This window comes from Carassius gibelio, chromosome A19, assembly GCF_023724105.1.
Source record: "Carassius gibelio isolate Cgi1373 ecotype wild population from Czech Republic chromosome A19, carGib1.2-hapl.c, whole genome shotgun sequence".
Taxonomy (NCBI): Eukaryota; Metazoa; Chordata; class Actinopteri; order Cypriniformes; family Cyprinidae; genus Carassius; species Carassius gibelio.
The window spans coordinates 10,272,293-10,560,650 of NC_068389.1; the positions used below are offsets into that span (position 1 = coordinate 10,272,293).

General features: G+C 37.5%; 7 protein-coding genes and 2 long non-coding RNA genes across 11 annotated transcripts; 4 read left to right on the top strand and 5 right to left on the bottom strand.

The window, feature by feature from the left end:
* The first annotated feature begins 12,128 nt into the window (after positions 1 to 12,128).
* LOC127935848 (adenylate cyclase type 2-like) lies at positions 12,129 to 85,454 on the top strand. Its single transcript, XM_052534037.1, has 25 exons — positions 12,129 to 12,980; positions 22,472 to 22,669; positions 31,926 to 32,087; positions 39,395 to 39,544; positions 53,622 to 53,770; positions 58,372 to 58,483; positions 58,670 to 58,797; positions 62,942 to 63,100; positions 63,419 to 63,551; positions 65,432 to 65,608; positions 65,751 to 65,794; positions 65,944 to 66,024; positions 66,603 to 66,672; positions 66,804 to 66,901; positions 68,498 to 68,582; positions 76,552 to 76,689; positions 78,109 to 78,225; positions 78,807 to 78,991; positions 80,102 to 80,186; positions 82,073 to 82,231; positions 82,329 to 82,475; positions 84,271 to 84,378; positions 84,544 to 84,658; positions 84,782 to 84,906; positions 85,003 to 85,454. The coding sequence occupies exons 1-25, from the start codon at positions 12,306 to 12,308 to the stop codon at positions 85,153 to 85,155; spliced, it is 3,753 nt and encodes a 1,250-aa protein (XP_052389997.1). The 5' UTR covers positions 12,129 to 12,305; the 3' UTR covers positions 85,156 to 85,454.
* Positions 85,455 to 85,674: 220 nt separating this feature from the next.
* Positions 85,675 to 87,253, bottom strand: LOC127935067 (uncharacterized). The gene is made up of 4 exons (XR_008147965.1): positions 86,892 to 87,253; positions 86,569 to 86,740; positions 86,357 to 86,493; positions 85,675 to 86,188 (listed from the first exon to the last, which is right to left on the bottom strand). It is a non-coding gene; the product is annotated as an uncharacterized LOC127935067 (long non-coding RNA).
* A 5,893-nt stretch (positions 87,254 to 93,146) lies between these two features.
* Positions 93,147 to 109,544, bottom strand: LOC127934836 (terminal nucleotidyltransferase 4A-like). 2 transcript variants are annotated; one of them, XM_052532360.1, is made up of 13 exons: positions 108,437 to 109,544; positions 104,080 to 104,203; positions 103,942 to 103,988; positions 103,602 to 103,722; positions 103,332 to 103,439; positions 101,651 to 101,779; positions 101,248 to 101,461; positions 100,556 to 100,682; positions 100,366 to 100,472; positions 97,987 to 98,168; positions 96,738 to 96,884; positions 96,503 to 96,658; positions 93,147 to 95,517 (listed from the first exon to the last, which is right to left on the bottom strand). In XM_052532360.1, exons 1-13 carry the CDS (start codon positions 109,108 to 109,110, stop codon positions 95,371 to 95,373), a joined length of 2,283 nt encoding a protein of 760 aa, XP_052388320.1. In that variant the 5' UTR covers positions 109,111 to 109,544; the 3' UTR covers positions 93,147 to 95,370. The 2 variants fall into 2 exon arrangements, with proteins under 2 accessions (XP_052388320.1, XP_052388321.1); XM_052532361.1 differs by having other exon boundaries at positions 96,605 to 96,658; positions 108,437 to 109,466.
* A 2,490-nt stretch (positions 109,545 to 112,034) lies between these two features.
* Positions 112,035 to 118,703, bottom strand: LOC127935090 (3-oxo-5-alpha-steroid 4-dehydrogenase 1). Its single transcript, XM_052532689.1, has 5 exons — positions 118,275 to 118,703; positions 117,082 to 117,248; positions 116,204 to 116,305; positions 113,253 to 113,403; positions 112,035 to 112,731 (listed from the first exon to the last, which is right to left on the bottom strand). The coding sequence occupies exons 1-5, from the start codon at positions 118,583 to 118,585 to the stop codon at positions 112,665 to 112,667; spliced, it is 798 nt and encodes a 265-aa protein (XP_052388649.1). The 5' UTR covers positions 118,586 to 118,703; the 3' UTR covers positions 112,035 to 112,664.
* A 367-nt stretch (positions 118,704 to 119,070) lies between these two features.
* LOC127935711 (RNA cytosine-C(5)-methyltransferase NSUN2) lies at positions 119,071 to 135,835 on the top strand. Its single transcript, XM_052533810.1, has 19 exons — positions 119,071 to 119,310; positions 119,466 to 119,623; positions 120,460 to 120,564; positions 120,670 to 120,775; positions 120,869 to 120,940; positions 121,039 to 121,123; positions 121,218 to 121,410; positions 124,700 to 124,774; positions 125,330 to 125,460; positions 125,737 to 125,810; positions 126,076 to 126,206; positions 126,387 to 126,483; positions 126,632 to 126,810; positions 128,405 to 128,497; positions 128,934 to 129,069; positions 131,494 to 131,574; positions 132,263 to 132,401; positions 133,100 to 133,139; positions 135,147 to 135,835. Exons 1-19 carry the CDS (start codon positions 119,227 to 119,229, stop codon positions 135,454 to 135,456), a joined length of 2,289 nt encoding a protein of 762 aa, XP_052389770.1. The 5' UTR covers positions 119,071 to 119,226; the 3' UTR covers positions 135,457 to 135,835.
* Positions 135,836 to 145,379: 9,544 nt separating this feature from the next.
* On the bottom strand, positions 145,380 to 154,268 carry LOC127935688 (ubiquitin-conjugating enzyme E2Q-like protein 1). The gene is made up of 2 exons (XM_052533783.1): positions 153,253 to 154,268; positions 145,380 to 149,319 (listed from the first exon to the last, which is right to left on the bottom strand). Exons 1-2 carry the CDS (start codon positions 153,943 to 153,945, stop codon positions 149,188 to 149,190), a joined length of 825 nt encoding a protein of 274 aa, XP_052389743.1. The 5' UTR covers positions 153,946 to 154,268; the 3' UTR covers positions 145,380 to 149,187.
* Positions 154,269 to 154,732: 464 nt separating this feature from the next.
* Positions 154,733 to 156,435, top strand: LOC127935689 (mediator of RNA polymerase II transcription subunit 10). The gene is made up of 4 exons (XM_052533784.1): positions 154,733 to 155,226; positions 155,362 to 155,445; positions 155,671 to 155,773; positions 156,182 to 156,435. The coding sequence occupies exons 1-4, from the start codon at positions 155,105 to 155,107 to the stop codon at positions 156,275 to 156,277; spliced, it is 405 nt and encodes a 134-aa protein (XP_052389744.1). The 5' UTR covers positions 154,733 to 155,104; the 3' UTR covers positions 156,278 to 156,435.
* Positions 156,436 to 243,578: 87,143 nt separating this feature from the next.
* LOC127935611 (iroquois-class homeodomain protein irx-1-B-like) lies at positions 243,579 to 246,605 on the bottom strand. The gene is made up of 4 exons (XM_052533682.1): positions 246,203 to 246,605; positions 244,606 to 245,581; positions 244,353 to 244,425; positions 243,579 to 243,892 (listed from the first exon to the last, which is right to left on the bottom strand). The coding sequence occupies exons 1-4, from the start codon at positions 246,449 to 246,451 to the stop codon at positions 243,847 to 243,849; spliced, it is 1,344 nt and encodes a 447-aa protein (XP_052389642.1). The 5' UTR covers positions 246,452 to 246,605; the 3' UTR covers positions 243,579 to 243,846.
* A 32,165-nt stretch (positions 246,606 to 278,770) lies between these two features.
* On the top strand, positions 278,771 to 281,859 carry LOC127935029 (uncharacterized). Of its 2 annotated transcripts, none has more exons than XR_008147952.1 (3): positions 278,771 to 278,967; positions 280,822 to 281,125; positions 281,316 to 281,859. It is a non-coding gene; the product is annotated as an uncharacterized LOC127935029 (long non-coding RNA). The 2 variants fall into 2 exon arrangements; XR_008147951.1 differs by lacking the exon at positions 278,771 to 278,967 and adding an exon at positions 280,631 to 280,713.
* Positions 281,860 to 288,358: the final 6,499 nt, after the last annotated feature.

Genomic DNA, 288,358 nt, shown 5'->3' on the forward strand with positions numbered 1-288,358 from the left:
TTTAAAATGACACGATTGTCAAACAGCGTCACCTACAGGTAAAGCGTAGCATTTCATGAAAGGACAACGTCAATTGCCCAGTTATCCCATTGATGGATGAGCTGTTCTTATGTTTTGTTGTTGTTGTTGTTGATGTTTTGTTTTCTCACATAGTACACATAAACATACATGTTTTTAAATAAATAAATAAATAAAAACATACGATTTAGGAGAGCTGAGAAACCTTTTACGTGGGACTTTTATTTAGCCATGTTGGATTTTCTGCACATTTAGGCTACGAATGCAAGTTTGTCCAGTAGATGGAGGAGTTACACAACATATGTTTCTTTTAGCGTCATCAGGCTGGATTTCAAGCTATCATGATACAAAAAAGTATCAAGATTATACTGAGAAATAATTAAATTCTATTAAAATGTTCTGTTCTCGTTACGTTTCATACAGGGTTGTTGGGTTGTTGTTTTTTTAGACCCCAAATCTGAGTTCAACCTGTGGTTAATATCTTAAAATAGTTAATCCATTTAGCCTGTTTGTCTAAACATTACAAACGAATTATATTTATTTTTTAACAAAACAATTCTCCCTCAGAATAACTGTTATGTGCAAATGAAAATAATGTACATTCACATTACATTACAGTCACTGCAATGACCATACGCTCATCACTGATTCAGTATGTGTGTTACTTGAGCACTGAGATGGGAGTTTTTGCATGGCCCATGAGCCTCTCTGTTTGTGGAGGGGGGGGGGGGCTGTGCTTTTGCATGTCTCTCCACGTAGTTCACAGTGGCTTTTGAGACTGTTTCCATGCAGCAATCCTTCTCCCAAGGATGCATTGTACTTTTTTCCTTGAAGTAGATCACAGAGTCTCTGAAGAACTTTGCATCATATGGTTCAAGAAGAAATGTTGCGTGACTGAGCTGTCGCTAAGACATGATCTTGAATACTAATGCTAATGTCACCAGCAGTACTCATAATAAAACTGACCATGCGTAGTATATTAAACCTAGTTTTGCGTAAAGACAGATTGTGTAGCAGTTAGGCCTTCCTCGGCACTATCAGTACCTTCTGACTCTGTACTAGCTGTGCTACATTGTCATCTCTCACAACTCACAAATGTCTGCATCTTTCAGAGGACATGAATCCAACAGGCAATTTTTATGTTTACATACTATTTTCAAAACTGTTTTGCATAAGTTTAAAACCAATTAAATCATTTTAATAGACCTTTTAAATAATGGCAGTTCCGGTATTTATTTAATATTTTTGTCAATTTACTAATTGCTTTTCTTTGCCGTTTTATCGGGCTATTAAAGGGATACTCCACCCCAAAATGAAAATTTTTGTCATTAAAGGGGAGCTACAATGTAGTTTCATGTATTCAGAGTTGGTCACAGTTTTAAAGAGATGGATTTGTGTGTTCTCTTCATTTCAGTGTCGGCACGCCTCCAGGAGCTCAGCTTTTTCCGAAGAAAATCGGAAAGCCCTTATTTTTTTTTTAATAAATATGATCAAACTAAAGAGTTTTTGGAGATATGAAGGATGCAGTACTACTCTATAGGTGCTCAAGTTTAACATGAGATTAGGTGAAACTGTTTATGTTATGTACCCTTTAATCACTTATCCCCATTTCCTTAAACAAGCTTTGTTCATCTTCAGAACACAATTTAAGATATTTTAGATGAAAACCAGGAGGCTTGTGACTGTCCCATAGACTGCCAAATAAGTTTCACTGTCAGAAAGTCCAGAAAGGTATGAAAGACATCGTCAGAATAGTCCATCTGCCATCAGTGGTTCAACCGTAACGTTATGAAGCGACAACAATACAAAAATACTGGAATTGTTTTGAATTGTTGAATAAAACAGTGGTGGACGAAGTACACAAATGAAGTACTTGAGTAAAAGTACAGATACATATGGTAAAATATTACTCCAGTAAAAGTAAAAGTACTCCTTTTTCAATCTTACTCAAGTGAAAGTACAAAAGTACTCAATTTTTTATGTACTTAAGTAAAAAAGTACTGAACGATAGATGTTTGCAATTTTACATAGGCTACTTAATTTAATTTTATATTAGCACATTTTTTTATAATCCTACTGCTCAAAATACCTGGGATTTTTTCCAAAATAACCACTATATGGAGTCAAAATATATTTTTGCTGTTGATATGGACTACGCTGATGAGAGTAATGTTCACTGTGAAGCTTACACTGTGATGTACCTGAGAGAAAACAGAGATGACCATCTGATTTTCACCAGTAAGAACAAAGTATTTTAAAGTTAGTTGTTTTACAGAACATCAAAGTTACAGTACAGACCAAAAGTTTGGAAAACTAATCCAAAGAGTTTTCTTTATTTTCATGACTATGAAAATTGTAGATTCACACTGAAGGCATCAAGGGCTATTTGACCAAGAAGGAGAGTGATGGGGTGCTGCGCCAGATGACCTGGCCTCCACAGTCACCGGACCTGAACCCAGTCGAGATGGTTTAGGGGTGAGCTGGACCGCAGACAGAAGGCAAAAGGGCCAACAAGTGCTAAGCATCTCTCGGGGAACTCCTTCAAGACCATTTCAGGTGACTACCTCTTGAAGCTCATCAAGAGAATGCCAAGAGTGTTGAAGAACCTAGAATATGACATATTTTCAGTTGTTTCACACTTTTTTGTTATGTATATAATTCCATATATACTTCCACATGTGTTAATTCATAGTTTTGATGCCTTCAGTGTGAATCTACAATTTTCATAGTCATGAAAATAAAGAAAACTCTTTGAATGAGAAGGTGTGTCCAAACTTTTGGTCTGTACTGTATATATGACATGATAATAAGGCCTGAAGTTAGGAAGAACATTTTAAGGGAAAAAATAATAAAAAAAATTTCATAATGATTTTTTCCTTCTCAAATCTTGTCTGTGGTTTAAAAACACCCCTGGCCAAATGGGGTGCATCTCTTCCCACTTTGATAATTACTGTAGTTACCATGTTCTGAACATCACATCCTTTCTTTTCTAACCAGATGTAATCTATCTATCTATCTATCTATCTATCTATCTATCTATCTATATATATATATATATATATATATATATATATATATATATATATATATATATATATATATGGCTGAATAAAAATATTTGGACATTTATAAAAATTACATCAACTTAGCACCAACAAGCTTGTTAGCTAGACAGTTAGCATCAGCTAACAATATTTACTTATTTTCAGTACGATGAACATTCATGTCTGTCTAACGTTACTCGTCTAGTTAATCCAAACAATATACATATGTATAACGTTACTGTCGATAAACAATATAAAAACAGACGTCATATAGGACATTTTAATAAAACTGTTAACATTACGGCAGCGGTGAATTTGAACATGCATGAGTTATTGTATTTAATCTGTGTTGTTTTAAGGTTTTTTGTTGTTGTTGTTGTTGTTGTTTTTTTTTACCTAAAATTGATGTGTCTGCATCGTCTGCACTCGAGCATTTGAGTGGGCTTAAATAGATCTCTTTACAACGGATTTAGTTCCCAAACAACTGACAGTTTTGACCTAAATATGATTTTCAGTTACAATAATTAATCCAAAATTTCGACATAACTTACTTTTAGCAACATCAGACGCACGCGCGCTCACAAGATCTCCCGGTTCTTACTTCTGGAGACTCGCACTAAACGGCTCATTTGAATCAGTGAGTGGTCGACTCCAGAAACAGCTGCAATCGGATCATTCTAATTCCTAAACGAATCGTTTGGTGCGATTCGCGATCCGATTTAAAAGTTTCTTTTGAAAAGATTCAGTTCGTTCATGATGAATCAGACACCGCTTCTGAGTGTCGGAGCACGTGATATAGGGAGTAACTATATAGGGTGTTTTATGAAATGTAGTGAAGTAAAAAGTACGATTTTATGCTTTGGAATGTAGTGAAGTAAAAGTAAAAGTTGCTCAAAATAAAACTACTCCAGTAAAGTACAGATACTTGAAAAATGTACTTAAGTACAGTAACGAAGTAAAGCTACTCCGTTACTGTCCACCACTGGAATAAAATAATTATTGTTTTCTTCATGTACAAAAAGTATTATCGCAAGCCTCCTGGTTTTCATCCAAAATTTTAGTTGTGTTCCGAAGACGAACAAAGCTTTTACGGGTTTGGAACGACATGGGGGTAAGTGATTAATGACAACATTTTCATTTTGGGGTGGAGTATCCCTTTAAGTGACTCCTTTTATTTCCATGGTATAAACACAGGAGCAAGTTTTCCAGAAGTTTCATAGGAACCTTAGATGCTCGTCTGTGGACGTTTCACTCGAGCTCTCTCCAGCTGTAAAGAACATATTATCCGAAGCGAAGTGTAACCCGCTCTCCGCGCTGTCAGTATTCAGCTTCACACCACCCCGAAGGACAGAAACATAGATGACGTCAAACTTTGTAAAAACTGTTTTAAAAAAAGTGCTATATTAATAAAGCTTAACTTATTTTTTTAATTGCTGATATGACTAGGTGTATTATATAACAAAATATATGTCTTAATTTAAAAACGTTTCCCCCATAAATTCAAAATCCTTCTCTTCTGAAATTCCTAACGTGACTTATGTTGGCCTATTAACTTTCTTATTTATTTGTTTTCAAATCTTTTTTAAACAGCATTTCCAAGAAGCATCAATCCATAACCACTAAACTAAATCCATACTACTAAAATAAATGTCTTAGTATAAATAAACTGTTTAGGTGTGGGACTGAATGCGTGCACTCACTGGATTAGAAAGGTCTCTGGCCCGCGCGCAGTTACAAGTGAATCATTCAACTAAACGATTCATTCAGAAACACGGATTCATTCGGGAGCGAATCTCTTCTGTGAGTTTCTGCTGATCTGTCGGTTGGAGGTGTTTCCGTTGGCTGAAAAAAAACGGTGCAGGTAACTTTAGAAATATTGGGTCTAAAATGTAAAGTACTAAATATTAATGGTTTATATTAAATATATATTATATATGTTATTATATATTATAACTATATATTATAATCCTGTTAAATTGGATTTGTGATATTACTTGAAATGCTGACTTCAGCCTGTAAGAGTATATATGATGTTTTACAGTGCTAGAAATTATTACGTTCGTGTTTTAATTATCAACATTTGCTAAACAGGTTTATTACATTTACATTTTCTTTACTGACATATGACACAATAATCAGAAACGTTTTTTTTTTTTATGGAAATGTTTGTGAAACCTTTATACAACATCTTGCATGTTGAAACATTATGTGTGTTTTTGTTGAGTATCATATTTGCTACATCAGGTTTTTATGGCTCCAGTAATATGATAAAGGAGGATATGGAGCTCATACACTTTAGGAAAAACGCTTGTTTTATATTGCGGTTGTTTATATGGCCAAAAAGCAATTCTGATAGCTTGTAATGTAAATCAAGGAGATCTTCATAACAGTATAACGGACAATACATATAAATCTCATGTGTCACGTGATATCTCCCAACAATGTGTATTAGAAGATGATATTTGAATGCTTCTGTTTTACAATTAAAGCTAGTTTTTTTATTGTTACAGCGTTTTTATAATTGTATTTATAGTTATATTTATTGTGTTTCATGTCAAAGCATATAATGCAGTGCCATACAATAAACGTTTATCAAAAGCCTGATATATCACATTTCATACTCATATTTTTTTAGCATGATAAAAAAAGAATGAATAAAACAAATAATTTATGCATAAAGTAAATTTGATTCTGTCCAGTAAATATTCATCTTAAAATATTAATAACAATATTATTCTTACATTAAAAAATTGCATCATGACCTGAAGGTGAACAAAACTATCAATCTACAACAGACAGCAACAGGCTTTTTAGCAAAGTTGTGTCTCAAACATGATCCAGTAGGCTTTATAGAGATAAGAGTCAATGTTTATTAACCCTTACAAAAATGTACCATGGTAGTTTAAGCAAAACATACCACAGTAACCGGAGTTCAGTTGTCATTGAAATCTAACCAGAAAGTCATGACTATCATCAAATAAGGAATTATAATATGTCTGAAGTACGACTAAACGTCCAGCACGTCATCTTTAATAGGTTTATTATCATCACATCACCTATTTCGTAAAAACGTATGGTATTTTGACAGAAAAACTAGACGTGTAAAAGGGAAAGAGAGTGGAAAGAAGATGTTAAGAGAAAAGGACTGAAGTTGATAGAGATCTCTGCCTCCTTGTGATGTGAGATGATGTTTGAAGAAGCTCCAGAGAGATAATGGAGTCAAACACAGGACTGAGCAATCGGACCCAGGCTGATAGGGACGAGAGACCAATCAAAACACCTCCGAGCAGCTCCAGCAGTAATAAACCCACTGACGAGGCACAGAAGATGCCTTGCTATTTTGAGAGAAAAAATGTATTCATAATAAGACTTGCATATTACTTCATGAAGCACTGGGTTTGTCAGCATATAATCTACAGCCTTGTTTCTGGAACACATAGTTATAATGAGATTTCCAGTACCAGCATTGTCTCTTCTCCTCATCAGTACACGAAACCACAGCTTCTCAATGACGAAAGACGTGTCATCTGAAGCCGGCAGCTTTCCACGTTGCTTACGATGTGAGCGGCAAGTGCGCACAAAGGAACCGCAGGGCTGAAGTGTTGTCTATGCAAATCTTCAGAAGCTCAAGATGAAGGTATCCTCAAGCGGGGCAGATTGTTCAGCTGCTGTTTTTCAGAGTACGCTGGAGTCTGGGAAACAATTGATATAACTTCATTAAAATGTCTTTCTGCCATCATGGCGTCACACAAAGTGTAACCGCATTATATTTTATGGCTATACTTGGGTCCTTTGAAAAGAGAGCAGTTCCTTTTTTCTGGTTGGGCTCTATATGCTCCTGTCACTTGTAATTCTTTCTCTTCTGGACCTCGCTTAATGAACTTGATGATGAATGGGGGGAGACCTGTATGGCAAAATCTTCAAAGATTCATTGGAAGGCTCTTATCTGTCGGTGCAGGTGCGGAGAGATAAGTCTTATTGAGTCTAGACGTGGTCGCTGTGACGTATAATTGTCACATATTGTGTTGCTGCGGGGATAAAAAAACAAAGCAGCTCCTAATTAACTGATGACACCCCAATTACACGTTCACCAAAACCCCCATCCATCCAGAGTTGTTGCTCAGTGTCACTGACATGAAGGGTGAAAAGAGTCGGGAAAATTGCCTCGAGAATCCAATTAATTCTTCCACATCACGCCACGCTTCGAACACGGCAAGCCGAAGACAAAAGACCTCCTCGCAGGAGATGTCGGGAAGTTTCTTCTTTTGCTCCCTGATAAGAATCACATCCAGCGTGTTACCATGGAGGCAAATATTTTATATACACACATACTCGATTTTTACCAAGAGGGTTGGTCTTGTGGCTTGTTTGTGTAATATAATATATTTCATGTGAATATTATGTAAGAAGTTCCTAGTTTCTTCAGTCTAGTTTATTAGAAACTTAAACACTGACACATAACCCATGTTAAGTATTATATAACATTTCCTCCTACTGTGTTTAGGTTTAGAAATGAACACTGGCGCATAACCCAAGTGAAATATTATATTGGATTTGATTTTATTGTGTGAATATTATATAATAGTTTCCTCCAGAGTCTAATTCATTTAGAAACGAACATCGACATTAACTCGTGTTAAATATTTTATTTGATTATATGAATTTTTGTGATTATATTTAGTTTCCTTTCACTTCCCTTCAAAGTCTGGTTTGTTTAGAAACACAAACACACGATACATAACCCATGTGTCTATATTATGTATTATATTGTCTGATTACTACTTTCTTCGTTTATCTAGAAATATAAACACTGAGGCCTATCCGATGATAAATATACAATTATTTCTACTAAATTATTGTTATGCTGTGTTGACAACAGTATTAAAAATGCTACACAGGAACCTTTTTTTATTACTTATTTATTGATTGGTTAATCCACATTGCTATGATCGGATGATGCTGGTTATTCACTGCTGTTGTTTTAGTTGTGTGTTTATTTTGTCATTGAGAGGACATAGGCAGCACATACTGTATTTACATATTGATATGATCTCTGCTGTCAGCAGCGCGGATGGCACCAGGATGTTTGCTTACAGTCTACCGTTGCAAAGATATTTCTGACTTCTTTTTACCCCTAAATGAACTTTTCTGTGTGCATTTCAGGGCCTGCAGGTCCACCTTTAGAGCAGATTTCAAATGACTACTGGAAATTTTTACACTAGTCTCATTTGTGGTCATTTAAGTCTGAAATCTTGTTACAGTATCTTATGCATCAACGACATTGTTTTCCTTCCACATTCTTTTAGAGCTCTGAAACAAGCACAACGCATAACTCCTAGTAAATTACATCAAATTACACAATTACAAGAAACGTGTTCCATCAAAACATGCTGTGAAATCAGGAGGAAACATCAGGTGGAGCAAACCTAATGGCATTAAGGGTTAGTGAGTGACCCAGGGAATGCAATCTGCTTCTCATAGCTATATTCTCATGTGCTCGTCCGTGCATATGGACCTATTTTAAAGGAAGGTACAAAAGTTTAAGGTTGGTCAGATTTTAAATTAGTTAGTGCATTAGTGCATGTAGAGCTTTAATGTTACTGTAACCGTGATGTTACTGAGCCTCACTGTGTAAGGCTGATATTGAACATCTAAAATGTGCATGCAACAGAAATATGCACATATACAAGAAGGCTAATATATTATCACACACATACTGAGAGTGCTTTCTTTGTTCCCTGCTCTCATTCTGTCATCCCCACCCAGCAGATGTTATGCATCTCTTCACAGTTACAGGAAGAAAAGAAATGAAACACACATTGGGAAAAGTTCCAGATTACCAAAGGTGTGTATGACAAACAAAATGCACCGCAGTGAAAATCCCAGCCGCTTGTAAGACTGTTAAAGGTCTATTTTTGGCTCTTGGAGACGCCTACCTCTTTTACATCTTCGAAAAGCCTGAAACCCACCAATCAAATAGTCCGAGTGTTTCCAACACCGCTCAGTTTAACAATGGCCTGAACTTTTTAGCTGGGCTGTGGAATTGGCATCTTGACCTGTGGTCGACATTTGTTTGGATCCTGAAAGATTGTCTGGCTTCATTGACCTTTTCGCTTTCATGAGTGCTTTCTGTCCATATCGAGAGGACGCTTCGTGCGGTGACTAGTAATGACCAGTAATGATTTGGTGTGTGAGATTACAGACAGATTCTGATTTGAGCGTCTTGAGATGCCTGCAGCCTGTCCTTGCAGATAAGAGGCTCTTCAGACGGATTATTACTGAGATGGAAGACTCGAGCAAGGACTGAAGTATTAAAGAACATCAGAAGTTCGACTTTCGAGATAGCGCTGTGCCTCCCTTAATGATTTAAACCCCTGCTGCTGCTTTCAAGAAGTAGCTAGTTCACGCAAAAAGGAACAAACTGGCATCATTTACTCACCCCCGAATGTCCTAACAACCGTGCATGTAGAATATTTTTCTTTTCTTTCCTGTGGAACAAAGAAAGAATGGTTTTTGAATATTTATAATTAGAATATTTAGTATGTTTATGCAGTTCTACAGTGACTGTGTAGCTTTGTCTAGATAAAAAAAGCAATACCATACAAGTACAATGAAAAAAAAAGAAGAGTGTTTTGTGAATGAAATAAAAGTTTGAGCACGATTGCAACTTTAAAATGCCTTGTTTAATTCTGTTCAAACATTAGCATCTTACAAACTTTTAAATGCTGTAGCATGCACTAAAAAACACAAAATGCATTGATTTCATTGGATCTTTGAGACGCAGGTGTTGTACTCCAGATAGTTGGGATTTAAACTTGTCAGTTCTCAGTAGGACAACAGATTGACTGGGAAGCTCTCCAGTCTAAGTATACTGATGATTATACCACACAACATGGATAAAGTGAGCTTCGAGCAATGTAGAGATGTCACCTCCGTTACTGATACTGATGATCCCTCGATCACTTCAGTGAGATTAGGTTTGCACCAGCAAGCGAAGGTCATGCTTCAGGTTGCACTGTCCATTAAATTCAGCGAGCTTATGTATATATGCATTTGTGTGGCTGTGGAGCTCTTTTCAGATCTAGTGCACATCTAATGAGATCATCAGCTCATTTGACTGGACAGACTCAGTGGAGTCAAGATTCAGAGTGCCACAGTCTCGCTCAGCCATTAGGCCGGGAACACTTTAATGGAGGCTGTCTAACGAGGGTCTTTTGTGCTTATGCTGCGTTCCAGGCAGGTTTTTGAGCCCGTAAGTCACGATTTCAAACCACGACTAATGACTTTGTACCGTTCTGGGCAAGTCACGCCAAACTTCCTGAGCGCAAGGAATTGTAGCAACGTTACATTGTCCTAAAATCTATTTTTCCATGTGTACCACTTGCATAAACACTGCATCCATAGGCAATATTATCCGTAGGGGCTGCCATCGTTGTTTCACGGGTTTAAGGTTGGAAAAACACGGGTTACGGTACGGGTTGCCTGGAACGCGGCATTATTCTCAACTGTGCAGTACTTGCATGTGTTTCATCTGAACAAAAAGCCTCTGACTTGGATTGGATTGGATTTTGACTACTATTAAAAAGTGTAACTTGGATTGTCTCAGTATTTCACCTCAGTGCTTCAGGTCCTGTCCTTCATTGCGATTTGGCTGACAACAACAAGAAGATGTTTTAGAGGACAATGCTAGCGTATTTTCTATGTGTCTTGATCAGCAAATCAGAATGATTTCTAAAGGATCATGTGACACTGAAGACTGGAGTAATGATGCTGAAAATACAGCTTTACATCACAATAATTTTTTTAGCTTGCATTAAAAAAGAAAACAGTTATTTTAATTTCATAATATTTTGCAATATTACTGTTTTTATTAGCTGAGCATAAGAGCCTTCATTAAAAATCACACACACACAAAAAGAAAATCAGTGCACGTTTTACACTGAGAATAACTCTGAAGAAAGGAACGGATGTTGCATCAGTTTTCGGGTTAATTTCAGTGAGCTCTATCCACTCTATAGAGACTATTTTAAATATGATTACCTGTCATGGTACGTTTGTTTTATTCCCATAGGTTTAGTGGTTTTTCACAAATCCAATTTTTCCTTGACTGGTGACATTTCCACAAGTCGGCGCTTCAGGGCCTCAAGACCAGATCTGATTTCCCTTTGATCTATCACCGTTATATCCATCTGGTTTTTGTTTTATTCCAATGGGAAAAAACACAAGCATGTGTATTATATGCGTGTGCTGTATTTGAATTAATAATTCAGCTCTGAATTATTCACTTCATCTAAATGTTTAATCGTTGATTGCAGTGATGATTTCACTCACAAGTGCGCTCTCACCGTAAGTGTCCCTGGCGGTCGGCTATAATGACTCTTTTTTTATTAATGAGGTGAAATATAGTTTCAGTCATGTTCATGTTATTTTAACAATCTGTGTCTTTCTTTCGCGAGTGCAGGATGGACTTGAGACGATGTGAGGATCTGGGAGGTTGTCTCTTCACAGAGCTCTTGACCGGCGCGGCGGCTGACTCAACTGAAGCAGACAGTTTATTGTCTAATTACCTCTGGAGAGTAATCACAGTCACCCCTCGCAGCTTCACAAGACCTTCTGGAGTACAGCTGGCTTACTTAGTACATAAAGAGAGTCATCTGTCTGAGAGACTCGCAGGTAACCGGTGATTTGAACAGCTATGACGTGTTCAAGGATCTCTGTACGTTATTTTTAAGCATTAGCTGACTCTAAAATCAGAAACAAAGTATAGGTTTGCGAGGTGAGTAAAGACTAAACTTTGACGGAATATTACTCCAGGAACAACAGCGATCTTGGATCCTGGTGACAGTAGCAATAAGGAAACGTTTTATCATGCTTCCTGTTTCCTCTTCTTTCTTTTCAACCTGTCTGTTGTCTTTGGTTTTTCATTCATTAATGTTGTTTTTATTGTACGTCTCTCCCCATAAAGGAATGAAGGAGATCGCTTTAATATCCTCATTGTTTTCCTAGATTGCAATGAGATAATATGGAGCAAAGTATAAACTATAAACTGTTTAGATGTAGATTTGTTTATATTATTTATTTCGTAATTATATAGCACTTATTTATTAATTTTTCCACCCGAGGAATATCTGAAGAATCAGAGACACTTGAGTGAAGCACAGTCATGTGAAAGTCTCCTGAGCTATGAAAGAGCGACATCTGAGTGACACCGATGTTCCTCAGGGTGTGTAATAATCATCTCTGATGAACTCATATCTTTGGACTTGCCACACATTGCATAGCAGACATTATACTGTGCCTGCTGGATCTCTGTCAAGCCCACTCCCTTTCCTCTCTCCTCCTCGCTTTTACATTCTTTTGAAGACTTTCTCTTCCTCTCTCCGATGCAGACTTTATGAAGTCAGTACTAAGAGCTTGCGTTCTGCCGTGCTGTCAGACAACACTCGTGCTCTCTCTCTCTCTCTCTCTCTCTCTCTCTCTCTCTCCTCCTCCTCTCACACGCTCTCTCTCGTGCGAGTCTCAGTCGCTCTCCTCTGCTCAGTTCATCATGTTGGCTGGAGAATGCTGCGTGCGGCAGCGCTCTCTCTCCTGCCCTGGCGCGGGACGCATCTGTCCCACCCGCCGCAGCTGAGCACCCTCACGGAGGAGGACGAGCCGGGACGGCAGCAGCAGCAGCAGGAGGACGAGGACGAAGACGAAGGCTCCGGGGTGCAGACGGACCCCATGTTCCAACAGACGGTGTACCTGCTGGAGGGTCCGGAGGACATGGTGGCGTCTCCCGGGGGGCTGAAGTCTCCAGACTGGGTGTACGAGTCCTACTACCGTATGAGCCAGCAGCATCCGCTCATCGTGTTCCTGTTGCTCATCGTCATGGGAGCATGCCTGGCTCTGCTCGCTGTGTTTTTTGCCTCCGGACTGGTGAGACACTCTTCTTTATCCATCTACTCTTCTGTACTTTTCTGTCTTGCACTGGACCACAGTGATTCTCTGGTGATTCTCAACTGGTTTTGCTCCAGGACTTTGCATTGGACATCAAGTTGTGACCCAACAAACCCAAAACTGAATATTAGCTCTGTTAAAATGCTTTTCTTTAACCTTGTTTAGTTTTGTCCATGGTTTTCAGGGTGAGGGAATATTGTCGCATAGCCAGTTCATTTTGGCATCTGTTGAATTTGGCTGGCTTCTGAGGAGTTGCAGGTAAATTTGTGCTGAAATACCATAGAGCCTTTGATGTAAACAGGAAAATAATTAGCTAGCGCTTTCTCCTCCCTCTTAAAAAGAGATAAGTCTGTTTATTTTACTTCTCAAGCAAATGCACAATAATATGTAGTTATTAGATTTTCACTTCTGTCTGCGATCCTATCAGAAAAGACATGCCAGTTGAGAACCACTCTTCATATTTCACCAAAAATATTACATTCTGTCATTATTTACTCACACATGTTGTTTTTCTGCGAAACACACAAAAGAGAAATTGTGAAGAATGTTCTGGTCGCTTTTTTTCTTCAAATCTAATTGAAATACAATAGCTTTTTGTGACCAAAATGCATATGTCGATATTTAATAGATGGTCCCTAGTAAGAAAATATATATATTTAAAGTATATTTATTTCATACTAAGTATAATTCAAATCGTTTACATATTTACTCATATATCGTTCCAGGCATACTAATATAAAAATGATAATTCATCTTTATTTGGAGAACTACTTTTGCATGATGCACATTTCTTAATATGAAGCTTAAAATGTTTGTCACTATTGATGAGGATTGTATGATCTTTAAAATGAAATCTTTAAATGTCTTTAAATGCAAGATCTTTAAAGTGTACCTGAAGGTTCTTGGAATAGTTCCACTTCAGCACTTTCAGATATACTCCAGGATATCTTTATTTGGCGAACAACTTGTTCTTTCCAGTTTTTTTCAGTGCATCGTTTGATCTGGTTCACAAAACCGTATGCATGATTCATTCATAAATTACTTAGGCTAACACAGTTCACAAATTACATTTTATGACACTAAACAGGTTGTAGGTGGAGGAAAATGATGGGTAAATAATGACTTTTGGCGTGTTCCTCAAACAAAGCAGTCATCATTCAGTAGACTTGGCATATGTCATAAACAACTCTTGAATGACACTTTTATGTCCGTTTTGAAGCTTAAAGGCTTCAGTTCACATCCAAAAGAAAGTCATTGTAAACAGGAAGACAGTCGTACAGGTTTGGAACAACATGAGGGCGAGTAAACGATGACTGAATCTACAGTGCATTGTGGGTGATCTGTCTCTTTAAGTTGTTTTTGTTTGGTTCCTATTTTGGGAGGCCATTCATTTTCCTCTCTCGTCCCACAGTTGTGGTTGTGGTAGCGCTGCAGAAATGGGGTTTTGGTCTATGAGAGAGTGTTTTACCCGTGTGTGTGTGTGTGTGCACTCTCTCTCTCTGTGTGTGTCTGCGTGTGTGTGTGTCTTTTTCTCTCTTTGGCAGATTGTGTGAATCTCTCTGGTGAGAGAGCTGTTTCTGAGAGCGCCACTTCTGCAACCCTCATTTTCACCTGCTGTTTCACTCGTTCTCTCTCTGACTCTCTTTCTCTCTCACCAGATGCTCGGTTGTCTGTGTTTATGTGTAATGGGTTCAAAAGTACAAGGTCAGAATTTTTTGGGTATATTGTGTCGGCTGATGATCATCAGGAATGGTTTTTGGTTGCATTTTATTTTGTGCATCCTCTGGAATGGTAAGAGTTCAGATTAGAGAAATGAAGCACATCCCAAAGAAAGATCACCTACTGTCTCATGATCACACAATCGCCTGTATTTAAAGGAATGGATAGCTCAGTCCGTTGCAGGCTGAGATCAAGAGTGTAGACTGAATGTCTGAATGCACACTGTCAGCATGCTAATTAAAGCATCGCCACTAAAGCAGAACAAATCTCAGTTCATCAACCTCACGTATCATTAAGGCAGCCGCCTGTGACCTTCCCTAGACCCCATTCTCTTTGTAACATTTACTGTCCAATGCACAGGGACCCGCTTCCATTCCATTCATTTACACAGCGCTTGTGTGTGTGTGTGTGTGTGTGGTGACACAGCTCCCATCATGCTCCTGTGGTTTGACCGCGGGTATGTTGTTTTTAAGCGCTGAGGCTCTTATCTTGGAAACAGCAGTCTGTTTGGGGGCCAAAAAATGTCATGAAACACAAACTGCATTTGTCTGTCCGTTGTGCCAATTTGTTTCAGTTCAGGTGCAGGAAGTTCTGCCTTCTCCTCTTTGGAGGCTTATCTTGTTTTTTCACAGCAAATCTGTCTAAAGATTGAGTTGCTGCTGCACTGTCCTGAGAAATGAAAGATTGATGGAGGGCCGGTGGAGTCGTGCGATAACACGGCTGAAAACGAGAAACAAAAGTTCACTCCATTGGAAAGCCACATTAATCAGCTGCACTGGGTAATTAAAGAAGTGTTTCCTTTACCAAAAAAGAAAAGCATGGATACTGGTGCTGTGTAAGAAATGGCCATTACACACATTTTTTTTTAAACCTTGACCTGTTGATGCATTCATTTAACACAACTTTAGTTATATCGAAATAAATTATAACCAGTGGTGGACAAAGTACACAAATCAGGTCCTGAGCATAAGTAGATTAAATAAGAAGATTAGTGCATGGATATGTATTGATGTGCAAATAAAGCAAGAATTATATCACCAAATCAAACAAAATAATACGAATACATCAGTTTTAGCTACTTTAAGCATTAAGAATGGAGGAAAACAAAATACGCGTTGACAAATGGATGCACGGTCATAATTTTGCGTTATTTGTCGTTTTTACCTAAAGTAGCCCACATGTACATATGGTGACATGCAAATGTAAGTGGTGCTAGAAGTGTAGCTATACCTTTACTAAGGTATTCTCAATTATTTATTTATTTATTTTGCCAGTCTGATAATTAAGAAAACAAGCCACTCCCCTTAATAAGCCACGCTACTAGAAATGTGCTTTTGATGTAGGAACTATATAGTTTGATTCAGTTGTTCACTTAAAAAGCATCCTCTAATTGGCAATTTCTTAACTAAAATGTATTATAACTCATCACGCAATGATTTAAGTGCTGTGTGATGCACTCGATACCATCTTAATCAATGATGGATGCGGCAAAAAAAGGACACATTTTTCTCCCATGCTGATGATAAGCCTCTTACTAGCGTGATTTAATTTCTAATGGCTGCACTCCTTCCCATTCTAACCTCTTCAAATTACACTGAGAGCCAAATCTTGGAACAGACTATCTGGACAAGATTCACAGATCCGCATCGATGCCTCGATGCTTCAATTACAACAGCAAACACAAACAAGCTCATAAACACATTCCTGATCAAAAAATTTATTTAGTCGGTACATAAAGAAAAAACCTCCCATTCGGTTACAGCTCATGTTTAGTTGTATAGCGAGTCAAAGAGGATTTGGGTGAGATAAGGCTGGGGTAACATGTTAAAACCTTATGTCAAGAAATATGATAACGTGGAGTGGGATGAAGCGAACATGAGGCTCGATCAATTAGATGAGTTATGGAGATGACGGCGTCACACTGAGCTGATCTTACCAGCTCATGCGATCATTAAGATTCGCTTCTAGTGCCATTGATTGAATTCAGTCATTGACACACTTCACAGCTCCTGTAAAAATGTGTTGGCCTCTGCTTGGCTGAGTTAATTAGAAATGCAATGTAAGAAGATGAGCATGTCGTTTGTACTTGCATTATCGCTAATGCACACTTTTAACAAACCAAATAGATTTTAAAAGGCTGATATATATCACAGCCACACTGTGCAGGAGCACCGAAGAGCCCCGATTAAGAGCTTATTACACGAAACGGTGATTTCTGACGTCTCCAAAAAAGGATTAGGACACTTAAGCCACATTTAAAAATGTATCAATGTCATTATATTAGGAACAGAATATCATACCAAGTGGCATCTGCAACAAATGATGTTTTACATTGATGTTTTAAGTGAGGGTTATAGGTTCTACTTTAATTTTGAACGATGTGCTGGTTCCTTGGTGCACGACGACCAGAAAGTGCTGATTTCATGTTCACTTTTATACCATTTTGAAGGAATGTTTGAATTGCATCAAGCTCTTACACCTTTAATGCATGCAAGAGTATAGATAGTAATTTTCAAAATCGTATTTTTAAATATATTTTGAATACAATTTTGGGGTTACTTTGTACCATGACTTTTTATAATCTAAACTAAACTAGTCATGGTATAAAAAGGCCCAATTGTCTGATGTTTTTAGAGGCTTATTGACCTTGACAGGTCTGTAAGATCACTGTCTATGGTATAATTTTTTGTTGTTTTTTGGACCACGACATAGTTGGTCACATTACTTTGATTTGATGGACAAACGTTTTTTTTTTTTTTCAAATATTAACAGTGAAGCCGTTTTGCTAAAATATGTTTTTTCTAACAAATAATAATTTTTGCCAAACTACTTAAGAATTTATTTTTGCAAGCATATTTTATATACATATAAAACAATAGATGCACAAAAAAATTGAATTTGTTTTGGAGTCTCAGTACTTTGGAAGAATAATAAGAGTATGAAAAATGCATGACTCCATGCCGTTCCTAAAATTAAAGGTGCACAGCAGTTTAATTATATACCCACATCACAAAATGCAATACAAGAATCAATTTCCTTTTCTATTCCCTTTATTTATTTATTGTAAAATACATGAGTATGTGGTTAAGGTGTAATTTGCCTTCTGCTGCCGATGAGTGGCATGCTTTACATTTTTGCCCCATCAGCAAGTAAAGCACAGTAAACACACTCAAACTCAGATTAAACTGAAACGCTCATGCAGACAAATGAACAGGAAGTGCCTGTGCTGTAACAAAGCACCTCAGTGTGACCGTCTCTCTGCCAAAGTGGAGTCAAATGGATTTAAATAGGCTCAAATGCACAATCAGCCGACTGTTGGAGCTCTGGCCCTTGATAGGGTGAAGAAAAGAGACTGATAGGAGCCAATTCTGATTCATGCTGTGACGGATGAAAGAGTGATGAGAGTAGAAGAACAGGAAGGAGAAGGGCTGATGGGAATGGGCCTAAAATGGGGATTTTATGGCTAACCATGTAAGCAGTGAATCTGTACTTTGATGTAGACATTTAATTATAATGTCATAATGTCAGATGCATGCACATTGTTAGTGGTGTTTGCTATAAGGCAAGCATTATTATTGCATATGTGGCGAGTGGGGCGGGGCCGAGAGGCGTGGGAACGAGGAGTGAGGCCAGGTGTAGTGATTGAAGATGAGCTACACCTGCGCCCCACCGCCAGTATCGAGTCCCACGTAGGAGATGAAAGGATATAAAACTGGAGCGACGACCGTGAAGGACGAGAGAGGACCAGGCCTGGGACATTGTTTTATGTTTTGGTTTATATTTATGCCGTTTTGTATTTATTTTGAATATTAAAGTGTTTTTGATTGTGCGCCGGTTCCCGCCTCCTTCTTCCCGATGATTAGTGTAACGATACAAACTTCCTATTTGTAATAATATTGTCTCCATACTCATCGGGAAGAAGGAGGCGGGAACCGGCGCACAATCAAAAACACTTTAATAATCAAAAATAAACAAAACAGATAAAACCCAAACAAAACTCAAATAAAAACCAAACACATAAAATAAGTCCCAGGCCTGGTCCTCTCTCGTCCTTCACTATAGTCGCTCCAGTTTTATATCTTTCCATCTCCTACTTAGGACTCGATACTAGCGGTGGGGCGCAGGTGTAGCTCATCTCCAATCACTACACCTGGCCTCACTCCTCGTTCCCACGCCTCTCGGCCCCGCCCCACTCGCCACACATATATATAACCCTTGGCTCATAACTTGCACCATTTAAGCTATGGACATGAATGATGCTGGTCATGAATTGTTCCTTCAAGGTACTAAAATGCACCCTTTAGCTGTAAATAAGATACAAAAGTGTTCCTTTTGAAAATGTACTGTCCCAGTGACAGCTTTTGTACATTCGCTTGTTTTTTTTTTGTTTTTTTTTTTTGGGGAGTGTCCAGTTGATGTTAAGTAGACAAAGATGCTAAACAAGAAATGAACATAGATTTATAATATATATATATATATATATATATAAACAGGTCCTGGATTCTTTTAGAACATAACAAATAATTCAAATATAATGAAGTATTTTGTAGCCTGACATTATCCTGTCTGTGTTGTTGATTTTGTTTTTGTTTTTGAAAAATCCTTTCACCACATCTCAGATTATATTTTCTATTTTCTGTGATCAAAATGATTATGGTGGATGTGACATTTTAAAAAGATTTTGGGAATAAAACACCAGACTCTTTTGTTCTGATGATGAATGCTTTCACATTTTGTCATAATTTGACAAAATTACAGCTTGATGGGTAATTATGTACAACAATTCTGTTCGCAAGTGATACTTACCTTGATTTTTCTTGTTCTTTGCACATCACATCTTAAATCTCCTGCACGCTCTTCAATGACACTGTTGTCTGTTTGTTAAAGGACACAAAAATGAAAATTATCTCGTCATTTACTCATCCTCATGAGAATGTGAATGCATGTGAATCCTCATGTGAATCCATATAATGCAAGGGTTTTGGACCTCCAAAGCTGACACTTAAAAAGCAACACAAAGTGAACACAATGATAACTCATAAAACCCCAGTAGATGGTTCAAAATATTAGTATTTTTCTCACACACACCTGTCGGTAACTATTGCGTTGGTTGTTGTTTTTGAAGCATCAGCTTTGGTGTGTCTGCTTCGTACACTGGCATTATGTGAACTCACAGAGATGGATTATTTGTGGAAAAATATTTGCCTTCATCTGAAGAATCATTCATCATACTTCCCCAAAAATGTACTATGGGTAAATATGTTCAGTCTGATCAGAATTCTGTTGTAATTCTTGAAAAATGTACATGGATGAAAAAGATATTACCTTATTATTATTATTTTAGTTGATCATAGTTATAAATGTAATAATTGATGGCTTTTTACATTTGTGGTTCCCACGACAAAAACCCAGTCAAATTTTTCCTTATTTATTTATTTATTTTTGCAGAAAGTAAGCTTTGTGGCCAACCAGAGTTTATGATTCTTACATGTTTTGTTCACAACACAACTTGAAACGAATGTACAGTAAGTAGAAATGTAAGATATAGTACAAACAAACTAAGCCGGTCCCTCCCAATCTTTTTTTATAATATTTTCCCTGAAAGTGTGAGTTACAATAGATTGCATGAGGGTGATTATAAACCATGAGGCTGTGAAAGCGTCTAGCGAGTAGATGAGTTTACCTGTTCAGCATGATAATGTCTTTTTTCAAGACAGGTCAAATATAAATAAAATAAAATAAAAAACTTGAAAATACAGACATTATTTAAGGCGTTTAACCAAAATCCCATTCAAAAAAACAATTGGCTTCATGACAATGGATTCGGAAGAGCTAAAATGTGAACTTGCTTCTCTGTTTAGGCCTACAAAAATACACAATGAGCCTGTAACAGTCACCCAGAACGTCATCTATCAGTCCCTGAGCAAATACTCCGAACTCCCTAGCTTTGTGACAGCAACTTTTTCACAATGAAACATGACTTTTATTTACTTTCATTTTCAATATCAAGTTACAATCGATGTTGAGTTATTTCAGCGCATGAAAAAGTGAAGCAGGCGTGGGCCCTTCTTTGTCTGTCTGTGGCTAATGGAAACAGAAAGGGTGCGTTCCCCAAGAGTTCATTGAGAATCGATCTGCGTGCCAGAGTTCCCTTGAATCTGTAGTACTCCCTGGGGTGTCTCCTCTAATGGCTGGTGAGTCATACTGTGGGACTGGCATTATATTACTGTGAGTTTGCCAGCTCAGTGCTCTCTCATCATCCACCATACACACACACACAGTCATCCCATACCGATGGTGCAACACCACAGAACCCACATCTACAAGCCACACACACACCTCAATAAATAATTACTGCCTGAATTGAATTACGTGGTTTTATTATTATTAGTATTATTATTAGCTGAATAGCTTTAATGATGGCTAGAGAATGAAGTCATCTTTGCTCAATTCAAACCATAATAAACCCTCCATGGCGTATGTCATGAGTCATCTCCAATAAATCTGCATAGGTAATGTAGCTATAATGTAGTTATTAAAATTCTCTCCTCTGACTGTACCCTCCTGCCGCGGCTCTGTCTATGTCTGTCTCCGTCTGCAGCAGAGGAACAGTGTGTGTGTGTGTGTGTGTGTGTGACTGTAGGTCTGGACTGAGTGAGACCCTCACACTCGCAGTCAAACAGAGAATTACTCAATGGTGATGAGAGCTACAGGAAGAAATAGACTTTATGAAAGCTCACGGTTTGCCTTGTTCAAGTGGAATTAAATTGACCATATGTACCTTTTTTTTAAAGGGATAGTCCTCAGAAATAAATCATTTACTCAGAGTTTTATTCCAAGTCAGTATTACCTCGTAACGTGAGAATGTACTGATCACTCCTTTCCATGCAGTTTACATTAAGTACAGACTAGTGTAGACGTTCAAGTCTCCAGAACAACACAGGAGCACCATAAAGTGCTCAAGATTCTTGGAAAGAAATGATATTATATGGCAAGGATGCATTAAATCAGTCAAAAGTTGATAATAATGATAATAAATCTTTCTTGAGCAGTAAATCGGCATTTAAGTATGATTTCTGAAGGATCATGTGACACTGGAGACTGGAGAAATGATGCTGAAAATTCAGCTTTGATATCACAGGATGTCAAATTAATACATATTTTTTAATTTATTCGAATTCAAAACAGTTATTTAATATTTTAATAATGTTTCACAGTGTTACTGTTTTTACTGTATTTTTTTATTAAATAAATACATCCTTGTTGAGTGTAAGAGACTTTATATTTATGACCACATTTCACACTTTACATTGCATATCCTGTTTCACTCAAATTTGCCACATAATCGAAGCAAATTGGTTGCAAATGTCGTTTTATGTTGACTTTAATATACATTAATCGATCCGATTACATTTTATGAATGCCAACCCCATATAACAACAATATCATATAACAGTTTGAGTGCAAAGTGTTTCAAATGTTAATTGTCCATATTAATAATTCAACAGTGAAAACACTACTGTCCCACAAAATACACTTTGACAGAGCACATTATGCTAATGGACAAGTTTGGACATAATGGACTGAACTCTAGTTCAAAGTATAAGGTTAAGGTCAGAGAAAATCATCGAAGAATCTATCTTTCAGTTCTTCTTTGTGTTAAATCCATCTCTAAATGTGCCTCATCTGTTCTTTATCAGCTAGTGAATGCATCAGTGAATGAGCCGTGAACTGTCATTGTGTTTCCACAGATCATGGAGGAGCACATGGCCTTCATCATGACTGTGCCCACAACTCTGGCCATTTTTCTGGCCATCTTCATCCTCGTCTGCATTGAGTCGATCTTCAAAAAGCTCCTCCGCCTCTTCTCCCTGCTCGTCTGGGGCTGTCTGGTTGCCATGGGTTACCTCTTCATGTTCTTCGGGGGGATCATCTGTCCGTGGGACCAGGTGAGACTTGAGCGACAGCACTTTCATCGCTCCCCGCAATCATTCTTCAGTGACCGCCTTCGACCTCTACGGCTAGCGCGTCCTAATTTACCTTTTTATCATACTGAAGTGCTCAGAATGAAGTATTCGCCGAGCATAAAACACGACTTGCATCAGTGTGATTTATGTATGTAGATGTGCAAGTAAATTGCTCGGATGGAAAGCGCTAGCAGACGCAATGAAAGCGCCGCACAATCAACGCGGTGTCATTTTCCTCCAGTCATTTGCACAGTTATTCATGAGTTTGAGTGTGCGAGCTGTTCTGCGCACTGAATCATTCATTAGTTCATTGAACTCTGCTCAACGCATGATTTTGGCTAATGACTCTGACACAGTCTCAACATAAATGCATGTCTTAGAGTACTTATGACAAGTTCGCCTCTGCTTCCATAAAACAAATCAGGTGTTAAACAGACTTGCTTAGCTTGTTCACACACTTCGTTTTTTTTCTTCTTCCCGCTCTGCTCCGTTAGCGAGGAGGAGGTGCAGTCAGCCCAGCCACCCCTCAACAAGACACGGTTTAGTTGTCTTTTGTACACCGCTCTTGAGTTATGATATTACACTGGCTGTAGGAGGAGAGATCGGCTGTTCTGTGCACTAGTAAATGCAGCTCGCCGTGAGTCATCCACTCTGTTTGTTTGACATGACTTCATAACTTAATAACTCGCATTGGCTCAGTGATCTGGATATGCATAGGTGACAAAAATTGGCTCTGGGTCAAAGGGCGGCAACATTTCAATTGGAACTACTTCAGTAAAAGCTAGGTGGCACTTACATAAAATCCTTCTTCTTTTTTTTTGCAATTATCTATCACTGTAATGGAGAGATGTCACCATCAGAAAATGTATGGCATCTCGGCCCATAGTGCCACAAGATCACAATGACATGGCAGATAGTCTTTTCTTCAATCCATGATATATATACAGTGACAATCTCCATGCATACTCTGAATTATAAACACTTGTTACATCAATACAGACATCACCGACAAGAAACTATCCACATACAAAGAGCAATCATACAAGAAAAGCTTCTCATCTTCTCTCAGAAATATTTGCCACTGCCTGTTTCTATAGCTAAATGATGACTTGAACATCTTAAAAGGAGCAATGATTGTATTGGTTGGATGTAATATGCAGACTCAATGTACTGTAGCTCTCTTGTACAAACAAAGACTTGTATTGTACATATATATAACTGATACCATGCCTCATGTGCTTTATCTTTCAGGCGTTGGTTAAGAATAGCTATGAATGTTCTTATATCACCTCCACTTTCAGTCTCCCAAGCACTTGGAAAAAAAGCATATTATTATTCTGATAAAAACTGATAAAGCATATTATAACATTTTCTAGGATAACGATGATTATACACAAGTTTTATCCAGAAGTGAGGTTATAAATACCATATTAATGCGTGGCCCAAAGTTGTATTTGCATTATTTGATTGTGTTCCCCGCAAAATTATTTTTGATTTGATTTGATTGATTTATTTTATTTTTTGCTAATTTTTTTTTATTTCGTTTTCTTTGCTTTGCTTTCGTTTGTTCTGTTTGGCTTTAGGTTCTGTTCTGTTTAGTTTTTTTTGTTTGTTTGCTGTGATTTTTTTTTCTTTGTTCTGTTATGTTTTGCATCTATTTTGTGTTGTTTGCTCTGTTCTGTTCTGTTTTGCTTTGTGTTTCATTGCTTTTGTTTTGTCTCTTCTGGATGGACTGTTTTAGTGGCACATGGGCTAAAGCAACTGAATTACCTTTCACTCTGTTATGTATTGGTCCACATTTAAGTGAGCCACAATTCACTTAATGTATAGAAAATCGTGATACTGGGCCATGCTTACCTGCTTAACCTTGAACCTACATCTGCTCCAGGCTGGTTAGTGATGTTTTAGTGCTGGTGTAGATGGTGGACCACTGCAGCCATGCTAAACAGACTTCATCACACCCAGCATCCAAAACCCTTGCCTTTTTATCAGGGCTCTGTCATAATTTACTCCCTACACTTAGTGCAGTCTGAGCTCACGTGCTGTGCCTGAAGGTTTAGGGAAGCAGACTTCTGTTGCAGGAAATTCAGAAGAGCCTGCTAATAAGCCTTGCATACGTGACGGGAAGAACTAGTCGGGTTCAGGCGATCTGAATAAGCCACCACCTAATTAGCACTCAGAGTACTGCAGCAAAGTACTAATCAGCAAAGAGTTTCTGATTGTTTCTGAATGTGTCGTGAAGTATATAGCATGTGTGCGCTTATTAGCAGAACTGAATGGCACAGTAACTACGTCTACACTAGTTGAAGACTTAAAGAGCTCTATTAGGCTATGCCGTATTTAATTTCCTGTTTTTACTGTAGCCTTTTAAGCTACACACTGTGCTCGTACAGTTTTCTCTCTGGTTATGTTCTTTGATGTGCCACAAGCTACACGTCTACAGTACATTGTTCGAGCTCTAATAAGCTATACACTTGGAGTCTCTTCACAACACGTTACAAGGAAAAACAATAGAGTCCCTAACTATGCATTCGCCAGCATGGGTCGAGTTACTACAGCAGATGAAAAGCTCTCACTATTCCTCACATAAGTCTGTAATGCAGGCATCATTAACCCACAGCAGTAGTTCTCCATTAGAGATGCCTGTGAAAAGCCAGCAGCCTTTGTATGTTGTAGAGAAGAACATAATTGAGCTCAGAGTCAGCAGAAGAACAAAAGGCAGCCAGACTCACCTTACGCCAATCAGCCTGCGGGCAAATCAGAAGAAAAGACCCCCAAAAACACTGTCTTGCGTATCTTCATTTTCCCCAATTTGGTGTGGCAAGAAGTGCTGATTGAATGCTTTATGAAGGATGCAAAAGAGTGATGGGGAACTAACAAAGTGATGAGAGAGTGAAGGAGGCAGGCTTTAGATTTTGAGTCGCTTTTTTAATACTTTTAAAAAAGGAGGAGGGCAAAGACAAATGCCTTCTTATGTAAATCAGTGGGCATTGCTCTAAGACGATGCAGGAAGCACGTTTAGTGAGAAGTGGGAAGCCACTTTCAGCAGCATTGCAGACAGAAACTATGATATAAAAAATATATGTGAATACACATTTATTGACAGGTGACATTTGTGCATCACCACATTTGAAAAGCACCAGATGCTGCCAGTCAGGAATTCATGCAGTTAAGTTAAGATTAATTCAGTACATTTTGGTTTGAACACTGTAAATTACACATTACAAAATCCAAAGTACTATAATGTACTTTTAAAGGTCCCATTTTTAGCGTGCTTTTTGGAAGCTTTGATTGTGTTTACAATGTGCAATATAACATGTGTTCATGTTTCGCGTAAAAAAAAACAATTCACCTATCTGTATACCGCTGTTTTCACTGTCACAAAAACGGGATGATGACTTCCTTGTTCTATGAAGCCTCTCCTTCAGAAATATGATTGGGCATCAGCTGAGTGCAGGCTGTCCTCCTGGAAACGCGATTGGGCTAGTTTTGAGAAGCAAGTGGACAGGAGCATGTGCTGGAGATGTACTTATAATCACAGGAGCGTTTTTACTGACGCATTAGATTTTTTGCACAGCACTAACATCTAGTTAACAAAGCTAAACAGCATTGCCCTTTCTGTGATAAGTTACAGAAACTGTTAAACGCACCAACTTAAATAATAAAATACACTTACCGGTTGTGGTCCATAAACAACACCTTCTCCAGATAAAAAAGGGAACTGCTCCATCTTTCAAGAATAATCTAAACTGATTGAGATTGAGGAAGTTGTCCTCAGCAAGCTGTGCTGCACATAGTTTTACATGTGGATTATAATTCTCGGGAACCGAGTTAAACATTAATTGTAACATTGATCTCGCAGTACAGCGTCCCTGGGAAAGGCAAAACAAAGGTGATTGGACTCCGAGATGAAAATAACACCGTTTCGACAACATTGCGGCAAACACAAACACAGCTCTTCGGAAGAGAAGAGCCTCTTAAGATCACGCCCCCTTTTTTGTGAATTCATGTGGGCGGAGGTTAGTCAAAAAACTGTTTTAGTGACGTCATTCCTGCAGGAACTAGAGGGGTGTTTTTTTGTAGGCAATTCTGTTAAATAAAATATCTCGCTTGGCATTGAACTTTGAGCTTTATAATTTTACAGATATTTATACTCTTACAACAACATTACACACTAACTAAAGTTTGAAACATGGGATCACAAAGAACGGGACCTTTAAAGTACTAATTAGTACCTTTATTATTATACTATATGTACCTTTACTAATATTAGTACATTTGGGGATAAATAAGATAAAAAAGTTGTACCTTTTAGCTGTCGCGCCTTAGGATACCACACCATAGACAGCTTTGCACCTTTTTTTGAGAGTGAATAAAATGCTAAATTTAGGTAAAATCCACTTTTAGATAGTGTAAGTAAAACACAGTGATGATAAATGACAGTTTGACATAAATCAAAACATTTTAAATATTATTAATAAAAGTTTTTAATTGTTATTTATTTATTGCATTTTGAGCTAAACAGCTTAAATGTAAATCAGGTAAATGTTTGAGATAATGTGAATAAGTCCAGAATGTTGTAATATACAGTATTTATCAGTAGCACGTCTCAGAAAGTGTCACTGATACCTCAGATTTGCAGTTTTATGCCATTATGTAAATTTGCAGTTCTCTGTCACACCAGTTGTTTAGTTTTAATGTGGTGTGCTAATTATCCTCAGTTCACCCCATTTCTTTGAGTTTTTCTGGAGATCCATAAGTGTGATTGGACTGCATGTGACGATAACAGCACTATCTGATCCATCATTATTCCTTTAATGGAAGGCTTTCAGATCATCAGATTATTCCATTTCCATTCGCTTTCCTAATACAGACCAGACATTAAGATCCCAGTAGACCACATAATCTTATTCCCTATGAAAAAGCAAATCGGTTAAGTGTGTCTTGTGTATTTACTACCATCTGTTGCCTTAGCGGCTCTTAAAGAATATGCTTTACATGTTACAATCTAATTTTATATAATTGTTTTAAAGCAAAAATATCTGAACGCAGTATGTAATATTCTCAATATATCAATGGCATCATGATAAAAAAAAAAAACTCTGATCTCTATGTAAAGCATATGTTGAAAAGGCAATTTAAGGTAATGTGAGTATAAACAAAATTATGTTTTAACTTTAACTGTAAAACTGTATTCATAAAATATGCTAGGATAACGTATTTGTGCATATATCCATCTGAATTACTCAGCATTCAGATTTATGAGGAATAAGCCATAGTGCATCTGTTTGCATTATGATTTGTTTTTGAACATTTTTTTTTCATCTCATGCGAATGATAAATCTGTGGCGTACAGTCAAGACCTCTCTTCAAATCTCATTGGCACCTGCTGCATGTGTCTGATAATTCAAACCTGATTAATAGCGGCAAACCGCTCCAAATGTGATCTGAGCGTTTCATAGAGCTCAAACCAGCTGGGACTGTATTTGTTCTCAGCCCAGCAATCACGATCACGAAGACTGGCCGGAAGAAAAAGAGCCATATGGAAAGATGCATCCACATTGAAAATCTGGCATTTCAAATCCAATCTAAATTTGGAAACATCTTTCGTATTTTGAAAACTTTATAACAAAGTGCTGTAAATTTGAATGAATAAGAAATATATCCATATTCATTTGAGTATTTTTTTTAATTGTTTACAGTGTTTATTTCTGTAATTTACACCTTTAAAATGTTTATATATTTTCACTTGATCTTTCAGTTTAATGCTGTATCATGCATGTTTTTTTCATCACTATAGTTCCCATTCATGTACACTCTTAAAAATAAAGGTGCTTCAAGAGGTTCTTCAAGCGATGCCATAGAAGAACCATTTTTGGTTCCACAAAGAACCAATCAGTCAAAGGTTCTTTAAAGAACCATCTCTTGCTCACCTTTTTATAATCTGTAGAAGCTCATTTTACCACAATGAACCTTTGGTGATTCAGAAAGGTTCTTCAGATGTTTAAGGTTCTTTATGGAACCATTTAGACAAAAAGGGTCTTCTATGGCATCGTGAAGCACCTTTATTTTTAAGAGTATACGGAGTCAGACAAAGAGAGTAAATTCAGGATTCCGTGCCGTGTATCCTGGTCTGATGTAGAATAAGACCCCTGAATTGAACTGCCAGTCTTAATCCTGCTAGCAGATAGACCAGAACTGCCAAGCAATCAGTTCATTTGAGAGATTAAGCATTTAACCTTGCCAATTCTTGAGGCTGAACTCAAAACACAATCTATCTGTCCGATCCGCGGTGTAAGTGCGAGACGCCCCTCGGCCCGGAGCCCAGCGGAGCGTTCTGTCTGCTGGGGGGATTCTCTCTCTTTCACATTCCTGACGGTTCCTCCGATCCTCCTCTGCGCCGGACAGAGTGGAAATGGCGATCGATAAGGCTCAAGACATGTTACGTCTAGAAAAAAATCACTTCCCTGCAGTCTGTTTGTTTTTTGGCAGTGTATGTGTGTGGTCTGTGAGGGTGACCAAGCCAGAAATCCATTAGGCTTTGCTGCCGTCCAGTGCCCTATCTGCCATTCCTCCAGTGCTATATTGAGCCCTCGCTCAGTGTAGGAAAATATAAAACATAGGTTTTGGAATATTTATGAGCGTATTACGTCCTTCAAGCGTTCAAAACCTGATGAAACCTGCAGTTTGGCTCTAACTAGAAGGCTACAGAGCATTTAAAGGAGAAAAATTTAAATATATGAATGTTGGTAGTACAAAATATTTTCAAATAAATACTGCCCTCAATTACATTAAACAGATTTTAAATTTAAATTGTCATCATTTACTCATCCTCATGTCATTCCGAGTTTCTTTCAGCTGTTGAACACATATTAATATATTTTGAAGAATTTTGGTATTAAAACAGACTTTTAGTGTGGGGAAAAAATACTATTGAAGTCAATGGCTACAGTCAACTACCACATCCTTCGAAATTCTTCTTTTGTGTTCAACTGAAGAAAGAAGGGGCGAACTATCCCTTTAATGTGTAAATGTGGGCAGTGGCATCACTAGGTTTCATGACACTCTTGTACAATTTAATGCTTCGCCCCTAAGACATGCTCCTGCATATAAAAACTAATTTGGTATTTAGCAACTTTGCTATCTTGATAAATGTCGGCATGAATTATGCAAGCACAAAAGGTTAGCCAATGATAACAGAGGTTATTTCAGAAGTCTAAAAAGTAAAGTAGCAACAACTAAGTAAAAACTAAACAGCATTATGGAAGCACTTTATTATTATTTTTTTTTATATATATATTTTTTTTATATATATATTAAATTAAGATTTTTTTTTTTTTTTTTTTTGGCAAAAGTCGTAGTTAATAATTAACTTTAATAGTTGGTATATAGTAAGAATTGGTCCAAAACCAAAGTGTGAGCTAAATAATATATATATATATTTAATTTATGAGAGTATGCACCTCTTGTAAAAGCTGTAAAATCACATTTCAAACTAATTCCTTGATCTTTCATGATGAAAGAGCTTGCTGAACACTGAAACTCCAGAGCTTATTTGTCTTTCCAGTCAAAAAAAAAATGCACTTACTAAACTGAATGCACATAACTTTCTGATGATGAATGCATCAGCTTAGGAGCACCCACATGTATTATGTCAATGAGGCGCATTGGATGATCAAAAAACTGAATTATATATATATATATATATATATATATATATATATATATATATATATATATATATTTATTTTTTTTTTATTTTTTTTTGAACACCAAATAAACCAATGATAAGAGTAAAATGTAGTGAAAGTTTGCCAAACGTTGTGCTGCTTCTGGCTGAGAGTAGCTCCAGCCTTCTTTATATTATTCTGAAGGATCCCAGTGTTAGGGAAAAGTGGCTGACGTTTATTTTTAACAGTGTGCCTGATCATTTTAGTATGAACAGTTTGAGCTGCACATTTTCTGCAGCAAGATTGCTTTGTAAACAGGCTGTTACGACAGGTTGCAGGGTGAAAAAGTTATTATATAAACATCTCTTTAAAAATGTATAGTACATTGTACAGCCGAGCCAGAGATTGTAATTCTCTCAGCATCATGGGCGAAGTCAAGCAAACCAACACTCATCATGACCCATGTTTCATCATGCTATCTGCTCACTTTTTGAAGTGTCTTGAATCGCCATGAATACGCCATGCAGTTACTCAATGTTCATTTAAGCAGACTTCAAAGACACTAATAGCCTAACAAATCCCTAAATCTACTATTTATAATTAAACATAACGATGTCATTTTAGTGTTTCATTTCCTTCCAAATGATGCAAGAATTGCAGTAAAAAGTGTGGTGCTTGTTATTGCTGCAGAAATGAGTGGGTGTGTTTTGTAAAACATTTGCAACTACTTTTTATTACTTAACTCTTTCCCTGCCAGCATTTTTTAAATGAAAGTTTCCTGCCACCCTCAGCATTTTTGATCATTTTTACAAAAATGTAATGGCCCCCAGAATATTTTTAACATGCAATAAGTCTTAATTCTAGCTTCATGCATTTTTTTTTATCAACACTTCAGTGTACAAAAAGCTGAGAAAAATTTCACTTTTTGTCAAAGACTATATCCAGATGGGATACAGAATAATGCTCAGCACCCCCCCAAAGCTTGCACAGTCCTAAACCACTTCCTGGGTCAATTTCATTCGGTAACATTAGTTTTTTATTTAAACAATTGTTTTTTATTTAATTTCTAACCCAAGAGATGGGATAGTCCATATTTGACCCAATGCTTGGTTGAAGTGTATGCAGCTGCTTATGAATGGATTTTAAAACGCTAGGCATTGTGCACTTGCCAACTTTGTAAGTTACAACTGGGCATACCACAGAGGATCACACATGACCAGGTTTGAAGTCTTTTTGAAACACAACAAACTCACGCAGGAACACTCACCTTATTGCTGAGACACATGAGACATGTAATCGGCTCAAAATATCAGACTGGATAGAATCACAGGCTGATGTTAAAAATCATAAACTACACACATTTCCCTGAAACCTGTCAACTCAAATCTACAGACTGATTTTGATTTCAGCAACTTGCATCAACTTATCTAAACTGTAAATCGGGGCAAAAATCTGGGTGGAAAGTCATGTATTGTATTTCAGTGTTTCTCATGATCTGATCTCGGTCCTTTGTTTGTGAGCTGTAGATGTTAAATGGCAGTCTAATGCACTGTTAACTCTGTTTGCAGGTGTCGTTTTTCCTGTTTATTGTGTTTGTGGTGTACACCATGCTGCCGTTCTCCATGAGGGATGCCGTCATCGCTAGTGTCCTCACTTCATCCTCCCACACACTAGTGCTCAGCATCTGGCTCTCGAACACGACTGACCACATGGAGGCCCTCGTCTGGCAGGTAAATATCTAAGAATATGTTAGAGAATGTGACTCAGTGAGAGCGAGTGAGTGTGGAAGGATATTTCTACTCTGCAGTGGCTTTTCTGTCATGAGAGGGCATATTTCCCAGAATCCTCTACTGTCAGCCTGGCTGTTTTGGTCATCATATGGCCTTCCCACTTAAATGACACATTTAATTTCAGAAATAATGGGCAGAATTGATCCACCCAGTGTTATTCCACAGGGTTAGCTGTTTCAGATCTGTGTCAACTTCTGGAGAGTTGGCAGAGAATATATCTTGAACTAAGTTCATTTGTTTCTAAATGTAGTATGTTTTATGCAGAATGAGTTTAAGTGTCAGAACAAGCAGTCAAGCGAAATGGAAAAACACAAATGAAAAGTAATGAACCTGATATGAACAACTTTGTTATGAAGCGACAGAAGTTAGCAAACAAACTAAAACCATTTCTCAAATGATTTCGAGTTGTGCTGCTTCATCAGTCACCATTGACCAAGCAGTGTTCACATCTAGCCAAGTACAGTTCAAATCCCGGATGTGTTCTTGCTCTGCCTCTTTTATTGAGGTGAATCAAGAGGTGACTTGTGTGAACTGGAGGAAGCAGGTAACCCACAATACATTTTGCACCAACCAGCAAGCGTTAAACCCACATCATTTTCAAAATGCTGATGATATTGTGTCATGAAATGTTGTTTTAATAGTTTTTCAGTGCTTCCCGCCGAGAGCAGCCTTACCTCGGCTAGTCTTTCTGACATTTGCCGCTGGCTCTGATGTCTCTGTCATGGTTAAACATCAGATATAATTAATTCCAGGTATATCTATCAGGCAATGTTTGGTTGCTTGAATCTATCATTTGTTCCTACTCGTATCATTTTGGCTGAGCACCAAGTTAAGTTTCATAACTTTTATATTGATTTATTGAACTTTACCATAGTACAGCACTAATGTAGCATCCGTTTGACTGAATATCGGCTGGACAACATATCAGTATGCTTTATATTTGTAAAATGAAAACGTAAAGAGGGTTGTGTTTTATATTTCAGTTAATGAATTCTGCCATCTGTAACATATACCAATAAACATATATTTAGACTTGTATTTTAAAGTGCAAAGTAATAGGGTAAAAAGTGTCAATAAAGCTCAGTACAACACCACTGTTTTAAAAATTGTAAGTGTGTCCCGTTGAAAATGCATCATGTAAGTTCACAAATGTTGGAGTCTGATACTGATCAGTTCAAAGCAGCTTCACAGTCATAAAGAGGAAAGGAACAGAATCAATGATGCAGACTTCCTCAGTTATGGGACCAATTCAGAACTAAAGGCCAGATTTACTAAATGGGGCAGATTAGTGTGAGAGTACAATCTCATCTCAGCACTGAAGGAAGTGTACAGTTATGTGGTTGATGTACTGATAATGAGCAAATTAAAGAATTTCTATAATGATGGTATTTTTCCAAAATGTTTTGTGGGGCAAGTAGTCACACAAGTTTGAATCATTGTAAAATGTACCAAATCCGCTGCCAAAATAATGGGAGGATATTTTTGTTTTTACTTTACCCTTTAATATCTCTCTACACTGGCTTCCAGTCGTGACTTACTGTACGTGAAGTTCCTATCCCCATCCGAAAAGCCCAATCCCTCACAACTGAAAACTCATCTCTTCCATGAGCATCTAACCGCATCTTCCTAAAAACATTCCATGCCTTCACTTTTCATTCTGTTATTATCCTTTATCACTTACTCTCCCAGCTTTTACTATTCTGAATGAAGACTGAAATCTTGTATAACTGGCATCTCTTGTGTTTAGTGCCATCTTATGATTAATCACTTGTATTCCTCAAGTCACTTTGGATGAAAGCGTCTGCCAAATGACTAAACGTAGCTGTAACAATTTTTCCAGTTTCATATAATATTTTGTGTTGTGTAATTATGCTGTTCAATTTTGCTGAAATTCCAGTGAATAACCAACTTTTAGCATTTCATATATTAAAGAACAACAACGTTTTTATCAAATTAATAAACAGCAGGTCCCGATTGTGACAACTTGCTTCATGTAGCATGACTGCAAGTCCAGTTATTGGAACTCATTTGCATGCCGTCACAAAAGGTCAGCGTGTGTTGATTAATTGTACCTCTCTTTTCTGGGTAATAATGCTTTTTTTTTAGGCAAGACTATAATATATGGGTCTATGCAAAAACTCACCTTTAAAAATTAAACATTCCTGAGAAGTATTCACTGGAGTAAAATGTGTGACAAATTGCCCATGTCTCGCCTATATATATATATATACACACACACACACACAGTGGGTACGGAAAGTATTCAGACCCCCTTAATTTTTTCACTCTTTGTTATATTGCAGCCATTTGCTAACATTTTTTTCTCATTAATGTACACACAGCACCCCATATTGACAGATAAACACAGAATTGTTGACATTTTTGCAGATTTATTAAACAAGAAAAACTGAAATATCACACGGTCATAAGTATTCAGACCCTTTGCTGTGGCACTCATATGTTTAACTCAGGTGCTGTCCATTTCTTCAGATCCTACACCTTCATTTGAGTCCAGCTGTGTTTGATTATACTGACTGGACTTGATTAGGAAAGCCACACACCTGTCTATATAAGACCTTACAGCTCACAGTGCATGTACTTAAATGATTTTAGCAAATGGCTGCAATATAACAAAGAGTGAAACATTTAAGGGGTTCTGAATACTTTCCACACCCACTGTACATTTTATGTCTCACTATATTTCTCTCTTTAGCTACATAAAAACATATATTTGACATGCACACAGAGTGCATTCACTTGCACTGCTTTTTGTTCTATTACTGTCCTAAAGAGTCTTACCTAACTCTTAAATAATAATTCATGCCTACCTTTCTATTGGTTTTCCAGAACCTTTCTTTTTGTTATTATTTTCCTAAGCAGATCTCAGGCAGATATGTTTTTCAGACCGGCCCTAAACACAGCGCATGTAACCAAGGCAACAGTCCAGTCACATGGTGCACAGGAACACAAACATACTGGCTGTCAGGTCGAGTCCAAGAGGCAGCAGCAGCAGCATCGGGTTCAAGACGCTTGTAGCGGAAGGGCGTAGATTGTTATTATAAGCTTGTTGTCCAGGCCAATTTAAAACCTTAAAAAGAATCCTCTTTAGACACGGTAAACACTTTCACCGCGGTCAGTCCTCCACGCGGTTCTCAAGCACTAGGAGAGCTTCATTAAAACCAACCTTAACGCCCCTTCACACGCACTTAATCAAGCTTTCCACACTCTCGTTACAAGCGTTACCACCTCTTTATGTGAGGTGCTCTCCAGAGCTGCGGGTCAGACCTTGTTTGTTAGAGGCTTTCAAGGCTTCGTACGTCACTCTCAGGACGTTCACAGCTGACGTACTCGGCAACCCAAGGTCTCGTGTTAATCAGAGGCGAAAAAAAAAAAATAACAAAGTTGAAAACAAGGGTCACGTCTGTCTGGGTCAGAGTTGCAGAGATGATGTCAGATGCCGGTGTTTTGTAATTATGCTACGACGGTTCCCCGCAGACCCAGCTCTGTGTTCGTTTACTTTTATGACTGGCCTCTTCGTCCCGTACAGCGATTACAGCAAGAAGAATGACTTATGACGGCTGATCTCGGAGGAGCTGTCCTGTAAAACTCTCCCAGTGAGATACAGGTGTGTCTCATGCAGGTGGAGCAGCCCTTAAATAGCATATGCCTGAAGAGAAAGAGAGAGAGACAACATGCTGCATTTTGGTTAATATCACTTATTAATATATCACTAATATCACATTAATATCACTAATATCACACAGGCAAGGCATAATTTTGTTTTGTCATTTTGTTTTCCAAAAGGTTTGAAAATATCATTTAATTGTGTTTAGTTGTATTTGATGTTGTATACATGAAATGTTGGAAAAAAAATAATTTTTATATCATTTATAAATACACATGAATTTCCATTGAAGTAGCAAAATTACTAAAACTAAAACTTAAAAAACAAAAAGCCTAAATATAAAAAAAAACAAAAAAAATTACAATTAATAGTCAGATTTATATGTCTTTGTGAAAAAAAAAACTAACTGAATGTTTTTTTTTTTCTTTTGTTTGTTTCTTTTGGGATGAAATATAATTAATAATTAAAGAAATTAATCCCTAATCAGTCAAAGAAGTCAGTCAGCTAAAAAATAAATAATGTTAAAATGAAAAAAATAATGATTGCTGAATTGCTACCTTCATTTCCATCTCCCAGTGCTATTAAATACTATTAAATAAAAAACTAAAACTAATTAAAGCCGAGGTGTGCAGGAAATGACAACGGTGTAAATTGTCTTTACTCGAGAGAATGTAAGTATACTGTCCGTGTACAAACACAGTTGGACATTGTTTGTGGACTGATATGTTTTATGAGTTGTTTTTACTCCAAAAGTTTGGTGGAGAAAGCACTAAAGCACTCTCGCTGGAGAGAGAAACCCCAGTCGAGTGAGAGAAACCCAGACAGAGATCTTCTCCTGTAGTCTGTCAAGCTAATGTTCGATTGGTCGCGATCCGTTTCTAGAAGCCAAACAATGTACCTCGAGATGATGAGTTGAGGAGTTGTTGACTCTGTTCCTGATTGATGGAGAGTGTTGTGTAATCTGCTGCAGGAGACGATGTTTAATCTGCTAATAATGTCATTGAGTGATAATAGCAGGAGGTTGTGGTCTAATAAAAAAGGCTGAGGCCTTTGCACAGTCTGGGGTGAACTTTAACAACCCCGTCTGCTCTTACTCCACCGCTCAACTCGGACGCATGTGTGGAGGTTGCCATGGAGAAGGTGCAGATTTGAAGCTCAGACTAGATTGACCACATAAATGGAGCAAATTAAAGAAATGTTCCCGAGCTCGGATGCAAATTATGTTTTATTGGCAGTATTTATGGTATACTGTCTATTACAACAGAAAATAATTTCGACTTGTCCCTCTTGTAAAAAAAAAAAATCAAAAAGCTACATTATGTGCTAAAAATACTACAAGACTCGTTTTTCGTGGTTCATGGTATCAAACTTATTTATCCGTGACATCACAACCTACCATAAACCTTATTAATATTCATGAGATAATCTTTCAAAATAGTGTTGATTTGAGCTGATTTACTCTGTGCGTGAATCTGTTCTTTTAAAAGTAATCAATTTTGTTTTTAAATTAAAAAATATATATGATTAAATTATATATACATCCAGTCGAAAAAATGTAAGCACATTTTATATTTGTTTAAGTCTTTAAATTGTAAAATATAATTAAATTAGAAGTTTACATAATTTACATCAAAATCTAATTTTATAAAGAAACCTATTTTATATTTATTTATTTTGTAATAAATATTTATATTGTAAAATATAATTAAATTCTATAATGATAAAATTACATTTGACTTAAAAATGATGCACGTTTTATATGTATCTGTTTTTTGCTCGCTTGTTTCCTTATTTATTTGTTTAAATTATAGAATATAATAAGATATTTACAGAATTTAAATCAGTCTAATTTTATTTAAAATGAAGCCTGTTTTGTATTTATTTATTTATTCATTCATAAATTTATTCGAACTGTAAAATATAATTACATTATATATTGACAAAATTTAATTTGACTTAAAAATTAAGCAAGTTTTATGTTTATTTGTTTGTTTGCTTGCTTGTTTGCTTATTTATTTATTTAAAATATAATTAAATGAGATATTTACAGAATTTTTATCAATCTGATTTGTCTTTTATTTATATTTTTTTTTATTTATTCATTCATTTATTCAGTCGGGGGAATTTTACGGGGGAAGTCGTGGCCTAATGGTTAGAGGGTTGGACTCCCAATCGAAGGGTTGTGGGTTCTAGTCTTGGGCCGGATGGAATTGTGGGTGGGGGGAGTGCATGAACAGCTCTCTCTCCACCTTCAATACCATGACTTAGGTGCCCTTGAGCAAGGCACTGAACCCCCAACTGCTCCCCGGGCGCCGCAGCATAAAAGGCTGCCCACTGCTCCGGGTGTGTGCTCACTGTGTGTGTGTGTTCACTGCTCTGTGTGTGTGCATTTCGGATGGGTTAAATATGGGTCACCATACTTGGCTGAATGTCACTTCACTTTCATTTTATTTATTTAGTTATTCATTAATTTATTAGAATTATGTTGTATAATTAAATTCTAGCGTTTTCATCAAGCTACAATTACATTTTACTTAAAGAAAATGAAGCCTTTTGAAATTTATTTGTTGATTTTCTTCTTTTTTTTTTTTACATTATAAAAATATTACAGCATTTATCTTTACATCATCTTTTGGAATATTCCAGACAGAACCGATATTCACGAGCCAAAATCTTCATTATTGTAGGATTTGTCATTTCTCATGCCTTGTTGTGTCTACAGTTTCAGTTATTGCAATTAAACCCAATTATTCAACACATCCTGCTCTCCATTTGTGAAAGATAAGAGCTCCATTTTCGGTACTGTGTTGATATTTGTTCAGACTAACATAACGCAGGAGGCTGCTGAAAGCTTTTTCATGGGCTGGACTGAATTCACTTTTCCTGAAGATCAATATCTTTTAAATCCATGTCGAGGCACATCCCTCTCTGGATCCTTATACTGATTCTGTCTTGTGCTAATGCGCTTACCTCTGCCATTTGAAACTCAGTCAAAAGCCATTTGGCTTGCTGTGTGTATTTTCCTGAAGTGTCTGTGGTCTGACACTAATGTCTTCCTGTACATACGAGGCAATGCTGTATTGATTACACACTCACACATTTCCACATTCATTCAGCACTGAATATTTAACATGTCCATTACCAGTTTGATCATTTATAAACACTTGCTTAGAATTTAGGTTTCTGAGAACTTTATTGCTGAATTTAATTGAGTTAGTAATTAAGGTTTATTTTCACCCCAAAACAAAAGAAATTTAGCAATAAACATACAATTATTTTTGTTTAAAGGAGAGTATTTTAAGATTGAATGCATTGTTACTTTATTCTTTTTTTTCTGAGAAATTTATCATAAACCCCAACCATAAAATTATTATTGAGATTATTTATTTATAGTTTAATTTGTCTGACAATATGTTTTGGTAAATTTATGATGTATAGATTACAATAATATTGATAATATTGATGATAATAATATTTATACATTGAATGTAAACAATATTATATCTTGTAATCTATATATCATAAATCGGCGATGGGTGTGCATGTCAGTAATATATATAAGCACACAACAGTAAAAAAGTAATATTCTGAAAAAAAATATGTTTTGTGCGTGTGTTTGCAGATCCTGGCTAACATCATCATCTTCATCTGTGGAAATGTGGCGGGAGCCTATCACAAACACCTGATGGACCTGGCTCTCAAACAGACGTACCACGACACCTGCAACTGCATCAAGTCTCCCATCAAACTGGAATTCGAGAAGCATCAGCAGGTACAGTACGACCGAGAGTTAATGTAGGCCTCGTTTGGGGAGGTATTGGATAGGATTGAGCGTGAGTCATTCCTGCAGCTGTATCGAAGAGATCATTATATCACCACAATAGGCGGCTAATATCCGAAGGCGGAGGGAGCAGAGAGTTACATTGTCCCAAAATAGCTTTGTTTCCCCCCAGCGCTGTGTTTCTTGTTGGACACAGGTGGGGCGGAAGTCTGTACAAGGCTCCTGTTTTCCTGGGTTAGTTGTGCTTATTGCTGTTTTGTGTAAAATAATGATAAAGTGTCTCTCCGTGGCGATGGCTGAGTGAGTGAAATATGAGCGGTGAGATAAAGGCAGATCACTGGCGGCACTTCTGCTCCATCAGGAATTATCACTCTCACTCGTGAAATATCACCCTGCTCCAGCGCATGCCCTCGGCTCCATTACTCTACGAATGTTATCGGAGGTTTTTTATTTTTTTGGGACAGTGGGAGGGGGGCCTTCCTAACAGAACAATTACGGAGCTGGTGGCAAAGACAGTGCTTCACTGACTCACTGCTCAGTGTGATCGAATCGTGCATTTGTGTTGTGTGTGCTGTGAGCACGGAGAGCTACGGTCAGTTCATCAGCTGTCGGTTCTGGACATATTGTAAAACATGCTGGCACGTTTCCTTCATTTAGCTCCTGCAGGGCTGCGCACTGGCTGGTCGTTCAATCAGAACATTAGTTCAGCACAGACCATCAGCCTTGTTACAGATAAGCATCATTATACATTTCAAGGGTGAATAAAATAATACCTTTAAAAATAGATTTTGTGATGAAAAGAGTTCAGGTTTGAAAATGCAAGGAACAGGACTTGCAAACCGCAAAACCAAACTGTTACTCTGTGTTTTATATATATAATATCATAAATATTTAATTTTAAATATACAGTGTATATATATATATATATATATATTACAATGTTTTTGAAAGACATCTCTTATGCTCACCAAGGCGGCATGTATTTGATTAAAAATAGAGTAAGACTGAAATAATATAAAATATTACTATGATTTACAACAGAGGATTTTTGTTTGAATTAATTTTTTAAATGTAGTTTATTTCAGTGATGTAAAGCTGATTAACATTCTTGGAAATCATTTTTGCATTTTTCAGGATTCTTTGCTGAATAGAAAGCTCAAACGAACAACTTTTTTATTTTTAAATAGAAATCTTAGAAAAAAATTTTTTAACTGTAAGTGTCTTTGTTGTCAATTTTGAACGGTTTGATGTGTCCTTGCTAAATATATTTGTTGATTTCTTTCAAAAAAAAAAAAAAAAAGTATCTGCCCCAAATATATGGATGTTTTTTTTAATTCATAAAATTTGGTTTATGTAAAAAATGTAAAGCACTTTGAGTGCCTAGAAAAGCATTATATAAATGTAATGAATTAATTATTATTAATTCTTCCACTTTTACAGTACATACATACAGAGAATCGAAATTGCGTTACTTTCAGACCCCCAGTGCATACAGATAATATTAACAGTAGAGCCTAAAAATCTAGATCATATATAAAATGTAGATACAACTATACAACAAGGGAATGTAAAAAAGACATATAGTAAAATTAAAAATCAAGTTCAGTAAAGCAGCGCAAGGCACATGGCAGATTAGTGCAAATCAGTGAAGTGAACATACAGTGCTCTAGCTCCTCTCAGTTTGCGGGGGAACTAGGCGCTGCTGTGATTTCTTGGCCAGTACTGCGGTGTTGTTGGTCCAGGAGAGGTCCTCTGTGATGTGCACACCCAGGAACTTGGTGCTGCTCACTGTTGATGGTCAAGTCAAGTCACTTTTATTGTCACATCACCACAGCACATGTGTCTTGGTGAGTGAAATTCTTAGGAGCTTGCTCCAGAAATTGCAGAAACAGTTAACATATAACCAACAGACTTCAACAGGTGAAAGTGTGCAATATGCACATACATATGGTCAGGACACACAGTGTACTATTAGACAAACTTGCAGTTAACACTACACATTATACGCAATATGTACATACATACAGTTAGCACTACAGATTAAACACTATACTCAGAATGTACACGTTCTGCATTCTGTAAACATATAAATGCTTAAAAATATGCTAAGGTGCAACAGAGTGTACGTGAACTGGATAAAGAAATGTAATGGATGTGCATCGGATGGTATCCGGTAGTAATGGGTAGGTTATTGTATTAAATGCAGTGTGTATGTATAGCCCAGCATTGAGCTGTAAATGTTAAAGTGCAGTGTGTGGCATACCATATTGTGGGAGTATGCTGTAGGGTGCTGTAGGGTATAGGGTGTCAGAGGAACGTGCTGAGTGTCTGATCTCCTGAAGTCAACAACAATATTGCTCATTCTGTTCATGCATTTAAATGGTTTAATTTTCGCATATTTTATAGTATAAGTGCACTGTACTATAAAATAAAATTACTAATAAAAAAATACAAATCAACTTGCGTCTGATATTGTGACCTCGAATTGCAGAATAGGCTATATTTTATTTGAACATGCATTTGAGATACGTGGTTTGCTGCTTATACACGCACAGTTTGCAGCTTTAATCACCTTTTCTGTGATTTCATGACTTAGATGTAGACATCTTCAAGACTAAAAGACTTTAAACAGCCCTTTAATCACAGAGCAAATAAATAAGTCAAAGCTTGTTCTTGTGTTATAGTTACTTAAATCTAGGCTGTCACACTATATTTCACACACTGGTTGGCCAAAAATATAACATTAGCTATACTGAACACACACATCTGCAAAAGACACCCTAAGTCTTCAGTCCAGAAAATAGCTTTTCATATTTCATGGCGCAGCAGTTGATTCTGTTCCCCTCTGGAATTCTTGTTTCCCCTCGGGTTGCAAGGTCTTTGTAATAAACCCAACCAAATAGTTTATCAAACATTGCCCCAAAGTAGCCTAAATTCTGCCACCTGCAAATACACCAAACACACCTGGATGTAAGGAAAGCAAAAAGGGACAAATCTCTTGCTACACTGCAGCATAGTAAAATGATTCTCACACTCCAGTTAATGTTCTATTATTATTTTTCTTCATCTTGCAGTTGTTCCTTTGTTTTTGTCTTATGTCCGAGTTTTTGCAGTTTAATTTTTCCATTGCAAATTAGTATATCTGTCCATGCTGATGTCCAAATGCTGATGTTTCAATATAGAGCAACAATACATTTGAACTAATATTCTATGATTAATCTGTTTACCTTCTTACTGATACAGTGGAATATAGTTCACATAGATCAAACCTATATGAGGAAATTCTAAATTACAAAACTCAAGGTATTTATCCATGTCTTAAAAAAAAGAGCAGAAATATTTAACTTGCATATGTTCCTCCAATTTCCAAGTTAATGGTAAGCAACTTCTCTACACTAACACATTTTTTCATAGTAAAGTGAGTATAATGATACACCAACACTTTATAATAACAAAAAGTCAGTGCTTGTCAAGAAACTATACTTAACTGACTTAAAGCAACTAGCACATGGACAATGACCTGTTTTCTAATTTCGGTTTATATAGGTATATTCCTTCAATTAGGCCTTTAGAACCTCATTGCAGGTTATTTGTTTAGATTTTAACAATAAAGCTATTTCAATAGATGGCAAACATAATCACATCTCCTCAGAAAACAATGTAAAGTTTAGAAGAAAAGTGGCTGCTGGACAAAAAGAGGCCAGACAATTTTTATCTTAGAATTAGAAAAAAGCAAGGCATTGATAAATGGTTAAAAAGGCTCCTAAATATTTTCCTTTTCAACACTGCTTTGAGACATATAAACTGATTATGTTATGTTAACAGCTAGGATTAATTTAGTGGGGAAAGTCACAAATGCATGTTCAGGACCAAAAATTTAAATGAGTACATTTATTGACCATTACACAAAATAGCCTATGCTATTCTGACTAAATATAAAGCAGTTGTGTACCGCATTAATTTATTTCACAGGTTTGGGGCAACAAAGATTATTCTTTCTGACCAAGGCACAGAGTCTGTTTACCAGGTTTATAGTTTATTGAATAAAGGGGGGGTAGGACGGTATTTTGAACCATTTGACTTGCCGTACATGCAGTCTCGCTTCTTGTGCACGCTAGTTCTGATCGTACTCGGCAACTGAACTGAGATGATGACATCACTGAATCAAAGATGAACTGCCTTTAACTGTCATTCTGCATTATTGACACACTGTTTTCCTAATTAATTTTGTTCAGTTGCTTTGACGCAATCCTTTTTGTTAAAAGTGCTATATAAATAAAGGTGACTTGACTATGTTTGCGTAAAGGGAAACAGACATTTCGAGGGCAACAGATTGACTGCTGCTAAACTTCCATGCTTAACTTAGTTTGCAGGCTGCTACGCTAGCCAGTGCAGTGTAGTTCGACTTTAAGATGCTACTTAGTGCTAGATACACTTTTCCTACACATTCAGAGAGAACTACGATATAACTAAACATTGATTTATCATACATCTCAATCGACTGATTCAAGCGTTTTTGTCGTTGCTACTCTGTGTGTGACCGTCCTCCTGTGTTTCACGGACCAGCAGCAGTAGGTGCAGCGCGCGCGCTCATCTCACAGGTCACCTGACCTGCATGGCCAAACGTCCGCTGAGCAGAAATCAGCTCTCAGTCTCCGTACGACCATACTGTGTTAGTTAAAAATGTAAAATGTCATCATTGATTGACAGCATTTCTCCTTTCTTGTGTTGACGAACTTGACCAACTAGCGATCAGATCTGGGGTGGCCACAGGGGCGGCCAATGAGCTTTCAGGGGTGGCCCCGGCCACCCCAGGCCACCCCCTAGAATCGCCATTGGCCTTACCCACTTCCCGGACAGCTACATCTGTGTTTTCTACAGCACCAGCCTGAGCGAGCAGTGTAAGCCTGCCAGCGAACGGTTTTGCCGCTTTTTTGGAATAGGTGAATTGTGAATTATGCCCCACTGAGGAGGATATCTCCAGCCCCATTCACAAACCAGAGATCAGCCAGCCGTCATCCCCCTGCACAGAGCAAATGCAAAAGCCCACCGCAGCCAGGCTAGTTCTGCCCAGCCCTAAATCTCCTGCATCTCTGCTGGTTCCATCCAGCCCTGAATCTCTGCTGGTTCTGCCCAGCTCAAGTCCTCCTGTGTTCCCTCCCAGCCTCCCTCTCCCACCTCTTAAACCAGCCAGTTTCTCAGCTCAACCTCAGTCAGTGCCATCAGGGCTCTCTGATCCGCCTCGGGACTTCCAGTCTCCAACTCCACCTTGGCGTGAGGATCTCCTGTCTCTGCTTCCAGCCTTCAAGTCCTGGACTCCGCCTCAGTCCTTCAACCCATCGGCTCTGTCTTGGTTCCTAACACTCTCATCTCAACTGTGGTCTGTCATCCCACCAGCTCCACCGAGCTCCCCCTCCCTCCGGCTCCACCATGGTGAGTCATCGACCATCCGGCGCCTTGGAACTCCACCCCTATGGCTTCGCCTCCATCTTCAGTTGCTCCTGCTCTGCCACGGTCTTCCAGAGCCCTGCCGCTGCCTCGATCGCCTGAGCCTTCTTCTCCGCCTTGGCCCTCCGGATCCGCGGTGGCACCCTGGCTCTGCGGCTGCTCTGCTCCATCCTGGGCTCCTACTCCACTGGCGTCATCTCCATCAGTCGGCCCCCTGGTGATGTCTGCCCTATTTACATTCAATATTTATAAGTCCTGTGTTCTCCCCTGATTCCTTTGTCTGCTATTGTTTGGATTGTGTTTAGTTGTGCTCATTATCTCTTGTGGAACATTGAAAGTACTCTTTTGTTATACTCCTTTGTATGCTTTGTTTTACTTCCTTTAAAGGTAAGTATTAGTATTTAAAAATACCTTTTTGAAAGGGTGAAAGTTTTGTACCCTTTATTCTAATCAGCAAAATTCTTTTCTACTCCAATTCCTTGGCTCATGCTGAGTTGAATGCATTCCAAATTGTTAATTTCTGCAGCTCCAGATAGTGTTAACAAATGCAAAACTGATATAAAAACATATTTGTTGATGCAACCGTGACATTTGAACTTCCTTACATGCAGATTTGAACTGCTTTGTCGGACCATGGTTACACGGGATTCAAACCAGAGCTCCTTGCCTCTCAAGTACATCTCTGTACTCCGTGAGCTACTGAACAAACCTATGAAAGGTTGTCCCCTTTCTATGAAAACCCATAGATATGAAACTGGATATGTGCAATGCTAACATTCAAAAGCTCTCCCAGCATATTAATATTCTTTTGAAGTCATAACATGATATTCATCAAGTAGTTGTGGGAAAATTATGCTTTATTAATCGAAACTGTAAATTTTTAATTTATTTTGGAAACCGCACGATATGTACATATTTCACTAAAAAGTGTACCCATTTATGCCATGATACCAGGTTGTTTTTTTCCATTAATTATTTCATTGATTAATTTTTACTAATTCAATAGAATGTATGGGAATACAAACCAGTACGGAGCCCTGTACATGACATGCAAGAATAAATAAATAAATTGTGTGCATGATTTACTAATCCGTTCCCTCAATGTATTAAAATGTGCACACAATAGCTATGGCATTCTCTTGATTTGCTATTGCGTTCTCTCGATTTGGTAAATCGTGTGTACGATTTGAAGGACTATTGAAGGAAATAATTAGTAAATTGTGCGCACAATTTATAAATCGAGTGTACAAAATAGTAATTGTGTGCACGTTTTAGTACACTGAGGGAACTAATTAGTAAATCGTACACATGATTTAGCTTTTTTCCTGCATGCCATGTGCGGGGCTCCGTAAACCAGTATGGCGGCGCAGTGGCTTCACTTTTATGAGGTCATGAGCAATTCAGTTCTCTGTAGATCAGTGATTTTAGACAAAGCTGAACTTTCTTCAGTTCTTGACACTAAGAAAAAAAAACTAATTTTGCAAAAGAATATTTCTACAATTTAACTGTGCAGCTATCATAACAATTTGTACTCTAGATAAAGAACCACAAGATGTATTGATAACATAATTTCCTTTAGCAATAACTCTCTCAGACCACAACACGTTGCCATTAGTGTGGACAACCTGTTTTGATTTGTCTCATTTTTTAACTCCAAGTATTTACCACCTCTTCAGAGTACAGCGGTAAAATCTGTATAAATAATTTCTCCTCTTTTCCTGCAGCCGCAATCAGCACTTGACACGCACCCCATCATTTTGTTTTCTTTTATTTGGCCTTTGTTAAGCAGGGTGGTCTCTGAGAGGAAACTGGGAAAAGTGACCAGATTGATTGGGCTTTTAAAACTTCAAATACAATCCTGTTCCGTATTTCACATTGTTCATAATTTCCTTTGGGTTATTTGTTCACTGTAACCCAGTGCTAACCCTCTTTCAAGTGTGATGCATTACTTAACCCAGGGTTAAAAATGGATTAATTAGTGGTTAGTCAATATGTGATTTCACGTGGTCAGAGCCAATGCAATAAAGAACAGGGTGTCTGATGGCTAATAAAGTACAACATTTATTCACAACAATTCAAATAACAGAACCAGATCATTATTTATGGACTATGCTGACCACTTCTGTTAATCAACAAACTGTGCACAGCTGTCGATTGATAACAAAAATATGAAAAAGGCTAAATTTTGGTCATTTAATCAGCATAAGATCTATATAATTGATATGGTTAAAAAAATATATAAATGGTTGGTAAAGCTTAATAGATTTCAGATGTCTAAATTCAGAACAGAAGCTGAGCAAATAACATCTACAGTGCATATGTTCTTAGTTTAATCACATATGTTAATTTAACAATCAGTTTTTTTTATAGTTCATTAGAGACGAGGCATATGTTAGTTACACACATATATATAATAAAGTATTACCCCAGAATTAGCTATAGAGCTAAATTTAATCTGGTGTCCCTGGGCAGGAGTACACAAAATTATAAATAAAAATACCATACAAATTAAACAAAATAGAATACAAGTAGTATTGTCACACACCTGGACTCATTTAATGTTTTTGCCCCAGTGACCCAGTTTCTGTCTTCCGTGATTAGTTCCCAGGTGTGTCTATTATCTTCCTCATGTGTTCCATGTCCCTGTTAATTTAATGATTCCACCCACCTGTGTTTCCCCAATTATCCTTTGTACTTAAGCCTTGTCCTTTCAGTTCTGTTTTGTCGGGTCTTCATTCATCACTTGCTACTTACGTGTGTCTACCTCTGTGCTCCATGTTGGATATCCCCTGTGTTGGATATATTAAAAGCCTTATTCTGTTTATCCTCGACTCCGTATTCCTTCAGGCAGCGTAAAACCGTGACAGAAGACCCGACCAAAAGAAGAAAATAGAAAACTGTGTGTTTTTCCCCTCCGTTTTGTTTTTGTGTTTTCAAAGTCTTTTTGTTTCGTAGTGTTCTATGGATCCCCTCTATCGTCCCGAATTCCTCATCCTTCTGCTGAAGCAGGAAGGACGTTCTCTCGAGGACCATACCAGACAGTTTATTCTATTAGCTTATGCCACCAGCTACCCGGACAACGCGCTCTGCACCTTCTACAACACCAGCCTGAACTCCAAATGCAGAGCGTTGTCGTCCGAAGATGGTCCTCGAGAGGATTTCGCCGCATTCGTGGAGTGGACTCTGGCGAGAAATGGGTCACCTCTCACCGTCTGCCCCATAGAGGACCTCGCCAGCCCCACTCCCGACCCAGAGACCAGCCAGCCACCATCACGCCGCACGGAGCCAGAGCCCACCGCAGCCGCAGAGTCCGAGCCATCCACTGACAGGGAGCCGGATCTCGAGAGCGCGACTGACCAGGTGTGTGAGCCGGCAACACTGTGCATCGTGGGAGTCCTCGTGGAGATCGAGGGCGTGGAGGAAAGCCCTGCCCACACTCCTGCGACTGAGGGTGAGCTGTATGCAGTCTCTGAAGATCATATGGAGCAAGTTCTGGATCTGATGGACTGGTCTATGGAGGTAATCCCTAATTATCCTGTTTCCCTGCTGGTTCCGTCCAGCCCTGATTCCCCTGTATACCCTCTCAGTCTCCCACTCCTACCTCCTCCAGTCATTTCCTCTGCTCCATTTCCGCTGGTTCCGCCCAGCCCTGAGTTTTCTGTTTCTCCGCTGGTTCCGCCCAGCCCTGAGTTTTCTGTTTCTCCGCTGGTTCCGCCCAGCCCTGAGTTTCCTGTGTCTCCGCTGGTTCCGCCCAGCCCTGAGTTTTCTGTTTCTCCGCTGGTTCCGCCCAGCCCTGAATCTTCTGTTTCTCCGCTGGTTCCGCCCAGCTCTGAATTTTCTGTTTCTCCGCTGGTTCCGCCCAGCTCTGAATCTTCTGTTTCTCCGCTGGTTCCGCCCAGCTCTGAATCTTCTGTTTCTCCGCTGGTTCCGCCCAGCCCTGAATTTTCTGTTTCTCCGCTGGTTCCGCCCAGCTCTGAATCTTCTGTGTCTCCGCTGGTTCTGCCCAGCCATGAATCTTCTGTGTCTCCGCTGGTTCCGCCCAGCCCTGAACCTTCTGTGTCTCCTGTATTCCCTCCCAGCCTCCCTCTCCCGCCTCCTCCCAAACCTGCTGGTCCCTCTACTCCTTCGCTGGTTCCATCCAGTCCTGATCCTCCTGTCCTTCCTCCCATCCTTCTCCTCTCTCCTCCTCCTAGACCAGCCAGTTCCTCGCCATCCCTGCTGGTGCCAGTCAGTCCCGCAGCTCACCCTCAGTCCGCGCCATCGGGGCGCGGTGGTTCGCCGCTGGACTGCCAGTCTCCAGCTCCGCCTTGGCGTGTTAAGGCCCTGTCTCCGCCTCCAGCCTCCGAGCCCTGGACTCCTCCTCGGTCCTTCGACCCAGCGGCTCCGCCTTGGCTCTTAGCTCCCTCGTCTCCACCGTGGCCTGTCATCCCACCTGCTCCACCGGGCTCCCTCGTCCCTCCGGCTCCACCTTGGTCAGTCGTCGACCATCCGCCGCCTCGGGACTCCACTCCTCTGGTTCCACCTCGTCACTCCATCCCTCCGGCTCTGTCAGGCTCCTCCTTCCCTCCGGTTCCACCTCCATCCTCGGTCGCTCCGGCTCCACATCGGTCTGCCAGGACCCTGCCTCCGCCTTGGTCGCCTGAGCCTTCTGCTCCACCTAGGCCCTCCGGAACCTCGACGTCCCCCTGGCTCTGCGGCTGTGCTGCTCCATCTTGGGCTCCTCACCCACCGGTGCAGTCTCCGCCTGTCGGCCCCCTGGTGTCGTCGACCCTTCCTTCACCATGGCTCCTCCCGCCGTCGACTCCACCTTGGATCTCCGTCCTGGCTGGTCTCTGGTGGACCATCTGGCTCCTCCTGCTCCTGTCTCCTCCCTGGCTCCTCCCTCCGTCGTCTCCTCCCTGGCTCCTCCTTCTGTGGTCCCTGTCTGCTGGCCCCCTCCTGGGAGTCCGTCCTCCACCGGAACCTCCTCCCAAGTTCCCACCCACGCCTCCCTCTGTTGTTTCTACGGTGCGAGGACGCACCTACCGGGAGGGGGGAGTACTGTCACACACCTGGACTCATTTAATGTTTTTGCCCCAGTGACCCAGTTTCTGTCTTCCGTGATTAGTTCCCAGGTGTGTCTATTATCTTCCTCATGTGTTCCATGTCCCTGTTAATTTAATGATTCCACCCACCTGTGTTTCCCCAATTATCCTTTGTACTTAAGCCTTGTCCTTTCAGTTCTGTTTTGTCGGGTCTTCATTCATCACTTGCTACTTACGTGTGTCTACCTCTGTGCTCCATGTTGGATATCCCCTGTGTTGGATATATTAAAAGCCTTATTCTGTTTATCCTCGACTCCGTATTCCTTCAGGCAGCGTAAAACCGTGACAAGTATACAGTGATCACAAACCTGACTTGCCTTTAAAAATCTTTTCAAATGTATTTTAAACTGCACAAAGGTTGTACACTGTCTAATATTAGTTGGTAAACTATTCAAATTATGAACAGCGTTTACAGAAAAATATATTTTCTTCTAAAATCTGTTTTTCTAAACTGCGCTTCACAGTCACTTCTTAACAAGGCTCTTGTCTGTCTAATGCTGTCATTGCGCAATGAAACAAATATCTTTAAAGGTGGAGGTACAAGATCATTCACAATGTTATACATTAAACTACAATAAGATCCTGAATAAGATATTTCACATAAATATGTTTACATAAAGTCCACAAAAGAAAATTATATCTGAATTAAAAAAATAATAATACCCCAATCAATGTGCGTACACTTGGCTTAATCCTGTGTTGTTGTCTGCTGTTACGCAACTACTCTGAGACTAAGTGAAGATCCAAATACAGTGTTTATTAGGAAAGTCCAGAATCGTAATCAGACAGCAGGCAATCAATCTGTCTGACTTAACAACAAGGGAGAAAACACAGGCGACAGGGTACAAATTGTGAGTAAAAAAAGGAATGGAATAATTTACAAATCTCATAAACTTATATTTTATTCACAACAGAATATAGATAACATATCAAATGTCGAAAGTGAGACATTTTGAAATGTCATGCCAAATATTGGCTCATTTTGGGTTTCATGAGAGCTACACATTCCAAAAAAGTTGGGACAGGTAGCAATAAGAGGCCAGAAAAGTTAAATTTGCATATAAGGAACAGCTGGGGGACCATTTGCAACTTATTAGGTCAATTGGCAACATGATTGGGTATAAAAAGAGCCTCTCAGAGTGGCAGTGTCTCTCAGAAGTCAAGATGGGCAGAGGATCACCAATTCCCCTAATGCTCCGGTGAAAAATAGTGGATATCAGAAAGGAGTTTCTCAGAGAAAAATTGCTAAGAGTTTAAAGTTATCATCATCTACATTGCATAATATCATCCAAAGATTCAGTGAATCTGGAACAATCTCTGTGTGTAAGGGTCAAGACCGGAAAACCATACTGGATGCCTGTGTTCTTCAGGCCCTTAGACGGCACTGCATCACATACAGGAATGCTACTGTAATGGAAATCACAACATGGGCTCAAGAATACTTCTAGTAAATATTGTCGGTGAACACAATCCACCATGCCATTCGACATTGTCGGCTAAAACTCTATAGGTCAAAAGAGAAGCCATATCTAAACATGATCCAGAAGTGCAGCCATTTTCTCTGGGCCAAGACTCATTTAAAATAGACTCTGGCATAATGGAAAACTGATCTGTGGTCAGACGAATCAAAATTTTAAGTTCTTTTAGGAAAATTGGGACACCACGTCATCCGGACTAAAAAGGACAAGGACAACCCAAATTGTTACCAACACTCCGTTCAGAAGCATGCATCTCTGATGGTATGGGGTTGCATGAGTGCGTGTGTCATGGACAGTTTACACATTTGGAAAGGCACCATCAATGCTGAAAGGTATATCCAAGTTCTAGAATAACATGTGCTCCCATCCAGATATTCACTCTTTCAGGGAAAACCTCGCATTTTCCAACATGACAATACCAGACCACATACTGCATCAAATACAACATCATTGCTGAAGAAGAAGGTTCCGGGTACTGAAAAGGCCAGACTGCAGTCCAGATCTTTCACCCATAGAAAACATTTGGCGCATCATAAAGAGTAAGCTGCGACAAAGAAGACCTAAGACAGTTGAGCAACTAGAAGCCTGTATTAGACAAGATGGGACAACATTCCTTTTCCTAAACTTGAGCAGCTTGTCTCCTCAGTCCCCAGATGTTTGCAGACTGTTATAAAAAGAAGAGGGGATGCCACACAGTGTATATAGTGTATATAGGGTGTACAGAAAGGATTAATGGACAGGTGCAGACAATGAGTATTGATGAGTCCATGCAAAGGATTACGGAAATGGAGGCCAGTGTAGAGTAAACAGCTGTAAGGGTTTGAGTATCCTCTACCAGAGTAACACCCAGAAGCTCCACAGCTGTTTTTTTAATTCATTTGTTGATAGTTATTTATGCGTCTCTTGATGGTCCTGAACAGTTAATCTGCAAGGTGTTCTTCAGAAAAAAAATCCTTCAGGACCCACAATTCTTTGGTTTTCCAAAATTTTTTTTTGTGTGTATTTGAACCCTTTCCAACAATGACAATGATTTTGAGATCCATCTTTCCACACTGAGGAAAACAAAGGGACTCAAACACAGCTATTAGAAAAAGGAAAAACAGTGCATTAAGAGTCAGGGGTGTAAACTTTTGAAAATATTTAAGATGCGTACATTTTTCTTACTTTGCCAAAATATATTTTTTATTTATCTTTTTTTTGTTTAGTACTGCCATTCAGAAGCTCCCGAAGTTACTTACATGTTTCCCAGAAGAGAAAATAAGTTCAATTAACCATGATCTTCAAATTCAGGTTCAAGGTTCAAGTTTTCAACTCCTGGCTCTTAATGCATCGTTTTTCCTTCGGTAAATGTTTGAACTTGTTATAGTTGTGTATGAGTCCCTCAGTTTTCCTCAGTGTGGAAAGATGGATCTCAGAATCATACAGTCATTGTTGAAATGGGTTCAAATACACAAAAGATGCTGGAAAACCAAAGAATTTGTGGGAGCTGAAGGATTTTTCTGAAGAACAGCAGGCAGATTAACTGTACAGGACCAACAAGAGACTCATGGAAAATTATATTATAATATAAAAAGTTAATATCTCATGAATATTAACACCAGTGCTGCCCTCACCTGCTCCACTATCAGCAGCTTTTGCATTTAAAGTCCTAGCTTGCCATAGAGCATTTGCAAAGTCTTGTTCATCGTTCTTGATTACAATTCTGATCATTTACTCCTGCTTATCTCTGCCTGTGTTAAAACGTTTTCTGTTCACCCGTTTTTGCCTTCATTTGGACTTGACTTTTCTGATTTACTTGCCTGTTTTGTGTATGAATGTGTGTGTGTGTACTATTTTCAAAAGAAGTCTCTTATACTCACTGCATTTATTTGAATACAAATACACTAAAAACATTGTGCATTATTTTTACAGTTCAAAATATTTGAATATACTTTCAAATGTAATTTACTCCCGTGATGCAAAGCTGAATTTTTAGCATCATTCCTCCAGTCTTCAGTGTCACATGATCCTTCAGAAATCATTCTAATGTGCTGATTAGCCTCTCTTTTCAACCAATAGGAGCGTCTTTTGCTGTCTCTGCTGCCCGCCCACATTGCGAGGGTGATGAAGGCAGAGATCATTCAGAGACTGAAGGGGCCTAACTTTGGGCAGGCCGAAAACACCAACAACTTTCACAACCTCTACGTACAGAGACACACCAATGTAAGGTAGGACTTGTAACACACATATTAGTGTATTCCATGCTGATTTATTTTAGGCAGCCTTTAAAATATATACATATCTTATACTCTGCACCTGCTCTCTGCCGAGCTGTCATACCCTCAATAGATCCGGTCAAATCATTCTGCCCTCCTTCAGTCTGCACACAAAATACAAGCTATTCATCAGCCTAGAGATAAGTAGCTCTCGTTTAAATGTGCCTAGACACTGTTTTTTTAATTAATTAAAAAGTAAAAACAAACATAATCTTCAGGGCAGTAGTCCTCTGCTGTTTTTGCTCTCTGCTTCAAAGCTGTTTTATTTCCCTTTATTATCCTTTTGATTTGTGAGGTTGACTGTTGCTGTGCTCATTCTCTGTGTAACTGACAGAAGGAAAAAGCGAATCATATTTTCTTGGCATCTACATAATATTCTGTATCGGTAAGTCACAATGGATTTCACAGAGGATCTTCCAGGGCAGGCATTAATGTTACTGAAGGATATTGGCAGTATTAGAGCTGTGTTTCAGGTTCAGTAAAAGCTAAGTTGGACAGCATTTGTGGCATAATGTCAATTACCATAGAAAATATTTTTAATACAGCAGTTCTAGTCCTCAGATACAATCGGCTGTGCAGCATTCAGAGAGCACCGATATACAGTCCAACAGCATTTTTTACAGTTTGTGTCTGTTTTTCTATGTTCAAACAGACAGTCAGTCTGTGTTAGTGGTGAGGATGTTTTAGTAACTTTTACAACAAGTGAATCATTTTGTCATTGAATCATTTGAAATGATTCATTAAAAAACACTGTTTATCAAGGAACATGTCAGTGAGTCATTCAACAATTTATTGAAAAACAGATTCATTCAGGAACAAAACATGTTGCTCTCTATATGAGTGAGTCATTGAATCATTCACTCAACATTTCATTGAAAAACAGATCAAATCAGGTACAAAACATGTTGCTCTCTATATGAGTGAGTCATTGAATCATTCACTCAACAATTAATTGAAAAACAGATTAATTCAGGAACAAAACATGTTGCTCTCTATATGAGTGAGTCATTGAATCATTCACTCAACATTTCATTGAAAAACAGATTCATTCAGGAACAAAACATGTTGCTCTCTATATTAGTGAGTCATTGAATCATTCACTCAACATTTAATTGAAAAACAGATCAATTCAGGAACAAAACATGTTGCTCTCTATATGAGTGAGTCATTGAATCATTCACTCAACAATTAATTGAAAAACAGATTCATTCAGGAACAAAACATGTTGCTCTCTATATGAGTGAGTCATTGAATCATTCACTCAACATTTCATTGAAAAACAGATTCATTCAGGAACAAAACATGTTACTCTCTATATTAGTGAGTCATTGAATCATTCACTCAACATTTAATTGAAAAACAGATTCATTCAGGAACAAAATATTTTGCTCTCTATATGAGCGAGTCATTGAATCATTCACTCAACATTTCATTGAAAAACAGATTCATTCAGGAACAAAACATGTTGCTCTCTATATGAGTGAGTCATTGAATCATTCACTCAACATTTAATTGAAAAACAGATTAATTCAGGAACAAAACATGATGCTCTCTATACGAGTGAGTCATTGAATCATTCACTGAACATTTCATTGAAAAACAAGGATCATTCAGGAACCAAGCAAATATTTATCTTTATGAGTGAGTCACTGAATCATTCACTCAACATTTCATTGAAAAACAGATTAATTCAGGAACAAAACATGTTGCTCTCTATATGAGTGAGTCATTGAATCAATCACTCAACATTTAATTGAAAAACAGATTAATTCAGGAACAAAACATGTTGCTCTCTATATGAGTGAGTCATTGAATCATTCACTCAACAATTAATTGAAAAACAGATTCATTCAGGAACAAAACATGTTGCTCTCTATTAGTGATCGACCGATATTGATTTTTTATAACCGATACCGATACCGATTATTTGTATGTTTATGTACCCGATAACCGATATGCAGAACCGATATTTATTTACTGTTATACTTCTGTTTCTGACAATTATTACAAAACAAATGAGCTGAACAAACCATTTTATTTATAACAATCACTCCCTCCTTGCATACAAAAAAACAAAGCATTATATTTATACACAAATAAATAAAGGGGTCTGAGTCCAAAAAATTTAAGCGCACTGTTACTAAGTGTCTTTGTTTTAAAATAAAAGCTTTGATGAGGTAAAAAAATAAAAACGGGTAAAAAAATAAAGCACAAAAATGATTCTAACATATTGGTGGGGGCGGGAGGGCTATTTAGTAGTGTAATTAATACTCCCAGTTAAGCAGAACTAGGTTTTAGTGTAGAAAACAGAGTCTTTCAGCATTCTGCCCAGTAAGCCTGCTTCCTTCAAAAATTTTATGCAGTGGCCGTGCTTGAGGCTTCCTGATCATCAACCCAGTCAGGTGCTGAGCAATATGAACGAACTTTTTTTCCCGAGACTATATAAAGTTAAACAGCACTTATCAGTTGGCATTTTATGATCTAGATTCAATCTAACGTTAGATCATGAAATGCCAACTGACAAAGTGCTGTTTGACTATAATTTAATCAACCGCGATCGCGCATGGAGATAATAAATAATTAATTTCCACAAAGCGGTATATGTAGCCTATATGTGTATTAGCGAAATAATTGTTATGTTGTAAATGATAATATAATCTAGGGTGTTTAAACAAGATAATCTTGTCAAAAGTTTCATTCAGTGGCATTGCTTGAGGCTTCCTGATCATCAACCCAGTCAGGTGCTGAGCAATATGAACAAACTTTTTTCCCCGAGACTATATAAAGTTAAACAGCACTTGTCAGTTGGCATTTTATGATCTAAATTTAATCTAACGTTAAATCATGAAATGCCAACTGACAAAGTGCTGTTTGACTATAACTTAATCAACCGCGATCGCGTATGGAGATAATAAATAATTAATTTCCACAAAGCGGTAGGCTATATTTATATGTGTATTAGCGAAATAATTGTTATGTAGTAAATGATAATATAATCTAGGGTGTTTAAACAAGACAATCTTGTCAAAAGTTTCATTCAGTGGCCGTGCTTAAGCCTCCAGATCATCCGTCAGTTGCTAAGCAATATGAACAAACTTTCTCTTCTAGACTAATGGTGAGCAAATACAACAGATAGAGAATTAAATTCAACGCTTTTATTTTCAACATGCACTCATTCATATCTGTTTTATTTAATTCAAGTAAAGATACGTCTTTATTGGGGCAGGACATGATGAATTACACTACGTGACTCAATGAGTTCGTCTCAATTGTTTAGAAACAAGCTGCATAAATTAACTATATCAGGAATATATGTCTCAGATCTCATTTGTGCATGTCTGTTATGTTAAATAAAGTTGATTAATTAAAGCAAACCAAGTAGAACATATATTTACCTATGCACTGAGTTGTTGACTGATCTCCTCAGACGCCCGGGCTGCAATGGCGGAAATCTTAAAACGGCCACAAGATGGCGCCGTAAATCGGCGAATCCGATATTACAAAACCGATACCCGATTATGGAAAAATGCTTAAATATCGGGAAAAATATCGGTAAACAGATACATCGGTCGATCACTACTCTCTATATGAGTGAGTCATTGAATCATTCACTCAACATTTCATTGAAAAACAGATTCATTCAGGAACAAAACATGTTACTCTCTATATTAGTGAGTCATTGAATCATTCACTCAACATTTAATTGAAAAACAGATTCATTCAGGAACAAAATATTTTGCTCTCTATATGAGCGAGTCATTGAATCATTCACTCAACATTTCATTGAAAAACAGATTCATTCAGGAACAAAACATGTTGCTCTCTATATGAGTGAGACATTGAATCATTCACTCAACATTTAATTGAAAAACAGATTAATTCAGGAACAAAACATGATGCTCTCTATACGAGTGAGTCATTGAATCATTCACTGAACATTTCATTGAAAAACAAGGATCATTCAGGAACCAAGCAAATATTTATCTTTATGAGTGAGTCACTGAATCATTCACTCAACATTTCATTGAAAAACAGATTAATTCAGGAACAAAACATGTTGCTCTCTATATGAGTGAGTCATTGAATCATTCACTCAACATTTCATTGAAAAACACGGATCATTCAGGAACAAAGCAAATAATTATCTTTATGAGTGAGTCATTGAATCAATCACTCAACAATTCACTGAAAAATATAAATATAGATTCATTTAGGAACAAAACATGTGACTGTCTTTATGATTGAGTTTTTGACGAAACAGTTGATTCTGTCGTGGCCTCGTTTAGAATAGTTTCCTTTGAGTGAGATAAAATAGACAAAATACCTGCCAATATTATATTTAGAAGTAATAAACTGTTGTATAAGAGCAGTATCACAGATGATGTTGGTCTACACTGCTGTATTTCTGAGGATTTTTCGATACTGGAAAACAAGAAAAATGCTTTTGTAGAAAACAGTTATTTGCAAGGTGTGTATTAAATGTGGTACAAAAGCATAATTTCATGCTCTTTACCAGTTTCAGCTTTTCTTAAACATTTGAATATTTTCCACAGCATCTTGTATGCAGACATTGTTGGATTCACACGTCTAGCCAGTGACTGTTCACCTGGAGAACTTGTCTACATGCTCAATGAGCTCTTCGGCAAATTTGACCAGATAGCCAAGGTATCACATGACCTATCGGGCATATAAGAAACCAGTACTTAATAGTCAAACTTTAAAGTTACAGCTAGGCCTAGTCTCTCCTAATAATAAAATGCTTTTACACTGATATGATGATATGATATTCATATTTTTCCTGTACACAATATGTCTACTACACCTGCTGTCCTGATGGTTTGTTTGATGCAGGATAATGACTGCATGCGGATCAAGATCCTGGGCGACTGCTATTACTGTGTGTCAGGGCTGCCGGACCCTCTGACCGATCATGCCAAGAACTGTGTGAAAATGGGACTGGACATGTGTGAAGCCATCAAGTAAAAGAACACGCTGTCTTTCTCAAATTAGATTATAATTGGTCCATCACCGCAATCTGCACTTAAATATGTTTGCATAATAACCACTAAACTGCTTTCCTAAATAGCTGTGCTAATGTAAATGTCTGTGCAAACACCATGTAATATTTAACCTTAATAGGCTAATTTATTCTAAATATAATTGGCATACAATGCCATTAGGTTGCCAGCCTGTGGGACACCTACTGGGCATCCCATAAGCCACTGCTTATCAGGATTTATTTTGAGATGATGACCAGCTGATTGCACATGAACCATTTTCCATTTCTTCATTAGAACAAAAAGTCACATAGAGTTGTATCTGCTTAAAAGCCTTAAAACCACTACATATGAGCTGTTTGTCACATTACGGCCTTTCATCATCTACAAGGGACCATTTCTGTGTCGTTTTATCCCATGGTGTCCGTATTTCAAGCACTACTCTCCGAGGCTGAAATAACCCCTCGTACTCAAAAGGCTCAGATGTGTGATATTGTTGAAACCCACACATTCTCCTTTCTCCAGCTCAAAGAGCAGCCCCTTTTTCCAGTCCCTTTCACGATTCCTCATCCATTCTTCATTCTTCCGCTCTTCTGCCACACATTTGCTTTCTGTTACGCTACAGCAGTTTTTTTCTTTCACACACACAAATTCATCTTAGGGGGTTATTGAGAACCCTTCAGTGTATTTTCCAACGTAACACAGCTCAGGTTGAGGGGCTCATAGAAATAAGAATGGTGTGTGACAGATAAACTGAAATTATCTGTCGGAAACACACCTCCACTTTTTTATTTAATTATATTTATTTATTTTTAAGCAGGTGTAAGGTCCACGCACTCGGTCCAAGTGCTGTATCCAGGGCTGACTGAAGGTTTTTTGCTTGTTCGGTCTTTTCAGCACGCAAAGTTATTCAATTTAAGTTTCATTCTTGTCTGACTCAACTTTATTATCTAATCTGACTCCATTTTAATATGCTCTGAAAATTTAGATTGTCACACGAATTGGTTGCTTGACCATTTCTAAAGATTATCATTCTAAAAGTACTTTTAATTAGTCCCCATAAATTTGTACATACTTAAATAAAGAACATTATTTTTTGTCAGAGATCACAACTACTGCTATAGGTATAAGCCGACCAACATTACTTTCCCTAATAGTAGTTTTGGTATGGTTGTGCCATGGTTTCACATGTACACTTCCAGGTAGTTAATATACTAATAAACAGAGGTTAGTTTCACCCTATTTAGGTTGGTCAAACAACATCCAGTTGACCTAAACGGAAATTTCCTATAAGCCCTTACAATCTAAGTACACTTGAACAATTACCAAGTGTTAGCCGAATCCCTAAAGATACAGTTAGTGTTCCCTATGCCCTACACAATTTTAGTCTGTTACTGACCTGATGGAGGAAATGCGGCAACAAGGATACTGCGTAATGTACTAGAGTCAATAATTATGGAGTAAAACAGAATAGAATCAAATGTAATAATTTATTAAAGGGATACTCCACCGTGTTTTCATATTAAACTAAGTTTTTCCCTTACCTAAGCAAGTTGATACATACCTCTCTCGTCTCAGTGCATGCACTTGATCGCTTTGGTGTGCGGTGACACTTTAAAAGCACTTAGCTTAGCCCATTCATTCAATATGGGCCAAGCAGAGAAGCTACCAAACACCTCCACATTTTCCCTATTTAAATACAGTTACTCGCGTAGTGTAAATCGACCTAGGATGGTAACACAAAACAAAACGTTGCGCTTTTCTAATTTTACACGCTTAGAAAAGCGCAACGTTTTGTTTTGTGTTACCGTCCTAGCGCCAAAGCGCCAAACTTAAATTTAAAATTAAAATATGAAAATGTAATTTAATATTTTTTTTGAAAAGATAAAGGACAAAATATGTTTGCAGTTATTTATTAACAAGGTCACAATCAAGTATACATAAGAAAAATAAGACTAACAGAAAAAAATCTAGCTTATATTGTTGCGTTACTTTTGACCCATCTGTGTGTTACTTTCGTCCCAACCGATGGGGTCGAAAGTAACAATGTGCAACTTGTTCAAAGTGAAATTATACTGAAGTCTTTCTACATTTCTACAAAATACCACCTGGTATTGTTAGACCACACTTATGAGTTACTGGCCACAGCAGAAATATATCTCTGTATACAACATTATCTTTTAAAATGAAGTTTTTCTGAAAAATGGTACTTTCGCCCTGCTCTCCCCTACCAAACATGACTGTAAATATTACTTGCATTCATGTAGAACATTATACTATTGACCATTCTGAGTGAACTGAGTGAACTTGTCTGTTTCTCAGAAGATCAAAGTATCTGAGGTTCTTTCATCCTTACAGCAGGTTAAGCAATTTTATACTGGTACACTAACTAGACCAGCACCACACCAGCTTAACCCACCCCACATTAAACAAACTAAACCAAACTGTTTTGTGCAGCAGGGACATGGTAACATTCAAACTGGCTTATCTAAAACACAAGATGATACGTCCTGTGTGCTGAATGAATGTATACACAGGCACCAGACACACTCCCTCATAAACCGACACGTACCGCTGCAGTCCTGGCACCTTCTCATATTTACTCTGCTATAAATATTTCTGGTGTTAAGCTGAGTTGTGTCAGTGAAATATGGTGCTGTTTCACGCATTTCAAAGGATAGAGGGAGAGCGGAAGTGTGTACATGCTGTAAAAGGAATATATTTCATGAAACTGGAAGAAAACTTGCCTTATTTACATAAAACATTTGTCTAAAATCTGTCAAGAGTATCCAAATTTCTCATGATTTACAAAATCCTTTCGATCTAAGGCTTTATGCTCTCAATTAATTTACAATTAATTTAAAAACATACATTTCTTTAAAAACGTTGTAATAAAAAATAGGTTTTACATATTTTTTTAGATACTTTTAAGAATATATTTAATTCTGATAATCCTTTCAAATGTATTTTGAATTAATTACATGCTGACTAAATAATACAATTTATAATATGCTGATTAATTAATCCAATTTACAGAAATGCATGCAGTGGGGCTCGAAAGTTTGGGCACCCCTTGCAGAATCTGTGAAAATATGAGTAATTTTCATACTAAATGCATGTTATTTTTTATTTAGTACTGTCCTGAGTAAGATATTGTACATAAAAGATATAAACATTTAGTCCACAAGACAAAAAAAAATGCTGAAATTATTAAAATAACCCTACTCAAAAGTTTGGGAACCCTTGGTTCTTAGTACTGTGTGCTGTTACTTGATGATCCTCGAGAAGGAAACAAGATGCATTAAGAGCTGGGGGATGAAAACTTTTGAACACGATGAAGATGGCCAAATTTGTCTCATTTTGTTGAAATATAATTTTTTTCCATTTAGTTCTGCCCTTCGTAAGCAACAGAAGATACTTGTATGTTTCCCGGTACACAAATTAAGTACAATTTACCTTGATCTTCAAATTCCAAAAGTTTTCACCCCCCAGCTCTTAATGCATCTAGTTTCCTTCTGGAGCATCAGTGAATGTTTGAATCTTTTTAAATAGTTGTGTTTGAGTCCCTCAAATGTCCTCGGTCTAAAAAGATGTATCTCAAAATCATAAAGTCACTGCTGGAAAGGGTTCAAAGATGCAAAGATGCTGGAAAACTGAAGAATCTGCAGGATCTTAAAGATTTTTCTGAAGTACGCTGCTCAGTTTAACTGTTCAGAGCAAACGAGGGACTCATGCACAACCATCACAAAACAGAAAGACAGTCGAGGATCATCAGGTAACAGAACACAGTACTAAGAACCAAGGGTTCCCAAACTTTTGAGAGGGTTATTTTAATCATTTCAGCAATTTTTTTGTCTTGTGGACTAAATGTTAATATATTTAATGTATAGTATCTTACTCAAGACAGTACTAAATAAAAAATAACATGCATTTAGTATGATCTCTCTTATTTTTTGAAAATTACTCATATTTTCACAGATTCTGCAAGGGGTGCCCAAACTTTGGAGCCACACTGTATATGAAATACATATTCAGTTACACTATTACGGCAAACGCTGTGATTTTTGTTTTGTTTTTTTTTGTTATATTAAAATGTATAGAATAAAAACTTGACTTGTTATTTCAGGAAAGTGAGAGATGCTACCGTGGTTGACATTAACATGCGTGTTGGAGTGCACTCTGGGAATGTTCTCTGCGGTGTGATCGGCCTCCAGAAATGGCAGTATGATGTTTGGTCACATGACGTCACCCTGGCCAATCACATGGAGGCGGGGGGTGTACCAGGGTGAGATCAGCATACGACTTTTGTTTTTCCTCCATTTTCACATATATGCCACAAGTGCTATTGTGCTCGTGGAGGGGTCTTGACGTAAAAAAAAAAATGCTGTTTTTTAGAGCACAATGAACGTGCTTTTGTGCTTCTAATAAGTGTTCGTTGAATAACTCACAAAAATAGCAGAAACACAAAGCACTACATTCATTTTCCATATCTCGATTGTCTCTGTGGGCATTGGAACATTTGTGGTACTCTCACATAATGCACCTGTTTTTGTGAAGTGTTCTTTCATTCGCCTGCCTGTAATAGTTGTCTGCTCCTCTCCAGACGGGTTCACATCTCTTCTGTGACACTGGAACATTTGAAAGGAGCGTATCAAGTCGAGCCAGGCAACGGACAAAGCAGAGATTCTTACCTGAAAGAGCACGGCATCGTCACGTACCTAGTCATCAACCCCAAGGTAAAAACTGACGCACATTTATAAATACATTTACATTCTCTGAAGAAAACACTGTTGCTGTGTGTTTCTTACTGGCTCTGAACATGTTAGGGGTTTCTAACAAACATCAGCTATGATCATAACTATTGTGGCAACAATAAAACCATTTTTAAATAAACAACATAATTATAAATAACAAAAATGTCTGTTTATCAACCAGAAAATTAGTTAAAATTATTAATTATAGCCTAACAAACACCTGCTGTACGATGCATGTTAATGAATCATATCATAATTTGTATAGTAATGCAACTGAACCTTTCAAATTAGCATTGCATTCAATTCCCCTCGAGCAATAATTAGCATAATTACCATATTTCGACTGTCGGGTTACACAAACGTGACTTTCTGTGTCATATTAGACAACACAAGTTTGAGGAAACGGGCATCAAGACCCAGAAGATTCCTGAAAATCCCTTCATTCAGATGTGTGTGGGCTTTTCAGCCCCCAGACACATAATGCCTGGCACCATATATTCAAATAACAATGCCTATTCTTCTAGTTATTTATTTTTATTATTTATCCGTTGCCTTATTTAATTCTCAACAATGCATTTGCTTTGCCCGAGGTAACAAAAGCAACAAATTTTCCTCCTAAGAGACTCATGCATTTATTTCTGTTCTGTTCGAGCCCTTCTGCCCTCCCAACAGCCCACTGCACACCCACTCCCTCCACACTGCCGTTATGAGGACTGCTTTTCAGTTTGGAGGGCTCTTGCTTGATTGTTTAGTTGTTCTCTTTTCTTTTATCACCCTGTTGTTCAGTTCATGCCAAATTGCATTTTTTGTTTTATTCTAATAAACGACTGCCATCGAGTCAAGTTGCTGTAAAGTAGACCACACAGATTCGAGGGAGCCTCTGTTATCTTTTATACTATAGCAGGGGTTCTAACTTTGGGGTCAAACACCTTCAAATAGCATAAACCTCTTGCAAGAGACCCCTTTCCTAAAATACATATTAATTCATGTGTAAAGCAGCTTTCTACGTGAATGAATATGAATTTTTATGCTCCCCTTTTTATATATTTTTGTGTATGATTTAATTTAAATGTGATATTAGTTGTGTGTTTTTTTATCTAAATAATTGGCTTTTATATTGTCTCCGTCCAAAGCTGGAGACAAGTATTAAAATATCTACTTACTAATCAGTTTTTTTTTAATACTGTTAAATGTTAACCTGAAACAGAAATATTTTCAGCTCTATTCAAATTTATTTGTAGAGATTTTCACAATACATATCATTCCAAAGCAATGTCAGGAATTAGTTAAGTATGCATATTTTGGAAAATATGTCTAATATTTGTAATCAAATTTTTTACCCCTGTAACTTTTTGTATTTTATTTATTTATTGATTGATTGATTTTTTTATTCTTCAGAATTTCATTAATAATCCCATGTTCCTATGTGCTAACGGAATTTGGACCACATTTTGGAACCGTAATTTGGGTCCTAAAGAAATCAATCTTTTAAACATCCACTTACAATCAAATTAGATTCTCCTGAATGAACTTGTTAATACATTAAATCAGTTTTTTTTTTTTTTTTTAGCTTTTTTATACTATTTTTAGCAGATTCTTGGTATGTTTAGCACTGAGCATTGCATTATCAGCACAATGTTGTGGGTCTTATTCCCAGGGAACACATGTTAGGAATGCACTCTAATTGTACTGTTAATTTAATAATTTAAATAAAAAAATGAATTATAAAACACACCTGTGACGCACCACTTCAGTAAATATTCTTGTCTGATTTTTTGGGGATTTCTGTACTCTAACAGCTCGAGCCTGTTACACATATATTTAGACTTGTACTTTAAGCTATGGTTGTACTTCATGTGTAGGCAGAGAAACGGAGTCCCCCGTTACCTGCTCGCCTTCGCACCACTCTGGATGGGGTCAAGATGAGGGCGTCTGTGCGCATGACGCAGTACCTCGAGTCCTGGGGAGCGGCCAAACCGTTTGCTAACCTCCACCATCGGGACAGCATGACCAATGAGAACGGCAAGATCAACACTCACGTGAGTCCACCTGAGCACACACGCAGAAAATACACTCATTCTGATTCAAGTGTTATATGGTGATTACAGTCACATGACTAGGTTTGCTTGAAGCTCTTAATAGTGCTCTATTAATAACATTGGGTCCATTTTATTCTTGCAGGATGTGCCATTAGGGCAGTACAACATTCAGCAAAGGACTGAAAGGTCTGTTTTTTTTAAACTGTTTATTGCTTTATATATCAAAAAAAGCACAAATCTAAATTCAAGTGAATAACTTTTCAGAATGTCACACTGACCTCGTTTACATTTCCATGGCTGGTTAGTCTCTCTCCCTCTTTTTCTTCCCTTTTCAGAACAAAATCACAGAAAAAGAGATTTGAAGAGGAGTTGAACGAAAGAATCATTCGCACTATTGATGGCATCAACTCACAGAAGTGAGCATCCTAACGCTCTGTGTCCATATGTATCCATAACTCATCAATTCCCCTCGAAACAACACGAAAAATGAGTAAAGTCTGACAACAATATGAAAATCTGTGTTTCGAAATCGTATGTAAATCTGAAAAAACGAAAAAAGATAGTTGCTTGATATTGAAAATGTAAAACAAATATTTATTCACATATTTATTAAATATTTGTATTTAATATAGTTTATATTTATTATATTATTATATATATATATATTTTCCTAATTTAAAACGTATTTAGTAAATAATTAAATTAAGTAAACAAATACAATTATTTTTATAATATTTAATAATACAATTTAAATTAATACTTTATACCAATTATTTATATTTATAACAAACAGAAAAATCTAAAAATAGAAGCATTTTCATTAGTGGTTGATTTGGAGCTCAGTGTACACTATGACACATATTTGTCCTTTTGTTTCACTTTCAGAACATTTCCTGCTTCAGTGTCACCCAACAAGCTATTATTATAGCGATTCATTGTTACAGTGAGAATCTAACAGTCATAAATGACTTAATCGATGCTTTCTTTCCACCAGACAGTGGCTGAAGTCAGAAGACATTCAAAGGATATCTCTGTTCTTTCATAATAAGGCACTGGAGAAAGAGGTACCTTCCACCTTGAGATGTGTCACTGAAAGGCAAATACTGAATGTGTGTCATTGTGAGAAAAACACCTCAGAACAAAGACGTGAAAAAAGAAAGTGCTGAGATATTTTTTTTTTTTTTTGTTCTAACAGTACAGAGCCACAAACCTGCCTGCCTTCAAGTACTACATCACGTGTGCTTGTCTCATTTTCTTCTGCATCTTTATAGTGCAGGTCTTAGTCTTGCCAAAGTAAGTACCATCTCTCCACACCATCTTCAAAGTATCTCATCGTCTTTCATGACGCAGTTACACTGCCATATCCCACAGCACTTAGACCAAGTGACGCATAATACTATTACAATATATCTACACAACTGAGAGAAAATGAGTGCAATGATAAAGAACTGGGTGATGGGAACATCAATGCCTGCCTGAAAAAGACAGCCCTGAGCAGACGGTTATAGATTTTTTTTGAATCAGAGGCCAGTCTGGTTTGGAAATTATGTCTCTTTTTGTATGAAGTCAGACAGAAAAATCTATGTAAGACATCAGCCAGATTTACTCCTCGTGTTGACCGAGAACGCATTCATAAGAGCACAGCGCTTTCTCTCAAGCGGAGATCTCACTTCCTCACATTGATTTTATAACAGATGTATAGTGAGATATGGCACCGCAAAGACTGGAACTAAATATTTGTGTTCCTATATATTAAAAAAGCCATTTAAATAAATGGTTTATTTAAATTCCATAAAATTTGCCAACACCGAAACCCTAAATCTCCTAAAATTTCTGAGCAAAAAAAGTTGAAAAAAAAATCCTAAGATCTACACTGAAGAAGGCATCTGAGCTAGTGTTGTTACTGTTAACAAAAACTAAAACTATTGAAATAAAATCGATGAAAAACTTAAACTCAAAAAAACATACATTTCATCCGTGCTCATTAAACTTACATACTTCCAGAATAGATAATTAGGGAGAACATGGGAAAGAAACAGAAGCCATTTGCCTTATTCAGAATGATTTGAAACTAATATTTCCATTTTTCTTTTACCTTGAAATATTAGTTTTGGATTCATTCTGAAGGTACATACAGTTACATTAAGTTGTTGTACTAAAATTAATTAAAGCTAAACAAAAATGAAAATGTGAATTCTGCCTTAGCAACTAATTAGAATAAATAAATAACTTTTAGTAAAATTACTGAAATTAATGGTAAAATAAAATACAATTTAATTAATATATATATAAAAAACTTAGATTAAATTACTTATTAAATATAAAAAATTACTTTAGTAATTTAATTTATGTTAAATTACTAAAAACCAAAAAAACCATTTAGGTTTTTTGGTTTTGGTTTTTAGTAATTTAACATAAATTAAATTTCAAAGCTATTTTAAAAAAGATACATAAAATTAATAAAACTTACACTAATTATTAACATGAAAGTAAATTCAAAATATGAATAAATAATATAATAGTACAAAAATAAATAACACCCCAAAATTTCTTCATTCTGGTTTTGATGGTGGGCTATTTTGAGCTGGAGCAGGTAGTAATCACCCAAAACACCAAGCAATGGCTAGCAGTGCACTAATAACTATTTACAAGCCCTTATCAGCCACATACCAACCAAACACAACATCCCTCAAACACAGGTACTGCCAAAATCACCAACAAATACCTGAATTCAAACGTGCTGGGCATTGGTTTTTAACTCCATATATGGCATAACATCTATTTCTGCTCTTTTCATGTCAGAGATTGCATAAATATTGGATGATCGTAGGTATACATGGATGATTTGTAAATACACTTTGTAGCATCTGATGATTTTGTCTCTCACAGAACTACCGTCCTTGGAGTTTCATACGGGATGGCTTTCCTGCTGCTCGCCTTGATCCTCGCCATTTGTTTTGCTGGTCACATACTGGTAAGTGCTGCTCACGCTTGTAGAAGTAAATATGAAGTAGCTTTCTCTGAGAGTGAATTGTAAGTGAATGAGGCAGGCTGGCTTGTGTACTCAGTCTTTTCAGATGTTACGTATTTTTCCATTTTTCATGGAGGAAATTACTGTGTACTGAAATGTCATTTAATAAGTTGAGGTTTCCGCGCATTTAAGACCCTCATCTTGTCAGACAAAATGCCATACTGAGAGGAAAAAACACCATATCAAAACAAGATTGAAATTTCCTTGTTTTAACCCGAGGAGCAACACTCTTTTTCAGCTCTTAGAGAGTGTTGTCTATAATCAAATTACCAGCTACTTTGGACCTGTGGAGCATAAATGGCTTTAGTAAATGTCACCTGTAAGTCTCTCTTTACTTTCTCCCGTTTTTTCTTTCTTAATATATAATGAAAGCTTAGAGTGAAATAGCTTATTTAATATTAAAAGGTCTGTAGATTCTTTCATTGGAAATCTGTCAAGAACATGTTCTGGTTACACCAAAATCAAAAGAAATGAATAAGGAATGGTGTTTTCTTAATGAAAATGAAGCCTATTTTTATGACCAATCAAATGATATTACATAATATTTCAAGCAAATATTATTTAAATTGTAAATCATTTACATTTAAATTATTATTATTATTTTACTTATAGTTATACTTTTATTCCATTATTCAAGAAATGCTGTACTTTTAAACTTTGTTCATAAAACTTTGTTTGTTTCCACACAAATATTAAGCAGCAGAACTGTTTTCAACATAATAATAAACAGAAATGTTTATTGAGGAGTAAATCATCATATTATAATGACTTCTGAAGGATCGTGTGACACTTAAGACTGGAGGAATGATGCTGAAAATACAGTTTTGTTCACAGGAATAAATTCTATTTTAAAATATATTCAAATAGAAAACAGCTATTTTAAATTGAAATAATATTTCATAATTTAAATAAGCACAGCCTTTTTGAGCATAAAAAGTAAGCTCAAAGGCCAATTTAACATATTTGTACATTAAATAAAGTGCACAAAATCAGTATTTTGTTTAGGCAGTATTTGTGGCAGTTGATAAATCATGTTGCGAGATTTGTCCATAAGGAGTGCGATTTTGCACCAATGCTTTGTTAAAGGATCAGAGTGTCATGTAATATTCTCATTTAAACATTAACAGCCAATTTAAAAATATTCGTATAGTAAAATTCACTAATTCACAAGATCAATACATCCTTTATTAAACCACTTTGTCGAGTTTAATGCATCTTTACAGAGGTCGAAATGCTGAATCAGTTAAATCACCTCTAACAGCGTCATTCACATAGTGTCAGGGAAAGGAACAGGATCCAACTGCGGTTGAATGAATGACACGTTTTATTGATAAATTCAGAGGACTTAATCCGCTGGAGCACGAGACAGTCAGCACTCTTCATGAACAGCCAGCTTGATGATCCCTACGGCGACAGCCGCACAGCAGCGGGGAACAGGTGGCAGATCAGCACTGGAAAGCTGTAGCCGGAGTCCGAAGGCAATGCACAGGGAAGTAGAGAAAGCCGCCTGGTAGATGTGGGCTACTGAGTAACGAGAGGCAAGGCAGGGGAAAAACAAAAAGCAGGAACGACAGATCGACTAGACAGAGGGAAAGATACAAAAACGGAGTCAGCAAACTATGGCTAGCAACAAGAAGCTTACTTTAACAACGCTTACGGACTGACACAAGATAGCAAACACAAGGGCATGATAAAGGGAAGATAGTCAGAGCAAGACAGGGTGCAGGTGAGGGAGAAAACATTAACAGGGATAACAAGAGGGGCGAAGAAAACATAGCGGGAATAGTGAAACACCTGGCGAGCCAGCAAAACCCAAATCATGTGCTCCAGGACAGAAAAAGCCTCAGCCCCCACTGAGATAATGACAGTACCCCCCTCCCCCAAGGACGCCACCAGGCGACTTAAGGGAGGGGCTTACCATGTTTACGGCGGAAGTCATCGATCAGCGACCGATCCAGAATATCCCGAGCCGGGACCCAACTCCTCTCCTCCGGACCGTAACCCTCCCAGTCCACCAGGTATTGAAAACCCCTGCCACGACGACGAACATCTAGTAATCTCCTAACAGAATAGACAGTAGAACCATCCACTAGATGGGGGGGGGGGGGGGGATGAACTGTTGGTATTAAGGGGGGACCTTAAAACTGGTTTAACCCTGGATACATGGAAAACAGGGTGAACCCGACCAAGAGAGGAGGGCAACTTGAGCCGTATCGCAGCCGGATTAAGGACCTTGGTGATCTGGTATGGGCCAATGAACCTGGGTGCCAATTTGCAAGAGACAGCCCTGAGAGGCAGGTCCTTGGTAGGCAGCCATACCTTCTGACCACAGACATAACGGGGCGCTGGAATCCAGTGGCGATCAGCCGCTGCCTTTGTTCCGTCTAGAGGCCTGGACCAGGGGCACAAAATGAACCGCCTTAGAAAAGCGATCCACCACTGTGAGAATAACAGTGTAACCATTCGAGACAGGCAAGCCAGAGACCAAATCTAAGGCAATATGTGACCAGGGGCGAGAAGGAATGGGCAGGGGTTGAAGTTGGCCAATGTAGGGATGGTTAGAGACCTTGTTCTGGGCACAAACTGAACAAGCCAATACAAACTGCCTGACATCCTGGCCCATTGAGGGCCACCAAAATCGCTGACGGATGGCAGCCAGAGACCTCCTGATTCCTGGATGGCAGGTGACCTTAGATTCATGACCCCACTGAAGGACCTCAGGGCGTAACACTGCCGGCATGAACAACCGAACCGCCGGACACTCAACTGGTACTTCCACCCCTCGTCCAGCCTCCTCCAGTCGCCGCTCGACGTCCCAGGAGAGATCCCCCACCACTACTCCATCCGGGAGTATAGTCTCGGTAGGCACCTCCTCCCCTGGCCGCTCGAACTGACTGGATAGAGTATCAGGTTTGACTTTCTTAGCCCCCGGCCGGTACGAAAGGGTGAAGTTAAAACGGTCAAAGAAGAGTGCCCAGCGGGCCTGGCACGGACTCAACCTCTTGGCCGAATGGATATATTCTAGGTTCTTATGATCCCTCCAGACCAAGAAGGGCAGCGCCGACCCCTCCAACCAGTGGCGCCACTCACCCAAGGCCAACCTCAACGCCAGCAGCTCATGATTACCTATGTCGTAGTTTCGTTCAGCCGGGTTAAGGCGATGGGAAAAATATGCAAATGGGTGCACCTTCCCATCCTTACTGGAGCGCTGGGACAAGACCGCGCCTACCCCAACCTCCGACGCGTCCAGCTCAACAATGAATTGCCATTCAGGATTTTAAATTATCAAAGGTCTCCTGAGCCTGAGTACTCCAGGTGAATGGTACCTTAATGGAGGTGAGCGCCATTAGGGGTGCAGCTACCTGGCCAAAATTCCTGATGAATCACCGATAAAAGTTGGCAAAGCCCAAGAAACGCTGCAGAGCCCTCCTGGAGTTGGGGACTGGCCACTTGGCGACAGCCTTGACCTTGGCCTGATCAGGCTTGATCTCCCCTGCTGAGACTATAAATCCCAGGAACGAAACAGACTTGGCATGGAACTCACACTTCTCCGCTTTGACATAAAGCTGGTTCTCAAGAAGCCGTTGGAGGACCTGGCGCACATGCTGAGTGTGTACCTGAGGGGATGGAGAAAATATGAGAATATCATCAAGGTACACAAAGACAAACCTATTAATCATGTCTCCCAACATGCAATTGACCATGCCCTGGAAGACAGCCGGAGCATTAGTAAGCCCAAACGGAAGGACCAGGTATTCATAGTGTCCCGTGCGGGAATTGAAGGCTGTCTTCCACTCATCGCCCTCACGAATATGGATGAGGTGATAGGCGTTACGGAGGTCCAATTTAGTTAAGACCTTGGCTCCCTGCAAAAGTTCAAAGGCAGATGACATTAATGGCAAGGGGTACCTGTTCTTTATAGTTATATCATTTAACCCTCGATAATCAATGCAAGGACACAGAGAGCCATCCTTCCTCTTAACAAAGAAGAACCCACCGCCAGCAGGGGAGGATGCCAGAAAGACCCCAGACCGTGATAGGAGAAGGAAGAGAAATGGCTGGAGTCCCCCAATTCTTAGCCGTGCAGTAGTCCAGGAAACTGGCTTTAGCGTCAGAATCAATAAGTGCCTTGCAGAAGTGATCTGAGCCCTGGTACTTGATGGTGGCAGAGAGCTGGGTACGTGACTGAGGGGAGATAAGAGGAGAAACGCCCACCAGGACTCCCCGGTTGACTAGTGGGCTCTGGCTTTTAATGGGCACGACTGAACAAAATGACCTGACCCTCCACAATACAGACAGAGGCCCTTCACCAGCCTATGTTGTCTCTCCTGGGCAGACAAATGCAGTCGCCCCAACTGCATGGGTTCAGAATCCATCTGGGGTGATTGAGGCGGTTGTTGAGTCTTGAATGGCTGGCTATCTTCTAGCCCCCAAGATGGACGGAAAGTCAAGCGTCGTTGACGTAAATGAAGACGGCACTCGACACGAATGGCCAGGTCAATAAATCCCTCCAGGGTCTTGGGCAGCTCGTGTGTCGCTATCTCGTCCTGAATGTCAAAGCTCAGCCCCTCCCGAAACATGACAGAACACTTTGTAGTTCACGGAAGCAATCACTTAATTCGGCCATTTGGGCAGTGAGTGTCTCTACCTCCTGAGCGGTGGATGAAAGCTTGCTGGCTTGGTGGCCGAGGAGAGCACCTTGATGTGCAATAGCCGATTAAACGAACTCTTCGCCCGCTGGATCCATCTCTGGTCAGTCCGTACTGTCAGGGAAAGGAACAGGATCCAACTGCGGTTGAATGAATGACACGTTTTATTGATAAACTCAGAGGACTTAATCCGCTGGAGCACGAGACAGTCAGCACTCTTCATGAACAGCCAGCTTGATGATCCCTACGGCGACAGCCGCACAGCAGCGGGGAACAGGTGGCAGATCAGCACTGGAAAGCCGTAGCCGGAGTCCGAAGGCAATGCATAGGGAAGTAGAGACAGCCGCCTGGTAGATGTGGGCTACTGAGTAACGAGAGGCAAGGCAGAAAAAAAAAGCAGGAACGACAGATCGACTAGACAGAGGGAAAGATACAAAAACGGAGTCAGCAAACTATGGCTAGCAACAAGAAGCTTACTTTAACAACGCTTACGGACTGACACAAGATAGCAAACACAAGGGCATGATAAAGGGAAGATAGTCAGAGCAAGACAGGGTGCAGGTGAGGGAGAAAACATTAACAGGGATAACAAGAGGGGCGGAGAAAACATAGCGGGAATAGTGAAACACCTGGCGAGCCAGCAAAACCCAAATCATGTGCTCCAGGACAGAAAAAGCCTCAGGCCCCACTGAGATCATGACACATAGAGGAAAGAGCATTATTTAAAGGGGAAATTCACACGTTAATGAGTAGCAAGGGTTAAGGAGCTGCATTAATTACTTTTATGCCATTGATCAGGCTTTTATATTATTTTTTTGTTACTATTTGGGGTAACAAAGGGTTTTATCGGGTTGACTGAAATAATGCAGTAACTGACACTTTAAATCAATGTTTTAAGCAACAACAACAAAGCAATTGAACAAAAAACAGATAAATACAAAAAGTAGCCAAATATCTAAACATGTATCCAAATCCAAATCTAATACAATTAATTTATTTGTGATTTATGTACAAATTATGTGCAATGTCTAGGGATTGTTACATAGGGCTATACAGGCATCTAGTGGCAACATAATGGTACTACAGCTAATAGGAACTCGCCTATATATACTGGGGGAGTGTCAATAGGGACAATCCTAAAATGTAACAATGCTAAAAATATATATATTTTTAAATACGATTCAATTTCTATATGTAAAATGTAATTTATTTTTCGGTGAGGTGGAGGGGGGGGGGGGTGACCTTGACGTGTGAGATTCAACCTTATATGCACTCCATGGAATTCCTACTATTATCAGTGTAATCTGTTTTTCTGTGTATTGAGGTATCAAAATTATATTTTTAGAAGGCACGACCTTCAAAAGAACTTGAAGGGTTTGCATGCCGTTCACCCCCCGCTCGACTTGATTTGTCCCCAGTTCATTAACCCAGCTGTTTCAGTTGAAGATTCAGAATTCATGATGATAAAAAAAATAGGCCACACTTAATGGAAACCTTGCATTAGCCCAAAAACCTTGTGTGTGTGTGTGTGTGTGTGTGTGTCAAAAGAAAAGGAGATTGAATGATACTTTTTACTGTTTTTTTTTAGCATCTATTTTTGTGCAGTAAACTGGTGGTTTAGGTAATTGCGGGTATGAGGGGCAATTTTTTATAAAGCTTTGGCACTCAAGTTGAGTTTATTTTATGGTAGGACTCTCTTTTGGTTTCACAAACAACTGTCAGAGTCATGAGTGCCTAAAGCTCTATGGAGTTTAGTTAAGAGTCTCTCTGCTTTGTTTCCCATCTCACTGATGTTAGAGTTCACATTCGGCACACAGATTCACAAATATGAAAGAGGGGTAAAGGTTATCCAGAAGAAGTGCTGTGTTTAAATACTGTAAGCTATTTTTTGTGTTTTTTATTATTATCTTTAGCTCCTCTACCTCTTTTATTCTTTTTGATTTAAGCCTGAAGCATTCTTGCACATGGTCTAGGCTGTGTTTTGTAAAGTGCTTTTCCATTGAACTTCCATTAATACTCATCCTGACAATGAAACATAAACGGAATCACTAAAGGTTACACGGCCACTACTGACGTTACATTAGTAGGCTACTGCAATCAATCCAGGATGAGTTTTACAAACAGATCTCAGTTCCTTCAAGGTCATGAAGTCTTATTTTAGATAAAAACACTACAACACACAACATTTAAAACTACCCCATGTTCTAAACTTTTCTTTCAAAAGCCTCGAAAGTGGGTGTTGGTAAATAGTGGTACACTGTAAAAAATGACTGTGATTTAATGGGAAAAAAAATTATAAAAGCGCTACAGTACTAACCTGTTAAATGATTAACAGTAATTTCCTGTAAATTTACTGGGAAAACCCTTAAACTGACCTTCCCAGAATTCTCTGTGTTGCATTTCAAATTTTGTTTGAATTTTATGTTTTTTCTTTGATTTTTATCTGTTATTTTTATTAGGGTTATTTGTTACATATAATGTTGATAAATTAATGTTTATTGTTTATTTTAGTTTAATGAGTCGCACCATGATGGTGTTTAGTGCTTGTGAGAATTACATTGTGCACCTTCCATACATGTTATTGTTTAAAAACTGCCTGTTATGGGCTTTTTCTCATCACGTGACTTTCTCATCACCTGCTTTTGGTGGTTACCAGTGTATTACAATGGTACAAAACAGATTTCAGTACTTCAATAAGTTGGTATATTAATATTATGTAAATTAAATTATGGTATTAAACTGTAAATTTACTGTATGTTACGGTATGTTATAAAACAGTTAAACCTAAAATGGTGTTACAGTATTTTTTACGGTATAATTCTGGCAACCACATCTACCTTTTTTTTACCGTATATTTTACGGATTATTTTTTACAGTGTATGCTAAACTACTATGCTGTAACTGTAATCTTATTGAAAATACTTGTTTCAGCCAATGGAATTGCTTTTGAAGTCCAAGGTGGATCAAATTTTATGGGCGAAGAAAACCTAAACCAGCTATGTTTTAGAAGGGAAGGAGTCCTTAATTTAGTCAATTGCATTTTTATGGAAATTATGAAATTGTGAATGCCGCTTCATCTTGCCTTCATCTCAAGTTGAAATAGATGGCTTTTTATCATTATATATTCACTAACTGTGAAGTTATGTTTATTAATGTGTCTCTGACATCTGGGGCACAATCATAACCTTGAGCATTTGGAATAGAAGCAAATATGCTAATGACATTGGTGGGAGTTAAATTTTTTTTTTTTCTTGTTGCTGTAGCAATGGGGCAAAGCGGCCTCCTGCACAGTGCCCTGGCTCCCCGGCTCCTCTAAAGTCATCACCAACAAGCCCTGGATACGACTTGCGCTCACCATGGCAACCACTGCACTTATCCTAGTCATGGCTGTGTTCAATATGGTGAGCATCACTACTACTTAATACCTGGTCTATCAGCTAGATCGGACTGCTTTTAAAATGACTGACATTTTTATGTTCCTGTATAATTAATTATGAGCATGTTCATAAGATAATTATTCCCTGTTTGCTTTAGTTATGTCATTATCATGAACTGGTTGCTGGATTTATGGTTCAGTAATTCAAGAAACTCTTTAGAAATAAGAGTTATATTTAAAAAATCAAGATTCAAGATTGTATTTGTCACGTACAAGTTATAGGACATACAACAAGCAGTGAAATATATGTCTGGCATACTCTTTTATTCTTTTAATCTTGCTCTTGCCTATTTTTTCAAACCACTTATGATCTATATGAGGATATTTTCCCCAAATAATATTACAAAATATGACTACACTATTGAAGCTCTGCTGTAAGTCCAAGTTTTGTATATATAGAAAATAGGCTGGGACCAAGTACCGAACCTTGAGGAACCTCACAGGTAATTGATGTGGCACAGGCAAAATAATTGAAAGAAAATACACGAGTGATAATACAGTTTATCTCTTATAGTTAAAGTGATTACTTTGTCGAAGACTGCTACATAAGATGGGTGATATAAAGGCTAGTTACCTTCTTTGTTAAAAGCTGCATGCTTTGAATTCCTAGGATACATAAACCTATCAGTATTTACACAATATATTAGATGACACATTCATTTAGACAGTTGGCTGATAAATCAATCTCCAGTTTTTGGCCCAGTTTGAGGGCTTTAGCTATGGAATCTGTGGTGGAGTAGAATTAGTGTCAGCTGTCTGGTTGAATTCATCACTGTAGGATCACTGTACTAGGGCTCTGGTCCAGTTTGGATCTAATTATATTATCCCTGAGCTCAAGTGATTTGTTGTCCCTATTGGAGAAAAACACAAGAGAAATGTGACTGAATACTTGGGTTTTCAGTTTCACACACCTACGATTAAATATTACACTGTTCAGCTGGGTTTATTAAAACTTTGATATTTTGTTCTCTTGCAGTGACAGTCATACATTATTAATTGTGGCTTAAATGTCAAAACATTTTTGGACCCCTGTATTTCTGTAATAAACAAATTTAAGTAGTCACACCACAGATCAACATGCTTCTAATATGTTCTAGGGATACCTTCTTTTCAATTAAATACTGCACCAAGTGAACAAAAGCTCTATCCACAAAAGCTTCTGTTCTGTCAAAGTAGGCAATTGTTCATCTTCCATGCTTTTCCCATCTGCTTGCAGCTCTTTGATTTTTGTTGAATTTTGCACTTGTGTAAAAAAAAAAAATGTTGTGTACTTCTTAGAAACATATTTGTTACAGAATGCAACAGACGTGTTTAGCTTAGAATGATGGTGTATTTATTCTATAATTCCCAAAATTTGTTTTTTACCATCTGTTTGGGTTTTAAGTTCTTCTTAGGCGAAGATAGGATTGTAGCATCACCTCCACTCAACATTTCCAACAACAGTATGGATGGTCCATATGGTCAAACTACAGACTCCTCAAACAACAAGTTCTACTTGCCAGTAAGTTGTAATAAATCTTATCTCATGCCTTTTGCCTACAGATCTCTTCTCAGAAAAAGAAATATGAACTGAATAAGCTTTTATTTACAATACCTGTTGCATTGTACATCCTTGTGTTGATATGTGGTTCTAAAAAAAAGTTATCTGTATCTTTGATGGAACAGACTTGTGAGTGTCCTGAAATAAACCAATTTGTCTACGCTTGCATCAGTAAATAATAAATAACTTTATACTGTATGTGATTATGTATGGCGATATTTAACATCTTAAAAATATACTGGAAAATATAGTCATGCACTGAGAGCTATGTAGTGCATACATGCAATTGGATCTCTACAGATATTAAGATGGTAGACAAAAGCAGGAAGATAATACTCTTGGTGCATATAACTTTTTTTTTTTTTTACATTTCTTAGTAACATCCATTTTGTAATATTTCAGGGTCATCATATGATAAGTATGTTCTGTTATTAAATTCTTAGCACTTAAATTAAAATTTCACAGTTCTCTTTTCACTGATACTGATTGGCCGTAATGAATGTACAGTTGTGAATCTGACCGGCTTTCTCTTCAATTGGCAGTATTTCATCTACAGCTGCATTCTGGGATTGATCTCATGCTCCGTGTTCCTGAGGATAAACTATGAGCTGAAGATGATAATTATGCTTGCTGCTGTAGTGGGTTATAATATCATCATTCTTCAGACCCATGCCTCTGTACTGGATGATTACAGCATGGCCCTCTACAAGACCCAGCAAACGGACCGGTACTGGATTTTCACATGGAGCATATACATACACATATACAGGGGCGCTGCACAAGATGCATAGGCAGTCCTAATGCCCCCCCCCCCCCCAAATATAAATATATATTCCAGACTTTTCAAGGTATGATGGCAAATCAATGCCAAAGCATCAAACACTGATGCTTGCGCGCACTGTAAATCACTTCCGCAAGAGGAAAACTAAATAGGGCGCAAGAAACGGGAGCCTGCGATCTCATTTCAAACTCCCGCGCGCGCGTGACGTCCTATGTGTTTTTGTCATTTGTGGGGCGGGCTTGCTGACCATGTCACATGCGCGAGAGTTTGAAATAAGCTCGTGGGCTCCCGTTTTCTCACGTCCAATTTAGTTTTCCTCTCGTGGAAGTGATTTACCTCGCGCACAAGCATCAGTTTGGCATTGATTTGACACCATATCAAGGGCCCTGTCTTCCTTTGGGGCCCTGGTAATCAGTACGTGTTTTACCCCCAGTCCGACGCCCCTGTATACATACTGTACAGTGACGCTAAAGAAATGTCACAAATAATCAACAGGGGTTAATTATTTGTAGATGCCACTTATTTAATATTTCCATTGCGCACACACACACAGTTAGTGAAATAATTAAGAATTGTGCCACATAGATACATCTGGTAACTGTGAAGGCAATTTTTTCCAGATGCTCTCTCAATATCTCAATTTGAGTGACAGGTGCTGCTGCTGAGATGGCAGGCTTGTGTGGATTAGTCTTCTCGGGGGATTTGACAGTGCTGGACATGAAACATTTTTAAACATAAGCCTACTGCATTTCTCTCATAATTATTATTATTTTATTTGGTATTATTCTTGTTTTGTTTCTTTTGTTATTGTTTTCCATTTCCATTCCTTCATTAAGCCTTTCTGAATGGAGCAAGATTAAGTAATGGATCAAATTGGCAACTGCCCCTGCAACATAATGACAGTTTATGCCTAAGCAACATTAGGACATTATAAATCGGAGTTAGACTGACAAAATGATGCTGAGAAGTCTGTATTCTGTCCATACACACAGTGCATATGTCTCTTTTGTGTCCTCTTGACTTCTGAAGTATATATTTCTGTCTGTTCCCCCTCAGGCCGGGTGTTCTTAAAGACCTGAAGACCATGGGCTCGGTGTCACTGTTCATTTTCTTTGTCACTTTGCTTGTGCTGGCGAGACAGGTGAGTCTCTCTCAATCTGAAATCTAAAATAAAGATATGCTTTAACACTGCTATCATATTTGCTTTGTTTTTGAGAAGTTATTTAAAGAGTTGTGTTATGCTGAAGTATTTGGAATGAGATCCACTGATCCAGGAATAGTTCACTCCAAAATGAAAATTTGCTGAAAATGTATTCAGTTTGTTTCTTCATCAGAACAGATTTGCAGAAATGTAGCATTACAGCACTGCTTACCAAATTATCCTGTGTAGTGAATGGGTGCCGTCAGAATGGGAGTCCAAACAGCTGATAAAAACATCACAATAATCCATCAGTAAAACACATGGACTCCAGTCCATCAATTAACATCTTGTGAAATGAAAAGCTGTGTGTTTGTAAGAAACAAATACATCAAGGTGTTTTTAAATTTAAATATTCCTCTATCCGCAATACTGCTTTCTCCAGTGGAAAAGTCATCTTGTCTGGATCAGGTGAGAAATATGCACAGATCAAGCACTGTTTACAAGCAAAAACAGTCCAGAAACATTCAAAACAAATGTGTCAGTGGATTTTGATGTTAGAGGGCAACAGGAGATGGACTTTTCACAGGAGCCAGCATTATTATGCACTGGTATTTTGGCTAGAAGTGATGGCTTAAATGCCTTGATGGGTTTGTTTCTTACGAATACACAGCTTTTCACTTTACAAGAGAAACAGACCCGTCTACATCTTAGATGACCTGAGGGCGAGTCAGTTTTGATTTTTGGGTGAATTATTCCGTTTAAGATTCACTTTAAATTGGAGATCTTGGAATTACTTAGAGAGAAAAATCCACCAACAAGAATTACAGCAGTAATGCATGTTTTAGTTTCACCTCTGACAATTTTAACAAATGTATGCAGCTTACATAACACATTTTTCTTTACTGAAAAGGGCATATAAGCCTTTGAACAAAAATAAAAGCACCACATTTCTGCTTTTTAAGCCTCCAGAATACACTACCATTGAACGTGCATCATTGTGTGGTAACTGGTAGAATGAGTCTAACATATACTTTCCTTTAATTGATCAGTTTTTCAATTGATTTGATTATAAAAGGTCCCTGAATGTAAATCCAATGACAATTTAATAATAGACGTTAGCCTCATCTAGAAACAGTCACTTCTTACCTTGAAATGTGAATTTTTCAGAAGTCATTTTATGATTAAGCTCAGAGTTTTGTGGCAGCACAAATGTGTTTTATTTCTATGGCTTCAATTATTATCAGCACTCATCGGCCTCTGGCTGCCGAATAACATAAAGCTTTCCTGCAAAAAAGCATTGAATAAATACTACAATATAGAGAGAACTGTATGTATATCAGTCTGTATTGAAACCTTGTCTCTACAGGTCACCCGTGGGTCAGTTTTTTTTTTCAGTGTGTGCTTTTAATTCTGAGATTAATGAGAGGCTATTTGTCCCAGGATAATAGGCCTGTCTAATGAAGTCTGTTCTTGAAATGTGCAGTTAGGTGAATTCATTTATAAGTAATGCCTTGTTCGGGTTGATCAGGTGATAGGAAAGCCGGGGACTGATTTTTCTCCAAAGCAATGAACCAGACAAAAATAAGCAAAAGCAAATATAGACTGAGTGAGAAAGACTATCAGTGCATACTTAATGCCTTTCAAGGTGCCATTTCCCCTGATTCAAGAAGTCTTTTTCATGATGAATGTCTGCTGGAACACAAAGCTACAACTCGGAGAAAATTGAAGCAATTTTTCATGATAGCAGCCCTTTATGCAAGAAAAATCCATAAAAACAATGAACTGTCTTTGTGTGCATTTGATTCTGCTTTCTTTGTCGTCTTGAAAGCCACATTACGGTGATCAGATGTGTACCACCTCTTTACCTCTGTGTCCTCTTGTAACAGAATGAATATTACTGTAGGTTAGACTTCCTGTGGAGGAACAAGTTTAAGAAAGAGTGTGAGGAGATCGAGACCATGGAGAACCTGAACCAGGTGCTTTTGGAAAACGTACTGCCTGCCCATGTGGCAGAACATTTCCTGGGGAGGAACTGGAAGAACGAGGTGAATGGCATCCAAATGTCCAAAAACACCAGTGAAAAGTGCATCTATTGTGTCTTTATCACCAGATATATATATTTTTATTTTTTATTTTTGACAGGATCTCTACCATCAGTCGTATGATCTGGTGTGTGTGATGTTCGCCTCCATCCCAGACTTCAAGGAATTTTACACAGAATCTGACGTTAATAAGGAGGGATTGGAGTGTCTCAGGCTCCTTAATGAGATTATAGCAGATTTTGATGAGGTAAACTCACAGACACAACCATTGCCATAACCAGGGTTTGAAAATTAGTGTGGTCTGTGGTGGGGTTAAGAAGTGTGTTATAATAACCCCCTACAAAGACAACTCATTATATACACTAACACTTTAAAAAGAGACTGACATGTAGATGTGAAAGGTTAGGGGTGGATAATGTTATCAATTACAATGCATGTTACTTTTATAGTTTTCATTAATAACCATTGCTATATACATAACTTTGTCAAGTGCTCTTATGGATGTTTTTAGCAAGACTTTAATTTCATTCTGTAACCTACTTTTACACATCTGTGTACTGCTGTTAAACGCTACAGTTTTTGATAGCATTGATAACGTTTCTGACAGATAATATCATGATGTTTTTTTGTTTAGTTTTTTTTGCGGCTGTCTTACCGAATGTGGTATCAGTGTTGCCAGATAAACTCCAGAGGTGCTTATAATAGCTGGATCTGGCAACACAGTGGAGGCTGTCCCCATGCCCTCACTCACAACTCTCTCAAGCCTCATTCACTCCGTCAGCGTCTCGCAGTGATCATTTTCATACCACGGATGCTAAACATTTTTGAAAACTCTCTAAACGTATTTATACATGTAGAAGATGAAGATATGAAGATTTTAAACAGTCATTTAGAGAACAAATGTTCATTTTGAATAATTGAAACAATTAAAAAATTACCTCATCTGACTTCTGCCATGAACACATCCCTAATATTTTAGCAGCACTAAAGTATTTGTGAAGATGTAAACATCATCTGCGATAACTGATCCTTTATTAAGTGCTACTTTAATAATGTTACTGACATACTGCCAATTGATCTTATGTAATGTACACCTATTTAGGTCCTTTGGTTAGTTTCAAGCAGAATATTTCAGAAATTAATTTAAAAACTAGCACATTACAGTGTTAAAACATTAAAAGTTGGACTGTTTGATGCATAGAGAAAGTGTCTGCCTTTGAAAAAGAAGTCTTTGTGGTATTAGCAGTTTCAGATAAATAGCACATAAATAAAATGAACTCTGGGTGCTTTACATGACAATTATACGGTCTCTTCCAGTTTAGGTGGGCAGTTCTTGGCAGGAATAAGTAGAAAAGTGGATCAGACTAGTCAAAAGTCTGGCTTTTGAGAAACGAGCAATATGTAATACTTATTTTAAGAGCAAAACCCAGTTCTAGTTGGAAAGCTTGTCACAGTAACGGTAAAAAGGGGAGCAGATCCTAACAAAATCTAAACAGAGCAAGCTTTACATGAAGTCTGCTAGCAGTCACATTATTTGCTTCTGCTGATTGTGCAGCCAATAAGATTGCTTGCTCAACATTCAGACTGTGTGGTTCAGTGTGCTGTAAGCGGATCCTGCAGCGCTATCAGAGTTCCTCTGAAACCCTCCTCCTCCCTCAGCACCACCTGTCTAGATCTGCTGCAGGATTTGTATATGCCGATTCATGCAGCAGCATATATTACATGCTTACTGAAGTGAGTCTGTGTATCTACACTCTTTAAAATAAAAGTTAAAAGGCACTGTTTTCACAGCACTATCATAGAAGAATTCTTTAAAAAGTGATTTTTTTCCTTAATGATCTAAAATAAACCTTTTCCACTATAAAGAACTTTCTGTGCATTCAAAAGGTTCCATGAATGTTAAAGGTTCTTTATATGATCATAGATGCAAGTAAAGAGTGATGGCAGTATGAAGCCTATACTTCAGATCTAGTCTGCAAAGGTAAAATGCATTAACATATCTCATTATCTTCTAAAGGCTTTTGTTCTTTTGGGTTTTGCAGTTGCTGTCAAAACCCAAATTCAGTGGTGTTGAGAAGATCAAAACTATTGGCAGCACATACATGGCTGCTACGGGGCTGAATGTGACCCCTGGACCAGAGTATGCACAGGTACAAATTGGAGCTCTTGTGTTTGGTCTAAAATTATAATTCTAAAAGATTACACTAAGCTGATTACAGAGTCTCATTAGACCTATTGTTGGACCTGTCTGTGATGCTAAAAGCTTGATTTGTGCTTGAAACGTCTGACTTGAGTTCCTTGTTCTTATTCTGAAGGACTACGACCGGCAGTACATGCACATTGGAACAATGGTGGAGTTTGGGTTTGCTTTGGTGGGAAAGCTTGACGTCATCAACAAACATTCTTTCAATGACTTCAAGCTGCGAGTGGGTAAGCAGGGCCCATCAGCACTTTTTCACCCCTATAACATTTTGTTTGCCTTTCCTAATTGGCAGAGAGTCTTATAAATTGCCTTGAAGATTTTTCAACTGTTTCCGGCTTTTCTCTCACTAGGAATAAACCATGGCCCAGTAATTGCAGGAGTAATTGGAGCACAGAAACCGCAGTACGACATCTGGGGGAACACTGTGAATGTAGCCAGTAGGATGGAAAGCACAGGGGTGCTTGGCAAAATCCAGGTCGATCCGTGTTCTGACCTACTTACTTTGCGAGCCTGGTGAATTGTTAATGAGTTTTTTTTCAGGGGATCACATCTTGTGTGCTTCCTTCCACAGGTCACGGAGGAGACGAGTCGGATCTTGCAGACATTGGGCTACATGTGTTCCTGTCGAGGGATCATCAATGTAAAGGGCAAAGGGGATCTCAAAACCTTTTTCGTTCACACTGAGATGACACGATCCTCATCACAAGGGAATGTAATGCCTTGAACCTCATTCACACACTAGTCAGTCACTGACCTGATTAAAACGTGTACAGTTCAATATAGCATCGGCCTGTTGTAGTGGGCTACAGCGTTCTGTTTGCACCACATACACTAGATTATTTGCATTGCTTTATAAGTAATGGATGGCTCAGAGGCTCTGTGTAACTCAGACTTGTAATTGTGTGTTGCTCAATCCATAATTTAAAGCAGCGGATTTTTGTAAAATAAAGACGGTTAACAAAGGCGGCCATGTTTTGATGCTATCATTTTGTTATCCATTAAAATTTATATATAAATGTCAAAGTCTCTGTCTGTGTGAATTGTGAGCCATAGGGGGAACAAATGTTTATTGACAATTTACTATAATTATTATATATATACACAAACACACACACACACACACACACACACACACACACACACACACACAGATAAATGCAAATATACTTTCTTTCTTGTAAATGCTTTTTATATATATATAAAAATATAGTATTATCAATAATATGCTTTTATAGTAATTAATTTGGGCTGTTCTGGGTTAAAAATAGGTTTCATAAATATTTATTTTATAATATTAATTAAGCAGCATGTAATTTCTTATTTTTGATTCTTTTGTTTAGGCATGAATTATGACATGATCATGTTGACAGGTTTTTTTCTATTCACTGTGTAACATCAAAAACATTCATATGATCAATACATATTATTATACTGTATGGAGGTAAGTAACAATCTGCTCTGCTTGTAGCATCACACGTATATTTAGACATGGTCTGTAATGTGCAGTGACAAATGTAGCCACATGTTAGAGACGCATTTAGACAGATGTCACAGATCCGACTGGAGAGTACACCGGCTTTCGACCTCCGCTTGACTGAATCTTGAAACATGGCTGGCAATTGCTTCCACCTTTGATGGTCTGACAAACTCTGCACAAAGTGGCTTTGAAATGGGGATTGATTTCAGTTCTTCCACAAATGTAGAGGGGTCCATGACCACTTCTTCAAATACGAGCTTCAGTAGCTCATCAACATAAGCTGTAATAAAAACATTACATTTTTTATTACTTAAGATATTTTAAATATGAAATAACTTTTTAGTTTGTATTTGTAATTTAAATGTTACATTACTTATTACACATTTATAATACATTTCACAAATTTTTTCAAAATTTTTTTTTTTTAATAAAATGTTTTGTTACTTACTATATGTTGACTCTTTTTTTAATGGCCGCCCTTTTTTTGATTTCGGGAACACCATTCGGTACACTGCCTGTCCTGCCTTGGTTGTGGCTTGTTCTCTGTTGGCGTTTTCATTATGATGAAGCACAGCAAGATACAGTCTGCAATAACAATAGACAGTAAAGGCCAGCTTCTCTACAATACGTTTCTCATTTTTTTGTTAATAGTCATATTACCTGCACAACATTCCGATGGAAGGGAACACTACATTTTTCGATGCAAAACGTAGAATTAAGCTGTGGAAAGCCTCCAGGGAAGATGCCTGGAAACTGTGACTGAGCTTCTCCACATCTTTGAGCACCCTTTTGATGTAAAGTATTTGTTAGACTTTGTGGACAGCCAGCGATCCTGCATTATTAGAAAAGTGTCAGTAAAACCCAAATGATAGTAATACATTACCATTCCATTAATTATTTCACAGTAATAAATAATTTTTGCATATGTAACAAACAAAAAAAAATGTTATTAATAAAATATATCAGACAATATTAAGACTTACCTTGTTGAAACCATTTCTTTTGATTATTTGAAGCTATGAGTGGATGTTGGCACTTGGGAAAGATAGGATTGTCATGTGTGTGCACATTCTGGAGGTGGTTGACCAGTGAAGTCCACTTAGCCACCTTCTCTGGTCCTGATGTCGAGGAAGTGGCGCACCAGTAAACATGATTTCTGATGCTACGCAGCCACGGCCTTAGCAATTCACAGTCATTTTTTTTTTTTTCTTTTGCCAGTTTATCTAATTTCTTAGACAAACCTGATATACAGCAATGAAAGAATAAGTAAAAAAAATATATATAGAAAATTATTACATCAAATTTAAAATAAGTTTATGGTTAAAAAGTCATACACTAACCTTTCTCAAAGTGCCACACATCATAGAACGGTGTTATGTCACGCTCCCTGAGATACTTCTGGATCTGTGGATGACGGTCAGTGACGATGTAATCCACTTCTAAATCGTCATACTCCAGCAGGTTCAGACATCTCTTTAGGCCTTCCCTCTCCATGTGATAGCTACCACCAACCTCATTGCTCTAAGTAAGCATCATAACATATATTTGAACTAAAATTACTTATTTAATTTTAACAGTCAATCATGTACTCTATTGTAAAAAGGTTACACACCTGAACAAGCTGTAGGTCAACAATAGTATTGCTATGCATGTGCATAAGAGTATAGCTGCCATATTTAGCAGAATGTCCTACATAAATTACAAATAAAACAATTGTTTAAACATATGATGTAATGTTCACATATATAAAATTTGTAAACTTAATTTTGAACTATTAATAAAAGACTAACGTATGGATTACCTGGGAATTCTGCACGCATATCTCCAGATAATGCAATCTTTCCTCCCTCTTGTAACTTCTGTATAATTTTTTGTTGTTCACTTCTCCACTTGTGTACAATTGTTGGTTCCAAAAAACTCCTGCAAATGTCTCCTGAATGTGACGTACTGGTGAATTTTTAATTCCATGGCCTTGAAAATCTATAATTTTGAAATAATCACAAATTACATTTGTGAATAATATTAACATTTAGAATTTCACATAAAAACATACGTTTCATTGTTGTAATACCGATTGCACGCCTACCTTTTGTAGTTGGATGAATGATCCCCCAGTAAAATAAGTTGCAGCTGATAACAGGAGGTTGCCCATTGGTGTACTTCCAATTATTGGTTGGCTCTGCCACTTACGGTTGTACAAACACTTGGGGCAAAGCTGCCTGATTGCAACATAAGTGCTTATTCGTTGTAGCTTCATATCAGATTGTGAATTGCAAATTGGACACGTGGAGAACAACTCACGCATACATGTTTCAAACACAATGTATTTTGTGTCTGCATATGTGGAGCTTTGCCCAAACCTGATAAATAAGTAAATATGTATAAGTAAAAAAAAAAAACATGTATTAGTGCAAAGTGAACTTAGAGATGTGTATTACTTACAACATTTCAGATTTGTGTGAAATTGTTGTGTCATCGGCGGGGTTAAAAGTTGAATCATGAGGTTCTGTTGGAATTTGTATGTCTGACTCTTCCTCCTCCTCTCCCCCCTCTTCTTCCAACAGCAGAGGTAATTTTGGTGGTCTGAAACCAGACTTTACTGGTGTTGATGCAAATGGTATATCATAGGTGGTTGATGTGGTTGTTGTGCCAACAGTCACACAAGCAACTCTAGCCTTTGAACCTTAAAAAAAAAAAAAAAAAAAAAAAAAAAAAACACATTTACGTTACTTTTTTATATATATATATATATATATATAAATTACATTTAAAAAGTGATATTAAAATCTTTTTTTTTTTTTTTTAAATAAACATTTATGAAATGTATACCTGTGGAGGAAAGTTGGGTTCCAACAGATTTTTTCTGGAATTCATCTGTTTGCGTCATCACAGAAACAGTTTGTGGACAGTCAGTCTGACAAGCCACATCAGATTGTAAAACTCTACTTTGACTGCTCTGATATGATGTACTCTGAAAGAATAAAAGCTAATAATTTATTTGTTAATGAAACGTTGGTGCATAAAAAGGAATAAAAACACATAATTTACGTACAAATTACAAAAAACAACATAGTTTATTAAAACATTGGTGCACTTATTGTATCCAATGTGTGTACAGAAGTAAAATGTTAGCAGTCTTTACAGAGATTATACTTATTGTTTAACACGGAGTACAATGAAGCTTTTATCAATTAAATTGTGTTATAATAATGATAATACTCCACTGCTTTGTAGTTTGTAGTAAAAAAATTAAAATAAAATAATGAATTTAATGGTATGTTATCGAGTATAGCCCAGAGTTCATATTGTAAAAGCACAATCGGTCTTCGTTTGCGTTAACTCGATGCATAAACATAAAGTTTTTACCGAGCGGCAACCTCCCGCGCTCTCTCTCGTGAGGGCAAGAAGGAAGTGACTTAAACTGCAATTCATCAACTGGCCGCTTGAGGCTGGCTGCAGAAGAGAGTCAGTCCCATAGACTCCCCATGTTAAAATGCCCAACTTTACAGCAGAAAAAAACATGTTTACAGCCTGGTTCAAAAAATGATTTTGGTCTATATTGCTAATTTTGCCCTTCATGACAACTATGAGGGGGGTGAATTTTTTTTATAACTCATCCGTTTAAATTATATTAAGCCTTAAAGTTCTGCATAATTAAGGGCGTGGTCATTTGACAGGTGGATTGCCGCTGATGATAATGCAGTCGCGCTAGGTGGGCATCGCTTCAGCAATCAGCTCCCGCCTTTTTGCCCATTTTCGATTATCGGGGAGAGTCCTGCGGTGACGCACTTCCAAGATCGCGACGGCCCGCTCTGCACACTTTAGGCTTCAAAACCGCTATTGCGGAGTCTACGGGTGACGTCACGGACACTACGTCCATATTTTTTTACAGTCTATGGTTTTTACCAAAAAAAAAAAAAAAAAAAAAAATGCAGTAACGTTACGTTACTACGACTCTATTCTTAAAGAAAACTGCGAAAACAACGATACCCTTGTCATTGAGGACCTAGAAGCTAAACGGTGCTTACACAACAAACCAAACAATTATTAAGCATGCTACATAAAACATAAAAGCAACAATTATTAATAACACTTACAGGTTGTGATATTGAGGAGGAATCTGATGCAAATACACTTGGAACTGAACCTTCCTTCAATATCAGCCGGCTCACGAATCCAAGTTTGATTGCATTTAAGTTGGTAAAGCAATCGTCTTCAAAATGGCGTGAACAAAGCACAAGGCTCGGACTATACTTCTGTGGTACAGTTGTATATATGAATTGTAGCACTTAGTCTTCAAATGCTCATCCTTGTGCAGATGAAAAAGGTTTGCTTTTGAGTCGCACTTCAGAACACAGCGTCTCGTCGCCATGATGTTTTCTAGTTTTCACTGGCGTCTTGGAGCGCAATAAGTGGGCATATCGTATTCAAATAACTTGACAAGTGGACGTCATCTAGTCAGAGAAAAAGCTTTGGTCCTCTAACGATTCATAAAAAATGACTCAGAGTCGACTTTTGTAAGACAATGACTTTATACACAGTCATATTTCAAACTTTGCAGGATGTTTCAGTTTACTTAGATCTATATTACACACTACATGAAAGGTAAATTTCAAAATTCCATTATAGGTGTCAAATAAAACTAAATAAAAAATCTTAAATTATAAAATTATATTTTAACCAGATATACTAAAAGACCTAAATGTACTGCACATAATCTACCTGATATACACATATAAAGTGCATTACCACTCTTGGAACATGGTTTGTGTAATATATTCAGTACATTATTAGCTGTTTAATAACGTATTAAATTCAAAGGTTAACCAGATTAATTACTGTTGCATGTCTGATTCTGTAGATGTAGGCTATGTATGGAGCAATACATAAAATACATTATCTCAATTCATATATAGGCCATGAGTTAGTATCTTGAGGCCATGAGTTAATATCTTGAGGCCATGAGTTAATATCTTGAGGCCACGAGTTAGTATCTTAAGGGCCACAAGTTACTTATCTTGAGACCACGAGTTACTTTTCTTGAGACTTGATATCTTGAGGCCACGAGTTAGTATCTTGAGGCTACGAGTTAGTATCTTGAGGCCACAAGTTACTTATCTTGAGGCTACGAGTTACTTATCTTGAGGCCACAAGTTACTTTTCTTGAGACTTGATATCTTGAGGCCACGAGTTAGTATCTTGAGGCCACGAGTTAGTATCTTGAGGCCACGAGTTACTTATCTTGAGGCTACGAGTTACTTATCTTGAGGCCACGAGTTAGTATCTTGAGGCCACAAATTAGTATCTTGAGGCCACGAGTTAGTATCTTAAGGGCCATGAGTTACTTATCTTGAGACCACGAGTTAGTATCTTGAGGCCACGAGTTAGTATCTTGAGGCTACGAGTTACTTATCTTGAGGCCACGAGTTAGTATCTTGAGGCCACGAGTTAGTATCTTGAGGCCACGAGTTAGTATCTTGAGGCCACAAATTAGTATCTTGAGGCCACGAGTTAGTATCTTAAGGGCCATGAGTTACTTATCTTGAGACAACGAGTTAGTATCTTGAGGCCACAAGTTAGTATCTTGAGGCCACAAGTTACTTATCTTGAGGCCACGAGTTAGTATCTTGAGGCCACGAGTTACTTATCTTGAGGCCACGAGTGCCACGAGTTAGTATCTTGAGGCCACGAGTTAGTATCTTGAGGCCACAAGTTACTATCTTGAGGCCACAAGTTACCTATCTTGAGGCCACGAGTTAGTATCTTGAGGCCACGAGTTAGTATCTTGAGGCCACGAGTTACTTATCTTGAGGCTACGAGTTACTTATCTTGAGGCCACGAGTTAGTATCTTGAGGCCACGAGTTAGTATCTTGAGGCCACAAATTAGTATCTTGAGGCCACGAGTTAGTATCTTAAGGGCCATGAGTTACTTATCTTGAGACAACGAGTTAGTATCTTGAGGCCACAAGTTAGTATCTTGAGGCCACAAGTTACTTATCTTGAGGCCACGAGCTAGTATCTTGAGGCCACGAGTTAGTATCTTGAGGCCACGAGTTACTTATCTTGAGGCCACGAGTGCCACGAGTTAGTATCTTGAGGCCACAAGTTACTATCTTGAGGCCACAAGTTACCTATCTTGAGGCCACGAGTTAGTATCTTAAGGGCCACAAGTTACTTATCTTGAGACCACAAGTTACTTTTCTTGAGACTTGATATCTTGAGGACACGAGTTACTTATCTTGAGGCCACAAGTTAGTATCTTGAGGCCACGAGTTACTTATCTTGAGGCCAAGAGATAATTTTTTTTTTTTTTTTTACAAGTGGGACCAGAGGGGCTCTGTACTCATGCATACAGATGCTGATTCGGGCTAGAATCACCTATGCGATTTGTTGTTGTTGACATTTCTAATCGTAAACACAGCCAAGTAGAAGCCTGCAGTAAATGTTTTGCATTATGGCAGTCAACCCTGCTTATTGTTTTTCAAGAATGTTGCTCTCCTGTTTGTCATTGTGAATGAAACTTCACGCCAATAAATCATCAGAAATATTGGTCTTTACCAATATATTGAATCTTTACATTCGTCCTGCCAGTTGTCCGTGGATTTACCTATATTTGGTGTTATTTGTCGTATAAAACGTATTTAGACATGCAAAATCGATTTTACAATCGATTCAATTAACACTTGTCTCTCAAATCAAACAGGATTTTATTCACAGAAGTGACAACCCAAGAAAGCAAAATAAACGGTCTCTCATTTGTAGGTTGCATTGACACTTAGCGGTGGATGCAAGTAAAACAGTGCCTCGTTTTTTTTTCTCACCTGAAATTCATGCAATAAACTTGTTTTTGACAAAGATTTAAATTTGTTTGTGGTCTAGATTACCAAAATGTACTTTTATTTATTTATTTTTTACATTAAAACTTAAAAAAAAAATATATATATATATATATATATATACATATATATATATATATATATATATATATATATATATATATATTAGACCTACCAACCAACCCTTTTTTTAAGGACAATATTTTTAAGGATGGCCTCAGCTTATGTTTATCTGTTTAGAGTACAAACTGAAGTGCTCTGCCTTATGAAGTGCAAGCCCACCACCTAGTGTTAAAACTTCAGTATCTCCAAACGTCTGCCATTGGTGCTGATCTAGTGAAGCATGATTTAATATTTCAGTAATTTATTCAAACAATTAAGGTAAAAATAAACCGCAAGCATGGTTTTAAGATGTTTATTTAAAAAATAAAATAGAAAAAAAAAAATACATAAAAATATTGAAGAAAAAAAAAAAACAGTTCCTCTGTCTGATCTCTTGGATGCTGGGCGGCCACACTGTGGGCTTTCAGTATAAGGATTGACAAGGAGTACTTTTGGCCACTGTGACATAACAGACGTCAGCAAAAAAAAAAAAAAAAAAAAAAAAAAGGGGTTACGTTTAAAATCCATCGAGATTCAATGAGGAGTGTCACACTGTATCAAGCAAGTACATCACCACAATTGTCAAACCATTACAGAGTGAAACACTTTAACTTTCCAAAACACCCTCACAGATTCACTCGTTTTCATTCAGACAAATCACCTGTAAAGTAGGTCCTTATGTGAACCGAAGGAGAGGGAGAGTTGCCTCAATGTCCGACCCATTTTGCAAAAGATGCTGGTTCTATCTAAAGCAGAAACTGCTATTAGTTACATTTGCCCTATTGCATTGATAAGCAGGTGAGTCAAGAGTTTCAAGGACAATCCGTAGTCTCTGTTTCAGATATGACTTTGTAAAAAACGTCACGTAAGTTTGTGGCAATCAAAGTCATTCAGGTTGCAAGACGTGGTTTAAGCGTTGTAACAGCAGTAAAATAGTCCCGTTGATCTCCAGGAGGAAATATCTGCTCTGCAAAATCTCCAGACAAGACGGCCGGCTGATCTTCCTCCATTAACACAGACTGAACTTGCATACAGGAACCGTTCATGTGTAACTTTGTGTTGAGTCTTCCACAAGATTTACAAGCAAACCACTGTCATGAGGGACACAGGAAGAGAGATTTCCAAAACTCCACTTGCATAGTAACAATAATCTGTATGACTGTGACCTTCTGAGCAACAGCAATACAGTTTTAGTGTGCCATATACAAACAGAACCCCCCCCCCCCCCCCCCCACCCAGAAAACAAACAATACAATACAGTACAGGAATAGGTAATTACCAAAAGGCATATATTAGGGCATGTACCTGGCAATAAATGCATGTCAAGATTCCAAAAAGGAATCAAAATAAATTCCCTTTCTCCACTAATCTGATTCAGACGCCCGTTCAGAACTCGAAAAGGTCCGACTAGGGCACCTTGCATAAAGCTGCACTGATCTGGAGTCTGCTCGCACGTTCATTAGAGCTTCCCTAAAATAATTCACGCCTCACACTTACCTAAAGCGATTTAAAAAGGACAGACACACATATAAATGAAAGCGCGTTCAGACTAAGGGCTTAAGCGTTTTTCCATGTCTATCGGTTCTCAGTCTGTTAAATCAAAGACCTAAAGCCTTGATCCCACACAAGACGAACGAGAGAATAAAAGCAACAGACGAGTTTCTGAAGCTCAACACAAAGCGGGAAATGGCGGCACCTGCAGTGCAATTTATGCCGAGAAAGGCAGAGGAAGAGGGAATATAAATTCTCAAAAACAGTTTTAAAACAGTCTGACAGGATCTGTAAACGATGAACAAAATTAAAAACCATTACAAAAATAAAAACATTCTTACAAAACGGACAAACAAACAGAACCCCCCCCCCCCCCCCCCCAAAAAAAATGAATAAAAATAATTAAACATGTTTCCAGAGTGAACAAAACAGTATTGCACAAAACAAATAGTAAAGGATGCGTGATGTGAACAGTCAATACAGTGGGGATCTCTGGAAGCACGTTGAGTGCAGGATTCGAAGCCAGCGTTACACACACACACCCAGATACAACAAACACTTGAAATCCTCTGAATCCAGTTCGTCCCACCTTGTGAAGGGTGTCATGTTTAGATGAAAATGTGAGGACAGGAAAACAAAGGAGCATGAAACACACACACACACACAAACATACACAGAAAGGAACTTTTCACCAGTCAACCAGGACGTTGTGGAGTAGACGACCAAAATAACCCAAACAAAACAAAACAAAAAAAAACAGTTCCTGTTCTTGAAGCTTCTTCAGGAAGATTGCACAGGTCAGAAAAAACAAAAACAACACATACACATGCAGAGATTCAGTGGCAGACTGAACTACTTAGCACCACCATCACCACAACTACTGAACGAGGAGCTGGGTGGCAAACGCTGGTCTCTCTGTGCTCACACCATCAGTAGGAGGGCTCAATGAGTTCTCATCGTCTTGAGATGGGACCGGAGGAGAGGAAGAGGAAGAGGAGGGGAGGAGTGGAGAGGAGAGGAGGCACGAGGTCTTTATCTGCTGACGCTGACCGGCTGACTCTCCTTCTTCCTGCGGCGCCAGGTGTTGCGGTTGTTCTGGATGTGGCTTCGGTTGGAAAGGACAGGACTGTGCACCACGGCGGGATTGTGGAAGCCCTTCAGAGGAAACTTGGGACTCGTCTACAGGAGATAAGACAAGACAGGGCAACTTAGGATGATAGTATCTGAAAAATAGAGCTCAGCAAGCATACACAGAAACTGGATTTTAAATAATTTTTAACAGATGCATATCATTGAAAAGTATAGGGACAGCACTTATTTTGAAAAGTAATTATTTTTAGTCAGCAAGGACTGTTTCCGACACTGATAAGAAATAATTCTTGAGCAGGAAATTAGCATTTTAAAATGCATTCAAAAAGAAAGGTTAATGATTTCTAAATATTTTATTAAATTATTATTGTTCTACTTTATATTTGATCTAATAAATGCATTCTTGACAGCATAAGAAAATGTTTCATTAAGCATTACAAAAGAAAAATATAATTGGTAATCAAGTGAATGTATAAAGATATGTAGATAGATAGATATATATATAGATATTATATCTATATCTATCTATCTATCTATCTATCTATATATATGTTTCTTACATTTGACATGCAATAAAACCAAAATGTTGCTCTCCAAAGAGACTACAAAGGGTCCAATGAAAATTGCAATAAATAATAATAAAAAAAATCCAGTGTAAAAAAAAAAAAAAAAAAAAATGCAGTGTTAAAAGTTTGACACGGTTGGGCATTGAATTTGTATAGTATAGTTAAAACTCTGTCATCATTTACTCTCCATAATGTTGCTCCAAACCTGAATGACTGTCTATCTTCTGTGGGACACAAAAGATGCTAGTTTCAGATCCCATTGACTTCCGCTTCATAGTAAAGAAGTCAATGGGAACAGAGCCGTTTGCTCAACAAATATATTCAGAAGTCAGTCAAACAGGTTTCAAATGACATGAGGGTGAGTTAATGGTGAAAATGTTAATTTTGGAGTGGACCCGACCTTTATTTGTCATTAAACTAGAACTCTTGAAGGTGGAGGGAAAGTTGGGCTCAGTGTGAAGATACAGACAGCATGTAGGAGAGGAGAGCACACGGGGGACACCGCCTACCTTGGGATGGTGGTGGGGACTGGGTAGAGGGCTGGGGGGAGCTGGGGGGACTGCAGGGGGGGGCATGTGGAGGTATGGGGGTAGTCCATTTGCCATACACACCTGTCTGCCAGGTAGAGCGTGGAAAGAAATATTGCCTGGGATTGACACTCTCGCCTGGAGAAACACAAACAGAGTGGACGTTACCTCAAAGCATCATCATCATAGTTAGCTGCTGACCAAACAGCCCCCCCACCTGGGTGACCGGAGGCATGGAGAGTGCTGCCGTGATGCTGGCTTTGCCCGAGCCCATCTGAAGCGCTCCTGGCAGGGGACCGGGTGCCAGGAACTGAAGAGGGAAGGTGACTACAGGTGGCGCCACATACGGGGTGGTGTCAGAGTCCTGACGGAGCAGAAGTCAAATATATGAGAGGAAATGACAATCAAAGGAATAATAAACCTGTAAAAGCCTGACATATGAAATGACAGACAGAAAAAAAATATATTTTTATCATTTTTTTTTTTTTAATAGAGCAGTGTATTGAACCTCATCCTTCAAAAATTACACATTTTTTTATATTTAAGTATCATATTTGATACATCAGGCTTTTATGGTTTCATACAAAAATATGCAGTTTGTTGCGGCTGCTGATATTAATGTGGCAAAAGATGAAATTCTGATAGCTTGTAATGCAATCAGAAAAAAAATACCTATAAATATCAGTTGTCACTCTATATCTCCCATTAATATGACAAGATTATTTTTAAATGCTTATTCGTGGCTTAGCAAAGTTTTTATTGTGGGGTCAAAATATTATACAATACATTTATTGAGAGATAGAAAAATAAAAGTTCCTCTGAAGCCACATTTTAACATGATTTTTATAAAAATACAAAAGTACAGAAAATCAAATAAACCCAAGCTGCTTTAGTTCAGATAATGTTCAAGGGGCAAAGATGAAAGGGTTTTCCAAAAATCTAACTAATACTAATTTAATAGTTTAATTACATAAATGTCCATCACTGAGACTGAAAAACATCTTATTTTCACAAAAGTTATTTGAAACATTAAAACTGAAACTTCACTTCCATTTAATATGCTTTTTATGCATATTAAAATATCATTTAAATTGAAATGTGATTATTTAAAATCACAATTAAATGTGAATACCAATGGAGCATCTCGTCTTTGACCCTCATCAGTAAATATCACCAACAATATTAAATTATTCTTACATTTATTTAATAAAATTCATTAAAGACTTCACAGAAAAAAGAAACATGGAAAAAAAGAATACACTGAAATGCCTTTAACTTCTTTTATACTTAAGTATAATTTATCAATCAGACGACTGGAGGCATGTTGTAGAGATGGTACACAACAGCCGTTTCACAAACGTTTTGATTGTTACAATTTATATAGAGGCCTTAACATGTTAAAGATCAAGTATAATGCAGTAGGTTTACAGGGTTAAGTCTGGATGTGGATGAAGGATGATGCTTACGATGTCACTGCCAGACAGAGAGGACGCAGAAGAGGCGGAGGAGTGCTGCTGAGGGCTGGAGAGGGACATGGGAGAGTCTGCGCTGTGAGGAGACACTGAGTCCCTCTGCTGCTGCTCCTCCACACCTACACCCAGCAGTGTGCCCGTCTCCACCTGCTCCACTGAGTCTTTATGAGGTGCACCTGCATGCAGAAGACAGCAAAAAAAATCAGCCATACACGACTATGTTATGCTGAATCAGAGCCGGTTACATCTGAGACATGGCCAGAACTAGTGGATTCTGTCAAAGCAGACCGAGGACTTCCATAGGCACTTTTCAAAAGGTCACATACGCCATCTCCAAACTAATCTGCCAAGAGTCAGTTTAATAAAACACATTAATCACAGTCAAAGTCATGAATAAGATGTGTGAAAGGGATAAAACGCTGCTGAGGGGGACACTTGCTTAATTCAAGGGCATTTACAAAGTTATGCTTCATCAGAAAGCAGGGCTGCACGATAAAGGTTAAACTGAGAATCACGATCATTTTGATTAAAATTATAAATCACAATTATTAATAACAATTATTCTATCCTGTTGAAAAAAAAAAAAAAACTCCTTAAAATCGTTTAACCAACCTCCACTGACTATATACTGAATTCATTTAACTATGAAAATATAAAGCTCATGGTTTTGGTTAGTGTTTTGTCATCTGCATTCACATTACATTTTATAAGTGACAATTTGTTCGCAAATGGGAAAAATCCATTCAGATCACACAGTAAATTTGCACAAAAGATTGTTAATACACACTGAAAACTAACATTGCCATGCCATTTTCAACACGAAAACTGGTAAAAACTTTAGAAACTTTTAATATAAATTCCAACAATTCCAATATATGTGCATTTTTCCTCATTGTATTGTCACAGGGAGGAAACCGCATTTATTCCTCAAACACAACAGATCCATTATTGAAACTCAGTGAAAGTTTGATAATGGCACATTTATTAACAATGACACATTCATGTAAGCAGAATATCGCTGTGGAGTGATCGCTAAACTCCTATGTTTTCATCAGTGAGCGCGCAAAGTGTATCCTTAAAGGAGAAAAGCTCTGTTTTGGGGCTTAAAGCTCTTCACATCTGGCAACCACAAGCATGAACGCTAATGAAGACTCGTTAGCAATGCAAGATACCACAAATGCCAAATTACAAACATGTTTCAGGATAAATTGCGAGCCAGCCAATATCGCGACAATTATTTTTAATTAATCGAGAAAAATGGATATCGTTATCTTGATTAAAATACGATTAATCATGCAGCCCTATCGGAGAGCTTTTCAAATCCATTCAGATCAGTACACTACAAGGACCAGATGCAAGGGTTTGCCAAAGTAACCAGGGCTTGAATTTCGGTGCAGGATTACAGGTATTGCGCATAATTCTACAGATTCCCGCAGTTTCCATGCTTGTAACGTCAAAAATTCCCGCAAATCTTTCAGCACAAAAGAGTCTTACAATTTTAAACACTTAAGTGCTTGATTCAGTACTTGCGTGCTTTCTTGTGAGCTCACACCCAAAGCAAATCTGAGAATGTGCGACTACAGAATGAAGTTGTGTTGAACCTTATTGCACATAAACGACCAAAAACATACTCTAGATGAGTATTCACGTAAACAGTTGATTTATACCAAACAGTTGAGAAACAAAACTGGTTTAACTTCACGGTTAGATCAGTGCACGAGGTCTTTCCCTAACTCTGCCCTCAAATTAAAATCTTGATTCAGAAGAAAAAACAAGCATTAAAAGAAGCCAAACCAATTAAACATCAATATTAATTTTATTTTACACCCAGGGCTTCTGCAGTTTTGAAATCCCTGGGCATACGAGGAAGCCTAATTTTGAAAAAATGTCATTTAGACCTGGAAATATCATGTAAATTAATCTTAAAATACCTTTAAAATACCCATTACAAATTTTCCAGTCATGCTAAATTCTGAAGTATTTAATTTTCTAAAATGCTAAATTCAATACATCACTAATGTCTGAAAAGTTTATCTAAAATAATTTGTAAAAAAAAAACAACGATATTCCTAGTTCTTCTCAATTAATACAATGTTTTGAAAACATAACTGTCATCACAGATTTACCAGAGGACAACTATTAGCTATTTCAGGGTAATGCGGCATCTTATCATTGGTGTAAACCTTTGTAAACACACTCCAAACAGGACAAGAGTGACCCATCCACTCAGATGGTCTATAATGCCTTATCAATGAGAACTTATCGCACATTATGAAACACAATCAAAATCACAAACACCCTGAATGAAATCCACTTAGTATCTGCAATCCAAACACATACATTGTGTGAACGTGTCTTCATATTGAGACGTACCTGGATTCCTCTCAATGCGGGCGTTGTGTCTGCCACCCCACTTCTTTATGATCCACTCCCTGTAGTCGATGACTTCCTGGGTGACTTTAATTATGCGGCCCAAAGTGCTGAGGCAACAAGATACATGGCAAATTAAATCGAGTTTGAGAACATTAGGGTGAAGGTGCTTGAATGCAGATGAGATCTGTACCTGTCACCGTCTTTGTTGGGGTAAGAACGTGCGAGAGGTGAGACAGCATGACCCAGTATTATATAGGCGTAGTCAAAAGCCTCCTTCACCTGCATGGCACCGTAAGAGCTTCTGCCCACGTCATTACCTAAAGACACACAAAAGAAGAACAATATAATAACACTGTAACATTCTGTAATATTCTAGATCTTTCTGGAACATTCCAGAACACTGTGTGACTAGTCAAAAGACCAGAGTCATCCAGCGTGCACTTCTGAAGTTTTAGACTAACTTTTGGATAACCGTTTATGCTAAACTGTAGTTGTTAGCTCAATTTTATGCATGTACCATCTAATTTTTTTATGCAAGAGTAAAAACAGATAAGCTTGTGTAAGTTGTCAACGTATTTTAGTGTTCATGAGCACTATTAATGAGTACAATAAAGAAATGTGATTTTCATGTGACATTTTATAAAGAAACATTTGGAAAAAAAGAGTGAAATAAAACTTACTAAAAAAAAAAAAAAAATTGTTTCACAGTGTAATGAATACAGATCTTAAAGGACTTCTCAAACAAATTGTATTGCCTTAAAAGCACATCTCAGCAACACCAAACATCTCATTTTCTACAATTTCAAGTGTTTAATTGCTCGGTTCCAAAACCTTGTGACCATCTTAAGTCATCATAGGCAAAGTTAATGGTTTGAAACCCACCTGGAAGAAGAGGGTCCTCGATACAGAGCATGGAGGGCCTGTAGCCATTACTCATGGCCTTCATGATGTCCTCTTTAGCCATGTAAGCGCCGCCGTTCTTTATCCTGATGCCCGTCTTCAGGTAGTTGAAGTGTCTTCCATACAGCTCAAAGAACTCGATGAGCAGAATGCCAAGGTTCATGTTGGGATTCCTAGCATCAATCCTTGGGTGCAACTGTGGGTGTAAAAAGCAGGTGAGGTGAAACAAAGTCTCTTTAATTGTTTGGTAAGGACATTTATGAAATGAAAAAGGTAGTAATGAGTAATGACATCTCTCTAAATCAGACTAGACCAAGTTATTTTTATTACGAAACTCTTTGTCTGTATGTGGTGACAGTTTTCAGACCGGCTGCTAATGCTGCACCTGTAAGAAGCTGATGACCATCAGGATGAGACTGTAGGAGCTGATTCCTCCCGTGAAGACTTCGTTGAGGTCTCGCTGCAGCAGGAACTGTTTCAGCACTAAGATTAAATAAGGCAGCACGGTATACTTCTGTGTGGGAGAAAAAGAAAGAAAGGAGGAATTAGGGTCTTTTAACAAAACCGTGTCTCATTACACATTTATTTACATTAGGAATATCTGTTTTGTGAAGTCGAAAACATGGGGGTTTCATACATGATTGTCTTTTACTGTTGATAAAATCCAGCTGTTCAGAAGCAGCACAGATATTTACATGAGGTAAAGTGTTATGATAACTGGTGACGGGCCAATAAATCTCACATTCCTCCACCACACAAGACTGACATCGTCTTAAAGGCTTTGGTTGGGTGTCATTCACTATAGGAGTGTTTCAAGTCATCCTGGGAAGTTCTGGGAATTTCTCAATTATGTTTGCATTTTCAATTACAATGTCTACATTCGAGTCACTTTAGTCGGAACAAGATAAAAGCAAAAAAAAAAAAAAAGTTTGAGAATCCCAGCTGTGAGGTATCTAAATATTTCAATCTAATGAAAAAGGGACTGTATCACCCAGTATTTGCTTGAGCCATGCATTGTTTATAAGAGTAAGGTGTTAACTTAGCAACATGCTAACATCAAACTGTATTGAAATCAATTGCGAGTTGAGTCTCAGTGTGCTTCACATTCATTTAGGATGCTGCCTTAGATGTCTTCTAATCTTCTAATAGTCACGACATAAAATTACAATTTACAAAGAAAAGGAAGCATGCAACGTTGAATTAAGTTATATTATCCCAATGTGTCATTAGGGCTGTAATTACTCCATTGTCTGTAACAGCTTGATATGTTCTCATCTTTTTACAAATCATTGGCTATAATGTCACTTTTACTGAATACGACATGACTAAATTTAAAGTACAATGTTTAAATCAAAATAAATTGTACTAGAAACACATACATACATACATACATACACATATATATATATATATATATTACAAATACAGTAAAAAAAAAAAAATTCATTGTGAAATGTTATTACAACTTTAACCGTTTTCTGTTTGAATATTAAACAGTAATTTATTCCTCTAATGGAAAAGTTGAATTTTCAGCATCATAACTTCAGAATCCTTCAGAAATGGTTGTGGTTGTTTTCTGTTCACTAGAATAATTTGCTTATCAATATTGAAAACAGTTGTGCTATTAATGTTTTTGTGGAATCCTTGGCTTTGTTAATTCTGAACAAACTCTTGGTTTTCACAAAAACATTAGCCAACATTCATGTCAGGATGAACTCAGAAACATGAATGCCCAAATCTTGTAAATACTCCATTGTCTCCTACAGTCTGACATGCTGTCACTTTGCAAATAATGTCAATTAAAATGTTATTTTTAGAGACTAAAACAAAGTGATATGCTATTTTAGCAAGTAAAATAAACTAAACTCAAAAGGACACTTCCTTTAAATTTAGTATTTCATCAAAATCGGATATACTACGACTAAAAGAAATAATGGACAAATGGGCAATGCAATACATACAAGCAAGCAAACAATATTCAGTTTGCAGTCACTCTTGAACCTACATCAGTGTAGTTTTACAAAATTGTTAAATTAGAATTACAAATATGCTAAAAATGTTTTTACCTTCACATATTCTTTGATGAAGCTAGCAGCTTTGATGCCCGTCTCCACATTAAAACTAATGTCCACTTTCACCTCGGTCTCCTGATCTGTCAGTTTGATGATTGGTACCTTCAAAGATATGAATATGAACACAATAAATGGCTAACAAACCCCCAAATGTTACAAATGAAAGCAACAATCCAAAGATAATCTTGGAACACACACAAAAAACCAACAACGACTGAATATGAAACAGTTTAAGAGTTAAATCAACATTGGGAAAACACGTACCGTAGCTTTGTCCAGGACTTTGATGGAATATGGTTCTGCCACATTGTGTTTTCGGAGCGCCTGCTCCAGCTGCTGCAGGGGAGGTTTCTCCCATTTCCCAAACACCACCAGGTCAATGTCACTACAGTGGAAAAGCAGCAGCCAGATTAAGGTTTAGGCAATTTGTTCAAATCAACACGGTCCAAGAAGCCTAGCAGAAGCCCATCTCTCACATAAAAACAAAACCACCAAATAAACTCCCGATCATGGTCTCCTCAGTAGCATTCAGCCAAATACATGAGGCCTACTGACTAACATTCACACAAGGAAAATGTGCAAGATCAAACACACATTCATTTACCTGGTTGGGAGAAAGAGTCCAGTGCTAAAGCTGCCAAAAATCTGGACCTAAATTCATAAAAGTAAAAGCAACTACATTAGTATTTTTTTATGCAAAACATAACCCAACTGCATAGACATCAGCAGCTCTTCATCTTACATGAGCGGTTGGCCACAACTCCTTAATGACCGACTCTATCCTGTCCACCACCTCCTGTCTCATGGTGGTCTCCTGAGGACGAGGAGACATGAAATTGTAGAAGTCCATGATTTCTTCATGCAGCCTTGGAAGAAATTAAAAGAAAGAAACAATTTGGTACAATTAAAGAGGCCATTCTTTCAGATCCATCACAACATATCAAAGCAAGAATCTTAACATTTGTTTGAAAGAAGAAATACAAATTTGCAAACTATACAATAAATACACTTTGGCTACAGGACTAAGAAACTGACTGGGTAAATCTTAACCAAATTCCCATTCAGATCTGGCTCCATTCTTGTATAGAAACAACCATGTTTCACAATCCTATCAATCCCCCATGGAGAAAATCAACTGCCAGAAGCATGTAATGTTTAAAACATGGAAAAGACACTCCAGGTTTCAATACAATTAACAAATATACATGTGAATAACTCATTATGTAGTAGGGAAACCCTATGAAAAATATAACCATACAGAAAAACATGATCATATCATGATGATTTAGTGTGGCTGGCAAATTAATATGGGTTATATCATAAAAATTATTATTCAACCTTTACATTTGGTCCTCCCAAATGCATGTGATTATTTGATAACATCCTTGATGAGCAGACTACACTTTAATTTTGGTTTTGAATCAGATTTTTACAATCATGTTTCATAGAAGAAAAAAAAGCTGTCCAACATTAGTGACTCTAAATGAAACTTTAAGCTAATTTACAGACTTAAAAGTTCTTATTATTCTCCTCAGAACAGCATGTTGCACCTATGAGTCTATGACACAGAAATGCTGTCTAGTAGGACTACATCAGCCACTCAATAGGTTTGGAGACCGTCACTGCCTCATTCAGTTCCAGATTCTTCCATGGAAAAATTCCAGAGGTCTGCAACCATCCACCACAAATATAACAAGTTCATGCAACAGATTTGTCCCTTCTTACAAGCCTACAATTGCAGAGTTACTAAGGACTAAAGCATGCATTGTATTAAGTGCCCAGTGTCATACTCATAAATCAGTAAACACCAAAACGCAGCTGACAGCCAACATTAATAAACAGGCGATGACAACAAATTTAACAAAACGGTTCGTAAAAAGCTGTTGTCAGATTTCTAAGCAAACATCAATTCAAAGTATTTGTAAACTGTACTTGGAAAAGTGTAGTTGATAAGAACTCCGTTAAATAAATTCATTCTTTCAGGTTCAGGGTTAGTGATCCCGGACATCCCGACATGGCATATAGTGCGCAAAAACAAAAAATCCCATTAAGCGTTGCAACTAACAACTGAATCAAAACGAGAAATAAAAAAAAGTTGATTATAAATATATAAAACAATACATTTTTATACAGAGCTACACTACAAAATATTCAGCAAGTTAGAACTAACTTTATAACTGCATATCTCACAGTGAGCGTAATGTATTGTTTCTATATGTATAATCAGGTGTTGGTATTGTAAATTTTTTTATATAGGGCTGCAAGATAAAGCGGAATGGAATCGAGATCGCGATTCGACAGAATATGTGATTGTCATGCGCATCTTTCAGTGAAGCACGGTTCTGTGATCAGCAGTAAATCTCCATCTGAAGTCAAGAGGGCGCTCTCGCACTAAAACTCCAAACACTCCTCGCAGAAGAAACCCAGGAAATGTAAATAGCGGTAGCATGATAGAAGATTTAACTGCTTTTATTGATTCAACGTGACTAATAAACACACAATTATGACGATATGCTTTATCTGAGTTCTTATTATAATTTTCATTAAAATTAAGTATAATGCAATGACTATCACCGATTAGAAAACTATGAAATATGTTGCGAGTCTTATTCTGTGTAAGAAGCCTCATTATCTCACAGAAGGATTTATTTCAAACACTCGATTGACGTTATGATGGGAGTTAGGAGTAAAATTTGTGGTATTTTCTAGGGGTGACCCCAAATAGTCGACGATTCGTTGCTTCAATTCGAGGAGACTGATTCGACTAGCAAACTAACAGTCAAATATTCACAGGCTATTATGATTATGCCATTTTGTCTATATGAGAGCGCTCCATTGTAATTTCACATAGAACTTGCGGTTTTCTCCCTATAAGTTAATATGAAGCCTATTATGATAAAGCCATCAATAAGATTCTGAAAAGAAAGAAGCTTCAAATTAATATTTTAAAGTGCGTGAATAAATCCAGCCATCCCTATAGATTTATGTTTCACTTTCCATAATCCATGACCGACAGAGAAGCATCTTGGAGGCAGGGATTTAAAACTTTACCAAAACTCAAACTGACACAGCCAAAGACAGGTAGGGTACAAGTGATTTCAAAACATTTCAGCTGGTGTATATATATCGTGGATATATTATTTACTTGATATAAAATGCATTTGGTTGAGTCAAGTGCTTCATTGTAGTACTACTGTGATTATCTCTTTACCACGAAGTGCGAGCAGGACAAACTACAAAGCAGAATATTAATAAGTATGACTGGACTGTCACACACACACACACACACACACACACACAAACACCATTATGAGAACACCATTAATAATAAAACACTGTGAATTTTTAGAGCTTGGCTGCTGTGTTTCTGCATATTGTTTCTTGAAGAACGCGTCCACAAAATGAGTTCATTCAGAGCCACGCAGATATGTTCATGTGCATGCGGGCTCTTTTTGCAGATAGCATATAAGTCATTATATTAACGTTATGTTGTATAAATAACGAAGCATATTCTACATTAAATTATGAGTTTAATCCCATTGATTAAAAACTTGCTATCAAATGCTCACTCTACTGGTCATCTTCAGCGAGCGCAGCTCAAAACAGAAATGCAAAACATTATAACTACTGTAAAAATTGTGTATTATTAGGGCTTCGCTGGCGTTTAGTGTTAACTATCTTTTAATCAAAACATTAAAACATTATTTACCCCGTTTGTATCTGCAAGGCATTCGTTACACATTTTTCCTGTGTTAACATAAGTAATTATGGCTGTCGAATGTCTGACTTGTATTTTGCCCTGCCCCCAAAAAATGATTCAACTATTAGTCAAATAATTCAACTATTAGTCAAATAAACAGCAAGATTCGAATATTTCGATTCGACAATGAAAATTCTTAGGTGGGGACACCCCTAGTATTTTCACGTTTTCAGATGGAGCAGCATTTTCTTCACAGAGACGTAGTTCACTGAGAAGCTATGCAATCAGCTTTCATTAATCGCAAGTTCGCAAACAATTTCTTCGATTTCATAATAATGCAATAAAATAGTCTGCGATTTTTCTTCTTTTTTTTTTGAGTAACTCGCCAGTGAACTACAGCTCTGTAGTAGATACTGCTCCATCTAAAAGCATGTGATGATGATTTACTGCTGATTACAGAACCAGCTTTACTAACATAATATGCATGACAAAATCACATTCGATTAACGGTGCAGCCCTAGTTTTATTTATAAATTATGATTTTATAGAATTAAGATAGAATTGTTATGAAAAAGTAGGGACGTTGACTATCATTTTGCAGTATTTTTAGAAAAAAAGAGCAGGCGCTAAATTTCTTTTGGCGCAATTTTCAGTTCTCTGATTGGTTGAGTTTTATCTGCTGAATCATGGGTAATGTAGCTTTTCCACCAAAAGTGTCACCGTTGAACATTATTATTTAAAGGGGTGGTGGATCAACTTTTTTTGAAGGCTTGATTGTGTTTAGGAGATGCAGTGTAACGTGTTCATACTTCGTAAAATAAAAAACTAATGTTTCCCACATATTTTACTGCTTAGTGCACACTGTACGGACATGTCACAATTCCTAATGGGTAGTTGTGTGTTCCTGGAGGGCGGGGTTAATGTACATTTTAGGGTTAGTTAACTTTAAGCATAATAACTTCATAGATGTTGTTTACGCTTTAAAAGAAACATTACACACAATCTAAAATTAAACTTAAAATGTTAATTCAGGTTACACGTCGGTTCTCGGTTAAACGAGTCAATGAGTTTTTGACTCGAAAACCACTCTAAACGATTCGTGAATGACTCGTACAGACCGGTTCATTCGATTCACTAACAACAAGACTCGACTCAGAAGATCGAATCGTTGACGAATCAGAATCGCTCCTACACGTGATCTGCTGGGTTCCTCAAGCGAGTCCCAACACACAGATCACAACGGCTCGAACCGAGCCCAGGACACCCCGGCTATCGTGCTAAAGCTAACCCCCGGCCCAACACATTAAAAAAGGCCCACTGACACTTCATCACACACAGAAGGCCACAGAACAACATAATAACACCCCACTGCTGCTGTAATAAATCAAGCTCATCTCACCCGTCCACCCCTGGGTTATATTTCCTCGTCTTCCACGGCGTGCCGGTGTTGTCATAATTGCCGTTAGCCCAGTTGGAGAGCAGGTAGTTTATCCCATAGGTGCTGGCCTTGTTGTCGGTTTTCCTCCGGCCCGGATGATGATGGTGGTGGTGATGGTGGCCGTGAACCGCTGCTGGATGGGACGGGTGCCGCTTCATGCAACTCTGCTGCTGCTCTTGATGTTGATGCCGTACATGAGGATGAGGAGGGTGATGATGATGATGGTTGACATTATTCAATACGCTCTCGCTACAAGTAAAAAACGCATGCCCCTTGTTCATATTCCCAGCGACCGTATTAGTGCTTGTAGTCCTTATTTTAGAGCAGCTGGACGCCGAGTCCGACGCCGAGCAGGTCTTGTGGGTCATTTCTCCTGGGTCTCTTGTGTTGCCATTCAACGCGTGAGCCGCAGAGCCGCTGCTTTTAATGTTAGTGCCGTTATTCGCGTTGGACGCTAACGTTACAGTCTTATATCCGTCAAACGCCGGGGAGTTGACACAGAGGTTGTTGTGGTGGTGGTTCTGGTGCTGACCCGTGTTAGTCCGGTTGACCTGAGACGTCTCCCACACACGCATCCATAACGCGTTCGCGGGACCTTTCTGTTCCGGCTGAATCCAAGCGACCCTCGGATCCATTCAACCCGTCTTTCTAACACCCTGTCAAACAAACGGACGCCTTTCCCCCGTTCAGCGGAGAAGTTTGAGTCCGGACCGCGAGAACGAGCCTGTAAACGGGGATGCGAGAAACGACAGGGAAAATAACGAAGTGCCGAACGCCACACCGACGCGAGTCAATCAGTGGCTCTTTTCCCCGCTAGCAATAAAATGTTAGCTAAACTATACAGTGTTTTCAATATGGCGTATTCCCTTGAACCCCGAAATTCAGTACGCATGTGTAGGATTTAAACCGTCGGGGCAGCACACACCCCCGAGCAGCAACCCCACCCTTCTTCTAAACGGCTTCAAGGGAGGAGGACACTTTTGAATTTAAGACCCAGCCTAAAATCAAGACTACTCCGCGAGCGATGCGGCGCGATTAAAACACACGCGACGCGCGCGAACTGAAAGCAGCTTCGTGATTACAATAGCAGTGTGTGCAATTATAGCGTAGCCTATTGATGCATCTAGATTCTTATATATATATATATATATATATATATATATATATATATATATATATATATATATAATTTTCTAATTAGGTTTTCAAAACACCAACACAAAAATAAACCACAACAAAGAAACAAAACCAATATAAATATTGCAAGTAGGTTATCCACATTAAATACCATATTAAAAAGTAAAAAAAAAAAAAATCATGACACCAGGACTCAATTTAATAATAATAAAAATATATAAATGAACAAAATAATCATATTTCCATAAGGGTGTTGCTAAATTAATGTCAGTCATTTCTGAAGACCAAGGCGAGGGAGTGGTCATGGTGAAACTTCCAAACATTTGTTATCTCTGAAAAGCCCTGAATGTGCTCTGTACAGGACGTCCAGACTAAAACTGTGACGTGGAGGTTCTCAGAGAAATTCACTAAAGTATAATGCCCTCTATTGAGGACAAAAGTCTATTTCCTGTCTCAGGAAGATACACATAGCCTATAGGCCTATTACTTTGTTAAATATTGGGGAAAAGCCCAACAATAATTTATTTATTTTTTTTACATATGTAACAAAGCTGTTTACTTGATGACACAGATGCAGGATGTGTTAGACAATCAAGCAAACAGAATCTGTTGACAATTATTGAGGGAAACACTGGAGAAAAAAGCTCCATATTTTTTCATTATAAATTATGCAATTCACTGCTTTATTGGTTTGTCAAAAAAAGAGGCCCAAATCAACCTTTTAATGCTAAACACAGTTCAATAAATTCTTAAAGAAACTATATGAAACTGAAAGCAATGTTGATTGTACTATGAAAAGTGTGCAGCAATGTAAAGGAAGTAAAACAAATTCATGATCCAATTTTAAATCAATTCATCTTCACAAATAATGAAAATAAATAAAAAACCTAATCAGCAGGTAGCAAAACCGTTACTTTTTGAAACCTAAAAGTGAAACCTAATGGTTAAATGCCATCGTGCTTTCGAGGAAAGAACAGGCTGTGTTGATGATAAATCATAATCTGGCATGATGAAGAAGAAAGCAGTGAAAAGTTCCTCCCACTCTGCCTTCAGCTCACGTGCAGCATGTGTGAGACGAGGGAAGCCCGGCACGCTCTGAACACTGAACACTACATGCAGAGGAGGTTAATCCATACAGCAGACGGCAGAGCTGCTAGTCTTGAATGATGAGTCTTTTGCATGCTTCTACATCACTCATGCTTCTACATCACTCATATTTCTCCAAAGAACGGCCGGACAGATATCTCACTCCCAGACATGACACCTCCATCAGCTCCAGACTGACCATCAACATCTGAGCTGAATCAACTAAAGGATCTTTTGAACTTCACTGTTAATAAATGAAAGCAGGAATACACTGGTGACTTTTGGAATGATTAAGAAGTTTCTTATACGCTCACAAAGTCTGCATTTACTTGATAAAAATACTATAAAAAATGAAATATTATTACAATTGATGACAAAGCTTCATTTTCAGCATCACTCCTCCAGTCTTCAGAAATCATTCTGATGTGCTGATTTGCTGCTCAAGAAACATTTCTAATTATCATCAATCTTGGAAACAGTTGTGCTGCTTAATATTTTTAGAAAGTTAATTAAACAGGATTTATTTGATATTGATGACATCATATAGTAAATGTCTTTACTGTTACGTTTGATTAAAATAATGCATCTGTGCTTAATAAAAGTATTAACTTCATTTGTTGTTATAACTGCCCTAAACATTTGAATGGCATGCATAACAGTTTCCATAAAAATATTAAGCAGCACATTCATAATAATAATAATAATAATAAGTGTTTTTTAAGCATATTAGAATGATTTCTGAAGGATCGTGTGATACTGAAGACTGGAGTATTGATGCTGAAAATTCATCACAAGAATAAATTCGATTTTTAAATATATTAAAATGGAAAACATTTATTTTAAATTATAATAATATTTCAAAATATTTTAGAGTTTTAATGTATTTTTTATCAAATAAATGCAGACTTGGTGAACATAAGAGACTTCTTTCAAAAACATTTTATATATATATATATACAGTGTATAGGTGTGTAAAGCAATCTAAGGCATTTGATTAAACAAACACACACACACACAAAGAGCTGAACTAATATGATACTTATATGTCCTTCCACATTCCAGAGTAAATGAACTCAACCACTTTCACTGCTGACATACAACACATAACTCTAGCCATACTTTGTACATTACGCCTGAAGGTATTATGAGAGCCCACCTGCTGCATGTCAAAACATGTCAGCGATGGTATATGATGACGTTACAAACATAACTTATATACAAAAACAGCTGTAGCTTTTTGGATTGAGTTGAAATTGTGACAGTGTTGTTGTACACTGAATGTAGAAAAGACAGTATTATGATAATACCACCACGATGTGCATGATCTATACATACATTATGTGTCTTACAATGAAGTATAAAAGCAAAACAAAACAAATTTGACATATAAATAGCTATAGCTGTCCTTTTAAGGCAAGGTATGCAGTTCTTTTTCTTTGAGAGCAGCACTCGCTCTTGGGATACTTCTGGTTATTGATCTTAATACTTCATTTTGACAGCTTCATACACTGATCCCACTGCCCCTGAAAGATCTTGGTAAACATCAGGGGGAAAAAAGTGTTTGGCAGAAGGTGCATTTAGTTGTGCGTTTGTTAAGAAGGAATCGACTGGATGATGTATGGTAACGACAAATTATGACATCCAATTATAAATCCATACTATGTTATGACAGCATATTTGCACAATGTGCCCCTGTTAAAATTAATTCAATTTAATTTCTTAAACCTTATAAACAGTAAACCTTTGGGGGGTAAAAGATTGATGCATAAATCAGTAAACACAATATGAATTTTAAATTGAAATCTCCTTTCGTAACATTTAAACATATTTTATTTCTCATTTATTCACATACAGCAGAGTTTTTTTATTATCCATGAGTATCTTGATTTTTTTCTTCTTCCGTTTTGAGTCCAAACTGACAGAATATTGTTTCTGTGGGAGTGTGGTGGCTGGGTTTACCACATGATCAGAGAACAAATGGTATTAAAGCTTTCCTTGATTTCGGATAGTCTTCAAATTTTGTGAGATACCACCTGTAAAATGAAATTACATAGATACTGATGTCATCATACAATAAAAAAATATTTATGGGTAAATCAGTCTAGAACATGCCAAGTCATATATAAAGGAAATAATTCAAAAGTTGAATTTGAATTAATTAAATAAAAATGATTTAAGTGGTTAAATGTGTATATACAGTAGTTATTTTAGTATCACTGAGATAATATTATACTATTTAATAATATTTAGTATTAGTTATATTTTGTTTTTAGTCTAATTTCAGTTAATGTTTCAGTAATGCGTTTTTGTCATTTTTAAATACGTCTATTTCACTTTTATTCAAAAGTTAAAAAAACAACATCAACAACAAAATGATTAAAAATCCAGAAATATTACAGCAGTGAGAATATGTGGGGAAAACACAAATGTCACAATGTAATTTGTGCTAAAACAGGCTTCATCTTTTCTTTTGTTTATATTAGAATAATTATTTCATATGATTCTTGAATGAATTATGACTCAGAATGCATCGTTTCATACAGTAATAACTTACTTGTGGTGGGCCATTCCTCTGCTGGACAGCACAATTAAAGTGAAGAGAGCAAAAGCTGCACTATGGATCGAATGACCAGCCAGAGCGAATCCAGCCCATTCCACGATCTCCCCAAAGAAGTTTGCTCCTGATACATACTCAAACATGCCCCCTACGAACAGAAAATAATGATGAAGAGAAATTTGAACAAAGCAATAAGAAATAACTTCAAGTTTGTTTCAAAGCAAAGAAATTGCATCACATGAGTCTTATTAAGTGTGAATCCATCTGATTAGCATGTTGCCTGGTTTAAATGTGTCAGAACTGAACAAGCCTTTGGATCTTAAAGGGTTAGTTCACCCAAAATTGAAAATTTGATGTCTATCTGCTTACCCCCAGGGTATCCAAGATGTAGGTTACTTTGTTTCATCAGGAGAACACAAACAGAGATTTTTAGCTCAAACCATTGCAGTCTATCAGTCTTATAATGTAAGTGAATGGGAATCACGGCTAAAACATACAATAAAAAAAATAAAATAAACCCTGTGGCTCGTGACGATACATTGATGTGTAAAGACACAAAACTATCGGTCTGTGCAGGAAACTGAACAGTATTTATATAATTCTTTACCTCTGATTAACGCAATGTCCGAACTGTTAGACGTGTCCTGAGCGCGTTCTTAAGCAGCAGGCGCTTGAGGGTCTTCTTCTCGGTTTAAGGCTGATAGCAGCCTTATTAGTGCATTACCGCCACCTATCTCTTAAATGGACCGTTTACACCTATCTACGATCTCAATGAGTAGTGTCAAAGGTGAAATAGGGAGCCCCAAGTTTTGTTTTTGTTTTATTATATGTTTTAGCTGTGATTCCCATCCACCTACATTATAAGACTGATAAACTGCAACGATTTGAGCTAAAAATCTTGGTTTTTGTGCTCCTGAAGAAACATACAGTAGTCACCTACATCTTGGATGCCCTGGGGGTAAGCAGGTAAACATCACATTTTCATTTTTCAACTATCCCTTTAAACAACTTTGACATACCATTCATTTTGGCTAAACAATGTAATCTATAACTCATTTCATTTCTGTGACATTTTCTGTATTGTACATCTAGTGTTTTTTTTTTTTTTTTTTTTTTGATAACACCGCGTGAAGCTGTGATGTCAGACAGCATTGAAACATCTTTCCTTAAAAAAAAAAAAAAAAAAAAAAAAAGGACAGAGAGAAGAACGTATGTGAAGTAAGAGATGACCGCATTTGCATCCTGTGTGTACTGGAAAAGAGACAGAAGTGGATGTCACAAACTATTAGCATCTCTGGAGCAGGCTGGTCCTGACAAGCTGCTGAGGCAATAAGGCACGAACATAAAGGGCATCTATTTTTATTTTCTTTCAGAGGCAAAGCCAGATTCAAAGGAGAACAGATTTGTTTGCATTTCATTAACACTCAACGTCTTAGCACTGACCACCCATCTGAGCTGACAGCGCTGAGCTGCATGTGCTTTGGTTCAAATGATTTGTGTTCTGTTCTGAATACTCTTGAACACATATGTATATTGGTACCAAATTTTACAAATTTATGAATATTCGTATATTGTGATAAATTCAAAAGCCTGTTTCTAAAATGTAAAATTGCATGATGCTGTTACTCGAAGTGACATGTTACTCCATTTCAATATAAGATTTTAGGCCACACTACCCACTCAAACACATTTCCAATTCATAACCGACTGGCAAGAGCAGCTTCAAAATCCTCAGCACTTATCTTGCTGGATCTGTCTGCTGCTTTTTACGCCATTAATCACCAGATTCTGCTGTCCACCCTCAGAAAGATGGGCATCTCTTGAATCAAACTCCTGTGGTTTAAGTCCTACCTCTCAGATAGATCCTTCAGGGTGATTTGGAGGGGTGAGGTTTCTAAGTCACAACAAAGTGCTACTGGGGTTCCTCAAGGCTCAGTACTTGGACCACTTCTCTTCTCCATCTACATGAAGTCATTAGGATCTGTCATTCAGAAGCAAGCCTTTTCCTATCATTGCTATGCTGATGACACTAAACTCTACTTCTCATTCCAACCAAATGACCCGACGGTAGCTGCTCGCATTTCAGCCTGTCTGAGTGACATTTCTAGCTGGATGAATGACCATCACCTTCAGCTCAACCTTACTAAGACAGAACTGCTTGTGGTTCCAGCTAACCCATCGTTTCATCACAACTTCTCTATACAGCTGGGTTTGTCAATGATAACTCCTTTCAGGACAGCCAGAAACCTAGGAGTTGTGCTGCATCATCAGTTAAGGTTCACAGACCATATTGCTACAATGACCCGGTCCTGCAGATTTGCCTTATACAACATTAGGAAGATTAGACCCTTCCTGTCAGAGCAAGCCACCCAACTTCTTGTCCAAGCTCTTGTTCTCTCCAGACTGGACTATTGTAATGCTCTCCTGGCGGGCCGTCCTGCATGTACTGTCAAGCCTCTGCAAATGACCCAGAATTCAGCAGTGAGGGTTGTCTTCAATAAGCCAAAAAAAGCTCATGTTACTCCCCTCCTCATCAGGTTACACTGGCTACCAGTAGCCGCTCGCATCAAATTCAAGGTACTGATGCTTGCCTACAAAACGACTACTGGCACGACACCAATATACCTAAACTCACTAGTTCAATCTTATGTGCCCTCCTGAAGTTTGCGCTCTGCAAGTGAACGACGCCTTGTGGTGCCATCCCAAAGAAGTTCAAGATCACTCATGGACCTTTTCCTGGACTGTGCCCAGCTGGTGGAATGACCTCTAAATGAGTCTTTACTCATTTTCAAAAAACATCTAAAGACTGTTGTTGTTCTCTTGTTGGTCTGATTGCTGATATTGTTCTCATTTTCTAAGTCGCTTTGGATAAAAGCATCTGCTAAATGATTAAATGTAAATGTAAATGTAAATAACCGGTGCTGTCAGCCTGATAATCGCTGTCTCACCTCTAGGTATCTTATAGTCGGTCTCTCCAGGCTTACGGAGGTTCCTGAGAATATGATCGGAGTGCATATTAATGATCCATCCCAGGAACCACATACAAGACCCTGAAAAAACATCATTCAGAATAAGAAAGAGATCTTATGCTCACCAAGGCAAAATACAGTAATATTGTAAAATATTACTACAATTTATTACAATTTAAATGAACGGTTTTCTATTTGAATATATTTTAAAATGTAATTTATTCTTGTGATGCAAAGCTGAATTTTCGTCAGCATCATTACTCCAGTCTTCAGTGTCACATGATCCTTCAGAAACCATTCTACTATACTGATCTTATATGCTGCTTAATATATTTGTGAAAGCGGTGATGCATTTTTCAGGATTTTTTAAATAATACAAACTTCAAAAGAACAGCATTTAAACAAAGAAATTGAAATCATTTTTAAAAAGTTAAATGTTGCATACAATTTAATGCATACTTGCTGAATAATAATTTATTTGAAAAAGATATATATAAAAAATAAAATATATGAATATAAAAAGATCAATCTAAATGCTAATACGGTTGTGTCAAGATGATATATTTGAACTATACTGTAACAAAATGATTATTATAAAGGCCTGCAGGGAATACAGATGAATACTGGGAATGTCTAATGTTCGGTCCACCATGACAGAGAGATGACCGATATCTCTACCCTGCAGTGGTCAACGTTACAGTAATCAGCAAAGTGAATGCAATGTGTTCGGAGATGGATGAATTCCAGCATCAGCTCTTAACCAATTATAGAAACGTCTAAAGATCTGATATGAAAGGGAACAAGCAAAAATGATGGAAATGACATTATACACTGAATATGTACTCACTAGCACCTACCTGTGATGAAACAGGGATGTATAACCCAACCAGGTGGGTAATCTGCATAGTGACTCAGGTATCTTGCCTGCAGGTACCCATTATAGATGCAGAAGACAAAGGCCAGGACAAACGAGATGAATGGTGTGGGTTTCCCTCCTTGAATTAAAAATGGGTAGATGAGGGACCTGTGAGAAATACATGCTTCAGTTCAAGTTAAAAATACACACTGCTGTTCAAAAGTTTAATGTGTTTTTAAAATGTCTCTTCTGCTCATCAAGGCTGCATTTATTTGACCAAAAATGCAGAAAAAGCAGTAATATTGAGAAATATTATTATCATTTAAAATAATGGTTTTCTATTTCAATATCATTTAACATGTAATTTATTGCTGTGATGTAAAGCTGAATTTTCAGCATCATTTCTCCAGTCTTCAGTGTCACATGATCCTTCAGAAATCATCAATATGCCGATTTATTATCAATGTTGGAAACAGTTGTGCTGCTTAAAATTATTTGGAAGTGTGATACTTATTTCAGGATTATTTGATGAATAAAGTTAAAAAGAAAAGCATTTATTTAAAATAGAGATCCTTTCTTACAATTTAAGTCTTTATTATCACAATGAATACATAAATAAAATAAAAAAGTTTAACGGTAGTGCATATTGTTACAAAATATTTCTATTAGGAATAAATACTGTTATTTTTAACTTTTTATTCATCAAATAATCCTGAAAAAAGTATCACAAGTTTAAAAAAAATTGTAATAAAAATAGCAATAAGTGGCAAAAGTGTTGCCAACATTGTTAATAAATCAACATATTAGAAGGATTTCTGAATGATCACGTGACACTGAAGACTGGAGTAATGATGCTGACGAAAATTCAGCTTTGCATCACAGGAATAAATTACATTTTAAAGCATATTAAAATAGAAAACCATTATTATAAATTGCAATAATATTTCACAATATTACTGTTTCCCCCCCTGTATTTCTGATCAATTAAATGCAGACATAACGAGCAGAAGAGACTTCTTTAAAAACATCACAAAACTTACTGATCCCAAACTTTTGAATGGCAGTGTATATATAGTGTATAAAATAACCACTTGCAGGGGATATTTAGTTATTTGCTCACGCATGTCCATATGTATATACATATTTAATATTATTATTATTATTTATGAGTTATATAACAAGGAAAAATCCCACCTTTGCACATAATGGCATAAGAACATGAGCAGAAGTAATTGGTTGGGCAGGTGCATTATCTTTGCACATGGACTCCACAGCAACAAACTCACAGGAAGCAGAAAAGCCGGCAGCTCCTGAACGAACCAGGCTACTCTGACATTCACAGGAAACCCATACCTGCTGGATGCATATCTGCCATAGGGGACGTGCTCAAAGAGTAAAGTCACCTGGGTTATGATTGCCATAACCATCATCAAGTACGACAAGCAATCCAAAACATACAGCTCTTGTTCCTCCGAGGAAAATAAAGTCTTCAGAAGAGCGTCCATAATTGCTAATCGAAATACTACTTCGGTAGAAGAAAGGTTCGAGTATTATTTTGTAACTCGTTCACAAAACAAACTGACCCTATGTAGGCAAACCCCGCCCATCGCAACATTAGTCTGGCCAATCAATAACAGTGGTAGGCGGAGCTTGTGCCAAAAGACGCCTTAATATATGCAAGCTATTAAATTCTAGCCAATAGATGAACGATAGCAAGTCACGAGCAAATAAAATAAAATATGTTATTATTTATCTTTTACTATTGCTTGCCAAATTTTACATTTGACAAAAATTTAGTGAAATGCAGAATTAAATATACGGAACAACAACAACCTCATAGTTGATAGAATTTCGCCTTTTTTATTTGGGTTATTTTTTTTTATAGTTGTGCCATTGTGTTTTGTATTTTATTCTTCATCTGGCACTAACGTTACATTTATTACGATTGAAGGTCAAATGTTTAAAGGCAACAAAATGAAAAGCGAGTCAGGCAATAACGCGGACACCAAGGAAGGGGTCTTTCAGTCGAAGGTGCGCTTGTTTGGATCTCGTCACGAACACGTGAGTTCAGCAGGAGCTCAGAAGTGCAGCTCTTTCAGTCAAAACGCATCGCAGGTTTATATCCAGAGTTATATGCGTGTCCAACATGGGCAGGAAAAACAGAAACAGACAGAGACCTCAGCAGAACAGAGATGGAAGAGCAGAGGGGAAAAGAAGCAGAGATGACGCTGTGAGTTCGCTAACTGCTCTAGCATCATTCATTCATTTATTTCTGAATATAATTGATGTTGCACAGTGAATACAGTTATTGTGATAATACAGGTTTCGAGTTAATGTGCATGTCATGTAGGTAGGTGGTAATAGTCACGTGGGCTCTTTTGGCAGGGCTGGGGAGCTGGATACTCTGAGATCATCAAGGAGAACAAACTCTTCGAGCATTACTACACAGAGCTGAAGATCGTCCCCGAGGGAGAGTTTGAGCAGTTCATGGAGGCCATGAGAGAGCCACTGCCTGCTACAATACGCATCACTGGATACAAGAGGTGACCTGGTGTTTCCTGCAGGTCATGTGTTCATCGAAGGACAAATAAGATATTTACTACTGATCATCAGCCACGCTGCTGTCAGGTCATAAATGAAGCCGTATCTCTTGACCGCTTTCATGGATAGTTTAAGTTTAGAGCAGGGGTCCTCAACTCTGGACCTCGAGATCCACGTTCCTGCACAGCTCCAATCCTAATCAAACACTCCCGAACAAGATCATCAAGGTCTTCATGATTACCAAAGAGCTGCAGGTAGATGTGTTCAGTCCAGGTTGAAGCTAACCTCTGCAGAAAAGTGGATCTCGAGGTCCAGAGTTGAGGACTTTCAGAAATGTGACGATACACTCATGGCACACTCCAAAATACTCTAGTGATGCTTAATGTTTTTAAACTCTGTCTTCGTTCTCTGTTTCAATGATTACTTCTAATGACAAAAGTAATATTCATATATATGCTTAGATCCAAAGACACATCTTCAGTTGTTTTTATTGACCTCCGTTAAAATGTACTAGTTTTGGTATCAAAGTATTAGATGGGGGGGATGGGTGGTTGGGTTAGTAAAACAAAGACTAAAAATTTTGTTTTGGCGAGAAACTGAAATTAAGTTGAATACTAAAACCGAAAATAAAGATAGATTAATGCATAATATAAATAACTAGATAAAGGACAAGAGCACATCAAAATGACTTAAATTGAACCTGGAACTATAAAATATACACAATCACCCACGATACATAGTTGCATTTTTGTGTTGCAGAGTGTTGTGATGTGATATATTGTAACACCCCTACAGTTTTGCATTTTTGATTTGTCCCTTTCTCAACCCCTGTGATCAGTCACGCCAAAGAAATCCTTCATACTCTTAAAGAGAAATACTTCAAAGAGGTTCAAGATCTTGAGGTGGATGGGCAGAAGATTGAGGCTCCTCAGCCCTTGAGCTGGTAAGATGGATAAAAAACCTACCTGCTCATGTGTTTTACTGGTAAATGAATTTTAAATGTCCTTGGATAGCATTGTACTTCAGGCGTGCTCTTTGCTGGTAACAGGTATCCTGATGAACTGGCGTGGCACACTAACCTGAGCAGAAAGATCCTGCGCAAATCTCCACTCCTGGAGAAGTTCCACCAGTTCTTAGTCAGCGAAACTGAATCGGTAAATAAAAATCAGTGGAACGTCTTTCTTTTTTTAATAAATGCAAATATTGTTTTTGATTGACCTTTGTTTCAATCCTGTTTCCTCATTTAGGGGAATATTAGCAGGCAGGAAGCAGTCAGTATGATTCCTCCTCTTCTTCTGAAAATTGAGCCTCAACATAAGGTACATCTACTCCGAGTTTCCATTAATACCAGCTGAATGCTTTTTTCCACTGGGAGAATCTTTCTAATTGTGAGGTCTCCTCTCCATCTTCTGACTAGATTCTGGACATGTGTGCAGCTCCAGGATCAAAGACTGCTCAACTCATCGAGATGCTTCACTCTGACATGGACATAGCTTTCCCTGGTAAACAGTTACTCATTAGCAGTATGGGCTTTACATCATGAATCCACTACAGATTTCAGTGATCATAACTCGTAGTTGTCCTCTGTGTCTTCAGAGGGTTTTGTAATTGCCAATGATGTGGATAACAAGCGCTGTTACCTGCTGGTCCACCAGGCCAAGAGATTGAACAGTCCATGTATTATGGTGGTCAACCATGACGCCTCTAGCCTCCCACGTCTGCAGTTCGATCGGGACGGGAAGAAGGACGTCCTGTTGTATGACCGGATCCTATGTGATGTACCCTGCAGGTGAGGGTCTCTGCTCAGACCCAGAGGCGTTACTTCATTTGTTTTTATTGACCTCCATAAGCAAGGTCTAGTTTTTCAATCAAAGCGTTAAGATTAGAAATGGTGCCTTTGCCAAGTAACTGAAATATAAAGAAGTAATTTGGGCTGCATGATAAAGGTAGTACTGTTTGTTAATCATATGATTAATTTGATCAGAATTATTGCGCTTTTACAAGCATAAATGAAGAGAACGACAGCTTGCATGATTTGCTATCAGATTTAGTCGCAGCAAACAACAGACTGAAAGATTGTTTGATTAATCGTTAAAATTGTTGATTAATCGTTAAAAGATCGCGATCTCGATTGAGACACTCTCTCGATCTCGGCGCGCATGCGAGTTCTTGCAGATCTCACAGACAAACGTCTTAATAATATCGCAGACTAGAAATGTTTGGTAAGATAAAATGTGCACGACAACATTAAGCAAATCTCTTCGCCATCGTCACTCTTTATTATTAAGCAGGAGTTTACGTACAGTTAATGCATGTGCGTGCGCTCGTTGTGGTGTGTGTGTGTGTGTGACTGACTGACTGACAGACAGTCTCCGCGGCGTGCATGAGAGTTCACGCAGATCTCACGGACAAACGTCTTAATATGATCGCACATTAGACATGTTTGGCGAGATTAAATGTGCACGACAACATTATTAAGCAAAAATACATAGTACATTATTTTTTTTTCCTCCAGTACCGAAAGCAGAACCGATACCGTCAGATCTTACTGATACTACGGTCTTTCATAATTTAGCCCCGGGGCCATTTTAATTTTCGGTACCCATCCCTAGTTTGAAGAGGCCAATCCGAGGCCAGAGTTCCCTGTGGCACACTGGACAGGTCAGGGAGGATGTAGAGCTCTGCGGTACAGACACGTCCTTCCTTGGTAGATTTGCGCTCCTGCCTCTTCAAGATAGCACAGGAGCTTCTCCTGCTCTCACAGAGGACTGCACCATCCTGGACTTTTCTTCTCCATGCAGGTCGGTCCTGTGCTAGGGATTCCCAGCTTTTCAGGTTGAGTCCAAAGCTCTTCAAGGAAGCTTTAAGGGTGTCCTTGTAGCGCTTTTTGGGGCCACCTTGTGCTCGCTTGCCATTTTTCAGCTCGCCAAAAAAGACTTGTTTTGGAAGTCTCACGTAGGGCATTCTGGTCACGTGGCCAGTCCATCTTAGCTGTTCCTTCGCAAGCATGGTGTAGATGCTGGGGATATTTGCCTTAGTCCAAACTGGTCGTTCGATGTAGGCGAATCCTGTTAAATAAAATATCTCGCTTGGCATTGAACTTTGAGCTTTATAATTTTACAGATATTATTTATACTCTTACAACAACATTACACACTAACTAAAGTTTTAAATATATTATATATACACTACCAGTCAAAAGCTTTTGAACCGTAAGATGTGTAATGTTTTTAAAGTCTCTTCTGCTCACCAAACCTGCATTTATTTGATCCAAAGTACAGCAAAAATTTAAAATAACAGCTTTCTGTTAATCTTCCCGTTCAAAGACTTTTGGACTGGTAGTGTATATTAAAATGTTTAATAATTCATTCAGATTAATTAGACAATTTTAAATAGACTGCAGCAATAACATTTTGTCACACATAATTTTTAGTTCAGAATCGTAGGAGAATCGTGATCTCTATATGAGACCAAAAAACTTGCTGTATAACACGTGAAATAACTTCAAGATAAATATCCAGCAGGCAATGGTTAAAATTCAAATGATCATGCAGCCGTAAGTTATAGCACTACAATAACTAAAATTGAAAATAAAAACAATTAAATCTAAATAGAAATGTTAAGAAAAACTAATAAAAATGGCAAAGCATATTACATTTTCCAAAACGTATATGAAAAATGATCATACAAAAATAAAACCATATATTTATTTTTATTATTATTTTTTTGTTATTATTTTTTTGCAAAGTTGGAGGTGCTGATCTGAGCCATAGATGCCATTCAGAAAAATAAGTCTGGCTCAAACTTTTAAGAATAACACCGGGAACTGAATGTAGTATACATAAAATGGGTTTGTTTGGCTTCCGCTATGTTTTAGCATCTGTAGCCTCGTTCTACCTGCCAAATCTTTCAGGAAAAAACCCCCATAAAACTGTGTTGATCTTTCCACAAACTTCCCAGAAGCTTTAGTCCTATAGTCTGGTTTTTGTGATTATTGGTTGCTTAAAATGTTGTCTGCTGCCGGTCTCTTCGAAGTTGCAATAGGCCAATATAAGCTGCAAAGAGATCAGTCTAGGTACTTTTAATGTGGATTATTAAAAACCATTCAGACTGTGGATTTATTTTGTCGTTTGACATGGTAAGAGCCACTGTGTGTGTATTTGTGTTGTGCACATACAATGTGCACAGATATGAAGTTGTGATCATGACCACAGTGAATACAGGATCACAATTATAGAGATGCCAGAGCTCTGTGTTTTGGGTTGAGCATGTAACATCATATAGCAGGGTTTATAGCTGGTGGAGTCTATACTCGGCCCGCAGCAGAATCAGGTCCAAGCACAACACATCTGCTCTGTACCAGCAGGCCAAACATCTTACACACACACAATGTGGTCAGCCTGGTTTGCTGTCTAAACATTTCTCTCAGTCGATGAAATGATTTGAAGTTGACTTTAAAGATGTAATTATGGCTTGCTTTTTGCCTGCGTAGGATTGCAGTTTCCTAACCTCAAGAGTTGACTCCTGAATAGCACTTTTATTTGATTCAAAATTTGCTGTCTTGTTAACCAAACACTGATGTAACTGATTTAAAAAAAATAGCATATGATCTCATAAGACCACAGGAAACTCTCCTAAAAGTGAATACAGTCCAGCTTAAAATGACTTGAAGGAAATGAATGCGATGAAACCACCATCTTTGATCTTTGTATGGTGAAGAATCACTGATTATAAGTCTTGGTAACCCTTTTATTTTATAGTTTACATATCAATAACAGTAAATTATGCATAATTGGATGTAACAAACCCTAATCCTATACTAAGTATATGTTATGTAAGCAGCAAAATATGCATACATTATATATAAATATATATACGCGCCAAACTTGAACTGTTTTAATGCAATATAATTTTATTGTCATGTCAATCAGGGTTATTTTTAACTTCTTGAAACAATAAAGATGACAAAATCATATAAAAAAAAAGACATTGATGTACTCCGTATCTCACATGAAATGATCTGAAGTGGTGTTACAAGTAAATGGCAAACGATAAAATCAGGCCGTTTTTCTCTACAGTGGAGATGGGACAATGAGGAAAAACATTGATGTGTGGAAAAAATGGACCACCAGCAACAGCCTGCAGCTCCACGGGTGAGACCAGTGCAGAATAACACTGTAATATTGATATTTCTACAGTCTGCATTTTGTGTGTTGTGTATGTCAAACCTTGATCTTCTAGATCCATTGTGAGAGATGCAACCGAAGTAAAATCTGTAATATTAAGTATATCTTTGAATATGTCATCACTCCAGTCTTCAGTGTCACATGATCACCCAGAAATCCAGTTAGATCCATTAAATTGAGAAATTGTTAGATACGTGTTGTGTACTCAACTGTATTGAAGACATGTGACAAGAAGCGTCTTCATGCTCAAGTCTTGACTGGTGAGGATCATTGTGTCTGGAGCTGAAGCACTTTGGCAGCGCACTGAATTAGCAGTGATGTGTTTTCTGTTCCTCGTTACTGAAATGAGATGTTGCATCTAATGAGGAGCTGTATTCTTTAGGTTGCACTGTCAGCATCGGTCTGTGTGTGTGTGTGTGTGTGTGTGTCTCCATTCTCAGGTTTTAGAACAGAGCAGTTTGTTATGCTCTCTCTCTCTGCGTGTGTTTGTGTGTGTCTTTAATTGCTCTGATTGTCTGTCAGGCTGCAGATCAGGATCGCAGTGCGAGGAGTGGAGCAGCTGGCGGTAGGGGGCAGGATGGTGTACTCCACCTGCTCTCTGAACCCCATCGAGGATGAAGCAGTCATCGCTGCCCTGCTGGAGAAGAGTGAAGGTATGTCTGCTGTCCTCTGGCCCTTAAACACTTCTGCCCGTCTCATTCAAAGATCAATAGAGAAAAATATATTTAGCATAATGGAAATCAAACTATTTTAGGACCTTTTTTATTTATAAGATTGATTTAATTTCTATATTTTCATGATGAAATGATTGTAAATCGGCATTAAAAAATGTGTGTGTAGTTTTTTGAGCGGTGTTATTTTGTCTTGTCATTTCTCCTTCATTTTCAGCTTTTTCTGATCTCACTGTCCCGTGGCCGTTTCTTTCTCAGGTGCTTTAGAGTTAGCTGACGCCTCTGCAGATCTCCCAGGACTCAAATATATGCCTGGAATTACATCTTGGAAGGTAATGAAGCGTTAGCCTCCTCTCTTTCTGCTTATGAATGTCGTGTCTGCACTGGTGTGTCGTTTGCAGTCATTTCCCTTCATTACTATCTGCAGCAAAAGCATTAGACTCTAGGTAACAGAAGTCCTCACTGGACCGAGGCCCACAGTAAAGCTCTTTTGCTATCTATTCCAATCTTTATGGTCAAATTTAATGCATGCTTACTAAATAGAAGATTCCAAAGAAAATCAGTTTCTAATCTAGGTCTCTGCTCGTTTGATTTAAGGTAATGACCAAAGAGGGTCAGTGGTACTCTGATTGGTCAGAGGTGCCGACAGGTCGACACACTCAGATCAGACCCACCATGTTTCCACCAACAGACCCAGAGAAGCTGGCCCGTATGAAGCTGGAGAGATGGTGAGTTAGTTCAATCATTTATCTGTGTGTATGTGCTTGTAGGGCTGTGAAGTGTGTTGTACCAGAAGTCTCCACCAGATGGTAATATATAACCACAGTTAAAGCGGAGCAATACTGAGTGTTTGAACCTAATTTACACTGATTTCTAGTCATTGTGGTATATCTGACTTGTGTTTGCAGTATGAGGATATTGCCCCATCACCAGAACACTGGAGGGTTTTTTGTGGCTGTGTTGGTGAAGAAGGCACCCATGCCATGGAACCGCCGTTACACAAAAGTATTAGGAAACCCAAATATAACATATGCATAAGAGTACTTTTATGGTATCTTTTTGTTGGTTTAATTACCAAACCCGTTTTCTTTTTTGGATCTACCTTGTATGTCTTTGAAATGGTAAACTGGCGTATGTCCTCTCTTGTCTGTAGCTTCGTCAGAAGGATGTGACCTCCTCCAGTGAGGTGGCTCCTGCAGAGGAGCTGCAGATTCGGGAGTCTCCCGCTGACGCCCCTGTGGAAGCAGTGGAGGGCGAGAGTCCTGCAGAGGGACACCCGTCTGGCCCAGATCCTCCTGACCTTTTAGAGGTCAAGAAAGATGATGTCTGTGGGTGAGTATCTTCAGTCAGGTGTATGTGTGCGTGCATTAGTCACTCTTTTGTTCTCTCTGTGTTGTGGATTTTGGGATACATATTTGGATGATGGCAGTAAATTAAATGAGAGCCTGTAAAACAAGGGTTTAATAATCCATATTAAAGGGGGGGTGAAATGCTATTTCATGCATACTGAGTTTTTTACACTGTTAAAGAGTTGGATTCCCATGCTAAACATGGACAAAGTTTCAAAAATTAAGTTGTACGTTTGAAGGAGTATTTCTGTTCCAAAAATACTCCTTCCGGTTTGTCACAAGTTTCGGAAAGTTTTTTTCGAGTATGGCTCTGTGTGACGTTAGAGGGAGCGGAATTTCCTTATATGGGTCCTGAGGCACTTCTGCCGGAAGAGCGCGCTCCCGTATAGCAGAGCACTGAGAGCACAACAGACATTCACTGATCAGAGCGAGAGCGTCGCGAAATGTCACAAAAGAAGTGTGTTTTTGGTTGCCAGGGCAAGACATCCCTGCACAGATTACCAAAAGAGAAACAGCATTAAGGGACCAGTGGATGGAGTTTATTTTTACAGAGCATCAACAGAGTTGTGCAAGTGTTTTTGTTTGTTCCCTGCATTTCGAAAATGCTTGTTTTACAAACAAGGCCCAGTTTGACGACGGATTTGCGCATCGTTTACTTCTTAAGGATAATGCAGTCCCAACGAAAAAGGGTCACGATCGTGTGTTGGAACCGCAGGCGGTGAGTAAAACTGCTTCAAATATCTCTGTGTTGTTAACTTAACTATCGGCGCGTAAGCACATCAAGTAAACAACATGCGATGTTGTCATCAAACTGCACTTTCCACATGTACAGCTTAAAAAAAAAAAAAAAAAAAAAAACGACATAAAATGGAACTTAGTCATGGTTTGTTTTGGTTGGTTTTGTCCTCACGGTGTCACAGCTTCCAAACGCTCTCAACTCAAAAGCCTACTGGCGCTCGTGATTCTTTAGCTCCGCCCACACGCCACGCCTCCAGGCGCTCGTGTTTTTCCGGGAAAAATCGGTACAGACTATCTTTCTCTTATGAATATAATAAAACTAAAGACTTTTTGGAGTTATGAAGGATGCAGTACTACTCTATAGGTACTCAAGATTAACAGGATATTGAGTGAAAACGAGCATTTCACCCCCCCTTTAAAAATCATTAGATCTGGTAAATCTTCACCGATTTTAAACCATTTAAATTCGCAAGGTTATGTAAAATAATACAATATTATCAGTATCATGTCAGTTTAATGCAATTTTAATGCACGTTTGGTCAGCACATTTATTTGTAAGGAAAACATGACATTGCATTGGGTTGCAACTCAACGTCTGTTTCAAAGGTTGAGAATGTTATATTATTATGGTTATGTGGTGACCATTTGAACCCGTTATTTTTGCATGATCTTTTGTTGTAATAGTAGACGTGTAACAACTGTGCAGTATGCTGTGAGTTCAGTGAGACAGATTTCCATTCTGAACATATTGGCTTCCAGGCGCTGGATGGCGTGTGTTACTGCAGTTTCCCTTCAGGTCCTGTGCTCCACATTGACATGAAGTGCTCTGTCTGTTCCAGCCCCCCTCCTCCAAAGAAGATGAAACTTTTTGGCTTCAAAGAGGATCCGTTTGTGTTTCTGACGGAGGATGACCCCATCTTCTCTCCCATCCAGTGAGTGCCTCTTCTCTCAAAGCCTTGCTGCTCAATACAAAAACAGTTTTCACGAACACTCTCATATACTGTTTAAGCAGTATTTGTCTGAAACACTGTGTTTGTCACATCTGAGTGGGCTGGAGCCTTTACAAGTAAAAAAAAATGAGCATTTCTCTGTTCTTGCGCTATATATCCAATGTGATGAATGGATGATATGATCATTTTCATTCAGTCACTGTGTGTCCGCCTCTTGTTTGTGATGAATGTTATTTATTTTCTCAAACAGATGCACAGTGCCACAGTGCTGGCAACCCGCCATTTCGACTTGTTGGAGACAACGCCTCTGCTCCATATGTCGCAGTGTGTTTAGCGCTGTGTGCATATGTGCGTTTTCTTCCCTTCTGTATAACCATCATTTATTTTATGCTGTGATATCTCTTTGTCTCTGCTGCAGAGCGTTCTACGACCTGTCTCCAGATTTCCCCAAACTGAACGTACTGACTCGAACCCAAGAAGGAAAGAAGAGGCACCTGTACATGGTGTCCAAAGAGCTGCGCAACGTTCTGCTCAACAACAGCGAGAGAATGAAGGCAAGAGCGCGTACACACACACACACACACACCCTTCATCAGTGCTAGCAGTGATTGAGGATGGCGTACAGACAGATGGGGACAGCAGCCTCGCTATGATCTCATCTCTATCTGTGCTCTAGTGTCTTCACGTTCATAAAGTATGAAACCACCATCTGCTGCTGATGTAAACAGACTTCACTGGAGTTACTTACAACAAAGAAACACACTGCAAACACTTACACACCCCGTCCTTTGTTGTATTATTTGTGTTCTGAGCAGTTAACATGCTGAAATGTTATTTGGGCGGTGATGCAGAACTATTATAAATTTTTTTTTTTTTTTTTTAATGTTGCTAATTTTCTATTTTATTATAATTTAAGCCTATAAAGTTTATTATAAAGGATTGTATTTACTTCATTTCATTAAATAACTATTTATTATTATTATTACTACAACATTTTTACATTATATATTTAAGTGAATGTTATAATTGTAATTACTGATACTAATTATCATTATAATTTGTAGTGTTACCAATTTTATATATATATATATATGTGTACATTTTTTTTTTATTAGTACCAAGTAATAGAAGTAACTAATAATTTATTAGTAATTTACTTCTAATATAATAAAATAAGAACAATTCTAGTTATATAATTTGAGATATAAAATAATTATAATATTTATGTATGTATATGTGTATATATGCAGTACAGACAAAAAGTTTGGAAACATTACTATTTTTAATGTTTTTGAAAGAAGTTTCGTCTGCTCATCAAGCCTGCATTTATTTGATCAAAAATACAGAAAAAATGTAATATTGTGATATATTATTAATTAAAATAATAGTTTTTAAATTTATTATACTTTAAATGATAATTTATTTCTGTGATGCAAAGCTGAATTTTTAGGATCATCATCACATGATCCTTTAGAAATCATTCTAATATGATGATTCATTATCAAAGTTGGAAACAGTTCTGCTGCTTAATATTTTTTCAGATTTTTTATGCTTTGATGAATAAAAAGTAAAAAAAAAGAAGCTATGTTTTTACAATATAAATATTAGGGATGCACGATATTGGATTTTGGCCGATATTCGATATGCCGATATTTTCAAAATAATTTTGGCCGATGCCGATACCGATATCGATATATATACAAATATATACTGATATATTTAAACTTTAATTTTACTGAAGAGAAATCCATGTATCTCTTCTGTACTGATTCTACCATAAATGTATTATTTTACAAATGTAGACAGACATTCACATCTGAAAAACAGGTCAATTATTTCACTTGGAGAATATCGGTTTGGCTCATCGGCAGAAATATTCATATCGGCCGATACCGATAATGGTCATTTTAAGCTTTTATCGGCCGATACCGATATTGTGCCGATATTATCGTGCATCCCTAATAAATATTTTGTAATAACAATAAACACTACTGGTCAGTAATTTGGGGCAAGTAATTTTTTTTTCTTTCTTTTCTTAAATAAAATCAATACTTTTATTCAGCAAGGATGTTTTTAATTGATAAAAAGTGATAGTAAAGAAAATGTATTATTAGAATATGTATTATTAGAAATGTGTTTTTATTTTGAATAAATGCAGTTCTTTTTAACCTTTCATTGATCAAATATATTAGACTGCAGAACTGTTTCCAACACTCATAATAAATCCGAATATTAGAATGATTTCTAAATGATCATGTGATCGACTGGATGTTACATGTGACACTGAAGGCTGGAGTAATGATGCTGAAAATTCAGCTTTGCATCACAGGAATATATATATATTTTTTAAGTATATTCAAATAGAAAACTATTATTTTAAGTTGTAATAATATTTCACAATATTAAATGTTTTCTGTATTTTTGATCAAATAAATGCAGGCTTGATGAGCAGAAGAAACTTCTTTCAAAAACATTAAAAATAGCAATGTTTCCAAACTTTTGGCCTGTACTGTGTGTGTGTGTGTATATGTGTGTGTGTGTGTGTGTATATGTATGTATATGTATATTTAAAGAATAATAAAATAGAATAAAATAAAAAAAAGGTTCCATTTGTTATCATTAGTTAAATGCATTGGTTAACTAGCAATGAAAAAAAACTTCTTAAATATTTATTAATCTCAGTTAATGTTAATTTCAGCATTTACTAATGTGTTATTACAATCAAAAGTTGTATTTGTTGTTACTTAATGGACCTGAGCTAACATGAAGTAAAAAAAAATAAAATAAAAATAAATATTATTTTTATTAAATAATGTTTGACAACCGAGATCATAAGTACTGTTACAAATGTGCTGTTCATTGCTAGTTAGTGTTAGTTAATGCATTACCTAACATTAACTTTTGGGACCTTATTTTAAAGTGCTACCCAATTTAAATAATCATAATGAAGTAACAAAATGCTGTTAACGTTTCTGCAGGTCATAAACACAGGCGTGAAGGTCTGGTCCAGAAACACTGATGGAGATCAGTTTGGCTGTGCTTTCAGACTGGCTCAGGAGGTGGGTGTTTGATCTTAATCATGTCTTGTGTAGTAGTCGTCTGAATCACTTGTGTATCTGCGTACAACTCACCTCTAGAATAATTCTAGTGTTGTATAGATGTGTTTTTGTCATTTAAAAATCATTAAAAGATCTTTGTTCAAGTTGAAAAGCAGCAGTCTAATCCCAGAGATACTTCTGCAAGATATAATGGGTTGTTTTCACATGCAATTTTAACCAGAAAGGCTTTGGATGTTAAGTTGTACCGCAGTAATCACTCTATTATTAAAGCAACACTCTGATCTCTCGGTTGTCTCAATGTTTTTCTTTGCTCAGAAACTAGGTTTAGTGGTCTGTAGGGAAACAAGTTAATCTCAATCTGCCTTTAATAACCTCAGCTTGCCTTCCTGACTGCTCTAGAGGGAACTTCCATTACCATTTTCCACAACAGTCTATTGATTTTTTACTAGAGGAAGAGCTGTTTTGTACATGGGTATTTATTCTTCCCATAGATGAAGAAATGGATTGAAATATGTCTGCTTTGCAAGGCTGAATTAATGGACAAGAGAATGCAGTTTTGCACTAGACTTAATCATCCTGAGGTTACATGCTTCTCTCTGAGCAGGAAAGGCTATGTGTGTTCTTGTTTGTTTGTGTGTGTGAAAGAGAAGATTGGAGTCCTTGACTCTGTGCTGCTGTGTTTCTCCAGGGTGTTTACACGCTGTGTCCCTACATCAGAGCCCGAATCATCAACATCAGCGTGGAGGACGTGAAGGTGCTCCTCACGCAGGAGAACCCCTTCCTCAGCAAACTCGGAGATGATGCTCACAATCAGGCCAAGAAACTCGGTCAGTGGCAGTCAGAGTCCTGCTGATGCCTGTTGTGTTTTAGTATATGAATGATTTGAAATCAGAGCCATGTTAAAATCTAGAAGTCGATTTTGCAGTTTTGAATGGTTAAAAGTTGCATGAACCTTAAAGAGATCACTCACACAAATTAGAATGTAAATGTAAACTTAAAAAACATTTATTGTACAACTCATTATAAAAGGAAATTTAAAATAGATGAAATGCATCAAAAAACTTGCATGTACTAGATGTAAAATGTATACTTTTATAAAATGTATATAAAAAAAAAAAAATTACATGCAAATTTAGTAAGATGCATTGAACACAGAAGCTCAGATGTGTGTGACACTCGAGAACAGACCTCACTGGTTCTCGGACATTTCTTCTTCATACATATTTTTATTTTTATTTTTTTGCTCATCATGCACATTTATTGCATTTTTACTGTACATTTTACATATGTATAATATTTGCTCATGTGCTTAATTGTGTATATTTTATCCTCTAAAGTATTTTACATTTCTCTATAAAAAAAAGTTCTAGATTATTTCTTTCTGTGTGTATTTGTTTATAGATATTAGACATTGCATCACGTTACAGCTAACAAAGGCGTGATTTATTTTATTTTAATTTTTTGCCATTGCTGATATATTTCAAATATATCAGTTCTGAAATGAAAATGTTCTCTCTTTCTCCAGGAATGGGCAGCATTGTTTTAAGATACCTCCCAGATCCGAAGTAAGTGCCGATGTTCTGTCCTTATTATTAAAAAAAGAGTCTTGAGATCTGCTCTGGTCTCCAGTTTATGCCTCATTCGTCCCTTCATCTGCTCCAAAGCCTTCCAAAATGGAACTGATAGTTGATTCCAATAGAGTTCGCTGTTAGCATGTTGCTAAGCTAAAAACACAACTATGTAAAAATTCTAAAATGAAAATTTTGAAATGCATTGTGCACCGATATCGAGTGAGTCAACTTAGTATCACAGTTCATTCTGGATCCTTTTTTATATGTGAAGGCTAAATGTAGTGCTGTGTTGGATTTTAACCAAAATTAGATTTTAGAAGGCAGCTTTGATTTCAGTTTTCTATATTTTTTGGAGCAGTGAAGTTTAATGTGCAGTCCAGGTAAATGTCTGGCTATATATTGGTGCTGGGACTCCCGTGGCAGATAATGCGAGATGTGTTGTGTTGTACTCCGTGATGGCAGTTCTGCCATTCATCAGCCAGTCACGAGACAAATGAATGGAGATTGAACTCTTTGTAGCCATTACGCCCCTTGTCTGATAATTAAAGGGCTCAAACTGATGCACCGGCTTCCTCTTCACAGATAAATAGCTCTTCATTGTCTCTCTCTGCAGAAAGCTCATTGTTTGGCCCACCAGACAGTCATGTTTCACACTGATGGCCCTTACTTGTGTAGAAAACTAGTCAATCCAGCTGGAAATGGTCACACACACAAACACACCCACCGTTTTAATCAGCAGATTCTGGTTTTGTGCCCATGTGAGGCTGTGCTTATACCAGATGTTTCTTCAACAGTAAGGAGTTTCTTTTGTTTTCGTTTAGCTTTAGCTAACAATACAAGTTCATCATTCCTGCATGTTTTAAATGGGGGCGACAAGCAAATAATAGTCAACTGACAGCACATGCACACATGAGACACCCAATACTTAATATCTAGCTGAGCAGTTCAGGTGTGTGGGTTAAAACCAGGGAAATTAACCTGGGCTTAGAGTTAATACACACATACCTCATTCATGCATGCATTGAATTTTTTGATAATTATTTAAGATGTTTATTTCGGTATGTGAGCTGCTGTTATAGACACTGTATCAGCGTTAATCTACTGCACTCCTAACCTGGTTTTTGTCGAATAAAATGCTGGATTTGATGTTATGATTGGTCAGATCGCCAGTAAATCAAAAGTTATTCAGTCATGTGATTTGAGACAGTCACGCAAGTGTTTTTATTTTTTTGCTCAAGGAATTTTATCAGTAAATGTGGGGTTGCCCATGATTAAATACATTTTTAACGCACATTTTGAGTTTATTCGCATTTCAGTGTTTCCATCTTTTATATATATATATCCCAAATTTCAAATACAAATACTTAGAAATGTGTGAATTTTAAACTGAATCTCAAACAGCCCTGTTCAGTTTTCACAACAAACAGTATGGTTGATAAATATTCGCCACAGAGCATTATTTCCGTTCCTTCTTGTGCTAGACGACATATCTAAATTAGCCTCCTAGCATCATGGGAATCTATGAATATGTCTGATTATTTTCTCATTAATATGAGCCCCCACGAAGCACAAACTCTAACACTAATGTGCACGCACTTGTTCATCACAGTGAGTGACACGGGCCGAGAGCAGCTCTGATGTCACTGTGATTAGCGGCGCGTGGCTCTGTGGTGTCATGCTCCTCTGGCAGACATGAAAACATGACGGCCCGTTCCAGCAACAGCACCCCTGATCATCTTTCACTCTCTTTTTCCATCCGTCTGATCACAGGCGCTCTTAAATAGTCTCAACTGCCGCCGCTATCACACTCCCCTTCGGTTGCTGTCGCTGTCTGCACTGTAGCTGATCAATAATTTGCTCATTTTCCCTTCCCCTTCTTCTGTCTTGTGTTCTCCTCTCATTGTCCTCTTTGTCAGTCATTCTTTGGCTCTTTTTTTCCTCTTGTATCAACTTCAACTTAAAAGTTTGACTTATAAGTTTTCTTTCTTCTCATCTCTCCAGGGATCTGGATGCTCCTCAGTGCCCTATAGATTTGTGCGGCTGGAGGGGGAAAACGTCCATCAGGGCTTTCGTCCCACGTAATGAGCGTCTGCATTACCTCCGCATGGTGGGGGTGGAAGTCTTCCGGGAGAAACAGGGCAAAAGTGACGACGGTTCATCAGAAATCCAAGAAGAGAGCATAGAAGCTGGCGAGGGACTGAGCCAAGAGGCAGATCTCTTAGAACAGGAAGGTGAAGATACGGAGAAATCGCAGTCCAGTGCTAATGGCGCAGAACCTGTTGGCAGAACTTGTGAGGAGTCTGCGAGGTAGTTATCTAAGCAGTTCGTATGAGTCAGGAGGAAAAATGACAGGCTTCACCAGGCCATCTGTGTTTTTCCAGACTGCGAACTTGTTCAGGAGCACCTTGTTGGGTAACCTCTGAAGAACTGATCGGGAAACAAAGTGAATTCTTTTAATTTTATCACAGCTTTTTTTTTTTTTTTTTTTTTTTTTTTTGATTAAAGCATTTGCTGTTGGATATGTTTTTATAGTTTGGTGTTGTTCAAGGGACAAAATTAATGAAGCTGCACACTAGCTCAATCTTACAATGCATTTCATTTTCTCTTATGCTTGTACATGATTTACACATTGTACATTATGCCAGTTTGTTCATTGTTACAATACTTGAAATAAACTGCATTTGTCCATATTTCAGTATGGTTTGGAGTTATTTCCAGTGGTGTATAAACCACATTTGGTTGTGCTGACTAGATGTGCTAGTAGTGTGTCAAACTCAGCTCATGCCCTTGCATCCGAATATTCCTAAAACTGTAATTATGCAAAGAATAAACTGGGAGAATGTGTACATAAAAGTTTGAATTTGTCATTTTTTTTTCCTTTTGTACTGCCTGAGACTATGAAATGTGCATCTGATGAACACTTCCCCGTGAGGCCACACAAGAGGATTTTATGCATGTAGTCATGTGACACATGAATAATCTACTGTAGTAATGTACAGTAATGTCCTGTACTGGTCTGGAAGTCTCTTTCTAGTATGCATAGTGAGTTTTTGGTTAACTGGTTCAGGTGTGTTTTAGTAGGGCTGGAGCTAAACTACGGGACTGGACTGGACACCCCTGGTTTAGTTCATCTTGGTAAGTGATCACTGTCAGTTAGAAACATGAAGGCTTTCTTCTTCTGTAGAATTCAACCAATCATATGATGACTTTGAAACTACCAAATTGTTTCACATTTTGCGTGTCATGCACATAGATGTTCAGCCAACGGGCCTGGGGCTAATGTCCTGCAAAGTTTTAATCAAACACGCCTTCCCAAGAATTTAGCACCAACTTTTTTATTCTGTTTGAAATTTTCCCCCATACCGTCGTTCAATATTCTCTACGTTAGTCCACTAATAAAGTCCAGTTGAAAGATTGAATGAACTAAGGGTTGCTGCTATTGCATAGTTTGTGCTTGCTGATTATAATCATTACAAAACTAAATGAACTGGCAGCTCCAGAAGTAATGGAAATAATTAGAACTTCTTTATATATCCTCAATTAAACAATTTAGCAATACATTAAAAATAAGTTTATACCTGTAAGATATTACACTGTACCCACATGAGCAGATGGATGGATGGATGATTCAGGTGAGACGTGGGAATTCTTGAATGAGCCTCACAGTGCATTATGGGTATTTTCTAACAGTTGAATGTACATTGGTTGTATGCTCGATATTGCGGTGCATTGTGGGACATTGCCCTATTTAAGGGTATAGGAGGTGATTTTGTACACAGCCCCTATAGAGTTTAGTTCCATCCCTAAACAAACACACCCACACAAGCTAATCAAGGTCTTCAGGATTACCAGAAAACTGAGTCTGATCAGCTTTGGAGCATCACTCGAGGGCCAGAGTTTGACCAGACCTGCTTTAACAGCTATCTTGGTTGCCAAAAGGTGCATGATAAACTAACACATGATCACTATCTTGCCCCTTTTTTTAGACTTTAATTATTTTTGTCTGTCTTGGGTTGAATGTCGGTTGTTTGGTTTATCTCCCTTCATTAGCTCAGGGTTATGTTTCCCTGCAGCCGTCCATCTCACTTCCTGTTTATCGGTGAGTGCTCTTTCTCTCTATCTCGTCTCCTGCTTTGACTGGCAGACTCACCCCTCTCTCTCTCTTTTCTCAGGCGTGTTGGTTTGTTCTAGAGACAGGCTGTGAGTCTACAGACCATGGAGATTGTTACTATGGTCACTGCAGAGAGCTCTGAACGTAATTAACCACAGTGACACAACCAGCTACATGCAGTGAGTGCCACAGCACAACACATCTGACGTAGCCCAAACCTCGTGATTATAAACAAATGCAGAGTGAGCTGCTATGCAAATAACCTGAAGAGCTTTGTGAGTGGACATTGCCTTACTGCTTTTAAGCCGGATACTTAACCTTGGCTTTGTAACATCGTGTGCCAGTTGTGAACAGTTTGATTTGCTGAATTGCCATGAAAGTGTGTTGCAACACCCTGGCAATATGGCTGCCAAAGTCCACTTTTATTCTTATTGTTTCTTCACAAGACATTATGGGTGGAGAAAAAAGTTTACTGGCTTAAAATGGTTTTCCAGTGCCGACCTTGACATCACTGATAGTCCTGCAGATCAACCATCGACAGCAGCTCGGTCCAGTTCACTGTTCCACCATCACTGGCCAGTTTGGACCTGGAAATCTTTAAAACAGCAGCGCTAGACAAAGTAATTTAACAATATATTCTCCAGGTTTTCGGTGTCTCTATTTCCCGAACTGAATGCCCCCGTGTTCACGCTTGGTTTAGTCATGCTTTTATTTTAAATTCAAAACGAACCTCATATGACGGGAAGAGGGTGAAGCATCACTCGAGCCCCCCTTCTTATGACGCTGCTGCTGCTGAAAGATGGGGCACTCAAGGATGCCTCATGCTAAAAAGCGCTAAAGATAAACCTCTGACATCAATGTGCATTTGGGATTACGTAATGAAAGTGTTATGCAATGACTTCCAGCCGTGGAAGGAGAGCCCAAGTGCATGAGTTTGTGTTTTCTGTGAGGATTAGAGAGATTATTCCTCCATGTCTTCAGTCATTTAGCGGTTGTCTCTCCTTCACCCCCCCCCCCCCCAACACCCAGATAGTGCAGTGAGAAGCTAGTCTAATGCTCTTATTTAAACAGTCACACCTGTTCAAACACCAACAAACATATGACCCTGAATGTAACATTCATATATGCACACACACACACACATATATATATATATATATATATATATAATAAATAGCTGTTTTGTATTTGATTAAAGCTGAATTTTCAGCATCATTCCTCCATTCTCCAGTGTCACATGATCCTTCAGAAATCATTCTAATTTAATGATTTGCTGCTCAAGAAAAAATTATTAGTATCAATGTTGAGAACTGTGATAGTGCTACTTAATATTTTTGGGGAAACTTGCAAGTTTAGGGTAAGAAATTTAATTTTCAAGAAATTAATATATATTTTTTTCATTAAGCTTGATGAATGACAGTAATGACACTCATAATGATACAAAAGAGTTCTATTTAAAGTTTTGAACTTTCTGTTCATCAAAATTAAAAATATTAATCAGCAAAAATAGTTTTTAACATAAGAAGCATTATTAGTAATTAAGCAACAAATCACCAAAGTATAATGATTTCTGAAGGATCATGTGACACTGAAGACTGGAGGAATGATGCTGAAAATTCAGTTTTGCAGCACAGGAATAACATTTTAAAACATATTAAAATAGATAACAGCTATTTTAAATTGTAATGATATTTCACAATATTACTGTTTGTTACTATGTTGTTGATGAAATAAATCCAGCAATGGTGAACATAAGAGACTTCTTTCAAATACATAAAATGTCTCTCTCTCTGTGTGTGTGTGTGTGTGTATATATATATATATATATATATATATATATATATATATATATATATATATATATATATATATATGATAAAATGACATTGATTTATTTGGGTGTGTATTTTTCCTCAGGAACTAGAGCATGTGTTTTTGGCTGTTAATCTGTAATATCAAGAAAGAGACTGTGCGGTGAATGTTGGAAGTTGTAAGAAAGCAGGAGCTGTGTGCTTTTGTGTCTCTAGAAGACCTTACATCGCTGCCAGGCGGCTCGCCTGGTGCTAATCTTTATTTAGCACATGCCAGCAGGTGTTGCCTAGTAACAGAGGACTAACAGGTTGGGGGGAGACGAGGAGCTTCACAGCCCCTCAAACCTTCAGTCTGCCCCAGACCGATCACCCCTTTGTCAAACTCCAAGTGGTGGCATCAAAGCCACATAAGAGATCATTTTCACAGATATTGGTGATATTCAAGGGGCCTTGGTGAAGGGATCTTTTTCAAAAAGAGTAAAGTGGATTGTGGGCTACAGAGAATTCCTCCGTTGTACACAAAGATGATAAATGACGGAGGCTTGCTATGTTTTTTCTATGTGTGAAGTTCGGTTTCAGGCAAATCCCAAACTGACTTTCTCTTCACATGGGGGTTTATAATTTTATAATGTCTGCATGATGGGTTTGCATGTCTGGTAACAAATTCCGTTTTTTTTTCTGTTTGTTTTTACTGAATAAATGCAGCCTTGGTTAGCAGACACATCGTTGAAAAACATTTTAAAAAAAATTGCCAATGCGTTTTGTATTTATGTGTATGTATTTATTTATTGGCCTTTTTACATTAGAAAACATTTTTAATTGCAAGAAAAAAGTCTAAATTGTACAATAAAAAGTCACAATTACCTTTTTCCATTTCTTTTATGTTTTTTTTTTTTTTTTTTGGTCAATGATAAAATGTTTCCATACATATCAGAAAATTTGATGTAAAAAAATATATATATTTTGATGTTTTCTCTTTCAATTCATCCAGATTTGAAATGTGAAATATTTGGCAAAACTAAGTTAAAGAGGTTATTGAATAAAAAATATATTCAAAAGTCTGATCATTTGCAAATTAGACTCTTTTAAAATGATAGTTCACCTATCAAAAAAAGGTGAAAATTATGTCATCAGTTATCATGTTATTCCAAGTTTGTGTAACTGTGAACCAAAACAAGAAGTACAAATTTATAAGAAACTCCATTGTCCCTATTGTTTTTCTTTGGAGAAGAACATCTTAGACATTGGGATAAGTATCTTCGTTTGGTATTTTGGAGCGACATAATTGTAAATTAATGATGAAAGCTTTTTATTTATTTTGTACAAAAAAGTACAAATTGATTATTACTTTTATGTTAATAAAGGGTTTTTAAATTAAATAGCTGCAATCTTCCATTTTCCCTTATAAATCACAAAGACTTTCTGATTAACATATCAGTACAGTACAGTATTATCATAAGGTATCAGTACAGTATGTTCACGATTTCCAACTGAGCTTTCAAAAAGGCTCTAAAAATACATTTTACCCACATACACTGTGCCATAAAATATTTATAGTACACCACAATCTGCTACACGGCCGTTAATGTCTTGAAATATTCACAATGTTGCTAGATTGTTGTCTCGTCGAGAACACTTGGGGGGAAAGGTAGAGGAGAGAGAAGAGAGAGACACTTACATAAGACACCAACTGTAGTCTGAGGTGAGTGCGCACTTTAAGACACGGTGTCTCCACGGCCAACATACAGCCAGTCTCCTCTCCTCTCGTCTCCTCTCATCTCCTGTCCTCTTGTCTCCTCATCTCTCCTTTCATTTAGTCTTGTCTCTTTTCCTCTCCTTTCCTCTCCTCTTGTCTCCTGTCCTCTCCTCTCGTCTCCTGTCATCTTGTCTCGTCTCTTCTTATCTCCTGTCCTCTCCTTATCTCATCTCCTGTCCTTTCGTCTCCTCCCCTGTCCTCTCGTCTCCTGTCCTCTCGTCTCGTCTCATCTCCTGTCCTCTCGTCTCATCTTGTCTCGTCTCCTGTCCTCTCCTTTCGTCTCCTGTCCTCTTGTCTCATCCTGTCCTGTCCTATCCTGTCCTCTCGTCTCATCTAGTTTCCTGTCCTGTCCTCTCATCTCCTGTCCTCTCGTCTCCTAACTCCACTCATCTTGTCTTGTCTCGTCTCCTGTACTCTTCTCTCCTCTTGTCTCGTCTCGTCTCCTGTACTCTTCTCTCCTCTTGTCTCATCTCGTGTCCTCTCCTTTGCTCATGTCTGGTGTCACCTTGTCTCGTCTCCTGTCCTTTCCTATCGTATCATCTCCTATCGTATCATCTCCTCTCGTTTCCTGTCCTGTCCTTTCCTCTCATCTCGTCTCCTTACTCCTCTCATCTCCTCTCCTGTCCTCTCATTTCTTCTCCTCTCCTGTACTTGTCTTGTCTCCTGTCCTTTCGTCTCATCTCCTGTCCTCTCGTCTTATCTCTTTCCTGTCCTGTCTTCTCGTCTCCTGTCCTCTCCTCTCCTCTCATCATGTCTCGTATCATCTCATCTCATCTCCTGTCCTCTCCTCTTCTCTCGTCTCATCTCTTGTCCTCTCCTCTTCTCTCATCTCATCTCCTCTCCTGTCCTGTCCTCTCCTCTCATCGTGTCTCCTCTCCTCTCCTCTCCTCTTGCTGCAGTGCATGGTGACATTAGCACTCTTCATCACGGCCCTGCTGTCGATCTCTCTCCCTCTCTGCAGTCTTACACAACCACACAGCTTGATATTGTGCAGGATAGAGGTCAGGTTAAGACAATGACTAAATGCACATTCAGTTCCTACTTGTGGCTGCTGGTTGGTAACAACAGAGCAAAAGATATCACTTTACATAATGAAAGACTGCATATCAAGCTTCTTCGGACAAAGAACAAAATAATGGTATTGTAATACTTAATTGTTACATAATACTTATTTTCAATTAACTTAATTGCTATTAATTGCCAACAGCAATTAACTCTAGGTGACTTAAGGTGTTTGCATCTCATTTTCAAAAGCTGAATTATTGCTTTAGTCTAAAGTAAGGAGAAAAATGCATGTAAACTGAGCAAGTTCTGCTGGATTAACAATATCTATCACATAAAAAACATTGTCTGTGATAATTAATAGCATGCTGTACTGTCAGTAGAGTTTAATTGTGCTGAACCTGGACCATTCCTTTAAGATTTTAGATTTACATGGACACTATTGCAGTAGCCGCTGCAGTGCAAAAGACAGCTTCATCCAACAGCATCACTTTTAATAGATAAAATACTTTGATTTGAGTTGGTTTGATTACATTTGATTAAATGTATGAATATCTTTTCCATTAATAATTGAACTTATGTCTTTGCTATGAGCAGTGATTACTCGGTGGGGGTTGCAAAGATCTTTTGCTCGGCTTCTGGAGTTTTATGAAGGCCTAGTATGAATATGTATTAAAGAGTAGTGTGATTTGAAACACGCCGTGTTGCTCATAACTTCTCGCCAGCCGTGGCACAGTTGTCATGGCCCAAAGGTCAGGAGGAAATCAGAATTGGGACCATCTTTTGAGATTTGTAGCAACGCTGCAAACCAAATTAGCTCCACCCAGCAGCATTCAAATGGAAATGCAACCGCTCCTTTATCCGAGCCAGCTGGGGTTTGTTGTTGTTATTTTGTCTGCTCTTTGAAGAAGTAACCTTCAGAGGGCTGTAAAATAAGGCCAGAGCTGTATTGTCTGCTACCTATCGTTTTAGCCTTTGATGGGTATAGCAGTATGCAGTAAGGCTTTTCATCTGTGTTTATCTTGAACATAGAGACATGGGGATAAAGAATTCTCAATGCTGGGAAGCTTTATGCAAAGTATTTAGTTTAGCTACGAACTAGAGGTCTTCACGGGTCCAAAAATTTGTGCCCGAAACCGACAGAGACCCATAATGTACTACACCGAACCGACCCGGACCCGTCTAATATTTTAAAAGCTGGACCCGAACCCGTGTAGATCCGAGAAATGTCCACCCGGACCCGACCCGGACCCATATATTACTTGAAATCTGGACCCGAACCCGCCGGGAAGACACAGACCCGACTGGACCCGACGTTCACATATTCCACCTTAAATTGCTATTACAAGTCAATAAACCTGTTGCGAAGAATACAGCTTTTTGTCTTACCTAATTTAAAGAGCCGTAGTCTCTCTTCCTTGTACCTGACTGCCTGTGATGCATTACAATCCTCCGACAAGAAAGTTATTCATGTTATTCCTCTCGTTATTCCAAGTCCAAGCTGAATCCACTCATTATTTCAGCTTCAAAAGTCCACTTGATGTCACGGTGAAGGATAACAAATGCTACTGTGCACATGTACATTCTGACTCGAGTTAATTCGCATAATAACTTAGACTGTTTGCCCTTTTCAACTATAATAATGATCGCTCGTGCAATGCCATGGCCGCTGACGTTATTTATTTACTATTATCATCTGATCTCTGTCTGTGCTCTCTGCTCTGCATCAAGTCTGAATCTGAACCACTAAAACTTTAAGATTAAACGGTTCATTTATAATATTCTAAAAATGGGAGAAAATGTAAAACGCGGTTTGGCGGACGAAGTGTCCCTCACTGGTTGCCATCGAACATGAAATGCGCTCGAGACTGCACATGCGTGCTAGCTGTATCAACCTAAAATGCTTTAACGCAATTTGAGCGTAATAGAAAACATTCATGTGACAGTTCACCTCAGATTGTGTTGCTGATTTGAAATATATTAAATATGAGTGTGTCAAGTCTGCAAGCATTAATACCGTGCGTGCACTTGTATATTAACTCTGAGTCTGCGAGCGAGAGAGAGAGAGAGAGAGAGAGAGATCACTTATTTTGGCTCACTCTTTTCTTTTCCTAATTTTACAAGTTGCAAGTTACAAAAAACACAAGCAATCTTTGATCACGGCCGGGTGTTCTTCGAGTCCGATTACTCCGATCGGCGATCGCACGGGTATTACACACAATGTTAAACAGACCCGGGACCCGAGGTAATAGATTCGGACCCGACCTGGACCCGGCTGATGATTTAAAATATAGACCCGAACCCGTACGGGTCCCGGGTTGGGTCCGGGGTCGACGGGTCTCGGGTGCACGGTGAAGACCTCTACTACAAACTACTCTAAAGAAAAACATATTTAAAGGGGACATCGGATGACCTTTTTCCACAAGTTGATATGATTTAGGGTCTTCATGAAATGTCTGTAACATACTTTGGTTAAAATTCCTCAATGGTCATGTACAACAACACCCTTTTAACCTGGTCTAAAACAGCTCTGTTCACAGCGAGCCATTTTAGAGAATGTCTCTTTAAATGGTAATACGCTACTTTCACTTTAAATATTGCATGTCTAAACACATGAAATTGCCTGAATTCACCTTAAATTATTGCAGATTGCAGGAGCCTCTCTAAGCCATTTAAGAAGCTGTTGTCATACATATTACACCAAAATAAATACATAAATATATAGTATTAATGTGAAAAATCATAAGAACATCAAATATAAGAGATTTACATCTGCATGATGAGAATTAAGAAATAAATATATATTTTTTTGGTGTAATATATATGACCCAGCTTTTTAAATGGCTTAGAGAGGCTCCTACCTGTAGTCTGCAATAATTTAAGGTGAATTCAGGCAAATTCATGTGTTAAGGCATGCAATATATAAAGTGAGTAGCGCGTTACCATTTAAAGAGACATACATTGAAACGGCTCGCTGTGAACATTACTAGCATTTCTCATTTTCTCTAAAGCAAAAAATGTCATTCTCACTACTCAGATGCTACATATTTAAATTATATTTTCTATATGACAACAATGAATATTATTTATAACATATGTCTGTATAATATAATACTATGAGTACCATTCTAAAACTTCTAGCTCCTGTCCTTGTTTCTGATTGGTCAGTACATTGATTTAGCCATGTTAAAACCCAGGATATAGTAACAGTTGCACATATCACTGTGCAGGGCCCATAGCAACTCTTTATTTTTGCTATTTTGGATGGTAGGGACTTTTAATTTAAACTTATAAATAAACATAGTTGTAATATTGTATCATAATTAGTGTGACAACGAGTGAGATAAATTCTGGAAATGTGCATATGGTCTTCGTGAGGGGAATTTAGACCAGCGCACACTGCATTGATGGGGTTCTTGTGAGAAGGATGGTGTAATCTTTCACTGTAACAGGTGATCTGATATCCTTGAACCCAGTGGGCTGAACAAAACCGCATGTTCCAAACCTAAGTGACTGCAGAGAGCCTAGAGAGAGCAAGGAAGACAAACACAAAGTTGTTCCAGGGTGGAATTAGCCTACAGCCTTTATTGCACATTCCTGTTTGGTTTTGATCTGACCACAACCTGGCATGACACATTGTCTTAGTTTGACCTTTCACCCCATGAAAGCCTGAGATCACTACATATACCAGACTCCTTTCAATTCAGGTACATATATTAGATTTTTTTTTTTTTTTTTTCATTTATTTTTCTTTCTCTTTTTATCATCAGTGACAATGCCTGCAACATGCTTCAAAATCGTCATTTTGGCAAACTACAAAAAATAAATTAAAACACATACATAGAACATAATTTGACATTTAAAGGACATTAACAAAGAAAATTAGGACGAACTGAAACAAACAAACAAAAATACAAAGAAGCGGCTTCTGCTCTTTTTCCATTACTTTCTTGCTTTAAAAGAAAAGAAAAAGAAAACAAGTTAGCTAGCTAACAATCACAGACCACATGCAGATATAATACAACAGAATCATCTCACTCGTTTGGACGATTAACTCTGTTAGTTAGTTTCTGCAAACTACTGATCTAAACTATATCACAAAATTATGCTTTAAACTGGAAAACATCCAATTTCGCGATATTTTTGACTGGTTATAATAAGTCCTTGGTATAGTATCTCCTCTCGCTAAATAGGAAAACACACGACCACTTTTTAATAATGTCCAAACAAAGTCTAGAGAAGACCAAATGCACTTCAGTCGTGATAAGAGATACCATTTCCAACCAGACACAGAAATCTACAATAATTTTACAATGGCTGCAGTGATGCGAACATGAATTACAGGTTCTCCGGTGATCAACGTGTATTTCATTTGGATGACCAGGATTAAACGATCACAGTATACAGCAAAATGTTTTGAAGCACTGCACACTCACCATTCATTGTACTGGATAACCTTAATATCAATAACACAAAAAGCTACATGTACTAGACAGAAATAAATATCAATGAGGGGTTAACAGTGTTGTTTCCTCTTTATCCACCATCAAGGCATCAACATTTCTGGTTTTATCATTTATACATCAGTGTCTTCATCATTTTTGTTGTTGTTCAAATGCCATATTAATTAGCAGCTTCTCATGTGACATTTAAAATCTTCTTTCTACTGAAAGCACAGCAGTTACACACAAGGATATGGGGACAATGTGCATTAAGCTTTTGGCACATGCTCTTTCCATGTATGAAGAAGAATATCCTGAAAATATCATATGAAACGCATCCTCACAACAAGGAAATCTGATTCTTCCCACCTTGAAGCATCATGTTTAGGGAATAATTCACTCAGAAATGAAAAATCTGTCACAGTTTTTTTGCACCCGAACATGTATGACTGACATTTTCCTATAAAACAAAAAAGGAGGTATTCTGAAGAATGTAATTGCTGCTCTTTTCCATATAATTAAAGCTGTCAAGCTCCAAAATGACAAAAAATGCACCATAAAAGTATAATGTTGGTGTCACATGCACATTATTTTACACTTCTGACGAGAACATAGAGTGGCCAACAAAATCCCATAAAGGTGGGATCTTGTATTATCTTCACCCTAACTCTTATTTACCTTTCCACATATTCATACTTCAAAATCAACAAGGATGAATCATGTCAATGACTAAAAATGCCACAGACATCAAAAATCACTGGAGTTTAAATGCGCCCTATTTGAATCCGCTCAAACTTTTCTTAATTTTTGGTTTTTCCTTGTTGTACGTCTCCAGAAGACTATTTTTAAGATCAACAAAATAATGGAAAACAGCATCTAGTACACACCCCAGTGTTTTCCATTTGTGTTTCAGCAAATATATAACGCCATACATGTAAGAAAATGACAGAATTATGGTGAATTATTCCATTAAAACGCCCAATGTTCAATGGAGCCTTTTCGGCTATCATGTCACTTGTATTTAACACACCATGTGGACAGCGCCATGGCTCAGGTGGGGACTTAAATAAACAGAGCTCTTCTACATCTCATCGCTCACAAGATGCAGTCTGAGGCATTCTGGATTCACACTGACATCTGAAGGAGAAGTCAATAAACATCAAGGCGTCGAGCTTCGGCTCTCTCGGAGCATCAATCAGGCAACTAAACGAGACGCCCTCATTCCTCAAGGTTTGAGAATAAAGGAGTCGCCCCCTCAGGGTCTCGCTCTCTTCCCACCTCTGTCCTTCTTCATCTGGCTCTCGTCAACAGTGGCGGCACCAGCTACCAGAGTCCGTAACAGAGCTTGCGCTTTGATTTTTTGCAATTCGAGAGCAACGTTTACAGTCTTGAGATCTTATTTCTTGGGCCGCTGTCCATTTTGTCCTGTTGTTCTAGACTAGTATTAATCAGCACAGTGATGCAGAGTCAGCGCAAGGTGGAGGAATCAGGCCCACAACCATGAGCATACCAATTTATGAGCCAAAATGGTAGCAAGCGAATCGCTACAATTGATGTTTGATCGTGTTTGGGGGCATCAGCATGTGAAGGTGCCAAGTTAAGTTACTATCTTTACATCGGTGTTAACAATGGTTCAGGTCTGCGCGATATGAATTATCCTGTCGCTCGGTGCTCCATGGGGACAAACGCTCAACATCCCGTGTGCAAACATCACCATGTCTGTCACATCCCTCTCTCTCGCCAATACTAAGATCCCATTGGGACGTTGACATCCGTTAATGCCATCTGGTATCTAAATCATCAGAATTAAGAGCTTTTGGTCTTCCCCTAAAACAAATAATAGAATGACCAACAGAAGCAATGAGGGCTTTGTTCACACTGCATATCAATCCGTTTTGTAAGTGGTGTGTTTGTTCAGACTGTGTAGTCGAGATCCGATGTGTCTCCTTTGGTTGCCATAGTCGTGATGCAAGCGTCAGCACGATGCCAGACTTTCTTATAAAACAACCGAGAGCAGCTGTCAGTGTGGAAAGAGAGGACCGAAAACTGGGAATTTTGCTTCTGCTCGCTGTCTATCATGAAATCTCATGGCGGTGTGGCGTCCACAACTGCTGACTCGTGCACTTGTTCAATATCCAACACAGTAAGAATCAAACAGCGGAGAAAAAATTAGCTAAAACGATTGATTCAGATCTTAAAATGTTGGATTCCAAACCACATATCTGTTCAGACTTTGAGTTGACAATTAAATTGGAGTCGGATGTGGCAAAAAAAAAGAATCAGATATCCGCTGCCTGTCTGAACAAAGCCCTAGAGTATTTTTTTCTCCATTGGAAATCGATGACCATCTACGCAACACGGTGATGTCTACATTTTGCCACGCATACGGAATAAAAAGAGCACAGCTCTACATAAATTACAATCATCATTTTGCATCCAACCGTGAAAAACTGCACAGCCAATGGAGGAGGAAACCAGAGAAACTGAACCTCAAATGTAGTGTAATGATCTGCTTATCTATTAAGCGATTTGCATGTAAATGGGGGCAAGTCTGATGCTGCTCAGAGCAAAGCATTGTCAGCTATAAAAGGAAAGAGGGATGGGTGGAGGAAAAACAGGAGGGAACACAGACAGATAGACAAGGATATAGAGTGGAGATGGTGCACATTTAACTTTGCTTGGAGCCTCAATCGTACCCAGAGTCCATAGCTGTAGTGATGACCACTCATGAGTAATTGTGATGTCACAGCGAGTGTTCGGTCCATGGCACCTCGATGAAGAAGAGTGGAGGTGAATGTGCCACGTTTGTGTGTAAGATATGATGCGCTAGCTTGTTTTTTTCGTAGTTAAGTTTGATGATGAAAGAGAAGAAAACCCAACTGAAAAAGCCATGTCGGGATCGTCGTTGAAGACGCTGACATCAGCCGTCGGACACGGGAGGGGACACCCAGCCGTACTTCTCGTGGGTCTTGACAAGGCTCTTGAAGGTGGCCTCGGCTTCCTTGCGACTAAAGGACTTCTTAGACTTGCCTGCTTTCCTGCAGATACGACCCTAGAGAGAACACAACATTCGGAACAATGAAGATTTACATGTAAAAAAAAAAAAAAAAAAAAAACTAAAAAAGATAAATAAAATAGAACGATAAACATTACAAATTGATTGACCTTTAAAATGAAAATTTTTTATACTTCATTAGTGCATATCAGTGTATATAATATTGCAGAATACATAAAAAATATATTATTACTAGTAAATAAATTATATATGTAATATTATAAAAATAAACACAATGTACCTGAACTTCACACACAAATATGAATCACTATTAATATCATTAATACTTCATATCAGCATAAAACATTGCTGAATATATAAACAGTACACACAGACACACATATTGTCTTTCTCCAGGGAACAATTTTGCAGAATTTGTGATCTGTGAGCACATGATTTGGCATTTCATATCACATAAAAGCGCAAACAGTTTTATGGCTTAATACGTCAGTCTGACAGTCTCTTTCTGAACAAGAATAAGCTGTAAAACAGTCAACATCATATCTACAGGTTTATGAGAGACAAAAAAACTACAGCTAAACAAAAATGTCTGTAGCAATCTTAAACATATCTATTATATTTCAAGAGATGGGAAGCAGAAAAGCATAAACTTGACTTAAACACAGGGCAGTGTGTTGACTGTTTATCCAAGAGGGAAATAATACATGATTGAAATGTACTGTGACATTTATTTTCCAAATATAATTTAGGCTTAATGATTTAAGGGTAAAATGTAATTTCATTATATTAAAATGCTCTCTATGCTAGTTTAATGTACAAACAAAAGCAAGCTGTTATATGTTTTTAAGTGATAAAAAAAGAAGAAGCCATTTGAGGTTTTCTACAAAGAATCTCAAAGATGCTTGAATCCAGAGAATCAAGAATATGAAATCAAAGTTGAGGGAACGTTTGTAGGTTAAGTCCGACACCAGATTTATTTACCAGTTTCCTGAGTCTTGTCATATATTATATAACTGACCTGCAGATGTGTGAATGCTGGGTTGTGGTGTGATTAAATGGTCCGGGTGCTCCATTTTCACAGGTTTTCCCATTTTCAATTTCAAAGCCAACTGCTATGAGCTTTGAAGACACAGTAAATCAAGAGGCTGTGCTTCATAAAACCTCAGGCTGAATTATTTAAACAAGCTTCAAGAGCATTTTAACACCAGGTTCAGCCATTTCGATCGCTGCTAAAGGATAATGAGAACAGAAGTGATGCAACGGTGCATCCAGTATTGCAGCATCCCACAGTGAAAAAACGTCATGGCTGTCATATTATGAAGTTCACCCACTGAAGTAACAATATCAAAGTATAAAAAAAAGAGGTTTTTAATGCTGCACATGCAAAGAAATGGGCTCTTCGGCTAATGTCTCAAAGATGTCTGCATGTTTGTGACTCCAGATTAAAGATTAACAACCCTGCTGCTTTTAGATATAGATATAGGACAGAACTTGTGTATCTATCTACACACACACACACACATTTTAATAATTGGGAATTGTTTGGAACATGAAAAGTGGGTGAAATTAAGATTATCCAACAAAGTATTGTTTATGTTAAAGATTATAAAGGCATAATGTTTCTATCCACTGCACAGAAGGTTCTTTAGATTTGTTAAATGCTATTCAAACTTGGAATTTTTTTTTTGTTATTTTAAGAATTCTTCACTGAAAGGTTCTTTGGGGAACCAAACATTTTTATGGCATAATTGTGGAGAACTCTTTTCGGAACCTCTAGCTTTAAGATTTTAAGATTGCATGACCAAATATTTGTTTTCAAACTTCTCCTTTAAGACAAGCAGAAGGATCCGGTTCTGCATGCAAAGTGCAACCATACAAATCTGCCACTTCAGCATGAGAGAAACAGTCTCACAGACCCAGCATCCACTAAATGAGCAAAAAAGGACGTGCTTCCATATGCCCCAGGACTGGGGTCAGTCTAGAACCAGTGGTGATGTAAGACAGCATGGACAGTGAGACAGAAATAGCCAGCACTTCCCTCAGGCTCTATCAGTCAGGATGAGATCTAATGGCCCAGAAGTAACCACATGAGCTCAATCGAGAAGAGGCGGCCCTATCTCCTTAGAAAAGCCTGTGATTTTTGGAGTAAAAGGAACCACTGGAGCCTTAATTAAGCTTTATTGTGTTTACGGTCTCTCTTGGAAATGGCTTGCTTCATGCTTGAGAGGCGATGGAGGAGAGCGGAAGAGAGGGAACCGCGTCGATGTTAATCCAGGTTATTCACAGCAGAGTTTTCCCTGCAGCATGCTAACGGCATCAGCGCCGTCTCCCTGCACTATTTTGGTTTGGTGCGTATCGAGCGCAACGCTGTGCCCGTGTGAAGTGACTGATGGGTAATCCTGGGAATGGAGATCAGTCATTGGTCACGCTCGGCCTCTGTGCTTTCTGGGACAACACCGACGGTAGGGGAATTATGTAACAGACATGTGCCAGATAAGGATAAACAGTGTCGCTATTTGCATCATAGCATCACATGAAGCGTAAGGCTGTTTGATGCTGCTTACCGTATTATGTCTGAAAGGAAGTCATCTGTAAATTCAACAAGGCAGAACCGGAATATTGTTTCTGATCATTTATAGGCAGAATAGACTCTTGAATTGGAGACACGTCAATTAAATTTTTTTCTTATCCATTGTCTACTAGTCAATGCATATCCTAATCTAAAGCAATCCCGTTTTTTTATGTTATTTTATAATAAAATAACTGCGTGTTAATTTGGGATCTGTTGTGTCAGCAGCAGCTAAAATGGTAATTACCCTTGAGTGCTGTGGGTCATTTGGGGGAAAATGGTTATCTAGTCAACGCTGCCTCAGGCTCATCATGAATTTGGCATTTAAGAGCTCTTGACAGGTTGAAGCAAGCGTAGATGAACAGGACTTTCCTCTCAGATTTACAGCACAGGGTTAATGGCCGGTCTCTAGCTTCATTATGGATTCTCATCCATTTCCGTGACCCAGGATGGTCTTTGCATTCATCCTTAAGGGACTATCTGATGACTGATGTGATCTATCTATGGAGCCCATCTAATCACATTACCAGTTAAGATCCAGGCTGCAGTAGTCTAAGTACTTAAGAAAAATGGTTCGAAATAGCACCAGATTATGATTCATTGTAACAATAGCAGAGCCATTTTTAGTGCGAAACAAAATAGTTATCAAACAGACAAAATAGATATAAAAAGATATGGTTATATATTGAAGAACCTATATAATGTATAACATTTTGACGTGTAGCATATGAAATGTAATAGAAGACACATTAAAAAACAATGTGTGGTCATGAAACCCTTATTTTGGTTACCCTACACTTACAGACATAAGAGACCCCTTTTTAGTTGCTACAGTGCAGTATGATGATCTTTTATGATCTTTAGATAACCGCATATGCACTATTGCTTCAAGAAACCCAAGAGAGATTTGCTCTGCTGTGCTAATGGATGATGCCAATACTTCTGGATAGAAGAACCTCTGGAGATTTTTGGTGTTTCCTCAGAGAACCACATATCCAACTGAAGCACCCTATATAGGGCCAAATGATTCTTGATAAAAGGTATTATCTGCTGAAGATGTAAATCGTTAAAAAAGACCGTTCTACCTCAAGTTGAAACCCTTGGAAGGTTTTCTTCCATGGAAGGCAAAAACAACTTCGACCTCATTGTATGGAAAAAGATGTAGTGAAGGTGAATGGAGATTGTGGCAAGTATCTTGGACGACATGAAGATGTAATTACACTCAACACGCAATATACGTAACAGACAATATCACATGGACCCGTCTGGAATGGATAGTGCGTGTTTTCACGCGATTCACCTGTGCGCCGATGCCAAGATGGAGGATGGCGTCAAAAAAGAAAAAAGAAAAAACGAGATGTGAAGAAATCAATGCCTCTATGACAAGAAGCCATCCTCACCTGTCCTTTGACCAGACTGGCAGCGAACTGCCTCATCACGGCCTCGACGGTGTACGCGCTCGACCAGCCTCGGGGCGTTAATAACTCCATGCAGATCGCGCCGCCGTCCAGCACGTACCCGTTCTCCAGCCGCGGCGTCAGTACGCGCATGAACGGCGGGGAGAAGGGGAAATTGTCGGGGAAGGTGACATTCAGCAGTATGTACTCGGTGTTGGTCTCCTTCATGTCCTGCCACAGCGCGGAGTCCTTGTCTACCTGATGCAGCTTCACATTCCAGTCAAAGAGGTTATCGTCCGCCAGCTCCACCGTGATGAAGCTGTCTCCGAGCCGCCGGATGTCCTGCAGCTCCTTCATCAGCCTCCGCGTCCGCACCTGGGTGCAGTGCTGTCGGTGCGCCGCCGGCGGGGGCATCACGGAGCCGCCTCCTGTTTGCTCCTTCTCTTTCGCGTCCTTGCTCGGTTTGTCCGGTTTGACGGCGGGCTTGTCCTTACCGGACACGTCGAAGCGCCTGGCTTTGATTTCGGGCGTGCTGAGGATGTTGTTGGTCTCGTTGCTGGTGTTGCAGTGCTTCATGTTGTTGTTCTTCTGGTTGCCTTTAGTCCCTTTCAGTGAGCCCTGGTGGTGATGCTTCGGGTCCTCCGTGTCTCGGTCGTGTAGGCGAATGAGCCCGATTTTTCGCAAAAGAGTAGCCATTGAGATGCCTCGCCGTTCGCGTTAGGTGTAACGGAGCTCGGTAGATAAAACGCCCGCAGAGCAGCCCGTCCTCAATGCATCATTCCCCCGCGCGAGTGCACTGAAACACAAGAGCGCTTATTTAATATGCATCCCTCTCCTCTCTTATTCCCAATGAGGCACGACACAGCGATAGGGCTTCCCGAAATAATTCTGGCGCACGCAAACAAGAGTAACGCGAGCGGAGCACCACAGGTCGGTTGACTTCCGCTGTACCTGGACTGAATGAGTAATCAGGGGTCCGACACGACTTATTTTTTCTTCACACCAGTTTTCCGTCAAGTCCCGCCCTCGTCGCCGTCTTTGACGGAGTTGCTATGTGATTGACTTCTAAACTGTCCAATCACAGACCGGCGTTGGCGGTGAGGAGCTCACGCTAGCCAATCCTGTCGTGGGAGGCGGGGCTTGTCTGAATACTGCAGCATAAAATTAATAACGCTTGGTTCGACGCATTTATTTGTTGGCATAATGTCCATTTATTTGTTGTTGTTATTATTATATTATTATTTTTTTAATACGTAATTTCGTATTATAGTTAATTTCGATGATGATCCATGCACCAGGAATAAATAAATAAAATCTCTGAAATACTATTTAGTGTCATTGTAAAACTTAATGTATTTGTTTATCTCTATCTGGCTTTTTCTGTAATCGCTGTAACTTAATATATAAGATGCCATCGACATTAATAAAAAATAATACACAATTAAATAATGCGTCTTTGCTCTAATGTTGGGGAGGTGGGGGGTTGAGTTCTCATGCATTAGCTGGCAATTTACCAAGCATCACTTATGTCAAACCTCGTACTGAAAAGGTCAATGCATCAGCAGTTCAAATAAAATCATGTGTGTTTGAAATGACCCATCATCATCCAGTGCATAGGTTGTTTTCCAACAGTGACTTTGCAGCAATTCGGAACGGTTTACAGCACAAAGAAAATTCCGTCACCAGGGTAACAATCCAATTCTCGCACGCTATTGGCTGAAACGCAGCCGGAAAGCTGTTCGCTATCATGGAAGCTGCGTTTCTTGAACAGATGTCTGTCTTTCGTTAACGATTTTCTTGTTTAATCCAAATCAAATCAATTGCACGCTCACCTTTATGTAAAATACAACACGCCATGGCCGAGAAGTTTGATAACCTCGAAGAACACCTCGAGAAATTCGTCGAAAACATACGACAGCTCGGAATTATTGTGAGTGACTTCCAGCCCAGCAGTCAAACAGGACTCAACCAGAAACTGTGAGCTGTGATTCTGTTCGTTTCAACACGACTCTAAAACCTTATGTTGTGTTTATCTGGAAAATCATGGCGTTTTTGAGCTTCACCCTTTCTTGGCTTGTTATCAGTTGGTGTTTTGGTTGTTTATTTCTTCAGGAACTTTATGATCTCAGGACTGCAGGACATTGAGAAATGCCGACAGCAGCTGCATGATATCAACGTACCTCTGGAAGTGTTCGAGTGAGTATTATACTGCATAATAGATATGCAGAGGTCATATTTCTAGCTGCACAAAAATTAATGTTAATAGTCAGATGTTCTTTATCAAATTACCCTTCTTTTACTCTATCTTATACTTTGTTTAGATTGTCAGTACACATTTAATTGTTATATTCAAGAAATGTGACGTGTCACGTCTGTGTAAAGATATTAATTCTCATTACTTATTATTGATGTTTTGCACAGGTACATTGACCAGGGTCGTAACCCTCAACTCTACACGAAGGAGTGTTTAGAAAGAGCTTTGGCTAAAAATGAGCAAGTTAAAGGAAAGATTGACACATTGACTGTAAGTATTGATCCAGCATTCAGAGTTCAGTTTTACATTGACTACATTGAGAGTGCTAGCAGGTCATTTGTTATAAAATGTCATAATAAATATGTTTGCAAAGAGTCTACCCTTCCTGCTTGTAGTGATCATTTTAGTTATCATTCTTGGTCTGAACGAGCTTTCTTTTTTTTTCTCCACAGTGTTGCAATATTGACATATTTGGCCTCTGTAATGTTATTTCTGAACTTAAGAGTTAAAAATAGTAAAAAAAAAAAAAATGAAAATCTATAATATGCTTGTGTGTATTAAAGAAATCTTGGTGGTAAAATGCTTGACAGTTCTCCTGCTTTCCTCGTATGTTTTGAATAATACAAAACGAAGAATCTTCATCTAACCCTCTTTTGTTTTTTGTTTTTTACTCTCCAGAAATTTAAAAGCCTCCTCATTTCTGAGCTGGGCAAGGTTTTTCCTGAAGAGATGGCTAAATACAAGGCTATTCATGGAGAAGACCCTCCTTCATGAGTTACCAGTGCCACAACACTTCAAACCCAAGATGTACATATGTTGATATTAATATAACATGTTTTTTAAGCTTGAATTCATCAGTGAAATATGCAATTTTTACAGCTTTTTCATCTTTGTATTTGCCTTTGTAATTCACAATTAAAAACTGGGGTATATTTTGGGACCTCCTTGAATCATTGCAAAGCTTTTTTGCCCTCATGCATTGTAATTTTCGCAGGATAATTATTATTATTTTTTTTCATTGAATAAATTATTATTTTGTGTAATGACAACCACCATTTTTTTGGTTATATCAACCTATTTGTATCTGATGTCAATGTATAATTGTGTCCTTAAGCTGTTTATACAGCCTTTCTTGGGTGTTTTTTTGTTGGATTGGTTCCAGTGGCCTCAAGTTACTTCCTGGCTTGCCCTCTTTTGCCCTGCCTTGTAATCTCACACTACTTGTCTGGTGCTGCGATGGAATTGATTCGTAAGTGTCCTCCTTTAACAAGATTAAATTATTCATGATAGTCCTGCAGCTGAACTGAGAACCAACAGTGAGACGTTACCCTAGTTGACCTTTTAAGGATGACAAACTCATGAGAGCTCATACGTTCTTCATGAATGTCTCTCTGAACAGTAAAAGCTTTGTACTTGATTAACAAAGACTGGAGGTTTAAATATTTGTGTTAATCTAGCCCTAACCCTACCAGTCTACTAATACTCTGAGATATGTAGGTGCAGCATTACGTATAGTCAGCATGATGCGTTAAAGGGTCCATCAAAATAAATTAAAAACCGCAAGTCTACATAGCGAGTCAAGAACATGTTCATTTAACTCTGTCAATATTACTTCCGGTCGTTTTAGACATGAAATAAGCAGTCTGTTATCTCTGAGATAGATCGATTGATTTATAAACAATGTGTGGAACAAGGTCACCAGAGAAGAGAATTATCTCTCTTAGCTCTCCAATACTTATTCAATTTCTGAGCTCCCCTCTTCCTTAGAGGTAATCTTTTGTAAGCATCCAAACAAAAAGCCTGTAGTGGGAGGAAAAATGCAGTAGTGGTACACAAAGAGACACTTATAAAGGATGCAATTTCTTTTTTGATTTCTCGGGTGCTTTGAGTGGTGGTGTGCACGTTCGTTCTCTCATGCATGGCATCCTGCAGGCTTTGTTCAGAGCCTTGATGTTTTTGTGGGTGGATAGTGAACTCATCTTATGACTCATGAGATGATTCATGCTTTTTTCTATAGTATGACCTTCGTTTCACCAGACACCTCTTCTCACCGAGGAACAGTTTTGCAGACTTAATCCTGAAGAAATGAATGAGTCACTATTCATGCAGTTTTGACCCATCTATCTATCTATCTATCTATCTATCTATCTATCTATCTATCTATCTATCTATCTATCTATCTATCTATCTATCTATCTATCTATATATCTATCTATCTATCTATCTATCTATCTGTCAATCTAAAGTTCTATTGATCATTCTGTTATTCTGTCAATACAAAACGTAACATGATTTACTGCCATTTTATATTTAATATATTAGAAACATTTGACCTCTCTGAGAAATACCTCTCTTGAGAATAAATATTAGTTTCAACAAATTGCAGAGCTTCAAATTCATGTGATTTAACAACAGTAAATTGTATTATTACATTTACAGCCATGACTAAAATTTTGGCAGTGACATAAATTGAGTTTTGCAAAGTTTGCTGCTACAGTATTTGTAGAGTATTTTTCCACTTTTCTATGGTCGTTTCTTCTTTATAACCTCTGCAGTTCGCTCTGGCATGCTGGATATTAGCTTCTGGTCCAAATCCTGATGGTGATCCATTCTTGCCTTATTAGTTCTCAGAGTTGATCACACTTTGTGGGCTTCTGTTTGTTTCACTCTCCTTTTGAAGACTGACCACAGGTTCTCTATGGGATTGAGATTCCGGGAGTTGCCTGGCCACGGATCCAAAATCTCAGTGTTATGATCTTCGAGCCACTTCTTTATCATTCTTGTTTTGTGTCATGGTGCTACATCATGCTGGAAAATGCAGTAATCATCCCCAAATTGCTCGTGGATCACAGGGAGAAGCTGCTCTTGCCGTACGATTTGACACCATGCTTTATTGATGGCTGTGTTTTTGGGCATAATTATGAGAGAGCCAACTCCCTTGGTTGAAAAGCGACCCCACACATGGATGGTTTCAGGATGCTTCACTGATGGCACAACACAGGACTCATGGTAGCATTCACCTTTTGTCCAAACAATCGATTTTTCAGATGTCCCAAACTGTCGGAAAGGAGCTTCATCAGAGAAAATAATGTTTTTCTTGGAGAGAAGTGGCTTCTCTGTTGCCCTTCTTTACACCAGTTCTTCTCCATTTCACCTAACTATTCGTTCACACTTTCACATGTGCTGCTGATATGATTCAATTAAACTGTGAATTATTATTATTGTTATTATTATTATTATTATTATTTGAAGTAAATTTTTTGGCCAATGAAGCTTTTAGCAATTATCTAAATAGCATCTGAACACTCTACACAATAATCTAGAAATAATGTGAATGAACACCACAGCAGCTTAAACAGCAAACTTGGCAAAAAACAACAACAACATGTATGTCACTGCCAAAACATTTGGCCAAAACTGTATATATAATGTATAATATATAATGTTTGTTCATAATATAATAATGTTATTATTATATTTAAAATTATACTTTGACAGGAGGTGTCTTTCAATGTCAGTTCCTTCATGTTTATTGTCTGCAAGGTGAACATCACGAGTCGGCTTCTAAAGATTGCACAGAAAATATGTTTTTGGGTAATAATACTGATACTTGCCTTAAAATTGTTTTTTTTTTTTTTTTCATTTGCTGCTCTGTGGGTCGTTCTTAGTCTGACATCAGCAAGCAAAATTACTGTTTACATACCGATGAACCGGAATTAACAAGAAATCTTCTCCACAAATATATGTGTACAGCTCTATTAGAGACTTAAACCATAACAAATATGCTCCTTTGATCTGCATTTTTCATGTGACACCAGCACGAGTAAGTCAGTATAACCAATGCATTGCAACCTTTGATAATGTTATCTTAATGGTTTCGTAATGCTAATGAAAGGTGCTTCAGACCAACTGAGATTGCAGTTGTGCATGCAATCCTAAAGAGCTCAGGACAGTTTGATCATTTTTCCTCTTGATTTAACACTTTTCACATGAAGGAGAGCGCTGGCTCTATTTTGGGACAATCATCCCCTTCTGTGAAGGTCATGAGGAAGTCAAACACTTCAGCCTTCTGTTGCAGTAGTCACCATGGCAACGTCCCCCACCTTCCGGTGAAGAAGACAAAAGCCACCGCATAGGGGGACGAGAAAGAAGGGCATGTGTCGAAAAAGGAACTGATGCATATTCAGCAGACACACACACACACACACACGTTCTGAGCAAACTGCTCATCCCATGTGTGTTTGAGTTTGTCATTCTTTTTTCTTTTTTTTGCCCTTTAGGGCCAAAGGTTGCAATAGCTCTGAATGAGCTGAAATGGGTTTAGCGCTTGTGTGCAGGCGTGCATGCTAATATCAAAGCAGCTGTAGCGTGGTGATACTTTAGGTGCAAAACATCACCTCAAATCTTAAATTTAACATCACTTTGACGCACTTTAAATGTAAGTTCTCTGTGAGTTTCCATGGTGGGTGTTCAGCTTTTTTGGATTATACAGACTGGTCAGCATACACAACTTTCACGACCATGGACTCATTTGGAGGTAGAAAGTGTAGTCCTGAGGGTTGCTGAGAGAAAGGGCAAGGCAAATCTCTCTGGTCTCCATGGAGATAGACGTCTTGCTCCCTTAATCCTTTCCTCATTAAAACATGGCAAGGCACAAAGCCATGGACGATCATGATCACTTCCTGCTTACATTTACATTTTATATATATTCATTTATTAAATGCTTTTATCCAAAGCTACTTAAAAATGAGGAATACAACAAACTATTCATCTTAATGAGGCAGTACCACAAAACGTCTTGAGGTTATATGAAAGCAAACAATTTTATATATTTATTTATTTTCCTATTGATTCACATGCATAGATTAGTGGTTCACCACAAGACTAGTAATGTGCGCTAGTAAATAGGTTTCGTTTTGATTCCATACCGACTCTAAAGTGGATGAATTTAAAAATGAAACTTTTTCAAAGGATTTTCCCATGCAAACTGTGTAACAGCTAAAGCAGACCACTGCTACTAAAAATACCAAAACAGTTATTGACAAGTCAGTTGAGCAGATGCTGGACTACACTTAAACGACCATCCCTACTTTGGAATGACATGACGTAGAGTAAATGCAAAATTTTCTTTTATAGGTAAACTGTCTCTTTAAGACATTGTAGTGACGCTTGTTTTCAGAAACCCTTTCTTTTCCAGGAAGGAGAGAGGCTTTCATTTGCTCATCCTGTAGCATTCATTTGAATACCACAGTCCCATTGGGATTCAAACCTAATTCCTTCCCTTCCACACTGTCTATCTTCCCTGAGCCCCAGGGCATCTTATTTAATATACAATCAGCATGATTTCCTGACAAGCATCTAGCGCATCGCACAGGGCCAGAACACAGAAGCTTACGCTGCTCTTTGAGTTCCCACAGGCTTAATTAGCGCTGTTTGTTAACAGCTTTCAGGTTTCAATCACTGTCCTCCAGTAGGAGTAATAATGGTGTCATGTTGGTAAATGTAATGTAAAATCTATCAGTGCCCATCCCTGTTTCACAGAGGTACTTGGAGATGAGTAATGTTGGCAGCTGAATAATTAATATGTGGTCTACTGTTTGTGCACTTGTTGTCATCCGCGCAGCTCTGCTGGGGTTGTGTTGTATTCTCACACCTCCTAATGTGATACATACAAGTGTGATATCATATACATTCGGAGAGGCATTCAGGACATTGTCTGGACTTGTTCTCTTCTCAAGGGATGATTCAGTGTCCAATTAATGTAGAAAATTATGAAGATTTAAAGGGAGTGCAAGGCCATATTGTTCAGTATGTGAAAACAAGCATGTACTTGGAGGAAAATTCAATCCAAAAATGAAAATTCTGTCATATGTATCTGTATCACTTTCTTTTTTTCTGTGGAACATAAAAGGAGATGTTTTGAAGAATGTTCATGCTGCTCTTTTCACTAAAGTGAGTGAGGTGAACTGGGGTTACATAAATGTAGTACATACAAATGTGTGTGATATCCAAGGAACTGAAGCAATGGACGTTATTATTTACTTTAAACATTCCCATTTCATTCGCACCTTTAAATAATCAAACTTGGCGAATTGTGAACATTTAAGAGATACACAAGTACCAGTGATTTTGGCCAGCATGAAAGTTTTCATATGTGATTGTATCTTGTGATTCAAATAAGAATCTTGTGAAAAAAGTAAGAATCAAGGATAACCCCGTCCTTAAACATAACCATCTGTCAGCCAATCGTAAAGAATGCATGAATGAAATAAAATTTATATGAATTAGTCACCAATGTGCCACAATGTAAAATAGTTACAAATTGCAGTAGTAGCTACACACTTCATGTTCACACTTCATATTTTTTTTTCTGTTTTATAACGGGTGACAACCAGCGTCAAGGTGCAATACTGCCACCTACTGTGTTGGAGTATCAGTCAGATTAGTTACTGGTGCTGGATTATTTATAATAATGTCATATGTTAAGCATTATTACTACACCTTATTAGAATTATATATAATATAATTACAATATTATTATAAAAAAATTTATTCACTGAGCAATACGTTAAAATGTTAGACAGAGCTTAATTATACAGATCTACTGTGAAAGAGTTTGTTGCATATATGGCCATGTTTTATTGAACTTTTTCTATAGACTGGGGATGTTCTGCTAGATTTCTTATATTTTTCTTCATTAAAACAATTAGGTTTGTACAACATTATTTCTTATTTGATTTAGAAGTCTCCAGCAGAAGGGGTCGTAATTAGCATGCCATAAATGCCAAATGGATGTTAATTTATTTTGTGTATAACTGCACGGTGTCGTAAGACAGATGCTTATGTGAGCAGAATGTCCCCTTTGGATCTGGAAGGACAATGCCAGACGTATATCAAGCCCCATAAAAGTCTACGGCACTGCCCTGCCTTTGTCTTGCCATTTGTCCCACACTTCTCTCCCTTTAGATGTGTATGTGTGTGTGCAAAGACCTCATGTACCATTTCAGCCTGGAGAGACCCAGTAGACCTGGAGGACAGTGGAGGAAGGGGACACTGTGTTAAATATCAATGAGTTACTGCAGACATGAATGACACAGAATTTTGCAGTGATGATATAGAAGAACCATTTTGGGTTCCTCAAAGAACCTTTCAGTCACCAGTTCTGAAAAGAACTTAATTCTTAGTGTAAATAACATTTTAATTATCAAAAGATTCTTTTCCTACCTTAAAGGGGGTGGGGGTGGGGGTGGGGGGGGGGGGGTGGGGGTGAAATGCTCGTTTTCACTCAATATCCTGTTAATCTTGAGTACCTATAGAGTAGTACTGCATCCTTCATAACTCCAAAAAGTCTTTAGTTTTATTATATTCATAAGAGAAAGATAGTCTGTACCGATTTTTCCCGGAAAAACACGAGCGCCTAGAGGCGTGACGTGTGGGCGGAGCTAAAGAATCACGAGCGCCAGTAGGCTTTTGCGTTGAGTGCGTCTGGAAGCTGTGACATTACCATGAGGAAAAAAACATCCAAAACAAACCACGGCTAACAGTCAGATTCAGTGTATATTTATGATCCAGAATCAGATCCAGAGGCTGATATGTACTGAAACTGTATATATTTGCTTAGCGGTTTTGGAAAATGACTAAGTTCCACTTTATGTCGTCTGTTTTTTTTTTTTTTTTGTACATGTGGAAAGTGCAGTTTGATGACAACATCACATGTTGTTTACTTGATGTGCTTACGCGCCGATAGCTAAGTTAACAACATAGAGATATTTGAAGCAGTTTTATTCACCGCCTGCGGTTCCAACACACGATCGTGACCCTTCTTCGTTGGGATTGTATCATCCTTAAGAAATAAACGATACGCAAATCTTAGCTATCGGCGAGTAAAAAAAAAAAAACAGACGACATAAAGTGGAACTTAGTCATTTTCCAAAACCGCTAAGCAAATATATACAGTTTCAGTACATACCACATAGAGACGTCGTTGCTGATGCTGCTCTTGTTAAATTTCAGCCTCTGGATCTGATTCTGGATCATAAATATACACTTAATGTTCACTTTATCTTTTTACTATATTCACTACCTCACATAGACACACTGACAGTGTCGCCCTGTTTTGCACATTTGCTTCTTGTACATTCCTGGGTATCTTAATATTTAAGACTACAGTAAAATGCATATATGCACATTGTACATCCCTGTACATCTTAATATTTAAGACTACAGTTTACACTCATGCACATTATTTTGCGTTCTATATTTAATTCTACAATATACATTTTTTATTCATATTTTATTCTTATATTTTTATTGTTTACTTTTATTTCATTCTTACATAGCTTTATTTATGTATATTTTCATCTGAGTTGTTTTCTTTAATAATTGCACTGTCCATGGAGCGGACCTGACTCACATTTCACTACTGGTTATATATGCTATATATAATTTTGTATGTGACGAATAAAATCTTGAATCTTGAATCTTGAATCTTGAAAGTAATTTGCCTTAATGGTAAAAGGTATGACGATAGCATGATATCATTCTGATATCATGATGACCTAGCAGGCAGGTACAATTGCATTTCCTTCATAAAGTGAAAACTGAAAATTCTAATGAAAAGTCTAATTCAAGAGATTTTTAATGAGGAGTAGTCATTTGGGGGGTTGTGGCTGGCAGGAAGTCACCCACCGTGATTCGGGAACCCCTGCCTGAATAGAATTGGGGGGAGGATATGGACGCCTGCATGTCTAATAGTCTGAAGCAGGCACATTGTATCCAGCTCGTGTCTCAGGATCTTTCGGTGCAGCAGATGTGAGTTATGCATGGCCATTCGAACATAATTAATCTCTGTCTCCTCTGCTCTCTGCCCCCCAGACCATCAGTACAGCCCATCTCTGTGTCTTTGCACACTTGCACACGTGTCCCACAGGGAGGATGTGCGGGGGGGCAACCTCAGTTTGATTCTGCACAGATCTGAATGTCATCAAGTCTTTATGGCTTCAGCTGGAAGGGAGGAGGGAGCATGAATCTCCTTGTCGTTTCGGTTGCTCCTGAAACCGCAAAAGCAGGGCAGTAACCACGCTAGATATTGATGGGTGGACACATTTTGATGTTTGATTTGTTCTCTGCCAAGCTTTTTCATTGATTTCAGGGAAGCATGGTATTAGAATTCGGACTGACTGACTTTCCTGTTATTGCAGATATTGTTATTGAAAAATGACTGCTATTAAAAATGTATATTATTTTGTGTAAATAAAACAAAAAGCATGACATTCAAAAGTTTTACATATGAAATTAGAACTTAGGCATCAAATTATAATCATATTCATTTTGAGATTTGCTAAAGATTACAGTTATTTTTTTCTGAAGTGGGTGTTAGATAAAAGAAACATAATCTAAATGAAAAATAAATAATGACTATACAATTATAATATAAAATTAAATATTCAATAGGGATTGATTGTATGAATTAAATAAATTAAAGAAATTAATACTTTTATTCAGCAAAGATGCATTCAGTTTTAAGACATTTATAATGCTATAATTTTTATTTCAAATAAATTGTTCTTTTAAAACATTTTAATTCATTGTATAATCCTAAAAAAAAAAAAAAAAAAAAAAAAAATGTGTCACAATTTCCTCCAAAATATGAATCAGCACAACTGTTTTCAGCATTGATGCTTACAATAAAAAATGTTTCTTGTTCTCCAAATCAGCATTTTAGACTGATTTCTGAAGGATCATGTGACACTAAAGACTGGAGGAATGATGCTGAAAATTCAGCTTTGATACCACAGGAATAAATTACATCTATTAAAATAGAACACTGTTTTAAATTATCATAATACTTAATATATTACAGTTTTTACTATATTTTTGATCAAATACGATAAGACTTCTTTCAAAAATATAAAAGCAATGAGGAATTATTGTTTAATGTCTAGTAAGGTCCTGAAGTAAAACCAGTTAATCTCTCAAGTCTTAAATACAGTATTTTATTGAACAATGCAGGAGATTTTTTTAAATTGTTAACAGAGATTCCTATTGCTATGCCCACATGCACGACTCAATCCCACATCTCTTAAACTCAAGGACCAGTGGTCACAGTTGCCCACACTGATGTAGGTGTGCGGAAAAATATTAAATTCTCAACAACAGACCCATATTACAAACACAGTGTGTTTCTACACTTCATAGTGATTTTCCCCATTCATTAAGTGCCTATACTGACTGTGTATGGATTAAAATACGCAGTTAATTTTGCTTTCATTATTTCCATATATTCTATTGTGAAAGGTTTGTTGTATCAAAGGGATGTGCTTGTTATTTTCTTTCTTTGAATCATAGTAGCCTCCATAATTTTCTATCCCTCTCTGATCCTGTGATTTAATCCTTAGTGCCAGTTTTCAATGAAATTCCCTTGTTCTAGGTTTGCCTTCCAAGTGGCTAACTGCTTTGTAAGATGACTATAGCCATGGCTCAGCTGATAAGTATTGATTCAGTTCTCAGACACGATTTCGCCATCAATCTTTACTTATTCTGGGCTGGATGTTCCCCAGTGGGCTGACAGAGCCACATCTCCAGTGGTGCACTATTGGTTGTGCTTCCATTGTTTGCCAAATGTATCATGGCACGTGGGATTCCTGCCCCAGACTGCATAGTCTTGTCCGTGTGGAGAATATACAATGAATAGACTTAGGACTTCTTAGATAAAGGATCTCTTAAATGAAAAAGCAAAGATATTTGCACTAAATGTTGGATATGAAATGCTCTTATGAAAGGTCAGATGGAAAGCTATTTAAATACTAGTTCATGAAGGTTTGTTTCCAAATCTGCATTCTGTCCATGGTATTTGAGATTAGGATTAGTGCATCTAAAATCCTAGTATTAAAAACATATATATTATGGCAAAGAGTTCAGTTAGTGTAGCATTTCCAGTATTTTTTGTAGTGTGCATGTTTTTATTTTATTTTTATTTTTATTTTTTTTTGTCTAATATCACCCACAACCCTTTTCACTTTGGAAAAGAAAACGTTTCTGTGATGGTTATATTTTTACGTTTCATAGTCCAACTCAGACATTAGCATTACTCTGGTTCCCTCGACAAAAACGAAGCAACATTTTTCAATTGGCTTTTGAATTGCAAATAATAATTTCTGTGACGAACAATTAATGAGTCTTGTTGTTGTATGTTTTGTTCACAATAATATTTTACAATATATGTCTATAAGAAACGGAAGTGCTAATTCTAATGTTTCTCGGTTTTTTGTCTACAAAAATACATTTAATTATGATTTTATTGTGAATGATTCACAAGCCAGTAGTAAACAAAGCTGGCACAAGCTAATGGATAATGCTAACAATAATCAAACTCCAGAAGGATTTGAGGGCGGAGCAATCATCTGACGGGAAGCACATTGTGACGTCACTGACCACCCAAAAGTTTTGACTTGATATTAAGGAGTATATATTAATTTTAAACAAAACAGCTTATGAAATGTTTGTCCACCAAAACATAGTATAATTTTGTATGTATAAACTATATATATATATACATATATATATATATATATATATACATTTTAATCAAATTTCCTATTGTCCTTATTTAGGAAATGTGGTTTCGAAAAGTGGGACAGTATGATTAGCCTAATGTGGGACAGTACTTTAGTCAGTCAAAAATGTGTGGTGGGGTTTGGTTTGTGGGAAAAACATGGTTATTGACAGGGTTTTAGTGTTATTATGCAATATAAAATCTAAAATAGCAGAAAGTTTTGTTTACTACAATGGTATTATAGATGATGACAGTGTCTTGACATGCAAAGACTGCTTGTTTTCAGAGATGTAATGAGTTAACCTCTGCCGAAAAGTTTTTTTTTTTTTTTTAAGGTAGTTTTCAAGGTTTGTACAGACTGAAGGTTTTCAAAAAGACTGCTATAATGTTGTTTAGTGAAATAGTGAAATAGAAAACATTAGTAAAACAGAAAACAAATAGTCTGAAAGGTTTTTAACTGCAGTTCATAGAATGTTCATGAATTCAGACTCAAGGTTGAATCTATAGCCTAAAGCTTGTTCAAACTGTTTTTCTTTTTTTCATTTTTTTTATGAAGTTGCAAGCTTTTATATTTTGACTTCAAAAAGGCCTAGGCTATGCCTGTTATCTGTTTGTTGTTAAGTAAAATGAACTAGAGAAGAGTCAAGAAATTCTGACGGTGTGTTAAACTCTTTTCTATCTATATAACAACATAGGCCTGTGATAATAGTTGCTTAATTTCTTTATAATAAATGTATAATATGTATAATGTTATAATAAATAAATCATTTTCCATGTTTCAACCATCCATAACCAAGAGCATTTTATTATTTCGCATGAATCAATGTGATTTTGGGCTTTTATCATTGACTTTTCTGTGTCCCACATTAGGAAGCTGCAGATTTTCTCAGACGATTTCCACTAAGAATACTAATATGTCTATCATTTCTTGTATAAATGTGTTATCTGCATTTAATCTTTTGATTTGATTAGGGCACATCCTGGGGTTTTTAAAATGATATTGGGTGTGGATTTAATGTTTTGGCTACACATCACAATATCTCACAAAAGTCTGAAATGCAAAAAATGTCCCACTTTAGGGCAATTCACCCTAGCTAAATGCTAACAGATACATGCACGGTCAAACAGTATAAAACAAAGGGTGTCAAGACATAATTTTATATTCTAATACTGGCATGCTACAAAGTCTACTCAAAAGAATACTCATTAACATGCTTTAAGTTTGCAACCCAAGTATGTAAACTGTGATGCAGACTAATACTTCATACAGTTACCCAGGCATTTTATAGGAGCTCTATTCGTCTTCCGCAGTCAGTCATTTTAAAGCCTCTAAGAATAAAACCAATTAAGTCCAGCAATGAGGATGATGCCCTTACTTGTATCCTTCAGCCAGCAGGAAGTCAATGCAACTGGTCTCGCTGTAATATAATGTTATATAAACTTTAGCCTTTCTTACTGACTGAAATAGGATTTCCTTATGAAGACCTCATAATTTTGAGCTCTCTGATTTAACTGCAGTAATCCAATTAATCCCCATTGAGCTTCTTGCATGTGCACATCCCACTTTATTTGTGTGCAAAGTCATTTTTGCACAGGAAAAATTAAGTACACACCAAATTCAATTAATGTGCTTTCAAAAAAGAGATATAGAAGATTTTTTACAGTGGGCTGACAATCAATAGAGATAAGATGTGGACAAACAGCATTACCTGAAGCAGCAGAACAGATTATTAAATGTAGGTGTAGCCCTTTATTCATTCTGATGTGATTTTAAATGCAGTCGATAGATGCCAGACATAAATAACTTACAGCACTGCACTGCGGAGCAATGCATCTTTTTTTTTTCACAAATAGAAAAGGCAGTCTGTGCTGCTAGACAGCATTTCAGAGGCCTGGGAGACTGAACGACTGTATATTATTGAGTGAGACAGACTGAAATAACACCTGCTGGAAGCAGTGAAGCATTCTGTGCCGTCTGGAGTCATATGCCTAGTAACAAAGATCCTGTCTGCACCTTGAAGAATTAGCTGTAAACTGTGCATTCACTGCTTTTGTGAAAAAAGTGCTATTGATCATACTGAATATGCACTTGTACTGTACTTCAAATCTTAAAAGTAAAAAAAAAGAGGTTCTTACAGATAATATAATTTTAATTAAATAAAAGGCAACTTAAGTGTACTTTTAGAGTCTGTCTGATTGTTTCATAAGGACACTATTAAAAAGTGCAGTTTACTGTCAAAACAAATAATTGTTTTAAAAATCTTTCAAGTACACATATAATCTTTCAAGTACTCATATAAATGCCAAAAGTTTCATGGGGCACTAACCTTGTTTTGAGATAAATGCCTTTTATGCGCAATGTGTAGACCAGTCTTACCTTTCAGTTCCAGTTTGAACATGGAGTGCTCCGGTAGCGTGCGTAACCGGAGTCATCCTGTAATTAAGATCATTCCATTTTCTAAATGGGAGGGGTGCTAGGAGATGTGGTAACATATCCGTTATATGAATAAGTCAGTTTCAGTGTCGTCATGCGGTATAAATGAATTTTTTTTCTTTCTTTGTATTAATGTTATTTTCTTTTTGTATTTTTGGTTTGAGGCAAGGGGGGGTGGGCAGAAGCAGAAACTGTTTGACTTGAAGTACATGTCTGCTGTGAGATGTGTATGAATTGAAAGACGTACCCCTGCAAGTGGTTGAGTTGTAGGTTTTGCTGTTGACTGCATTTTATTTTTTGTTTTGTAGTTTCAGTGCTTATTTTGTTGTATTTTTGTTACTTACTTTCTTTGTTTTGTTTTTTTTGTTTCTTTTTGAAATATCACTCTGAAATCATCACTGATTGGCGGCATGTCTCTAATAAATTTGAGCAACTGGAAAATTACCCTGTTGTACTGAGCCTTGCTAACTCCTTCCTGGCCTCTCAGTTACTTCTACCCGACAGCTGCCATGATGGCTTTTTTCAAGGAGGAAAACAAAAGTGTTCAAAGGGGTGAAACCCACTTCAGATCGGGTCATGTAACGTTAGTTGAGTGTAGTGTGTCCGAGGGTCACCTTGTGGGTTTTGTAAGGGCCAGCGTGAGGGACAAGACCTACAAAGTTTTGGTGAGTTTTGCAGGGAGGTTGGTAACGTTAGTTAGCATTATCGTCCACTTTAGCTAGGCTACTGTAGCCTTCATACAGTATGAGTCATATCAAGCATTTTATGATGCCACTGTCAAAACAATATTTAGCCTAGGCATACCTTTTTGTGCATTTACTGAACATTTGTGTAATGGCAACGACATGTGTTGACTACTGAGCGGTGATTGCAGTCAGATACAAAGCACTGCACCATTGCTGACGTTATCGTTAACCACTTTCACACACGCACACAATATATAAAATACACGATGATAAAAATATAAAAGTCAATACACAATACCTATATAAAACACTATTTATTTACACGATTAATACTGAAAGAACTGCTATTACTGCACATTCACTATATAAAATAAAATTCACTGGAGGAAAAAGTTTGCGCGGCTGTCGTTAGATTTGGAAATCACTCAAAAGGCTAGTTCACGGTTGTGGCTTCAGTCGACTTCAGTGAGACGCAGTGGTTTATGGGATGAGTAGTTCCTTTGCTCGAAATGAAAATATGTACACAGTCTTGTACCTTTGACTTTTTTTGGATTATCTCTTAATTTTTTCACTCGAAATGATATGTTGTATGCTTATGAGTTCAGCTGGTTATCCTCAGACATGCTCTAAAACTCTTTAGATACGGATTTTTCCAAAAGTCAATAGGAGAAATGACTGGGAAATTTACTTCCAGAACCAAAGCTCCCTCGGGCTGTGGGCGGGACTGTGATGCTCTATACTGTTACCACGGTTTTCTTTACATTTTCAGAGGGAGGGTTTTATTGCAAAAACCTGGCAACCCTTCTCAGAAGATTGCAGAGCTTCAAGAGCTCATGGTCGCAGGCGACCTGCATTACAGTGACTGTGTTACTGACCTCACACATTGCTTCCAAACTCATTTTTTACTTTCACATTACTATTCACAATAATTCTGGGAGCATGTAAACAATGACAATGTTACAAAGTTAGATCTAGCAACATTAGCCTTACAGAAAGCTAAGAAGCTCTTTTGGGAAACAAAATATGATGTTTGATGCTTACTTTGACTGGTTCCTGGATATTTGCGCACAAAGCGTTCGTATTGATCCCTCTTTCAGAAGCAATCTTCACACAACTCCAGCGCTGAAATTGACCCTCGTTTGTGAGGCAGTCTTTTCCAGTGTAAAATGTTAGCACAAAGTATGGGACTTTTCAGAGGGGTTTTTTTTGGGACAATTTCTCCAAAAATGTAATTTAACCACTGTGCCCTCAGCGGTCTATGGAAACTCCTATGTTTGTTGGTGCATCCCAACACACAACACTTTTAATGGCTCATTGTATCTCCAGCAGCTGCAGCAAGAGAACAGTAATGGCGGACCGCAGCTTCTAGCTCAGGGCTGTGTATATGCTAACAGGGCTGAGAGTGTCACAAATGGGCGGGACTTTCACCAACTTTGTCATCATAGTCTGAAACTGCTCGTGTGGAGAGACCGTTTATGATTTTTTGGAATTATAAAACAATGAGGGAGTGGATTTTTACCATTATAGGCTGGTTGTTTCACACACTGCAGCCACACAATATAAAAGTGATTTTTGCATTCTATGGCACTCTTAATATAAATATTCTCACGTTCAAGCATCTTGGGGTCTTGTTCACGAGTGAGGGAAGGATAGAGTGGGAGATTGACAGGTGGATAGGTGCAGCTTCTGCAGTGATACGGTTGATGTAACTGTCTGTCGTGGTAAAGAAGGAGCTGAACTGCAAGGCAAAGCTCTCGATTTACTGGTCTATGTTCCTACTCTCACCTATGGTCATGAGCTGTGCACCTATGACATACTCACAGTGCAGTTTAGGGCCTGGTTAAACTGGATTGAAGATGTTAATATAATAAGATGCAGGTTTTTGCCAATAGTTGCAAATTTTGCAAGCTAAAGTGGCACAACTCTTTAGTAAATTCACCCCTTTGCTAAATCATTCACCATTCAGGCTGCTTCCATGCATATATCTGATGCAATAAAGGAATAGTTCACCCAGAAAATGAAACTGACTTACTCTCACGCTATCCAAGATGTCGATGAATTTGTAGAAATGTAGCATTCCATCACTTACTTCCCTTACGAAAAATAACCATGGTTTTATTATAGTAAAACTGTAGTAACCCATGGTTTTTTGGCGTATTGACTGCCATTTGTAAAACCACAGATTTACTACAAATACCATGGTTAAACTATGGTTAATATAGCAAAACCATGGTTAATTTGTGGTTACCATGGTTTAACTACAGTAGCCATGGTTTTTTGGTTTTATTTGTAGTAAAACCATGGTTAATTTTCGTAAGGGTTACCAGTGGATCCTCTGCAGTGAATGGGTGCCATCAGGATGAGAGTCCACTCAGCTGATAAAAACATCACTCCACTGAAAAACTTCCTATTGTCCTCTATCATTAAAATCCACTGACGTAGTTGTTAATTTGTGGACTGTTTTCACTTGTAAATGTTGCTTGATCTGTGCAGATTGCTCTCCTGATTCACTGCAGAAAGCATTATTATGGATTATGGAATCCTGTTTTAGAAAACGGTTTGAAGATAAAACATCTTAATGATGGATTGTTTATTATAAACATGCTGCTTTTCACTTCACAATATGTTAATTTATTGCCTGGAGTGGTGTGGATTACTTGTGGATTATTGTGATGTTTTTATCAGCTCTTTGGACTCTCATTCTGAGGGCACCCATTCACTGCAGATGATCCAGTGGTGAGTAAGTGAAGTATTGCTACATTTCTCCAATTCTACTCTGATGAAGACATAAACTGAGGTTGATTCAATATAAATGTTTTGGTAAAATTGATCTTTAATGTATTACAGTACAGAGGGACTTACATTACATTTTTTCATCTTGCCGTAAAAATATTTGTCCCTCTTCTGTTTGTCCATGTACTGGAGACTGTTAATGTTTTTTCATGTGCAGTGAAGCTGGCAAAAATTTAGATTTGCTGAAAGTGCTGACTGTGCTATAAATCCTCAGTCAGTGAATTGTCCTCTTATGAACAGAAGGGCTGAGAGGGAATGCAGTGAAATCAACCAACCTCTTCTCTGCATTTATTCTTACTGAAACACAGCCAGACCAGTCCCTCGACAATATGATATATGGAGCTGCAGCAACATTTGTACTCCGTGTTCTATGCTCTCAGGTTTGTGTACTTTATTTATTCTTTTATAATAATACTTTTTTAATTCATTTATTTTTACATTTTACATAGACAACTATCTACTACTGTTTCCAACTCTACAGTATTTCTGTGTTTATATTAACATACTATTTATTAATTTCATAAATTAAAATGAATTTAATTTATTCAGTCAACTATCATGAAGTTTTCAATATAATATTTTAACATTTGAATATAAACATTATTTATTTGAAAAAAAAAATATTAACATGCTCTTTGTAAAATACATTTTATAAATTAAAAATGTTTTATTTATTTATACTGCAATAATACAATATTTTAGTGTATATATATATATATATATATATATATAGTGACGGGGTGAAGAACCACACGACACGAGGATGCAGGTAAGCCCCCGAAGGAGCGGATTTTTATTGATGACGGGGGAAATAACCAATGTGAGGGGTTTTAGGTGCTCAGTGCTCGCCCTCTCTCTCTCTCTCTCTCTCCTCTCCTTCCGTGCGCTGTGCTGTGTGGGTCCATGAACTCCATTAGTGGTGGGAGCTGGCGGTCACACACTGCTGTCTGTGCGAAGATAACATATGTTGCGGTTCGTTTTTGGAGACATCTCTCAACTCAATGCATGTTTCCCGGGCTTATGAAGCTAGTGCCTGATAGCATGTAGGTGTGGCCGCTCAGCCCGTGATAAGCAGGTGCAGGTGTGACTGCTTGGTTTCCAGGGCGATGCTGATGAGAGCTTGGGACACTTGTCACCCCCACTCCCCCAGCCTGTGATTAAGCAGGTGCAGGTGTGACTGCTTGGTTTCCAGGGCGACGCTGATGAGAGCTCGGGACAGCATGAGCGCCGTCGCAGCATCGTCCTGTTCCTGTGGAGTAGCGGGGAGAGTGGGGGATCGCCCACTTGATGACCAACGCCTCTTTCGACGGTTGCGTACCACCGCTCTGCTGGGGTCAGCTTTCGGATGATATATATTACCAGGTGTTCCTTGCCGTTGTGGACTTGGGAAAGGATGGCTCCCAACCCGGTGTCGGATGTGTCTGTCTGCAGCAGGAAGGGGCGGTTGAAGTCGGGGGCTCTGAGCATGGGCTCCGATGTGAGGGCTGTTTTTATCTGCTGGAACGCTGCCTCCGTCTCAGGGTTCCAGGGGATCTTCTCCGGTTGCCCCTTCCTGGTCAGGTCTGTCAGGGGAGAAGCTAAGGAGGAGAAGTTAGGGATAAAACAGTGGTAGTAACCAGTGGCAACTCCAGAGAATTTTGATTGGGGGGGGGGGGGGGTAATGGGGGGTCCTGGTCATTTCAAGGGGGGTCTCATGAAAACCAACAAAAAATACAGTGGGCACGGCTAATAACTGCATATTACTGCATCAAAAATAAATTTTGGTCCAAAAATAGCAAAAACTATGACTATATTCAGCATTGTCTTCTCTTCAGTGTCTGTTGTGTGAGATTTCAAGACAGTGAAGTGTAATGATATCTGGTTCACGAAGAATCATTCGATGTAACCGGATCTTCTTGAACCAGTTCACCAAATCGAACTGAATTGTTTGAAATGGTTCGCGTCTCCAATAAGCATTAATCCACAAATGACTTAAGCGGCTAACTTTTTTAACATGACTGACACTCCCTCTGAACAGGGCCGTGCAGAGACCTTTGGAGGGGCAGGTGCTCAAAGTATAAAAGGGGCACATGGAACAAGGCTTTAAATGGCGCTGTTCAAAATATCAATACAGCAATATATTGTGATGCATTCCTTGCTGATTCGCATATCGATATGGATGATCATGTATTGATACAGCCTTACCAGTGTTGTGATAATTATTTTTAAGGCACTCAACTTGTGTAAAAATAAATAAGTACTGTAATATAATAAAAATTTAGTCAAATAACATAAAGACCAGACCCTTCGATGCCTGTGAAACTTTTCTCCCTCAAACAGCACGCTAGTGTTACTTCTACACACAGCAACATATCTGCATGTTCTCACATCAAATCGTTCTTGTAAAATAATAATAAGTAAATAAACATCAAAATCACTTCGCTGAGAATGAAACACCACTTACCAGCTGCCACGTTGTTGAAAATATCCTTTAGCAATTAAAAAATGCGCGTGCAATGTGAGGAATCGCTCCGGTCGGATGAGGTCGTCGTAGTCAGGTGAAATGTCATCATGTTGGTAATTTTATTTACGACTAAATTATTATTAATAAATTGTACTAATATTATGATTGGGCATTGGCAGGCATTCACAAAAGGATATTTTGTCTTGGTGGCGGACCGTGGTGCGGAGAGGATAGCTGTCACCTTCTTCTCTTGGGGACTGATGAGGCCGCGACCCACCTTACAACCCACGTACTTTGCTTCAGCGAGGGCCAAATGACACTTCCAGGGGTTGGTGGTCAGCCCAGACCGGCAGAGTTCCAACAGCACCTTCCGCACCTGCTCCAGGTGGTCCTCCCAAGTCTCAGAGTGAATGATGACATCACTGAGGTAGGCGGCCGCATAGGCTTGGTGTGGCCGCAGGAGGAGGTCCATTAGGCTTTGGAAGGGACCCGTGCAGGCCGAAGGGAAGGACCCGGTACTGCCAGTGGCAGCTTGGGGTTGAGAACGCCATCTTTGGTTTGGCCTGCTCTGTTAAGGGGACCTGCCAGTAGCCTTTGGTGAGGTCGAGGGTAGAGATAAACTGGGCCCTTCCCAGGTGATCCAACAGCTCATCAACCCGCGGCATCAGGTAGCCGTCGAACTCGGAGACTTCATTCAAGCGGTGGAAGTCATTGCAGAAGCGGAAGGTGCCATCGGGCTTTGAAACCATGATGATGGGGCTGGACCATGGGCCTCTGCTTCTCCTGTACCTCTTCCTTGAGCCTCCAGGACACGATAAGGCCGCTGCCAGATGATGACTCTAGGTGCTGTGCGGACATCGTGCTCAAGGACGTGGGTCAACCCAGGCTGGGGAGAGAACACATCGGTAAACTGTCTGACCAGGAATGCAGGTGTGGCCGCTCGCCCATGATAAACAGGTGCCGGTGTGACTGCTTGGTTTCCAAGGCGACGCTGATGAGAGCTCGGGACACTTGTCACAATATAAATAAATAAATAAATATATATATACATATATATATATATATATATATATATATATATATATATATATATATATATATATATATATATATATATATATATATATATACATACATACATATTTTGTCTTTATTTGCGAACTGGTTTTCTGCTATTATTATTTTTTTTATTATTTTAATTATCCTCTTTTATGTTGGCCAAGAAACCTTCTTCAACAAACTCTTTGACCAACTCAAACAGCCACCAACCTGTTGTTCAGTGGTGGGGTGAACCTGAACTGAAGCTAGCAAATCAGATTGGAAATTATTATTTAAGCTGTCTTTTTACATTTTTGTATGCAGTATTTGTAACATGGTCAGATTTACTGTTTCAACCTACCCTCTTTATCTCTGGTTGGTAAACCAGATAGATAGCATGTGTTGAGGGATAAGCTCATAAGATACCTTCATGCAGCAGGAGCACGGAAACAAAATCCAAATCCCATGAAGATTTACAGAGCTTTGCATTTCATCATTGCCATGTGTGAAATCCCACTGCTTGTACTGGTGACAGGTTGCTAACAATCTGACGGCATATGTGTTTTATTACAGACTGAAAAATGCATTGATCTTTGTCTTTGCAGCATGAATGGACTCCCGTACTGATTCTCCTGTTGGAGTAAAGGCTTTCCTAAGGGTGTGGAGATCAGTGGGCTGCTGTGCAAAGACCCATCTGAGCCTGAACAAAAGAGCTGTAAAAATGATCGTGACACATTTTTTAGCCTTTGCATCACCTTTCGGACCTGTAGATTTCTTAGAAATATATCTGTGAAGGCCTGTGTTGTTTTACAAACTGTAAACCTCTTGACAATTTATTTCATTGTATCAAGGTGTTTGCTGTTATATATTACCAGTCAATTGTTTGGAATACCGTACTTAAGATTTTTTAAATGTTTTTGAAAGAAGTCTATTATGCAAGTCTGCTTTCATTTGATTAAAATACAGTGATATTGTATAATATTATTAGAATTTAAAATGAATATTTTCTATCTTAATATATTTGAAAATGTAATTAAAATGTATTCCTGTTATGACAAAGCTGAATTTGTTATCTGTTATTATTTGTACCCCCCCCCCCCCCAGAATTATTTGATGAATAGAAACAGGATCATGTGACACTGAAGACTGGAGTAATGATGCAGAAAATTCAGCTTTGCACAAAAACACACAAGTGTTTTAAATTGCAATAATATTTCACGATATTAAGTCAAGTCAAGTCACCTTTATTTATATAGCGCTTTAAACAAAAAAAGATTGGCAAGGAAACAAAAATCCATCAGTGACAGAATAAAGAAAAAAACCTTGGGAGAAACCAGGCTCAGTTGGGGGGCCAGACGAAACCAACAGTTCAATTCCAGGCTGCAGCAAAGTCAGATTGTGCAGAAGAATCTTCTGTTTCCTGTGGTCTTGTCCTGGTGGTCCTCTGAGACAAGGTCTTTACAGGGGATCTGTATCTGGGGCTCTAGTTGTCCTGGTCTCTGCTGTCTTTCATGGCTGTAGAGGTCCTTTCTAGGTGCTGATCCACCATCTGGTCTGGATATGTTTGCGCACTGCAAGTGAACGACGCCTTGTGGTGCCATCCCAAAGAAGTTCAAAATCACTCTCATGGACCTTTTCCTGGACTGTGCCCAGCTGGTGGAATGACCTCCCAATCTCAATTCGAACAGCTGAGTGTTTACTGATTTTCAAAAAACATCTAAAGACTCATCTTTTTCACCAGCACTTAACCAACTAATACTAACTTTTACCTATTCTTTGCGTGTCTTTCATATTCTTATATATATATATATAAAATAGCCTGGCTATGCATTCTGTACTAGACTAACTGAGACTTGTCATGGCACCTGTATACTGTTATTGTTCTCTTGTTGATCTGATTGCTTCTATTGTTCTCATTTGTAAGTCGCTTTGGATAAAAGCTTCTGCTAAATGATTAAATGTAAATGTAATGTAATGGAAACGTACTGGATTCGGGTGACTGCAGTGACCCTCTGATCTGGATACAGACTGGATCTGGAGGCTACGGTGACCTCGGAATAAGAGAGAAATAGCCTAATATTAGCGTAGATGACATTCTTCTAATGATGTAGCAAGTACATCAGGTGTTACGGGAAGTTTTCACGGTTCCGGTTTACCTAATTAATGCAGCCTAAAAATCCTTTAACGGATTTGGATATTAGAAGCATATTAGTGTATCACGTGTAAGCCAGGTTGAAGAGATAGGTCTTTAATCTAGATTTAAACTGCAAGAGTGCGTCTGCCTCTCTGGTTATTCCAGAGTTTAGGCACTAAATAGAAAAAGGATCTGCTGCCCGTAGTTGATTTTGATATTCTAGGTATTATCAAATTGCCTGAGTTTTGAGAACGCAGCGGATGTGGAGGATTACAGTGTAACAAGAGCTTGTTCAAATACTGATGTGCTAAACCAATCAGGACTTTATAAGTAATAATCAATATTTTAAAATCTATACAATGTTTGATAGGGAGCCAGTGCAGTGTTGACAAAAAAGGGCTAATATGGTCATACTAACTGGTTATATTAAGAACTCTAGCTGCTGCATTTTGGACTAACTGGAGATGATCCTTGAGGTCATTAACGCATGGATTAACATTTCTGCATTTGACATTGAGAGCAAAGGCCGTAATATAGATATATTTTTGAGATGGAAAAATGCAGTTTTACAAATGCTAGAAACGTGGTTTTCTACAGAAAGTTTGCTATCAAATAGCAAACCTAGGTTCCTAACTGATGACAAAGGACTGACAGAGCAGCCATCAACTCTTAGACAGTGTTCTAGGTTATTACATGTAGAGTTTTTAGGTCCTATTAACACCTCTGGGTTTTTTTTTTCAGAATTTAGCAGTAAGAAATAACTTGTCATCCAGTTTTTTATATCGACTATGCATTCTGTTAGTTTTTCAAATTTGTATGTTTCACCGCGCTGCGAAGAAATATAGAGCTGAGCATCATAAGCGTAACAGTGAAAACGAACAGCGTGTTTCCTGATGATATCTCCCAAGGATAACATGTAAATCGTGAAGAGTAACGGCCCTAGTACTGAGCCTTGAGGTACTCTATACTGATCGATATGATACCTCTTCATCCACTGCTACGAATTGATGGCAGTCATATAAGTATAATTTAAACCATGCTAATGCACTTCCATTAATCACAATCACGATTAGATGATGAAGACCAGATCATTTGTAACTCTAAGGAGAGCAGTCTCAGTACTATGATATGGTCTAAATCCTGACTGGAAATCCTCACAGATACCATTTTTCTCTAAAAAGTAATATAATTATTACTGTTTTAACTATATTTTTAATCAAATGAAAGCAGACTTGCATAAGAGACTTCTTTCAATTACATTAAGTCATCCTAATATTTATTCCAGTTAATGTTAAATTTAAATTTGAAATTTTTGATAATGATCATGATTTTAACAGTAAAAGACAAAAAATTCTACACTAAAAACCTGTTGCATACTATATAAAGTGAATAAAAATAATTACATTTAATGTAATTTTGCAGTAAAATACTGTTAGAATTTTTTTTTTTTGGAGTTGAAAAAGAAAAATCCATTGCGTAATTCACATTGAAAAACCTAAACTGACACTCCCAGAATTCCCTGCATGACACTTGATATTAGATGTTTTCATTGATATAAGAGTATTCTATCTCTATCTTAGTTTATTTGTAATCAGTTGTGTACATTAGGGGGTTATCTTATATTTAATGTGAATAAATTAATGTCTATTGCATTATTTCTGTATCATGCGAGTTACCATGATGGTGTTTAGTGTTTGTGTGATTATGACAGTGTGCACCTTCTATATATTAGTATTTATTTTCTCAGTATTTTCTTGTGGAAGAGCTGTTTGTGATGAGTTTTGATATATCATGTGACTTTCTCATCACCATCTGTTTTTGGTGGTTACAACAGTTCAAAACAGATATTAGTAACATGCTGCCACCATATATTTTTTAAGGTGGAGTTCTGGCAACCACAGCTGCCAGTATTTTACCATAAATGTCACCGTTTTTTGTTTTTTTTGAATGTCGTGAAAAAATTCATTATTTCAGTAATTCAACTCAAATTGTGAAACTTGTGTATTAAATAAATTCAATGCACACAGACTGAAGTAGTTTAAGTCTTTGGTGTAGCTTTGTTCTAAAATTAACTATGCTGCAAGCTAGCTTAAATAGAGTGTGAACAAACCTGGATTTAAAAGCTAATTTTATGTGCCTAGTATCGAACCACAAGTATCTAACACAACCCCTGTTAGCCTTCACTCACTAATCAGATCATCCAGGGTTAAACGGGTCAAAATAACTGCTGTTAAAAACAGAGTTGTGTGACCGCCAGACAACGATAAGGAGATGATGAACAGGTTTTAAGGGGTGTTGATGACTGACACTCAAGCTAAAGACCACAGCTGTTGAACAACTGCAGAAATGCTAACGCTGTAAGTATGCATGGCCTGCTTTGTGTCAATGTTTACATTCTGAAGCATGCAGTTGACTGATCTAATTGTCCGTGATCGCTTTAACAACATTGAAATAAGCCTGGGTGATAGTGGCGGACTGTTGTGTCTAGCCTGTTTTAACCTAAGCTGTTTACTATATGAGGAGCTTTATTTATAGCCAGAGAGAGAGAGAGAGAGAACATCCCGATAAGGACAATGTCCCCTCTGGGAAGGTTAAGTGACGGATAAGCAGGTTGTGTGGAGAATGTAATAAGTTGATGTGATGCTATTGGCTGTTGGGCCAATGAGTCACCGTTGTGTGCTGTAGTGACGTAGCAAGCTAAAGATTTAGGTCTGTAACCACTGCAGATTCCAGGAAGAGAGAGAGGAGAGGTTAATGCTGCTACATGAGCTGTTTGGTATGATGTCTAAGCTGGTTATCTGTAACCAACAGCAAGCATTCAATAGACTGCAGGCACAGGGTAGAGTACCATTGTATTTACACTGTAAAAAAAGACTTTTTCGAAGTTGTTAAAGTTGGGCCTCTTTGGTCACTTTGGTGTAATTGACCAAAAACATTTAATACTTTTTCATTCTAAAAAATATTGGCTTTTTTGGAATCAGATGACACTTGTTGACTTTTGTCGCATTAGCTATATGTGAAAACTCAAAAAAAAAAAAAAAAATTATGGGCTTGATTCAGATATGTTAATTGATTAAAAAATAAAAAGTAACACTTGGTACTTTCGGGGTCAAAATGACTGGCATAGGAAATTAATGGATTTTTTTTTTTTTTTTTTGCTTCATAAAAATGGAATGAAACTTGGTCACTTTTTTTTTATTCCAAGTAAAATGTGCGACAGGGCGTACTTCACGTACAAATACCTATATGCGTTCATGTTGGTACACACACTGTTTACAGCAGACTTAGTAATGCAGTCATGTACTGTATATTGTAGTTTGATCACAGTCATATAGACTACATCAATGATAATTACATCAGGAATTGCATTCAATTCTACAAAATCTAGGACAGGAAATATCTTTAAACCACATAATTGATAAATGTGAGTGATTCACACGAAGTGAGTCAGAGTCCGTCAGTATGTCATCCTTACATGCACACAAACACACCTCTCTCAGCATCACCTAACTCCAGCCTCTGAATGTTTAATTGACGGAAAGAGTTGAAGGGGCCATACTTAATCATTTACAGGGGAAATGAAATGAGTTCTTGGTCGGTCACTTGTAGTGCTTCGGTGACAGATACACTCGTTTGTAGGTAACACTGACATCTCTTCTTGTGTGTAAGTGTGTAGAACCTGCAAAGGAAAGTGAGTTTTTATCTCACAATTCAGAGGAAATAAAAAGTCAGAATTTCAGAGTTTATATATTATCTCAAAATTCTGTAAAACTGAACAGTTTTTCCTTTCAGTTCAAACTCCATATTCTCAGTATATCATACTATATTAGCCATAAAGAAAAAAAATATAATTCAGATTTCACTGGGTCGACAGCTTGTCCATGCAAAATTAGTTGCTAGGGTGTTCTAGGTTGTTGCTAGGGTCTCATTTCTGGGTGACACATGTCAGAAGAGTCCAATTCTAGGTCTCTATGATATTCTAGTCTCTGTAAGAGCAATGAATTATCCAATGACAAATGTGATGTTCATAGTCTCACCCTTTCCAGCCCAGGTGTTGAGATGACAATAAAGCACATGTTCAGGGGACAAATGTACGAAACCATAACAGCAGAACACATCCTGTAATTATGTCTCTCATGAGGAGGTTGAAAGACAATGTGAGGACGATCAGAGAAATTCAGATTGTGCCTGTCCGGTTATTCTCTATATCCTCTGAAGATTCCTGCAGAATGACCATCATTTATGTGTGCGTGAGTGTGTTTGTGCCAGATGTCCTTTCAATTCGACCCTGTTTGATAGCAATCTGCCCTTCCGTACACACGGCAGTTCACGAATGACGTGAGAACGTCTGCTCTGCCGTTTGTCTTGGCGTAAAATATTGTTTTTCTGTTAGACAAAACAATACAGTATGTCATCATAAGGTTATTTTCTCTTGGGAGAAACAAGGGCTGCTTTATGTTCGGTAATCTTTATCTTAACATGCATAGAAATGCATTAAAAAAGATGGGAATGTTGCAGTTGAATACTGTTATTTATTCATTGATATTCTGCAATTTATTAACAAAATTGCTTGCCTGTAGATGGCCATTTATTACTGGTAATTATAGAGAAACAAAATGCTTGAGCTGTGAGTGTAAACCTCCACACACACACAGACACACACACACACACACACACCCTTAACTAGAGTAATAATTTTAAATGGTTTTTCAATTAGTTAAGAGGTAATTTTGCATTGGCCGCGGGGGTATTGAGATCATTCTATCCCCAAATAACCCAGTCCTGGGTGATATAATAATGCCTTTTGCTGCTTTTCATTCAGACTCATAATTTCCTCCTGATTATGAATAGATTCTCAGGAAAGCATTATCTGATGGCCTTCTATTACAGTATTTCACAGGCAAGTTGCAGATCGAAGATCAGATCAGTGTGAGCCTATAGTAACTTGTGAGCTTTGGCATCTCAATAAATTAGAATGTCGTGGAAAAGTTCAGTTATTCCAGTAATTCAACTCAAATTGTGAAACTTGTGTATTAAATACATTCAATGCACACAGACTGAAGTAGTTTGGTTATTTTAAATTTTGATGATTTGGCTCACATTTGGGATGCAATGTCATCTGCTGGTGTTGGTCCATTGTGTTTTTTTAAAACCTAAGTCACTGCACCCGTTAATCAATAAATTTTGGTGCACTTCATGCTTCCTTCTGCTGACCAGCTTTTTGAAGATGCTGATTTTATTTTCCAGCAGGATTTGACACATGCCCACACTGCCAAAAGCACCAAAAGTTGGTTAAATGACCATGGTGTCAAGAGGAAAATGAGAAACAAGAGACCAAAAAATGCAGGAGAGCTGAAGGCCACTGTCAAAGAAACCTGGGCTTCCATACCACCTCAGCAGTGCCACAAACTGATCAACTCCATTCCACAAAGAATTGAGGCAGTAATTAATGCAAAAGGAGCCCCTTCCAAGTATTGAGTACATGTGCGTTAAATGAACTTACTTTCCAGAAGGCCAACAATTCACTAAAAATGATTTTTTTATTGATCTTATGAAGTATTTTAATTTGTTGAGATAGTGATTGAATAGGTGGGTTTTTGTTAAATGTGAGCCAAAATCATTACAATTAAAAGAACCAAAGACTTAAACTTCTTCAGTCTGTGTGCATTGAATTTATTTAATACATGGGTTTCACAATTTGAGTTGAATTACTTAAATAATGAACTTCTCCACAACATTCTTATTTATTGAGATGCACCTGTACATTGCATACAATTTGCACATACAGTGAGATTTGGTATTTAACAAAAACATTGCTGAAATTGCACACTGTATGCCAGGTTTCAAGGCCCTGTTTATACATAGTATTCCGATAGATTTTGGCCAATCAAAAATGGATGATGCCACATACAGGTGTGAATGGGCTGTTAGCTTATCCACTTTCGACCACTTCCAGATGCTCATGTGGTTGAATGAGGATGTGTTGTTGGGAAGCGCTCTAGTCAGACAACATTTAAACTGATTTAAAAAGAATTGGGCTGAAACAGAAAGTATATTTTGAAATGTTCCAGCCATTGGTCATTTGTAAATGGAACAAGCACAATACCCCATGAAGGATTCTGCGGGGGTCATGAGGCTATCGCCGCAGAAACAAAAGTGACTGCTCTCCTCATCTTTTTATGTTGTTTCATTTTGCGAGCATATGACTTATTTCATCCACTGGATCTTAATAGCTGAAAAAGCCCAAACATATACCTGTACACAACCTTCTTCAGCATTAATTTTTCCATCGCTAACACCACAAGCTGCAGAAATCTGACATAATATTAGTAATACCCTTAACCCTACCACTGAAAATAGAGGGACCCATCCATAGACTCTTTGTCAAATGTAATCCGGACACAAGTCTTTTGAAAGTGGGCAAAAGAGACAAATTAAAACACCAGGTGTGAATAGGAATGTCTCCCTTGTCTACTTGTGATCCAACTGACCAAAACTCATCTTAATACCAGGTGAAAAAAGGTCTGAATCTGGTCTTGAAGGGTCTGGAGTTGACTCCATTACTGTTTTGAATGTGTTGGTATGTGATGCTTGGGAATGTGATGAGAGTGCATATGCACAGATAATATAACAGTCAGGTTTGAGTGATGAGACTGGATTGTGGTTAATGCAGTAATGTATGCACAGTCAGGAAATATAAGCTCTAGTGAGTACCAGAGACGTGAAAAGATTATGTAATTCCCATATACATTCCAACTTATGTGTGCATGTTTGTGCATTTAACCGTGCTGTTGTACTGGATGTGCACTGATGGATGTGTTTGGTGTAGCTTTTCGCAGGAGGGTTTCTTTAAGCGAGGGATCACAACAACAGCATCAGTGCCCCGTTCCTGGAAAATGTCACAATGAAGCACTCGCTCTTTCTGTAATTCGCTCCTGCATGCAGTTACGTAACTTCCCTTGGCCTGTCTCCTCCTGCTACACTAACACAATCTCTTGGGTAACCAAAAAATAAATGGCCACACAATCTCTCATATATTCATGCATGTACTCGTCTACTGCTGAATTACATTTACATACTTATGAAGGTTAAGATCTATGCGGTGAGAGCGGTGGGGTGCAGCTGCGATTATGTAAATCATGCTATGCGTCTTCGTAATGCGTCATAAGCTTCCATATTCAGTTCGAGAGCTTGTGACACAGCAAAAAATAAAATAAAAAATAAAAAGAAGGATGGCAGTTATTTTTAGAAACAGTCTCAGAGTAAAGGTTATTTGTTTTCCCTAAGAAACTTTGATGCAGACATCATGACAGCAGTCAATCAAAGGCTTAGTTTTGCTCCTACAGCCGTCAGAATAATGAAAAGAGAGACTTTAGAGCATATACGGTATGCATGGAAGGAATAAAAGTGTGATTGTCTGAAGAAAGTATGAGTGATGGTGTCAGGCCCCTTCAGAAACTGTTGTGATGCTGCTGCATTCCATTCAAAGTCAGAATCTGGGATTATTATATTGTCCTACTTTTTAGATTTTCGATAATAAAGTTGTTCTAATGTCTGATTCTCGGAAGATGATGTATAAAGAAATAAAAGGGCAGTACTAAAATCGGCTTTGTTCATGTGTCTCTGCAAAAATTATCTTATTTCATTGCTATTTTATTTTCTTAAAGTAGGGTGCACCATATTTTTGGAACCATATTGGTTATTGCCTGATATTAGAGATATTTTAGTTTATCTGTATTTATCTATATTGGATGATACATACAGTATACACATACTTCCGGTCAAAAGTTTAGGATGTTAAATGCTAGCCTTTTCTTAGTCTAGGGCTAATGGCATAGCAGTAACACATTTTGGAGAGAGTCTGAAGTGGATCAGCGTCTGACTAGCAGCCTTTCAAACTATTGCCTACTAACTTTACACTGCACTGTTTCTGCGTCATAACCCCAGGTATGTGTCGCCACATTCTAGGTCTATGAAAAATAAAGAAGGGAAAAGTTAACCTTCCGAAATGAAGCAGCAATATCTTCTCAGGTAAGAGTTATTAGAACCGTGTCTAGGGACAAGCTGGCAATCTCTGCTCTGACCTTATCAGTCTGTTTGTATCCCATTATTTGATTTGCTCTTGTCGCTTATGACAGAACAGCTAATCACGATGATCTTTATTTGCTTACGTCAGAAACAGCGAATCTCTTTAAAAATTGTCTGTTGTTCTCACTACATTGCATTGTTATTTTTCGTAAAAGTTTTACCCGCCAACTGGCAACTGACATTGTTATGTATTCTCGCCAATGCCTGTTTTTACTTGCATTTGTCGCTTGGTGAGTGTAAATTTTAGGCCCTGTGTATGTATATAGAGAGATCCACACAAAATCCATACAGATTCTTCAAAACCAGATCCAGACCTATTCTTAGACCCTTAGGCCCCCCCCCCCCCCCCCATAAAAATCATGTTATTAAATTATATGAAATCAACAATATTAAATTATATTTTTGTCTCGATTAAAAGGAATGTTTTATATTAATACTGTAATATATTAATATATCTCTCTGAAAAGCCACCCTTTAAAAACAATCACTACTAATTTAATAACAGTGTTAAAAGTAATCTTTAGAAAATCTGAAAATGAACATGTTACCAGTATTGGACTTTTCATATCAGTGCATCCCTTCACCTGAGTACCACAATGTTCACATGACATCAAGCATCTTATTTTAAATATTTGTGAATATGAGGTCTAGATTTTCCCTTGAGTTTCCTGGTAATCGAAAGTCAACCTTTTCCAAGCAGGGTGATGGAAATTCTGACAGATGGCTGAAACTCAGTATTATTCCACACCTTCCCCAGGTGCCTTCACTGATGGCTTCTTTCACACAGAGCAGTTCTGGCCTGTAGCAGATTTGCTGACGTTTTGCTAAATGGTCATAATGGTCTGTCTGAGGCACTAATGGTGGCCACGACTGGCTGGTGGCGATAATAAAGTATTGTAAGCCTGTAGCAGTGTTCAGGGACGTCTCATTTATAGATCGTAAGATCATTATCTGAGCTGTCCTCCCTTGGAGCAACAGGACTCACAGAGATGTGCTAATTTCAGTAAAAGAGAGGCGGCTGTGAGTCGAGAGCCTAACACTGGCCTAAATGTGAAGAGATCCTTTTGATGTTGGGCCTTTCAGATTGTTTTATAAAATAGTCCTCTGTTTCTGTCTATGATTCATGCAGTAGCTCATTGTCAGTGAGAGCTGGGGGCAATCAGTGTGTGTGTGTGTGTGTGTGTGGTCAGTCTTTCATCATGGTCTATACACCACATTCCCTCAAACACATGAAAGCAGTGGCACAGGATAAAGCCAATTTCTTTTATTCTGCATTCCAGAATAACCCACTGCCCCACCGCCTAACATCACCAGTTGGTGAGAAAGTAAACACTGAGAATATACAGAGCTTACGTGTTTGAGTTCAGCTGCAGGGGAGAACAGGCATAGTTGAAAGGCCTATATCTTAGAAACTATTAGAATTTGAATTCAGTTCAGTAACTACTGCACACAATAAAACCCACACTAATATAAAGTACATTCACTATAGGCGGACTGTAGATTTATACTGAAATGTTGATTTTGACTGTATTTTTAGAAGTGTCAGGCTTGTGCAAGTTATATATATGGTATACATTTACCAGTTGCAATAATTGTGCACTACCATTTAAAAATGTGGGGTCAGAAAACTACGGTTTAATCAGGAATTAAGGCACAAAAACCTGTCCAAAAGTGAAAATTGTTAAAACAATTAAAATTAAAGCTGAAATAAAAGAATAGCTATAAATATTATTTATAGATCTAAATATAAATATTAGGTCTGATATTTAATTTATTACTTAAGTTTAGATTTGAAATATAAACAATAGATCTTGATAGACGTGTTAGATGTAAAAACGTAAACTAAGCAAAAGTTATTACTGATGGAAATAAGCACAAAAATTACTAACTGGAAAAAAAAAAAGATTTAAAATACATTAAATCTAAACCATAATATTTAATAATCATAATAATAATAATAATAATAATAAATATATATATAAATTAAAAATTAAAAATTATAATAACACTAAAATAACACTGTCTGTGAAGGATATGTGACACTGAAGACTGGAGTAATGCAATAAATAATATTTAAAATAGAAAACAGTTATTTTAAATTGTAATAATATTTTACAATATTACTGTTTTTATTGTATTATTGCTCAAATAAATGCAATTTTACTAAATTCTTTCAACAACATTAAAACAAAACATACTTTTGTATGGTAGTGTAGTGTTGTGTAGATCTTCTTTGTAAAAGCTTGTGTGAGATTGAGTTACATCTCACCTGGTGTTCAGTGTCTTCTGCACTCTTTCCAAACCTTGACTGTAACCTCATTGCCTTCCTCTTCAGTCACTGCTTTGAAACTCCCGCATGAGCGAGTGAAATATAAAACTCACACCTGCACACAAAAACCCCCGCAAGTTCTCAGTGAAATTTAGCTATAAGCACTCCTGAGGGGTGAAGGTTTTCTTTCTTTGCTTTGCTGTTGACATCGAGATTTCGCTTAAAGAAGCTTAACAATCCTATTTGTACAAAGGTAGGCTACATGTAAAGTATGAAACATAAAAATGCTAATCTTCAGACCACCAGTCTTAACTGGTTCTAAAAAGCACTGACTAATGAACTAAAGCACTGACTAATGAACTTTTTTTAAATAAGCCCCCCCCCCCCCCCCCCCCCAAAAAAAAATTTTTTTTTTTTTTATAATAATAGGAAATGTTTCTTGAGAAGCAAATCAGCATATCAGAATGATTTGACAAGGATCATGTGACAATGAAAACTGCAGTAATGATGATAAATATGTAGCTTTTCATTGGAGGAATACATTTGAATATATAAAAATAGAAACTGGTGAGCATAAAAGTCTTTGAAAAACTTTAAAGAGCCTTTTGAATAATTTAGTGTAAATTTTTTTCAATATAATAATACTTCCCAGATTTTTTTTTTCTTTGAACAAGCGCTAATAAAACATATTTTTCTTGACTTTATGAGTAAGTGAGTTTGACCTCAGTGTGCTTGTTACAGGATATTTTGCTCAGACTCGATGATGCAGTGGACCCAAATGACTCCAAAGCCACAGCAATCTTTTATATTGGAATGTGGCAATCAAACTGAGAGAGAGAGAGAGAGAGAGAGAGAGAGAGAGAGAGACAGAGAGAGAGAGTCTGACAAACAGAAGCCCATATCTGAGTAATTGCCTGTCATACATATTAAAAATGCATGCGGCTCACCTGACAGGTGGCCCTGGGGAGTAGAGGCACACTGTAATCGAATGGATAAATACACACGGCATAATGACTCCCAATAAGGTGAGGAAGGACAAGGAAGTTGGAGAAACAGGATATCAGAAGGCATTAGCCAGGTTGAGTAAAGATTCAGGTGCTCGGAATGAGCAATTTTAATGCTAATAAGCACATTAAAGAGTATCTTACCCTCCATTTGTATGATGGAGATGTATGTTAATGCCAAAACTGTGGCATATTTCTTGATAATGGAAGTTTTTATTATATCTGGTGGTTTTTCGCTCTGAAACAACCGCTTGTGAGTTTTGATGCTTGGTATGCACTTGTTCTACTGGATAGAACATGTATGAATCGCTAAGAATAATTAGTGCATTACACGATTACTGCATAATATAATACTTTCAATGTGTTTCATTTCTGATGAGCCAGAGGCTTCATATTATATGATCTTTTTGATCAAACAAATTCTTTGAAATGCAGGCAGTTTCTTGTCTCCTCACCCAAAAATGAATTCTAAAGTTTTGGTTTGAGAAGAGTTGAGTTTTGTTCCTCTACGGGCGGAGGAAGGTATCTGTGGAGATTTACAGCCAATCCATATTTAGCGATGCAGTGTGTTGTGGATGGATTTGTCTCTATAGCGTTCCTCGCCTCGTTGTGATGAAGGCTGAATCAATCTCTCTCTCCCTCCTGACTGTGAACACACATTTGGGTAGTCGATATCTAATTTATATGGTCTGATAAAGGGGAAGGAAAAGTGATAGAAATCTCCAAGAAGCTCGTCTTCAGACTCTAGCAAGGTTCATTTGATGCAATGGGTATCACAGCAATAGTTTCCCAGACATCCAACTGAATATATGATCTGATCTGTCCATTATATATTGGTCTGTGGTGCGAACTAACAAAGTTTGTACTTTTGAAATGGACAGGACAAAAATCCAGATATAATATATCAAAGAATTTACAAAAATATGAAGTAGCACAACTATTTTCAACATTGATGATTATAAGAAATGTTTATTAAACAGCAAATCAGCATATTATAATGATTTATGAAGTGATGATCATGTGACACTGAAGACTGGAGTGATGATGCTGAAAATTCAGCTTTGATCACAGGAATAAATTACATTTTAGAATACATTAAAATAGGAAACACTGTTTTTTTCCCGAATAAAATTTCACAATATTTCTGTTTTTATTATATATATAATTTATTATATAAAAACAGCCTTGGTGTGCTTAAGAGACTTTAGTAATCTCTTGACTCCAAAACATTTGAATATACAGTATTTACCAGGAAAAGATGAGAGTAAGGATTGCATAATGTTACATACTTAATGTCTGAAAATAATGCAATGAAATTAATTTAAAAAGGAAATTATACATACAGAATTATAATAACACTATAAATGAAATTATAACTTTTGGGGAAAAATCTAGCAAGTCAGAGTGAGGACTGGAGAGACAGCGTTAAAGACTGTTAAGAAAAGATGATCTGCGTCTCTTCAATCCATTACATGAGATTCAAGCCTTCAGCTCTGCTTGGGGGAAAAAATAAAAAACATTTTAGCACATTTATTTACACCAAATGGCTTGTAGACACTCAAGCATTGCACCTATATGTGCTTGCTGAACACAAACCTTTAAAATGTTTGTCTTGTACATGCTTGATGTGCTGGGAAAAACATGGAGCTATATAACTACCGAGGACATATATAGACTCATAGGTCCTGCTATTATTGAAATATGTGCTCCCTTCACCAAGAAGATGAGTTATAGATAATGTATTATTAAGCTGGTATGGAGTGAATCTTTTATGCCCTCTGAGAGAAAAAATGGCCCATGGTTCATTTTCAAGTCTTGCTGAAAGCTCCAAAATCCTTCAATTCCTAAATATGTTCTTCCGCTTGGCATCTCAGTGCGCAAAACTGAAAATATATCGTACTTGATGGATCAGTAAGATAATCGGAATAATCTTTCTCTTCCTCCCACAGACTCCTCATCTTTCCCCCTTCAGATCCATGGCCTTTCATTGCCTTTATTGCAATAACAGTACTGACGCTGGATCTGTCCACTCTATAAAGAAGAGCTGACGTCATGTGTAGATTCAGGTGCTCATACAACCTCTTAAGTCTATCCAGGCAAGAAAGAAGGGCTTTGTGTGCAAAACCACTTACACATTCACTTTTAAACTATTGGTTGCCTTGTAACATACTGTTCCATTCGTCCAAGGACGGAGGACATGAAGGTATTTAACAGACTCTTGATGAAGCACTGTCGTACATCTTGTGCTGTCCAGACATAGAAATTACAGCTCTATTGAATCTCTGTCTTTGTGATGTAGAGTAATGAGGCAGTGACTTCCTCCTACACTCAGTAACATCCACACTTAATTGCTGCATCAAGCATCAGCACGTCTTCTAGTGTTTTGACAGCGCCTCTAATGAATGTGTCACTTATTATGTCAGCTTTTGTCAGTGGATGAACTCGGTGGGTCTTTGAACTGTACCGAGAGTGACATTTGCGTCACATCAGAATGAGATATTTATTGTGTTGATTACCTTGTAATGTAAAGTTACAACATGCCTCATTCAGGACTGAAAACGACCCGGGTTTGGATATGCTGCATGTGGATTAAACCTGCACCGGAATTAAATTAGATAGTGTTTTTGTTCTTTTTACACTGGCCTCCAGCATTGATCATAGATGGTCTGTCACCCACCATCAAGAAAAAAATAAGATGGAGTAAAAAGATATGCTCAAGATTCTGATCAATACCCTGATTAAAATAAGTAATGATGACAAAAGATATTTGTGGCAGAGAGAGGGGGGGGCGTGGTTTAGCAAAGTCTGCAGCAGGAGAGAGAATCAGGAGACTAGCGGTAAGTGAGTGGTTGGGCAAAAACTATCAGCACCTGTTTCTTGTTTCAGTAATTGGCGCGGAGATTGGTGTTGCGGGGACCCGGAGCATTTCGTGGACATGTGTCCTGTCCAGTGATGGAGGTGGGGAAGGTGATCCGGGTCCCGGACGTCCCACAGGTCACCCCCGGTCAGGCTGGCAATTAACAAATACCTGTGAGTATCAAGGTGGTACATATCCGGCCTTGGTGGATTCAGGATGTAACCAAACCTCAATCCATCAAAGCCTGATTCAACCGAGGGCATTGGATACAAGCCACGTGGTTAAGGTGCGGTGCGTACACGGGGATGTGGTGGAGTATCCGGTTGTCCCAATTATTATTCAATTCCGGGGACAAAAGCATAGTGTAGAGGTGGCGGTTAGTCCCCACCTCCTGCATCCGGTAATTTTGGGAATGAATTGGCCTGCGTTTACGGTTTTATTGGGGTCGTTATGTGCGGTTGCCTCTTGGGGAAATAAGGCACGGAAGGAGACCGCGTGGGTACAAGTAGGAGAAACTGAGCCAGGACTGCTGGGTTCTGCTTTAGGGGAACCGAATAATATCGGAACACTGATTCTCTCGGAGCGTGATGACTTTCCTCTGGAGCAGTCTCAGGATAAGACATTAAAACATGCATTTCAACAGGTCCGCTCCATCGATGGCCAGCCTCTCCAACCTGCCCTCCCGCTCACCTATCCGTATTTGGCCATTTTAAAAGACCAGTTGTAATGAGTGACCCAAGACGCTCGGACAAAAGTGAATACAACCCAATTGTTAATTCTGAAGAGCCGCAGGGAAATGCTTTTCCATGCGGCTCATTCTAATCCTATGGCGGGCCATTTGAGACAGGCAGGAACACTGAATCGCCTCATGACCCGTTTCTTTTGGCCGGGCATTCATGACAACGTGCGCAGGTGGTGCGCGTCTTGTGTCAGTTGGTGAACCCACCCGCCGCCCCAAAAGCATCTTTGCGCCCTCTTCCCTTAATGCACCAGGAGATCTCGATTATGAGGTAATACGGTAGGAACGGGTCCCGTCAGATCTATCACCTCAACTTCCTAAAAAAATGGAATGAGGCGGAATCAGTGATGTTGGCAACGGTGATTGGGGGGGGGGGGATGATCTCGGACCAGAGGCAAATATCAAACCACAATCCCTCGCCCTGGCTCCGGGTGGAGATCACCTCTCGCCGTCCCAACTCACTGATTCAACTAAATTACAGGCAGAGTTTGTCGACGTCTTCTCGCCCCTGCCGGGCCGTACTAACCTGATTCAGCACCATATCGAGACCGAGCCAGGCATGGTAGTTCGCAGCCGGCCGTATCGCTTACCTGAGCACAAAAAAAAGGAATTCAGGCTGAATTAGGCACTATGCTTGACATGGGGGTAATAGAAGAATCCAATAGTAACTGGGCGAGCCCGATAGTTTTAGTTCCCGAAAACGGACGGCTCAGTCCGGTTCTGTGTGGATTACCGCAAGGTGAATGCTGTGTCGAAATTCTACGCGTATCCAATGCCGCGGGTTGACGAGTTGCTTGATCGGCTAGGCACGGCTCGTTTTTATTCGACATTAGACTTAACAAAGGGCTATTGACAGATACCCTTGTCTCCATTATCCAGAGAAAAGACAGCTTTCACAACGCCATTTGGATTACACCAGTTTGTTACCCTTCCATTTGGGAGGAACGACCGGTGATGTACATTAGCCGGAAGCTCTCGAAGAGATAGGCTAAGTACAGCACCATAGGGAAAGAGTGCCTTGCCATCAGATGGGCCGTCCTCACCCTCCGCTATTATCTCCTGGAATGGGAGTACACCCTCTGTTCGGACCACGCTCCGCTGCATTGGCTCCACCGCATGAAGGATACCAACGCACAGATCACCCGTTGGTATCTAGCTCTTCAGCCTTTTAAGTTCAAGGTGATCCACAGGCCGGGTGTTCAGATAGTGGTGGCCGACTTCCTCTCTAGAAAATGGGGGGGGGCATGAATGAATAAACGACAATGAACTTGACATTTGCAGGCTGTAGCCTATGACTTAAAAAGTAAAGTGACTGCAGGCATAAAAGAGCACCTGCACAATACATCATTCTCTTCTTGTCTTCAAGCCTTGTGAACAGAAGCACATGCGTTTGACTCATGAGAGAGAAGGAAGCGTCACTGTGTGCATTCGTGGAACTACTAGAGCAGAGGTCTGTACCCGAGTTTTTGTCAGCGTTTGCATGAGCACGTTCGCCTCTCGGGGGATTTAAACAAGCTTAATACAATGCATTCACGGCGGTTTCTGTTCTTGCCTGATTCTTGAGGGAATGTAGTGTTTGAACTGAGTGTTTTCCGCCTTCGAAGGAGATATAGCTACACTGCGAGATGTGATTGCATTGAGAATGCCTGTATGCCCAGTTCTCTTTGAGAATTTAGCACCTCACACCCGCGTTTTGGGTCTTGCGGCTGCCGAGGCAGTCAACCAGGCTGATCACGGGGATTGTAGGCAGGGCATGGAAAGAATCTGACAAGTAGTCCGATTAAATTTGCAAGGATCATCATTGCAGTTTCCATAGACATCAGCCTGTATTTTACAAACTGTAAATGTATGGTTTTGCAAGTACCAGTCTGTATTTAAATATCTGAAACATACAATAAGCATTATATGGTTGAAAACACTGAATATTTGTGATAATGTGACAAGTGCTCAGCACGTCCATTCTGGCACTGAGCCAGACAAAGCGTGAAAGCGGATTTAAATTCAGCAGTTGTGATGCACTGAAAGTTCTAATCACACCAGTGTGATCGTATGATTCAGGGACCAGCCAAGACTGATTACACCGGTGTGATCGTATGTGTTAAAGGGTTAAGAGAGTCATTCTGCTGAAGCCTCTGCTCTCCATGGCTCTGCTTAGACAGTACTATTGGTACAAAGGCTCCTTTTTTGTGAGTCTCGCTAACTGTCTCTAGCGCTGAGTGTGGTCAAGTCTCCTCTCGTTCTAGAGAGTTGTCATGCTGAGGCCTCCACTCTTAAGAGTTTCTCCATAGGGTAGAGTGTTGTCAGGCTTCCTCTCCTGCTGAAGCCTCCGCTCTTCAGAGTTCTGTCTCTGGCAGTATAATGAGTTTGCACACTCTTTCTGTTGAGCCTCACTAACTGCCTCTGGCGTTGAGTGTAGCTAGGTCTGCTCTCGATTAGGGAGTCATTATGCTGAGACCACCTCTCTTAGAGTTCTATACTCTGGTGGGTGAGTTAGTCTATGATGATTGGAGCTTGAGTCTGCCATAAAGCTTAGCGATTTGCTAACAGGGATGCTGTTCCTTGAATCTTGACTTGGGGAAACAGCTACCTGGGCACTCATCCCTTAGATTGGTGGCATTTGTATTTCATTCCTCTCGGCGGAAAAAACAAGCACTGAGCCCCCGCTGATCGCATGGAACTCACCGTCTCCGAGATCGTCGAAAAACTTTTTAAATAGGTGCTGTCTTTTTAAATAAACCACAGATTTGAGTTTTAAACAACTACATTCTCGCCTGAAATACTTTTAAAATGACATTTCATGACACAGTAACAGTAATTTTTTTTTAATTTAACTCAACCAATGCTGCATCAACTCAACCAATCAGGATGTCCCGCCCCTGAAAGTTCAGGAAAAAGTACCACCTCGCCAGCAGGGACATTCTGAGGGGCATTTTATTTAGTTCCTGGTTCCTGCGGTGGAAACACAACGAGTACCAGGCCAAAATCCCTAGGTCCTGGGTAAAGTTCTTGAGGTGGAAAAGGGGCGTATGGTTCCCTGAGAATAGGGAAAGAGATGCTGCGTCCCTGTGCCATGCTTCGGGCATTCCTGCCTGCATCACCTTCACACAAACCCTGACAAAAATTTGAGTTTGAGTTGAGCAAACAGTGAGCTCATTCTTCTCTCTCGTGAGTCAAACGCATCTGCTTCTGCACACAAGGCTTGAAGACAAAGAAGAGCATGACATATTTGTAGGTGCTCAGTAGGTGCATTCATGCTTCAGACACCGGTCACACTGAATGCATTCCCCTAGCGCCCTGTGCATAAAGCCTCCCTAGTCTCAGTAAACTATGGTTACATGAGTAACCTGAGACGGTGTGTGTCAGCCTCCATCGCCATTCCTGCCAGTACTACGACACATGCATGTATCGTATGTGTGTTAGATAAATAAGTGAATATACACATACACTTATTTATCTAACACACATACTTAGTATACACTTAAACTTTGCACATAATATACATGTACATACATAACTGCATTTTGTAATATACCTGCCTACAATTGTCAATTTGTATATTGTCATTCAATATCTACTTATTTGTATTTTTATTCTTTTATTATGTGTTTTATGTTCTGTCGCTGTCATTCTGTTGTACTGCGGAGCTTCTGTCACGGAAACAAATTCCTCGTATGTGTAAACATACCTGGCAATAAAGCTCATTCTGATTCTGATTCTGATGTGCATTCCTCTGCGTGTAAACAACACTAACACTTACAGTTTGACAGTAAGTGGGAAAGGAGACCAGATGCCTTTAAAAAAAAGAGCAGCGCTGTCATCGGAAATCACCCTTAACAGATGAAAGATGCGACAAAGATATCGCGTTCCTGAGCTGAAGAATGAATGCTGTATAAGATGCAAGTAATCACACTCGCTCAGTCCATCTCTCTTATAATACTTTACATAATACAGCAAGCTTTTAATATACATTAAGCTTTAAATGAAGCACCTCAACATTCCTTCGTTACTAGTTCTAAAGTGACATTTTTGAATTAGTAATAGAGGCTTGAGCTCAGCCATTAAACTGAGATTTTAATCTGTGGTGGAAAGAAGTAGTTCCGCACAAAAGAGGGTTTTAAAAGACATGCAGTTGTTGTTTCTTATTGAACTGTTGTATAAACGCATTATCACACTTGTAGTAGTGTAGTATGGCTGTATATTGGCATGCTGTGATGACCTAAAGCCAAATCACATGCCCATATACAGCCATATTTCATTAGAATTACAGGACATTATTTATTATAATTACAATAATTACAAGACATAATTTGTTCATAATTTTTGCTTGTTGTCTGTAATAAAATAAAAATAATAGATCCTGACAAAAAAAAAAAAAAAAAAAACCTCACTGTCCTTGACCCATTTAACCTAAAATTGAGTTTTCTATTTTTGAGTTTACATGAAAAAAGTCCAGATTTTAAGTGCGGTTTCTTTCTTTTATTCCCTGCTATGTATTGTAAATCATATCAACTGCATATTTTCAGTGTTCAAAATACTCACTGCAACCACAAAGACATTATATAGTATTGTAAAGCAATCATGCACACTGCCAATTTCCAGATACATCACTGAAGAAGAGAACAAAAGGCGAAATCAATGAGGCCTGTCCTGGCTGATGTGGGAAATATGCACCCAGCTGCAACAAACATCTGTCATCTGTAAAGAAAAGCGTGTCTTCATTACCCTGTCTGTCCCTGCCACCTACATGACCTATTTTTACACAATCAGGAAACGCTGAAAGGTCAGGAAAGACTGAAGTAGCCCCTATCCTATTCTGTGCCATTCTTCCATTCTCTCCCTGTACCATCCTACTCAAAATCCCCTGAGATGCATACTGTTGCCATGCTTGTGCATTGTGGAGTAAGGAACTGGCATCAAGCCGCTACCAGCAAGAGCTGAAAGAATTCAATAAAGTGAGATGACATGAGGATGATGCATCCAGCTGTACTTCTATGCTGGAAAAAATAGTATCTGGAAGACAAAGAAAGAGTTAGATAAGAGGCCAAGCAGTTGATGCTTCTGTCAAGGTTTGAGTTAACATTGTGAAATGTTGGTTTGGTTCTGATTTATGCTATTTTCATTTGAAAAAAGAAAACCTTTGAAAATGGGTTTTACAGTGCAAGTTTTTGAAAATGATATCTTCTCTGTGTAAACTACAAAAATTCAAATTTGTGAACATGGTCAGGTCATGTGTCAATGTTAAAAAGTGGCATCACCAACACATTGAAATGTGTACTTCAAGTGTACTTTTTAAAAACTGCCATAAAAGTGAACTCTATAGGTGGCCTTTTTCATTAATATCATATTATCTGCAAGCTCAGTTGTTTATTTATTTATTTTTTTATTATTATTAAACGTTTTGAGAGAACACCACAAGTGCACATTCAATAAAATTAGGTACAGCACTTCTTTTTCACAAGGGTATGGGATGCTCATTAGATTTTAAACAGCTTTTTGCTTTCCAGCTTTGACGTACTGCTCAGCGATGGTTTGTTCTGCTTTGGTGCTCCTCTAGACTTGCTTGTGCTAGTTAATAACCAGAATCCAAACCACAACATATGCTAGTGTTTTCAACAGGACTATCAGCATGCTTTGTGGAGGTTCAGTCAGTCCAACACCTCTGTATGAGGTCTGCAGTGAGCGAGAGCCCAGGATGCCACACAAGGAGCCAGAAATCGATGAGCGAGAGGGTGCAGTGCTGTGTGGCAGTCTGAGGGAGATGAGGCATGAAGACAGAGAGAGAGGCTGAGTCAGGCCTCGAGGAGCTGGACTAGAGGGACTCGAGAGCGTCTACAGAGAAAAGCACAGGTCTGTGTGTGCAGAAAAGAAGGGAAGACTAAAGAGGCAGAGAAAGCGGGCAAGGGAAAATCCTGCGGCATATATATCTGCCATGTTCCTGTTGAAAGCCATATGTTGCAAATCCCTATTCAAATGCTTTAGAAATCATGACATTTTCCTCCTTATATTCAGCAATTAATATTTTTTACAATAAAAATACAACCCAATACAAAAAAAGGCTCAAGCACCCCTTCATCGACAATAATCCAAAGAATTAATGTTGTGGGTGAAAGACTGTATAAAATATGTAAAATAAATTTAATACTTGTAAATTATAAAGAGTGTTTATGATATTCACTTTATTTTAAAATCAATATTGTGGAGAGATATACAGACTGTGTCAGATCTTTGTGTAAGGCTGGGGCTGTCAACAGAAATATGCTTTAAAAATCGATGCTATGCTGTTGTGGGAGCTGTCACTTTTTGCAACATTTAAAATTAATACATTAAAACAATATTAGTGTAAAATAGTAAAAGTAAAAGTCACCTATGCGACAGGACAGCCCTGAACAAACCAAGAAAAATCCAAATCTTTTCACATATCCTTGGTTGGTTGTGACGAGTGGTGCGGGGCCGAGAGCCGTGGGAACGGAGCGAGGCCGGTGGAGTGATTTGGAAATGAGCGACATCTGCTCCACTCACTGGTCTCGAGTCCCCTCGAGGAGATCGGAAGGATATAAAAGAGGAGCGACGACAGTGAAGGATGAGAGAGGACCAGGCCTGGACTTTATTTTGTGTTTTAATGTTGTTTGTGTACGGCAGTCGTCCGTGAGGGGCTGTCGCACTGTTTTGTGTTTATTTGGTTATTAAAGTTTCATTTAAATGTCCGCGGTTTCCAGTCTCCTTCTTCCTGTGATTGTGGTTGTGATTGTGATTGAAGTTTTTATATTGTTACATTGGTAATCACTGCTTTAATGTAAATCCGGGGGATTCTTTCACTCGCTCTATCAAACCAAAGTACCTCTAAACATAAAACATAGTGGTGATGCTGGCCTTGACGAACATTATGAATAATAACAAGTTGTGTATATTGATAGATACCTCAATCTTTTTCTTCTTTCTGTCATTGAAATAACACACACACACACACACACACACACACACTATCAGTTGCACGCAAACCAACAAGTTCTAGATGTTCAGGTGTGCACCTGCTGTGTTTGCGTCTGACATCTGGACGTGATGGTCTGATGTAAAACCAGTGGGATGTGTGGAGTGGTCCATATTTGCTGGTCAGATACACGTGCCGATAAAATGACAGTCAATGCAGCAAAAAAACTGAAACTTCAGAAAACAAGCATATCAGAGGTGCAGTCAAGCCTGACAGACAGCAAACACACACAGAGAAGCAAAGATAAGGAGAACCAAGCAGGAAAACAAAATAGAAAAACATTCAATATTCCTGTGGTGAGTAGAAATTTGAATTAAATATTTGAATTTAATTTCTTTTTCAAATGTAATTTTAATTGAACCTATTTACTTAAATATATAATGTTATCAAAGCCACAGGGAAGATGAAAACAACATGACAAATAGAGAAAAACAAGGGCTAGGAGAAAGACTGAAAGAGGGAAAGCTGTTCTTTCCCTGTGTATGGTCATATATCACTCTGACCTATTTAGCTGGGATAGCAGATGAGGTGTATTCAGATGAACACAATGAGCAATGTGTGACCGTCTAAAATCAGCTGTCTACTGAAGAGAAAAGGCCCAAAACTGAGGGAGTGAATTGCTACAAAACTAGATTAAAGGGACAGTTCGGCCAAAAATTTAAATAATGACTTTCTTTTCTTGCATGGAATGCCAAAAATATCTAAAAATGGCAAACAAAGATTAACAAAATTCAGGTTATGGTCACAGTCCTGACATAAATTCAGAAACTTTCATAAATTTTATTCAGCACTTTTTACTGAACTGCTTTTATTGATCATGCTAGATTGAATCTGCCGTGCAGCGAACACGAGAACATCACTCAGTGTATCTATGCGTCATTGTAGCATTCATAGCGGTCAGTGTTCAAGGTTAAAGGATGCTTAAAATTACCAGCACATTTCATATATTTGTGAATCGCTGTAATTGTTTGTGTTTATCTATCTCTTTCGTGTGTGTGTGTGTGTGTGTGTGTAGTTAGTAGAGGCCAAGGCTGCTGGAGACACATGACACCTCATTATTCTTCTGCCCAGCTGCCATGTTCAGTAACCATAGCGATGCAGATAACAGACTGCTTATCTGTACTGTTGCAACACCACAAGAACAACACAGCGCACGTCTTCACATCGACAGCTGTCATTTGTTAACAGAACATTGATGTAACGTTCATATACTAAATCATCTGTTTTTCTCTTATGCTGTCATGGTTTAACTTTTTTCTACACAATTTTTGTGTCTGTACATTGGCAGTACACATACATGCTTTAATAATTCAGTTGGTCAGTGCGCTTTCATTTTTCCAAAGTCTTTTCTGTCCGCAGCCTTGAATTAGATTCCTGTGATCGTGTGAAAGCATTATACCACTTGTCTTGTTTAATATAAATTGGCTGATCTAAAGATGAGGAGGAGGATTAATGGGACATACATCAACAACTTGACACCTGCTGTAATTACCCATTCAGTATGTTACTGTACCTGGTCTGGTTCAGAACCACTGAGATGGTGGCAAGTGAACCAAACCATCAATTAGCGCAGATTAAAACACGTTATTCCCATGGTCTCCAGTGAGATTTATTTTGGAGATTCTTTGGCCATTTGTTTTTGTCTTCTGCTGATTTGTTACAGAGATGATTGCACGCCAAATGGACCCTACATTTATAGCACACTATTTTGCAGGATATTTAAGGCTGACTGCTGTCTGCAGCTGCAAGTATCCTAATACAAATAATTGTCAAAAAAGTTATATTAAAATGATTACAGTTCTGGATGTGTACATATATATATATATATATATATATATATATATATATATATATATATATATATAGTATACACACACGCACGCACACACACACACACACACACACAGTTCATATATTTAAAATTAGAAAGACAAACAATGTGCATTTACTTTTACATTTTAACACATGGATGATGATGCATCAGCAAATATGTTATTAAAGGAAATAAACAAACATTTTCTAATGTAGTTGTTATCGCACAAAATGTAAAATGATTCAAATTATTTTTTATTCTACTAGGGTAACAATTAGTTGCCCATATTTTAATTGAGATGTCATAATAGCAACACTGAATGCAAACTGATTGATTTCACTTAATCTGCCTTTATAGGTTTAAGTGAAAAATGACTGAAATGTTTTAATACATGGTATTAATCATACAGAATAATAACCCCATTAATTAAAATACAAATTAGAAAAAAAAAAAAAAATTATGGTAAAGTTTCCTTTTTTTTTTTTTTTTTTTTTTGGACAACAACTAAGTTGATTAATAGGTGGTTTTCTCTTGGTTTGAACACATGGTTTCTCCATTGACCTCATGAGCACAGACTAATTCACCACAGAGCAGAGCACAGAGCCTCCTCTGTATCTTGATGTCCTTCTCTTCTCCCCTGTCTCATGTCGTCTCTGTCATCATGAGCTCAGCAGATCGCTCAGGTGTGTACTGGCCATTCAATCATGAAAAAAATATTATTGTTGCCTTTTATATAAACACCCCCCTTCTATCTCACTTTCTGTCTTTTGTCTTGTTGTATCATTACAGTTCGTCTTGCATTATCTCTCCTCCTCCCACCATTTCTGTCTCCCTGCCCTTGTCCCCTGTTGTTGATTTGTGGACAGTTAAGTACAAATTATGAAAGAGAGAGCACCACAGAATTATATGGAGGTAAGGTAAAGCTTATGAGAGGGAATCATTAGTGTATGAAGAGGGCTGAATCAATGCCTTAATGCTCTAGGGGCTTGATTTGCATTAGATAACACCATTAACCGCAGCAGGATCAGAGGGATTGTGGGATGCTGTTTAATGCTGTACTCACATAGCCACACACACACACACACACACACACACTCCACTAGAGCTAAATGTCTAGTAGTACAAAGTGAATAAATCAGTTTCCATTTACCTTAATAAGCAATCCATCTCTCTTATGCCTCATTTTGATAGTCTGTCTGCTGTGACTTGCTGTTGACATGCTTGAGTGATTTGTCAGGGGTCCACAGTAGTGAAGCAGCAATGATTGGACAGAAATTATGATGAGCCTTTTTAAAGGAAGAATAGACAAGGGGGTTGTTATAAAAAAGTCCCTGGTTATCAGTTTTATGGATGGTGCTACTTTCTTTTAATATTGAATGAATGGTTCACATAAAAATTAAAATGTGTTAAAAATGTATTTATGTTGTACCAAGATGGAGAAGAATTTTAGCATTACATCAGTTGCTCACCAATAGATCCTCTGCAGTGCATGGGTGCCGTCGGAATAAGAGTCCAAACAGCTGATAAACACATCACAATAATCCATAAGCAATACACACCACTCCAGTTCATCTGTTAACATCTCTCAGTTACTGTACAGTGTAAACTGTAAGCTGTAGCAACAAACAAACAAAGTTTTTAACAGTCCAAAACAGTTCTGTGCAAATTTGTGGGTGGATTTTAATGTGATAGGACAACATCGTATGGACCTTTTCATTGGAGGAATAATATTATTGATTACTGTCTTGTATTTTGGCCAGAAGTGACAGCATACAGTTAAAAAAGTTTGATTTGTTTCTTGCAAACATGCAGCTTTTTACTTTACCAGATTGATGGACTGGAGTAGTGTGGATTACTTGTGAATTATTTTGATGTTTTTATCAGCTATTTGGACGTCCATTCACTTGCACCCATTCACTACAGGTGAGCCATTGGTGAGCAAGTGATGCAAGGCTAAATTTACCCAAACCTGTCCCCATAAAGTAATTTACATCCTTTTCCTTTTAAGTCAAGTTAGTTTTATGTGGCATTTTCACAACATGCATTGTTTCCAAGCAGCTTACCTAAACCAAAAATCCTTACATCCTCCATATAGCAAGGAAAATCTATTTTAATTGTAAAGGAAGACAAACCTTGAAAGGAAACAGACTCGACTAGGGTCCATCCTCTTCTGGCAAGGCACATATTGCAATAAATGAACCCACCATAAGCCTCCTGGACTGATATATTTATCATGCACTGATTTAATACACACCCACTGCTTCAGTCTTCTCCACTCAACTGCTGTTGTAAGCAGATGTTGTGATGCCACAGCACAGTGCTTTAGATCAGGTTTTAATTCACATTGGACATAAAGTATTTAGCAAATATGGTACCAATTGTTTTTTTTTTTTTTATGTAAAAAGTCATTTAAAAAAAAAAAAAAAACCTTGAAATCAAAGATTAAAATGTATTATTTTTTAAAATGCCCTACATACTGTATGACACCAAAACCAGCAAAGTTGTTAACATAACAATATGGTGACAAGAAAAAACTGGTTGTGCTTTATTTTATTGTATGTGCACTTACTTGTACATTCAGTGTAGCTACTTACATAAGAAAGCACTGGATAATATAAAGTAACTACATTTAGGTTTAGATTTAGTAGTAGGTTTAGGGTTAGTAGTTATTGCCCAGTTATTGTTATTACTAAAATAAGTACATAGTATGTACATAATAAACTTTCAAAGACAGGTCTACTGTGAACTACAAAGTTTTTAACTGATGGTAGACGCTGATATTAAAGCCATCAGTGCACATTATTTCAACGTATTTTTTAAATAATCTTTTTTAAACAGCAAACTTTCTGGTAAAAACCTACTGTACATTACCCATAATTCTGCAGAGAAAATTCCACCAAATCTCGACAAACAAATTGTGCCAAAAAACACTTTAATGCTCGCCCGCTCCAATGAAGCACAGCAAATGGCGTAGAGCGTGCAACGTCAGAATAATACTGAATTCAGGAATAGCCTTGTTCTGGAAAAAGTTTAGGGTTGGTCCGAATACCATTTTTTGAGCTTCGAAGCTTCGGTAGTAATGAACATCGACTATTTGAAGCTTATTTTTCTCTCTAATAAAGGCAGGAATCTGTGTCTGTATGTCCGTTGGCATTTTTATTATTTCGAGAACCGTTCATACAGTCGACTTCAAGAGGGAGTGCAGTGTCGCATTTGGTGCAATATAGATGGACACGCGAGACGCAACACATTCAGAATGAATGAACTTTTTGTAAACTACAGTCAGAACAGCGCGAGCGGGAAGCGCTTACCTCATGCGGGCAGGGCTTAATGCTCCAAGAACCAATACTATGTTCCTGCACAACCGGAGGCTGCAGATTCAGGACCGCAGATCTGGGCCGCAGTTCTAGGACCCTAGTTTTTCGTGACAGCGCCACCTACCATACTGGACGATATAGAGATGGCTGCAGTTTCAGGATCGCAGTTCTAGAACCCTGTTGGTTTAGTTTGCAGTCACGTTACTTTGTATATAGCTTCAATATATTAATCACAGTATTTGTTTTTAAATATGATTTTTGATTCAAAATGCAGCAGAGGTTAATTACTAAGCGTGCTTTGAGTCACAATTTTACATTTAAACATGAATTTACACAAAATATAAATGAAATATCAATTTTGTGAAATTGATGTATATCAATTTTAAAACAATTGTAAAAAATGAAGAACCTTAAAAGTCTTAGTCTCTTGAATTATACAGTATATTGATTAACCTCCTTAAGGTGAATTAGCTCATTATCAGGTAAGTTAAAGTTGGAATCAGCATATGGAGTCACTAAATTACTGCCAATATTTTAAAAGTTGTTGAGAGGCAAGACAAGACAGAAGAATGTTCATTTATATACATATATATATATATATACACACAGTACAGACCAAAAGTTTGGGCACACCTTGAGCATCAAGTGCTATTTGACCAAGAAGGAGAGTGATGGGGTGCTGCGCCAGATGACCTGGCCTCCACAGTCACCGGACCTGAACCCAATCCAGATGGTTTAGGGGTGAGCTGGAGCGCAGACAGAAGGCAAAAGGGCCAACAAGTGCTAAGCATCTCTCGGGGAACTCCTTCAAGACTGTTGGAAGACCATTTCAGCTGACTACCTCTTGAAGCTCATCAAGAGAATGCCAAGAGTGTGTAAAGCAGTAATCAAAGCAAAAGGTGGCTACTTTGAAGAACCTACAATATGACATATTTTCAGTTGTTTCACACTTTTTTGTTATGTATATAATTCCATATATAATTCCACATGTGTTAATTCATAGTTTTGATGCCTTCAGTGTGAATCTACAATTTTCATAGTCATGAAAATAAAGAAAACTGTATGAATGAGAAGGTGTGTCCAAACTTTTGGTCTGTACTGTACATATATATATATATATATATATATATATATATATATATATATATATATATATATATATGTCATTTTTGCAACAACATCACAACAGCACCAAAGTGAACCCCTTTTCCATCAGTTGCTGCATGAATAGAATGGCTGTAGGCTTCAACTCTAGAGAAAGAGAGAGCGAGAGACAGAGAGAGATAAATAAGAAACATTTGTTTAACATTCAACTGGAATATATATATATATATATATATATATATATATATATATATATATATATATATATATATATATATATATATATATATATATATGAAAAATGAAAGTCCTTGCAGCATGTGGTGCATCTCTTCAATTCGGGCAGGGATCTCCCTTTTTGGATTGTTATATGTATCTTGAAAAAGAGAGAGTGTACTTGTTAGAATATTTTGAGATCATGAAAATATCCCTAGTGCCCTTTTTAATCATCTGTCCTACAATGAGCCTAACCAAATCTATAAAATCACTTCATATTGGCCATGCAGAACATGACAGAAACTAACACATGATAGCAATGGACTGTATGTGGAGTAGACCTGCAGACTAGGCCAAATTGTAACAAGCTATTAAAATTGCCAAACGCCTCATCCATCATTGCAAAACAATGCCAAAACAACAGGCTAACACATACTGCACCTAGGCAGTCAGTGCAGTTTAATTATGAAAGATATTTTATACATAAATATGGTAAAACAACGACTATTAAGCCAGTATTCACACTAATACATACATACATACATACATACATACACACTAATAAGCTGCAGGTAAATCTTACAAACCTTACATCAACCATGCTCTTGTCATCTGATAAGGTTAATTAATGTGCAGGCTAGATTCACTTATAATACTTCGTCATTAAAACTTAACAAGGATTTATGAAATCATGGCCACGAATTAACATTGTAGTAATTAATAAAACTAGCTCACAAATTCTTAATTTGGTGGGAATTAATTATGAATTCATAGTTAGCAGTTCTCACTATGTAAACTTTGCACCGTTTAAACGTTATAAAATAAAACGTAATTAAATATCGGTACTGACCGTCTGATTGCTGTCCATGTCGTCCATCTTTAATTAGTGTTAATCCAGTACGGTAGGTGGCGCTGTCACAAAAAAACTAGGGTCCTAAAGCTGCGGTCCCAGAGTTGCGGTCCTGAAACTGCAGCCTCCGGTTGTGCAGGAATACCCTTCTCCCAAGAACGGACAAAATGCACACACACAGGTATGTTAAATTAAGCAATACTTTTAAGGTAGTCTAATATTTTTCTGACTAACAAATTGGCACAGTAATGGTAGATTTAAATAAAGAAAAACTAAATTTAAATAAAGAAAAAACGAAATTTAAATAAAGAAAAAACGAAATTTAAATAAAGAAAAAGGAAAAAACAAATTTAAATAAAGAAAAACGAAATTAAGTTAAATTAAAAACAAGATTAATTTAGATAAAAGATAAAAATAATAATATTATTATTATTTAATAATAATAATAAATTGTTCGAATGTAAAAATTTCAAATCGAAAACCAACCCACCGAACGAATATGAAAAAAAAAATGCAAATAAGGCACACTATGAATACTACTTATCAGTCCATTCTTCATTAAAACTACGGTTCTCTGAATCAACTTTTCGCTTAAGGCTCTTTGAGAATGCCATTTTTCATTCAAATATATTCAGAAGGCCTTTCTTCTAGTGTTCTCCACAAACTTCGACCTGCATGTGACAGTGATGGACAGCTTGACAGGCTCACAAATATGAAGCCTTAAATATCGCTATAGCCCCCCTGGTGGCTTACTGCAGTACAGGTAATATGTAAAAAATAACATAAATTTGGAGAATTTAAATTAGAAATTAGAATTAGTATATCAAATAATAACATATTAGGATAAAATTCAAATTTTTTATTATATATTACGAGTATCTGGCCCTCACAGTGTCTTCCGAGAAAAATTCTGTCCCTTTGACAAATATAGTTGATGACCTCTGGCGTAGAGTCAGTTTTCCTATGCACTGAATCATAAGATATTAGTATATAATATTAAATATAAAGTATGCATAAAATATATATTTTACAATAATTATATAAAATATATTGTTTCTGAACATATAAACAACATCTTTAAATCAATAGCTTTACATGATCTCTTACTAAACAATAGCAGAAGCAATAGTGGAACCTACCCTCACTCTCTCGCTCTCGCCTATCCTCTATGGTTTCATCCTCACTTTCTTCACTCTCTCAGTTTTCAACTCCGGACACGAACAGTGCTACTGACACTCTTTGCTCCACTCTAACCTCTTTCTTGAACAACTTTTGCCCACTGTCATCCAGACCAGCACACACCACCCCATCTGCCCCCCTGGCTGTCCGATGTTCTCCCTGAACATCGCTCTAAACTCAGGGCTGCAGAGAGGAAATGGCATAAATCAAGAAACTCTACCGACTTCAGTGTGTATCAGTCTCTCATCTTCTCCTTCTCTGCAAATGTCTTAACTGCTAAAACATCCTACTACCACAACAAAATTAACAAATGTTCTGACTCTCGCACAATTTTCAAAATGTTCTCTTCTTTTTCCTCCTCCTCCACCTCCTCCTTCATCGATTCTTATAGCCGATGACTTTTCGTCACAAATAAGACAAGAACCATCAGTGACCAATTCTCCACACCGCAGACTGATGATAACTTAATAACGACTAATACACACTCTCTCCTCCTTCTCTTCACTCTCAGAGACGGACGTTTCCAAACTTATCCTTTCCAATCATCCTAATACTTGTCCACTTGATCCTATGCCCACTCACCTCCTTAAAGCCATTTCTTCTTCAGTCATACCTTCACTTACTCAAACTATCAGCTCCTCTCTTCACTCTAGTACATTTCTCTCGGCAATTAAGCAGGCTCGGGTAAGCCCACTGCTTAAGAAACCATCTCTAAATCCAGCACTTTTAGAAAACTACAGACAGGTATCCCTTCTTCCATTCATTGCAAAGACACTTGAGCGAGTTGTGTTCAACCAACTCTCTATGTTTCTTGTACAGGACAACCTCATGGACAGCAACCAATCTGGCTCCAAAAATGAGACTGCCCTGCTCTCGATTACTGAAGCCCTGTGACTGGCAAGAGCAGCTTCCAAATCCTCAGCACTTATCTTGCTGGATCTGTCTGCTGCTTTTGACACCATAATCACCAGATTCTCCTGTCCACCCTCAGAAAGATGGGCATCTCTGGAACCGCACTCCTGTGGTTTAAGTCCTACCTCTCAGATAGATCCTTCAGGGTGATTTGGAGGGGTGAGGTTTCTAAGTCACAACTTCTTACTACTGAGGTTCCTCAAGGCTCAGTGCTTGGACCACTTCTCTTCTCCATCTACATGAAGTCATTAGGATCTGTCATTTAGAAGCATGGCTTTTCCTATCATTGCTATGCTGATGACACTCAACTCTTTTTCTCATTCCTCTCCTCATCAGATTTCACTGGCTACCAGTAGCCACTCGCATCAAATTCAAGGTACTGATACATGCCTACAAGACGACCACTGGCACGGCACCAATATACCTGAACTCACTAGTTCTAAAAATGAACGACGCCTTGTGGTGCCATCCCAAAGAAGTTTAAAATCACTCTCACAGACCTTTTCCTGGACTGTGCCCAGCTGGTGGAATGACCTCCCAATCTCAATTCAAAGTCTTTATGTTGTCTGATTGATTCTATTGTTCTCATTTGTAAGTTGCTTTGGATAAATGCGTCTGCTAAATAATTAAATGATAAATGTAAATGATGAAAAAAATTATGCATAGCCAATTTTACATTTAAAAAGACAGAATACATTTCTAGCTGTGGATTCTTATAAAGAGAAGACTCATCCAACCATAATGCATGACGTCAATATATGAAAAATAAATGACTACAGTATATAACCATCACGTCATAAAAGCATATAAGAGCATATGGGCCATAGGCTGCAGGGTGCACCCCAGTGATGTCATGCATTTAGGTGTAACTGGGACCCCTTCTGTTGTCCGTCATCTGCTGACAGCTGGCAGAAGTGGGACTCTGATAGCCAGCAACAGATGAGGGATATGTGTATCAGCCATAGGGGGTGAAGGTTAACACTTACTGCGGCCACCTGGCAGACGAATATGAAACAAGTACCCAAGACTTTAACTTGTGCCGAAGCACATTGAGAGAGGATTACTCAGGCAAAAATAGCTTATGTGAATTAAAATTACTCATGTAGAAAAAGATCAATTTAGAAATGGCTAGCAAAAATAGCTTATACGAATTAAAATCAGTCATGTAGAAAAGTGTAAAATTGGGGAATTTAACATTTATAAATATCATTATATTGCTTCTACATTAATAGTTGGACTATATGACTGTTCATTAGATTGAAAGGATATACAAAAGAGTACATGAAATTAAATACATTCATGAAATAAAAACTTCATCATTCAGTTATTTCAGTGTGCACAAGTTTAGTTGTAATTATTTTAGTTAATTTAGTCACTTATTTTATTAATGATTAGTTGCAAGAATGATCATGTAATGAATCACAAAACATGTCAGTGACATTCAGTCTATTAAAGAGGAATACATAATCATGCACAATTATTTCACAGCAAGATATGATGTCTTCTGCTTTTCCAAATCATAATATACTCAGACCTTTATGTACCTTTTTGGCCTCAGTTAGACCAGGGTTGGAATTTAAATGTATTTTCTGTTATAGTCACACAATTTATACAGTACCTGTCTTTGTGTCCTGAGAGTGACACTGGCTTCATTGGGCTACCCTTTTCATTATTTAAAAATGTTCCTGGGTATTTACTTTTTAAGGTTGCACACTGTAAATTAATTACCTTTAGGATAACTTTTGTATATGTTTGGTATCGGTATCATTGATTGGATGAATACCGCATGTAGGCACCTGTTTAAACAGCTTGTCTTGCTTATACATGGTTTGGGCTTATATATTCCTGAACCATCCACTTTGTGCTAAATAGACCTTTCAGACCTGTAAGAATGAAGTTATTTTTCTAAATAACACATTTTCCGTCAGTGTTGCACTCTAAAGCTGCATCTTTTTTTTCACTGTATGCTGCTGGAATAGGGTTTCATGACCAGGTTAAATACATTGTGAACCCACTTTCAAATGTACAAATGTTGCTTTAAAAAAAAATTATAACCCAGGGTTAATTTGAGTGTGAAAAGGCCAATACCATAGGGTAGATGGTCACACAAAGTGACATAAGCCATGTTTGCACAGGAATTTATGCATGAATATTTTTCTTTCTAAAGATGGAGGCAGTGGATTCACGATGAAGGGATCTTGTGAATAATCCTATAAAATAATATGAATAGGAAAGAGTCAGCGGTTATGTATTTGATTTTCAGCCAAGACAAGCTGTGACATTAAGACTTTTTTGTTAGCTCCGAAGCTTTTCGCTAGAAAAATATTCAGGTTTTTATTTTATTTTATTTTATTTTATTGTTATGAAATGTGAACATGACATTTATCTGTTTGATTTTTTTACTGTTTGATTTTCATCTGTCAGTCTGTGACATTTAAACTTTTTGTTAGTCCAACATCTTTTTGCCACAAAAAAAGCAGATTTATTTTATTTTATTTTATGCAACTCAGTTCTTAAAAACAAAAATGGGGCAAAACTCCAACAAGAAAATAGGACATTTAGAAGAGACATCTGGACACATCTGATTTATCATACCATTTGCATCAGAACAAAAAGTGACAAATTTGCACAGCTCTAAGAAAACACCAGCTGCTCTTCAACACATCAAAGTGCCATTTTGTTCTTTTTGTTCTATAGTGTTCTATAGGTGTAATTGTGTTCTATAAATGTATATCAAGGGTCCTTGTTCTGAAATTGTTAGAACTGACACTGTAACTGGAGGGTCCTTATTCTACTGTGCATACTTGATGCACAGAGTGCCTGAATATAAGAGTAAAACACAAAGCCTTGAAATATCTTCCAACAAAAGTGCTCAAGCTTATTTCACCATTACCTTCTGCCACTCAGGAGAAGTGTGTGTCTGTGTGGACAGTGTTTCAACATGACAGTGATGTATTGAGGAGGAGGAGGAGGCCCATTCATCTTTTCATCAACCTACCTCTCACCCTTTCAGTAGAGTTACAATGCAGGTGTATAAAGACGTGCTTCTCAGAAGACCTTTAACCTACGAGATTTCCACACTCTCTGAGCCGTGCGTCATTGCTCTGTGAGAATCCATTCATTCTGGATTTTCTTTTTAATGTTGATCTAAAGGGAAATGAGTGTTTGTGGCAGATGTGGAAATGTGACAATGCTCAATGTAAGTAGATATTTTTTTTCTTTTACATTGCGTCATGAAAGAAGCACAGATATTTTTTCCTTTGACCTTTTTTTAAGGGTAAAGTGCGCTTCAAAGCAAAAGTGGCTCCTTAAAGGGGCTCCAGGCCTTGATGAAGGTTCGCTTTAGCTGCTGTTACTGTTTGTGCAGTGATCGATAAAGTTTTTTGTGCAAAAATGTAAGTGGAGAGTAATAAATTAATTTCATAACCCCTCAACATGCACTTTATATACTAATGAGGGCACAAAGCAAAGAGATTGCTTTTCAATAGTCTTGTTTATCTTCGAGAGGGTTTTCTTTCTTTGCTCAAGTGCTACTTTAGCCACCACTGTACACTTGATGTCTCTGTTTCCATAGTAACTGTGGCAATACAGGGCAAAAAAATAAAAATAAATCAGGCTAATGTGGTGTATGAGAACATGTCCCTTACCTGTTGTTTCTTAGCATAAACAGGTGCTTCTATGAAAAACACTTAGGCTTTTCATAATCTCTCTCTCTCTCTCTCTCTCTCTCTCTCTCTCTCTCTATATATATATATATATATTAGATCAATATAAAAAATAGATGTAGCGGTTGAAAATAGATGTGTGGTTAGACATGGTTTTCACACCTTTAGAACAAAACACAAAAAAAGGCCTTTTTAATATCACATCTTAAATGACAAAAGCTCAGTATCCGGAAAAGAACATCTAGTTTCATTAATAACTAATACAGATAAATATTATTATTCAGGCAGTACTTGAAAGATGTCCAGTATCTAACAAGCACCAGTAAAGAAAAATATTTCATACATATGTAAAATATGCATAATGTAATTTTGACGAATGCTACAAATATTACACATAAACATAAATCAAACTAAATAAAAGATCAACAAACATGAGCAACAGTAATGAGTAAATATTTGAATATGATTATATGATGAAGATTAATATAAGAAGCATACATCGATGAGTAATAATAAATCATAAATGTTGCCTATGCATGCATACGGAAATCTAGGAAAAACATTGACCTACATTAAGTAAAATTTTGGCTTATGTTATGTTTGGTTTCATGCTTTTGACCTTGCATTAATGTTTTTTTTTTTTGCATGGAAATTATTGTAAGCATTTTAGGTCGTTCCAAAGTATATATATATATATATATATATATATATATATATATATATATATATATATATATATATATATATATATATATATATATATATATATATTAGGGGTGTAACGATACGCGTATTCGTATTGAACCGTTCGGTACGACGCTTTCGGTTCGGTACGCGGTACGCATTATGTATACCGAACGGTTCGTTGGAGTAATTAATTATATTTGGAAAAAAAAAAAAAAAAAGAGAGAGATAGAAATATAATGATATGCGTTCAACAAGGTAGCCCAATAACCCAAACAACGTAACAGGCAACGCCCCTGACACTCCCGAAGAAGAAAAAAACACCATCTTATATGTTTATGTTAGGCTACTCAGCAGGCGCTCGCTCACTCAGTACGCGCTGAAGGCTCGTTGCAAAATAGCCAATGCGTTTAACAGACTAGAAATGAGAAGATCCTCCAATAACCAACAGGTCTGGTGTTTGGGTGCACTTTGGATTCCCTTTAAGCTATAATGGTGATGGCAAGAGAGTGGTGGATAAAAAAACAACGGTATGTCGCATCTGCAACATGACAGGGTACACCAGCGGGAATACAAAAAAAAAAAAAAAAAAAAAAAAAACACCAGCGGGAATATCTGGGATATATGCGTCAGTACTATCTGGGAAAAGACGAAAAAAAGGAGAAACATGCACGCAGCAAACTATCCCTGCAGCATTTAGACACTATAGCTTACAGGGAATCCAACCCAAACACCAGACCTGTTGGTTATTTTAGGATCTTATATTTCTGGTCTGTTAAATGCATTCGACATTTTGCAACGAGCCTTCAGCGCGTGCTGAGTGAGCGAGCGCCTTAGGGGCGTGGAAACCGCTAGGCGCGTCTTTCTCCTCCTTTCCAAAGCGCTCGGGCAGAAGCGCTCATGAGGCGTCTGTCTTTGCTAAGCAACAATGACGTGCTCTCTCCATGAGACGCGGAAATTTCAGCGAAGGATAAATGGATTTGCAGCTCTAAAAATCGCTTGCAGTAGCTCTGCTACTAAATTTATTTCAAAATTGCAATCGATATACAACTATGATCAACTGTTCCTTCATCTCGGCTGAGCTCTCAACCTTGTTACGGGAAAGGATGAAGCTGATTGGTTGGTTCTTGTCACATGACCCGCGGTGCGCTTGCGGCATTCTGAAAAGTTGAGTTGTTTTTACATTTTGCTGTATCTAAAACGTATCGAACCGAACCGAACCGTGACATCAGTGTATCGTATCGAACCGAACCGTGAATTTTGTGAACCGTTACACCCCTAATATATATATATATAATTTCTTATTTTTTCCAGTGTGGTTATGGATCATAAAAATTTGTGGAGTTCTTTTATCAGATAACTGTCACTTGTGTCTCATCCTGTTAAATCTCACCTCAATCTCACACGTTCATGCTGTCAGATATTGCAGTGAGGAGGGACAATATGAGGCTTTATGCTCCAGTGGTCTTTGGGGTCCAACCATCTGTCTGCGTGTGACATCAGTCTGGCAGCAGATGATCAGAGAGACTGGTCTCACAGGACGTCCCACCTTTTGACCTTGCTGCTGTCCTACAGATCCCCACCAAACTCTAAGCCATTCAACCAATCACTGTACGCACTGACTGTTTCTATTCGGCTTGTTTGTTTTAGAGGAAGATGTGTGAGAGAGACAGAGAGATGTTGCGACAACAACAGACGTGCTCTTTGAAGAAAACAAAGCTCCATTATTAACAGCAGGCGGCAGACAGGAGAATCAAAGCCTTTGATTTGCTCTGTGAGTCTAATCTGTGCGTATATGGTCACAGATTACAGCTGTAACACATTACAGAAAACCCTGAAGATATGAACGAGAGAACAGGAGGAATTTAGAGGAATTTAACTGCAATTTATAAAGTGGATTACATTTAGGAATCTTTTTGGATGCTTTACACATTGCTCATAGGGTCATTTTGGGAATTATCATGTGTTCACATTTAAGGTCCTTCTACACACATCTTTATAAATTAATTATGAATAAGTAAGAATGGACAAAATGTTTTTAAAGTGTCCCAATTGTGGTTAAAAGCTCATGTAAAATGCAAACTATAGATAAATTGAATAATAATAATATTTAGTTTGACCTCTTGAGGTTGATTAACATTTCTGAAAGGCTAAGCCCTTTATTTCACTGACTGCTTCTTAGAAAAAGAGATATTTTGAAGCGTCTCAGGCCCTATTATGTACCCAGTTTGTAGAAAGTGCCTCTGGCTGTCGAGATGGAAATAAAGTCTGCTGTGTGTGGGATGATAAACCTTCTGTTATCTTCTTGTTTGATGTTGTTCACCCAGTGTTTGTAGTTAAATTAAAATTGCCCCAAAATCCATCTGTCCTCTGTCAATGTTTTATTTAAGACAGTAATACTTATATTAAGTAATTTTCAGAAGCTCTCGAAATCTTTTCGAAGATAATTACATTACATGCATTCAAGAACAAAGCTTGCCAAAGCCACCTCGACTATCATAATAACACAGTGTATAATGATATATATATATATATATAATATGACTTGTCATGAAATGTTATGTCATGCATATTTAGCACTATTGATATTGACAATAACCATTGAATATTACAAATACTGTAGCCACATCAATAGAGTAAATTACTCTGTTTGTCCTTTTATTCCTTTTCAGATAGATATTATGTTTGTTATTTTATCAGACCTGGTAATTGTGGTAACACCTCATTCCCATTTTTGGAAATGTACCATGTTTTCCATGTTTTCCCAGGAAGCCTTTCCTTTCACAGTGTGCCGTATGCACAGAAACACCCTTACTGGCTGCCAAGAAACACTCCTGTTGTCCCTTTCCGTGAAATGTTGATGTTTTCTCTCAATAGCTGCTCTATAGTTTCCCAAGAAGGTCTGGAGAGCATATCAATTTGGTTTTAATTGCACTGATATATTAATAATTCCATACTTACAGTAAAATGCCTCAACCCATCCCTACAATTGATGCCCATATGAAGTAACATGCTCTCAAACTAAACATACACAAGGCATAGACCCTTTCCATTACTGTCATAAATGTATCCTCGTGTTCCTCGGGTTGCAGCAGCTGGAGAGTGTGTCGAGGGAGGATGTGAACTCCCTGAAAGGGCCTAGATTACCAGAGCCACATCAAGCTGAGTTTATCACATTGCTCTACTGGCAGTGCAGTAAAAGAAAGATTTACAGCAGGTCAATCCCAGGAGGTTCTTATGTACTGAGTTTCTATGTACACCATGAGTGCTGTGGAATAATTAAACCCCCTTTCTGAAATGCCACTTTGATGAGTCTTGACATTTGTCCACATAATACAGGACAGAGGATGGAAGAAGCAGCATAAGTGATTGGGAAACCTGTGTGATAACAGTCATAATTTCTGCAATTTGTGCCCAAAAATTACAACTTATGGTTTTATAAATGCAGAATTGCATGAGCTAATATGAATTTGACTTACTAGCACTGACAATGTTACAATACTTTTGTCTAAAAAAGTAACTAATTATGGAGCACGTGTAATTGTTTTAGTTAAATCGTGGCCACAGTTTAACTAAATTAAAATCAAGAAAAAAATAAGTACAATATGATTTAAAATAAAGTTGTAGAAAATAATTATACATTTTTAGCCACAACTGTTTATTTATGTATTTATTTATAATCCCACCACTTAGTCTGCTTTAAATGGGAACGGACACTTTTTACTGGGAAAATACCAGAAATATCGCTACAGAATATTACTATGATTGTTCATAAACTGTCCAATTAATACACATCTGCTTTCTGTGATTTTGGGTTAAAATTGTCCAACAACAAATCTAAGTCTGAATACAAAATATACTCATATTAGAATAATAAGAGTTTACAAAATGATTTGCAATGTGAAAAGAATATATAATGCACGGTATATAGAAATAACATCCAGTGCGTAATTATTACCATAATTTCTTTTTTATATGACAACAGACTCATGATTTGTTGCAAAGGTATATTCGTGTTTAAATGAAAACATTGAAAAGTAGCTCTTCTTATAATTATGAATATTGCATGGCCAATTTTGATATTACTTGTTAAATTATGCATACAGTTTAGAATATTTTTTGAAGTAAATATAAAAACAAAATGCTGTTTGAAGTGTTTGTCGACATGCTTCAGTGGTTTTGAACTTTTATTAGCTCATTTAGTCTTTTATTCAGACCCTCAGCTGAATTTATAAATGATAACAATTAGCATCGGTGGTTGGAGAGGTGCTTAATTGTTGCTTAATTAACTCTCAGTGACAGAGACATGTGTGGAATCAAAAGCACTGGCCCAGGGCAGCAGGAGACATGTGGGCCAGCAAACCAGCTGTTGCCTCTGAACGCTTGCCAACAGATCTCAGAATAAAGTCTCACCTCAACACCGACACCAATGGGAATTAATTACATCCTGGAGATGAAAATTCCCTTAAAGATCACACTCTTATCCTTTTTCGGTACACTCAGATGCTTTTTACGCATATATTATATTACAGTAAGATTGCTAAAGCACTTGCAGCCACGTTTGTCCTTTGGGGGCCAGTTCAGCAGGTTGTATGTGTAAGCTATGGACAGAGACGAGAACATGTTCGTCTGTTGTGTTGTGAACAGATCTACTGTTGTGTGGGTGTGAAAGAGCAACAGAGAGAGAGAGAGAGAGAGAGAGAGAAGCACAAGCTGAATGTTTGCATGAGTGAATGTGAGATCTAAGTACACCAGTCAAACTCCATCACATCAGCCGGGCTCCTCATCAGTACAAGGCTAATTTGATATGAGCAATATTTACCCACTGCACTGCTCTCTACCGGCTTTACTGCGGGGTGCCCATCTGCAGATAGAGTAAGAGGATAAATACACTCTGGATGCACTCCAGTCAGTCCCTGCAAGCTTGACTTAGAACAGATTTTGGACACGGGCTGAAATATCACTGTTATTTGCATTTACACTAGTTTTGGGGTGTGCTGTAGTCTCCATGTTATGTGATATTCTTGTAATGTCCATATGTGTGTCAGGCTGGATGTACTGTATGTGCTATTTAGGGTTGAAAAAAAACTATTGTTTGTTTCCTAAGATTTTTCAATTTTTTATTGAGAAGCAAATCAATATTATTAGAGTGATTTCTGAAGGATCACGTGACACTGAAGACTGGAGTAATGATGCTGAAAATACAGCTTTGATCACTTACATCATTCACATTTTAATATAAACTAAATAGAAAACAGTTCTCCTAATTGTAATGATATTTTATAGTATCACTTATCTATAACAGGGAATTATTATTATCATTATATGGATCAGTGCACAGTATTGTAGTTTTTATTGTATTTAATCTAAAATAAATGCAGGCTTGGCAAGCATGAGAGACTTGAGAGAAAAGCTGGCGCAAATTAAGTATGTGAAACAAGAAAAAAAAAAATGAAATTGATGATTAAAGCATCTTTTTCTGTCTTAGATCTATCTCAACCACCCAGCAGTCTCATTAAAATCCTAAAATTGTCCTAAAAAGCTCCAGGGTTTATGGCACATAAAGTATTTCACAGGTTTATGAAGCAGAAGTTAATATCTGGGAAATTATTTATTTATTAGTCTTTATAATTACCCTTTAATAAGTGAATATCATTATCGCTATATTCCTGTGTGTGTCTGTGTCAGTCTTTGTGTGTGTGTGTGTTCACAGCTCAGTGATGTCACAGTCTGAGAAATGCATTGGTGTCCTGTCGCCTCTTCTTCTCTCCGTTCTCCCATCACCCTCAAAACCTGCGAGTCTTCGCTGTCTTTGAAGCGTTTTATAATGGGCTGTCATGGTGAAAGCGCTAAATCCCGTGTTTCATTTGCTCTTGTTTGCTAAAGCAATTGCAAAGGGGAAGTCATATATCTTATTTGGTTGTAATCAATTATACAGCTTGTCACAAGCTCTGCTAACGTCAGTGTAATGAACCCTAAGCAAACAAACCGATGAGTTCAATCCGTAGATACACACGGAAATGAAACACAGCAGCATTATCTGAGTGTAATACAGACTTGATGACTGGAGTGCATACTTGCACAGACAAATCATTAGTGCTTATCTATTGCAAATATTCCTCTTTTGAAGAACAGGAAGTCCATTCTTTGAATAAGTAAAATCTCAGCATCCATTGAACATGAGGTAAATAAAGCCTAAACAGTGTAAAATCTGTGTGGGTGTAAGTTCGGGAAAAACAACACATTTTGCAGGCAACAGGCGTTGCCACGACAACCATCATTTGTGTCAGTTTTTTCCTTTTCTTTCCACTCACTGTCTTGTTAAATCTCCTTCAGTCTTGTTTTCTCTCTCTCAGTCATGGTCCCTTGCCTCTTTTCTACCTCTATCTTTCTCAAACTGGTTGTCTTTCTCTCTCTGTTCTGGTCCATTGAGACATGTGACTGGTTGTGTTCTCCGTCGAGGCACGGAGCCTCGTGATTGGTTGATGAACACAAACAGGTGCACATGGAAAGAGCGAACGAGATTTGTAACTATTTATTGCGGTTGGGCTTTGTTTTTCCTCATAGCAAATTCTTGGAACCATTAAACTGTTGGAAACTCTTTATCTGTGGCACAAATGTCACCCTGTCCTTCGGCTGCACATTACCAGATCAAGTGGCTCGGCTGGTGGCTTGCCTTTCAGGGCGTTTCATATCTTGGATTAATTGTCTGCACTTTGTCTCACCTCACTTATTCTGTTCACCCTTTTGTCGCGATAATTACATGACTAAAAGGTCAATATGCCCGCAGCTTATGATGACATTTTCCTAGTGCATGAGAAAAATATTAACTCCTTCTTGCAAACATTGATGCTGTTTTCCTGTTGAAAAGAACAGCTTAGACTAGAATCCCTTTCTATTGTAGTCGATGCCAGTTTATGTTAATTAACGCTAGCCTGGTGCTGATCTAGTTAGTGGGACATGGTGCTCACCTTCAAAACTAGTTTAGTCTTTCTAAAAAAGCTTTTTGGCTAGTTAAAGCCAGAATGGCTTCAGTGTATGTCAGTCAGCGGAAGTGAGAAAAAAAGGGTTTATTACGTTTGAAATATGGATATTTATCTCACAAAAACACATGGATTTGCTACAAGAGGCCTTTATTCACCCCCCAGAGCTGTGTGAGGGATGTTTTATTATGGATGCATGCACTTTATTTCATGTCTTATGGACTGTTGACAGCCAACACCCATTTACCCCCATTGAAAGGCGTGGAGGGGCCAGGACAATTTTTAATATAACTCCGGTTGGATGTGTCTGAAAGAAGAAAGTAACATACACCTAGGATGCTTTGAGGGTGTGTAAAGCACAGGCAATTTTTTTTTTTTTTTTTTTTTGGGTAAACTAACCCTTTAAGATAGATACACGAGTTCAACTATGCCAATAATGGTGCCAATGCTTCTGTAAGTGGGGTTTATTTGTTTATCTAGTTGTTTTTATTTTAGTTTAGTTGCTTTTCTTCAGTTTTAATGTCAGAATGTTAGTGAGAAGAAGAAGAAGAAGAAAAAAACCCCGATATCAATCTGCATATGTGACGGCCATCGATCATACATTTGGTATCTCATTTATATGCATTGTGAGTAAAACAGAATAGGCAAGTCATTTTAATATCAAAGTGATGGTTCAGCCGAAAATGAAAAGTCTGTCATTATTTGCCATGTCATTCTAAAACTGACTTACTGTACTTTCTTCTGTACAACACAAAAGCTATTTTGGATAATGTTGTTAGCCAAACAGTTTCATTGATTTCATTGTATTCATAAAAAGAAACTCGAAGACATTTGTGTGTGTGTGTGTTCCAGAGAAAATTAGAGTTATATAGGGTTGGAATTAGAATTAGGCTGATTAAATTATGCTTTGTGGAGTTTTTCAATGTCAAAATCGTACAATTTTGCCTTTTTATCATCACTACTCTTTAACATTTGCCTGCGTCCTTGTATCTGTGCAGAAGTGCATCAGGCTGCTATAACAGAGTGAGTGAGTACCTTTTTTTTTTTTTTTTGTGAGCTCTGGAGACCTTGAACATCCCGGCCCCTATAGACCTCCTTAATTGATTTCCTTCAGCACTTTTCATGCTTGAATGCTTCTCTCAGGGAGGGACCTTTTTATACTTACAGATAAATACTAGCTAACCAGAAAATATGTCCGTTTTCACTTTCCTAGCAAGAAATGAAATGAGAAACACAGGTCATGATGAGGTCTATTTGCAGGGTGCTTGTGGTTGCTAGGCTGTGTTTAGGTAACATGATTAAATTGGGTGGGATGAGATTGAATAAGACGGTCTCATAAAGCACACAACTGGTCTGGAACATTTGTTTAGAAATCAAATCAGTTTTTTTTTTTTTTTTTTTTTTTTTTTGCAATCACCTTCAAATCAAATAAACAAATAACAAACATAATTAAATCTGCCATTTACATCCATTGACCAGTCACCAATGCCCCATTGCAAGAATAAAGCCATCAGTTACTGTCAGCTTTATGTGGAGCTCCATCATGAACCATCACGTTCGATTCGATAATTTCATTAAAACCTGAGAGATTGTCTTTATAATAGATTCAGGTCATTCTATTGTGTTGAACAGGATATTTAATGTCTGTACATAAATAAATGATTTTGTGTGCTATTTCAGTGATACCTCTTTGAATGAGAAAAATCCCTTTAACACAGGAATAACACAGGACTACGGGCTGTCCGTTCACATCATAGCCGCATTACTAACTTGGGTGTGCAATTGGAAAAATGTTTGTGGTACATTCCTGTTGTTGTCATGTATTTTTCATGTGAGTTTTCATATTAATTTTAATTTTCATGAAAGACTTCACTTTTTCCTTTTGAAATAATGTTTTTCTGATAGATCGTTAACAGTAAGACAAGGAATATGCATATTAACTAAATAAATAAGATAAATTTTGGAGTTTAGTGTCACAATAATTTGTAATTTCAACTTGAGTTTAAGATCCATTTTACTCCAAACTTTTAAGTTTCAGTGGATTTAAATTTCCTACAGTGTATTACTTTAGCCTTACCTCATTTAATATTAATGACTCGTCTGCAAGTCCTGATGGAACACATTTAGGAGGTCACAGACACTGACTCTATAACACAATGTGAGTTTGAATCTTAGCATTCCACCACAAAGTCACAATACTTTGATATTCTGAGCATGGCTGGCACTCAGGTCTTTGAGAGGACACAGAGACAGGCCACATCAGGCAGTAGAGGACAGCGGGTTCTTTCTCACAGTGTGTTACCCATGGGGCCACTGATCTAATTCTAGTTGCGTCCTGATTCCTCCATTAAGGGATGGACGTCTGAGCTCAGTGCAGCAGGAGGGGCTTTTGACAGAGAGCTATATGATGTCCACATTTACATGACCATTAAATTAGTCTCAGTGACTAATAATCATGAAATCCTTGTAATGACTTTCATACAACATAACTGGTGGCTAATGGTGCTCTCTGTAATGCAGGAAGAGGGAAATTACAGTGACCCGGCAGTAGCATTTAGACCAGGAAGGTGTATTACACTAGCAGAAAGCTATCCATTAGCATTACCATTAATCTCAATGGCAGTTGCCTACCTGATGCTGATTTCAAAGCCCCTATCTTTGCTTCAGTTCTTCAGCTAGCTAGTTTTGAGCCAGTCACCTCAGCTGTAAACACCACTGTGATGTCATAAATTGCAGATGGAGAAAAAAATATGATCCATTTCATATTTTTAAATGTCAGATTTCCACATGACTATAAATCATTATAATTGTAAGTAGCAAAACATTGACTATCTGTCATTAATCTAGCAGTTTTTGTATTTTCATTTTTTTATTAATGTACATTTCAAATTCTGCACTTTGTGTTTTCTTACCTTGACATTGCGGAAAATTATTCAAATTTGACGCATAAATTCTTCTTATACGCAAATCATTTTTCTGACATTTTTCTCTCTTATGAAAACAGTCATTAGTCTCTCAGACATCACAGTCACAGTGTCTGGGCATTGCTTGTGGGGTCCCTCAAGGATCAGTATTGGGTCCTAAGTTATTTAACTTATATATTAATAATTATATATTCCATGTATCTACATTATTGAAATTCATATAATTTGCTGATGGCACTAATATATTCTATTCTAGTGATAATTATAATACACTTACAAATACAGTAAATAAAGAATAAGTAAAAACTAAAAACATGGATGGATGTTAATAAATTATCTTTGAATTTAAATAAAACTAAAGTAATGGTGTTTGGAAATTATAAAGAAAATTTCGAAGTATTAATAAGTATTGATGATATTGTAATAAAAAAAATGTCAGAAATTAAATTCTTGGGAATCACTACTATTGACAGTAAATTAAGCTGGAAACCACACATCAGATACATACAAGGTAAAGTATCCAATAGTATCTTAATTAAGTAAATAATTAATAAAGTTAAATATGTTTTGGAATATAATGAATGATATATACTGAATTGTTCATTAGTTTTGCCCTACTTAATTTATTGTATAGAAGTTTGGGGCAATAACTATAAAAGTTCACTACATCCCCTCTTTATACTTCAAAAACGTGTAATTAGAATCAAACATAAGGTGGGATATTTTGATCACACAAATATATTATTTCTGCAATCCAGACTATTATAACTGTTTTTATACTGCACAGCTCTTGTATAAAGCCAACAAAAATGAACTATCGGGTAATATTCAAAAGTTACGTTGATTGGAAATTCTTAATTATTGCCCTGATGGTGGAAATGGGAATTTTCACTGCTCTAGCTCTTTTCTTAAAGCCACTTCACTAATTTGTGAAGCTCAATTATCTTTTGCTGCACATCAGAAATATATTCTTTGGTTTTTCTCGTTGTGATGGATGATTAAGGGATTTTGGGCTTTGTTTCCCCTCCTATTTATATTTCTGTGAAACAGGAAGCCATGGCTGGATAATTTCATGTTTTTAACCAGGCTGGTGTGCTCAAAATTGTGAATATGAATGGGAATATCCTTCAGAGATATTTTACTCATAAGAATTTCTAGGGGTGACAATAATTGTGTCCAAAGAGTATTTGAGAAAAAAATTAATTTCATAATGATATTTTACCCCATTTGAAATTCTTATTATCCAATGAAAGGATAAATTTTTTTGATTTTTTTAAATAAAAGATCAAAAGGATTAACAATGCAGATTAATTTTTACAGCCTTCTTTGATCTTTTTTTTTTACCAAGGGTGCCTATATTTTTGGCCATGACCCTATATACATATACATGTACATATTCATGTTATAGTTTCCTTTCACCGTTAAGTTGACAACTTCCATTTCTGAGAAGCCCAAAAATATGGGCTTCACTGGAAACATACAACATCTACTGTATAATGAATGCTCTGGCATATGTGTGTGTGTGTTATTAGACTACATGGATACTTTTTAATGACTGTCAATTGGAAAAAGTTGGCTTTTGCAGCCAGATGGTGTAGTTATCTAGCAGAAGCTAACAGGCCCATCCAGGTCTTGACAGATCTGGTTTGTCATTTGAAGGAGATATTTTAGAGATCTGTAGTACACATGAAGTTTAAACATAGCATTAATAGTTGCATTCTGTACCCAATATACATTCTGATATGCTTAGACATTGAGAATGTGTGTATTTAGCCAAAGAACTAGTGTAGCCCACAGTACATGCATTTAGTTTAGCTTAGGATGCACTGTACAGTACAGCAGAGATTCTCAGCCGGTTGGTCACAACCTCTAAATTGGTCACAGATCTGTTTTGATATAGGGGTCACGGGGTGCATGTTGTAAGAAATTAAAAATGCCAGTGGATTTACATTGTCATGCTCAGTGCATTGCACTCACTAGATGATGTCAGACACACTTCGACATTAAAAAAGAAATAGATCACTAGCCACCATAAGATATACAGGAAATTACCATACATTCAAATGATGGATTGTGTGTCTTATAATATTAAGCAGATTTATTTTCCACTTTTCAGTCTCAAATGACTTTGCTTGTTAAATAAAGGTTAAGTAAATTTCCCTGTCATCAATGTCAGGTCCCAGAATTTGCAGAAACGTTTATAAATGCCATTACCCTGGCAAATGGAAATCCTCTTTACAGATGGATAAACAAAGTCAATAATGAATTGGTTTTAACTTGAAAAAATACTCACTTGTAGATTAAGGAGATGCAATGCAAAGGTTGTAGATGTTTGTATTGTGTCTGACAGCAACAGTATTGCTGTAGCACAAGCAGTTGTGGGATTTGTAGGGCAGAGGTGAGTTTAGCCGAAGAATAGTCGACTGATCCCATGCGTCTCATGCAGCTGAGGTGGTAAAATCCAAACCACAAAGCACAAACACCCCTGAACAGTTGTTACTTACAGCTTTACACACAGAGGTAGCCATTGTTTTATACTGTTTACTTCTTTAAAGATTCTCAGGTTGTGTTTATTTTTGAAAGTGCTTTAAAAGTCAGGCTAATGAAAGCAATTGAACATTTGCTCCCTTATTGATCTTGAAATAAGATACATTTGAACACGCTGACCTTGTGATCACAAGAGCAACTATGGGTATACTGTCATAATGGAAGCATGTCTTCAAATAATCTATTACAGGTTTTTTTTTTTTTAGCAAAATTCAACTATAAAACGTAAAAAACAAAAAACACAAAATAAAATAAATAAATGAAACACAACATTTGTGAAACAACAAAATGCAACAAAAATCAGCAGAATTGTTATTAAATAAAGAAAAGGTATAAGATGTTTTATAATATTGGAATTTTAATATAAATAATAATAAATAAATAATCTTCATTTAAGATATGCAAACATACAAAATATAACTTTTACTCCAAAACTTCAACCACTGAATAATTATTGTAACAACTAGCCCCAATCTCTATTGCTTAAATGTGTAGCTCTGTAGCATCTGCTGAGCATTGTGATGACTTAAGAACCAGAGGTATTTCAGGATCAAATATAACAAATGAGCTGAAGAGACGGAGGACAACAATTCTCTGTGCAAGTAAAGTTAATGGCTCAGTCTATTAAACAGATTTATGGTGAGTGCTGTCTATTGTATTTTGAGATAACAGGAAACATTACTGTTAGAAGGATACATGAGGGATTAGACTCATCCTTCCCACATATTTTAGAAATACTGTCTGTAGCAGGAAAATGTCAGGAACAGAATGATCTTGTGACCCTAATTGAGACAGTGGTGGGGGGTGAAGCATGATAGACAGTGACATCCTGTCTCTGTATGGTCCGCTGAGGCATCTTGCTGTCTTCCTGTCAGAGCTTGTGTCGTCTGCTTTAACCTTCATTCAAGGACAGCGGTATGACTGGATTCCTTAGGGTCTTTAAGAAATATCTGCAACATACTTTGGTTAAAATTCCACATAGGTCATATAAAACAACACCCTTTTACCTTGTTTAAATGATAAACAAGTCTCAACTCTCTTCAGTTTTTTGCTTTTGAACTCTCTTGATGTTTTTGTTGCTACAGCTGCTTGAGCATAGAGAAAATAGTTAACAGTGTATAACTGAGGGTGGAAATATGCTACTACGGGATAGTACGTCAGCAGTTGTGGGCGGGGCCTGAGAAGTATGATATCATGCTGCTTAGAAAATCAAAACAGCTTGATAATTGAGACTGTTATTATTCAAAAAAATAACTAAATGGATTTTTATCATTGTAGAGTGGTTGTCCACACACACTGCTAAGACATATTTATATGCAATATAAATATATGCAATCATTTTGCATCCGATGTTTCCTTTCTTGATTAAAAGTAAATTGCATTAGATGGACGTCTTTCATCATTGCACTTGCATCTCGCACACATGGCATTCTAAAAATGCAGCACTCAAAAAGACTTTAAAATGCATCTCTAGACCTTAATTTTCCCCCATTCCACTGCCCATGTCTCATGTTTTTCAATGCAAAAACACATTTGTAAATGGCTCCTCGACCCGCACTGAACATTTTTGCAGTGAAAGACAGGAAAAAAAAGTTACTTTAATCTGGGCTGGGATTGTTTGTTTCTTTTTAACATAAAAGTTCTGTTTTTGGCAAATGTATAAGCTCTTTTACACCAAAATTTTAATGAATAAGCCTCGAGCTAAAACCAACAAAATACATTCAGATCAGTACAGTACACCTCAAACAAACCGTTCAATTGTGCTGTTGCTACAAGGGAGAAATAAGTTCAACTCTTCAGCAATTAAAAAAGAAATAAAGAAAGAAATAAAGAAAGAAAGAAAGAAAGAAAGAAAGAAAGAAAGAAAGAAAGAAAGAAAGAAATGAAACATGCTACAGTATGTTTATCTAAATTCTAAGTTTTTGCTTAGTATGGTTGAGTTGGACCATCAAAGGTCAGCGAAAACTTGATTTGCTCTTGAATTCCTTCCGTATGGATTTTACCCATGTATCAAGGGGCATGATTAATTGCATTTGTTCAATGCATTATGTTTATTTTATTTTTTATTATCAGCTGCACTTAATTAGCATGTTAATTTGAAAGCCTTAAATACAACAGAATACTTGATTTCAGTCCCTCTGTGTGGATGGGAATATGTGTGTAGGTGTGTGAGCACAAAGACAGGGACGAGTTATTCAACCAGAGTCAGAAATCTGATTAGACAGACACAATATAACACAGATACACAGAGCCTCATGGCCACAGGCTTGTCAGTCTCACCACGTACTCTATTCAGCTACTTCGCCTCTGATTCAGATTTCATCTAGATAACCCCCACACCACCCCCCTTTAATTCAAGATGTCAACAGGGTTTCCTGAACCATTCTTCACCTTGAGACTGAAGTAGCACTATGTGTCTTTTGGCTTATATAAAGTGTGCATATGCATATTCAAGTTTGCATTTCTTGATGTTAGTCCATGGGGGGCCAGAATGCCATTAAAATGAATGTGCCTCATTAATGTAAAAGGTTATTTTAAGGACAGTGGCGGGCATTAGATTATTATGTGATCTCTGACAGTGATGTTTCAGCATCATTTGCTGTGCTTACACTATTGCCATGACAACCATTTTACCAACAGACAGTCTAGAAGATGAGGCAAATCTATCAATAGCAAGACATAAACAAGCTGATGATGATGACAAAAATGCAAACAGGATTTTATATTACATACATATTGGATACTCATAACAAGAAAACAATGGAGCTGTTGAACATTATACATTATTGCAAAAATAATGTTTTCTTCATTGGTGTTATAAATTACCTTTTAAATGCTATTTTCATCAATATCATTAATATTAGAATAATTTTTATATATTATTTTATCAATATTGTTTTTATACCCCTCTATCTTCCTGGTCTTAAAATATCTTGTAGTGTCTATTAGGGTTTTACATAAAATCAACAACAACAACAACGTGTCACTTAGGTACTTTTTTAATGACTTGAAATTGTAGCAAAAATGACAGTGTTCTAACAACAGAATAATAGCAGAATACATCAATTAATGACACTGAACATTGAACATAAATAAACACTTAAAGAAATAAAACAAAATAGATCATAAGATAGTGTATTGAAGACCAAGCTCCAGTGAAATATCTTCACAATCCTCCATTATGCCTCTAAGTTAATCATTATCTGTATTTTGGTGGGACTGAATGACAGTTTCTCTCTGCAGATGATGAGTTTGTAGGATGTGACAGCATCTGAAGTGCACAATTGAGTTTAGCTATATACAGTGTGTCTCCTTTAATGTGTTTATATGAAATTGTTATGAAGGCCAAAAGTGGTATGTGAGCACTTCACAATGTTAAAAGGAAAAAGTAATATAAAGTCAAGGGATAGCTGGGTCTCTTTATGCATAAACCCTATAATAAAACATATCTAACAAAATAGACCAAAAATCCAATATATGAAGAAGAGCATTCTTAACTGAATAGAGCTGTTAACACTTCCATGTTCTCTTTAGTAATGTTAATATAGGCTATATATATATATATATATATATATATATATATATATATATATATATATATATATATATATATATATTGTAAAAGTGTTACAGAAAATACAGTTTTAACAGAAAATCGCCTATATATATATATATATATATATATATATATATATATATATATATATATATATATATATATACATATTATTTTATTTTATTTTTTTCAGGAAAACGAACATTTTTTATTATGAAATTTAATCACCAGTAAAATAATATTTATGATATAAACATGACTGTTTTTGTGATTCTCCAAGAGACCAAATAGAAAAAAAGTCCATATAAAAAAACCTGATCCTATTAGACTATTTAACATAAAAATCACAAGAAATTTGAAACTAGAATTAATAATCTTCTCTTGAAGAAGAATCGAGATTTGACTCAAGTGATTATGGCATGACTCACACACCCTTGTCAACTATTGCTCATTCTCTAATAACCTACAATTTTGCCGATAAATCTTTTCCTGGCGATCATGATCACAGAGCACTGAACTATTTCATCATAGTTCACCACATTCAGCCCGATTCGCGAGTTAATAGCTTAGTTGGGTCACGTGGTCAGTTGGGGAGTTTTTTATTTTATTTTTATTTTTTATTTTTTTGTAAAACAAATGATTTTTTACTTGCGGTCAGTTAAAACAAACTTGTATAAATACATATGATTCTTGTTAAGACTTTTGCCCAACCAAGATACAGTAGGATAAAATCACTAACACAACACGATCGTTCTCACATCTATCTGTTTGAACATGTGTTGTAACGTGTGACATGTAGGCTTAGCTTGTTGATATTATCACTCGACCATATTGACACCCTATATTATACTTTTTGAAACGATATTTTTAAGAAAATGTATATTCCTTCAGTGTTATTTGTTATTGAAATGTGTTACAATCATATACTCGCTCTACAAGCCAGTGAGGATGTTCCTCAGTTTGCTGTGTTTAAGTTAGGTATGTACTGCTCTCTTCAGCTCAGACCTCATCATTGCAGATAAAATATCTTCAGTCGCTGCTATTAGTTTAATAAATGAAGTTGTGTTTGGTGTTCATGGACACACAGAAACACCTGCGTGGAACATTAATCCTTCTTGTAATAGACATAATAGATCAGGATGTTTGCAGGATGGGTAAACTTTCATATCACAGCTGAACCATAAACCATATGCAGAAATATTTATATTTAAACAGACTTTTTTTTTCTTGTAAAATGTACTGAACTTATCAACTATGGTACTTCTTTGTTAAAAGACATGTCTTTGCTAATCACAACAGGATATTTTTAATTTAACATAGGCCTATTGTAGGTCTACATAGCGTGTGAACAGTTTGACTTGTCAACAACTAGCTATAAAACTATAACAAGCTGCCTTTTGCTGAAATCATCATAAAATCAAAATTCTACTATTCTTTTTTTTTTTTTTTTTATAGAATATTGTTTAGTAAGTTAATACATTTATCATGAATTATTTACTGTTCACATCATTGTATTTATTTTTAATTGATGTGTCCTTGTGATCTTTAGTCAAAATAACTACCCTGTCCCTTCTCTTCTCTGATGATGTGTTCACCGGCACGAGGGCAGGACAGTAACCTCTCCTCTCCAGTCACCTGTCACTCAGATCTCACCAATAGAAAACCACAGCAATCAAACAATCCAATCAGTTCCCAATCAATAAAATCAAGTCCCAGTGTCCCATCTTACAGTTTTTTTCATCAAATCGGGAAGCCTTTCACTCAGCTATAGGTCACATAAGGAAGAAAGGATTTTAACATTTAACAGGTTTCTAAATATATGACCCAACATCTGATTAACATCATAATTTAACATCTGGTGTTTCTAAGATCTGGTGTTGGTTTTTGCATTCAGCTGCTTTAATTAGTAAAAAAAAAAAAAAAAAAAAAAAAAAACACACTTAATAATTGATAGTAGAAACTCTTTTCATTTTTACTTTCATTACAGTTTTGATACCGGTAATTGAATTTCAAATTGACTAAATAAAATTTTACCAGGAAAGAACTCCATAAATATTCTTCAAAAGGGTCTTTCTAAAGAAATGAAATTAATATAAATATATTGTACCACAACTGAAATGATTTAATAATACTCAACGTGTTTGATGTTTTGGGGTTCCCTTTTGAACGACATATGTGTACAATATACTGCCCTCTGCTAATAACTTCTTTATTACACTTCTGTATTGTTGTGTATTATTAATTTGTATTATGGACAGAATTTAAAAAAGACAATCAAGTCTCCTTTCGTTATATTAAATTAAATTATGAAATTATATTAAAATTGATTATGGTGTTGAAGTTGATTATGTGGCAGCTTCTGCTTAAAAAAAATAGACTCCATTTTGGTACTTTAAAAAAGTTAATTAGTCCATTAGTTATGAATAATTAACTATGGTAATGATTGTATTTAAAACAAATATTTCCATGATATATAAATACCTACAATTTATAATATAATATATTATATCACTGGTTTAATGAGAGTTATTTAGTTGGTTGCTTGGTCATGAACTGTGAATTGTGGCATCTTACAGGTGTAGACCAGATAAGAGGAACTGGAAAAAAGAAGAAAACCTTATTCTCAGCTTAATTTACATTATTATAATTCAATATTGTTTTTAAACAATAAGATAATTTATTTTGCTGGCGGAAGTTCCTGTTTCGATCAAAAGGTGGCAGCAAATGTCAGTGATAAGAAAGTGCAAGCTACATTAAAATGGCTTTTTAAATGCGTGAATGTAGAATTCAAACAAACGAAAAAGAATATATTAGTTTAATAATCACCATTATAATTTGTCGTACAGATGAAAGCTACAGACACAGTGTGGGTCTATGTTTGAGCTTCAGTGACTGGAGCAGCTCTTGGTTGCAAGGTGGAGATGGAAGAAAAAATAATTCTGAAGTTAAACTGAAGAAGGCTTTAAACAAACACAGTACACTGTACAGTTGATGGATCTTTGAATGGGTCTTTAATTTGAGTGTTCAGATGAAATTGTATTTTCAGTTGTGTAAAGTTTGAAAGCATGCAGAGCGTGTGACTTATGTTCACTTAGGTCATTCTCAGGAAATGCTATTTGTGTGCAATGAATCACTTCTGATAGAATCAACAACCTGCTAAACTCAGTCACATTGTTTGATAGATGTGACTCTGTTTAATGTGCAATGCAAAATACATTTTAAAATATTTATAATAAATTGTACAGTATTTTTAAATGTTTGTTTTCATCTGAATATCACCTAATTTAGATGTGATCACCATTACTTTTTATTGGGTTATGTAGAGAAAAACAGAATTAAATGGTTTCACTGCCTGTGGTGGTTTTCTAAAACGCTTTATACGTTGTTTTATGCTTTATAAAATGCTTTAATAAATCAGAAAAAGCAGAATTTGAGTTTGTTCCTCATTTTATGTTCAACCCTGTTAAGCTGTGACAATTCTCCTCTTTAAAAATGGGTTTGATCTTTTTTTACATCAAAGCAGTGACATCACTGTGTTTAATAATAACTATATTTATGCACTGACATTAACACAATATGATATGGCTCGCACTAAAGCTCTGAAAGAGAAATATTAAGTACAAAATTGAAAAGATGTAGTTAAAGAAATGGCGATAATGTTTATTTTAAGAAATATCTTTGGGAGATTATTTTCTGCCACATAAGAAAAAGATAAACATGCTTTGGTAAATCATAATTGGTTTAACGTCAACCGTGTGATGAAAAGCTGTGATTGTTAAATACTACGTCACAATGATGAGATAAAAAGTCTACATACACAAAAGTCATAATTACAGCAAATCAAAATTATGAATGAAAACATCATAATTATGATATAATAATACTTTTTAAAATATAATATAATAGTTATGAGAAAAATATTAAAATTAACAAAAATATTTCAAAATTGACATCATGATATTAGTTTTAATAAGGGCATAATTAATGTCTATCATAATTATGACTTAAAATATAGTATTTCATAGTCATAATTTCGTCTCAGTTTTGATATTATCTAATAATTTTGATTTTATCATATTAATCCGTTTCTCATACTTTTGATTTTTAAATCTCAATTATGACTTAGTATCTCATATAATAATATCTCAGATATCTCAGATATCTCAGATATCTCATATAATAATATCTCAGATATCTCAGATATCTCAGATATCTCATATAATAATATCTCAGATATTAGTATCTCATATAATAATATCTCAGATATCTCAGATATTAGTTTCTCATATAATAATATCTCAGATATATCAGATATTAGTATCTCATATAATAATATCTCAGATATCTCAGATATTAGTATCTCATATAATAATATCTCAGATATATCAGATATTAGTATCTCATATAATAATATCTCAGATATATCAGATATTAGTATCTCATATAATAATATCTCAGATATTAGTATCTCATAAAATAATATCTCAGATACATCAGATATTAGTATCTCATATAATAATATCTCAGATATATCAGATATTAGTATCTCATATAATAATATCTCAGATATCTCAGATATTAGTATCTCATATAATAATATCTCAGATATTAGTATCTCATATAATAATATCTCAGATATATCAGATATTAGTATCTCATATAATAATATCTCAGATATCTCAGATATTAGTATCTCATATAATAATATCTCAGATATATCAGATATTAGTATCTCATATAATAATATCTCAGATATCTCAGATATTAGTATCTCATATAATAATATCTCAGATATTAGTATCTCATATAATAATATCTCAGATATCTCAGATATTAGTATCTCATATAATAATATCTCAGATATTAGTATCTCATATAATAATATCTCAGATATCTCAGATATTAGTATCTCATATAATAATATCTCAGATATTAGTATCTCATATAATAATATCTCAGATACCTCAGATATTAGTATCTCATATAATAATATCTCAGATATTTCAGATATTAGTATCTCATATAATGATATCTCAGATATTAGTATCTCATATAATAATATCTCAAATATCTCAGATATTAGTATCTCATATAATAATATCTCAGATATTAGTATCTCATATAATAATATCTCAGATATCTCAGATATTAGTATCTCATATAATAATATCTCAGATATCTCAGATATTAGTATCTCATATAATAATATCTCAGATATATCAGATATTAGTATCTCATATAATAATATCTCAGATATTAGTATCTCATATAATAATATATCAGATATTAGTATCTCATATAATAATATCTCAGATACCTCAGATATTAGTATCTCATATAATAATATCTCAGATATCTCAGATATTAGTATCTCATATAATAATATCTCAGATATATCAGATATTAGTATCTCATAATAATATCTCAGATATTAGTATCTCATATAATAATATATCAGATATTAGTATCTCATATAATAATATCTCAGATACCTCAGATATTAGTATCTCATATAATAATATCTCAGATATCTCAGATATTAGTATCTCATATAATAATATCTCAGATACATCAGATATTAGTATCTCATATAATAATATCTCAAATATCTCAGATATTAGTATCTCATATAATAATATCTCAGATATCTCATATAATAATATCTCAGATATTAGTATCTCATATAATAATATATCAGATATTAGTATCTCATATAATAATATCTCAGATATTAGTATCTCATATAATAATATCTCAGATATCTCAGATATTAGTATCTCATATAATAATATATCAGATATTAGTATCTCATATAATAATATCTCAGATATCTCAGATATTAGTATCTCATATAATAATATCTCAGATATTAGTATCTCATATAATAATATCTCAGATATCTCAGATATTAGTATCTCATATAATAATATCTCAGATATTAGTATCTCATATAATAATATCTCAGACTTCTGACTTTTTATCTCATAATAATGACTTGATATGTCTTCATTTTGACATTTTATCATAATTATGTTTTTTTATTATTATTATGGACTTCCCAAAAATGACAAAATCCACCCAGAATGTTTTAATTCTCTCACAATAACTTGCTCATTTAATGAAGACCATATGCCAATAAACAGGTCTCTGATTTAGTCAAAGCATCCTTGTCATTGCCCCCTGTAAGGAGTGAATGCATAGTTTAACTGTCCTTCTGTCTCTATTTACTTTACCTTTGGGGTGCAAACAGAGGCAATATGATTGTAGAATGTGGAGGGTTCAGAGGGAGGTGGGGCAATTGACTTACAGGACTGTTTATTATTTTAAGACTTGCTTGAACATAACCGAATGCTCAGAGCTTTTTTTTATAGGGGTCAGGGAGTGCATTTTATGTCTCATCTACCCAACTATTAAACCAACACACATTTAATACGAACAAAAACATAAAAAATAAAACGGATCAAGCTAAAAAAGCAGCCTAAATCAAATGAGACACAATGTTCAATCCATAACATGAAGGCTGGCAGTGCATTAGAATTCTGCTACATCTCATGTTGAATCAATCAATGAATGAATCAAACAAACAACAGAAAATAGCATAAAAGGTATTCATGTATTAACATGCATGTGTGAGTTTAGTTTTTTATACTGAAAGTAATAAAAGGATGAATGGATTCGGTCTTTCTTTTTTATTTTAAATTGTGATCTTTTGCAGATAATCTAGATTATTTCTGAAGCCAGTGTCATGCATTATGCTGGCTCCTCTTGATTTGCTTTGTAATAACTGTGGTCAGTGTAGACCTCATGTGTGGGGGCTTACTGAAATAACATTAGAATACATTATATTCATCTTATGTGCCTTCAAAAACCTTCTAACTGTACTGAAATTATTCTGATGTGATTAACATTGTTGTCATATGGACTCATTTTATGTGTCTGCTAAAGTGGCTTATTAGTGACAGCTATAAATATTATATTTGTTTATGAGATAGTTTGTGAAGAAATAGTTCACCCAAAAATGAGTATTTAATCATCATTTATGCACCGCCATGTCATTCCAAACCCATATGCCTTCATTTTTTTTCTGCAGATTTTTTTTCTCCTTTTATGTTTCACATGACATGAGGCTGAGTAAATGATGACAGAATAAAAAATTTGGGGTGAACTCTCCCCATAAACCAACTTTAATTTACTGCAAGCTAATGCATTTTCATGAGGTGATGCTTTGCTGGTTCTTGAGCAAGACTCCAGTAGTTAACTCCAGTTTGCTTTAGGGTATTGGTTTTGGAAGTGTACTGTAACATTAAAGTGCTAAAATTACTACTTAGTAGTGTGTGAGCGTTGCATATTGGTTTGTGTGTGTGTGTGTGTGTGTGTGAGCGAGAGAGAGAGAGTTTGGGTATTAGTTTGTCAGTCTTTCAGAAGAGCATGTCTCCTTCACAGAGCTCCAGGTGGAGGACTGTAAGATCTCAGTCGCACTTTGCAATGCATCTGCCCAGACTGTTTGGGTTGGTATGACGTTTATTTAACAGGATTACAGATAAGAGCACATGTGGTGATGGGGCTCGGACACTCTTCTCTTACACTTGGATATTAATCCTCTATATGCTTTGGGAAACTGATTGCATCAGATAGTCCGGCAGGGCTTTGGTCTGTCGAGGTTACCTCAGGTTAGACCTGTGCAATCGTTACCTTGAACCATTTTCTATTTTTGAAACTAATTTCAAATGCAAAGTCAGATTTCTCATGTTTTTTTCATGAGGGAAACCTATCCCCCTTTTAAACATTTAAACGCTCTCCCCACCTCGCTTTCTGCTTATTTTGTTCCATTTTATTCCGGGTTTTTTTTTTTACCTCTCTCCATCTCTCCGTCCTTCACACCTTCTTGGTTTAATATATTCATTTCATGAAGCCTAAACCTAGGCTTTCAAACAGGCAGCCATTTAATGTCTTATCACGGGTGGGCCACAAAGGCCCAGGCTGGACTAGCACCATTAGCATTAGCATAGCACAGAAATGCCTTAACATGACTGGCATCTTCTCTAGCGTCATTGCTTTGATTGACACATCACCTGACCAGGTGGACCCAAAGATAGGAAGATTCTTTATGTGGCAGTCTTGCCTGGAAATGCAAAAATTGCTTTTGAAGAACCATTTTATAGAAGATTACTAATGCATTATTACTTTTACTTAAATCTGTATCTGTTATGCAGCCAGAGCCATTTTTATAGAGTTGTCTTATTTTGTGTGGTTTTTAGTTGTTAAATTTTTCTGTTCATTAAATGTAAGTTCATTAATTTTTATATTAGTTTATTTATTTATTTGTTTATAAAAAAAATTGTATTAGAAACAAATTGGTCGGCAAAAAATTTATTTCTTGTTTTTCAAATCCTGTTCTTTTTTTTATCTTGTTGGCTTTATTTTTTTTAAGTGATACATACTGAGGTTTGTTATTTTTAAAAGAGGATAGTCACTGTAAATCCTTTTAAAATTCCACCAATAACATTTTATTCTCAAGTTCATTTGAAATCGATTTTATATCCATTGGTGCTTCCAAGGAACTCAGTAACCAAATTGTTTATGAGATTTTTTTTTTCCAATATCTGAAGATCTAGCAAATTGAGAAAGCAATTTTGTGTTTAAAACACATTCAGCCATCCAAACACAGCCCTGACACCTAGGCTAAAACAAAGGAAAATTTGGGCTGTCAGTGAAAATTGAAAAGACGTCTAACCATAGACCAAGAATAGTCTAGTCATCAAATAGACAGCTAATGAATGACTACATATACACATCTCATAGACAACAAAATAATACCTAAAGAATTATTTTTACTCAAAAAAACAGGTTCTCATAAATGTCAATCCAAACAAATTAAATATAAATCTTTTATTAAGAAAAATGATTTTTAACAACTTTTTAGACAATTTAATATAGTGTGACATTATGAAAAAAAATCTATGAATTAATGACAAAATGCAATATTATAATTACAAAACAATTAAATATGAAGATTATGATCAACATTTTAAAAAGTTAACATAATACAAATCAAGAACAACAAAATAATCTCTCTGTTCGCACGCAGATTTCCTTTTCTCTGTCACAAAACCAGACATGCTTGCTCAGATACAAGCTGCTCTGCGCGAAAACGTGTCCCCTCTCACTTAAACTGCGTCCTGTGCACTCACAATTCTCTCTATGCTCATGTGTTAGATATTAATTATTTTTGCATGTTTTTATTTCTAGCCTTCTACCGCATGCAGTGTGAACGCTCTGATCCGTTAACATGGGCTCAGTCTGTTCTGTTCTCGCGCTAGGTGCAATGCATTCTGACTGGATCGGATAACGTACTACAGGAGGTCAGGGCCACGGAAAATCATGCTATAAAGTGATTTAGAAATCGAGCACGCTCAAATTGTGAATTTATAAAGATTTCTTTTAATCGCACAGCCCAAGAATGGACTGGAAATGAACAGAAAATAATTGGCAGCCCACCTGCAATACCACCGCGGACAACAGGTTTAAAACCACTGCTTTAGATAATTAAAAATACAAATCTAATACAAATCAAAAGCATGTAATTACACTTAAAACAATATATTGATAAAAAGTCAAATAAAAAAGGTTAAACCTTTTGTTGGTTTACTTACTTCAACAAAAGTTGAGAATTGTAATTGCATTTTTATTTAAAATCTAAAATAATATTGTATAACATGCATGAATGTTATGCGTGTCGGTAAAAATAATGCTAATTGAAATGTTTCAAAAGTTTACTTGAATTTGCTCATATGTCATGCATCATTAATTCTTCTGAATGGGCTAAAAGCAGACTACACATAACCTGTCCAATTCAGAGCTAAATGGTGGCTACAGATCCACCATGCCATGAAATTATACTTAGGCCTACATCTTGTAGTTATTACTGACATTGCAAACATGATGGGGTATCAGCCATGCGCTGCCTGTCGAAAAACTACAATTAATCTGACTACAAGCTAAATCATGGCTACTATAGAACATGTCCAAGAAATAAAACCAAACATTCTTAGCTGTGTCCCAAATGATGCACTACAGTACACTGTGCACTTATACACTATGTACTTATGCACTATGTAGCTACTCAACTATGTAGTATGATTTATATAAGGTTATTTTGTCATTCATAATCGAGGTCTGAGAGCCCCTCCCCCTTTGCTACATAATTAAAGTAGTTGAGTGCATGAAGTGTCCAACATTTCTCACGTCTGTCTTGCAAAATACCCATGCTTGCGGTCTTTGCACTTGACCACTTGACTACTTCTATGACGTATTTCCTGTATTTGGCCCAAGTGTTCAAATGAGGATGAAGACCACAAGTGTGTGTCGAACATTTCATAACCTGATGGGACACACTCACAGTAGGCCTATTGTAAATATGCAAGTGTTTACGTAGCTTTATTTTAATTTCAAATACTTTGCGATTTAAAATCAACTTCTAAATGTCTGCTCTGTAGTCCCTATAACATAATTTTAAATTGTGGTGCTTCTAATTAAGTGATAAAAAGCAGTTCCAAATGATGTACAAAATAAATATACTGATCTTAGCAGCAATAACACGTGTAGCACTTTGTTTTACCACAAAATGATGTTATATCTTATCTTATTATTTTCAAATTTTACTAACATTGCAAAGGTTTCCTTGACCTCTCGTGCGATCTTGGCAAAAAGTCTCATTTATTAACAGAACACGATGCATGATGGGATACACTAAGCATTGAATAGTGTGGGTTTAGTGTGTGTTAAAGGCTTTGGCATTTTTAAGATCTGAACAGTCTTGCACACTTACTTCCTGTCACGTGCACGCGCTCTCAAGTGGCCAAGATCACAAGTGTGGGTATTTGGACAAGGCATTGGTTGTATTTATTTTTAATTGTTGACTTGTTTTTTTACCTGCATCATCCGGGTATTTAAAGTGCACTTTTTCTTTTTGGAATTATCTGTGTACGTACTTCTCACACTGTTTATACTACTCTCGATCATAGAATAGGCTAGTGCATACACGATTTGGGGCGCACCTCTTGTAATGACTGTTGACTTTGCTTTCATGGTGAAATATCAAACACATCGCAAGTTATTTAGGCAAAAACGTTACCAAATTCCAGTTTATTTCAGCTAGAAGTGCGTTACTCATAGACTATAGTTAACACAGACGGAGAAATGATGGCTATTGCTTGCAGGGTAGTCAAGAACCATGTATAATGAAGAGAGAGAAAAAACAAAAAAAAGGGACCATGCTGAAAACAACCACTGTAAAACTTTTTAGGATTTAAAAATAAAAAAAATTTTGGCAGTTGAGGTACTTGCTTGTTGGTCAAGGAGTCACCAAACATTTACACTCACTGGAGTGATTCATTTTAATATCAAGCAAAAAAAAAAAAAAAATAATAATAATTTTCAAACAACAGTCAGTGATTTAATGGACCTGGTCTATTTCCCACACTCACTCTCCAAGTGCTCCGTGTGTTTGGCCCCAGTCTGACCTTTGGGTTTGAATCTCAGTCAAAAATGATGTTTTATGCACTTCTTATTGAGCAGCGTATTTTCTGGAATGTGCGGTTTTTGCTGATGTCTTGTATCCTGAAAAGCTTTCAGAATGTCTTTTTACTGATTGGGGATCATGTGTTTGATTAGGACACCCATAAATCAGTCTGTTTGTCACACATAAGAATGTGACCCGATCCAGATGTGCCTCTGTCACTAACTTTCTCTGTTCCTCCCCCTCCCTCTCTCTAAAACACTTACTTTACTGCAGCATCTGTGACAGAGAAAACAGAATATAAACACACTTCCAAACACTGAAAATTAATTCACATCTTCACATAAACCTCTTTGGCCCGGGCGGTGTTTATTTTCTCTGAAGGTTTGTGGAGGCCGTCACTTCAGGGGTCCCGCGAGAGGACCCTGGTTTTCACGCTTGTGTATGTAACAATTTGGAATAAGTTAGATGAATAACATAAACAAACATAAAGCTAAAAAGCTTAACAATACATTATTGTAGTCTATAGTAAAATATGTATATATATTTTAGTTTATTTATTAAATTGCTACCCTCTGTTAAATCATATCTCTGCGCATTATCAGTTAGAATTCTGCAATGTGTTGTTTAAATTATTTTTGGTTTTAAAATAATAAAGCAAATCATATAAAACAAGCTTTTTAGTGAATGGCTGCTTTATCTTGATGTTGACACACCACAGGGATCCAGTTCAGGTGTGAACTCGAGCTGTTCTTAGCAGGCCTTTATATTTTTACTTATCACTGACATAACCTCCATGCACACCCCACTCTCCTCCGAGTATAACACACATGCTGTGCACTGGCATTTGAACAGCTGCGATCCATATTCCTCTGTCTCCATATTTCAGTCAGCTGTCGAGGTTGTGTAAGGAGAGCTTTCGCCTTCTGTTGAAACCGCGCTATGAACTCTCATAAACAGTTTAATCGTGCATAACTAGTCATTTGTTTGAATAGCAGCAAACTGTTTTCACTTCAGTTTTGTTTTTGCGTTTTGATTAAAAAATAATAATAAATATTATATATAAAAAAACATCTCAAAACTGTTTCAGCTCAGAAGTATGCATCATTTTTAAATGCATCACAATTTTTTTTTTTTTTTTTTTTATGGTTAGCCTAGGTAACAAGAACAACTGATTTTTGCAATACCATTGAATGAATGCATTCTATTTTTTATCATCTTTTTTTATATAAACAGCGCTTATTAATGTAGCCTTTCGATTCTTTTGAAATTTGAATAATTTTGCATTCTAAACATAAATTCGAAAAACCTGTCAATAGATGTCGCCGTTGCCTAGTTGCGGTTATTTCCGGGCGGTAACTTGAAATGTTTCTCCACACTGACAACTTTAGTCACTATTAATTAACTATTTTGGCTTACGAAAACCTTTGGTATACTTTTGCAATAATGAGTTGGTATAATACCCCCGGTATTAGAAGAATTAACTGGTGTTGATACATAATAATAATAAAAACAAAATAAAAAATAAAAATCAACGATTTAATACAATATATCTAATTTAGATCATGTGTTGACGTGTTCATATGTCGTATCATAACAGTTATATAGATACTGTTATATTTCCACTTATTAATATTATTTCACAATTTTTTTTTACATATAATTTGCTTGCACTGTTAGAGCAGCAAGACGATAGCCTCAGTGTTTTCATTCAGTCATGGCTTTTGAATAAACATCTCACAATTATTGAAGTTAACGGATTTCAGTAACACAATTCATCTCATTTTGTTTATTACACAAAAATATATATCATTTTCACAATTTCTGACAAATAACTCTTATTAACTCTTCAAAAGAAATGCTACACGGAAAACTCACACGCTGAAAAAATAGTTAAAACGAAAATACAAAGGAAAATATATTGCAGGATGGGTGCGTATTAAGAAATACAAAATTATTTTGGTCTCTCTGATGACGTATATGTGGTTATTGTATTGTCACATTTTAGTTTCGTTAAATAATTTAGAGGATCCCTTTAAGTTCTGTGTTCATGAAATGGTCTTCAGAGCGCGCTGTGATGTTTCATGATGAGACCTGTGTGAGTAGAAAAATGGGAAAATTAGTTCAAATGTATTTCAACAAATGACACGCAACTCAACGGTGATCTCGATGCAAATGAATTATTTTCTCCGGTTTGTAGGCTAGTAAACTTTAAATAGCCTAAGCAATCAAAAAGCCTCATGTCATTATTTAAGATAATTAAGGAAAACATTTTAATCAAAGTTTTTATTGCTATTTACATTTCTGACGATTTGAATGCATTGAACAATGATGAACTAATGATGGCTATCTGATAGTGCTCATTAGCCATGACAAAATCTTAAGGAAAGTTGTTATAAAATGTATCTGACTGTTGTTTTGACTTGTGTGTGAAGTGGTTTTTTTTCTATTTATTAAAGCTAATACATGTTTGATGCAATTGAACTGCTTAAAAAAAAAAAAAAAAAAAAAAAAAAAAAAACTGTTTAAAAAATTTAATTCGTGTATAATTTACCTGTCATGGATGACCGGAAACGGTGGTCTGGACGTAAGTGTTGGAGATTCAGTTCTCTGAAGGTTCTCTTGATCTAAATAAAAATCAGTGGGAAAATCAATGAAACTTTTTTTTTTTTTTTTTTTTTTTTTTTTTTTAACAAACTAACATTTAACCAAATAGTTGAGAATAAAAACGTTGTTGAATCATGTGACGTAAATGTCAATCACAATCTTGTAAAGCGGGCTACTTTGCATACAGAACAGCTACTGACCATTATGTTTAGGACTGAAACTGTCTGATGAGTTGTCGCTGTCTAGACAAGGAGACCCAGAGGCAGATGAGGTCTTATTTTCGGGGTTCGTAACGGGGCTGTGGTTTGGGATGTTAGTGTTCTGACTCAAAAGTGAGCGCACACCCATCAGAGAATTTGCACTGAGGAAAGCGGCGCTCGCCCAGTTGTGTAGTTTCCCAATCTGGCACGTATAAATCCCGTTAGTGGAGAGGAAAGCCGGGTGGGTCGAGGGTGAGGCCCTGAGGCCCGCGGGCGTCGAGGAGACACCGAGCTTCTGCGCGTTATCGGGACTCGTCGCCGTCTCCGCCAAGGACCAGATTTTGGGTTTACTGTTCCCAGGCCTCTGACACACCGGCCCACCAGGAGACACCTCACCAACGCTTTTGACAACACTCTGCTCTTTATTACTACTCGACATAGGGCTGTCCGTGTTTTTAAGTGCTGATGGTGAGGATAAAATCCGCGGTGTTTCTACATGTTCTCTCTCGCTCTGATTATCCGAGCTTTCCTTGTTCTGGTCTCCTCTGGGCTCCTCGGGCTTGTCCATATCGATGGTCTCTAGATCAATTTCTTCCTCGTCGTCATTTTTGTCCGCGTCGTCGTCATTGTCGCTGTCGAAAATGCGTCCGTCTCTGTCCTCCGCGCTGCGACCCCAGGTCACTTTATTCTCCTTCTTGAGTCTCCGGCGCGCGTTGGCGAACCAGGTGGACACCTGCGTGAGGGTCATCTTAGTGATGATGGCCAGCATGATCTTCTCGCCCTTGGTGGGATACGGGTTCTTTTTATGCTCCTGCAGCCACGCTTTCAGTGTGCTGGTGGTCTCTCTGGTAGCGCTCTTGGCCCGGGACGGGTCACCGTACTGGTACTGGCTGTACGGGTAGAAGCCGGGCGCAGCGTGGACTGCAAATCCTGGTGGGTGAGCCCCGGGGTTATCCTTCAACTCATACTGCGACCCCTGGGGATTGTAAAAAGTGTAAAACAAGTATAAGTATATATTATGCGTAAAAGTGTTTAAACTCTCAGAAATAGGCCTATATAATAGAAAAGATTAGTAAGGCGTAAAACCTCTGCAACAGGGAACTGTTGCAAACAAACATTTTAGCTGCAGTTAACTTTAAAACAACAAATTAACGGCGACAATGACAAATCATTAGCCTGCATGTAGCTAGTAATTATTTAACGATTTTTACTTTGCAAAAGGGTCATCAATTAGTTAAAATAAAAAAGCAAAATTAATCATAAAAAGAAATGCAATACGCATGACTCGTGGTTTCTTTTTTTGTTATTGTTGTTGAAGTTTTGTATTAATTTGTGTGGAAAAAAAAGACAAATTATAATTTGTTATTTTTAACTAGACATTTATTGATATTTTATTATATTTATTATATATTTTATATATATATATATATATATATATTCCATTACCTAATTCTGCATTTGATAAAGTTAAGTTTGATCGTTTCAAAACATTGCCATTTATGATTTAACCATGACATTAATGCTTCATTCATGAATTAATAAATTATATATTTATCCGCGCAGAAGAACTGTAGAAAAAAGTACAAGATAATCTTACCATCTGAGAGAGCAGGGCCAGCTCGGCGCTGTTGTAAGGTAAGAAGGCGCTGTAGTTTTGCACGGTCCACGGATTCGCGTACATGCCGAGCATCGGAGTGATCGGAGTGACCGCTGCAGTCGCGGGATTTGCGCTGTTCTCCGAGCTTCCCTCGCGTGGAGAGGACGGCATGACAGCCGTGCGCTCCGCTCCGTACAACTCTTGGGAGGCGTTTAGGAACTGTGGGTAACCCAGCTGGGGGAACGACATGTCCAGCTCCCGAGGAACTCTGCTGGAGATTTACAAGAGAGAAGGGCAATCCACTTTAAATCACAGCGATAACTCTCGCTCGGTGCAGAAGCGCGATCTCGTCAGGAGGAACGACTAGTGATGCGTCGACCCTCTGGACCTCTCACAATTTGAAGTTGACGGCTTGATTGGCATGTTACTTAAGCGCGAGGCCCCTCCTATCCGAGGCCACGCGATAACTAGACTGCAGTGTGTATTATTGTGGCAGTGTAAACGAAGTACTTTAGCCTTGTTCGCGCTGGAGTGTAGAATACGACAATATTAAAACAATATTAAAAGCTATGTTTCTTAACATATCGTTTCCTTAACATATATTTACATTTATTGATTTATAAAAAGATTAAAACGATGCCGTGAAACTGTTAATTAAACTAGAAAAAAATGTAAACGAGCTACATAAATATAAAACAGTTGATCTGTCAATGCTTTACTATGGCAAAAACATTTTAAAAGACAATACATGCATTTTACTGTAAATATGTGTGTGTGTGTATATATATATATATATATATATATATATATATATATATATATATATATATATATATATATATATATATATATACTTTTACAGTAAAATATTGTTGAATTAGTTTTTATTAAAACATATGCTTTAGTTCACAGTATAAATTATTCCCAGAATTACAGTTAATAGAAATAATTTGTTTAATTTATTTTATGAAGCCTTGCATTACGTCATTTCACGATGCCAAAACAGATTTCAATATCTTCTATAATTTAGTATATTGACATTTTCAAAATTTAATGACAAATTTGAATTTACGGTCACCAAAATTCAGACATGTAATGCTTGTTACATCCCCAAATTACAGTGAAATTAACACAGACATTTAGAAATGTAACACATTCTCCATGTTCATTATTTTCTCCAGTAGCCTATTAGAATCAGACTAAGCGAAATTAGTAAAGCAAAATTGTTATTTTTTTAAATAACTAAACGTGTTCTCTAAAGTTTACCAGCACTGTCCATCCATGATTAAATGCATTTGGCCATTCTCCAGTCAATATTTCATGTTTTATCAAGTATTTTCCACTCGCGCATACAGCTCAAGGGTTTGCAGAAGCAGCTTCAGCTTCTGGTAGCGTGGACTGGTGAAGAATGTAATAAAGGAGCGTAATAGTGATTTGATGGAGCGGTGAGAATCATCATCATCGCTCCCCTCCCTCTCAAAGCGCGCGCACACACAAGCGTTCACGCGGCGTGCCAGAGAGCCTCTCAGTAATGTCCAACAGGGAAACAAACGATCCCGTTTATGGTAATTTGCACATTAGCATCACACAGGTTGTCCCGTGATAAGGTGACAGGTTAATGAAATGCTCCATTCAGAGGAACCATTTGATCCCTCTGAGAGGTTGTGATAAGGAGCCAACCAGAGAAGCCTGCAATTAAAATCACAGCCTATCTCTCCATCCCAGTATATTTTCTCTCTCCTCCTCTCATCCACTGCTGCTGGTAATGAGGGCTAACACCCCTGTCTGCGCTAATCCTCCCCCTGGGTGCACCTTGCTATCAGATGTTAGCTTTGTAATTATTTATCCAAAAAAGTCATAATTTCATGCTCGAGTAGCAAATGGGTTTGGCGAGCTGGTTAGTCAATTCTCTTCATGTCCTGCGAAGCGGAGAGTGGGATTTAATGATTTAATTACAGCAACTAGTCCTCCATTTAGCAGTGAGGAATTTCACGTTTTTAAAATGACAATAGAATCACCTGCCAGTGACGTTCTCAGGTAAACACATTTCCACTAGTATTTAGATTATCAATAAGGGCAGACTTCTATAATCAACATTTATTTTCACCAGACAGTTCAGACATGGAATTTACTCAACCGTGAAACACACACACACACACAACAAGGGTTGGTTCATTGATTTCTTTTTAATTTGGTCACCTCTGTTCTTTATATTTCCACGTGCTACCTGGCAGAGCCGTTGCTAAAGGGTGAAAGGTGGTGATAATTATATAGGGGCCCATGGGTGTGGATGGCTCCCCAGTGATTTCAACCGACTGCCTGAGGCCAGCATGAAATACACTCAGTTGATGGACAGCTGATGGGCCTCTGCTCTGCGTCATCACAAATTTTTATCATTTTTACGTGTTTTTAAACCTCTACAGTTAAAACGTTCATGAGATTTTAAAGCATTCAAGCACAAGTAGATGCTAAATAACTCAACTGAGTTATCGTGCGCTGTGTTTGGTGCACACTCAGGCCCCGTCCACACAGAGACGGAGCTTACCCCAATCCGACCTTTTTTTTCCTCTTCTCAAGAAATATCAGTGTCCACACGAAACCACATAATGATGTAGAATACATGCCAGACCAGTATGTGGCGCTGTAATTCTGCCACAGAGATACACTAAAAACAGACAAGAAGACTTGGACTATGCTCATAAACCTCGCGCGTGGTACACAAACCAACATGGAACAATACATTTATTAATCAGTGTTAATGTTAGTTCATAAAAAGACAATCGTTCAGTGTTTGTTCATGTTTTTGTTGCTGTTACGTGACGTAGAGGTGTCTGACTAGGGGGGAGACGTGGGCTGATGACGTCATCGTTTCAGAAAATATACGGATTAGCCATCCAGACGAAAATGCAAAGACAGCGTTTTCAAATTTATCCACTCTGGGACCCGGTTTAAAAAAATAGCGGTTTCACCTGATGAAAACGGCGGATCCGTGTGGACGAAACACCTATCCGATAAAAAATTTGCGCGTATTCACAGAAACGCGTCTCCGTGTGGACGGGGCCTCAGAGAGCCAATTGAGACAAAAACAAAAAACAAAAAAACAGTTAGTTATGTCTTAAGTAAACGTAAACAGTTGAGAATAAAATCGGATGTGTATCATATTGGATGCATTGGCTCTTAAAGTGACCACGCCAAATTAACTAGCTGTCCTTAATGTTGTTAAAAGAAAATAAAAGAGAAAATCACTCACTGTTCTAAACTAAATTACTTTGTAGTTTTAACAAGAATTATTCTGTATTTAATTTATTCATTGAAGATTATGCAATGATATTTTACATTTGATTATTCTGTTTCTGTTCTTGAACACCTACAAACTTGAAAAACAACAACAACAACAACAACAAAAAACTTAAACATTGTTCAATTTGTATTTTGTTCTATTAATTTATTTGTGCTATTTACACAATTTCACATAGAGCCCACAGGTATAACCTGCACCGGGGCCAGCAAACCCCAGCTATGGGCCTCATACTTTGGTTGAAGTTGAATATATATAGAAAGAAATGGAAAGTTCTTAAATGGTTCAGTCTTCTCACCAAGAACCTTTTTGGGTTAATTGGAAATTAAAAAAAAAAAAGTTAAATTTTCTTCAGCACTTACAATAAGGTACACTATATGGTACAGAGTGATTATTTGCCTAAATGTATGTGCATTTGTATTTAGATTGCATTTCAAATCTTTTTTTGTTTTGTCTTTTTTTTCATGGAATCACCATGTGCATGGCATGCATTAGGTGTAAAACTAAATTGCTATGTACTTGAGTAAAACAAAGTGTTTGATACAATGCACTTATTGGATTCATTTTGTATCGCAAAACACTTTTATTTTACTGCTATTGAGGTCCGATATTTCATTCTTTTCTTCATTTACATTTAAACTCTTTACTGGTGCTGGAACTATAATTGATGGTTGGTCTGTTTACATGCCTTGAAGAAGATCGAAATGAGTCGACTCTTTGTTATAGATGTTTTGAAGTGTGAATTTCATAAATGCCTGAGAAGGAGAAAAGTAACTTTAGGTGGTGAATCAGAACATCTAAACCAAATGATCGGAATGAGAGTACAAACAACTGATAAAAACACCACAATAATCAACAAGTATTCCACATGACTCCAGTCCATCAGTTAACAACTTGTGAAGTGAAAAAAATCCATTTAACTTCAAACCATTGCTTACAACTAAAACATGAATCCTTTTACTATAATAATGCTTTCTGCAGTGAAATGTTCATCTTGTGTGAATCAGGAGAGAAATATGCACAGATCAAGTACTGTTTGCAAGTAAAAAACAGCTCCAAAACAGCTCTAAACAAATATGTGGGTGCATTTTGATGTGGGATGACAACTGGAGGAGGTGTTATTGGTGCATTGTATGTTGTATGTGGAGTATTTTGGCCAGAAACAACAGTTTAAAGGTAAGACATCCTGGTGCATTTGTTTCTTACAAACACACAGCTTCTCTCTTCACAAGACATTAATTGATAGACCGGAGTCATGTGGATTACTTGGATTATTGTGATGTTTTTTATCAGTTTGATTCTCATTCTGACGGCACCCATTCACTTCAGAGGATCCTCTGGTGAGAATGTGATGTAATGCTAGATTTCTCCAAATCGGATATGATGAAGAAACAAACTCATCTAATTCTTAGATTGCCTGATGATGGCTACATTTATACTCTTGTGTGAATTATATTGCAAACGTGTGAGAGTGAGACGAGGGCTTCCTGTGCCTCCACCTCCGACTGTGAGCCTTGAAACAGCGCGGTTTTAATATGAAGCGTCTGACCCCGATTGTCATCTTTCACTCCATCTCCATCTGCCTCTGTATCTGATTTGATGACACGGGGGACGGGGGCTCATTTTGCAGTCCATTAACAGAGGGCAGGACTCCAGTTCCCATGGGTCCTGGAGATCCCCTCCCTCACACGAACACACTCATCTGGTGAATCTCTTCACCTCTCTAACCTCCCCCCTCAGTTGCTGACCTTTCTAACACTGTTGGCTAAACAATGCCTCCCTCTGTAATGAGCCATTAAAATGAATGCATTAATGGCCATTTAGGTTGTGTGTGCCTGTATGTGTGTGTGTGTGTGTCACTGTGCTGTGAATCTGACTGCAAGGGATTTCACAGCAATAGATCAAGGGATTTGTTTTCATTGCATATTTAACAAATGCCATCATATCTGCTGTCCTTGGACTTTTAATGCGATTCATTGTGTGCATTATATCCAGACATTTTTTGAATCCCACAAGAAGGGAAAAAAGGTAATCCTAATGAAGAGGAGATTAATTACCCCTATTTGTGTGATTGTGTAAGTGTGTGTCAGACTTTGGCGTAAGAATGAAAGGTGTGTGTGTGTGTGTGTGTGTGTGGCTCCTTTAGTTGACAGTACAGGAGGAAGCATGTGCCAACATTTCCTTTTCTACCGGATGTCCTCTAACAGACCTGCTCTCACAGACCATGTGTCATTTCGCTCTTTCTACACACACACACAAACACACACACACACACACACACACACACACACACACACGCACACACACACACACACACACACACACACACACACACACACACACACACACACACACACACACAAACAAATGACAAATATTTTTCACAGATCTCAGGATTTAGTGATCTTAGTGTCACTTATTTACCTTTATCTTAATCTTACTCTGGTTTACAACTAGATTAAATGTAACTAAAACTAACATTTTGACATGACGAATTTGCTCAAGCACTGATTTTGAAAAAAAAAAAAAAAAAAAATCTGTAAATAAGATTCTGCACTGAAGAAGGGAAATCCACTAACGTGTTGATAGGAGTATTTTTTTTTTTTTTTTTTTACCAAAACTGGGCATTTCTAATTACTACTTAAATGTAAACAGTAGCTAAATATATTCCAGCCAATGATGTACTTCATAAAATCTCAACACCCTATTAGAACATAGCAGTTCCAATTACACTCTTTCACCTCCCCCAAAAATAGAAGTAGACAACAGAAGACTAGCCGATTGAAAAGTAAAAAGTAACTCTTGAATTTTTTAAACAATTTAAAAAAATTAAATAAAACAAATTCCTGTAAATTGTGGTAACCTGCAACTGATATCTTAAAGAGCAATTTTAACCTGATTTAACTCTAATTAAATTGTTGGTATAAAAAAATTTATTTAGTCAATTAGCTGATGCTAAATAACATTTGTTATTTAAATAAAACCATTTTAAGTGTTTTGAGTGTTTTTAGATGTTAATAAGGAATGTAGTGTTATAAACGTCACCTTTACAGAAAACAAATGTCTAAGATAAAACATAAAAAATAAAGCTAATTAGTCTCCACTAACAATAAGATAAAGCCACCTGGAAATCAGTACAATATCAAACTGTCTTAACTTTTCAGGATCTCCTGATAGCCCTGCACACATTGTCCTGCAGCAATGAGCCAATTACCCCTGGAGGGTGTATTAAGAGATGACCAGATGACAGTGCAGCGAAGCTTTTGTAAGTGACAAAGACTCTGTGGTAATGAGTGTAGGATCCACTGATGAACAGTAGTTTGATGCCATCACAGCTTCATTACCAGGACAGAAGTAGAGGAAGACAGGGGGGAGCTGAGATTGAGAGATTTTAACACTGGTGACCCTTTTAGTAGGGTGCTCTGATTGTGGACTTGAATGGTTTTTTTGACACTATGTTTAAGGTAAATGAGCTGTTAGTTTAAACAAGTGATTTTCAGCTGATTTTGCTTTAGGACCCAGATGTTATGCTGAACGTCATATGGCAACCCAAACACAGTCCCAAATTGTTTATCGCAGAAATGTAACAAAATAATACAAAAAAAGCATTGCATTTACATAAACGCACTCAATCATTTAGCAGCTTAACACATGGAAGAAACACTGTGCTAAATATTGCATTAGTACCAGCCTTGTTACCAAATGACAGATGAATTTGTGTTGAATTTGAGAATGCGGTTGGATGCACAGACTTTGCAACAAAAGAAAAAAAAGAAGTCTTTTAAAACAGTCTATATATTGTCTTAATGACTGCACGTGCATTAGTTGCATTTAGCTTTATTTTATTTTTTCTTCCACCCTCAACCTTTTCAGAACAGACATGCGACCCATTTTAAAGGCTCTGACCACCAGTTGAGAACTAGGTCAATGACAAGTATCCACAAAGAAAAAAATGGGGTTATTTGTTGTTTCATTTTGTTTCTCATGTTGGGGACACCATATGCGTTTGTTGGTTGCACCATGTGAATTTGATTTGGTAGAAACAAAAGTTTATGCATATATATAAATAAATGAGTAAAAAGGAACCAAACATTCTTAGATAGAGACAGACAGATAGATAGATACTTTCTACATAAGAATGTTTGGATCATATATATATGTATATATGTATGTATGTATGTGTATATATATATTTTCATTTATTTAAGTATGCATACATTTTAATTTTCCAGGATATTAAAAATAATATTAAAAAATAATATTAAATGAATACAATAAAAATAATAAATGTACATCCTGTCAGTAATCCAACCATGGCAGTGAGGTTTTCATTAGTATTTGATAATAGTGACATGCCATGGTCTGCAGCTCAAAGGAAAATGCTTCAGCTAAGACCTCCTCATTATCAGTCAGCGAGTGAGTTAAAGTTGCCATGTAATCGGTTCTTAAAAGAGTCAATACATAGGTGTCATTGAGAATCAGAGATCCTATGATAACATGAACTCATCCCAGGAAAGGTCAACCGTCCATGGCCCGATACAGTAGATCATTGTCCAGACCTGAGCGTGGCTGGGCCGGTTCAGTTTCATCGGTTCACCAATTAACCACTTCTAATCCCCGCTGTTTGCTGTTAAACTCTGCTCCATCATTTCCAACAGAGTTTCTGGATTTAACAGATGTTTACATGATTGCTGACTACATTGGCGAACTCCTCCGCCCACTTTCGCGAGAGCAACAAAAAGCTTTCAAGCACGCCCATCTCAGAAGGCCTGCATTTGAATCTGTTTAACAGTTTATTTATTCCTTTGTTTTAGTGCTAGTCAGTTTAATGCTTAGCATGCACTATTAGCCATTAGCATTGCTTTCAGGCTCACTAGGTTGCTGATCTTAGAAGCTTTGTTGTGGTCACTGATGCTCAGAGGGGGTTCTGTGGGTTATCATAATAGATGAGGGGCCTGTTGGTTAGGTGGTGCGATACTTAGAAAAAGATACCCTGAAGTTGAGCCTTGCTGATTTGATTAGTTCTTGGTTATGCAAACTGTACAGAAAACTTTAAGGGAACATTGCATTTTATAATCTTGCAAACATTATGGTGGTGTTGGCACAGTGGATAAGATATGTGCCATTGGTTTGAGAGACCCCGGGTTCAAATCCACTGTGAAACACCAATGTGTCCCTGAGCAAGACACTTAACCCCTACTTGCTCTAGAGGCGTGCAACCTCTGACATATAGAGCAATTGTAAGTCACTTTGGATAAAAGTGTCAGCTAAATGAATAAATGTAATTATGGGGACATTAATATTGAGTATTATCTGAAAGTTCCGAAACAATTAGTACAATATAACATAAAAATGAATGATGTATAAATAATGTTTTTGTGCTATTTTGTTTGAGAAGTTTGAATAAACTTTCTAGTAAGGTTCCTGGAAAAATATTTGTTTCTAACTGCTGGAACATTAGCCGAACTTCTGGGAATGTTTCTAGATTGGATGTTATTCCAAACATGAATTACTTATTTTCTGCTGTGGAACTCTTAACTAACTAGAATCATCTGTTTATTTCAATGAACTGCATTAATTCTATTGATTCTGTGATTTTTCCTTCCATCTGCCAAATCAACTCACCGTGGAGCTACCCAAAGAAACAGTCTGTTACATTCATTGCTAAAATCCGGTCTGTGTGTGAGCGTGTTTTGGTTCGCAGAACCTCAGGGACCGCCTGGCTCCCCCGGGACTAAGCGTCTCTTATAGGGTGGGATAAAGAGGGTATCCTTTACAGAGCAGGCCTTCATCCACTCCCCAACCCCCACGGAGCACAGGCTACATCAATCGACACCACCAAAGCTATTGTCTGCACCAGGATTTAATCAGGTATTAGTTACCCAAACTGCAAGAGAAAGCTTAAAGACAGTAAGCTTAAGTGATCTCCATAGTTACCTTACAGCTCATAGCCTTGAGTATTATTAGATTAAAGACGGCAAACTGCTGGAGCAATAGGACGGAGAGAAAAACTAAATCCCATAAAAGCCCATACAGCCTTTAGCATTAAACAGGCTATAAGGGGAGACTTTTGTTGGTAGTCAAGGTAATAAGATTGGACATATCAGACACCTACATCTGGCATCTCATCTGATGAACTCTGAAAGTCAACACGAGGTCACGAGAGCTCCTCCATCCCATAATGCAATGCCGCATACCAGGAAGATAAGTGTATCCCTAAGATACACACAGCGTCCAGGACTGTATCAAATTAGAGGCGCGGGTAGAACGACAAGCATATGTCAGGCAGGAGGAGATGAAGTATTTTAGGAGGAGCTTTAGTCTTTTCATCTAAGGAACGTGGCATGGTTTGTGTGTGTGTGTGTGTGTTTGTGCGAGTGGGGGCCTCTATAATATTCTCAAGAATGTCGGCATTACATGGAGTGTGGCACATGTGTTTCTACTTCCTGTCTGAAAATATTCAAAACTTCCTGAGATGATCTCCAGCCTCAACCTGAGGAAATTTCACCCCTGGTGTCAAAATCCGTATCCCACCCATACCGAGGGTTTGTAATTACAAGAACAATATGTGATGTGTGTGTGTGTTTGTATTTTTGGCCAGAGCAGAGACAATGTCGTCATGAGATTTTGCAAGGGTTCGAGAGGAGGGCGGCTCAGGCTCCTCCAAAGGGAGGCGATGATCAAGGTACAGACGCCAGACTGTCATTAAATACTCAGAGGCCTAATTATAGATTTAAACGTGGCTTAAGTTAAAAGAGAATATATCATTAATTTCAGACAGGGACAACCTCATGTCCTATTACTACATTTATTAATCATTGGATATAAATGATTTATGTTTAAACCGAATCCAACTGTGTATATAGTATCATTCAATATAATCTGCTGAAGAAATATTTTAAAAGCCAGTAGATTAAACTGGTCAGTTTATATAAAGGAGATAAAGCATATTTTAGATTTAACATTTTATGCACAGAACCCCCTTCTCTCCTCATTAAATTCTAGCAGGGAATGCAACTCTCTTGTGAAGCACAAATACAGAAACCAATTAGCAAGTCTGTGATTTCTTGTCCTAGTTAATGATGCTATTAACTTTTGATAGCCCTCTTGTTGTTTGCTTTATCACTCACTACCCTAAATAGTCCCAGTTGCTGCTCTCCTCTTTTCTCAGTCTGGTGTAAGTTGCCGGGTGTTTGCAGGGCTGTTTTCTGTGCCGTGTGGCTCTTAACTAATCACGGACAGACCAGTGTCAGTAAACACACAACACAGCAGCGCTAGACTGAGATGGGAACTTCTGTTCCTCACACATACACTCATTTACCTTGCTCTTGCTATATAAGTCAGGACATACCATAGAATTATAGTCAATGACAAATAAGTGATAAAAAAAAAAAAAATCTAACTCGATCCTTTTTTTATATATAATTTTTTTTATTATTATATTTATTTTATATTATGTACAATTTTATTGTATTTATTTATTTATGCATGCATACATGCTATTTTTTTTACCATTTATGAATATAAATAAGTTCATTAATACCTTTTTGGGAAGTTGCATTAGATGACTCTTAGATGGCTTTTTTCTTCACTATGATATCAGAACACTTTTACCCAGGCATTTTTGACTTTACTTCCTAGAAAATATAAAAAATGTCAATTTAGAATTTTAAGTCAGATATTAAAAACAGCTTTCAACCTAGAAAACAGGGAACATTCTCAGAATAGGCTAACATTCTGGCAAGGTTCTCCAAAAGTTATTAATGTCCTTCTGGTAAGATGAATAAGAGTTCCATTCAAAGTTCTCTGGATGCTTTCAAAATGTTAGCAAAAAAGAACATTAATTATACATCATTCATAGATGATTCAAGACTGAACTTATTATCCTGAAGTGTTTTAGTTTGGATGTTCATCTAACAATATATATATATATATATATATATATATATATATATATATATATATATCACATGATGTTTGCATAATAATACTACGGAATATTACCTTAACATTTAATATAATCAAGAGAAAATATAAAAGTACTTTAAAGAAACGGATGTTTTGAAAGTTCTCAGCAATAAGTTGTTTTTTTGTTTGTTTTTTTGAAACTCTAAAATTATTATTTTTGTTAACTGGGAAAGAAGTCAAGTCATATGAACTATCATTCATATGAACTGCATTTTAATGCATTGTATATTGTTAAATTAATAGATTAGAAAAACATAACATTTGAGGCCTTCTTCAGATGTCTGTTAAACAAACTTTTTCTGATTCATCACACTTTTGTAAATACACTATGTAAAACACACACACACACACACACACACACACACACACACAAACACACACACACACACACACAGACATAATCAGATTAACTTTGGAAGGTGGTGTAATGAAGCTTAATTAAGGAGGCCTGTGTTAGCTGTTGTTTTAGCAAATATTTGGCCAATGGAAACACCTCTGTGATGCAAAGAGATAACCAGAGATTTGTTTTCTGACCCATCTGACTATAGGTCACCTAAAAAAAGCCAATGAAACAATAACAAATAAACAGAGTCCACTGTCCAGGAAAGTCAAACATTTAAAACCGAATTAGAAAGTTATGAAATGTAGCAGAGAAATTAAGCAAGAGTGCAAATGTTTGAGGAAAGAGATGATCTTTTACTCTCCAAATACAGAAAACCAAAGATGTGTAGGGCTGTTTCAGCTTTGGCTCATAGTGATACTGTTCTCTTGAATAATAACAGCTCTATTTGAATTAATTCTCTCTTTCTTTACATACATGTATAAAAATCTGGATAATTACTTAAGTCATGACAGATTGTCTCAGCGAAGGTCACTTTAATGGGCACCACTCTCCCTCTCTCTCTTTTCTCTGCCCAGCCCTGCTCTGAGTGCATAGTAGGACAGTGTCCCTCCAGTGTTAATGATTTCCGCCCGGTTGGCTGGCAGCGTTTCTGCCAGCACAGGTTGGAATGAGGCAGCAATGTGGGTGATGCTGCCATCTGTCCCAGTAAAGTGCCCTGTGTGGTGCCCAGCTGGTGTGGAACTGCTAACGAAGGAGGGAGTCTCATTTCATTCTTTCTCTTAGCCTTTTTGTTTTCTTAATTCAATCTTATTTTGGAAACTGCAGACCAAGTCGAGCGAGTAAGACCTTTGTCTAATATTAACCCAAGATATATATATATATGGACACTTAAAAAAAACATTATGTTCAAAGTAGTCCAAGTGGATTTTATTCCAAGTCATCTTAAACCAAACAATTGCTTTATATTAGGAAAAGACTGAAATGTAATTATTTTAAGACTTTATTTGTTTATTTACAATAACAATAATAAAATATTCTTTATATAGCAGTAATATTTGTACCTATATATTTATTTTAAATATATATATAATTTTGGTTCATTCTTCATATATTCTTCATATATATATATATATATATATATATATATATATATATATATATATATATATATATATATATATATATATATATATATGTGTGTGTGTGTGTGTGTGTGTGTGTGTGTGTGTGTGTGTGTGGAAAATGTAAAAATATAATGTATGTGATGTTTTTATATTATTTTAATATTTTAGATTATATGTGTGTGTAATGGAAAATGTAAAAATATAATGTATGTGATGTTTTAATATTTTAGATTATATTTAAAATAGACAATTTTTGTTGAACCTGCATCAATATCCTCTCTTGATACTTCTATCTGAAGTCTGACCAATAATTTGTTTGATTTCAACAGGCCAGTTCCTCATTCTTATTCTTTTCCCAACATCTCAACATACAGATCTCGCTCCCTCTCTCTCTCTTTCTTTGGCACCTCGTAAAACAGCTCTGTCTAATTGGTGCCGTTGGCTTTTTGGCAGTATGTAGAGAGTCTGTCTCTAGGGAATAGAATGAGGCTGTGTTTAAACTGTGCAAACACACACATTTGTGTCAGTGAGCGGTGGGTCTCCACATTTACTGCCCTCGGGGCTTCTAGAGGGAAGAGCTCAGCAGGTCTGTCTGAAGTTCAGTGCATTATCACCACCACTAAAACAGCATCTCCTAATCCACTTTATCCACTCATGATCTAGTGCTGCAGTATATGAGGGCATGGCCTATATTTATGTCATGTTATCACATGTATATACCATGTTCCTTTTTTTGGATTTTTTTTTTTTAGTAATATATATATATATATTGCTTCAGAGCCGAGTGATTTATGTCTCTAAACAATTACTACAAACCCATTCACATTTGTGTTGAAGAGGAGCTTTCCCTGGTTGGCGTGACTGCACAGTACAGTAGGGTCCCTGCAGCAGTGATTCCCCTGGGTTTCAACTGAAAGAGCAGTTTTTCCTCTAAAAGGGCAAATCACGGACGACTCATGTCTTGTTCAAGAAAGTTTTCGTCCTCTGGCAACATCTACGATCGCTGTCTTCAGTGTCATCAGCATGCTGAAGCGGCGTTGGTGGATGTGTCATCCGTCTTCTGCGGATGCATGTCCATAGTATCACTGTGATCGTGTCTCTCCCTCCTCAAGGAGAGTGGAACAGACCCCTCTGCCTCTAACCGTCGTAGTTTCTCTGCCATGAGCAGATAACCGCCTGCTAGGGCTCTGGGAGATTTGAGGGTGACAGTAAGAGCTTTTCGGCCGGGCCATGCTCCATGGACCTCTCACTCCTCCCGCAGCACATGTCTTGTGTGTCTGCCGGATGATTCTGCTGGGCCGAAGATTCAGTGGGGCTGCCCCCCTCTGGTGTTGTTGCCACAGCTGAATCTGACCCAGAGCTGCTGGCCATGCTTGCCTGGGCAGCCGGGATCATCAAGCTGGAGACGTCTACATTGCCCAACCCTGAGTGCTCTTGACTGGATGATTGGTTTCTCTGTGCCTTGCGCGGCTCACAACCGCATTCTGCTCCGATTCCTTTCTTCTCGGAGGTGCATGAAGAGGTGACAAAATCATGAATGGGCCCTTTTACAGCCAGAACCTGCTTGTCTCCCTCTCATGTACTCACTACCCTCAATGCACCTGTGCCTGCAAAACGCCACCACTTGGAGGAAATGTCTGCGTCTCCCATCCAGAGCCTGGCACAAGACACTTAAACAAATTCAGGAGGGTAGTAACGACTTTTGGTTGATGCAGGAGCTGCGCACAGTGACTGACTTGGCCCTCCAGCCGATGAAGATCACAGCGCGTTCCCTCAGGAAGGCGATTTACAGTCTGGTGGTCCAGGAGCGCCATCTGTAACTCAACCTGGTTGAAATGAGAGACGCTGACAAAGTCCGCTTTCTTAACACTCCCATCTCCTAGGTTGGCCTGTTCAGCGACACTGTCAAGGACTTTCTGTCACAGGATGTGTCTCAGCCTGCTCATCGCCATGGGTGCCCTCCTGTGTCCTCCACACCGGCTCTGCCCCAGACACTGTCAAGGCCGGTGTGCTGAGCCCCACGCAGGAAAGTGGCTCCCCCTGTGGCACACACGGCTGCTAATTCCTCCAAAAAATGACGAAGCGGCTCTGACATGGTCAACCTGTAGATGTGGGAGACTGCTCTTAAGAAGGTGGCAAGGACAGCGCCGTATCTTCCCCCGGAGGAGGGTCGGGCTGAGAATCTTTTTTTAAATTGAGTTTTGTTTTTCTATCGCTGGCACATTTTCAGTAAAAGTATGGTTTCCTTCATCTCTGGGTTGCAAGGCTCATGGGTTGACCGTGAGTGTTGCACCACTTCCTCAACCTCAACCACGACGTCACCTATTGCCAGTGGCCAGCAGATTGCAGTTCAGAAAAGCAACGCCCCTCCTCTCCCTATGGGCAGTCCCTCTGGGGACACGGGGAGTTTTTCTGTGATGACTCAGGACACAATGCCTTCTGGGCCATCCAGCACAACTCCCCATCGCTGCACCACTGCGGGTATGTACGGTGTTTGGGAGCATGACTTGTGCTGCCCACCCTATCCTGCTGGCTCATTTAGACAGTTCAACTAGGCTACGCGATTCAGTATGCCATTTCTCAAATAACTACTATGATGACTTTTGTCCTACCTACTTAAATTATAGATGTACTTGAGCTGTCCAAGACTGTGTCTGTTGCCCGAATAGAGGGATCAAAATATAAATGTAAGGTAGGATCTAGAAAAAAACTTACTGTGATTAAACCAGAAAACATGAAAATAAAAGAACAAAAACATTTCAAACTTTTTAAAGTTTGGGCTCATAAACATTAGATCATTCACACACAAAGCAGTTATTGCTTTGAAATGATCACAGATAATAGTTTTGATGTACTCTGCTTGACTGAAACTTGGCTAAAACCAAATTATAATATTGGTCTAAATGTGTTGGTAGACACTATGACTCAAGTTAGAGCTCTCTCTATGGGGCAAGCCTATGATTTGAAGTGGAGTTTTTCATGAATTGGTGTTCTTCTCACTGAGAAGACCCTCGGAGATGCTCGATTACAGTGGTGCTTTCTTTCCGACAAGAAAGGTTGGAGTGTAGGTTCCTGAGGGGTGCTAGAAGGTTGAATCCCCCAAGGACAACCCGATACCCTCCTGGGATCTCTCTGTTGTCCTCGCTGGACTTCGTAGGGTCCCCTTTGAGCCACTGGATTCAGTTGAGCTGAAGTTCCTGTCTCTTAAGACAGCGCTTCTGGTCATGCTCACTTCCATCAAGAGGGTCAGGGACCTTCAAGCATATTTGGCAAGAGAAGAGTGCCTTCTATTTGGGCCGGCCTAGTCTCACGTTGTCCTGATACCCCAGCCTGGATATGTGCCCAAGCTTCCCACCACTCCCTTCCGAGAATAGGTGGTGAACCTGTAAGTGATGCCCCCGGAGGAGACAGATCAATCCTCAGCATTTCTGTGCCCCTTAAGAGCATTTGGCATATATGTGGAACGCACCCAGAGCTTAAGAAGCTCTGAGCAGCTCCTTGTCTGCTTTGGAAGCCAGAAGAAAGGAAAGCTTTTCTTCAAGCTGAGGTTGACCCACTGGATAGTGGATGCCATTGCCTTGGCAAACAAATCCCAAGGCGAGCTGTGCCCTCTGGAAGTGAGAGCTCACTCCACTCATAGTGTTGCTTTTTGGGGGCATTGGCGCACGGCGCCTCTCCGGCAGACATCTGTCGAGCTGCAGGCAGGGTGACACCTAACACTTTAGCAAAGTTTTACAACCTTCTTGTAGAGCCAGTTTCTTCCCATCCTCCAGCACCCCCAGCAGTCAGACTTGGTGGAACAGTCTGATGCCAGGCCCAATACGGGTATTGGGTAGTCCGGACTGCTGAGCGACTCATCGGTTCAACTCTCCCATCTATTCAAGAACTGTACTTATCCAGAGTGAGAAAAAGGGCTGTCAAAATCACTTTTTTGACCCCTCACATCCAGCACACTCCCTCTTTGAACTGTTGCCATCTGGTCGACGCTACAGAGCACTGAGCACTAGAACGACCAGACACAGGACCAGTTTCTTCCCTCAGGCAATCCATCTTATGAACAGCTGATAATAACGGCGAACACACTACACTTTATATTTATATACACATACACTTTATTCATCTAACACACATACTTAGTATACACTTAAATTTTGCACATAATATATATGTACATACATAACTGCATTTTGTAATATACCTGCCTACAATTGTCATTTGTATATTGTCATTCACTATCTACTTATTTGTATTTTTTTATTCTTTTATTATGTGTTTTATGTTCTGTCGCTGTCATTCTGTTGTACTGCGGAGCTTCTGTCACGAAAACAAATTCCTCGTATGTGTAAACATACCTGGCAATAAAGCTCATTCTGATTCTGATTCTGATACTGGTGTTTGCATGCCCGGAGTACTGGTCAGTACCTGTTCTGGGCTATGTGTCCATATGGTTTGATTCCATATGGGTAATCCCATATGTGTATTCTTCCACTGTAAGATTTCCCTTAACAGACCCACTCTTCCCACTCCCACATGTTCCATCCCTACTCTAAGGTAGGACCTGTCTCAGAGACCCATTCCATATGTAGTACTGCCCCCTTGGTCAGTCCATATCAGTATCTCTACATAAAAGAAGACCAGGTTCCAGTTGAAGAGTCCCTGCAGAGTCTCTGCAGAAGGGGCGACTGGGTGACTGTGAGGCAGCATAGTCCTAGGACAAAACACTGCTCTTCCGTCTGATTGAAACTCACTCAGTGATGAAACCAGATGAAAGAGCCCTAGTTATTAGAACATGAAAATAGAGACAACTGAGAAAATACTGAGAAAATCGCCTTTGAAGTTGTCCAAATGAATTCTTAGCAATGCACATTACCAATCAAAAATTATCTTTTGATATATTTACCAAAGGAAATTTACAAAATATCTTAGTGGAACATGATCTTTACTTAATATGCTAATGATTAAAATCAATCGTTTTGACCCATAAAAAGGTTGTTTTTTTTTTTGCTATTGATAAAAATATCCCAGCGACTTAAGACTGGTTTTGTGGTCCAGGGTCACATTTAGTTTAATATGCACTGAAAAGATGTCATAAAAATGAGACATCTAGATCCCTTCTTTCAGAGCTAATTAAGATATCAGAACATCACATGGAAATGTAATCTACTGCATTAAAAAAAAAAAAAAAAACATAATGGCCTGTTTAAGCATGTTGAGAAATAAGCAACACATGATGGACATCTTTTATAAGCCTTTATTCATCTGTTACTGATTCTTTCTTCTGTCTCTCTTCTCACACTGCTAGTGTAAATAGATCAAAGCTCACAGGCACATTGTTGACCTGTCATTTGTGTAGATCTGTCCATTTGCAGGCTATTCAGTTCATTCCCTTTGTCCTGTGGCATCTCAGTCTGCATGGTGCTGTTTGTCGAGACGCTGAGCACTACGCAGAGAGGTCAAAGGTTTGGCCTGACTACTGTGTTGGAGTAACTGTGAGCTTGGCTTGGGGTCAGAGGTTTCAGGGGTACAGTAGGATGGTCTGCGACTTGGCACTCTATCACAGAACTTCAGTGTGAGAAAGCAAAAGCTTTCTTTGAGGTCGAATCTTCTCAATTTGCTTCTAACTCACCTCCCATTCAACCTGTTGCCATGAGATTCACTGCTGAGCACAGGCAAATTCAGGCCCCCCTGGGCAATTTTGTGGTTGTCCGTATTGTCCCAGTTGTGTAAGAAGTAATCATTAGACACTATTAAATGGCCGGAGCGTTTAACAACTTACTGGGTGGCTGAAAGAAGAGATCGGCCATTCAGTCTCAACTTCCAAACCTGAGAAAGGTGGAGATTGGGATGCTGTTAGAGGAGGTGAAAGCAATGAAAGAAATAACAGCAAAAATAAAAAAGGGCTGGAAAGTAAAACAGGATTGTGGTGAAGACATTAACAAGCGGCTGCATATTGTCTGTGTGTCTTTTGTGTTGGAGAGAATGGGTGGAGCTCATTCAGAATGATTTAGGGTGAGTAAGAAAGAGAGCTATAGAAACAGAAACATAGTCAGTGTTAGCTTGTAAATCCCACAAATGCTTAACTTCATTACATGGCAATTATCATCAGTAATTGGGTAGACATTAGCTTTGCCGTTGTTTCAGGGCAGAAGGGGAATACATGAAAGGGTCAGGCTTTTTGCATAATATTAACTGAATAGGACCCTGGTTAGAGTGAAAACAAAGGCAAAGTACCTATTCTTTTGGAGTAGTTAAAGTTTAGGCTTAATGTGAGTGGGAAGTGACCAATCTGTAAATGTTACAGCCGTAGTTTGATCGGTGGATGGGCGGGATAGCTTTAACAACTTTAGGGTCATGAACGTAAGTTCACCTTGATGCTCTAAAAGGGAACAAATGATCTATTTACTACAAACAGAGGGTTGACATCCCATAGAAAAGAGAAGTCATAAATTAGATCTCTTTTATGTCGCATTTGTTTCTCCTAGACATCACAGAATAAGAAATGTAAAGTAAATGGTGATCTTCGGGTTTCAGAAGAGATCTCTACAATGTCTAAATCTGTGCTCAGATATGTATATAATATATATTCTTAATAATAATTCATACTAGAGTCCTGCACGGGTTCATTCTTGGAGATCCAAGCCCGCCCTTACACGCAAAGTTCAGCACCAGATCTGACCCGTCACCCATGATAATATAAAAATGTAATCCTCACCCGCCCAGACCCTGTAATATTTGGCCCGTTACCCGATTCACGCCCGCGATAAGTCACACACGCTAAAATCATTCTGATTAAAGTGCTTTATTTTTTTTTATCTCTCTCAACATCATGAAAGTGTCCTTAATGTGCTAATGAAACAAAAGTGCACTTTGTAGCCTACCATCGGCACCTAAATAGGCTATGGAACCTGATAACTATATGCAAATAGACCTTTTAATAAAAAATAAATAAATACAACCTGAGCAAGGAGTTAGTTATCCGTCCGCATCCCCGCCCGTGAATTTTAGGAATGTCAAAATCCAACCGTTTCAGCCACTTTTGTGCGGTACCCATTGCAGGATTCTAATACATACACATACTATCTTTCAAAATTCTGGGGTCTGAACTTCTTTTTTTTTTTTTTAAAGAACAGTAGAAAGGTTTTGAAAGCAGTCATTCAAAACCTTTCATTCAAAACTTCTATTTAAATATACTTTAAAATATATATATTTTTTTTTCTGTAATGTAAAAGCTGTATTTTCAACATCATTACTCCAGTCTTCAGTGTCACATGATCCTTCAGAAATCATTCTGATATGATGATTTGCTGCTCAAGAAATTTCTTATTATTATCAATTTTGAAAACAGTTATGCTGCTTAATATTTTTGTGGAAATCTGAATATATATTTTTCTGTATTATTTGAATATCTGTTGAATTAGATTATAATGAATGAGTTCTTCTTATTATTATTATTTATTATAATTATTATAATTACAAATTTACTAAGTCACTTTATCTTAAAATTTGTCCGTGCAGAATAAAAGTTTTTTATTCATATATAAAAAATAAACTCTTTAATCTTACTGTGCATTTGTTGGAATTTGTGAGTAGATAAAGATGACATTCATATTAGAAAATATAATAATCTTAATATTTTATCCCAAAAAATATTTAAAAACATCTGAAACTTCTGATATATATATATATATATATATATATATATATATATATATATATATATATATATATATATATATATATATATATCAGAAGTTTCAGATGTTTTTAAATATTTTTTGGGATAAAATATTAAGATTATTATATTTTCCTTGGATCTCCAAGAATGAACCCGTGCAGGACTCTAGTATGAATTATTATTAAGAATATATATTATATACATATCTGAGCACAGATTTAGACATTGTAGAGATCTCTTCTGAAACCCGAAGATCACCATTTACTTTACATTTCTTATTCTGTGATGTCTAGGAGAAACAAATGCGACATAAAAGAGATCTAATTTATGAGTAAATTTGTAATTATAATAATTATAATAAATAATAATAATAAGAAGAACTCATTCATTATAATCTAATTCAACAGATATTCAAATATATATATATATATATATATATATATATATATATATATATATATATATACAATATCTACATACAATGTTCAATCTTTGTAGCAGAATATTGTAGGTGGAATAGTAATAATTTATTTGTGGAAAGTATTACAATACTATTATTACCAATGCCATTTATGAACTCTCCCACAGCATAGGAACTTCTTATTAAAGACTTCACTGTTGGCATGCTGGCAGCCAATCAACATCCTTCATCTAGTCACGGCCTTTAGCGCTAATCCAGCTCAAACACTCGGCTTTATCTGTTCTGCAGTAAAAGATGATCCAGTTACTCTTGACACATGCCTGCGTTCTCACTCAGTACCGGATGCTTTCTTTAAATACCGGTGGACAGGTAGCAGGCGTAATAATATTTCGATTGATTGAGACCTTCCTCTTCTCAGGTTCAAGCCAGCATAATACTGATATTGGCAGAGGTCAACAGTGCTTGGCTGCCATCATCACTAGCTTATTAACACTGTGGCCTGCAGAGATCCGCACAAACACATCAAACAAGAGGCTCATTCAGGCCTCAGGTCGGCCAGGCAGAGAGAGGCTGGGGGAGGCTTATAAGACCTAATCATTCCGAGGTCAAACATTTATGAAAGCTGCTTAGAGAGAATGTGTTTTAAAGTCGATGCAGTTCAGAGCTAACATACATCCTCTTTAAGAATCCTGAATGATCAAATCCTGCTAATTCTAAAATAATGATGCTAATGCTTTTTGACTCCAGAGGCATTTGTGCTTGTTGAAGTGAAGTGGTAGAGTCTGAAAAGCTGAGCTGTTTGATAGCTTTTAAACAGATTAGGTTTATTGATTGGAGTGATGAGAGATACCAATACACTCAAGCTTAGAGGAACACACCAAGCTACACATTATATTTGACATTAGGTCTTGACTTGACTTGTAACAGGTTTATTTTATTCTACTTATTATTTATCGTATCAATAAGAAACATGAGACTCTATCAGCATGTGTGTGTATATATATATATATATATATATATATATATATATATATATATATATATATATTCGACATGTATTTAACCCTGTGGTGCATGGGAAACTGTCATGTTTTGAAATATTTTAACTATTTAAAATAGCTGTCTTCTTTTTTTTTTTACAATTTTAAAATGTAATTGATTTTTGTGATGCAAAACTGCATTTTAAGCATCATTACTTCAGTTTTAAGTGTCACATGATCATAAATCACTCTAATATGCTGATTTGCTAATCAAGTAACATTTCTGATCAGTGCTGCAAACAGCTGTGCTGCTTCACATTTTTATAGAAACTACATTATTTATTCTATTCCATTATAGATTCTACATGTATTTAACCCTCTGATGTATGGTGTGGTGTATTCTTAGGGTCTTTTCATTTAGAGTCACTTCTAATCATTCAGGCTGTGATATTATATTTAAACCAGCATAGTTGATGACCTTTGATTCTTACCCATAATGTTATATGACTCTTTTAACTCACAGCTAAAATTAGTTTTCTGAAGCGCTTACCATCTCTCTAGCTAAGCCAGCTAAAGTCATCCTGTATTGTGCAATGGCTCTGTTGACTGCAGTGGAATATACACCCAGATGATGAATTATACTGGTCATATCGGCCGTGCAAACCCAAACATTCCTCAATCTCTCTCTCTCTGCCTCTGAGTGTTCTTGCAGGATGGACTAAGGACAGGAACGAACAGATGCAGTTTACATCTGACAGTAAATGGCACATGACATTGAGCTCTGTAGGAATTTCCAGATGAGAACGGTTCTGCTGTTCAAAATAAATCCAGGCAAGCGTAGTCTGTAATCAAATGGCATCATTCTTTATCAACACTCACAATAAGAAACCCCTTTGAAATGTGGTTGTGCTGCAGTCGCAGGAGAAAAACAGTGGAAAATGTTAGTAGTTTATCAAGAAAATGCTTCAGGTGGGTAAATAATAAGACATTATTTAGTCTTGCGCAGATAGACAATGCCCATAGGAGTGTGTGTGGCTAATTAAAGAGCAGTTAGCTTTGTGAAGCAGGTTCCTGGAGAGGGCACTTGTTACCCTGTCCATGTGTTTCTGACCCCCCATCGCCACATCAGTGTCCTTTCCTACAACACACACACACTAATGAGCCATGTGGGGATTGAGTGAGTAGAGCAGAATAAATACACTCACCGGCCATCGTATCAACACACACTCTGTGAGCGGGAATGTGGGAATGATGTCATCTCCAGCGCTGAACGTCTAGACAGATCGTGTGTGTACTTTGAGGTGTTGTGTTTGGGATAGAAGAGATCTGATTTGGTAGGGTACTGACCAGCCAAAGAAGATACACTGAGGAAAAAACATCAAAAAATCAAAATTTACATTTACATTTTACATTTAATCATTTAGCAGACGCTTTTATCCAAAGCCACTTACAAATGAGAACAATAGAAGCAGTCAGGTCAAAAAAGAGAACAACAACAGTATACAAGTGCCATGACAAGTCTTAATTAGTCTAGAATAGAACGCATAGCCAGGTTTCTTTCTTTTTTTTTTTTTTATGAAAAGACGAGAAAAGGAAAAGTGCTAGTATTAGTTGGTTGAAAAAATGAAAGAATGAAAGAATAAACGTTTTAAAATGGATTATATAAATATACTGGTTTACAATGCATTGCACATCTATCTATCTATCTATCTATCTATCTATCTATCTATCTATCTATCTATCTATCTATCTATCTATCTATCTATCTATCTATCTATCTATCTATCTATCTAAGGTTAATCCCAGTGACCACCATGTCTGAAAGATCCTGTGTTTATAGATGAAATATTTTATCTTATCTTAAATACTCTTCTCTTCTCACATTTCTTTTATATTAATTTGGTTTTATTTGTACTTTTAATGAGGCATTGTCTTTAAGTGCAAACTTCGTTTTTGGTCTAAATTACCAACAAATACAAGCCATTTTATGGTTATTTAGTGTGAATTATTATGTTTTAAACAGCAGCACATATTTATAGCCTAACGTGCACAAACAACTCATTAAGCAGAATTCCTCTGAGAAACAATTACGAAGTAAACAAAGAGTGCTGCGAATGAAGCCTCGCTTAGAAGAAAGTCATATTTAATTTAATTCTTTGATAACTTTTAAAAATTCTTATACTTTTTAGCTAATGAATGAGAGCGTCTCAGCCGGTTGCATTACGAAAGATAAGTCGAAACTTCACTCTGTGCTTTTCTAGAACATTTTCTGTGAGGAGGGAGTTTCATTCGGCTCCATACACTACAACATACCAAAACAACCAAAGCTAATATCACAGCACGGCAAAAGCATTGCAACTTTTTTGGCATTTCGTCTTTTTGACAGCACATATCCCGGGTAATCTTCCTTGCTCCAAATATCAAATGGGAACATTTTGAACCTGGTATTTCCGATCATCCGCGGCACAGTCAAACAGGGCGGTGTGGTGCTATCTAAACACTCGGCATTCATCGCACGATGACAGGGTGTGTTTCAAAGCACTCTCTCTGCATTCTTCATATGTCTCCTTAAAGACACAGCTACTGTATTGTGGGTGCCTGCCAGTCTGCTAACCTCTACCCAAGACAATGTCTTAGGCTCCTAGAAATCCCTACTATTAGATAAAAGAAAGAAAAGAGGTGATCCCTTAATACGGCTGAATGGCACGTCTCGGCCTCAGTGGCTGGGTTGTTCTTTTTTGTTTGCATTTGACACAGAACAATCACCTAGTTTGGCATTTCCCAAGCCTTTGTCTGAGATGAACCTCTGTAAAATTACTGTTTGAAGTACTTACAATATTTTGGCTGTCTGCAAAGTTTTAGTCATTATTATCCACCGGCTTTGAGGGCATACATCATGTATGGGTTCTTCCCTCCTTGCAAACGTATGATCAACATGTTTTTGGTTAATGCTATGTTTTACGTAGATTAGAAGGAGAATGTTTCGCCTTTAATTTTGAGAGATGTAACTAGCGTCCTTTACTCCACCCCATTCACAATGGATGGGATGTAGAATCACAGAAGTAATGATTACACGACTATAAGCAAACGTTTCAGCCGTTTAGTCTATGCTTGACTCAGAGGTTTGCAAAATCAGGGGTTATTATACAGGAAGCCATGGTAATCTACACATGTTCAGTTTGGGGTATTGGTTTAAGAAACACACAACCTGTGGGGTGCGGCATTGGTTTAGAGCACAATATTTCAGATTTTGGTTGTGGTCATCATAACAGATGGTTTTTGTGTGTGCATGTCCTTATCATGTGGCCATTATTAAGAAAATATCAATGAAAGGTGCCATTTTAATCTTAAAATTATTCTTTATTTCTCACATAATTTGTAGAATCTTTTTTTAATCATACATTTATAACATGTTTAATACACCTTGAATGCATATTAGTGTACACATCTTTAATTCTTATTTTTAAAGAAGGTTTATGATATAGTTAATAAAGTAAGACTTATTTATTCATGATTATCATTGCATTTTTGGGGAGTAACACCACATGAAGTCTGACGAGCTGAACAAACCCTGCCTGGTCATAAAATATTGAAATATCTTATATAATATAATGTTTTCCCTTTTTTTTTTTTTTTTTTTTTTTCTGCATGTTGGTTGCACCACATCATTTCAATTTGGCTGACTTTTTTCACACATTATGTAGCCTAGGGAAGCATTTCCTCTCTCCAAACTCCCTAAAAAAGATTTCTTTTTAAGAAACTTGTTTTTTTTTTTTCTTTTTTTTTTTTTTGTATCACCCTGACATTTTTACATATATAAAGGAATTTTAATAAAGAAAAAAAGAGAAACATAATAGAAGTGTTGTTTTCAAGTCACTGTATACTGTTTGTATGAACTTCATGTTTAATGTATTTAAAATAAATGTGCATAGGACAAAATAAGTATTAGTGTAGAAAAACTCTTGTAAAATATTTCTCTGCTCTGGATATTTTCCGGATATTTGAGCTAACATTGTGAAATCACAGAATGCCCTCTCCCTCTCTTTCTCGCACATGCATATAATATGATTCATAGTTCACAGAATAAGGTTTCTTATTTGATTTTACTTGAGTATCTATCAGAGCCCCAAGGCTACCTCTGCTCTTAATAGTAAATTGGCTCTGCGGAGAGCAAGTAATAATGATCATACAGCTGAAAACAATTGTATTGTTTATCTGGTAGGTATTACTCATTCTGGGCATATCTGTTCATTTTATTTTGAGGCTGTTTTACTTTTACATTAGTTTATTATTATTATTATTTTAATTTTGCGTACTGCCATAATGCTTGCAGCATTTCCTGAATTTTTTCTTTTTTGTGCAATTTGTCTTTTTAAAATCTTTTTACTCTGCAAGCAAAATAGAAAGTCATATCCTCCAACAAAAAAAGTATCTTACATTTTTATGGCTGTGCATAAGATTAACAACAAATGCATGGGAATGCATTAAAAGTAAGTGGTACTACACATCACAGTAGTCTAGATAAGTAGTCTTGGCATCATCTGCAGCGTTACGCATGAACAGAAAGGTAAACGGCTGTGCTATCCGGATAGTCAGAGAAAGAATTCCACCTGGAAACAAACAGGTTGCTCGTGGCTTGGGTGAGGGAAATGTTTCCCCATCTGTGCCTGATGGAAAAGTGTGTGTGAGAGAGCGACTCGACGGGGCTCTCGACTTTCTGCCCCGCCACTAATGATGTGGAAACGCCTCCATCTCTGTCGGAACGAATGCTCTGAAGGATTTATACCGAGCCCGTGGCTTAACAAGAGCCTGCGAGCTCACTAAATAACTAATGTATCATTTGAATCGGCATTTCTGCCATTCACTTGGAGAATTGTGATTTCCGGTTTCTTTTTTCTACTTCTTCTTTTTATTCCCCCTACAGAAGTGCTGCACTTCAGTGGCAATCAATTTACAAAGACGTCCACAAGTCAGGTACATCTGTACACAATCTTTTGTTTTATGTACTTTGTATTGAAACTAAAAGGCACCCTGTCAACAGCAGCTCCGTTGCAAAGTGAGACCTTGACTGAGAGACCCATACAAGTTGCTTATACTGTTTATTTTTAAAGGAGGAATGCAGCAGCATTTTTTTGCCCTGCGGGTAGCGAGGCATTCTGAGCTCGATCTAAAGCTCTGAATGATGGTAAATCCATTCAGTGTGTGTTTGTTCTCCTCAAAGCAGCGCTTTATCAGATATTCCAGAGAACTCAATCTATTGCCTGCCCTTAGGTGATTTGTAATGGCTGATCATTGTCTATAATGCATAATACATTACTGCGGGTCCCCCGCTCCTATCAATTCAGCTTACTTCAAATGCCTCTGTCAGCCTATCTCACCCTTGAGCCAGTCCGGATGTATGAATAATGTGTTTAAAAAAATCAATTGAAGGGATTGGGTCTTCCCTGTAGCGTCTGTTTATCAACAGTATCCTTAGAGGTAACGTTACCAGATTCCCCTGCCGTCCTGAGGGAAAAGTGCGTGAAATAAGTTGCGAGCAAACCAAACGCATACAATTTCCCTCGCTCACTAAATTTTCAGCAGGATGATAATGGAGTGAGAAGACGTGATGTATATAAGTGAAGCATGAACCGAGTGGAGAAAAAGAGAGAGAGGAAATGCTTCTCAGTCTTCAGAGTCGCTCCATCTGGCCCCTCCTCTCCCTCTGTGAGGGGATTTGAGTTTTATTTACATTTCACAGGGGCTATTATCCCCTCATTAGTGTAGCTCTAGAGGGATCTGAATTAGCCCGAGAGCTGGTGAAGAGCTCAGCGCATTTAGCGGCTCGACAAAAACAACCCAATCTTTTTTTAATAAAGCAATGCTTAAAGAGCAGTGACGTTACCGAGAGCTCAGCGAAATTTCATGGGCAAAAAGGTGAATTGCCTGTTGACAGTATCCAACTTTTTCTTGCCGTAAAAATGGGTGCGGCCATTTGTAAATTCTGGCTTCCGGTCTCATCGGTATCCAGCTATTTTTAGTTGGACAAAACAGTTTGTTTTACTGCTTGATATTGATATTTTTGTCCTACCATATTAGTTTAATGTATTAGATTAATTATGAACAAACTGGTTTGTTGTGGAAACAGCTTTAGCATTTGCTGCATGTTGTTATTCTTCTCAATATTTTCTTATAGCGGTTAATGAACCGGAAGTCTCGCCCATTGACTCACTTCCGCGTTGAAGAAAAAGGTGGATAGCAGCATATTAAGTCACTTTCAAAAAAAAAAAAAAAAAAAAAAAGCGTGAATTCTTTCTTTTAAATGAAAATAAAGTTTGTTGCACAAGTCAAGCAGACTCTATGCTAATTATCGACAGAATTCTACATTCACCCGAATTGCCATTTCAGACATATTTAGGCTATCTGTATTAGTCCAAATAAAAATGCTTGAAGATGCACCATCTGAGTCTATTTGATCGAGTGTATTATTGTAAAAAAAAAAATGAAATAAAAATAAAAATCACATCTAGACGACTCAGAGAACTAACAGCGAGTTACTTGGTGGTATTGGATTTATTTCCCTATTCCTAACTCTCTCCCGTGCAGACACAGTGCCTCTTATAAACGCACAAGCGCCTTTGTTCTTCTTTTGAAAGAAAAAAAAAATGTGTTGAGAAAAAGGGGAAATATTTATAAAGCTCGGAACGATTGTGTGTGTGTACCACCGCTCGTCCCTGAATATCGCCACAGAGACGAGGGTGATTATAGGAAATAAAAACAGCGGCGGCAGGCTCATTAGCATAATGATTTCCCCTCGCGCTCCAGTGCGCCAGAGAAGAGGAGGAGGAGGAGAGAGAGAAAGAGACTCCCAGTGCTCCTTAAGCATTTGAAGCATGTTAATAATCATTAAGTGTTTGAGTAGAGAGGAGGGGAAAGAGAAATCTGCGAGGGTTGACTGGTTGGTTCACCTGGGCTGGACCAAATTAACCTCTCGCCTCCTTTTCCGCCTTATTGCCGTCCCGCTGCAATAAGGGACCTATTAGCGCATGCTTTTAGCTGAGAGTGTTAGTGCTACCCTGCTATTGGCTGGGGCCATCAATAGCACACTATTGCTTATGATATAACTAAAGCTGCCCCCCCCCCCCCTCTCTCTCTCTTTCTCTCTTTCTCTCTCTCTTTGGAGATGCTAATGGCCTATCCTGGGAGATTGGATAAAACAGTACAGAAATCAGCTCATTAGCGGACACAGATGCTAAAGAGTGTGGTGTGGAATATCAACACTGTGCCTGACGCCCATGTCCCGTTTCTAGTCCTGCCAACTAGCTTTTGTGTCTGTCTCAGCTTTCAGAAAGTGACGTGCAGAGGTGCACTCAAGATTTATTAGCAGGTAATTCCCTTTTTATGCAATGGAATTCAAGTGTTCAGTTTAATTTTGTATCTGACCCTTTTTAAATCATGGACTGGTTTAAAGGTGCTTAACATACAGTAATGGCAGGCGTAAATCAATTTGACTTTGATAATCGGATACGATTTCTCATTCCCAGCAATTACGCCGGGTTTCATTTTGCATTATGGAAGAGCAGCTGTATATAATTTCCATGGCAACGACCCTGCTGGATTACCATTTGACCTTCATGTCTCTGGGCCAATTTTAATTGTCTCTTGTATCAAATTAAAAGCCTGTGACAAACTAACCGTAGCCAGACGAATCAACACATGATATGTTTGTGTTTACTGGAACCAGTAGCTCAAACCATCATCTATCCAAGGTAATGTATTTGCCTTTTGAAGTTGGAAAACACAGGAAGGAAATATCTGAGGTATTTGCAAGTGTTGTCTTTAGAGTATTTAGACCCCAACTGCACAGACACAACACTGCCACAAATATGGTTATTTTTATATGTGTGTATTTTGTGTGTGTGTGTGTATTAGCTTTCTTCATTGTTAAAAACTCATGGTTCAGGTCTCAGGAGTTTAAAAAGAAATAAAAATAAGAGGAAAGCCCCATACCTAATGTGCTTTTTCCCCTCAGCGCATAACCAAATCACATTCAAATGATGGAGTCAGTCTCACATGAGGTTCTCTGTGACGGTAATGAAAAATCTCCCTCTCATTTCCAAGTCAAACTCTTTTCAATCTGTCTATCCCCGATATTCATTTCCATATCTGTATAGTAAATATGGATGCAGATATGAACTCCATTTTGCTGTATTTGTCTGTGAAAAGGCAATGATCGGTCTTATTCAACCTAGCAGACAGGTAAAGACTCCGTTTCAGAGCAAATTCCCACAGCAACAGTTTTAATATAGTTTAAATCTAGAGTATAAAACACAGAGGAACCTTATGCATTAATCTTAGCACAATATGATCAGGTGATATTAAATTAATACTAATTAAAAAACTACAACAAACAGAATAATCTATAAACTTAATTTAATGTAATTTTAATTGTATACTAAGATTTGATTTTTTTAAATGAAAATATATAAATTTTTTACTATATATATATATATATATATATATATATATATATATATATATATATATATATATATAGCAAAATAGACTTCATTCTCAATAAATAAATATACTTTGTGAAATTCATACTTTGTGACTTAATTATTATTTGTTTTTTTTGCTACATACAAAAGCTTAGAACAATGTTCAGTTAACAGCAGACACCTTGTTATATTTATTTCCTTCAGGTGTTTAATGACTAAGTTTTTTTGTACAGCAATAAACACACACTGTCGCACACATTTACAGTCAGACTTTCAGAGTGGCTCAGGCGTGGCGTTCATTCAGATTCATGTATCATTGAACTTGAGGGTCTCCATCTGACATTCCCTTTCCTGAGCGCTCCTAAGCATCACCCCCAGCATCCCTCTTTCTCTCTCCCAGAGCTCAGCAGTGGGGACTGAGATTAGCCTAACCAGATTAAAGTGCTCTGATGCATTATTCCTCAACCTTTCCCTCCACTGCAAATCCACTCATGTGAAAATAATACACATCCCTGTGTCAATCACTCTGGCCTGACCCCACTGGGGCCAAAGCAGCATCAGCACCACTCTACAGTCATTACTAACTATGACAAATATCTCAGACCTCTGGAATCCACCACTGTAAACAGGGATGCATTTGGAAAAACTTCGAGGAATGCCGGTGGTGAGTACTGTCAGTTGGGGTAATGAAATTGGCCGTATATTTAATGCCAAAGGATGTTGAAATTCTGCCATGCAGCACAGAGATCTACTGACATGAGGTTGCCATGGAAATTAAGTGATGCCATATTTTGACATGATAATGTCCTGCACTGGCTGTCTGACTTGGGGTTCAGCGAGGGGGATAATCTATTCCTTCCCTTTGAGATGCTGGCCCGGGGAGTGGGGGAGAGGAGAGCCAGGAGAGCTCTTCTGTCTTCAATCATATCAGAGGAAAGCTCCTCCATTAGAGGCACAAAGACATCTGAAGTCCGAGAGAGAGCAGAGGTCTCCTCTTATTTCCTGTGTAATGTATTCTGGGAAAGCGTCTGGATTTATTCCTCCTGCAGAAGTCAGGAACCTGCGCGGGTCTGCTAGAGTCACTGCGTGAACATCGATATTGACACATTTGGACACATAAACTGGCTGTTTGTTATACTTCAGCGCGAGCACACACACACACACACACACACACCTGTATGGACCCCACAACCGACCGCTGTGTAAAGGCATTAATTATAGATAAGAAGCAGATGAAAGATTGATGACTGGTTGATAAAGTGTGTGCCATTCCCGTCGGCTCTGTAAAGACATCAGGAAGGAGTCTTGACTGCGTGACAAGACGGTCCAGAGGGAGCAACAGCCATAGGTGATGACATTTAGCATATACACCTTCTGCTTTCCCATCTGCAGGAATCAACCTGACCACTGATGAATATAAAGGCTTTGTAGCTCTTAAAATACATGATAGTAACACTTTTATTTGTATTTTTTTTCAGTAGATTTAGTTGTTGCACAAAAAACAGTTATGTAACCCTAGAATGCATGAAACAATTATTGTTAAAAGGGAGAGTTCAGCCAAAATTGTAAATTCTGTCACACTTTAGGCCTACAACGCATTTACATCACTGTTCCAAACCAGCATTAACTTCTTTCTTGCGAGTGGAACAAAAAAACGAGATATTCTGAAAAATATCTAGTGCACCACCCCCCCCCCCCCCCCTTTCCGGTGAAGTCATTGGTATCCAAAACTGTCTGACTTACATATTTTAAAAAATATCTTCTTTTATGAAAGTCATACAACTACACAAATGAGTAGACTAAATGATGACTATACCTTAATTAAAAAAAGTCATAAACCAAAGGTTAAATACTTCTTTTGATGTGACACTCTGTAACATGAAATGTAATTAACTGAATGAACATACCTTTTCTGAACCAGAAATAAAAAACCCACTGACGTAAAAAAAAAAAAAAAATGTCACCCGTTTACAAAATGTGCTTTGTTTTTAAAAGACAATTACTTAACTTTAACAGCGTTTTTCGTATCCCATTGTTTTTTTTTTTATTTTAAAATATACATTGTCTTCCGTCAGCCAAAGAATGAGAGACTGAGATATATATATTTATTTATTTATTTATTATGTTTCTTACATTGTGTGTGATATTTTAATAAGAATAGGCTTTCACACAAACTAAAACAGGTTTTCACTCTTCTCTGTCATCCTATTACAGGCGGGGAAAAACCCTTCAAGTCTTCACACATTCAATTTACTGTGAACCTCCCAAAGTCCCACACCTCTGACGTATTCACACAACTTGAAACCGATGCCTATGGTCATTTTTAAAAGTATGCATATAAAGTAAAAACATCTTTCAGATTATTAGCAGCACTTTGTTGTGGTAATGGGGAGCAGTGAGCAGCACTTATTGATTATGCCATAATCCTGCTGTAGTCTACACTCGGCAGAGAGGAAGTTATTTCTCGCGGGCACAGGTAAGCAACTTTCCTGGACAAACAGGCTCGTTTGTTTGTGACAGACTCAGAACATTCAGAGCTTTATTGAAATCCTGATTAAATGAAAACAGGCCCTAATCCGTCGGCGTCTGCTGGGTCGGTTTGCCCACACGTCTCTGTTAGACATTTGTAACCTAATTCTGTTTTGTTTCAACTGCAAGTTTAGCCGCAGGGTGTCTTGGCCAGGTTAAGCTAACATGACGTATCGCCAGGAATAGCTGCAAGGTGTGATATGTTGAAATCGACACTACTGACATGAAGCTTTAATTAACTCGGGGCAATAACAAGTCGGAAACTTGCTTCAAACTTTTACTTTTTACATTAAAATAATTACTTTTAATTGATGCGATATATATATATATATATATATATATATATATATATATATATATATATATATATTCATACATTATTACCTAAATGACTTATCATATTCGTCAGATGCCATCTGCATTGTTTGCATGGCACTGCTTACTCGTTTTACGTTTTTCGCTCAGGGTGTATTTAAAGGAAGTTAATATTGCAAACTGCTTGAAAAGGTGCAGTCATTGACTCCTCCATCGATTAGCTGCTGAGGAGAGCTCAGTGTGTTGCGACATCAGACTCCTCCTCTGAAAGAGAAGATCTGATGCTCTTTTATAGACACATCTCATGTGGGGATGACGGCAAATGCTATTCCTCAATTATTTACACCGCTTAAATGGCAGCCACTGCAGGGTGTCCATAAAGATTTTATTGTATTATTTTGCTGAAATGAAAATGTTCCATACAAGTTTATATTTATAGTCACCAGTGTTTCAAGAAATGTAGGCCTACAGTTGCTATATTTGCATGCATTGCTGTGGTTGTTGATAGTTTGAGAAAGTTGTATTTTTATGAACGTGGAAATAGTACACACAAGCATTAAAAAAAAAATGAATGTAGACATATAGTCATACTGTGCATTATGCACAGTGCATATTTTACGTTTGACGATGGGCAGTGTGATGGCTCGCTTACAGTCTGACTGTTCTTGTCGCAAGGCTGACCTCTATCTTTCAACCTTGGGATTGCATAGCGCCTTCACTTTAAATGTGGCTTAGAGGCTTTTACCCAAATAATTAAAATTAAACCCCAAACTTTTACTCAATTTTGAATGTTACAGAAAATTCAGAGTGATACACTAAATTGTAGTTATTTGACTGACTGTGCTGTTTGACAGCTTGCATGTTTAATAGCATGCAAATATTATCATTATGGATATGGACTGAAATTCCAAAGCTGTAGTGTAATTTAAGGTTTTAGACGTGTGTAGAGGGTCTGATCTGAATGAGATGTCAACAGAAAATCTTTCAGGATGTTACCCCATGGTGGAGTTCCGATGCTTAATGATTGAATAAAAACTAATTAGCTGAAAATGACTGAATTCTCTGAAACACAATGAAAGATGTCCATATCTTATTAGCGTGATATCCCAGTTAACAGGGAGCGTTCTCATAACTTTGGTTAATGTTCTAGCAAGGTTCTCTCAAACAACTGGAAGAATGTCCACTTCATGTTCACATAAACAACAACAAAGTTTTTCAACATTTTAAAAACTTGATGTTTGGAACATTCTGAGAATATTGAGAAATATATATAAAACTAAGACATATATTTTTTTCAGCTAGGACCCATCCAAAACAAGAATGAGCAGTGAAATGTAGAATGAGCAGTGAAACGCTGACTGTTCATTATATCATCACGGTTGGCTAAAGAGAAGATAATTAATTGAAAATATCCAGTACATTATATATTGTACATTAATAATCTAATACACCAATTTAATGCCTGACTTGTGTTTTACATGTAAAGCTGCCAGCGACACTGATTGATTACTCCACATTTAATTTCTCTTGCTGGGAGCAACTACATCTGGAACTGAGTGCACACACTTCGGAGGCCGTCACCTGTCAATCATTCCTGTAAATGATGATTCGGCCAATCCGGTGTCTGCTCAACCCCCTGCGAAGGAAACTTGTACTGTATCCACTCAGAACAGCCAGCTGCCAGTCAAAGCTAGTCACACACAGTCTTTTCCCCTGCTAGACAAAATCAGTCAATCCTCATCTCACAGTTTGTCCATATGGAATCAACCCTTCTGTCAATCAGACCGCAGGTCAGTACAGCCCAAAGATCTCAGCAGATGAAACCAGCCAATTCCTGTTTTTTTTTTCTTTCTCTCTTCCTCTCTAAGATGACTCTGAATCTATAAGGAACTGTGTTTTAATACACCTCCAGGCTGTTTAATCCTTTTGAAGAGGGTCGAATCAAATCACAATAGTGAATGTACTGATGTAATGTTACAGAATGAAGGCTGAGGTTGCTAACGCAGCAAGACCGACGCGTCCCTGAAGATCCTGGACTCTTAATTATGGTGAAATAATCGGTGCGTGCAGCGTAGCCTCGGGCTGCCAGCCCCAGAGGTGAGCTCTACACAGACACACGGAGAACACAGAGCAGAGAAGATACTGGTTCTGCTCTGAAAACGCTGTGTAGTTCAGCCAAAGTGGACAGGTTTAGATTCATCTGTGACAAAGGCATTAATGATCTGGTTTTAAAATGTCATTATAAAACACAATAGATGGCCTAACAGATATATCTGATTTTGTCAAAAAAAAAAAAAATCTTTCTCAGTGGAAATGTTATGAATGCAATGGGATTGAGTACACCTGTGGTTACTCTCAGGACATCTGTGTGAACTCACTTCATACATTCACTAAAAATCACCTTTGCACCAGTAGCTGAAGAAGTTGCCAATGCCATTTGGCTTGATATTTACATGCAATGCATTGACATTCAATATTCACCGTCATTGGTCGGATAACATATAATCCTCCCCCCAATTCACACTTTTTGGTAAAATCAGTCAAATACAAATGTCATACTTCTTGTGTTATCTGCAAATGGGGAGAATTTTTTTAAAGGATAATTCACCCCAAATTGAAAAGACTTTCACCATTTACACACCTCAAGTCATTCCTCAGGTTTTCTTTCTTCTGTGGGACATAAAGATAATGTTTTGAACAATGTTGGTGACCAGACAGTTTGGGGACCATTGACTTCCATTGAATGCATTAAATAAAAAAGAACGTTTACACTCTGAAAGTGGATGGAGATCAGGGGCTGTCAAACTCAAACCAACCTCTTAAAAAGTATCATACACGTTTTTTGTATGCTAATTCGAAGTCTTGATAGCCGTGTCAAAAAGAAACAGACTGACAGCAGTTGGTCGCCAATCATTTCTGCTATGGAAAAGAGCAGCTTGGACATTTTACTTTACGGCTGTCTTCTGTGGAACACAGAAAAAAACACACATGGGGGTAAGTGAAATTAATGAACAGTATCTTTTGGACATGTCGAAGTATAAAAGTATAACAAATCAAATGCTTTGCAACTATATAATAGCGATCTGAGTTAAAAGGAGTACATTGATAACAGTTACAGCCTAAAGTATCATAAATAAATGTCATTATAAAACTCCCCTTTCACTCAGCGTCTGTAAAGTTGACCTTAAACCAGTCCTTGTTTAAGACTCTCATCAACAGACGACTAGTTTTGGGTGCGGGAAGGGGCACTTTTACACCTTTTTTATTTTTAAAGTCATTTTAAGCAGCATAGCCCAACAGTTCATGTGCTGATCATCGCCTAATTAGGACCCGAAGTAGATAAATATCACGTGTGTTTTTTAAAACCGTATGCGACAGCAGTGGGAAACTCTGTATATTCATGCAGTGTGCACATGGCAGAAGAGTACATCCGATCAGAAGCTTGTGACATATAAGCACGCATATCAACCCGATCACTTTATTTAGCATTCATGTAAAAACTACGTTCGGATTTGTCAACCAGAATGAATTACTTCCGATGGAAGAGCAAAGTGTTGATGTAAACGCACCTAGTGTGTGATTATGTAAGATTTCCCATCACCAATGAGGGCGACTAAATGACAGAATATATTTTTGAGTGTTCCGTCCCTTTAAATGTACAATACTGATATCAATTCCAATTGAGAGGGGGAGGTCAATGGAAGCCCATTGAGTAAACCTCTTCATTTTAATGAGCACTGAGTTCCAGAGGTCTTTCCCGTTCACCAGCGTGAAGATCACACACACACATACACATATTATCTTCTGCTTATTGTGTTCCAGTCTGTGTCTTGAGATTAGGATTTAGTGATACCAGATCTCACCCTTTGAAAGTGTGTGAAAAGCAGCCTAAACATCCAATCTACATGCATTCATCCCCATGACTAATCTGCAGGCCTCTAATACTGTATGTCTGCCCTGGAAACAGAGGTGCACCGAGGACAAACATCTACTGCTGCTCCCAAAGCCCAAATGAAAGCAGATTAGCAGGGGCTTTATCTGAGATGGGGCTCTCCTGTTGCTCTTTTCTGTCCCAGATCCCTTCCTTCACATGCACATAAAGAGGAGATTTCGGGCTTTCGGCTGCGACTGTTTTTAAGGAAGTTTTGCTGGTCGAGACATCCAGAGATTTTCAGCACTTGTGCCGAACAATGGGTATGGCCTCCATCCCCCAACTTAACTGAGCCACGACCGATGGAGAGTCGCCCCTGCTCATATGAATGGATTTGGTAAAGGCCCCTGCTGGATGGGAGAGGGCAAGGCCTGACAGCCTGGTCCTCGTGTTCCACGATAGCCAAATTGGAGGTGCCCAATGGGGGGCCCACCTCCCCCCGGCCTCCGTCACGCTGAGATAATCAGGTTTGTGTGAGGAGTATGTGCTCTTTTGACAGTCATCATCCCCTCATTGATCCATTACACCCAAGCCTCTATTGTTCCCCAAAGTGTTTGAAATGCCTATTGGAGGAGAGGGGAGAAGACGGCTTTTCTCAGTCCTGTCAATCAAGACGGACATTTTTCTCACTGTTGCCATAGCCTGGGGTGAGAGGTCAGGAAAACACTGAATGTGAGTTGACGAAGCGATAATAATAGCGTATTTGGGACATCCTTTTCAACTGGGAATTCTGTGAACACACTAACACACAGTGAGTAAATGAAGACATGTTTGGATACCACAGCCCCGCTGTGAGACTGAGGGGGAGACAGCGGTGTTTGAAAACTAAATAGGCTTAGGAGATTTTTACCCATGAGTCTTACGGGGAAGCCCCCTTTGAATCTGTGACCCTGTGGAGGCTCTTTATTTCTGCTCTCCTGAGCTCTGCCGAGGAGCTGCAAGTGATCGACTGAATTGACTCCGGCCGAGAGCTTGTTGTCTTAGCTGTGATTCAACTCAGCGACTGCATTGCCTAGTCGAGAAAGGTTAAGGGGATTTTAATATAAAAGGCAACTTTTTGCAAAACTTGTGTGTATAAAAAAACAAAATAAAAATGAAACTAACTGATGTTGTCCACACAAGAATAGATATTTTTAGCTTTCTGTATCGGAGAGCACAATATATTATAGTATTTTGTCACAAAATCAAACTTAATAGCACCATTTATTTATTTAAAAGTAGTCATTTAATTAATTTATTTTTATTATCTATTTCTTATATTTTTTATGTATTTTTTAATTGCAGGCCTATAATACCATTAAAATTAAATTAATAGTTAAATATTTATTTATTTATCATCTATCTACATGTCTGTCTGTTTATTTAAAATGACATTTCATTGCTGAAATTAATCAATAAGCATTAATTGTTTTTTTTTTTTTTTGCTTGTTTGTTTGTAGGTCTATAACATGTTTTAATTTTTTTTTTAATGAATGAATTGCCATTAATGTACACAGTATTTATTTATTTAAAGGCCTATTTTTTTAAGTGATATTTTTTTTTGGGGGGGGGGGGGGGGTTATGCCTTTATTGTTGATAGGACAGTGTAGATACAACAGGAAAGCAGTGGAGAGAGGGGACTGGGATCAGCAAAGGACCACGAGTCGGGAATTGAACTACATACACACTAACCACAAGGCTATCAGCACCAATAGATAACATTTTATTTTTAAAATGATTAAGCATTAATAGTATGTGTGGATGGATGGATGGATTTGATTTCATTTGATTATGTAGTTCTATGACATTTTATTGCTAAAGTACACTTATTGCAATAACTAGAATAATTTAGCAGTAAATAAAATGCCAGACTCCAAGGCTGAAGGATGCTTTATGGTCCCAACAGCCCAAATTTAGCCATTCTTTTACATTTCACCATTGCACAAACCAAGACAACACAATGTCCCCATTGAAGATAATGAATGTGTTGCCTTGTTTAGAGTACACAGGACCCCCTTGATAACCATGTCAAAAAGAGGCCGGTGGTTGATTTATGACCCCAAAACATGGCCCTTGCCTCACAGAAGGATGATACAATTACCCCAAAATGAGTCTTGTTACTTTCAGCCAAGTGTCATGTTTGAGACGGAGGCTCTGTGGAGTCTGTTGTCTGACTGGGCTGTTTAAACCAGCGTTTATTACTCCTCCCCTTATAAATCAGTGTAGACAGTCCTGCTGAGGCCAGAGAGAGCTCGACTCGGTCCCACCGAGCACTTTGATATGGCTTCAGTTCTTGGTTTGTTTGCGTGACCCATCCATCTTTGCCGTGACACGCGGTCCAACCAAGCTGCAACTAGGTGGCAAAGAAAGTCCAAATAAAACAAACAAAAGATTTACATTCAATGCTAACAAGGCTGGTGAGATCCTAATCCTCGTGCTTGCAGCATGTGGGCGACTTTCTGCCGTCCTTCTAGGTTTCCTTCTTTTAATGATGCTGCTGTAGATCTGAAGCTGAGCTTATGCCACGAGACGAGTTTTAATAGTTTTACTATACACTATAAACTGTTACTGGGGTACTTAAAGTAATAATATGTACAATTTAGGGGTAAATTAGGTCAAAAGATATACATTGTAGTTTTTGCACCTTAGGATACAGCCCCAGTGACAGCTTTGTATCTTTTTACTGAGTGTGTAGGAACATAACCTGCTCTAACTATTTGGCAGACATTCATGCCCGAAAGTATTATCTCTATAATTTGAATATTTCTTCAAGTCTTTTCATTCTTATTGAATAAGTCATGTTTCACTATGTTGTAAAAGGCAGAGAATCACACACCTTTAAAGGTAATCCATATTAATGTGTCAAATTGTTATTTTGGTTAGCTAGCAATCATAAATAGCCTATGGGGCTATGTAAACTATATGTATGCTATAAATGTAATTAATTTAATTAATGGAAAAATATATTATCTTTTCAAAACTTCTTTGAAAATGTTGAAAACATGATGATTCTCTTTCTGAAATGTAAAAGTGCAAAGAACCCTTTATAGTTGAGAAAAAGTGCGAATATATTTAAAATAAAACTGACAGATATTTATTAAAAAATTGGCATTTTTATAACAAATACCACCCTTTGTTTATTTATTTATTTATTTATATTTATTTATTATTGTTTTTTAACCTGTTCTAAAAAATGTAAACTACATTGTTTAAACCTTGTTTTTTTAAATTATAATAATAAAAATAAATTATATATATCAAATCAGATATATATATATATATATTTGAATCATTTATATCAGAGACCCCAAATAAAAGTAGAAGTATTGTCATGGATAAATTACTGTTTATTCTGTGTGGGCACAAAAAAGTGGGAAATTGTTGACTTTGTATTATTTTACTAACTATAGTAATATATGACAATATATATGTAGTGAGAAACATTTTGAATGTTTAAAGTTTTAACTTTGATAGTGCTATAAAATACATTTAGTAAAATGTATTCCCATATTTTCTTGCGGCCCGGCGGTCCCCTGATCCCAGTTTGAAATCCCTCGAGTCACTATGCAGCAACTGGAACAATTTGTATTGCAGTGCTTATCATGTAGATGTTTTAAGTCATTAATGTGGGAATTAAGTGGAAAAATAAATGTCTGTTGGACATAAAGTGTTAAAGATTAATGCACCTCCAGTTTGATGCTTCTGAAATAGAGTATGGATTTTTCCCTCAGGCTGCAGAAACTCCTCACGGTGCGGTAATTGCAATCGCACAAAACAAGGTTGGTAGTGACAAGTCAGTGCTAGAGAGGACTTGGATGAATTCATTAGTGTGTGTGTGTGTTTGGGAGTAAGTGTTTGCATATGCATATTTCATGCTTCAGGAGGCAAAAAGAAAATTAACCAGCAATTTACCTTCTGTGTCTTCCACTGTAGAAGATGGAGACATGGCCTTAGCAGAATTACTAGGCTTTTACCTATATAACTGTGTGTGTGTGTGTGTGTGTGTGTGTGTGGGACTATATATTTAAATGTATGTTTTGGTGTGAGTTTAAAGTGTGGGAGGTGTCTGTGTGTGTATGTTATCATGTTGGCCAATAATACACCTCATTACCAGCTTGACTGCAAAATGATTACACTTGATAATGGGATACACACACACACACACATTATATTTTTCTCTCTCCGTCTCTCTCGCACACACACAGTCTGGCGGGGGTCTCGGTAATGGAGTCATTATAGGCTTCAGTGGTTTGAGGACTTATCACAGGATACAGGAAGTCTGCTGGGAGAAAAAAAAATCAAATGAGTTCAGCCAAGCACACAAAAGACCATTTCATTAAGCTCTGCCCCTATCAGCAGAAGATGGGCGCACCCTCGCCGGCCCCCCACGCCGTACAGGAATAGGTCATTTATTAAAGGGAGACTAACGGGATTGTGCTTTAATGTAAATGGCTCTCATCTGTTTGGGCTCTGTGTTTAAACCAGCCATTATTCTGCTCTTTACAAAGAGAGGGTGGGAATTATCTGACGGCTGTCAGTATGTCCATTTGTACGCAAGCTGTCACAGAGCTCACTGACCACAAAGACTATGATTATTCTTATATAGGTGTCAGCATATGTTGTATTCGTCATCCTTATTAATCAAATGACTTCCACTGAAGATATTATTCATGGGAATTTGTCTTTTATGAGATACATTTATATGGATGTGATCATATAGATTAATAGGTAACACATTAATAGGTGCTTATTAGCATGCATATTACTAGATTTTTAGCCATGTTTTAGTGCTAATTAAGAACATATTAATGCCTTATTCTACTTGACCTTATTCTACATCCCTAATCTTACCCAATACCTAAACCTAACAACTACCTTTCTAACTATTAATACGCAGCAAATTAAGAATTTATCGAGAAAAATGTCATAGTTAATAGTTAAAAAGGGTTACCTATTCTAAAGTTTTACCCTGATATCTATATGACAGCAAAATTATAATATATCAAAGACTCAAACTGTACTTGCAGATAAAATGATAATAAAATAAAAGGTCAGTGAAATGTACTCAGTCTATGTTATGTATTTAATATTTTATTAAAATAATGATTTTTCT

Bases quoted from the DNA above. Each gene is read 5' to 3' on its own strand.
- LOC127935848 (XM_052534037.1), top strand. From the start codon at position 12,306: ATGAACTCATATCTTTGGACTTGCCACACATTGCATAGCAGACATTAT. The intron at 65,795-65,943 runs GTCTGTTTTTTT...TTCCCTTTTCAG, and splicing joins ATTCAGCAAAGGACTGAAAG to AACAAAATCACAGAAAAAGA. The intron at 78,226-78,806 runs GTAAGTTGTAAT...TTCAATTGGCAG, and splicing joins ACAACAAGTTCTACTTGCCA to TATTTCATCTACAGCTGCAT.
- LOC127934836 (XM_052532360.1), bottom strand. From the start codon at position 109,110: ATGGATCCGAGGGTCGCTTGGATTCAGCCGGAACAGAAAGGTCCCGCG. The intron at 103,723-103,941 runs GTAAATGAATGT...TTTCCACTGTAG, and splicing joins GGACTCTTTCTCCCAACCAG to TGACATTGACCTGGTGGTGT. The intron at 101,780-103,331 runs GTAAAAACATTT...TCTCCCACACAG, and splicing joins TCATCAAAGAATATGTGAAG to AAGTATACCGTGCTGCCTTA.
- LOC127935090 (XM_052532689.1), bottom strand. From the start codon at position 118,585: ATGGACGCTCTTCTGAAGACTTTATTTTCCTCGGAGGAACAAGAGCTG. The intron at 113,404-116,203 runs GTGAGACAGCGA...TTCTGTTCGTAG, and splicing joins CGACTATAAGATACCTAGAG to GGGGCATGTTTGAGTATGTA. The intron at 112,732-113,252 runs GTAAGTTATTAC...TTCATTTTACAG, and splicing joins AGAGGAATGGCCCACCACAA to GTGGTATCTCACAAAATTTG.
- LOC127935711 (XM_052533810.1), top strand. From the start codon at position 119,227: ATGGGCAGGAAAAACAGAAACAGACAGAGACCTCAGCAGAACAGAGAT. The intron at 125,461-125,736 runs GTATGTCTGCTG...TTTCTTTCTCAG, and splicing joins CCTGCTGGAGAAGAGTGAAG to GTGCTTTAGAGTTAGCTGAC. The intron at 131,575-132,262 runs GTGGGTGTTTGA...GTGTTTCTCCAG, and splicing joins CTTTCAGACTGGCTCAGGAG to GGTGTTTACACGCTGTGTCC.
- LOC127935688 (XM_052533783.1), bottom strand. From the start codon at position 153,945: ATGGCTACTCTTTTGCGAAAAATCGGGCTCATTCGCCTACACGACCGA. The intron at 149,320-153,252 runs GTGAGGATGGCT...TGTTCTCTCTAG, and splicing joins CCAGTCTGGTCAAAGGACAG to GGTCGTATCTGCAGGAAAGC.
- LOC127935689 (XM_052533784.1), top strand. From the start codon at position 155,105: ATGGCCGAGAAGTTTGATAACCTCGAAGAACACCTCGAGAAATTCGTC. The intron at 155,227-155,361 runs GTGAGCTGTGAT...TTATTTCTTCAG, and splicing joins ACAGGACTCAACCAGAAACT to GAACTTTATGATCTCAGGAC. The intron at 155,446-155,670 runs GTGAGTATTATA...TGTTTTGCACAG, and splicing joins GTACCTCTGGAAGTGTTCGA to GTACATTGACCAGGGTCGTA.
- LOC127935611 (XM_052533682.1), bottom strand. From the start codon at position 246,451: ATGTCGTTCCCCCAGCTGGGTTACCCACAGTTCCTAAACGCCTCCCAA. The intron at 244,426-244,605 runs GTCAGTAGCTGT...ATTTTTATTTAG, and splicing joins TTTCAGTCCTAAACATAATG to ATCAAGAGAACCTTCAGAGA. The intron at 243,893-244,352 runs GTAAATTATACA...CTACTCACACAG, and splicing joins TTTCCGGTCATCCATGACAG to GTCTCATCATGAAACATCAC.